At 45.5% G+C, this 288,358-nt stretch overlaps 2 protein-coding genes and 1 pseudogene across 9 annotated transcripts in view; 1 reads left to right on the plus strand and 2 right to left on the minus strand.

Moving 5' to 3' along the window:
• Positions 1-429: 429 nt before the first annotated feature.
• On the minus strand, positions 430-14,546 carry LOC125120837 (60S ribosomal protein L7-like 1; annotated as a pseudogene).
• On the plus strand, positions 9,980-107,623 carry MELK (maternal embryonic leucine zipper kinase). Its single transcript, XM_047767935.1, has 18 exons — positions 9,980-10,103; positions 20,824-20,919; positions 22,796-22,881; positions 24,108-24,224; positions 25,121-25,264; positions 27,091-27,159; positions 28,891-28,983; positions 35,830-35,928; positions 61,146-61,214; positions 62,625-62,723; positions 71,099-71,185; positions 81,835-81,963; positions 86,788-86,910; positions 97,597-97,828; positions 99,645-99,741; positions 101,003-101,171; positions 103,607-103,710; positions 107,094-107,623. The coding sequence occupies exons 2-18, from the start codon at positions 20,862-20,864 to the stop codon at positions 107,269-107,271; spliced, it is 1,953 nt and encodes a 650-aa protein (XP_047623891.1). The 5' UTR covers positions 9,980-10,103; positions 20,824-20,861; the 3' UTR covers positions 107,272-107,623.
• A 144,939-nt stretch (positions 107,624-252,562) lies between these two features.
• The window catches only part of PAX5 (paired box 5), a 209,789-nt gene continuing 173,993 nt past the window's right edge, over positions 252,563-288,358 (minus strand). For all 8 annotated transcript variants that reach the window (XM_047767939.1, XM_047767938.1, XM_047767943.1 and 5 more), the window contains 2 exons: positions 266,055-266,141; positions 252,563-259,304 (listed from right to left, as the gene is read on the minus strand). In XM_047767939.1, the coding sequence (XP_047623895.1) occupies positions 259,228-259,304; positions 266,055-266,141 (164 nt within the window). In that variant the 3' untranslated portion in view covers positions 252,563-259,227. The remainder of the gene's footprint in view (positions 259,305-266,054; positions 266,142-288,358) is intronic.

Below are 288,358 nucleotides of genomic sequence, written 5' to 3' on the forward strand. Positions count from 1 at the left end.
CCCACTGTACAGCAAGGGGATCAAGTTATCCTTACATGTATACATTTTTTTCCCCACCCTTTGTTCTGTTGCAGTATTTTTTTTTTGTCGTCTTTTTGCCTTTTCTAGGGCCACTCCGGTGACATATGGGGGTTCCCAGGCTAGGGGTCGAATCGGAGCTGCAGCCACCGGCCTACGCCAGAGCCACAGCAACACGGGATCCGAGCCGTGTCTGCGACTTATACCACAGCTCACGGCAACGCCGGATCCTTAACCCACTGAGCCAGGCCAGGGGTCGGACCTGCATCCTCATAGATGCTAGTCAGATTCATTAACCACTGAGCCGCGACGGGAACTCCAACAACTCAGTACATTTTAATGACATGCAAATGAATGAACATGCACACCTGCCAAGGAAGAAGTGATCTTGCATTGTCTTCCTGCTTCAATTCAGCTGCAGCACTGTGTGGTCCTGATAGCCACGACCACCAGAAGAAGGTCATCTGGAGCATCATCTTCTACAGTAACCAGAGCCCGCAGATCACCCTCCTCGGGTACAAACAAATCTTTTTTTTTCAGGGCCACACTAGCAGCATGTGGAAGTTCCCAAGCCAGGGGTCCAATGGGAGCTACAGCTCCCAGCTTACATCGAAGCTGCAGCAACACAGGATCCGAGCCTCATCTGCAACCTACACCACAGCTCATGGCAACGCCAGATCTTTAACCCACTGAGCGAGGCCAGGGATTGAACCTGCAACCTCATGATTCCTAGTCGGATTTGTTTCCACTGCACCATGATGGGAACTCCAAAAAAGTATGTATCTCTTAATTCTATAGTAAAAAGAGTTTGTCTCTCTTAATTCTATATCCTATCTTGCCCCTCCCTCCTTCCCTCTCCCCACTAGTTAATCACTGGTTTGATTTCTCTATCTGTGAGTCTGTTTCTGTTTTTCTATATATAGCATCACTATTTATAATAGCCAAGGTATGGAAGCAAGCCAAGTGTCCGTCAATGGAAAAATGGATAAAGAAGAACAGTGGTACATATATAAATAAACATATAAAATAAACGGCAACCTACTGAGCAAGGGCAGGGACCGAACCCGCAACCTCATGGTTCCTAGTCGGATTCGTTAACCACTGCGCCACGACGGGAACTCCCTATTTTTTTTTTTTTTTTGGTCTTTTTGCCGTTTCTTGGGCCCCTCCCGCAGCATATGGAGGTTCCCAGGCTAGGGGTCTAATCGGAGCTGCAGCCACTGGCCTACACCAGAGCCACAGCAACACCAGATCCGAGCCACAGCTCACAGCAACACCAGATCCTCAACCCACTGAGCAGGGGCAGGGATCGAACCCACAACCTCATGGTTCCTAGTCGGATTCATTAACCACTGAGCCATGACGGGAACTCCAGATTCACTAATTCTACATTTGAGACTATCATCACCATCCTTCTCCTGTCCCCCTCTGTGTTTTCCTAAAGACAAGAACATTTCCTTACACAATGACAATTTAATTATCAAAATTAGGAAACTTAACAAACTCCCAACGTAGTTTTCAAATTCAAATTCCTGAAGTATTTTTATTTATTTTTATTTTTTAATTTATTTTTTTTGTCTTTTTGCCTTTTCTAGGGCCACACCCGCAGCATATGGAGGTTTCCAGGCTAGGGGTCGAATTGAAGCTGTAGCCACCAGCCTACACCAGAGCCACAACAACGCGGGATCCGAGCCTCGTCTGCAAACTAGACCACAGCTCATGGGAACGCCGGATCCTTAACCCACTGAGCGAGGCCAGGGATCGAACCTGAAACCTCATAGTTCCTAGTCAGATTCGTGAACCACTGCGCCACCAAGGGAACTCCTTGAAGTATTTTTAATAAGTGTTTTGGAGGTAACTCTTTCTAGCAGGACTATGGCCCCAAACTAATTTTGTGTCTTCCCAGGCATGGTTTGTAGCCTGAGGCATGCTAACTTGAATGGCCCCACAGGGGACATAGTACTGCTGTGAACGGACTGAAGCCTTGGCTTCCCATCCCCACAGATGACTCAGACACAAATAACTGCTGACATTCAGGCATTCATTCCACCACCAGAGAAGCACAGCTCTCATTCTGCTTTACCAGCCTCGGGTTCTATGCGGGCAGAGTGGCTGTCTGGGCTTTCTCTGAAACGCACCACTGCTCATTTCCTTTTCCTGGTCAACACCCCTCTCAACACTAGCCTTGCACACGGGCCATTCACGAAATGTTCCCAGATTACTGGCTCTTCCTTTCCAGCACACCCCATCTCCTGTGCTCCACCCAGCATTCCTTTCTCCCAGGAGACTTGTGTTTTCTTGCCTCTGCACTTAGGCACACAGAGCCTCCTCATCTGAGGAATGCTCTTCTCTTGTCAAATTTTTCAATTTTTTTTTCCCAAGGCCTAACTCCAGTACAAAGTACTTCAATCCCCTGAGTCAGAAATAGTTGCCCCCCATTTGGAACTCGAACCAGCACGGCTGAAGGGCACCTGTATTTTATGGTTCTGTTTGGCTCTTTATGAGAGTCTGTGGTCTATGGATCTGGCTATTCTGTCTTTGAGCTTCCTCGATTAGAAGAAGCCATATTTCTTTTCTTCCTTTCTCCGGCATTGCCCTGAATAGAGTGAGGCAGAGGATAGAGACACTGGTGACTGATGAAAGAATGAATAGCACAAATCACCATGTGTGTGAAGGGCAGACATTTGGTTACAGAGACGATGTATGTAAGTGCACATTAATTGTTCCAAAAGTTGTGGAGGGTTTTTATGATTGCTGCTAATAGTGTTATTATTGGTAGAGCTGTTACATCCCAAATGGCCTGACCCACCCAGTTAGTGACTCAAGAAACAGAGAGCAAAAGAATCAGGAGTTCCCGGTGTGGTGCAGTGGTTAACAAATCTGACTAGGAACCATGAGGTTGCAGGTTTGATCCCTGGCCTTGCTCAGTGGGTTAAGGATCCGGTGTTGCTGTGAGCTGTGGTGTAGGTTGCAGATGTGGCTCAGATCCCGTGTTGCTGTGGCTCTGGCGTAGGCCGGTGGCTACAGCTCCAATTAGACCCCTAGCCTGGGAACTCCATATGCCACAGGAGTGGCCCTAGAAAAGGCAAAAAGAAAAAAAAAATCATAGCTAAGTTCCTTGTTGTCCATTTGAGGAAACAGGTTCACAGAGGGGCAGGCACTTCTTTCAGGTCAGGCCCCACAGCTCAGAGCCCAGCCTGCCTGCACTCAACTGTTTCCTTTTGTAGCATAATTACCCTCCTTAGTTCTGCAATACTCAAACTGTTTTTCTTTTCTTTTCTTTTTGCTTTTCAGGGCTGCACTTGTGACATATGGAAGTTCTCAGGCTAGGGGTCGAATCGGAGCCATAGGGATCTGAGCCATATCTTCGACCTACACCACAGCTCATGGCAAAGTCAGATACTTAACTCATTGAGCAAGGCCAGGGATTGAACCTGCATCCTCATGGATCCTAGTCGGGTTCATTAACCACTGAGCCACAAAGGGAACTCCTCAAACTGTTTTGAATATCTACTTTCAACATAATTTTGAAAAACTCTAAGTAGATATCTACATTTTCTGGTCATAATTAAAAAAAATTATCACCTCCTTTATTTATATAAAATTCTAAGTTAAAAACTGTTATTTTGCCTAGTACTCTTAACCATTTGAGACAGACTAGACTATACTAGCCCCGATTTACAAATGAGAGTGGAAACATTCCCATATTAAGTATAAGACAGATTGGGGATATTAACCCTGTTTCCACATTCACAACTGCTCTTTTCCTATGACATTTTGATACATCATTTTTTAATTTAATTTAATTTAATTTAATTTTTTTTAGGGCTGCATCAGTGGCATATGGAATTCCAGAATAGGGGTTGAATTGGAGCTACAGCTGCCAGCCTATGCCACAGCAACTCGGGATCTGAGCAGCATCTGTAACCTACACCACAGCTGATGGTAACATGGATCCTCCACCCAGTGAGTGAGGCCAGAGATCAAACCCTCATTCTCATGGATACCAGCTGGATTCACTTCCATTACACCACAAAGTGAACTTCCCATCATTTTATTTCAGTTTTTAAAACAATTTTTATGGCCACACTCATGACAAATGGAAGATCCCAGGCCAGAGACTGAGTCCAAGCCACAAATGCAGCCTACACTATAGCTGTGGCAATGCACAATCCTTCAACCCACTGCACCAGGCTGGGGATTGAACCCCTACTTCCACAGGGACCTGAGCAGCTGCAGTTAGAGTCTTAACCCACTGTGCCCCAGCTGAAACTCCTGATATATCATTTTAAATTAATCTGATTTCTCAATGCTTCAGTATGAGAGTAACATCTGTAGGATCTAATCCTGGCAGATGAACTCTTGAGCCAATCAAGTTAATTACCTCATAATCTGGCACATTTTATGGCGCTATTAATACCTCCAACTCAATGCTACAGCTGTGTTTGAGCACCCCATGAACCACAATGACAACAGAGCTGATCTTTTTTTTTTTTTTGTCATTTTGCCTTTTCTAGTGCTGCTCCTGCAGCATATGGAAGTTCCCAGGCTAGGGGTCTAATTGGAGCTGTAGCCATGGGCCTACGCCACAGCCACAACAATGCCAGCTCCAAGCCGAGTCTTCGAACTACACCACAGCTCACGGCAAAGCCGGATCCTTAACCCACTGAGCAAGGCCAGGGATTGAACCCATGTCCTCATGGTTCCTAGTCAGACTCGTTAACCACTGAGCCACGCCAGGAACTCCCCAGCAGAGCTGATCTTAAAGGACCAGGGGACACAACAGTTAAGCATATTTTCAGCTCTCAAGCTGGGCCTGGCATACCCTCACCAATGGCTGAGATGGCAAGTTGGGGCAACTCAGTGAGTGACAGGAGTAGATGGAAGGCCCTTTTAGGAGTGGACACTGATGACAAACACAAGCAGGATCAGACTCTCCCTTTTTAGGTCTAACATCACCAGGAGCCCTAGCATTGGTCTACATCATTACCTGCAAGGTACAAGGCAATACTTCTGGATTCTAAACTATATAAGGAAAGGGTCCATTGAACTCTTTGCCTGAGGCATAAATAGGGCTAATTTCATCCATGCCCAACTAAGGAAATGGTTCCCTCTTTCCTGTTTTGGGTTTTAAGAAAAAGACTGTGGCTCAGTTGTTAACGAATCCAACTAGAAACTATGAGGTTGCGGGTTCCATCCCTGGCTTCGCTCAGTGGGTTAAGGATCTGGTGTTGCCATGAGCTGTGGTGTAGGCTGCAGCCACAGCTTAGATCCCTCGTCATTGTGGCTCTGGCATAGGCCAGTGGCTACAGCTCTGATTGGACCCCTAGCCTGGGAACCTCCATATGCCGTGGGAGTGGCCCTAGAAAAGGCAAAAAGACAAAAAAAAAAAACTGATCAAGCAGAAAATTTCATCTTGAACCCAGCACAACTAAATGGTGGGCATTTCCCTGAGTCACAGTTGGTGCAAAGACTCAGCAATCTACCATCGGGCTCTTTTTTTTTTTTTCTTCTCTTTTTGTCTTTTCTAGAGCTGATCCTGCGGCATATGGCGGTTCCCAGGCTAGGGGTCAATCGGAGCTGTGGCCGCTGGCCTACACCACAGCCACAGCAACGTGGGATCTGAGCCACGTCTGCAACCTGCACCACAGCTCATGGCAACGCCGGATCCTTGACCCACTGAGCAAGGCCAGGGATCGAACCTGCAACCTCATGGTTCCTAGTCGGATTCGTTAACCACTGAGCCAGGATGGGAACTCCAACCATCGGGTTCTTAATAGGAAACACACACTTGGCGTGAAGGGAAACTACCTTGGTAAGCTTTGGTCTTCCGCAGGGCACAGAACCAGAAGAGACTAGCAAGGTCAGGGTCTGGGTGACCAACGCCGATAGCACAGGACTTCTTTACATAAGGTGCACGATTCCCAAGTAGGGTATATGAACACCCCAAACTTTCAAGAGAAAGCTGGAGTTTCTGCATATTTTTCTGGAGAAAGTGTCCATCGCTTGTTGTGGATCCAAGAACAGGTTAAACTCTTGAGCTAGAGAAAATATTAAGTGAGGTGCAGGCAAGAAAAAGCCACCAGGTACACTTAGAGCCAGTCAAGCCTGAGAGTTCACAAAGCTGTCCCTGAAATTAGAACGTGGACTCATCACAGCAGAGAGCACTGCTTTTATGTTCTTTCTAATTGAATTTCAAATTTTTTTTTTTTTTTGCAAAACAAGTCCCTAGGAAACCCAGGTTCAAGTATGCCCCTGGGGTTGGTCCACTGCTGTCTTGTATTCATTCACCAACATTAAACCCCAGAACAGAAGATGTGACAAAGCAGGACTCCCTCCTCCATGGCATGAGTCCTTTGCTGGTTTCAGAGGTGGATGGTGACCAATGCCGAAAACATACAGGAACTCTTCCTTGGAACTTGGGTAGGATGAAAAGTGCCTGCCATGAACATCATCATCTTTTCCCTGACCCTTCCCCTCCAGTTTCTGAAGATACAGGAGAAAATAACATCCTTTGAAGATATTGGATAACAATTCCCCAAACAAAAACACATGTCCAGGAATTCCCGTCGTGGCTCAGTGATCAACGAATCTGACTAGGAATCATGAGGTTGCAGGTTCGATCCCTGGCCTCACTCAGTGGGTTAAGGATCTGGCATTGCTGTGAGCTGTGGCGTAGGTTGCAGATGCGGCTCGGATCCTGCATTACTGTGACTCTGGTGTAGGCTGGTGACTACAGCTCCAATTTGACCCCTAGCCTGGGAACTTCCATATGCTGTGGGAGGGGCCCAAGAAACGGCAAAAAGACACACAAAAACAAGCAAACAAACAAAATACACCAAAAAACACATGTCCAATGCACTCTGCTTTCAGATAGTCTGGGGTTTGGTTCAGCTGTTGGATGAGCTGATTGACCTGTTCATCTCATAGCCAGGGGAACCCACCACCTTGAGGAAGCCCACTCTGTCCCTGGTGGCGTGACCAGCCACTGAGAGTTGGAAAGGGCGCAAGAACCCTGAGACTGCCTAAAAATTCTTGCCCAGGAAGGCAATTTGATGAATGAGGTCTTCCAAGCAAATGACACCAAATTTCCCCAGATCCTCTTCAGTTACTGGGTTTTTTGTCAGAGGAATGATTTTATTCTTGACTTTGGCTTGTCCATGTTTCAAGAAAAGTTCCCCAAAAGATTTCAGTTTGGAAATCCCCAGGTCACATTAGGTTCCACTGGAAGAAGCATTTTCAGAGTTTGATGGGTTACTTGCACAATGGCACCACTGAAAATCTTAGATGAAGTCTTGCAATGGTCTTCGGCACCAGTAAACTCACCCCATTAATCCTTTGGATGCATACCACAAAGGCCAGAGAATATTTATCTGGCACTTCCTATCCATGAGGTTTCCCTTCTAGTAGTTACTGCCAGGAATCATGTAGGGAGCATTCTAGTTGCTTACACTTGAGCTCTTTTCCTTTTCTCTGCTCCTTCTTTTGCAAAAGAGCCTGCTTAGCCTGGGGACCGCCTTGTTTTTCAGGTGGTTTTTATGGAACAAAAAGTATTTTTTTCTTCGCCCTTCCTCTGCCATCTTTCCAATACCAATGCTATTGTTCACGCATGGCCAGCACAAGGAGTGGGCAAGAGAGGAACCACTCTGTGCTTACTTGACCACAGAGATTGCTGGTTTAGCTCAGGTGGGAGGCCAGGGCAGTTTAAGGACTAACTAGGGAACCGCTGAGGTCTTGCTAAGCCTGATTCTCTCCAAAAGTTGCACAAAGCTTCCTTTGCACTGCTTCCAAGGTTTTTAGAGCTGTGTCATCTTCAAAACCCAGCCATTTTCATTTCAACTGTATTTTCATAAAGCTGGAGATGGAGCTGTAAACATCGGAAGGCTTCTCACAATGTACCATCTCCTCGTAATTTTGAATAGTCACAACGGTGGTAATTTTTGGATTATTGTAATTTTCTGGAAGGCTGATTATTGCAAACCTCTTGAAAGTAAAGAACTACCTCCTTTAAAGATATTCAGTGGATTGGAAATACGGAAATGATTTGATCCCCAGTATCATCCAATAAAAATATACACAAACAGGAGTTAATGTTGTGGCTCAGTGGGTTAAGAACCTGACTGCTATCCACGAGGAAGATGGCTTGATCCCTGGCCTGGCTCAGTGGGTTAATGGATCTGGTGTTGCCCTGACCTTCAGTGTAGGTTGCAGATCTGGCTAGGATCTGGCATGGTGTGGCTGTGGCTATGGCCTAGGTGGACAGCTGTGGCTCCTATTTAACCCTTAGCCCGGGAACGTCTATATGCCAAAGATGCGGACATAAAAAACAAACAAAATACACAATTTCTTTTTTAACTTGCTGGTTTCCCCTCCTTTCTCATATTTCCATTTCACAGAATGTTATCTTAGTATAATTTTTGTTTTTTGCTTGAAAATCCTTTATCCAGTGTGTTTCATTGCAATAAAAATACATATGTAACACTATTCCACTTAACAGATAGGCAAGGTAGAATATTTTCAGGGCAGTGAAATTACTCTGTATGACACTATAATGGTGGAGACATGTCATTATACATGTCTAAATCCATAAAATGTATGGGAACACTTATGGTAATTCTTTGGGTGATAATGTAGGTCCATCAGTTGTAACAGATGTGGGGGGTATTGATAATGGGGGAGGCTATGCTCGCGGTAGGGGCAGAGAGTTTAGGAGGAATATCTGTACCTTCCAGTCAAATTTGCTGTGAACCTAACTGCTTTAAAAAATATAGTTTGGGAGTTCCCTTCATGGCTCAGAGGTTAACGAACCCAACTAGGATCCATGAGGATAGGGGTTGGATCTCTGGGCTTGTTCAGGGGATTAAGGATCCAGCGTTTCTGTGAGCTGTGGTGTAGGTTGCCCACACTGCTCGGATTGCGTAATGCTGTGGCTGTGGTGTAGGCTGGTGGCTATAGCTCTGATTAGACCCCTAGCCCGGGAACTTCCATGTGCCTTTGGTGTGGCCCTAAAAAGCAAAAAAAAAAAAAAAAGTATTTAAAAAATACTTATACAACCTTATACTTAGTATTTTCTTTCCTCTTGTTATAATTTTTAAATTTTTTCCTTCTGGAGCGATTATTATTACACTTACAGCTGATGAAATTCGCATAAATAATGAGCAAAGAGTGAAACCTACTGGGACTTCTACCCTGATGGTTGGTGTTTCTGGTACCTTGAGTTACCTAATGGACAATTTGGCCCCTGGGGTTTTTATTCCTCATGGTAACACATTTTAGTAAGATCTGGAGAGGGGAGAGGTATGCTTATCCTTTGTTGGATGGGAGAAGGTTCACTCGGCAAGGGGAGGACGAAGACAAGAACTCTGGCTACTAGTGACTTCACTGCAGATCAATTTTAGGAAACAGAACTTAAGTTTATGTGTAAACTTTGTGTGTCCACGGCACCAGGAAAATCTTCACACGCTTCCTCATAGGCTGTACTCTAGCTTTAAAACCAAGCCTTTAGGAGTTCCCGTCGTGGCGCAGTGGTTAACGAATCCGACTAGAAACCATGAGGTTGCGGGTTCGGTCCCTGCCCTTGCTCAGTGGGTTATGGATCCGGCGTTGCCGTGAGCTGTGGTGTAGGTTGCAGATGAGGCTCAGATCCCGCGTTGCTATGGCTCTGGCGTAGGCCATCGGCTACAGCTCCGATTAGACCCCTAGCCTGGGAACCTCCATATGCCTCGGGAGCGGCCCAAGAAATAGCAACAACAACAACAACAACAACAAAAAAGACAAAAAAAAAACCAAAAAACAAACCAAGGCTTTAAGTCACCCCTCAGCAGCCCCTGAGGCCACTCAGCCATCCCACTTCCTGCCCAGCCTTTCCAGCTCAGAGCGCGACCGCGCCCCCGCCGGGCCCCGCCCCCTCCTAGCCCCGCCCCTTCCGGCGCGGGAGGTTTGATTTCATTGGCGGGCGGAAGCGGCCGGAGCCAGACCACCCAAAAGATACCTAGGAGTCCTTCTCACTCGCCTCTTCGTTTAGGACTCCAGGCCGGAGCGTCTGACCTGTCTGGCCCAGTCCCTCTCTGCCCTTGCGCCCTCAGGTCAGTGTGTCTCGCCGTGGGTGAGGGCCGTAGTTTCGGCTGTGCTCCGCGCGGAAGGCAGCCGCGTCAGCCTAGTGTGCTCCTGGCTCACGAGAGACTGGGGAACTTCAGAGCCTCGCCTTACGAGTTCGGTTCCCTGGATGAGATAGTTCCGCCTTTCCGATCCCCGGTTTTCTCTGTAAGTGCGGATAGTGATCGTACCCGCCTCCAGGTTATCTATGAGGTGTGCAGGCGACGCGTTTGCCACTTAGGAGGCTGTGATAAATTGAATTTCCATTTCGCGTTTCCACCACCCGGATTGTCTCCCGGAAATAAGTTCAAAGGATTTCGAGTTACTTCTCTTCGCACAACTCAGTTTACTAGGGCAGCCCAGTAAAAAAGGAAATGTTTTATGTCTTATCACCCCTTTTTCAGAGTCCACATCCTTCCTCTTCCATCTTCCCAAAGGAGTAGCTTAAGAGGAGAATATGCACGGAATGCTATAGTAGTAAAAGGAGTGGCTCCCATGGATAAACCAGTGGGAAAAAGTGAGTTTTCCAAAGGAGGGCGTCCCAAGGAGCCATCAGGTCTCTAGCTCCTAGGATGAGTTTTCTTGAGCTTCACCGTTGGTATTTTTTCTTTGGTAGCGGAAGCGAGGGAAAGTGGGGGAGGATCAGAGGTGCCTGGAGTTTTGTTAGGGTTCCTAACTCTTTTGCTCATATTTTGGTTTTTATTTCTGTGCTGTGTGGAAGAAATCAGGAAGGCCCTACTGCACCTTCATGGGCTTGTCTCACCAGTGGTTGTGTTCTTTCTGTGTATCTACTGTGAACCAACCAGATTGCTAGATCAGTCCCTTACAATCTTTAGGAATGAATGCTGTTTTGTTGGTGCTCCCAGAATCCTGTGCAAGGGAGCAGGACAGGATGTTGATCAAATGTATGACAAGCCCACATTATAAGCTGTTTGTTCCTATCCTGCAAAATTAACTGATAAACTTTCTCCCACCATCTAGGCAATTCCTTGTTTCTCAGAGAAGTTCAAGACTCCGATTGTGTATACCTCCTGTTCTTCTGTTTCATCACACCCAGAAGGACGTTCAAGTGTGTAGGGTCTAGTTTCCTCCTTCATTATCTACAGTTGAGAGGTTCCCTTCCACATTGACTGATTATATACCTCCTTTGGCAGCAGTTGGGTTAACTCCGGTAACAAGCCTTCCCTGTGTTCTATATTTCCAAACCCTGGAGGTTAACAGAGCCCTTCAGAATACTTAGAACAAGTCCCACATCCACAGAATTTAAAAACCAAATAAAATCTGCTATCATTATTGCAATTTGTAATGTAAACACCAGTTTTCTTGTATAGTAGCAGAAATGATGTTCCCTCTACTCAATAGGTATAATTTAGGCCCACATTGGTATTACTCTCTTAAAGACGTGGTGTGATTTGAGGGAAGGGGGTAGATAAGAAAATAGAAGAAAGAAAAAGAGGAGGTCCATGGTTCAGTCCTTTCACTGGTGGAAGCTGATCTCTGCTAGGTGACCAGTGGCCATAACTTGAAAATTCAAAACTCATTTGGGAAAAATCTATCAAGAAATTGATTATGATGCTTGAATTACATCCCTCATCTGGGGAAGTGAATTCCAACATCATACTAATTGCTTTCTCTTTCTGAGTGTGGCAGTTTGGTGTTTTTGGCCACACCTGCAGCATATGGAAGTTCCTCGGCCAGGAATCAAATCCGAGCTGCAGCTGAGACTTATGTCTCAGCTGCTGAGACTATACCAGGTCCTTAATCCACTGCATCACAGCAGCAACTCCCTGAGTGTGGCAATTTGAAGTAGCCCAGTCCTTTGTATGGACTTTAGGCATATGCAGTATTGGCAGTTAGGATTCTTATATTTTCCAAGGCCTACTCCTTTCCCTTTATCCATTTCCTGGTTTTTTACATGTTGAGATGTCTTTTTAAAGAAAGTTTAATTTTTTTTTTTTGGCCGTGGCATGCAGCAGCTTGATGTGGGATCTTAGTTCCCAGGCCAGCAATTGAACCCGGGCAATGGTGCAAGTGCAAATTCCTAGCCACTAGACCACCAGGGAACTCCCATAGGATGTCTTGTATTTCCTCTTTAGCCCTTGTGTTCTGAATTCCCCAGTACTGTGTTAGTTGGGGGCTTTGCTCTGTAAGGAACTTGATAGTTTTCTAAACAGATTTATAGCCTGAGATTTCCCCCATTTCTAATCTCCTACTTTCTCTTCTCCCTCATCAGGATCCTAAAGATTTCTTAGCCTTGTATTGATTATGTACCTTCTTTTTTTTTTTTTTTTTGGTCTTTTTTTTTTTTTAGAGCTGCACCTGCGGCATATGGAGGTTCCCAGGCTAGGGGTTGAATTGGAACTGTAGCTGCCAACCTACACCACAGCCACAGCAACTCGGGGGGGGGGGGGGGAATCTGAGCCAAGTCTGTGACCTACACCATAGATCATGGCAATGCCAGATCCTTAACCCACTGATCGAGGCCAGGGATCGAACCTGAAACCTCATGGATACTAGTCAGGTTCATTAACTGCTGAGCCATGACAAGAACTCCTTGACTCTGTACCTTTACTGCTGTTTTTGCCTGTCTTAAAAATTCTTAGTTCTGGAGTACCTGTCGTGGCTCAGCAGTAATGAACCCAACTAGTATCCATAAGGATTCGGGTTTAATCCCTGGCCTCATTCAGTGGATCAGGTGTTGCTGTGAGCTGTGGTACAGGTTGCAGACGAGATTCCGAGCCTATGTTGCTATGGCTGTGGTGTAGGCTGGCAGCTGTAGCTCCAATTTGACCTCTAGCCTGGGAACTTCCATATGCTGCACCTGAGGCCCTACAAAACAAAACATTAAAAATAAATAAAAAAATAAAAATTATTAGTTCCTGGATTTCTATCTTTTGGAGGTATGGTTTGACTCCCACATTTTCTCCAATGACAAGTGTGCTTTAAAAGATTCCTTAGTTAGTAAAAGGCAAAAGATTTATACTATCTGAAGAGAAACCAGAGTATAAAAGATTCCTTAGTTAGTACTGCTATTGAGGATGTTTCTAATGCTGTGTGTCAGGTGCTCAGAGAGAATAAATAGGTCCTCTGTGTGTCTCCTTGCCTGGAACAACTTTGGCCACTCCAGTGGCAAATTAAATATTTCACTTTAGATTGTCAGCTTTCTGTTGGCATTTGGACCTGGCTTTGCTTCTTTTGTTTGCCTACCCCATTCATGCAGGTTCAGCTAGATTAAAAGTTCAACTTGCTTATTAGGTTGGTCCAATGTCATCTCTTTCTAGGAAATGACTAATATTGTTTATTGGATCAGAATAGCTTTTGCTCATGATCTTTATCTTTCTTGCTATTTCAATTTTGACATTGAAACTAAAACTTTTATTTATTTATTTGTTTTTTTCTTTGCTGCACCCATGGCGTATAGAAGTTTCTGGGGTAGGGATTGAACCAAGCCACAGCACAGCATCGACAATGCTGGATTCTTAACCTGCTCTACCACAAGAAAGCTCCTAAAACTATTCTTTTTTTAAGCTCCTGAAACTGTGTTTTTTTTTTTTGTTTTTTTTTAAGCTGGCTTTGATATTTTTCCTTCTCAAACTTCAGCTCTAGTTATTTCACTGACCAAGTTTTGAAGGCTTGGATTTCCTGTTGTAGCTCAGCGGTAACCAATGCAGCTAGTATCCATGAGGATGTGGGTTGGATCCCTGACCTTGCTCAGTGGCTTAAGGATCCACTGGTTCCCCTGAGTTGTGGTGTAGGTCTTGGAACAGCTCGCATCTGGCGTGGCTATGGCTGTGGTGTAGGTCAGCAGCTGCAGCTCTGATTCAACTCCTAGCCTGGGAACTTAAACATGCCATGGGTATGGTCATAAAAAGCAAAAAACAAACTTTTGAAGCTGTTTTACTTGCTGATAACATACCTTTTATCTCCAAGTAAAATGATTCATGCAATCAGAGTGCTTTAGGCATTTTAAAAGGATATTTGAAGGAGTGTTAAAAAAAAATCTTCTGTGGCTCTTGGGCTTTTGATAATTTCATCCACTTTTTTTTCTACCTTAAATTTCTTTTTTTGTCTTTTAAGGACCTCACCTGCGGCGTATGGAAGCTCCCAGGCTAGGGGTCCAATTGGAGCTGTAGTTGCCGGCCTACACCATAGCCACAGCAGCTCGGGATCCGAGCCATGTCTGCAACCTACACCACAGCTCCCAGGAATGTCCTTAACCCACTGAGCGAGACCAGGGATTGAACCCGTGTCTTCATAGATGCTAGTCAGGTTCGTTAACCACTGAGCCATGGCGGGAACTCCTCCACCTCATTTTAAGATGACCCATCCTCACTGTATTAAGGACTTTCCCTATTGCTCTGTCTTTTCCATTATAAACTCACCACACGCCTGAGGCTGAACTCATACTCTGGGTCTTCCAAAGTCATGACCATTATTAAGGCTTGGTAACTTGCTTGTCACTCAGCTCTGGATGAGCGAGGATGAAGGACAGAGAACTTGAAGGTAGTGAACACAGTGCTGGCCACTTAGCAATTCCAGAGCCTTTAGGAGATCTGCTAAAGCTCTGCCTGTTGGTGAAGGGAGGCTCTCTGGCTCTAGAAATGAGCACTAGCACCAGATTTCCACTGCTGATGGGCAGTGATTAAGATGTGTGAGTGTTGCCCTTTCCAGGTGGAAGTTTGCAGAGGTCCTATTTGGCTATGCACATGCTTACCTAATCTTTCTCAGTGTTACAGAGAATGGGGTCCTGGGATTCTGAACCCTGTGGTGCCTCTACCTAGTTCATTGCTGGGTCACAAAGGGAGATTTGTGCACAGCAGTCAAGCCAGGCAAAGGAGGAGTTCATCACCAGCGGGGTGGTGAACTCTTGAGCCCTTGGTGTGCTGTGCCAGACTCTATGGGAGATTCTTTGTTGTTGGCTCAGAGACCTCCACTTCCCTGGGCCCCTCTCATCCCTGCTTGGCTTTCTCAGGGCTGTGGGAGCATCTCTCCCCAAGGTTGAAATCTCAAGTCTTGTCCTTTCATACTAACCTCTAGGAAGAAATACTCCTTAGAGAAACCACATCAGTATAGGTTCAGAGAGCTTTCACCCCATGCCTGCCTATAAGAAAGTTCCACTTTGCAGCACCTAAACCCAGGTCCTAAGACTTGTCCTATATAGGAACACTTCCAATTTATTTAGAAATCTATTTCCGGAGTTCCCGTGGTGGCTCAGTGTTTGACGAACCCAACTAGCATCCATGAGGATGCAGGTTCGACCCCTGGCCTGGCTCAGTGGGTTAAGGATCTAGTGTTGCCATGAGCTGTGGTGTAGGTTGCAGACATGGCTCAGATCTTGAGTTGCTGTGGCTCTGGCATAGGCTGGAGGCTACAGTTCCAATTGGACCCCTAGCCTGGGAACTTCCATATGCCATGAGTGTGGCCCTAAAAACACACACACACAAAAAAGAAATCTACTTACTAGAAACTTTCTTTTACTGATTTTTCTTTTTTCTTCCTTCTTGGCTTCCATGCAACTGAATTCTTTTAATTCTTACTTTTCCAATTGTTGTCTCCATGCTTTTTCTCTTGCTACTCCTATGTCTGGTATTAGTAAGGCCTTATTTGTCTATCTTTTAAAAGTTTGGCCTTAAAGTCTTTAAATAATTGATTTGGTGTGTGGTGTGAGGTAGAGGTCCAGTGTTCTTTTTTTCCTAGATGCCTAACTGATTATCCCAGCTCCAAATCTGCATTTCCTTTTGCTGGTACCTCTGAAAGTAGTTTCCATTCAAAACATGTCAACGTTTTCTTTCTCTGGGATCTTTGCAGCAAATTCCCTCTTTCTGGAATGCTCTCCCTCTCATTCTTTCTGGGCTAACAACTCCTGATAAGCCCTACTGACCACAGAGCATTAGGAACACATGTGCAGCTAAAAGACATTAGGTTTTGGAGTTCCCGTCGTGGCGCAGTGGTTAACGAATCCGACTAGGAACCATGAGGTTGCGGGTTCAGTCCCTGTCCTTGCTTAGTGGGTTAAGGATCCGGCATTGCTGTGAGCTGTGGTGTAGGTCACAGACGCGGCTCAGATCCCTTGTTGCTGTGGGTCTGGCGTAGGCCGGTGGCTACAGCTCCGATTCAACCCCTAGCCTGGGAACCTCCATATGCCGCGGGAGCGGCCCAAGAAATAGCAAAAAGACAAAAAAAAAAAGACATTAGGTTTTATTTTTGCTTTTTTAGGAGTGCACCCTTGGCATAAGGAGGTTCCCAGGCTAGGGACTGAATTGGAGATACAGCTGCCCCCTACGCCACAGCTATAGAAGCGCAGGATCGCTGGATCCTTAACCCACTGATTGAGGCCAGGGATCGAACCTGCAACCTCATGGTTCCTAGTCAGAATGTTTCTGCTGTGCCACAATGGGAGCTCCAGCAAGGACCAGTTTTATTTATTTATTTATTTTATTTTTTTGTCTTTTATTGGGCTGCTCTCGCGGCATATGGAGTTCCCAGGCTAGGGGTCTAATTGGAGCTGAAGCTGCTGGCCTACGCCAGAGCCACAGCAATTCGGGATCCAAGCCGTGTCTGCAACCTACACCACAGCTCACAGCAATGCCGGATCTTTAACGCACTGAGCAAGGGCAGGGATCAAACCCTCAACTTCATGGTTCCTAGTCAGATTCGTTAACCACTGCGCCACGACGGGAACTCCAAGGACCAGTTTTAGAATGGATACTATCAAAGAGTAGGAGCATTTCAGCGTTTGGGTATCTTAGGTAGCAAGAAGTGGGAGGAATGAGTGATGCTGAGGATATCACTGGTGAGAAAGCAGCAGTCTGTCAAATGAACATTATCCTTTTAACTATTTGGTATAGAAACATTGTTGACATGGTTGTATCCAGGTCCTACTGGAAACATTGTTCAAATTTTGATGGGAACATGCCAGTCTGGGCTTATTTTCTTTTCCTTGCTTTTCATCCTTTAAATTAGATCTAGGCTTAAATGTTACCCTCTAGGGTGACCCATTCTCACCACTGTTGCCCGCCCCCCCCCCATTAATACAAATTGTAATGAATTTGCTGTCTTCTCTACTAGAATGTAAGGTCCATGAGGGTAGGAACCACAATTCTTTTCTTCTCTATTATAGCCTTAGTGCCAAGCACAGGTCTGCACATGGTTAGTACTCAGTAAACACATCTGTGTGGATAAATGAATACAAGAAAATTCAGGGTTAATAGTCTGATTGCATTCTCCGTTCTTCCAGATACACTGCTAATCTCAACTAAGTTAAAGTCAACTAAGAGCTTGTCCTTTCCAAATAAGAAAAAGCTGGTATGAATATGACCTTGTGTATACTAACCCTGATAGCTTTTTGTAATTTTACCTAATTTCACAACTGAGACAGAAATCAAGTAAGACCTACCTAAGCCTTTTACAACTAATATATTTCTTTTTTTTTAGGTCTGCACTCGAGGCACATGGAGGTTCCCAGGCTAGGGGTCGAATCGGAGCTACAGCTGCCAGCCTACACCACAGCCACAGCAATGCCAGATCTGAGCAGCGTTTGCGACCTACACCACAGCTCATGGCAACGCTGGATCCTTAACCCACTGAACAAAGTCAGGGATTGAACTCACGACCTCATGGTTCCTAGTCGGATTCGTTTCCACTGCACCACAACAGGAACTCCCTTTTACAACTGGTTTTTATAAATTATTTAACATATGCTTATAATAAAAAGAGTATGTAAGTTGTGAAGCATAATAATAAAATATGTATCTTATTACCTGTATCTTAAAATTATATATCATTGGAGCCTTAATTTGCATATCCCTGATGACTGATGAAATTGAGCTCTTTTCTTTTTTTATTGGTGATTTTTTTCCCCTGCTTTTTGCTTTTTAGGGCCACACCCGCAACATATGGAGGTTCCCAGGCTAGGAGTCAAATTGGAGTTACAGCTGCTGGCCTATGCCACAACCAAAGCAACATCAGATCTGAGCCATGTCTGCAGCCTACACCACAGATCATGGCAACACCAGATGTTTAACCAACCCACTGAGCGAGGCCAGGGATCCAACCCGCATCCTCATGGTTTACTAGTCGGGTTTGTTACTGCTGAGCCATAACGGAACTCCTGGGTGATTTGTGTTTCTTTGTGACATGCTTCTTTAAACAATTTTTTTTAATTAAAAAAATTTATTATAGTTGATTTACAATGTTCAATTTCTGCTGTATAGCTAAGTGACCGACTTACACATATACAAACATTCTTTCTCTCACATCATTCTCCATCATGCTCCATTAGGAGTGACTGGATACAGTTCCTTATGCTACATAGCAGGATCTCATTCCCTGTCCACTCCAAATGCAATAGTTTGCATCTCCTAATCCCAAACTCCCAGTCCATCTCACTCCCTTCTCCTCAGCAACCACAAGTATGTTTTCCATATCCATGAGTTTGTTTCTGTATTTTTTCTGTTGATAGGTTCATTTGTGCCATATATTAGATTTCAAATATAAGTGATATCGTATGGTATTTGTCTTATTCTTTCTGACTTCACTTTGAGACTTGCTAATTCCACCCATGTTGTGACATGCTTTTTAATTTCATTTGTGCATTTTTCTGTTGCATTTTCTTTTTCTATATTTTGTGATGGAGTTTTTAGATTCTGTTAGGAAAACATGTTATAAATGTTGCAAATATTATCTCACATTTATGATTTTTTTAAAAAGTGTCTTTGGATATGCAGAAGTTCTTAATTCTGGGCTTTCTATACTGTTCCACTGATCTGGGTTTCTGTCTTTGTGCCAGTACCATATGGTTTTGATGAATGTTGCTTTGTAGTATAGTCAGAAGTCAGGGAACCTGATTCCTCCAGCTCCGTTTTTCTTTTTCAGGATGTCTTTGGCTATTCTGGGTCTTTTGTGCTTCCAAACAAACTTTAAAATATTTTATTCAGGAGTTTCCGCTGTGGAGCAGTGGTTAACGAATCTGACTAGGAACCATGAGGTTGCGGGTTTGATCCCCGCCTTTGCTCAGTGGGTTAACGATCCGGTGTTGCTGTGAGCTGTGGTGTAGGTCGCAGACGTGGCTCGGATCCCGTGTTGTTGTGGCTCTGGCGTAGGCTGGCAGCTACAGCTCCGATTCGACCCCTAGCCTGGGAACCTCCATATGCCACAGGAGCAGCCCAAGAAATGGCAAAAAGACAAAAAAAAAAAAATTTTTTTTTTTTGTTCAAGTTCTGTGAAAAATACCCTTGGTAATTTGGTAGGGATTGCATTGAATCTGTGTGGTGACCTTTTTACAGATACTAGAGTTGTAGCCTCTGTTACTTCTGGTGTCTGCCCCCCTTGTGGCTGAAGTTGGTACAGGGGCTTGCTGTAGGCTTCCTGATGGGAGGGACCAATGCCTGGTGGGGCTGTGATCCCACCTGGATTGTTGTTTGCCCTGGGGCTTCTCAGCACTGACTGATGGGTGGGGCCAGATTTCCCCAAAATGGCCTCCTCCAGAGAAAGGCAGCTGCTGAATATTCCTGAGAGCTTTGCTTCCAGTGTCCTTCCCTCACAACAAGCCACATTTACCCCTGTTTTCCCAGGATGTCCTCCAAGAACTGCAGTCAGGTTTGCCCCAGCTTCCTATGGAGACTTTGCTTTGCCCTGGGGCCCAGTGCATGTGAAAGCCTGTGTGTGCCTTTTAAGAATGGGGTCTCTGTTTCCTGCAGTCCCGTGGAGCTCCTGCACATAAGCTCCACTGGCCTTCAATGCCAGATGCTCCGGGGGCTCTGTCTCCCAATGCCCAATCCCCACACATGGGATTTTGATGTGGGGCTCAGATCTCTCACTCCTGTAGGTGAGTCTCTATGAACCAGTTACTTTCCAGTCTTTGGGGCTTCCCACCCAGGAGGTATGGGGTTGCTTGTATCACATAATCACCCCTCCTACCTCTTGGTGTGGCCTCCTCTTTTTCTTCTGGAGTAGGATATCTTTTTGAAGTTTTCTGGTTCATTTGGTTGAAGATGCTCAGCATGTAGTTGTAAATTTTGTTTTTAGGAGAGAAGTTGAGCTTTAGTCCTTCTGTCATCCAGAAGTTCTTAATGTTAATGTTATTTAATGTGTTACTTTTTATGATCAGCACTTTCTGTGTCTATTTAAAAGATCCTCTTCCATCCTGAAATGATGATGACATTCTATTAAAAGTTTATTTCACTGATTTTTTAATGTTTTTTTTTTCCTGTTAAAAGTTTTAAAGGTCTATCTTTTATTTTTAAGTCTTTACTTGATCTGGAGTTGATTTTTATTCTTTCCCTTCCCCCTTTTTAGGGCCACACCTGCAGCATATGGAAGTTCCCAGACTATGGGTCAAATCGGAGCTCAAACTGCCAGCCTCCACCACAGCCACAGAACTCTGGATCCAAGTTGCATCTGTGACCTACACTGCAGCTTATAGCAGTGCCGGGTCCTTAACACACTGATCAAGGCCAAGGATCAAACCCGAATCCTCATAGATACTAGTTTGGTTTTTAACCTGCTGGGCTCAACGGGTACTCCTGAATTGATTTTTATCTGTGGTGAGAGATAGGAATCCAGTTTTTTTTTTTTTTTTTAAATATAGCTAATTAGTTTTTGCAGTACTGTTTATATGCCTGAGACTTATTTATATTTGTAGTTATAAGAGTGAATGAGATACCTTCTTAATGATTCCTTTTTTGATCATGTGCTCTTTTTGCTTTATAGGTTCTTTTTGTAATTTTGACTAAACTTCCAGGAGGATTATGAAAGATTATGATGAACTTCTCAAATACTATGAATTATATGAAACTATTGGGACAGGTAATTATTTTTTTTCTTGGAGAGGATAAATCGTCTATTTAAAAATATAGTGTATTTGGGCAGCCATGAGCTATTTGGCCTAATCTATGTAGTTTTAAAGTTCTTCAACCTACTTTAATGAGAAAAAGTGGAGAAAGAGAAAGGAGAGTTGTAGGAGAGGCTTTGTAGGTCATTTTATTTAGAATAAAATCACAAGAGAGTTTTGAGTCAAGGATGATCTGATCTTTGTTTTTAAGAGTTGCTCTGGCTACTTGGTTGTGAAACGACTGGCTGGGAGAGAGCAAGGGCAGAAGCAGATAGATGTTAGGAGATGATTGCAGTAATTTAGGTGAGCGATGCTGGGATCATGATAACTTAGATGGTGATAGAATTGAAGGTGGTGGGATTCTTTATAAAGACACACGTATGTACATTCAAGTAAGTATGTGTGTATTTTAATTTTTTTTTTTTTTTGTCTTTTCTAGGGCTGCACCTGTAGCATATGGAGGTTCCCTGGCTAGGGGTCAAATCAGAGCTGTAGCCTCTGGCCTACGCCAGAGCCACAGCAACGTGGGATCCGAGCCGTGTCTGCGCCCTACACCACAGCTCACAGCAACGCCGTATCCTTAACCCACTGAGCGAGGCCAGAGATCAAACCCACAACCTTATGGTTCCTAGTTGGATTCGTTAACCACTTCGCCGCCAAGGGAACTCCTGTGTGTATTTTAATTTATTGAAGCATAACAAATAGTGAATTAAGCAAAGTGTACTGATTTTGATGGAATTTTATGTAAACATATACCTGTATGTTCCCTGCTCAGATCAGTAAATAGAACATTTCCAGTCAATGCCTGTCTTCTTTCCCCCAAGGTAAACATTGATGTATTTTGAAGACAGAGACAATGATGGGATTTGTTGATGGCTAAGGATGGCTCCTGGATTTTTGGCCTTAGCACCTGGGAAGATAGAGTTGCCATTTACTGAGATGGGAAAGACCATGGAAGGGATACTAGGAGCTTCTTTTGGGGGTTGGGGTGGGGCACACACACATGGCCTTTAATTGCTAGGCCACCAGGGAACTCCTGGGAACTTCTTTATAGAAGTTCTAACTTGGCAGTTTCTTTCAGATACCTAAATGTAGACATTTATCCAGGTTTTGATCCAGTTTTGAAACAATTGCTTATTTTTACAGTTTTAAAAAATGAATGGAATTTTCACATTATTTGTTTTTTTTGTCTTTGCAACTTTATATTATATTTTGGCAACGTTAATTACAAAGCAAGTTTAATTGCAGTGTTAATTATAAAACATTATAAAAAATTATAAAACAAATTTCTAAAGAATTACTTCTGTTTTCCTACTTCTTTTTTTTTTTTTTTTTTCCTTTTCCTTTTCTAGGGCCACTCCCATGGCATATGGAGATTCCCAGGCTAGGGGAATAATCGGAGCTGTAGTCACTGGCCTACGCCACAGCCACAGCCACGCCGGATCTGAGCCACATCTGTGACCTACACCAGCTCACGGCAACTCTGGATCCTTAACCCACTAAGCAAGGCCATGGATCGAACCCGCAACCTCATGGTTCCTAGTCAGATCCATTAACCACTGTGCCATGATGGGAACTCCCTGTTTTCCTACCTCTTCATTGCAAAATTAAAGATATCCTATCAGGTAAAAAAGAATCTTTGGTTAGTCATTGGAAGAAGAGAGGTTAGGGTCATAGCTAACACTTTGGAAAAAAGAAGAAGAAAGAGGTGCAAACTTTAGGAAAATATAGATCAGTAGAGCCTTATAAAAGTATATGGAAGGGTATTTGTGTTTGAGTGTTCAGTTTGCTCTGATGATGATATTTAAGTTAATTTGCTTAACTCTTCGTAATGCATTTTCTCATACTTAGGTGGCTTTGCAAAGGTCAAACTTGCCTGCCATATCCTCACTGGAGAAATGGTAGCTATAAAAATCATGGATAAAAATACTCTAGGGGTAAGTTTGATGTTATTTTAAAAAATATTTATAGAATTTTGCGTTGTGAATTAAAACCTGAATTTGCTTTTAATGTTCTAGTTACTGCTCTTTTATTAGAATAACATTTCCATAGCCAGTTATGTATAAATCTATGGTTTTAAAAAGAAATCTGGGGAAGGGGTTGCTTTGTTTTTTAATGAAAGGCAATGGCACATGTTTGAAGTCTGTAGGATCTATTTTTCTCTAGTTACGTCATAGTCTTGTAGGTGTTTCTGAGTATTGATGTCTCCTTTCTTTGTCTTCTCATGATATCCTTACTAAATGTTGATCTATTTTAAAGAATAGATAGATTTTCTATCCCAGAATTTTATTCAGAATGACCTTATAAGTTCTGAAATTCTTTTCCTAATCATCCTCTTTTTCCTCTACGTTTATGCTTCCAGGATTGAGCTACTCATTAACCTTCTAAAGCAGGCCATTCAGTTTGATCTTTGGCTATAACGTACATAAAGTTTTCTGTTTTTCTATTAAGGGAAGATCTGTCTCTTCTGATGGTGTTTTGGGCATTATATACCCTTTGTAGTATTGAACTCATCCTGAGGGGTCTTTTGTTTCTAATTTTTTCTACCATCCCTTGTGTAGTTTGGCTTCTATGTTGTTGTTGTTTTGCTTTTCAGGGCCACACCCACGGCATACGGAGGTTCCCAGATTAGGGGTCAAATCAGAGCTACAGCTGCCAGCCTACACCATAGCCGTAGCCACACAGGATCCCAGCCATGTCTGCAACCTATACCATAGCTCACAACAACGCCGGATCCTTAACCACTGAGCGAGGCCAGGGATCAAACCTGCAACCTCATGGTTAGGGATTGAATTGGAGCTACAGCTGCTGGCCTATGCCACAGCCACAGCAACATAGGATCTGAGCCGCTCTGCAACATACACCCCAGCTCTCAGCAACGCCAGATCCTTAACCCACTTAGCAGGGCCAGGGATTAAACCCAAATCTTTTCAGGGATACTAGTTGTAGTTGGGTTCATTACCGCTGAGCCACAACAAGAACTCCAAGGCCTTTTTAAAAATTCACATACAAATAAGTTTTTGTTACATATTTCTTTATTGTTGAACAAATTATTTTGAGGCTATTGATTGCTTTTGCAACTCAGTATTGAAGTTGTTGGTGTTGATGCTTAGAACACTTCCCCAATTTTTTTTTGCTCATTTAGTAAAATGTTTCATCACAGAGTGATTTGCCACGGGTCAAAACAGAAATCGATGCCTTGAAGAACCTGAAACATCAGCATATATGTCAACTCTACCATGTGATAGAGACAGTGAACAAAATATTCATGGTTCTCGAGGTTAGTAATATGTTCCAGAGGCCTAAAGTTGTTTGGTCACTGTCTTAGTCCCTTTAGGCTGCTGTAACAAATATCACAGGCTGGGTAGCTTATGAACAATAGAAATTTATTTCTCACCGTTCTGAAGGCTGGGAATTTAATTGATATTGCAAAAAATGAAATGAAATCTTAAATGGGAACCCCAGTTTATAGGATGGTGGAGCTGCTTTGGAGAAGAAGGGATGGAAAGCCTAGAGCTTTGCTCTGGTATCCATTGTCTCATAGCCTCTGGGAGAAACTTCTATAGAATTGGGTTCCTTCTGGTACAGACTGAAAATTACCGATCTTCAGGATGGAAAAGCAATAATTGATACTGGTTTGTTTGTTTCAAGTAACTACACTAAATATGAGTGCATTAAGATTAGAATGGGCTTTATTTTATTTTTTAATGTTTAATTGATTGGCTGCACCTGTAGCATGTGAAATTTCAGGTCAGGGATCAAAGTACACCACAGCAGCCCCCTGAACTACAGCAGTGACAGTGCCAGGTCCTTAACCCACTGGGTCACCAGGGAACTCCTAGAATGGGTTTTAATTTTATTTATTTATTTATTTATTTTTGCTTTTTAGGGCCATGTCTGTGGCATATGGAGGTTCCCAGGCTAGGGGTTGAATCGGAGCTGTAGCTGCCAGCCTACGCCAGAGCTACAGCAACGCGGGATCCGAGCCACATCTGCAACCTACACCACTGCTCATGGCAATGCCGGATCAATAACCTACTGAGCAAGGGCAGGGATCAAACCCACAACCTCATGGTTCCTAGTTGGATTCGTTAACCACTGCGCCACGAAGGGAGCTCCTGGAGTGATTTTTGTAAGTAGTAACAAAATATCTATGTGACTCTGTTGCTCTTCAAGTATTGCCCTGGAGGAGAGCTGTTTGACTACATAATCTCCCAGGATCGCCTGTCAGAGGAGGAGACCCGAGTTGTGTTCCGTCAGATAGTGTCTGCAGTTGCTTACGTGCACAGCCAGGGCTATGCTCACAGGGACCTCAAACCGGTAAGTGACTGCATCACAGTTAGATGGTCACCTGAGAGTTCAGCCTCATTTACCTGTCATGACTAGGTTTCCAAAAGTTCTTTGTGTTTAGAATCTGTCTTGGCTTTGCTTTTTGTTTTTTGCTTTTTTTTTGCTTTTTTTTTAGGGCTTCTCCTGGGGTCTATGGATGTTCCCAGGCTAAGGGTCTAACTGGATCTACAGCTGCCGGCCTACGCCACAGCCACAGATCCAAGCCATGTCTGTGACCTATACCACAGCTCATGGCAACACCGGGTCCTTAACCCACTGAGCAAGGCCAGAGATCGGACCCGTAACCTCATGGTTCCTGGTCGGATTCATTTCCGCTGCACCACGATGGGAACTCCTGTCTTGGCTTTGCTTTTTGTTGATGTTCCATCTCATAATGTATCACTCCTTTTTCTTCCTTTACTTTGGACTCCTGGTAGACTCTTCTGATGGACTGATTATTGGCACTCTATTTGTCAATTGCGTGTGACATAATAAATACCTTTGTAATTACCTGCGGAATAGAAACCTCAGGATTTTGTTTTTAGGAAAGAAGAGTTTTAGTGTTTTCTTCTTTCTTTATTTTTGGCGTGTTGGCAGTGTACGGAAGTTCTGGGGCCAGGGATGGAACCTGGACCACAGCAGGGACCTAAGGCTTAAGGATCTGGCTGCGACACCAGATCCTAAACTCACTGTGCCACAAGGCAACTCCCTTTGAGTATTTTCTTTGAGAATGTTGTTACTGAGTACTTTCCTTTCAGTGCTCTTTTCCTAACCCCATCTTCCTTTAATTGTAATTCCGTGATGCTTCAGAAAAGAATGATTCAAAGGAATAGACAGATTCTGCTTTTCAAGAACAGAATAAAAATTTGATACTCTTAAATCTGTAGGCTCTGACTAAATAGGCATGATGGTGAACATGGATTTTAATGTTATTTGTATTCAGGTTAGGGACCTAGAATTGGTCCAAGGAGACAATTGTAGTTTCTGTCCTTTTCCCTCTGTTTATACTCAACTTTTTTTGTTTTTTTTTTTTCCTGCACCCATGCCATATGCAAGTTCCTGGGCCAGGGATCGAATCTGAGCTGCAGCCGTGACCTTTGTCGTAGCTGCAGCAATGCTGGATTCTTACTCACTGTGCTGGGCTGGGAATCGAACTGGCACTGCTACAGAGACAATGCTGGATCCCTGACCTGCTGCACCACAGTGGGAACTCTACATACTCTGTTCTTTGATTTGAGTTTACTCTTTTGTTCGAACTTGCCTTTGGCACACACTGTGTTGGCTTATAGTTGAGTCTCAGAGCACCAAGAAGAAAATGTTTTATGCTCCTATATCTTGAGGGAAAGCAGGATAGTTTTCAAACATCCTTTTCTCTTCTCTTCTGTACTTTTTTTTTTTTTAAATTAAAAAAAATTTGTTTTGCTTTTAGGGCTGCCCCTGCAGCATATGGAAGTTCCCAGGCTAGGGGTTGAATCAGAGCTACAGCTGCTGGCCTCCACCACAGCCACAGCAACACAGACTCTGAGCTGAGTTTGTGACCTATACTACAATTCACGGCAATGCCGGATCCTTAACCCACTGAGCAAGGCCAGGGATCGAACCCACAACCTCATGCTTACTAGTCAGATTCACCTCTGCTGCACCACAGCGGGACCTACATCTCTTCTGTACTTGTCATTTCATTCTTTTTTACTGATTTTCACTCTTGTACCCAATCTGTTAAATATGACCTTTAAAGTGATTTTAGAAATAGTTAGAGGTGGGATGTGATATAAGGAAGACAATTTGTAGTTATGAAAATATCTTTGTTTTTCTAGGAAAATTTGTTGTTTGATGAGTATCATAAATTGAAGCTGATTGACTTTGGTCTCTGTGCAAAACCCAAGGTAAGTGCAGAGATAAAAACGCATTCATTTCCTTTGTTAGTGTACCTCTTAGCATGTTTTATCTTCCACTTAGTCTTTATTGAGCCTGGTTGCATCCACTGAGAAGGGTGTTAAAATTTCATGTTTTTAATAAGTTCTGCAGATGATTTTAACATATAGCCAATGTTGAAAACCACTGTTCTAGGTCCAGGGTCGGTCCTGCTGAAGACCTCATAAGTATGCTGTGAGAGAATTTGCAGTACTGAAGTGACATCAGGCCATCACAGCATGAATGCTGGATTGACCATGTGTTTGCAGTTTGAATGTGTTGCCACTAGATGATGTCTTTGTTCATTTGGATGTGAATTTTGGGAATCGAGTGCAAATCTCTTCTCCTCCAAATGGCTCTATAATTAACAATTAGCTATGTTTTGGGAGACAATCTCCTTTTCTTATAAAAGAAGAAGGAAAAAACCATATGCACTTTAAAATTTATACTGTGATATATTTGCAGTCCATAGTTAAGTTCCGGTGTTCTCCAGCCTACCTTCTCTTTGAGGTGACTTTGAACTTTCCAGCTCTGCTCTCTGTGGCAGAGCTCCTCTGTGGCTGCCTATTGGAGGTTTCCTCCCGAGTTCTCTAATAATTGTATTCACAGGCTCTAAAGTGAGCTGTCGACCCTCATTAAGAATGTTGAAATGTCTCAGCCCTTTGGAATCCCTTAATTATTTCCTGCTCCAATCAGAATTAGCTGGGTGCAAAGGGAAGCAGATTTTGCTACTTTGGCTGAATTCTTTCCGATTTTCCTCTCCTTCCCTTGGCTCTTCAGAGATTGTCAGTGGAGTCTTGTGTCTCTCTTTGGTTCCTGACCACATGCTAGAAGGTGTTTTTTGTTTGTGATTGGCAGGCCATAAAGATAAAGCATACTTTGAGCAGATAAGTTGGTTTAAGTCATGTTCATCACAGGAGGCATTGGAGAATGTGACGGGCTCTGTTAGTCTTTTTTTATGGCTGCCACAGATTGGTCCCACATTGACACCATCTCAAAGTAGGAGTTGGCTGGGAGAGAGTGGCCTCAGCTTTCTGCTGAGGAGCTTTCTTCTGGGTGTGTTGTTGTGGTTGAAAATGAAATCTCAGACTTTCACAAGTCATTTGCCAGGGGCGGTACTCTCTCTAAGTGTTGGGCAGTGGTATTTTCATTATGTCTTCATATATCTGTGGGAGAGCAGAGGAGTTTGGGCAGATTCCTCATTTGAACAGATCAGGAAGTTCAGGTTGTGGTTTGTGTTATAACTGAGTCTAGAAAACAGACTCCCAAGGCGCTGGCCCATGTAGCATATGGCTCTCTTCCCTCTAGGGGAAAAGCAACTCTTCTGTCATATAAAGATTTGAGATTGGAGATAGGGTCCAGTGGGGAAATAATCCCTTTTCCTGGAGTACCTGGGAGTGGGAAGACATGTATGTATGCTACTTGGATGTATGCTAAGCTGATTATTATGGGAAAGGATGCCTAGGGAAGTATGAATATGACTTGACTGAGCTAAGAGGAAAAGGATTTTGTTCGTGCTGGGTTGTAGCAGTTTTGGAAGTGCAGAGAAGAGGAAGCCACATGTGCATGCATGTAGGCAGATAGTGAGTTGGCAGCAGAAGTCTCATCATTTGGTGGTAATTCTTCATCTAGCATCTCTTTGCTTGTGCTGAAAGAATGTTTATCAAGGTTTAATAAGTGTTTCATTTTTATTTTATTGGCAGGGTAACAAGGATTACCATCTACAGACATGCTGTGGGAGTCTTGCTTATGCAGCACCTGAATTAATACAAGGCAAATCATATCTGGGCTCAGAGGTAATTATTCATTGATTAACTCGGTATAGAATCAATGTATATTTATTGGTGACCTGTGCTGAGTCAGGTGCTATGTGTTGAGCATATAACGAGGTAAGAAACTTGTTTTTAGGAGTTTCCATCGTGGCGCAGTGGTTAACGAATCCGACTAGGAACCATAAGGTTGCGGGTTTGGTCCCTGCCCTTGCTCAGTGGGTTAAGGATCCGGCGTTGCCATGAGCTGTGGTGTAGGTTGCAGACGCGGCTGGGATCCCGCGTTGCTGTGGCATAGGCCGGAGACTACAGCTCCGATTGGACCCCTAGCCTGGGAACCTCCATGTGCCGCGGGAGCGGCCCAAGAAATGGGAAAAAAAAAAAAAAAGAAACTTGTTTTTAAATTTTTTTTTTTGTCTTTTTGCCTTTTGAGGGTAGGCCAGTGGCCTTGCTCAAACCTGCATCCTCATGGATATTAGTCGGTTTCATTTCTGCTTCACCACAATGGGAAGGAACTCCCTATAGTTTTCTGAGATACCTCCATCCCGTTTTCCATAGTGATTTTACCAATTTACATTCCCACCAACAGTGTAGGAGGGTTCCCTTTTCTCCACACCCTCTCTAGCATTTATTTGTAGACTTCCTAATAATGGCCATTCTTATCGGGTGAGGTGGTACCTCATTGTAGTTTTGATTGCATTTCTCTAATAATTAGTGAAGTTGAGCATTTTTTCATGTGCCTGTTGGCCATCTGTATATCTTCTTTAGAGAAATGTCTGTTCAGGTCTTCCTCCCACTTTTCAATTGGGTTGTTGTTTTTTGGCTGTTGAGTTGTATAAGTTGTACGTGTATTTTGGAGATAAACCCTTGTTCGTTGCATCGTTTGAAACTCTATTGGTTGTCTTTTTGTTTTGTGTTTTTTTTAATGGTTTCCTTTGCTGTGCCAAAGCTTGTAAGTTAGATTAGTCCCACTGGTTTATTTTCGTTTTTTTTTTTTTCTGTTGCTTTGGGAGACTGACCTAAGAAAACATTTGTAGGGTTGGTGTCAGAGAATGTTTTGCCTGTGTTCTCTTCTAGGAGTTTTATGGTATCTTGTCTTATGTTAAAGTCTTTAAGCTTTTTGAGTGCATGGTGTGAAGAAGTAAACTTGTTAATCAAAGAGATGCGTATTCAAAGAGTGATATATAGAAAGTAACTAGTGAAATGAACAACTTGCAATAAATATAATAATAGTATACCTATGAAACAAGGGTATATTTCTGATGTCCTTGTTGAGGTTGCTTTTGTGTTAAATAGTGCCATAGTGTAGACTGCTTAGTCCTGCCAGCAGAATTTGAGGCCAGGATTACAGGCTCAGTTTGGCAAAGAGAAAACCTGTGTTTTGTTCACAGCCAACCTTCTGAGGCTGGCAGACCTGTGTAAGAGGCCCGGACTCAGAAAGCCTGGCATTTCCTGCTTTACCACTGGTTGTTGCAGGCTAGTTAGCCCCTTCTACTTTCTGGAGTACTAATTTTGCTGATATTAGTATCATTAAAATGAAAAAGGTTTAGTTGTCAAAAGCTCTGGCAGTGCTGAGTTGAACAGTTTGCTGAAGTTTAGACCATCTCCAGATCTTAATATGTTCCTGTACAATGTGGTCCTTTGGGAGCAGAACATCACAGATAGCAGCTGCTCTTGATTTTACATGTTACAGAAACCACACCTTATATGGAACATCTTTTGGAACTAGTGTTATTATATAAAAGAAACTTTAAGATATTTCAATTTACTTAATTTTTAACATGAGAAGGTGGGGACTAACTTGTTTTTGGTTATCTTTTTTTTTCTTTTCTCCATTTCTTGGGCCGCTCCCATGGCATATGGAGGTTCCCAGGCTAGGGGTCCAATCAGAGCTGTAGCCGCTGGCCTGCACCAGAGCCGCAGCAACGCAGGATCCAAGCTGTGTCTGTAACCTACAGCACAGCTCATGGCAACGCCGGATCCTTAACCCACTGAGCAAGGCCAGGGATCGAACCTGCAACCTCATGGTTCGTAATTGGATTCGTTAACCACTGAGCCACAATGGGAACTCCTTGGTTACCTTTTATTTGGGTATAATTTCAAACTTAGAGAATAGCTGCAAATATGGAATGAAGAAGTTCTGCATATATTTAGCCAAATTCACAATTGTTTAAATTTTTCTCTATTAGCATTATCATCTCTATATTTATATATATATATGTACATTATGTTTTGAACCAATTGAGAGTAAGTTGGAGACATCACACCCATTTATCATTAAATACTATGTATGTATTTCCTAAAAGCAAGAGCTCTCAGAGTTCCTGTTGTGGTGCAGTGGAAATGAATCCGACTAGGAACCATGAGGTTGTGGGTTCAATCCCTGGCCTTGTTCAGTGGATTAAGGATCCGGCATTGCCATGAGCTGGCGTTGCTGTGGCTCTGGTGTAGGCCAGTGGCTACAGCTCCAGTTAGACCCCTAGCCTGGGACCTTCCATATGCTGCGAGAGCGGCCCTAGAAAAGGTGAAAAGACAAAAAAAAAAAAAAGCTCTCTCTTTTGTAACCATTCTTTAGTTGTCGAAAATCAGAGAATTTAACATTGATATGATTAATTTAATATCCACGATTCATATTCACATGGTATTAGTTGTACTAATAATAGCTATATTTTCTTATTTTTTTGTCTTTTGTCTTTTTAGAGCTGCACCTTCGGCATATGGAGGTTCGAAGTCTAGGGGTTGGATTGGAGCTACGGCTGCCGACCTACGCCACAGCAATGCCAGATCCGAGCCACATCTACAAGCTACACCGCAACTAACGGCAACATTGGATCCTTAACTCACTGTGCAAGGCCAGAAATCAACCCCACAGCTTCATGGATACTAGTCAGACTCGTTAACCACTGAGCCATGACAGGAACTCCTATATTTTCTCTCCAGTCCATGATTCCATTCAGGATCATGCATTGCATTGTTGTGTTTCTTTGTAGTTCTTTAATCTGAAAAAGTTCCTTAATTTATCCTGGTGACCTTGAAATTTTTGAGGAAGCCAGTTATTTTGTAAAATGTCCCTCAATTTGAATTTGTCTGATGCTTCTTGTGATTGGTTTCGGGTTATGCCTTTTTTGGCAGAAATACCATAGAGATGATACTGTGGCCGTCTCAATGCATAATGGGAACTTTTACTAAGTATTTATCATAGTCCTAGAATCATGCTAGATCCTTTTTTTATCTTTCCAATTGTGGTAAAAATACATAGAACATGCAATTTACCATCTTAACCATTTAAAAGTGTACAGTTCCTATCTGAACCATTTTTTTTTTTTTCTTTTTAGGGCCACACCGTGGCATATGGAGGTTCCCAGGCTAGGGACTGAATTGGAGCTGTAGCCACTGGCCTACACCACAGCCATAGCAATGCCAGACCCAAGCCGCATCTTCGACCTACACCACAGCTCATGGCAACGCCGGATCCTTAACTGACTGATCGAGACCAGGGATCAAACCTGCATCCTTATGGAAGCTAGTCAGATTCATTTTCACTGAGCCACGATGGGAGCTCCTGAATTGCTTTAAAATAGGCGGTTCAGTAGCCTTACATGCATTCATGTTGGTGTACAACCAACCTTCAGAGCTCTTTTTTTAATTTTTTTTCCCTCCAGAGCTCTTTTAATCTTGCAAAATTGCAACTTTATACCCTTTAAACAGAAACTCTCCATTTCCCTCTCCCTGAGCTCCTGGCAACCATCCTTTCTATTTAGAGTTTGACTACTCCAGGTACCTTATGTAGTAGAATCAGACAATATTGTGTGTGTGTGTGTGTGACTGCCTTATTCCACTTAGTGCAATATCATCAAAGTTCATCCATATTGTAGCATGTATCAGAATTTCCTTCCTTTTTAAGCCTGAATAATATACCATTGCATATACATACCACAATTTATTTATCCATTCATCCGTGGGTAGACACTGGAATTGCTTCCACCTTTTGGTTATTGTGAATAATGCTGATTGGAACAAATATCTCTTTGAGACCTTTCTTTTTATTCTTTTGGATATATACCCAAATGTGGAATTGCTAGATCATATGGTAATTCTATTTTTAATTTTTTGAGGAACTGCCATACTGTTTTCCATAGCGGCAGCAACATTTTACATTGCCACAACAGTGCACAAGGTCTCCACATGCTAGATCCTTTTTTATAATTTTCATTTAAGTCCCACAGAAATCCTTTGGAGTGAATACTATTACTCTATTTCATAAGATAAAGAAGAAGAGGGAGTGCCCGTCATAGTACAGTGCAAACTAATCCGACTAGGAACCATGATGTTGCGGGTTCGATCCTTGGCCTTGCTCAGTGGGTTAAGGATCTGGTGATGCCGTGAGCTGTGGTGTAGGCCAGCAGCTACAGCTCCGATTAGACCCCTAGCCTGGGAACCTCCACATGCTGTGGCTTTGGCCCTAAAAGAAAGATAAAAAAGACAGGGAAAAAAAAAAAAAGAAGAGGAAACCAAGCCTCAGAAATTAAGTGCCCTTGTATGGTCACAGCTGGTAACCATGGGTCAAGATTTGAACCGAGGCTTTACCGCACACCTGTACTCTTTCCACAATTTCATCCTGTCTTCTAAGAGAGGTGATCATATGCCTGATACTCATAAGTTTCCTGGAGGTCTCCTGCTGGTTTGAATGCATCAGGTTTTCCTATCGGATCTTGTTTTCTTGTACATTTTAGTTCAACTTTCCATCTTTCTAGGACAATTTCTTAAGGATAGTGTACCAAGGAATTTTCTGGGACACTTGTTAAAATATGCAGCGCTCAGGACCATATGTTTAGAGATTTTGGTTTTGTTTTCTCCTTTTTTTTTTTTAAAATGGACGCATCTATGGCATGTGGAAGTTCCTGGGCCAGAGACTGAATCTGAGCAGCAGCTGTGGCAACGCTGGATCCTTTAATCCACAGCACTGGGCCAGGGGTTGGACCTACACCTCAGCAGCAACCCGAGCCACAGCAGTTGTATTCTTAACCCACTATGCCACAGTGGGAACTCCTGGTTTTGTTTTCTGGAATGGGGCTTTAGGAATCTTCATTCTAAAATAAGTACTTTAGGAGTTCCTGTGGTGGATCAGTGGTTAATGAATCCGACTAGGAACCATGAGGTTGCAGGTTCGATCCCTGGCCTTGCTCAGTGGGTTAAGGATCCAGTGTTGCCATGAGCTGTGGCGTAGGTCGAGGACGTGGCTCAGATCCGGTGTTGCTGTGGCTCTGGTGTAGGCCAGCAGCTACAGCTCTGATTAGACCCCTAGCCTGGGAACCTCCATATGCCACAGGTGCGGCCCAAGAAATGGCAAAAAGACAAAAAAAATAAAAATAAAAAATAAGTACTTTAGATTATTTTGTTGCTCATGGTCCAGATCATGCTTTAAGGAATGTTCCATGGTAAACATCTCTAATTCCTTTTGTAATTTCTCAGAGGAAGTGGTTTCAACCCCCACCCAAATCCCAGTTATTTTTTTCTTATTTGTTAGTTGGTAACTTATAGATTTACTTGCATTTGTTTTGGTTTGTGATTTTAGTTGATTGATTTATGCTTCTATCCATTTCAAAACCGTGAAGTGAAGATGCTTTGACGCATTAACTAAGGGGTACTTTTTTGGCTTTTTTTCTCTACTAGGCTTTGGTAGATTTCTATGGGGATGTTATTATTCTTCATCTTCTCCCTTAACCTCAGACATAGTCTCTCTCTTGACCTCTTCTTATGGCATTTGATGAGGCCATGTTAGCCCACTCTTCCTGTGTAGCCTCTTTACTTCGACTGTAACACCCTGGGCAAGGGTGTCATGCCATCAAGACGCAATTTACGGATGAAATATTTGACATCTTTCAGGTGTAAATGGATAATTTCTAACCTTTTTCAACTTGGAAGAAAAATCAGATGTTTGCTTGAAAGTTAATTATTCACAAAGTGCTTCCCAATTGAGTCCTAATAATTGGATGCTATGTGGTAGGCAGGACTATGTATGAGATTGTGTTATTTAGTGTAGTTATTACCTAGATGTGTGATGCTGCTGAAGTTACTTTAACTGTTTCTCTCCTCTGCACCACCCTCACCTTTTTTTTTTTTAGATTAAAGATGCTGCCCTTTTTACCTTTTAAAATTTTCCTAAGGCTCGAATGAGGTGGGCACTGTGACTTCTCAGCCAATGGTGGTATCATTATTGACTAAGACCAAATACTGCTTGAATAAGTAGTAAGTGCTCAGCACTCCTGGGACACGTGGATACCTTACTTAAAGGTTAAGCTCCTTTGTGGGATTTTGAGATTTGTATGGCTATTTGTGCTGGCAGGCTAATTTCTAGCCTCAATCCTTGGAAAGTCAATTGTTGAACCTTATTAAAGTTTCTCTACATAGAGAGGACTTTATGGTGCGGCTTAGTCACATTTGCAGATTATCAGTAGTAAATTTTAAGGCTTGTTTTGACATCTTCATGCGTGTTTACATAATCCTGTGTAATAAGTCCTCAGTGGCACTATAGTTTTGTCTTTCAGAATCAGAGACTTGGCCTCATCTTGTTCCTTGTCATGCCCAGCCCAGACCAGCCAACTGGAAATTATTTTTTATTAAGCGTTAGAGTCCAGCATTAGAGGAGAGAGCACTGAACTGGAAGTCAAGAGATCTTCCTGGGTGGTCTGCCCTTGATTGGGTGACTTTGGAGAAACCTTCCTTTCTGGGTTTCAGATTTTTGAATGAGTGGGTTGAATTGGATGATCTCTGAGCTTTTCCAGCTCTGCGAAGATTCTGTGATGCATTACATACTGCCATTTTGACGTGCATTCTAAATTGTTTTTGAATTATTATTTTTTTCTTCCTCAGGCAGATGTTTGGAGCATGGGCATACTCTTATATGTACTTATGTGTGGCTTTCTACCATTTGATGATGATAATGTCATGGCTTTGTACAAGAAGATTATGGTGAGTATTACAAGCCATAGAATTTCATGGTAAAAGTTTTCTATATGGCAAACTGTATGCTTTTATTTATTTATTTTTAATTTTTTTGTTATTTCCTCAGTACAATTTTTTTGGTACTGTACAGCATGGTGACCCAGTTACACATACCTGTATACATTCTTTTTTCTCACATTATCATGCACCATCATAAGTGACTAGACATAGTTCCCAGTGCTACACAGCAGGATCTCATTGCTAATCCATTCCAAAGGCAAGAGTTTGCATCAATTAATGTATGCTTTTATTTATAAAAGTACTAAAACAGGCAGAAGTAATATACACTGTTAGCAGTCATAATAGTGTTTACTCTTTGGAGCGGCATAGTGACTGAAAGAGGGACATGGTGGAGCTTCTGTTTTGTTTTTTGTTTTTTTTGACTTTTTTGTTTTTAGGGCCACACCTGCTGGCATATGTAGGTTCCCAGGCTAGGGGTCAAATTGGAGCTACAGCTGCTGGCCTACACCACAGCCACAGCTATGCAGGATCTGAGCCGCGTCTGTGACCTACACCACAGCTTATGGCAACACTGAATCCTTAACCCACTGAGTGAGGCCAGGGATCGAACCCGCAACCTCATAGTTCCTAGTCGTATTCATTTCTACTGTGCCATGATGGGAACTCCCTCTGTTTGGTTTTTGACCTTGGTGCTGGTTATGCTTCTTTATTCAGTTTTTGAAAACTTACCAAGGTATACCCTATGACAGGTGTCCTTTTCTATATATATATATATATATAGTACTTCTTCAACAAAAACTTAACAACACATAAATAAATAGGAAACTAAACATGTAAGCTGATTTTCCTGGTAAGAGTTTTTATTTTGTCTCCTGGAGTGATGCCTTAGTAAGTTGCTGTGTTGAATCAAATTTTTCTTTTGACTTAAGTTAAAATAAGAAATCCTGTTTATTTTTCATGGTAAAATTTGAAGACTACTGTAAGCTTGTTAAAATCATGTACATGAGAAACAGAAAGTAGATGTGTGGTCTTGGGGCTGGAGGGGAGGGGGTCAAGTGGCTGTGGGGAGTGAGTGCTGATGGGTACTTGGAGCAGTTTCTTTTTGGGCTGATGAAAACATAATGGAATTAGATAGTGGTGATGATTGCATAACTTTGTGAATATACTAAAAATCACTGAGTTATACTTTAAAAGGATGAACTTTATATTATATGACCTATAGTCAATTAAAAAAAAAAAACCCAAAATCATACGTAGCAAGGAAAATAGTAAAATTATTTTTAAAGGGTTAATATGCTAGGCAAGCTAACAAAAGAAGACATATAAAGAGGAAGAGCCTTGTATTGTGACCATAGCAAACCAGGGTCAGACCAGCAGAGCACCTTCTTTGAATGCAGCTTGCATTCCTGAAGGTTTTCTTTGTATGAGATACTGAAAGGCATGAACAGAGATCCTTGAAACTTGATCATTGTCCCCCAGGGCCAGATAGTTTTTTGGAGACAGATACAAGGCTATCTAAGAAGGGGAAAGGGTGAGGGATGCCATATTGTAACAGAGGTATATAAAGGACATTAATACAGGTGTGGGTGTGGGACTTGGGAGAATAGCTTAGAGGAAGTGAGGTTTGAGCTGGGCTTTATGTTTTTTTAAATTAATTATTTATTTATTTTGCTTTTTAGGGCCTCACCCACAGCATATGGAGTTCCCAGGCTAGGGGTCGAATCAGAGCTTCAGCTACCAACCTACACCAGAGCCACAGCAACGCCAGATCTGAGCCATGTCTGTGACCTACACCCCAGCTCACAGCAATGCCAGATCCTTAACCCACTGAGTGAGACCAGGGATTGAACCCGCAACCTCATGGTTCCTAGTCAGATTGGTTTCTGCTACGCCACAATGGGACCTTCCTGAGCTGGGCTTTAAAAGGTTAGAAGTGCTTCAGAAAGGGATGTGGAAGAGTCATATCCAGTAGAGTAGACAGTATCAGCAGAGGCATAAGATGGGAGAAGCATGGGGAGAAATGGTCAGGAGTTTTATGTGGCTGGACCATTAGGACCCTAATACCCATTAGGTGGGGAGGCTACCTAAACCAGCTCTCAGTTCTGTGAAGTAGCAGCACATAGAGTTGAAAGTGGTAGAACCAGTTGACTCATCGCCTACCCAATAGAACAACCACGTCTAAGGGGGAATTCCCTCTTCAATTATTTTATGTATTTGACTTAATGGTTTTTCCTATATCCTACTCTAGAAAAACTTTTATTTTTAAAAAATTTTTTTGTCTTTTTGCCTTTTCTAGGGCCGCTCCCGTGGCATATGGAGGTTCCCAGGCTAGGGGTCCAATCGGAGCTACAGCTGCCTGCCTACGCCAGAGCCATAGCAACTCGGGATCCGAGCTGCATCTGCGACCTACACCACAGCTCACTGCAATGCTGGATCTTTAACCCACTGAGCAAGGCCAGGGATCGGACCCACAACCTCATGGTTCCTAGTTGGATTCTTTAACTGCTGTGCCACGACGGGAACTCCCCTAGAAAAACCTTTTAAAATCAATGCCGCGACTACAAAAGTAGTTTTGGGAAGTGATGGAAGGTACTAATTCCAATTCCTTGAAGGCTAAGTGGCTCTGATTTCTGCAGGATCAAAGAGAAGTCACATTAGGAATAGCTGTTGCCACTGTTTTGGATAACTGTGAGCACGTTGCTTGTCCTTGGGGATGGGAGATAGATGGGGCAGTGGGCCAGAGGCCCGACTCCTGGAGCCTGCTGAGGTAGCCTGTTTTTCCTTCCATCCCTTCTCAGAAAGCCTTCCTGACACTTTGTAGGTTAGCAGTTGTCACCTTGGCTCTGCTGGCTCACTGTGACAGCAGTTCCTGACCTGATAGAGCCACAATGCATGGTGTCAACAGCAGAATACAGGAAGTGTTACTATTGCTTTGTAGCTTCAGCTGTAGTTAACAGATGTGAAGTGGGAAGGGGCTTGGTCTTTGGGCAGCTCAGTAATAGTTTTCTAGTTAGACTTTTGAAAAATAGTAGCTTGGCCACTGAGTTATTCCCTCTTTTTCTACTCTTTCTGTAAAGTAGAGCTTTATTTTGTTCTGAAAATAACTTTAGTATTATAAGCTGCTTGTATGTTTTACCATACTCTCTTTGGCTGGGGGTGGCGGTGAGAAGTCCACGTCAAAGAAGTAAACTGACAGGTTTTGCCACAGAAGACCTAGAATTGGATCTCCTAGGAGTTATACATGAAATCTTATACATGAAATCTTGTCCTATAATTCTAGAAAGGCAATGTAGGGACACACAGTCATAGAATTTCACTGTTGGAAAGGATCTTAAAAATCATGCTTTCTCATCTCTGCTTCTGGTTTCATATTTACATCCTAACTAGAACATCTCTTGCTTTGGCTGTGTGCATGTACATGTAATCTCTCTCAGGGTAGGGGAAACCTTTCGTCGAATGGACTTAGTGGTTCACAACCCTGGCAACACATCAATAGCATTTGGGTGCTTTAAAAAATGTTGGGTCCAACCCTGGAGCAAGTAAATCAGAATCTCATGTGTATTTTAAAAATCCAGGATCTCCACTTTTTCTTTCTTTTTTTTTTTTTTTTTGTCTTTTTAGGGCAGCACCCACAGCATATGGAGGTTCCCAGGCTAGGGGTCGAATCTGAGCTGCGGTTGCCAGCCTACACCACAGTTCACGGCAACATTGGATCCTTAACCCACTGATCGAGGCCAGGGATCAAATCCGAAACCTCATGGTTCCTGGTCAGATTCATTTCTGATGTGTCACAATGGGAACTCCAAAGGATCTCCTCTTTCTTTTTCTAATTTATTCTTTTTGTGGCTTTTTTTGCCTTTTTTTTTTCTTGAGCTGCTCCTGCAGCATATGGAGGTTCCCAGGTTAGGGGTCTAATTGGAGCTGTAGTCACCAGCCTACACCACAGCCACAGCAACTCGGGATCTGAGCTGTGTCTGCAACCCACACCACAGCTCACAGCAATGCCGGATCCTTAACCCACTGAGCAAGGCCAGGGATCGAACCTACAACCTCATGGTTCCTAGTCGGATTCATTAACCACTGTGCCACGACGGGAACTCCAGGATCTCCTCTTTCTACCTGTGGACGTGGGCAAATTACTTAGCGTCTCTGTGTATCAGTTTCTCCGTCTGTAAAATGGGTGATAGTGTTCACACCATGGGATTGTTAGGATTGAATGAGTCAGTCCATGGAAAGTATTTAGTGTAGTGCTCAGTAAATGTTAGCTGTTATTATTGACATAAGTTTCTAAGTTTGGCTTGCCAATATTTTTTCCAGGACTTAAATTTTGTTCAGAGATTAATATGTAGTTTTCCTTTCCAGAACTATTTTGTTTGTTTTTAGTTTCAAGATTTTACTAACCACATAAAGTTAATTGGGGAGTATTCTTTTACTGTGTGTGTGTGTGCGCGTGCGTGCGCACATGCATGCGGGCAGGGGGTGGGGTGGGGAGGCGGCAGTGTTAAGATTGGAATTTTTAGTCCCTTATGTGTTACTGGGTGAAACAACATCCCCACCAGTAAAAAGTCCATCTCTACCAGTGACTTTTTTACAGGATTTTGAAATAGTGCATAAGTCAGATCACTTTGCTTTTTTGGAAGCTCTCCAGTGGCTTCTTTCCCATTTCACTCAAGTGCTACAAGCCAGAGTTTGCCCTATGGACTGTCGGCTTTATCCCAGGTGAATTGGCCTCCCATTATCCTGAGGCCCTCATCAGTTACTCCTCTCCCTCCTCATTAGCTCCATTCTCTTGTACTCCTTGTTTTCCTCCTTTCCCTTCCCTCCCTCCCTTCCTTCTTTTTCTTTTTCTTTTTTTTCTTTTAAAGGGCTGCGCATGTGGCATATGGAGGTTCCCAGGATAGGGGTCGAATCAGAGTCGTAGCCACTGGCCTACACCACAGGCACAGCAATGCGGGATCCAAGCCACGTCTGCGACCTACCCTACAGCTTGTGGCAATGCTGGAGCCTTAATCCAGTGAGCAGGGCCAGGGATCGAACCTGCATCCTCATGGATACTAGTTGGGTTCATTACTGCTGAGCCACAAGGGGAACTCCTATTTTATGTTTTTATGCTACCCTCTTCCCAATTTTTGCACACAAATGGTAGCATACCACAAATGCTATTCTGAATCTTGTTTTCTTCTCTTAACAGTATGTCTTAGAAATCATACAATTTCATACCCAGCTTAGAAATTTGTCATTCTTTTTAATGACTGCATAGAATTGCATTGTATGCATGTACCTTAATTTATGTAACCAGTCCTAAGTAATTTCCAAGTGATCATTTTTTTACTTTGTGATTATCTCTGTAAGAAAATTCCTAGATGAGTTACAGGGTCAAAGGGTATGTGAATTAGTAATTTTGTTAGATATTGCCGAATTGCTTCCCATTGAAGTTCTATTGGTCTCTACAGCTACCAGCAATAGCATGAAAATACCTATTTCTCCTCGATCCCTTCAATAGAGTATAGCACCTTTTTTGATATTTATGTTTAAGTTTTTTTTTTTTTTGGTTATGCAGGAATTTTTTTATTCAGTCAGACTTATCAGTCTTTCATTGTCATATTTGGCGAGGCCTTCCTACATAGATTATTTTTTTAAATTCTCATTTTTTTGTATTCTTATGATTTCATTTTTTTAATGTTTAAACATTTGATTCACCTGGCATTTGCTTTAGTGTGGTTTTTTTTCCCCCCTTTGCTTTTTTTTTTTTTGGTCTTTTTGCTATTTCGTGGGCCGCTCTCGCGGCATATGGAGGTTCCCAAGCTAGGGGTCGAATCGGAGCTATAGCTGCCAGCCTATGCCAGAGCCACAGCAACGCAGGATCCGAGCCGCGTCTGCGACCTACACCACAGCTCACGGCAATGCCGGATCGTTAACCCACTGAGCAAGGGCAGGGATCGAACCCGCAACCTCATGGTTCCTAGTCGGATTCGTTAACCACTGCGCCACGACGGGAACTCCTCCTCCTTTGCTTTTTAGTGCCACACCTGCGGCGAATGGGAGTTCCCAGGCTAGAGGTCAAATCCTAGCTGTGTCTGTGACCTATACCACAGCTCACAGCAATGCAGGATCTTTAACCTACTGAGTGAGGCCAGAGAGTGAACTCACACCCTCATGGATTCCTGGTTGGGTTTGTAATCTGCTGAGCCACAGCAGGAACTCCATTTGGTGTGGTTTCTTGCCTTTAAACATACTAAAAATATTGTAGAGATTCGTTTTCATATTCTGGATTCTTGTTTTTAACAGTCTTATAATTGTGATGGCAACGTAGCCATATGTACTTGGATTTGAGGTTCATTGTTAGCAATCATGTGCGTAAGTGTATTTCAAATAGTTTTGATAAGTTTCAAGTTTTGAGATCGCCTGTTAGATCCGATTAAGTCTTATTTTAACTTTGCGTTTTGGCTGTTGGGCTTACACTAAGAGTAGAGGTGTCAGCTTTTTTATTGTTTGCTTGTGTGTATATTCGTCGTCTTAGCTTTCATCTTTTAAAAGATTTCTTTGCAAGAATCTTTCTTTGCAAGAATCTTTTAAAACCACTTGGCTATTTTGCAAGGATTTAGTTTAGTTAAACCAGATACTATAATCTGTAAGTCTATTTAACTGGGCTTAGGTAAAGTACAGTGCTTTACAATATACTGAGAGGAGTGTAAGGTGGAGACACTGTCGCTTATCATATGTCACTGTCACTTATCATATGTCACTGTCACAGTCAAGAATTACCTCATGCTGTAGTTTATATAGGTTGCCAGTGTCAATCCACATACTAAATATTAATAAAGCTTAATTTCCATCTTATTGTTTAGATAGAAATGAATATAAATGGAAGCTGTATATTCTTTCCATACCCTAATGTGTCTTCTTATGTACTAGCTGAAGTGCATGTGCCCAAACTTTGAACACCACCCATCAAGAAGAATGAGTTGTCAACTCTTGTAGATTAACAATAAATTGACATTTGGCTAATTGTTTGTAGAATGAGAAACAAAGTATGTATGGTAAAAAGTTAAAATAGTACTGGAATTCCCTAGTGGCCTAACAGTTAAGGATTCCACGTTGCCCCTGCTGTGGTGCGGTTTTGATCCCTAGCCTGGGATCTTCTTCCTCTTCTTCTTTTTTTTTTTAGGGCTGCACCCATGGTATGTGGAAGTTCCCAGGCTGGGAGTGGAATTGGAGCTGCAGCTGCTGGCCTACACCACAGCCACTGGCCTACACCACAGCCACAGCAACACCGGATCCACCACATCTTCGACCTACATCACAGCTCACGGCAATGTTGAGCAAGGCCAGGAATCGAACCTGCGTCCTCATGGATACTAGTTGGGTTTGTTTCTGCTGAGCCATGATGGGAACTCCTGGCCTGGGAACTTCTGTATGCTGAGGGTGTGGCCAAAACACAAAGTTAAAACAGTACTAGGAAATGTGTGATTTAAAAACCTCTGAAAAAAAAAAAAAATGTAAGTTTGGAGTTCCCGTCGTGGCGCAGTGGTTAACGAATCCAACTAGGAACCATGAGGTTGTGGGTTCGATCCCTGCCCTTGCTCAGTGGGTTAACGATCCGGCGTTGCCTTGAGCTGTGGTGTAGGCCGGTGGCTACAGCTCCGATTCCACCCCTAGCCTGGGAACCTCCATATGCTGCGGGAGCAGCCCAAAGAAATAGCAAAAAGACAAAAAAACAAAAAACCAGAAAACCTCTGGATACTTCCTGCTTACCCAGCCCTTTGTTTTCTTCCACAGAGGCAATATTTATTCTGTACATTTGCAGGAATTATATGTACTTATACAAGCCTTTATGTGTATATATCCTTTGAAATTATATCATCTACACAGTTAAACTTGTCCCCTCCTTTTTTTTTTTTTTTTTTTGCTTTTTAGGGCTGTTCCCGAAGCATATGGAGATTCCCAGGCTAGGGGTCAAATTGGAGGTATAGCTGCCGGCCTCCTCCACAGCCACAGCAACACGGGATCTAAGCTGTGTCTGAGACCTTCACCAGAGCTCACAGCAACATGGGATCCTTAACCCTCTGAGCGAGGCCAGGGATCGAACCTGCATCATCAAGGATGCTAGTCGCATTTGTTAACCACTGAGCCATGGTGGGAAACCCTGTCCCCTCCTTTTATATTTATTTATTTATTTTTTATTTTCTTTTGTGGCCACACCTGTGGTATGTGGAAGTTCCCAGGTCAGGGATCAAACCAGAGCCACAGCTATAACCAGAGCCACAGCAGTGACAAAGCTAGATCCTTGGAGTTCCCGTCGTGGCACAGTGGTTAACGAATCCGACTAGGAACCATGAGGTTGTGGGTTTGATCCCTGGCCTTGCTCAGTGGGTTAAGGATCCTGTATTGCTGTGAGCTGTGGTGAAGGTTGCAGATGCGGCTCAGATCCTTAGTTGCTGTGGCTCTGGCGTAGGCTGGCGGCTACAGCTCTAATTAGACCCCTAGCCTGGGAACCTCCATACGCCACGGGAGCGGCCCAAGAAATGGCAAAAAGACAAAAAAAAAAAAAAAAAGCTAGATCCTTAACCCCCTGAGCCAATAGGGTACTTTTTGTCCTCTCCTTTTTAAATTTAATGCTTTACTTTGAAGATTGTTTCATATTGGTATATAGCAACGTATTTAGGTTTTCACTATTATTATTACTTTTTTGTCTTTCAAGGGCTTCACCCGAGGCCCATGGAAGTGCCAGGCTAGGGTTCAAATTAGAGCTGTAACTGCTGGCCTATGCCACAGTCACAACAACACAGGATCAGAGCCACATCTGTGATCTACACTGCAGCTCACAGCAATGCCAGATCCTTAACTCACTAAACAAGGCCAGGGATCAAACCTGCATCCTGATGGATACTAGGCAGGTTCATTAGCCCTGAGCCATGACAGGAACTCCCTTGTTATTTTTTAATGGCTGCATGGTATTGTGAAATTTCTTTTATTCTAAGTTTGTATATATCATTAAAAAGTTAATTTTTAAATTCCCCATGTAATGCATAAAAACATTTTCTGATACAGAATTAAAACCTTACCGATAAGTAACATTCTCTTGACTTTTCCTCTGATATCTATCCCCCACTCCGCAATCTTCACATGGGTAAAACATAAATAATACTGTTATTACTTTGGTTCTTCCAGATCTTTTGTTTGTATTCATAATATTTTCTATTTTTTTCGTAACATAAATGGTATCACACCAATAGTCTGTATTTTTCTTTCGTTACTCGACGGTGTGCCATGATATGTGTATGGCAGTAACTCATTGCTAAAAATTGTCTGGCCATTCTCTTGCGAACACTTTTGGTCATTTTCTTGTTTTTCACTATTATAAATGATGCTTAGTGAGCATGCCTGTAAATACCTTTTTGGACTTAGGTAGTGAGTAGTAGGATTGCTCCAGCATTTTTTCCAAATCATACTCCCACCAGCAGTATTTACAAGTGCCTGTTTCTCCATACTCTGTCCAATACTGTTATTTATCAAAATTTTGGGTCTCGGCCAATTGAATGGGTGAAAATGGCATCTGCTACTTTATTCATGTGTTTCCTTTTCCTTTTTGTTTTTTGGGCTGCATCCTTGGCATATGGAAGTTCCCAGGCTAGAGATCGAATTGGAGCTGCAGCTGCCAGCCCGTACCACAGCCACAGCAACACCGGATCCAAGCTGTGTCTGTGACCTACACCACAGCTCACGGCAATGCCAGATCCTTAACCCACTGATCAAGGCCAGGGATCGAACCCACATCCTCATGGACACTAGTTGAGTTGGTAACCCACCAAACCATGATAGGAACTCTCTATTCATGTGTTTCATGTGTCCATAATAATTAGAGAGTTTGAGCTTATTCATATACATATATTTCTTTGAACTTATCTATTTGTGGCTTTTTTTCCCCTCTAAAGTTATTAGTCTTTTATTAAATTGTAAGAATGTTTCTACAATAAGGAATAATAGTAATTGCTATTACTGTGTGCCTCTTGGCTATATGCATTTTACATGCATTAGTTTATTTAATTCTCACATTAGTCCAATGAGGTAAGTACTGTTAACATATTCTTTTGAAAGATGAGGAAAGTGAAGCAGAAAGAGGGAAAATAGTTTGTCTTAAATTTAACCAACTAATTATTGGCAGGATTGGGATATGAACTCAGGTAGCCTGGATTTGGAGCATGTACCATGCTATTGATCATCCCAAGGAAATTAACAGTTTGTCGTATGTGTTAGAATCTATATATTTAAATTTTTTCTGATTTTTTTTCCTAGTATGTTTACATTGTTAAAATACTAGTTCTTTCATCTATCAGAAATTAGTATTGGTATAAGAAGTGAGAGAGACCCAGCTTTTTTCTTTTTTAATAACATTTTTATTTTAAAATAATTCTAGATTTACAGAAACGTTGCAAAGATGGTACAGGCGGTTCCTATATATGCTTCTCTCTATTAATAACGCCTTGTATTATTATGGTGTATTTGTCACAACTAAGGAATCAACTTTGGTGCATCACTGTTAACGAAGTGCTGTTCTTTATTCAGATTCTTTAGTTTTTCTCTAATGTCTTTTTTCTGTTCTATATTCTTTCAGGATACCAGATTATATTTGGTTGCTATAACAATTAAATCTGGTATCTGTAATAGTTTCTAGGGATTCAGTAAAAACTAGGAACTATCACATATTGAATAGTTATTTATTAAAAAATAAAAATTGGGAAATTTCCCAATTGTACTGTTACAGCTCAGCGGTAACAAACCTAACTGGTCTCCATGAGGACATGGGTTCAGTCCCTGGCCTTGCTCAGTGGGTTAAGGATCCATCGCTGCCATGAGCTGTGATGTAGGTCACAAACTTGCCTTGGATCCTGTGTTGTTGTGGCTGTGGTGTAGGCCGGCAGCTACAGCTCTGATTTGACCCCTAGCTTGGGAACTGCCATCTGCTGTGGGTGTGCCCCTAAAAAGACAAAAAAAATTGGGGGAGTTCCCTGGTGACTCCTGGTTAAGGATCCAGTATTGTGACTGTTGTGACCTGGGTTCCCCTGGCCTGAGAATTTCTGTGTGCCGTGGGCGCAGCCAAAAAAAAAATTTTTTTTTTGGTTGTCCTAGAGCAGTTTAGTTATTTATTTTTCTTTTTAGAGCCTCACCTGTGGCATATGGAGGTTCCCAGGCAAGGCGTTGAATTGGAGCTGTAGCTGCTGGCCTATGCTACAGCCATAGCAGTGCCAGATCCTTAACCCACTGAGCGAGTCCAGGGATTGAACCTATGTCCTCATGGATGCTAGTCAGATTCCTTTCCACTGAGCCACAATGGGTACTCTCTAGTTTACTTTTTAGATGGAATGCTTAGAAAGCTAATGGGCCCATAAATTGATGGGTTAAAGTTTATTTCATTTTAAGAATGGATGATTTGGTAACATCTGTGGTGTTAATCATTGCAATCGAATGAGCCAGGATTGGAGACCTGGCCTGAGGTGGTTTTTTGTGTTGTATGAAATTCCATTTTCTTCAAGGGGTCTGTATCCTCATACTGTAGAAACAAGGTTTTGTTTACTACTTGCTCACCTTTTTCTTTCTTTCTTTATTTTTGCTTTTTAAGGGCTGCACCCGCTGGCATATGGAGGTTCCCAGGTTAGGGGTAAAATCAGAGCTACAGCTGCTGGCCTACACCACAGCAACAGCAACACAGGATCCGAGTCACGTCTGTTACCTACAGCACAGCTCACGGCAACGCCAGATCCTTAACCCACTGAGCAAGGCCAGGGATGGAACCCTCCTGGTTCCTAGTTGGATTTGTTTCCTTTGAGCCATGATGGGAACTCCATTGATTACCTTTTTATTTCTTTCTTTTTTTTTTTTTTTGCCTTTTTGCTATTTCTTGGGCTGCTCCCGCAGCATATGGAGGTTCCCAGGCTAGGGGTCCAATCGGAGCTGTAGCCACCGGCCTACGCCAGAGCTACAGCAATGCGGGATCCGAGCCTCGTCTGCAACCTGCACCACAGCTCACGGCAACGCTGGATCGTCAACCCACTGAGCAAGCCAGGGACCGAACCCGAAACCTCATGGTTCCTAGTCAGATTCGTTAACCACTGCGCCACGACAGGAACTCCACCTTTCTATTTCTTAATTACTTGTGTTTTGTGAGTCATAATAATACTTTTTTTTGGAAAATGTTGTTGTTAAATTATAGTGTATCTTTATAGCAGAACATTCTACAACCATAAAAGTGAACAAGGATACTTTAAATACTGACATGGCGTGCTATCTAAAATATGTTGTCGGAGTTCCTGTTGTGTCTCTGCAGGTTAAGAACCTGACTAGCATCCCTGAAGATGCCCGTTTGATCCCTGGCCTTGCTCAGTAGGTCAAGGATCCAGTGTTGCTGCAGGCTTCGACACAGGTCACAGATGCAGCTTGGATCTGGCGTTGCTGTGGCTGTGGTGTCAGCCAGCAGTTGCACTTCATATTCAGCCTCTAGCCTGGGAACTTCCACATGCTGCAGGTGTGGCCATTAAAAAAAAAAAAAAATTGTTAAAGAGAAAAGCAAGGTGAAGAACAGTGTGTATAGCATACTGTCACTTTTGTAAAAAAAACAAAGAGGGAAGTGTGTTTATATTATTTGCTCACATATGGAAGGAGATATAAGAAGTTGCTTATTGCTGCTCCTTCTAGGGAAGAATATTGGGAGAGGGAAGGAAGAGGAATAATTCAGACTATACTCTTCTGCATCTTCAATTGTGAATCATCCTATCGAATCGTTCTGGCAAGGACTTCACTACTATATTGAATAGGAGTAAAACAAGTGGGCATTTCTGCCTTGTTCTTGATCTTAGAGGAAAAGCTTTCAGTCTTCCACCGTTGAGTATGATGTTAGCTAAGAATTCTTGATGTATGGTATTTACAATGTTGAGATAGTCCTAGTTTGTTGAGTGTTTTTGTCGTGAAAGGGAGTTGAGTTTTGTCAGATGTTTTTTTCTGCATTAAATGATATGATCATGTGTTTTTCTCCATTCTGCTATTGTGGTTTACTCCATATACTGGTTTGTATATATTGAGCCATCCTTGCATTTCAGGAATAAATTGTACTTGGTCATAGGGTATAATTCTTTTAACATGCTGTGGAATTTGGTTTGCTAGTAATAATTTTTTATTTTATTTATTTATTTATTTGTCTTTTTGCTATTTCTAGGGCCGCTTCTGTGGCTTATGGAGGTTCCCAGGCTAGGGGTCGAATCGGAGCTGTAGCCGCTGGCCTACGCCAGAGCCACAGCAACGCGGGATCCGAGCCGAGTCTGCAACCTACACCACAGCTCATGGCAACGCCGGATCGTTAACCCACTGAGCAAGGGCAGGGACCGAACCCACAACCTCACGGTTCCTAGTCGGATTCGTTAACCACTGCGCCATGACGGGAACTCCAGTAATAATATTTTAAAAAGGAGAATGATAAAGGAGTTCTGACTGTAGTGGCTTGAAACGCTGTGGAGGTTTGCTGCATCTGTGGCGTATGGAGGTTCCTGGGTCCAATCAGAGCTACAGCTGCCAGCCTATGCTACAGCCCCAGCAATGCAGGATCCAAGCCATATCTGCGACCTACACCACACCTCCAGGCAACGCCAGAACCCTTAACCCACTGAATGAGGCCAGGGCTTGAACCCAAATCCCCATGGATCCTAGTCGGGTTTGTTAACCTCTGCGCCACAGCGGGAACTCTGCTGCAGAGGTTTGATCCCTGGCCCCATGCAGTGGGTTAAAGGATCTGGTGTTGCTGCAGCTGCAGCTGCAGCTCAGATTCAATCCCTGGCCTGGGGACTTACATATGCCACGGAAAAAGCTGTGGCCAGTTTTAAAAAAAAAGTAGAGTGATAATTTTGTTTTTTGTTTTTTTGGTCTTTCTAGGGCTGCACCGCAGCATATGGAGGTTCCCAGGCTATGGGTCCAATCAGAGCTGCAGCCACTGGCCTACACCACAGCCACAGCAACACCAGATCTGAGCAGTGTCTGCAACCTATACTGCAGCTTATAGCAACGCTGGATCCTTAACCCACTGAGTGAGGCCAGGGATCGAACCCACATCCTCATGGATACCGGTCGGGTTCATTACCACTGAGCCACAACGGGAACTCCAGCGATAACGTTTTGAACCCCTGAAACTGATGTGAGATGTGGGGATGGTATCTTCTGCAGGGCAGGTCTGAATCTCTCTCTCTAGGTGTACACAAGTGGAATTCTATGCTTATATGAGTTGTGCTGAAGTTTCTGTCTAGAGCATCTGCATCAGTCTATTTTTGCTGCATTTTTAAAACTTTTTTCCCCACTCCCATTTTTTTTTTCCTCCAAGGTGATACAGCATTCTGAAGCAGGTGTTTCTTATTTTTGTGACCCTGCACATGGTTGCTTGTCCTTGCTAAGTAATACTTAACTTTCCTCAGTTTTTCTTATTTGCCAGACTCTGCTCTGAGTGAGGTAGTTGCTATTATTGTACCCCTCTTATGGACAAGGAAACTAAGGAGCAGAGACCTTAAATAACTTACTCAGGGTCTTGTAGCTAGAAGTGGCAGAACTGTGATTTTTTTTTCTTTTTTTTTTTGGCCTTGCCTCCTGCATGTGGAAGTTCCCAAGCCAGGAATCGAACTCATGCCACAGCAGTGACCTGAACTGCAGCAGGGACAGCGCCTGATCCCTAACCTGCTGAGCCATGAGGCAACTCCCAGAACTGGGACTTGAAGTCAGCTAGTTAAGCTCAGAGCCCCTTCTCATAGCCGCCATGAAATACTGTTTCCCAGCTCTGTGGTCTCAAGAGAATCTGAGACTCCTAGAGAGGAGATTGATCTTTATCCCAGCTTCTTTTGTGTTCATTAACCTGGGAATGTTCCCAGACATCCAAACTTGTCAGATTTACCAGGACGTTACCAGTTCTCCTAATTCCTAGTAGGTCTTGTGCATCAGCTTTTCTATTCACTTGAGGTGTCCCCCCTGGTAGAGCAACTTACTGGTCCTCATCTTCTTTATCAGTAGTTAGAGCATTGCGCTAATCAGTTATTGCCAAGGTCCAGTCCAGCACTGAAGAGCTCTAAGTTCTCTGACTTCTGTTTATTCACATTCACATTTCCTTGTTTGTTTCAGCCTAGGATTCTCCTCTGTTGATATTTTGAATCTTTTTTTTTTTTAGACCTATTGTTTTTTTTTTTTTAATTTATTTTTTGTTGTTGTTGTTGTTGTTGCTATTTCTTGGGCCGCTCCCGCGGCATATGGAGGTTCCCAGGCTAGGGGTCAAATCGGAGCTGTAGCCACCAGCCTACGCCAGAGCCACAGCAACACGGGATCCGAGCCGCGTCTGTGACCTACACCACAGCTCACGGCAACGCCGGATCGTTAACCCACTGAGCAAGGGCAGGGACCGAACCCGCAACCTCATGGTTCCTAGTCGGATTTGTTAACCACTGCGCCACGACGGGAACTCCAATATTTTGAATCTTTATTCTGATCTCATGTAATATCAGCTGCCCTTCCCAGCACTGACATTTTGTACATTTCTTACATGTCTCTAATCCAAGTGCTTGATTTAAAAACTGAATAGACTCAGACCACCTGCACATGTGCTGGGTGTTGGTTTTTAGTGTGTATCAGATACGTTTAACCAAGGTTCTGTGGTCTTGGATTTCCCGTTGTGGCTCAGTGGTTAACGAACCTGACTAGTATCCACAAGGACACACCTTTGGTCCCTGGTCTTGCTCAATGAGTTAAGGATCCGGCATTGCTGTGAGCTGTGGTGTAGGTCACAGATGCAGCTTGGGTCTGGCATTGCTGTGGCTGTGGTGTAGGCCGGTTGCTACAGCTCCGATTCAACCCTTAGCCTGGGAACCTCTATATTGCTGTGGGTGCGGCCCTAAAAAGACCAAAAAAAAAAAAAAGATTCTGTGGTCTTATCCTCTCCTCAAAGGTAAAATAAGTGACTGTTAATACCTTGCTGAAATTAAACTATACTATATCTATGGTGTTCCTCATATACTGACTTTACTCTTAGCTTGCTTTTTTTTTTTTTAAACCTCTCTGGACCCAGATTGACATTCTCTCTCTCTCTCTCTTTTTTTTTTTTTTTCTGTTTAGGGTTGCACCCACAGTATATGGAGGTTCCCAGACTAGGGGTCGAATTGAAGCTGTAGCTGCTGGCCTCTGCCCACAGCCACAGCAACCAGGATCCTAGCCTCGCCTACAACCTATACCACAGCTCATGGCAACGCTGGATCCTTAACCCACTGAGTCAGGCCAGAGATCGAACCTGCGTCCTCATGGCTGCTAGTCAGATTCATTAACTTCTGAGCCACAATGGGAACTCTGCGAGTTCACATGCATATGGCAGCCATGGAATTAATGCTCTTAATTACTTAGGTATTGTTTCACCAATAAAAGGTGAATGTACCAATGTATAAACATCAGTGTTCTCTACTTTTATGTATTTGAGTGCCCTAGTGGATCCTGGATCAATCCTTTGGGATTATCTTACTTTAAGATAATATAAAATTGTTACATACTTCCAGTTGATGTTAGATCCAAATTTGGATATTTTTGGTAATCAGGTATTTCTGCAGTGGAATGAGCATGATAGAAAATGTCTAATTCTTGTTCAGTAGAGATTTAGCCTTCCTAATTAATATTATTTACTAATACTGTATATTCTTTGTTTCTCCTACTTTGAATTTCATTTTTTATTTTTTCATGTATTTGCAAGTTGAAAATTGATTCAAATTAGGACTTTTATGCATTATTGTGGAATTTAATTTCACACATTATAGATTTTGAAATTTATTGTAATCTTGGCTCAGAACTATTGTTCCGAGTCACAGTGTAATACAGTCTGCTGGTTGAATCTAATTAAGGTGTCGTATCACTTGCATGCAGTGTGTATCTTTGCCTAGAATGTTCTAAAATTCCTCACTTGGGAATAACACTTCCCTCAGTTCTTGGTTTGATTGCAAAAGCCAGCAATATTTGACACCCTGTACGTTAACTCTTGTTTAAGAGGCAGACTTGGTTTATCTTTTTTATTTGTTGACTATTTTAAGCAAAATGCCAAAACGGCAGCTTCCTGCACGGTTCCTCATAGATTGAGTATTAATCTTATTGATGTCGTCTGTGTTCATTTGCCATCCTTGCATTCAAAGACAAGCATGGCTGTACTTCTGGGTACACAAATATTAAGGAAATATAGCTAATTCCGTAAATGAAAGTTGAGCAGTTTGAAAGTGGAATGGCTTTCTAACAAGTATCATTTATAATTTTAAAGAAAATGAGTAAGTTATCTCTTTATGAGATAATACTTTACAATTATAGAGTTGACTACAGTACTATTATGTGTTTGAGAGATTGCCTGCCTTTCTTAGTATTATATGAAAACCGAACAATTTCAAGGCCACCAGCCTTCCCAGGGTTATCTTGCTTGTTAGCACACATATCTTTTCACCCCCTCCTACTTGGTTTCCTCCCTCTGTCACCTGTTTCTTGCTCTCGTTTGCAAGGTAATCATCCCTTAAATCAACAAGAATTCTCCACCACCTGAGCAGAAACCAGGCTTGAGGTGCATGGTCCTGGTTGACACAGGGCCTTTTGTGGAGATGCTCATCCTCAGCAGAATTGTTCCTCTCAGTTTCCTTTGGTCCTTAGATATATACTTTCAGTGTTTAAATAAGGAGTCTTTCTCTCTGTCTACTTCTAGGTATCATTAGGCCTTCCAGCACAGTACAGTAAAAAAAAAAAAAAAAAATCCGGTCCTAATTTTACCCCCTTTATTTCTCTATAACAGTGTTTTTCAATTTTGGCATCATTGACATTTTGGACTAGATAACTCTTTGTTGTGGGAGGCTGTCCTGTGCTTTGTGGGATGTTGAACAGCATCCTTTTACCCACTAGATGGCGGTAGCAGCCCCCAAGTCATAACAATCAAAAATGGCTCTAGGAGTTCCCTTGTGGCGCAGCAGGTTAAGGATCCAGTGTTGTTACCGCAGTGGCTTGGGACACTGCTGTGGCATGGGTTCAGTCCCTGGCCTGGGAACTTCCACGTGCTATGGGCGTGGCCAAAAAATGTCTCCAGACACTGGCAGATGTCTGCTGGGGGACAGACTCACCCATAGTTGAGAACCAATGCCTTATAATCTTGAACAAGTATTTAATTTCCTTGGCTGAGACATACTTTTCTCATCCGTGTAATGTGGTTAGTAATCCCTGCCTACTGTACAGGAAAAAACACATCTACAAGTGTTTTGTGTGTTTTTAAGCACTGTGTCTAAATAAGAGGTTGGGGTTGCAGTGCAGAGAATGAAGCTGAGAATGTCAGGTCATGGTGATGGGGCAGAGGCCTCATGCTTTGTTTGTGGATGATACACTGCAGAGCTGTTTTAAGCAGGCAGGGAAAGTGGGTGGGTACATTTTAGGGGGTGATGAGAATAGGACTTGGCTAGTTCATGTGTTCCTTACCAGGGATTCCTGAGATTCTGAGGCAGCTGCAGTGGGACAAAAACTGCTTCTTTGAGAGGGCATGAGCATCCTCAGAAAGGCTCTAGCCTTTCTTACTATACTGAGCATTTCACACCTTGGCAGGCATGGCTTTTGGCCAACCTGCCATCTTTGGTCTGCGCCTGTTTTGAGTAGCCCTGTCTCCCTCTTCTATTTATTTCCAATTGAACAAACATGTATTGTCTGTTATGTGCAAGGCATTGTGCTGAGTGCTTTCACATACATTCTCTTTTATTCCTTTTGTAACTCTGTGTCATTATTGTACTTGTTTCACAGATAGTAGCAGTAGTAGTGGGAGTAATAATCACAGTAGTAGGGCAGCAGTGTAGTAGAAACTAACAGATACGGAGTTCTTACTGTGCGCCTGGCAGATATAATATGTATTATTATAGATAACACATATAAGTGCTTTACATGTATTAAATCATGGAATGCTAGCAACGATTTATGGAGTTGGTACTATTTTTAAAAAATTTTTTTTTATTTTTTGGCTTTTTGCATTTTCTAAGGCTGCTCCTGCAGCATATGGATATTCCCAGGCTAGGGGTCCAATCGGAGCTGTTGCCACTGGCCTATGCCACAGCCACTGCAATGCGGGATCCGAGCCATGTCTGCAACCTACACCACGGCTCACGGCAACGCCAGATCCTTAACCCACTGAGTGAGGCCAGGGATTGAACCCGTCACCTCATGGTTCCTAGTCGGATTTGTTAACCACTGAGCCACGATAGGAACTCCGAGCTGGTACTATTATTATACTCCTTTTTACACATTAGGAAACTGAGGCACAGTGAGGTTAAATAACTCATCCACACAGCTGGTAAGGGGTGGAATCCAGGCAGTTTGTCTCCAAAGCCTACTCTTCAGAAAAGACGGAATAACTTGTACAAGTTCAAGGAGCGAATAAGCAGCAGACTGGGATTCAAACCTGCTGTCTGAGTCCAATCCATGTCTGTTTCCAGTGCGCCAGGCACCATGCTTCTCACTCACTTGTTCTCTCTGGATAGGGTTGCTTCTGTGGTGCTAGCTTGTAGCACAACATCGGGGGTCCATTAAAAGATCCTCCATGAATTCAAGCAGGGATGACAAAAGGGGTGATAAAAAGAGGCAAAGAAGGGGTTGGGATCAGCCTAGTGGAGCTCTTCTCATTCAGTGTTTTGGTCTGAAAAGTCATTTTTGCATCTGGTTTTTATAGAATTTTGCTACTTTTAGTTAAGAGCACTTTTGGATGGCAGCTTTTGGATTTAAAAACATAACATTTATTTTATCACCGTAGATCTAGTTATGAACTTGTTCTCTATCGGTGTGTTGGAGCAGACCAGAAAGGGCTAGCACCTGGAACCAGATTTATCCTTGGGGTGGGCAAGTGCTGATAGGACAGAGGTAATGCAAGTAAGTTACAGCCTTACAGATTGTATATTAGTTTCCTAGGTTGTTGTCACAAAGTACCACAGGGCAGTGTCTTAAAGCAACAGATATTTATTCTCTAGCAGTTCTGGAGGCCAGAAGTCCAAAATTAAGGTGTCTGCGGGGCCCTGCTCTCTTTGAAGGCTCTAGGGAAGAATCTTTCTTTACCCTTTTCTTGCTTCTGGTGTTGGCCTACAATCCTTGACATTCTTTGTCTTGTAGATGCATCACTCCTGTCTCTGCCTCTGTTTTCCTATGTCTAAATTTCCCCCTCCTTTCTTTTCTTTATTCTTTTTTTTTTTTTTTTTGCTTTTTAGGGCCGCACCCGAGGCATATGGAGGTTTCCAGATTAGGGGTCCAATCAGAGCTCCAGCTGCCTGCCTGCACCATAGCCATAGCAATATCAGACCCGAGCCAAATCTGTGACCCACACCACAGCTCATGGCAACACTACTGGATCCTTAACCCACTGAGCGAAGCCAGAGATCGAACCTACAACCTCATGGTTCCTAGTTGGATTGTTTCCACTGCGCCATGGCGGGAACACCTCCCCCTTCTTATAAGTCATATCGAATTTAGGGCCCAGCCTACCCAATATGATCTGATCTCAATCTGATTACTTCTGCAAAAGGCCCTATTTCCAAATAAGGATGCATTCACAGGTTCCAGGTAGACATGAATGGGGGTGAGGGTAGAGGGGAATATTCTTCAACCCAGTGTAGATGTTCTGCAGGGATTAAGCAGCAAATGACTCTGTGTATAGTCAACATGAGGAAAAACCCACTGGAGTACATGCAGGTTCTGACCAGCCAGTAAAGCCAGACAGGAGATCCTCTAAGAGGTTATGCAGGTTGTGATTGGAGGTTCAGGTGGATCATGACCCTTTGATCAGTATAAGCAGGTAGGAGAGTCCTTACTCTAGTGCTCACCCTACTTTCTATGAGACCTGGCAAGAGCAAGCTACAGGATTTGAGGTATCAGGCAAACGATCAGTTTGTCAACAAAGAGAACATGTCAGGTACCCAGGGTTTGAATCATGAGAGGTCTTGGTCTCAGGGATCGGGAAAAGCTCAGATAAGAGCGTGGGGTGAACTAGGTCAGGGCCAATCATGCAGCAACTGTGACTTGCTACTGAGTCCCAGCGAGGTAGCTGAAGCATCTAAAATCCTCCCTTCCCAGGGGATAGGCCTAGAGCTCGGGCAGCACTGGGCCCTCAGTGCTTGGTGGATGAGGGACAGTAAGGAAAAATGAATTAGAGGCTTCATTATAATTCAGAAACAGTCAGCATCTACCATTGGCAAGCGTTAAGGTGCCCTGACAAGGTGTAAGTAAGAGTGGGCTTCTCTGGGTCGTAGTGAGTGCTTTAGATAAAGGAGAATGAGAAATTTAATAACATTAAATGTCATTTGTAAAATGAAAGCTCTTGCCCTTTCTAGAAAACACTTTGTAGGTCAGCATGCCTGCTCTCCTCAGAGAGGCTGAGTCAGAGGTTGAATTGTTTTAACGTCAACACTTCTTTTAAATTAATTGCTTAATAACATTTCTTTGGAACCTAAACTATTTCTTTAATATAATCAAAATCCAGCTTGTCATGTAATTCTAGAATTCTGAGTGACCCACATCTGTCTGTTTCTCCCCTTACCTTTCAGCTGGACTGATTTCTGCGAGAATTATGTCCTAGACAATTCATAAGAACAGAGAACCCCAATGGCAGTTGCTTCTCCATTTACCTGCCCCCACCTTCCTAGCCTATCAGTTGCTATTGTGTATGTGTGTGTGTGTGTATTTTCCCTTGTCTCTCTGGACCTGTAATATATTTCTAGCGCAGGATTCTTACTCAGGTAATTTTGTCTTTGATTAGTTTTGGGCACCCTCTGGATTCTATCAGATTATGTTCCTTAGCTCTCCAAGTTATCATAAGCAATTCTGTGATGCATGTTACTGTTTTTTGTAACATTATTTGCTAGGATAAATTGGATAAATTGCTAGGAGTGAAATTGCTGAATCAAGGGTATGCAATCCTGAGTGTTTTTTTTTTTTCATATTTCCAAATTATTCTTTAGAAAAAAAGTTTATACTCTCTAGTTGTATATATAAGCACTCTTGTCCCCGAACTCTAACACTGAATAATTTATCAGTTTGGTAGATAATAGATGGTATCATAGTTTTGTTTAATTACTTTTTTATTACTAAATTAGTTGAACATATTTTCATGTTTATTGACCATTTAAAAGTTCTTGTTTTGGGAATTACCTCTGAATATTCTTTGTCCATTTTCTTTTAGACCATATGCTTTTATCCCATTTCTTCATTTATTAAGGAACCATTAATTGAGCACCTTGTATATGTTAGGGCCACACATTGTTCTAGGTGAACAGCACAGGAGTTCCTACTGTGATGCACTGGGTTAAGAATCTGACTGCAGCAGCTCGGCTTGCTGCAGAGCTGCAGGTTTGATTCCCAGCCTGGTGCAGTGGTGCAGTGGGTTAAGGATTCCGGGTAGTTCATGGCTGTGGCTCAGATTCAGTCCCTGGCCCAGGAATGTCCATGTGCCATGGGCGTGACCATAAACTTAAAAAAAAAAAAAAAAAAAAAAAGGGAAACAGCACAGACAAAATCCCTGTATGAAAGAGCTTATGTTCTAAGGTAGTGAGGCAGCAAATAAACAAATAAATATGTAGCATGACAAGTGGGGATAAGGACTGTAAAGAAAGTGCCATGAAAGGGACGTAGGATGATGGTGGCTAGTTATAAAAGTGGTTCGAGGAGGCCTCAGTGATACCACTAGTATTAAGGGGAGACCTGAAGAAGGTTAAGCTACAACCTCTGCTGATATTGGGGGAAGCACTATAGGCAGTGGGAACAAAGCGTGCAGAGTCCCTAAGGCAGGGTTGTGTTTGACATGTGACGTGATCATAGTTCAGTGAGTGAGGGAGAGAGTTAGGAGGTGAGTCTGAGAGGAAGCAGGGAGTGGGGGGAGTATGGGAATACAGACCACGGAGGGCCTAGGAGCCAGAGTAAGGAATTTGGATTTCATTCTGAGTGAGCTGGGGAGCCATTAGAGTTTTGAGTAGTGAAGTGATAGGACCTGACCCAGTGTTTTGAAGGAATACTGGTATTGGTCAGTGGAGACTTAGACTTGGGGGTGAGGGGGCACTGGTGGGATATGGAAGGCCAGTTTGGGGCTTTTTTTTTTTTTTGGTCTTTTTGCCATTTCTAGGGCCACTCCCACGGTGGTTCCCAGGCTAGGGGTCTAATCGGAGCTGTTGCCACTGGCCTACACCACAGCCACAGCAACGCGGGATCCGAGCCACGTCTGCGACCTACACCACAGCCCACGGCATTGCCAGATCCTTAACCCACTGAGCAAGCCAGGGATTGAACTCACAACGTCATGGCTCCTAGTCGGATTTGTTAACCACTGAGAGGAACTCCAGTTTGGAGCTTCTTACAATGTATCAACTGAGAGACCCTAGGGGGTGTGATGATGGTAGTAACAGGTGATTCTGAATACCTAACATAGAGCCACAGCTTTTACTCATGCATTGGATGTGAAGTGTGAGAGAGAGGGGAGCTCAAGATGATCCAGGGTTTCTGCTCTGAGCAGCTGGTAATGCAGTTGCCATTGGCTGAGAAGGGGAAAATGGGGGAAGAACAGGATTGGTGGTGATTTTGAGAGTTTTTAATGTGATGAAGTGTGTTAATCTTTGTCATTTAGGTAGAAAGGTTTTTTTTTTTTCCCCTCAGTTTGTTAATTAACTTTGTTAGCGGTTTTTGTTATACAGAAATGTCGGCTTTTAATTTTGTTATCTGTTAATCTTTATAGTTGTAGTATTACTGTCATGTCCAGAAAGGGTCTAAAAATAGTCACCGATGCTTTCTTATAAGTGCTCTCATGGTTTTGTGTTTGCATTTAACTCTTCAACCTGGGCGGAATTAGTTTTGGTATAGATTGTGAATAACAGTTCAATCTTAATTTTTCTCATATAATTAACCTGTTATCCTAGCATCATTAAGCAATTTGTTCTCTGCTAAGAAAAATGATTCTATCATTTCCTTTGAATTGGGAAAGAGGGGTGTGTGTGACAGGCTGTGAAAAGAGGTGTTTTATCATATATTAGTCTTTAGCAAGCCCCTGGTCTTGTTTTTGGTTGATAACTTGGTGACTATAATTTCTGAGCATAATAGGATATAAACATTTGTCTCCTGAGTCGCCCCCATTCCCCAAAGATGTACTTGCCTTGGGGGTGACTTTCATCAGTTCCCCTCAATGATTGTGAATTCTGCCTTGTGGATGAAATGTGTAACTGTTTTTTTTTTTTTTTGTCTTTTGTCCTATTTAGGGCTGAATCCTCGGCATATGGAAGTTCCCAGGCTAGGGGTCTAATTGGAGCTTTAGCCACCAGCCTACGCCACAGTCACAGCAATGTCAGATCCAAGCCGCATCTGCGACCTACACCACAGCTCATGGCAACGCCGGATCCTCAACCCACTGAGTGAGGCCAGGGATCAAACCTGCAACCTCATGGTTCCTAGTCAGATTCGTCTCCGCTGCGTCACAACAGGAACACCTGTAACCTGTTTTTAACCACAGCCTGTATCCCGCCACCAGATACGCTTTTCTATGACCTCATTTTGTCAATTGATAAATCCTATGGATTATTAACTAAAACAAAATTTTTTTTTGCTTTTTAGGGCCGCACCAGCGGTTTATGGAAGTTCCCAGGCCTAGGGGTCCAAACAGAGCTGTAGCCACCAGCCTACAACACCACAGCCACAGCAATGCAGGATGTGAGCAGCGTCTGCAACCTACACCACAGCTCATGGCAACACTGGATCCTTAACCCACTGAGTGAGGCCAGGGATCGAACCCACATTCTCATGGATACTAGTTGGGTTTGTTAACCACTGAACCACAAAGGGAACTCCCTATAAACTAAAATTTACTTCAGCAATACAGACATTGATGACAGTGTATATTTGCTGTCCATTTGGAACCATACTATAGATTCCAAAGCCCTCAACATTTATGCTTTCCATCCTTACATTCTCCATGCTCTAGCCCTTCTCTGATTTGTGGATAATTTAGAGGTGACAATAGTATTTAATTTACTGGATTTTCTTCTTTAAGGCAAGAAATGGATTTCTTATGTTATTAGTAATATTTACCAAATCTTAAAGATGGTGAAGTTTTCGAGGTTGGAAGCAAACCTCCAGCATGTTGTTAACTGTAGCAGTTTGTGTCAAGGCTGATTGAACCCAAATCTCTTTGTTTTTTGCAGAGAGGGAAATATGAGGTTCCTAAGTGGCTCTCTCCCAGTAGCATTCTACTTCTTCAACAAATGCTACAGGTAATCTTTGTTATTTATTTTTAAATAATAGAAGTCTATTGCAGTTGCTTGAATTTAAGATGTCTCAGATCCTCTTACATTTATCTGTTAGCTTAAAAAAATTCCATTCATTATATCTACTGTGCAAATATTCTCTACTAGGTATTTTCTTTGCAAATGCATTTTTTTTTTTTAAGACCGTTACTGGATGTCTTTGCTGATTTGATTTTTCTTGCCTTTTCTTGAGCGTTATAGGTTTTTTCTAATCAGTTCTTTCTCCATTGTTTTCTGTTTTCTTGCTCTCTTTGTACAGTGGATACGTAGCAGATATGGATAAATGCTTGAATGAGTTTATGTATAGTTGGGTGGGCCCCATGATTTAGTGCAGTGGTTCTCAAACTTTAGTATGTATAAGAATTTCTGAATGGGCTTATTAAAACACAGATTGCTGGGCACCACCCCAAGAGTGTCTGATTCAGCAGATCAGGACTAAGAATATGAATTTCTAACAGGCTCCCAGATGAGATTGATGCTGCCGGTCTGGGGGCTACATGTTGAGAACCACTGATTTGGTATAATGACCCCTGAAGGTGAAAGATGGGAGTGTTGAAGTCCAGTTATTCACCCTACCAGTCAATGGGCATGTCACCTAACCTGGTTCTGACCTATAACGTGGGAAGTCTGAACTTGGCTTCATGGCTACATTGTGTTATGTGGATAAAATGAGATTAGTAGGAAATACTTTGAAAATACGAGGACCTTATTAGTGAGATTTTTTTTTTCATTATTATGTACTCAGTATTTCCACCTATTAAGCCATCTCTACTTTTGATTCAAAGTTTGCCTCAAGCTCACCCACTTTGATTAAGTAGGGCCAGACCACCAAATCTCCATAATGAGATTGAAAACACCTCATCCTTTCTTCTAAATTCCAGAAAACTGAATCTTTGTTGATTAATTTTCCTTTGCTCACATTTGAAAATTACAAATGGAAAAGAAAGGTGTGCTTTTCAACTTGTTCTGTGTGATTGTAAGCGCATCGGAGGTAGAGATTGCATATTCAGTGTGTATGCCCTGCATTGTGGCTGCTTGAATATTAAGTTGGTGAATATTTCCTGTGAATAGGTTTTCCAGCAAAAGACTATTACATCATACAATAGATTGACTGAACTTCATGAATAATGTCCATACCAATGAAGTTCATGTTTGTTAAACATTTATCTTCTAAGCCTGTGTTGGCTGCTATAGTTTTCTTGTCTCTATTCCGTTTTTGAAAGAATTTATTCCAAGGCCATTTTAAGGTCTTGGACAGCATTTTTGTGATGATAAAGTTTACATCTGTTCTGATGAATTGTGAGTTCTCTGGAGGAAAGGTGGCCTATGCTCTCTATTTGAAATGTTAATCTCCAGCTACTTCTCAATGGCCACTAGGTGGACCCAAAGAAGCGGATTTCTATGAAAAATCTCCTGAACCATCCCTGGATCATGCAAGATTACAACTGTCCCGTTGAGTGGCAAAGCAAGACTCCTGTAAGTAAAATGAAATCCAGTGAAATTAAAAACAACAACAACAACAAACTTTGTGTGGATTTGGGACCTACAGTGATGTGGTCTAAATATAAACAGCAATGTATTTTGTAGACTTACTCTGTACATGAGAAACAGGAGGACCTTAAAGTCTTTGAAAAAAGTGTCTGTGCCCCATCCCACAACAGTTAATGGACATTTTAAAAAGCTCCTGGGTATTTTTCATGTGTAGTTAGGATTATGAACAATGCTGGAAATCTTGGGCAAGTTAACTTTTCCAAACCTGTTTACTCCTTTGTAAAAAGTAGGTTAAACCTCTTCTCTCTACTTTTCAGGGCAGTTACAAAGTTACAGCAGTTCTCAGACTTGTAAGTCTGAGGCCCCCTTTATGGTCCTAATAAATACTTATTTATCGATTGATTCATTTAAAAGTAACAGTACTGGAGTTCCCGTCGTGGCGCAGTGGTTGACGAATCCGACTAGGAACCATGAGGTTGCGGGTTCGGTCCCTGCCCTTGCTCAGTGGGTTGACGATCCGGCGTTGCCGTGAGCTGTAGTGTAGGTTGCAGACGCGGCTCGGATCCTGCGTTGCTGTGGCTCTGGCGTGGGCCAGTGGCTACAGCTCCGATTCAACCCCTAGCCTGGGAATCTCCATATGCCGCGGGAGCGGCCCAAGAAAATAGCAACAACAACAACAACAACAGACAAAAAGACAAAAAAGACAAAAGACAAAAAAAAAAGTAACAGTACTATCTCAGAAAACTAAATAAAGAACTACCACATGACCCAGCAATCCCACTTCTCCACCATATATTTGGATAAAACTTTCATTGAAAAAGATACACGCACTCCTGTGTTCATAGCCATACTATTCACAATAGCCAAGACATGGAAACAAACCTAAATGTCCATTGACAGATGAATGCATTAAGAAGATGTAGTACATATACACAATGGTATACTACTCAGCCATAAAAAAGATCAAAATAATGCCATTTGCAGCTACATGGATGCAGCTGAAGATTCTCATACTAAGTGAAGTAAGAAAGAGAAAGATAAATACCATATGATATCATTAATACCTGGAATCTAATATGTGACACAAATGAACTTATTTACAGAAAACAAACAAATTCATGGACATGGAGGAGAATAGACTTGTTCACCAGGGGAAGGGGGAAGGAGTGGGATGGACTGGGACTTTGGGGTTAGTAGATACAAACTATTGCATTCAGAGTGAATAAGCAATGAGATCCTGCTATATACAGCACAGGGAACTATAGTCACTTGTGATGGAACATGATGGGGGATAATGTGAGAAAAAGAATGTATGTATATGTGTAACTGGGTCACTCGGCTGTAAAGCAGAACTTGATAGAACATTGTAAATCGGAGTTCCCATCGTGGCTCAGTGGTTAATGAATCCGACTAGGAACCATGAGGTTGTGGGTTCGATCCCTGGCCTTGCTCAGTGGGTTAAGGATCTGGTATTGTCGTGAGCTGTGGTGTAGGTTGCAGACGCGGCTCGGACCCGTGTTGCTGTGGCTCTGGCGTAGGCTGGTGGCTACAGCTCCGATTTGACCCCTAACCTGGGAACCTCCATATGTCGAGGAAGCGGCCCTAGAAAAGGCCAAAAGACAACCCCCCCCCCCCCCGCAAAAAAAACATCACAAATCAACTATGATAAAATAAAAAAAATTAACAGTTCTAAATCTATTTATCACAAATAAATACGTTGTGAAAAATGTCAGACTGAAAATACATTTAGTGGGAACAGTTGCATTGTTTTGTACCTTTTTAAATTTCTTTGAAGTCTGACTTAATAGAGGACACTTGGATCTCATCTGCTTCTTCATTGTCTGTTTTGCTATGTTGTTTTGATTGGAGAGCCTTAGAGAACACCTTGAGGACTGGTTATATATATAGGAGAACTTTAAATAACTCAAAGAGCTATGCAAGTTTAAGCAGTTATATTAATAAATATTCCTACGTTAATTTTCTTTTCTTTTCTTTTTTGGGCTATACCCATGGCATATGGAGGTTCCCAGGCTAGGGGTAGAATTGGAGCTGTAGCTGCTGACCTACGCCACAGCCATAGCAACTTGGGATCCGAGCCACATTTGCAACCTACACCACTGCTCATGGCAACACCAGACCCTTAACTCACTGAGCAAGGCCAGGGATCAAACCTGCATCTCCATGGATGCTAGTCAGATTTGTTAACCACTGAGCCACAGCGGGAACCTTTGCTACATTAATTTTTTTAAAATATTAAAATATTTTTAAGTATTAAAAAAAATTGCTAAAAGTAACAAACAGCAATTTGAACTTGGTAAAAATATGAACATTTCTAAAGGGTATGTATAATTTTACAAAATTGAAATGTAGTTGATTTACAATATTGTGTTAGTTTCAGGTATACAGCGAAGTGATTCAGTTATGCATATATATTTTTTAAGATTATTTTACATTGCAGTTTATTATAAGATTTTGAATATCATTTCCTGCATTATACAGTAAATCTTTGTAACTTATCTATTTTATGTAGGGGATATATATTCTTTATATTTCAGTGAACTATTGCTGCATAAAAAAGCCACCTCAAAGTTTAGTGATTTGAAGCAATTACAATTCATAATTTTAAGGATCAGCAATTTGGAGCTCAACCAGGCAGTTCTTGTGTGAGTCAGACCTGGGGTCACTCATGGGGCTGCAAGTCAACTGGTGACTTGACTGTGGCTGGATGGTCTAAGTCTCACTCAAAAGGCCAGCTGTTTTGCTAGTTATTTATTGGACCACACTGTGTCAAGCAGACTAGTCTGGATTTTTTGATATGGAGGCTGGATTACCAAAGAAGCAAGAAAATGAGCAAGACCTAATAGTTAAGCATTTTTCCAGCTTCTGCTTGCATTGTGCTTACTAATGTCTGGCCAAAGCAAGCTACATGGCAAAATGCAGAGCTGGTACGGAAGGTGTACCCATCAAAGCTGGTATAGTTCTTAGCCCTTTTTCATAGATAAGGAAATCAAGAAATTAGAAATAGCTATTTTAAGAATTATTGTGAGAAGCATGGTACTGCTTTACATCTTTTCAAATTTCTTTAAAATCTAGCTTAATAAACACTTGGGTACTCAGCTGTTTCTGCATTCGATCTGTCTTGATAGCCTGTTTTGATGAAAGCATATGAAGAAAATGTAGCCTTACACAGATAAGTAATTAGAAAAGCATTTTAATACTTTTAAGGTGTATTTTAACAGCCTTTTCAAATAATTGGGGATGTTTTCTGATAGTCTACTAAAGCATCTGCAGTGGACAAGGGGTATTAGCATGGGTCAGCAGAATACCTTGGAGATACGTCACAGTGTAGACATGGTACAGCTGTGAGGTATTTGCTTTCTGGAAGAATCACACCAATAAATATAAGTACTCGGAAACATAGACCGTTTGTTGTTTCCCCCTTCTTGCTAGTCTGCCCACTGTTATGATTATGCAGCCTGATCTGAAATTGCTTCTGATTCTCCTGTGACTGTCAACCCCTAATAATTTTTTTTTCTCCATGTTTCCTTTGATCCTCTATGACATCTTGAGTGTCTGTTGAGGAAATACAGTTAGAGCTGCAACGTAATGCTAACAACTATCAGCACTGAGAGGCTACAGCCAGCAGAGTGTAAGGTGTCTGAGCAGCGCAGCAGCAGGGCCAGGGGAGCATGGTGTGCCCTTGTGAGGTGGAGGATGTGGGTGGCGCAGATGCCTGTGTTCAGCCATTGGGGGTCATTGTTTCTCCACGTGTGGGAGGGCTCTGCACGTCTTCTCAGATACTCAGTCGTGTTCCTTAACAGGGTAGGATATACTACTGTTCGCAGTAGTACAGATGCCAAAATGAAGAAAGTCTCTGATGTCAACAACATAAAGATTATTTTAAAATTGGGGCACAGTATAAATAAGATACATAGGTTTGTGTGTTCCAAAAAAATATTGTTTTCCCTTCAACTTAGCATAATAATTGCTAATATTTACTGAGTGCTTACTATATTAGGAAAGTATGCCATTATAGTACTATAGCATAATCTAGACAGAGCCCTTAGGATATTACCTTTAAAGGCTTTATGATTTTAACTCTTATTTTTATTTTTATTTTTTTAGGGCCACATCTGCGGCATATGGAGTTTCCCAGGCTAGGGTTTGAATCTGAGCTGTAGCTCTTGGCCTACGCCACAGCCACAGCCACACCAGATATGAGCTGTGTCTGCAACCTATACCATAGCTCGCGGCAACACTGGATCTTTAACCCACTGAGCAAGGCCAGGGATCAAACTTGCGTCCTCATGGATGCTAGTCAGATTCATTTCTGCTGAGCCATGACAGGGACTCCTGATTTTAATTCTTTTAACTCATTTAATCCTCCTACTAACCCTTTGAAGTAGATAGTGTTGTTGTCCTCGTTTGCAGCCGAAGTAACGACACAGAATCATGAAATAACTTGCCCAAGGTCAAATAACTAGTTAAGTACAGAACCAAGATTTTAGCCTAGACAGAAAGGTTCCAGAATATAATGGATTTGGCAGGTCAGCTAATTCAAACTCAGGGCCTATATTCTGTGTAGCTCTAGCCTTTGTGATGAGCATTACTTGTCTGGCCTCTCTTGGAATAGCTACTGGAGCAGTCATGGAGAGGTGGTGTTGTGATGTGGTAGGAAAAACTCTGGGGTAAGAATGAAAAATGCCAGTCTCGGGCACATTGTATAAAACTTTCTGAGTCTTCATTTTCTTACCTCTAATATGGGTATTCTAGTGTCAGTCTCTTCCATATGTTTGGATTATTTATTACCATTTATAAAATGCCTTTAAATGCTATGTCACTTGGGGAGTTCCCATTGTGGTGCAGTGGAAATGAATCCGACTGGGAACCATGAGGTTGCAGGTTCTATCTCTGGCTTTGCTCAGTGAGTTAAGGATCACTTGGGGAGTTCCCATTGTGGTGCAGTGGAAATGAACCCGACTAGGAACCATGAAGTTGCAGGTTCTATCTCTGTCCTTGCTCAGTGGGTTAAGGATCTGGTGTCGTCGTGAGCTGTGGTGTAGGTCACAGATGCGGCTCAGATCCCACATTGCTGTGGCTGTGGTGTGGGCCCGAAGCTGTAGCTCCGATCAGACCCCTAGCCTGGAAACCTCCATATGCCGTGGGTGCGGCCCTAAAAAGAAAAAAACAAAACAAAACAAAAAAACCAACAACAAAAAAAAACAAAACAAAGAAACAAAAAAGTTATGTCACTCATTTGTCATGTCTTCCTTACAGAGCTATTGCACGGATTAAATGAGTTATATACAGAAGAGCTACAGGGGACTATTGCTTTTCAAAGTATTTGCTGTTCTGCCTCAGTATTATGTTTCATCAAGAGTGAACAATAAAAAATAATTCAGATTTACTTGGATATTTAAAGTATAGGTGATATTCTTTTTTTTTTTTTTTGTCTTTTTGCCATTTCTTGGGCCACTCCCATGGCATATGGAGGTTCCCAGGCTAGGGGTTCAATCGGAGCTGTAGCCACCGGCCTATGCCAGAGCCACAGCAACTCGGGATCCGAGCCGCGTCTGCAACCTACACCACAGCTCACGGCAACGCCAGATCCTTAACCCACTGAGCAAGCCAGGGATCGAACTCGCAACCTCATGGTTCCTAGTCGGATTCGTTAACCACTGCGCCACGACGGGAACTCCGAAAGTATAGGTGATATTCTCTAACACTATGCATGATCTCCTATCATTTTTACATGTAGCTCTAGTACCCAAGTATTATATCAAAGAAGTTATATTCAGTTGTATTTTCTGCCCTGCTGAACAGGAAATGTAGTAGGCATGGATAATCCGAAATAATTGGCTAGCATTTGTTTTTTTTTTTTTTTTTTGGCTTTTTACCATTTCTTGGGCTGCTCCCGTGGCATATGGAGGTTCCCAGGCTAGGGGTCTAATAAGAGCTGTAGCTGCCAGCCTACACCATAGCCACAGCAAGGCAGGATCCGAATGAGTCTGCGACCTACTCCACAGCACATGGCAACGCAGGATCCTTAATCCACTGGGCAAGGCCAGGGTTCGAACCCGCAACCTCACGGTTCCTAGTTGGATTCGTTAACCACTGAGCCACAATGGGAACTCCTTGGCTAGCTTTTGGTGTGCATTTTTGTACTTAATCTAACTGGAGCATGTGTAGCTGAGAGTTCAGAATACTTAAACTATTGAGCCTCTTTGGAAAACCCAGCTTGAGATAAACCATATTTTTGAGAAGTTCCCGTTGTGGCTCAGTGGTTAAGAACAAGACTATTATCCATGAGGATGTGGGTTTGATTCCTGGCTTTGCTCAGGAACCTCCATATGCCGTGGGTGCGGCCCTGAAAACCAAAACAAAACAAAAACCAAAAAACATACAGTGGTTAGAGGTACTGGAAAAGAGAAAACTTGGAGAGGAAAGGTTGTAGATTTAATAGTAGGAATATTCAAATTTCTGAAAGGCTCTTGGACCAAGGAGGAAGTAGAGTTATGACTGTTAGTAAAAAGAGTTAACCTTTTTTTTTTTTGGTCATTTTCATGCAGAAGTTCCCAGGCTAGGGGTCAAATTGGAGCTGCAACTGCCAGCCTAGGCTATAGCCACAGTAATGCTGGATCCTAGTTGAATCTGCAACCTACACTGCAGCTCACAGCAACGCCGGATCCTTAACCCACTGAACGAGCCCCAGGATGGAACCTGAGTCCTCATAGATACTAGTCAGTTTTGTTACTGCTGAGCCACAACAGGAACTCCAGTTAACCATTTTTTGGGGGCCTACTCTATTTAGATGATATTCTGGGCACTCCACATATGTTGCATATATTGCAAGACAGGTGCCATCTCTATTTTACAGGTGATGAAACTGAGGCTCAAGGCGGTGTAGTGACATGCTCAAGGTTACATGATTATTTTGTGAGGTGATGATTAAAACCAAGGTCTTTCTAGTTCCAAGGCCTGTCAGCTATCAAATGGTACCAATTCGCAGTGGATAAGGATCACAGGGAGACAGACCACAGGGGACAGGAGGAAGAAGCGAACCATCCCAGATGTTCTAGAGAGGAAGACTTTAAGCAGAAAGTGAAGCATCAGTTATTGGGGCTCGTGTGAAGCAAATTCTTATATCGGAAAGATGACTTTAAAATTACATTCCTGGCTGTATAGCACAGGGAACTATATCCAGTCACTTGTGATGGAACATGATGGAGGATAATGTGAGAAAAAGAATATATATATATATATATATGTATATATGTGTATATATATATATATATATGACTGGGTCACTTTGCTGTGCAGTAGAAATTGGCAGAACACTGTAAATCAACTATAATGGAAAAGATAAAAATCATAAAAAATAAATAAATAAAATTACATCCCTGGAGTTCCTGTCATGGCTCAGCAGAAATGAATTTGACTAGCATCCATGAGGGCACAGATTCCATCCCTGGCCTCGTTCAGTGGGTTAAGGATCCGGCGCTGCTGTGAGCTGTGCTATAGCTCGCAGATGTGGCTCGGATAAGGCATTGCTGTGGCATAGGCTGAGAGCTGAAGCTCCGATTCGACCCCTAGCTTGGGAACTTCCATATGCCGCAGGTCCAGCCCTAAAAAGACAACAAAACAAAACTATTACATTCCTTATGATGTTCTTACCGTGTGATTTTCTGAACTCCTATTCCAGCTATAGACCAGACCTTCTCTATCTTTTGATTCTCAGTGATCCTTGTTTGGTTCTGAGAATCCATTTCTGGCCCCATCTCTGGTGAGGTCTCATCATACAGGGATCAGAATACTTGGATAATTTCTGTCCTTAAGCAAAATAAAGTTTGTGTAGAGGCTGTCTCATTTCTTCCTTTTTAAAATTATGCTTTGCTAATACCTTTAGCATAATAATGATTGTGTACTGTCTCTGGCACCATCATAAGGGCTTCTTGAATTGTGCTAAACCTAAATATGACCCAGAGGACAATATGCTACAAGTCTGAGCCACTCTTTTACCCAGTCTGTTGATCAGCCACTGATTCTATATGCCTAGATGGCTGCTCTTTGATGCCACTGCAGTCCAGGTCTTGAGATGGGAGAGGAGAATTCTGTCCTTTGGCTGTACAACAGAATTGTAATAACTGATCCAAAGATGATGGGAATATGAAGGGGTGGGAAAGAGAGCTCATCATCATCTTGAACTGCTTGTTGTCATCTGCTTATGTCTTAAAAATTGTGGATGTTACTTTTACATCCTAGTGTTTGATTGTACAAGGTAATTATGGTAATTTAAACATCTCAAAGCTATAGATATTTTATAGTTTTTGGTTAATAAAGTTGATAAATTTTTTTTGTAGCTTATTCACCTTGATGAAGATTGTGTAACGGAACTTTCTGTACATCACAGAAGCAACAGGCAAACAATGGAGGATTTAATTTCATTGGTAAGAAATACAGCATGATTTTGAGTCATATCTTTTGTTTCATCATTGTTTTCTATTTTATCACTACATTAAAAATAGTGTTAGCATTTTTCAGACCTATGATTTTATCATGGATATAAATATTGCACTTATTTTAAATTTATGTATGATTTCCATTCACCTCTTCGCTGATGTCTGCTGGATATCCTCTCGAAAAATAAGATTGATCAAAGAGAATTATATTGGAAGAAAATTTAAGAAACAGAATAAACGAGTCCAGAGAATTGACAGGTTTCCAATTTTGACAACTTTAAATTCTCTAACACGGAACTGTGATTCTGCTGTAGGAATGAGATAAACACAAAGCAGTTTTCTTTTTACCTAAAAGCAACCCTGTAGCAATCACATCACCCCCAAACTTATGAACCAAATACCATGAAATCATTATCATCATTCCTGGTGTTGGATCATTTTAACTCTTTCAGGTACTTAATCTCTTGATCATATGTGTGTGGTTTATTTTCTAGAGGTAGAAGCCCTCACAGCTGTCTCTGAGTACAACCTAGCATGACGGGCAGGAGCTTTGCTTCTGGTTCTATGTCTTTCATCACCTATGAGTTGTATTTGTTTTTCCCTTTTTTCTTTTTTTTTTGTCTGTTTGCCTTTTCTAGGGCCTCTCCTGCGGCATATGGAGGTTCCCAGGCTAGGGGTCTCATCAGAGCTGTAGCCGCCGGCCTATGCCAGAGCCACAGCAACGTGAGATCCAAGCTGCATCTGCGACCTTACACCACAGCTCACGGCAACACCAGATCCTTAACCCACTGAGCGAGGCCAGGGATCAAACCCGCAACCTCATGGTTCTTAGTCGGATTTGTTAACCACTGCGCCATGACGGGAACTCCTGTTTTTTCCTTTTTTCTAACTTGAAAGGTTAAAGTTCTAAGCAATTTAATTTAATTTAATTCTTTTTTTTAACTAACCAAAGCTTTTCTAAGCCATGTTTTTTCCCCTCAGTGAGGAGGAGCTATAAAAGAATTTCTTTGAATGACATAAGTCTTTTGAATGACAATTCCAGTCAAAGGGAATATGTCTGGAAAACAGAATAATAATTTACTTTTTCATGATATGAAAAGGAATGGCAGGAATTGGGAATTAGCACAAGATATGTCAGTTCTTAGTCTTTAACAATGATGATTTGAAGTTGCCATATAAACAGGTTAGAGAAAATTGCATGCCTTTTTCTTGGGGATGATCTTTAATAGAAAACTGTAATTCAAAAAATTTCTTTTAAAATTTTTATTATAGAAATTTTCAAACACCTTCAAAAGTGGAGAGACTAGCATGATAACAATGATTTTTCATGCAGTCATCCTCTAGTTTTAACAATTATTAAAAATTTCCAATTTTAGCTATACCCAACACTGTCCTCCATCCACCCTTTTTAGCTAGGGGATTTCAAAGCAAATCCCACATATCATGTCATTTTATCTTGAAAAAATTTGGTATGGGATCCACAGATTTTTAAAAATCTGAGTCTTAAAAGTAACATACTCAGAATTTCAAGTATCATTAAAAAAATGTTTAAAATAGTTTGCTTTACATGGTGTCTACATATAATTTTCAAACTTAAAAGTAAAATGGGTAGTTCCCACTTTGGCACAGTGGATTAAGAATCTGACTGCTGGAGTTCCCGTTGTGGCTTAGTGGAAACAACCCGACTAGTATCCATGAGGATGAGGATTTGACCCTTGAACTTGCTCAGTGGGTTAAGGACCCATTGTTGCCATGAGCTGTGGTGTAGGTCACACGCAGATGTGGCTCAGATCCCAAGTTGCTGTGGTTGTAAAGGCCAGCATCTATAGCTCCGATTTGACCCCTAACCTGGGATGCTCCGTATGTCTCAGGAGTGGCCCTTAAAAAAAAAAAACAAAAAAAAACTGCCTGCAGTGGCTCAGGTCTCTGCAGAGATGAGGGTTCCATCCTCTGCCCAGCACAGCAGGATAAAGGATCCTGTGTTGCTGCAGCTGTAGCTCAGATTTAGTCCCTGACCTGAGAACTTTGGTATGCTGTGGCCATTAAGGAAAAAAAAAGTGAAATGGAAGTAGGAATTGTTTTGTTTTTTTTTACTTCTGATAAAGAGAACAAAGTAATGAAGCATGGTAGAGATTGTTCTCTGGTGTTACATCTCTCTAAAGATCTGTTATTCTGAAAGCTAGGCATGACCGACATCAAGAAGGTGTGAATGTGTGAGCAAAGTAATAGTTTGTCTTCTTGTGTGCTCTTCCCTCGTTCTTAAATGCCAGTTAAATACTTATTTTCCAGTCCTCAGTCTGAGTAGACCTCTTCTCAACCTTGGCTGAACATTGGAATTAGCTAGGAACTTTAATCCTGATGTCTAAACCCCACCCCCAGAGATGAATATTTCATTGGTCTAGGGTATGGCCTGAGCATCAGAATTATAAAAAGCTTCCAAAATGAGGAGTTCCCGTTGTGGCGCAGAGGAAACGAATCCAACTAGGAACCATGAGGTTGCGGGTTCAATCCCCAGCCTTACCTAGTGGGTTAAGGATCTGGCATTTCTGTGAGCTGTGGTGTAGGTTTCGGACAAGGCTTGTACCTGGCATGCTGTGGCTGTGGCGTAGGCCCGCAGCTGTAGCTTTAATTCGACCCCTAGCCTGGGAACCTCCATGTGCTGTGGGTGCGGCCCTGAAAAGACAAAAGACCAAAAAAAACAAACAAAAAAAACAAACCCAAAAGCTTCCCAGATGATTAAAGTGTGTAGCCATTTGATAAGTACTACTCTAGATTCTTGCTCTTCCAAGTGTGATCTAGGACCAGCAGCATCAGCATCACTGTGTGCTTGTTAGAAACACAGAATCTTGGTCCCACCTCAGACCTACTGAATCAGAATCTGCGTTGTAATAAACCCTAACTGGCTCATCTGTACGTTAAAGCTTGAGAAACATTTATCTAAGTCAGCGATTCTCAACTGGGAGTGATTTTTGTCCCTGAGGGGACATGTTTTGGTTGTCACAACTGTATATATATATACACACACTAATGGCATCTAGTGGGTTGAGGACAGGGATGCTGCTAAATATCCTATAGTGCACAGAATAGCCCCTCACCACAGAGAATTATCCAGGTCAACTATCAGTAGTGTTGAGGTTGTGAAATCCTGGCCTGGGTAGTCTCAGAGGATTCACTTTTGTCCCAGGTACTCTAGTTTAAAGAGCTTCAGGAAAACTAGGTTTGAGACCAGCTGTGGTCTGTTCCATTTTTTTCCTGGAATCTTGGGAAGTCTGCCTTTACTTTTGGGGCTGGTTAGACAGGACAAAGAGAGTTCAGTTTAATGTGATCCATGCTGGGTATGGCACTGCTGATTGTTGGAATGAGAAAGGGCTGTCGGTTTGGAGCGGAAGTAAATAGAGCCAGGGAGTCTGGAGCGTTGAGGCTTCAAGTAGGTTTATTGACCAGCAAATGGCCAGGAGCACTCAGAGAAGGCTCAGGCTCCCCAGCATTTGGGCGGTAGTAGGTTTTATAGGGGCTTGTGGCTGAAGTAACCTGTGTCAAGATTAACATCTGGCTACATGGGAGGGGTCGGAGGAGAGGATGCAAAAGTTCCAAGATAGGGTCATGGGAAGGGTAGGAGGAAAGGGTGAGAATGTTCCAAGATAGGGAGTGGGTCAAAGATTAACAAAGTCAAAATGTAGGGCTGTTATTCTGGAACAGTGGGTTCTTGGCAAGATAAGGCGGTTGGTGGTTTGAGTGGTTTCATCAGGCTCCAAAACTGATCTTTGTATAAAGAGAGAGAATTTTATTTCCAAACATCCAACTCATGGAATTACCACTTTTATATTATATACATGAGCATTTTTTTTTTTGTTTGTTTGTTTTTTTTGTTTTATGGTGCCCCTGTGGCATATGAAGATTCCCAGGCTAGGGGTCAAATTGGAGGTGCAGCTGCAGGCCTATACCTCAGCCACAGCAACGTGGGATCCAAGCTGTGTCTGCGACCTACACCACAGTTCATGGCAATGCTAGATCCTTAACCCACTGAGAGAGGTCAGGGATTAAACCCACATCCTTGTGGATACTAGTCGGGTTTGTTACTGCTCAGCCACGAAGGGAACTCCTTACATGAGCCTTCTTATATTGCTTTTTGTGTGTGGAAGTGAGAGTCTCATGTGTGTTCTGATTTTGAGCCATGCCATTGCAGCCCTCTTGAGCTGTCCTGCGGTGGTGCTGCAGCTTCCACCTGTTTTCTTTCCTTACTTTACCCCTCTTCCTCCAGCCCTGAGTGGTTCTGGATTGTGGGACTTCACTGAGGGTCACACGAGAACCTAGACCAAGATAGATCATTTCCCCTCACCCCTGCAGTGCAAATACGCATGTATTTTGGTGGCGGAAGTTTGAGGATTGAGGGCTTTGGGAGCAAGGTCAAGGGGAAGGTATAACAGGTTAAACCTATTGTTTTACTTTCAGACATTTGACTTTTAGAAGAGGGAACTGCCTCAAAGATAAGGCAGCTTAGTTGTGTTAGACTTGTGGATTGACATCACCTGAAAAGCATAACTAAAGTGTTGATTTATCTGTTATTAAACACAGAGTCCCCTGTGCGTCTATTATAGTAGGCAGTATGCAGTGGCTATGGCAAAAAAGTTATAAAAATGCTGCTTTTTTTTTTTTTTTTGCCGAGGGAAAAAGAGCATTTCCATGATGATCATAAAACTCCCAGGCATATTTAGATACTCCACCTAAAACTCTTAGTGTGGTCCAAGTATTGTTTATAATGCATGGGTTATGCCATTATGAACAAGCAAGTGTTAACTTGTTTCTGAGCTAATGCCTCTAATCAGTATATGGCACCTCTTTCAAAAAGATGGCTATCACATGGGAGACCAAAGATGCAGGAGGTGTGGAAGAAAACTTAGGGAGCTTTTGGACAGTAGAAAGTGATTATAACTATGTGGTTTTCACCCAGTTTCCAAGTACCTGCTCCATGAAACCTTTTCTGTCCTTTCCCCCAACCTATGTGGATTAAAAGCAACATTTATGATAATTTACCACAGTGTTATACTTCTTCCACTAGATTGATAGATCCATTATGTAAGTTTCTAAGCATATACTGTAATTGTGGCCATCCGAAATGTTAAGTAGGAATTCCCATCAAGGCTCAGCAGTAACAAACCAGACTATTATCCATGAGGATTTGGGTTTGATCCCTGGCCTCGCTCAGTGTGTTAAGGATCTGGTATTGCCATGAACTGTGGTGTAGGTTGCAGATGTGGCTCAGATCCTGTGTTGTTGTGGCTGTGGTGTAGGCCAGTGGCTACAGGTCTGATTTGACCCCTAGCCTGGGAACTTGCATGTTTCAAGTGCGGCCCTTTAAAAAAAAAAAAAAAAAAAAAAAGAGTTCCTGTGTGGCACAGTGGTTAACAAATCTGACTAGGAACTATGAGGTTGTGGGTTTGATCCCTGGCCCTGCTCAGTGGGTTAACAATCTTGATCTGGTGTTGCCGTGAGCTGTGGTGTAGGTCGCTGACATGGCTTGGATCTGGCATTGCTGTGGCTGTGGTGTAGGCCAGCGGCTACAGCTCCAATTTGACCTCTAGCCTGGGAACCTCCATATGCCAAGGGTGCCGCCCTAGAAAAGACAAAAAAAAAAAAGGATAAAATGTTAATCAATAAAGTGTATTAATAAAGTCAGAGTTGTAGCAGACCTCTTTGGGTCATGTACTTTGTGAGAAGTACCTAGCATAAAATATTATTCAGTGATAAAATTGAACACTTTTGCAGGGCAGAGTCTCATCTTGAGTACATTATTTAGAAACTTTCATTTATACACGTGGATTGAACAGATATGTTTACATCTAAAACATCCTAAAACTTCACCAATATCAGTAAAGAAATAAAAAGGCAACCAGTTCACAACAAAGAGAATTAAAGAGGAGACAAAAATAATGTCAATAAAATTTTGGAAATTATAGCTAAGTGCCAGCTGACCTTAGCATTTTGGAGAAAGCTGAAAGCAAATTGCATGCAGTGGAAAAAGACAGTAAACAAACTAATTAGAGCTTTAGAGATCCAGAAAGGCTCAGGAGTCAGAGGTCCTAGGAACCTTTGATGTCAGGGAAGTGAGCAGAGTGGAGACCAGGATGATTGGTTGAAAGTCTGTATTAGAAGCAGTTAGCCTGCTAGGCCCTTTTTCTTTTCTTTTTTGTTATTACTCAATGAGTTTGCTACATTTATGCTTGTACAGTGATCATCACAATCCAGTTTTATAGGATTTCCATCCCACAACCCCAGCGCATCCCCCCACCCCCCAAACTGTCTCCTTTGGAAACCATAAGTTTTTCAAAGTCTGTGAGTCAGTATCTGCTCTGCAAAGAAGTTCATTCTGTCCTTTTTTCAGATTCTACATGTCAGTGAAAGCATTTGATGTTGGTGTCTCATTGTATGGCTGACTTCACTTAGCGTGATAATTTCTAGGTCCATCCATGTTGCTAAAAATGCCGTTATTTTGTTCCTTTTAATGGCTGAATAATATTCCATTGTGTATATGTACCACATCTTCTTGATCCACTCCTCTGTCGATGGACATTTAGGTTGTTTCCATGTCTTGGCTATTGCAAATAGTGCTGCAGTGAACATTGGAGTACATGTGTCTTTTTGAGTCATGGTTTTCTGTGGATAGATGCCCAGGAGTGGGATGGCTGGATCAAATGGTAGTTCTATGTTTAGTTTTCTGAGGCATCTCCATCCTGTTTTCCACAGTGGATGCACCAATTTATAATCCCACCAACAGTGTAATAGGGTTCCTTTTTCTCCACACCCTCTCCAGCACTTATTGTTTGTAGACTTTGGATGATGGCCCTTCTGGCTGGTGTAAGGTGGTACCTCAGAGTGGTTTTGATTTGCATTTCTCTAATCATGAGTGATGTTGAGCATCTTTTCATGTGTTTTTTGGCCATGTGTATGTCTTATTTGGAGAATCGTCTGTTTAGCTCTTCTGCCCATTTTTGGATGGGGTTGTTTTTTTTGGTATGGAGCTGCAGAAGGTGTTTATAAATTCTGGAGATTAATCCCTTGTGAGTGGCTTCATTTGCAAAGAAAGAGTTTCTCCCATTCTGTGGGTTGTCTTTTTGATTTGTTTAGGGTTTCCTTTGCTGTGCAGAAAGTTTTAAGTTTGATTAGGTCCCATTTGTTTATTTTTGTTTTTACTGTCATTTCTCTAAGAGGTGGACCTGAGAAGATGTTGCTGTGGTCTATGTCGGAGAATGTTTGGCCTATGTTTTCCTCTAAGAGTTTGATAGTATCTGGTCTTATATCTAGGTCTTTAATTCATTTTGAGTTTATTTTTGTGTATGGTGTTAGGGAGTGTTCTGATTTCATTCTTTTCCATGTGGCTGTCCAGTTTTCCCAGCACCACTTATTGAACAAGCTGACTTTTCTTGCTAGGCCCTTTTTCTACCTTGTGCCACATGACAGCCACCTCTTCCTCACTCCAGTGCAAGACTGGAGATGCTGAACAAGGGGACTCTTGTGCCATATGCAGCTCAGGTGGGGGTGATGAGCTGTTCTGAAATGGATGAATGGACACATACATTCCTCTAGCTGAACAGTGAACCACTGCCTATTCAACTCTGAAGATGCGAGGACCAGGATTTTATCCTAATTGTGAAGAGGGTGGGAAAATATGGGAAGATGACTCTAGAGAAAAGCCAAGGGAAAAGACCTGCTCTACCAATTGTTGGGACTTCAGGTTTCTGTCTCTTCACCTTGGAGAGAAGCCCCCAAGGTGACGAACAGCCCCGAACTACACAGAGAGCCTTAATTAGCTGTGTAGTATAATCTTTGCTTTCAAATAGAGACAGGAAGCCAGAGATCACCAGTCCTTAGAGGACAACCTCTAACATGAAAGTCAAAGATCAAAACAAATGGGGTCGGAGAGAGAAGGAAGAAAAAGTAAAACTGCTCGGGGAAAAAACAGATAAAGTAGGGAGTAGAAGAAAATGACTAAGAAAAAATAATATTCCCTTAGGTAAAATAAGCTATTTCTTTTTTGAAATAGGAATAAGATTACCAAAAAGGAACATTTTAAGAGAGAGCTCTTGAAAATTTAAAATACGACCACAGAAATGAAAATCTCATTAGAAATGCTCAAAAATGAAGTTAATGTGAAATCTTCCAAAGTAGCACTTAAAGGCTAAGAGATGCCCGGAGAGAAGAGAAGGGGTAAGAAGGATCCCACATACACATAATAGAAGCTGGAAGAAAGATAACACAGAGAGGAAGGAGGGGAAGAAATTATCAAAGAAATAATATAAAAGAAAATATTCCAGATCAGAAAGGTATGAGTGTCTAGGAATGAAGGGGCTTAACTAGGGCTTGGCAAAATGGGTGAAAAGAGATCCACACAAAAGCCTATTTTAGTGAAATTTTAGAAAACTGGGGGGAAAAGGAGAGCCCAAAAGTTTTTAGAGACAAGAAAAACAGGTTATACACAAAGGTTTGGGAATTAGAAAGACTTTAGATTTTTAGAAAATTGTACTAGAAGCAGGAAGATCATTGGACAGTGCCTTCAAAACTGAAAATTATTATCAACCTAGAGTTCTGTACTTAGCCAAACCACAATCAAGTGTGGGGATAGAATATAGTCATTTATCTGATGTGCAAGATCTCAAAAAATTTACCTCCCATTCATCTACTCTTAGGAAATTGTTGGAGGATCTGTTCCACCAAAAAAGAAAGTAAACCAAGAGAAAGGAATACTTTGGACCTAGGAAACTGAGGATAGACGGGAAGGGAACCCCTAGACTGATAGATGAGTTGCAGGCTGAGAAAGAAGCCAGTCCAGAGTGGAGCACAAAATTGCTCCACACCAGATGGAATGTCTCTAAAAGATAGTCACTTAGGATGGAGCATGATAATGTGAGAAAAAAGAATGTATACATGTACATGTAACTGGGTCACCATGCTGTAACAGTAGAAAATCGACAGAACACTGTAAACCAGCTATAATGGAAAAAATAAAAAATTATCAAACAAACAAAAAGACGAGCAGTTACTCATCTTAGTAACTCATATCCACACTCTCCAGCAGTCTCCCCTCCTCCCGACACGACACAATACCTTCATACACCTTAATGCTGGGAGGAAGGGAGGAGTGTGGGAGAGCGTGGAGTTGAGTCAGTAAGAGGAGTAACTGCTTCTTGTATATTTTTAACTTCAAAAAAAGTTACAAAGTTATAAAAGAAGGGAATATGGAGTTCTGGCTGTGGCTCCATGGGTTCACGGTTTGGCTTGCCTCTGTTGTTGTGCTGGATGGATCACCTGCCCAGTGTAGTGGGTTAAGGATCTGGCGTTGCTGCAGCTGGGCCATAAGTCATGATTCAGGCTTGGATTTGATCCCTGGCCTAAGAACTTCTATATGCTGATGGTTCGGAAGGAAAAAAAAAAAAAAGAAATGCAAGAATAGCATCCTGTGTGGTTTAATTGCAGGGCTAATATTCAGCCAGTATGGCAATATGGATTATTATTTTTATTTATTTATTTTTTGGCCACCCTGTGGCATACGGTGTTCCTGGGCCAGGGATCAGATCTGAGCCAAGCTGAGCCGTGAACTAAGCTGCAGCTGCAGCAACACTGGATCCTTAACCCATTGTGCCTGGCAGGGTATCAAATCCACGTCCCAGTGCTTCCAAGATGCTGCCCATTGTGCCACAGTGGGAGCTCCTGTATGGATTATTAAGATGCTAGGATATTTATATACTGATTGGTAAGTAACTACTAAATCACATGGCCTCCTAGGTATCGCCCTAGGTATTCCTTCATGTCCAGCAATGAAAAGGTTAATAATTGGCATGGAAGGGGTTCACTAGAGCCCTACTCACCTTTTGGCTTCTGTTCTGATTGACTGGTGTCAGGGTACCAATTAAATATTTTGAACATCACTTTAACTTAGTTTTGAATACTCTTTAAATAATCATAATAGTGTAATGTTGATATAACTAAGAATTATAATAAAATTATAGTAGTAGGATGCAGGAAGGAGATGTGAGGGGGGAAGGAAGGAGTTATAGTAGAGTTAAATTCTTATTTTCCGTAGTAAGAAATCTTAGCACATCTGAGGCTGGAAAAAATTAAAGCTGTATAAGCAATTAATTTAGAAATACAGAAAAAAACAGCTAAAAGTGTTTCAAAGTGGTGCTTAGGGAGTGGAAATTGTGTGTTAAGGGTGTGGTATAGGGGATTGCTATTTTTCATTATGTGCCTTATAAAACTAAAAAGAAGTCCAGGAGTTCCTGTCGTGGCTCAGTGACTAATGAACCTGACTAGCATCCATGAGGATGCAAGCCTTGCTCAGTGGGTTAAGGATCTGGTGTTGCCATGAGCTGTGATATAGGTTGCAGACTCGGCTCAGATCCTGCATTGCTGTGGCTGTGGTGTTGGCCAGCGGCTACAGATCCAATTGGACCCCTAGCCTGGGAACCTCCATATGCTCCGGGTGTGGCCCTCAAAAGACAAAAAGACCAAAAAAAATTAAAAAAAAAAAAGTCTACATTCTGAATGTCTATTACATTAAGGAAAAAATTCATTTAAAATAGAACATTATTTCAAAAAGCAAGTTTAGTCTTCTAAATAACTTGATTTTTCTTTTCTTCCAGTGGCAGTATGATCACCTCACAGCTACTTATCTTCTGCTCCAAGCCAAGAAGGCTCGGGGGAAACCAGTTCGTTTAAGGCTTCTTTCTTCCTATGGACAAGCCAACACTACTCCAGTCACAGACATCAAGGTGAATGTTAGAACCTTTTGTGTGAGTGCCTGCCACTCTTGCTATTTGCCTGTCTGTTCATGAGTGGATACATACCAGGAAAATTACCTTTGCTGGTGCCAAAGAGCCAGAGGCAATATATTTTACGATTTAAAAAAAATTTTTTTTTCTTTCTGGCCACATGTGGAAGTTCCTGGGCCAGGGATCAGATCCCCGCCACAGCAGCAACCCAAGCCACTGCAGTGATGATGCTGGTCCCTAACCCACTGAGCCATAGGGGAACTCCTCAATATTTTCGATGAGGAAAATGGGACATTCCGGACTTGAACATTAAAATGTTGAATGTCAACCTAGCATTAAAAAAAAAATTCCCTCCTCTTTTTTTTACCCCGCAAAAGTGACCCCTGGTTATTGTAGAATAATTTTAAGCCATAGATAAGCTAAAGGAGAATATAGTTTACCTGTAAACTTATCACCACCTATAGATAATACACTCTTTTATTATCTTTCCAGAATTTTTTTTAGCATGCTTATATATATGGTTTGTCTGCATCATAGGACATACTGTATTTTATATAACACAAAGTATTCCAGTGAATATTTTGATATTCATTTATATTAAGGATTTAGGTTGTTTAATTTGAGCAGTAGCTTTTTTTTTTTTTTTTTGGTCTTTTTGCCATTTCTTGGGCCGCTCCTGCGGCATACGGAGGTTCCTAGGCTAGGAGTCTAATCAGAGCTGTAGCTACCAGCCTACGCCAGAGCCACAGCGGTGCAAGATCCGAGCCGTGTCTGCAACCCACACCATAGCACACGGCAACACCAGATCCTTAACCCACTGAGCAAAGCCAGGGATCGAACCTGCAACCTCATGGTTCCTAGTTGGACAGGTTAACCACTGAGCCACAACGGGAACTCCGAGCAGTAGCTATTTTGTTGTCTTTGTCTCCTTTTTCTTGGTCATGAACATTTAGAATGCTTCAGAAGCTTTACATATTTGGAAGTACTATGTCATTACGAAGTGCTCACATTAGTCTGTTTTCTGTGTGAGTCTTTGTATTGCCCATGACTTAAAATTCTATCTTCCAAATACTTTGCCAGGTAGGTATGGAGCTTTGTAATAGAATCTTCCCTCCATTATTTCCAGTTGCACTTTAAATGGTTTTAGCAGTAGGAATCAGTACTTTTGTTATTCTCAGACAGGGGTAATTGGTCTTCTTTGTGGAATCCCATACAGTCCAAATGATTATGTGAGTGAGGTGATATTTTTTCTTTAGATCTCAAAATTCTGTTTAAAAAGAAATGTTAGGAGTTCCTGTCGTGGCTCAGCAGTAGTGAATCTGACTAGAACCCATGAGGGTTCGGGTTTGATCCCTGGCCATGCTCAGTGGGTTAAGAATCTGATGTTGCCATGAGCTGTGGTGTAGGTCACAGATGCAGCTCAGATCCTGTGTTGCTGTGGCTCTGGTGTAGGCCAGCAGCTGTAGCTCCAATTCGACTCCTAACCTGGAAACTTCATGTGCTGCGGGTGTGGTCCCAAAAAAAAAAAAGCCAAAAAAAGAAGAAATATTAAGATGCTACCTCTACGTCTTTCATGATCTTTTGTGAAATCCATCCTGCCCCCCACCCCCGGCCCAATTCCTTTGATAGCTCATTTAGATCTCTCTTTTTGCCACTTGTCAATCGTGTGCTGCTGGGAGAGTGGGTCTTATGTCTCTGTCAGACCTAACTTGTCTCCCTTCTCTCCTTAATTGGTCTTTTGAGCAAATTAAGAACTAAAAGTATTAGTGCAAGGGGCTGTTGCCTAAAGAAATCTCTGAAGTGAGATGATCTTATTACTGGGATGTTTTTCTAGTCTGTTCTTAGAGCGTTTTACCGGGCTAGTGAGTACCCCAGGCCCAGGCACGAACCCCATGAATCATCCCGTCACTCATCCTGCTCACATGGCAAACCCTGTAAAGTCTCAGACTCAAGTCAACACCTTAGGTCAGAAGGACCCAAAAACATAAACTTTACTTCTGATCAGGGTAGTTTCAGAAACATTAGATACTTCCATAGTTATCTTCCATCTAATGAGCATTTACCTAATGATTTCATTTTTTAGGCATTTATATTATTGAGCCAATTTTTATAGCCAGTAAGACATTTTAATGACAAGAAATGCAGTAGACATCAAATTTGGGTTTTTTTCCTGGTCTTTATGCAATTCTGAGGCTTAAAGCAAGCTACATAGTCTCTTTGTGCTATTGTTCCCCTTGATAGAATCATTCTTTTTTTTTTTTTTTTCCCTGGGGTATTGTTTATAAAAACATAAGTAACTGTTAATCAGTGGATGGCACTTTCAGTGGATGACACTTTCAGTGAAACAATCAAGCAGTCTGAGAATCACAAAAGATTACATCATCATCAACATTGCTAGCCTTTTCAGGCTTCAGGCCAGCTTTTGGGAAGCAAATCTATATAAAGGGTAGTGCTTACTCTCTTACAGTTGAGTTGAGACAAAACATACTCATAGATAATACTACATCACAGCAACTCAAATGGTCAGTGCCAGGTAAGTGCTTGAGGTGTGTGGTAGAGGCTTTAGAGGATGGGAGTGACCACTATAGGTGATCAAAACTAGATCCAGGAGTTCCCGTCGTGGCCCAGTGGTTAACGAATCCGACGAGGAACCATGAGTTTGCAGGTTCGATCCCTGCCCTTGCTCAGTGGGTTAACGATCCAGTGTTGCCGTGAGCTGTGGTGTAGGTTGCAGTCGCGGCTAGGATCCTGCGTTGCTGTGGCTCTGGCATAGGCCGGCAGCTACAGCTCCGATTCAACCCCTAGCCTGGGAACCTCCATATGCCGAGGGAGTGACCCAAGAAAAGGCAAAAAGACAAAAAAAAAACCCAAAAAACAACAACAACAAAAAACTAGATCCATAGTTAAGTCTAGAAAAATGGAAAAGAAGGGAGTTCCCGTTGTGGCTCAGCAGAAATTAATCTGACTAGGAATGATGAGGTTGCAGTTTCCATCCCTGGCCTTGCTCAGTGGATTAAGGATGTGGCGTTGCTGTAAGCTGTGGTGTAGGTCACAGATGCAGCTCAGGTCTGGCGTTGCTGTGGCTGTGGCATAAGCCAGCAACTGTAGTTCCGATTAGATTAGACCCCTAGCCTGGGAACCCCCATATGCTGTGGGTGTGGGCCTAAAAAGACAAAAAAAAAAAAAAGAGAAAAAAGTGGAAAAGAAGGAGCACAGAACTCACAGCAAGATTAATGGGATTGGCAGAAACTCAGGCACCTAAATGTGCTCGATGTATTCCGTTGACAGTGACTAGACTTGTTTGGTTAAAGAGTTCACGTAGGAGAAAAGTCAAAGAGGAGAGAGAGTGGGTGATCTGGAAGGGTAGCCGAGAGCTAGACTGTAGACAACCTTGGAATGTCATGTCAGAGGGTTAGCCTTATGTTATAGGTAATGGGAAAATGGATTTTTTTTTCTTTCTTTTTAGGGCCATACTTGCGACATATGGAGGTTCCCAGGCCAGGGGTCCAATGGAGCTGTAGCTGCCAGCCTACACCATAGCCACAGCAACTCAGGATCTGAGCCGAGTCTGTGGCCTACACTGCAATTCATGGCAACATTGATCCTCAAACCACTGAGTGAGGCCAGGGACCGAACTCACGCCCTCATGGATACTAGTGGGATTCATTTCCCCTGTGTCACAATGGGAATGCCCAGAAACTGGATTTTTGAGCAAGTCACTGACAGGACTGTGATTTTTGAAAAATTCATGCGCATGTTTCCCTGTGGCTCAGCAGGTTAAGGATCCTGTGCTGTCACTGCAGTGGCTTGGGTCACTGCTGTGGTGTGGGTTCAGTCCCTGGCCTGGGAACTTCACATGCCGTGGCGTGGCCAAAAAATAAAAAAATTAGAAATTTAAAAAATTTAAAACAAAAACAACCCAAAATTCATCCACCTGTTTATAGCATTGTTCAATCAGGGATGTGTTCTTACTCTCTACTGCAGTATCCTGACAGCCCTCATTCCTACAACATTGCTGGTCCCCACTGAGCCTAGACTTAGCTTTGGTATTTTTCTCAGCCTAGCACTCCCTGTAGCTAGTTCTAGTTGATGGTAGTTGACAGTCCTGGAGAACTCTGTCATCTCTCGTAGAGTGATTTGGGAAGATTGGTGGCAGGGCCCATATTGTCCATTTGAATAGCTCAAGTATGAGAAGATTATTAGAAAATCAGAAAAGAAAGGATGGGGTATAGGAAATTCAAATACAGTCGCCTGGCCAGGCTAACTAGATGTTAAAAGAAAGAGAAGGAGGGAAGCAAAGATTCCATAGTCTTAGAATTCAGGGTATGTTTGGTCTACCTCTAATTTAGAGAGGGGAAAGAATGAAGAAAAATAAATGACTCTGGTGGTATTGTTAGCATAGGACCCCAAATATCCTGCTTCCAGGAGATCTTTTCTGAGGCTAATTTATTTCTAGTAGAAATTGCTAGCTACTCAGTATGTTCTTGCAACCAAGAAACCTGTATTTCAAAGTCCCTGTTAACTTCTACTTTTTCAGAGAACTTCTTTATAGATTTGCAAAGGAGTTATTTGTCTGTATTTAGGTAGAATGCTGTATAACATAAGAATGTTCCAAGGCATCTAGTTTGAGAGTCAGAGATTCTCCTATCTAATAATGCTAATTAAGAAATGTTGACTTCCTGTTTCTGTACTGGATGGCGAGTGCCTTCAATATATGGTCACTTACTTGTTTCTGCTTCCAGGGCTTTGCCCTGTGCCTGTAATACACTCTTTTAAAATCAAACCATGATGATGTTGTTTCTGAGTTTTTCTATTTTTTAATAGTCAAAGAATCTGAGTCTAGAAGATATGAGCGCCAGTGACGAAAATTATGTGGCTGGATTAATGGACTATGAATGGTGTGAAGATATTTCATCAAGAGGTGTGGCTACTCCACAAACACCACAGGTTGGTTAATTTTATTACTATTTAAAGCATTATATGTTGTCTCAATTACAAAAATATCTTGGCTCTAACACGAGATCTAGTTTATGCTTGCAAATCTGATGAATTCCTAAGTCATTGAAAATATTAATGTGAGATTGTTGAAATATGAATGGAAGGGAAGCCAATTATTTATTTCCGAGTTGAAGAAAGCCAAGATTCCATTTTGGAGCACTTTATTACTTATTTATTTATTTATTTGTCTTTTTAGGGCCATACTGGCGTCATAAGGAGGTTCCCAGGCTAGGGGTGGAATCAGAGCTACAGCTGCCAGCCTATGCCACAGCCACAGCAATGTAGGATCCGAGCTGCATCTGTGACCTATACCACAGCTCACAGCAACGCCAGGTCCTTAACCCACTGATCGAGGCCAGGGATCGAACGTGCATCCTCATGGATACTAGTCAGATTCGTTTCCACTGAGCCATGATGGGAACTGCTTATTACTATTTAAAAAAAAATTATTTTATATTGGAGTATAGTTGATTTACAATGTTGTGTTCATTTCAGGAATACAGCAAAGTTATTCAGTTACACATTTTACAACTCTTTTTTCTCCCTTTCCTTTCCTTTGAGATATAATTGACCTGTCATGTACTAGTTACAGTCACCATTTTAGCACACAGGTCTCTGTGCTTTGATAAATGTATACAATCATGTAACCACCACCAAAGTCATGAAGAGTTCTGTCGCCCGCCCCACCGCGCGCCCCCCAAAGTTTCTGTTTCCTCATGCCCCTTTGTAGTCATTTCCTTCTTTCCCCCAACTCAGGGCAGCAACCCATCTGTATTTCCCTCCTCTTGATAATCGTCTGTCTTACTTGGGGGCTGTTGAACTTGTTGGCTGTGGTTAATGTTTTTCTTCCACTCTCTCTGAAGGGCCCCACAGGGACCCTCCTTCCTTCAGCACTGAAATACGGTAGCAGGTGTGTGGGCTCTGCTCCGGGAAGCTCACTAGAGACTCAGAATCCAAAGTGTTTACTGGAGGCTGGTTTCACAGGCACTCTTGCCTGTGGGATCCATCACAATCGCAAAAACTCTGAGACTTCCAGAAGGAAAGCAGGTGTTCATTATAAATCATACAGTTAGTGCTCTCTCTACAACCGGGTATAGTGGGTTTTGGTGCTTCAGCCATACAATTAGCTTTGAAAACTTTTTAAAAGCTGCTATGCTACGTCTTGGGCACAGCAAGTCTCTTGTTACGTATGTGCAAGAGTTCAGGTTATATATTTAGGAGTGGTATGAATATCTTCAGCCTTACCAGATAATGCCATACTTCCCCCCAAAGTGACTGTATTAACTATACTTCAATCAGCAGGATGAAAGTGTCCCCATTGCTCACAAACTTACCAATACTTGATATTTTTAGTTATTTAATATTTTCTAATCTGTTAATATTTTCTAATCTGGTAAAACCTCACTCTGGTTCCTGTTTTATGAAATTTTGTTGTGTCCTTTTTTTTTTCTATTGGATGTTTCTTTCTTTTTTGGGGTATGGGTATGGAGGAGGTTCTTCCTTTCATTTTAATTCTAATCCTTTGTTGGTTATGTGTCCCAAGTATATTGTTTGAGTTTGTTACTTGTCTTTTTAACTTTGATGGCAAAAGTCATTCAATTTAATGAAGTGGAAGTTGTCAGTATTTTCCTTTATGGAAAGTCAGTATTTTCCTTTGTGTCTTTTAAAAGAAGTCCTCCATTTTCCAAAAGTCATAAATGCATTCACATACATTGCTTCTAAGACTTTTAAAGCTTTCTTTTTCACATTTAAGTCTCTGATCTATCAGGAATTAATTCTCTTGTATGGTATGAGGTAGGGAAGCAGTTTTTCCTTCTTGTTTATTTTATTTTTTTGTCTTAGGGCTACCTCCACGGTATATGGAGGTTCCCAGGTTGGGGGTCCAGTTGGAACTGTAGCCACAAGCCGACGTCACAGCCACCAGCCACAGCCACAACAACACCAGATCTGAGCCGACTGCAGCCTACACCACAGCTCAAGGTGACACTGGATCCATAACCCACTGAGCAATGCCTGGGATCGAACCTGAGTCCTCTTTGATGCTAGTCAGGTTGGCTAACAGCTGAGCCATAACAGAGACTCTGCAATTTTTTCCTCTTAAAATCAGTTGTGCCAGCATCATTGAAAAGTCCAGCCTTTCCACACTGATCTGTAATTGCACTTCTGTCATATATAAAGTTATCATATAAGTGTGTCTGCTTCTGTTCTGTTAAGTTTTGTTTTATTGGTTTGTTTGTACCAATACCACATACCTTATTTCTTTAATTTGATAATATTTCTCATAGCTGATTGGCCAGTTTCCTTCCATCTCTTTTTTCTTAAGGAATGTCCTGGCTGTTCTTTCTCCCTTGCATTTCCATACATTTTAGAAACAGTTTGACAAATTTTACTTATACTTAAAAATGGAAATCACCGATAGTCTAGTGATTAGGACCTTCACTGCTGTGGCCCAGGTTGAATCCCTGGTCAGGGAACTGAGATCCCACATCAATCTGCTGTATGCCATGGCCAAAACATAAAATAAAATAAAATAAAATAAAAATAAATAAATTACATTTGGGAAAAACTGAATATCTGTCTATAAACACAATATACCTCTCTATTTATTGGGTTTTAGTTAATTCCTATCAATAAAATTTCATAAATTTCTCCAAAAAGTCTCACATATCTTTTACTGGATTTATTCCTGGGTTCTTTTATTTTTTTATTGTTATCGAGACTGGTAGGTTGTTTTTGTTTTTGCTTTTTAGTTTTATTTTTTTGCTTTTTTAAAAATTACTCAATGAGTTTGCTACATTTATGCTTGTACAGTGATCATCACAATCCAGTTTTATAGGATTTCCATCCCACAACCCCAGCGCATCCCCCCACCCCCCAAACTGTCTCCTTTGGAAACCATAAGTTTTTCAAAGTCTGTGAGTCAGTATCTGCTCTGCAAAGAAGTTCATTCTGTCCTTTTTTCAGATTCTACATGTCAGTGAAAGCATTTGATGTTGGTGTCTCATTGTATGGCTGACTTCACTTAGCGTGATAATTTCTAGGTCCATCCATGTTGCTAAAAATGCCGTTATTTTGTTCCTTTTAATGGCTGAATAATATTCCATTGTGTATATGTACCACATCTTCTTGATCCACTCCTCTGTCGATGGACATTTAGGTTGTTTCCATGTCTTGGCTATTGCAAATAGTGCTGCAGTGAACATTGGAGTACATGTGTCTTTTTGAGTCATGGTTTTCTGTGGATAGATGCCCAGGAGTGGGATGGCTGGATCAAATGGTAGTTCTATGTTTAGTTTTCTGAGGCATCTCCATCCTGTTTTCCACAGTGGATGCACCAATTTATAATCCCACCAACAGTGTAATAGGGTTCCTTTTTCTCCACACCCTCTCCAGCACTTATTGTTTGTAGACTTTGGATGATGGCCCTTCTGGCTGGTGTAAGGTGGTACCTCAGAGTGGTTTTGATTTGCATTTCTCTAATCATGAGTGATGTTGAGCATCTTTTCATGTGTTTTTTGGCCATGTGTATGTCTTATTTGGAGAATCGTCTGTTTAGCTCTTCTGCCCATTTTTGGATGGGGTTGTTTGTTTTTTTTGGTATGGAGCTGCAGAAGGTGTTTATAAATTCTGGAGATTAATCCCTTGTGAGTGGCTTCATTTGCAAAGAAAGAGTTTCTCCCATTCTGTGGGTTGTCTTTTTGATTTGTTTAGGGTTTCCTTTGCTGTGCAGAAAGTTTTAAGTTTGATTAGGTCCCATTTGTTTATTTTTGTTTTTACTGTCATTTCTCTAAGAGGTGGACCTGAGAAGATGTTGCTGTGGTCTATGTCGGAGAATGTTTGGCCTATGTTTTCCTCTAAGAGTTTGATAGTATCTGGTCTTATATCTAGGTCAAATCAGAGCTGTAGCTGCTGGCCTATGCCACAGTCACAGCAACGCCAGATCCGAGATGAGTCTGCAACCTACACCACAGCTCATGGCAACGCCGTATCCTTAACCCACTGAGTGAGGCCAGGGATCGAGCCCACAACCTCATGCTTACTAGTCAGATTCGTTTCCACTGCAACACGGTGGGAACTCCTACTTTTTTTTTTTTTTTTTTACTTGTAATACCCAGTGTTCATGAGGATGAGATAAAACATGCTGGTGGCAATAGGTATTAAGAGTATTGTAAATTAACATGTGACATTTGGATTTGGCTCCATAATTATGCTTCCATAAACCAATGCTAAGGAAATAATTCCACATACAGAGGAAGAAGCATAGCTGGCGACCAGGAGCATAGACTTTGTAAGTCTGATGCACCTGGATTCAAATAGTGGGTCTACCATTTCTCAACTGGGTGACTTTAGGCAATATACTAGCCTCTTTGAGTCTTAATTTTCTCACCAGTACAATGAATATAATGACAGTATCTAATCATAGAGTGGTTGTGGGGATTAAATGAAAGAATGTAAAATGTTTAGGACAAAATCAAGCACTTAGGGCCCCATTAATAAAAATTATTATTATTATTATTATTATTATCAGAAACAAACCATAAAACTTGATGCACAATCATATTCATCATAGCATCTTATAGATTTTATTTGTATTTATTTGCTTGTTGGAAAGGGTATACAGTTCCTTACATTTATAAATTGGTTGTAATCCCTCTTCTCTGAATTCTATACTATGTTCTTTTGTTTATTTACCTACTGGCATCTTGTTTTTTTTTTTTTTTGTATGAGCTCTTTACATAATAAAGATTTTAACCCTTTGAAAACAAAAACAACAAACAAACAAAAAACCCTGCTGAGCCATGATGGGAACTCCTGGAATACTGTTTTATTACTTCCTTTCCAGTTCTCCTGCCTTTAATGTCTTTTTCTTTTATTGCTACACTTAGTAATCTTTATAGTATAGCACACATTCTTGTGTTCTTTCCAGTTGTAGAATGATGTTTCTAGTATTTTATCATTAAATATGTTCTCTTTTTCCCTTCCCCTCGCCATTCGTTTCCCCTGTCTTCTCTCGTTTTTCCTCCTTTTCCCTCTCGCCCCTGTATCCTCCACCCCATATTTTTTAGATTAAGACTTGGCTTTTCTTTTCTCTCTCTCTCTCTTTTTTTTTCGTCTTTTGTCTTTTTAGGGCCACAACCATGGCATATGGAAATTCCCAGGCTGGGGGTTGAATCGGAGTTGTTGCTGCCAGCCTATTCTAGAGCCACAGCAACACCAGATCCTAGCCGTGTCTGCAACCTACACCACAGCTCATGGCAACACTGGATCCTTAACCCACTGAGTGAGGCCAGGGATTGAACCTGCAATCTTCTGGTTCCTAGTTGGATTCGTTTTCACTGCGCCAAGATGGAAATTCCAAGATTTTTCTTATATAGTCTTGTTTGCTAAGAGTTGTTTGAAAATTAGAAATTTCTGTTGCGAAAAAAAAAAAGATAGATTTCATCTATTAAGATAATCATCTGGTTTTGTTCTCTCCATTTGTTAATGTAGTATATATTATGCTAATACATTTGATTTTATTATAGTTGATTTACAATATTCTGTCAATTTCTGCTGTATAGCAAAAATACATGCTTTTTCTTACTTTGTCCTCCATCATGTTCAATCACAAGTGATTGAACTTGTGCTATACAGCAGAATCTCATTGCTTACCTATTCCAAATACAATAGTTTGCATCTACTAACCCTGAAGTCCCAGTCCATCCCACTCCCTCCCCTTCCCCCTGACAACCACAGTCTGTTCTCTAAGAACATGAGTTCATTTCTTTTGTGTAGATAGGTTCATTGTGCCATACATTGGATTCCAGATATAAGTGATACCGTATGGTATTTGTCATTCTCTTTCTGACTTACTTCACTTAGTATGAGAATCTCTAGTTGCAACCATGTTGCTGCAAATGGCATTGTTTTGCTCTTTTTATGGGTGAGTAGTATTCCATTGTGTATATTTACCAATAACTTAAAGACATAAACATAAGACGAGATGTCATAAAACTCCTAGAAGAGATCATAGGAAAAATATTCTCTGACATCAACCATACAAGTGTTTTCTTAGGTCTGTCTCCCAAGGCAATAGAAATAAAAACAAAAATAAACCAATGGGACCTAATCAAACTTACAAGCTTTTGCACAGCAAAGGAAACAATTGGAAAAAAAAAAAAAAAGACAACGTATGGAATGGGAGAAAATAGTTGCAAATGGTGTAACCAACAATGGCTTAATCTCCAAAATATACAAACAACTCATACAACTCAACAGCAAAAAACCAAACAACCCAATTGAAAAATGGGCAGAAGACTTGAACATATGGATGGCCGGTAGGCACTAGTAAAGATGCTCAACATCACTAATTATTAGAGAAATGAAAATCAAAACTAGAATGAGTTACCATGTCACACCAGTCAGAATGGCTATCATTAAGAAGTCTACAAATATCAAATGCTGGAGAGGGTGTGGAGAAAAGGGAACCTTCCTACACTGTTGGTGGGAATGTAAATTGGTACAACCACTATGGAAAACAGAAAACTAAATTTAAAACTACCATATGACCCAGAAATCCCACTTCTTGGCATACATCGGGACAAAGCTTTCATTTAAAAAGATACATGCACCCCTTTGTTCATTGCAGCACTATTCACAATAGCCAGAACATGGAAACTGAAGTTCCATCTGCAGATGAGTGGATTAATAGATTTGATGTTAAACTGAGCTTGCATTCTTTAGATAAGCCCAGTTTAGTCATGATGTATTGCTATTTTTTTTTATATACATTGCTGGGTTTAGTTTATATTTTGTTTAGGTTTTCTGCTTCTGTGTCTTGAATGAGATTGGCCTTATTCCTTTTTTGGATAATTTTGGTTTCATTATTATATAAGTAATACACGGATACATTCATCTTGTAAAAAATTCAAACAGTAGTCAACTATGCTGAATAAAAAGTGAAAGGTTTTCTTCCCCTGTTCTTGCATCTCATCCAGTCTTATATTAATTGCATCTGATTGATATTAAGATTATACTAGTCTTCTAAAATGAATTGAGTTGGAGTATATTCTTTTTTTATTCTCTGGAATGGTTTTTAAAATCTAATTTTCTTAACTGTGTCATAGAACATTATGTAACTATCTGGGACTGGAATGTTTTTATGAGAAACTAGTCAACTACTGATACAATATCTTTTCTTTTTTTTTTTTTGGTCTTTTTGCCTTTTTCTTTTTCTTTTTTTTTTTTTGTCTTTTTTGCTATTTCTTGGGCCACTCCCACGGCATATGGAGATTCCCAGGCTAGGGATCTAATCGGAGCTGTAGCCACCAGCCTACACCAGAGCCACAGCAACACGGGATCTGAGCTGCGTCTGTGACCTACACCACAGCTCACGGCAACGCTGGATTGTTAACCCACTGAGCAACACCAGGGACCAAACCCGCAACCTCATAGTTCCTAGTCGGATTCCTTAACCACTGAGCCACGACGGGAACTCTGGTCTTTTTACCTTTTCTAGGGCCGTTCCCCCATGGCATATGGAGGTTCCCACGCCAGGGGCCGAATCAGAGCTGTAGCCACGGGCCTATGCCAGAGCCACAGCAAAGCGGGAACTGAGCTGCATCTGCAACCTACACCACAGCTCACGGCAATGCCAGATCCTTAACCCACTGAGCAAGGCCAGGGATCGAACACAAAACCTCATGGTTCCTAATCGGATTTGTTAACCACTGAGTCACGTCAGGAACTCCCAATTTCTTTTTTTGTTTGTTGTATTTTTTTGAAGTGTACTTGATTTACAATGTTGCATTAGTTTCTGGTGTACAGCAGAGTGATTCAGTTATACCTGTGTGTGTGTATTCTTTTCCACTGTGGTTTATACAGGATATTGAATATAGTTCCCTGTGTTACATAGTAGGACATTGCTGTTTATCCATTCTATGTGTAGTAGTTTGTATCAACTAAACTCAAACTCCCAGTCCATCCTTCCTCTACCCCCTCCACCCCCTTTGGCAACCACAAGTTTCTTCTCTATGTCTGTGAGTCTGTTTCTGTTTCATAGATAAGATCTTTTGCGTCATATTTTAGATTCTGCATGTAAGTGATATTATGTGATATGTCTTTCTCTTTCTGACTTGCTTTACGAATTATGTGATTCAGTTTCTTTTGTGTTTATAGGACTACATAGTATTTCAGTTTCTTGTCAGTTTGGTGGATTTTGTTTTTCTAGTGTCCATTTCATCTAAGTTTTAAAATGTTTTGGCCTAAAATCAATAGGAAGATATTATGATATCTGTTATGATATCTGTGGTATCTCTGTTAATGTCCCCCTTTTCATTCCAGAAGTGTCTTTGTTTATTTGCAGCTTTTAAATTTTTTTGAATCAGTCTTACCAGAGTCAATTTTATTTGTTTTTTTCAGAGCCAACTTCTGGCTTTTTGATTCTATCTATTATATTTTCATTTCTTTTTTCTTTTTTCTTTCTTTCTTTCTCTTCTTTTTTTTTTTTTTTTTTGGTCTTTTTAGGGCCACACCCATGACATATGGAGGTTCCCAGCCACCAGCCTACACCACAGCCACAGCAGCGTGGGATCCGAGCCACATTTGCAACCTACACCACAGCTCACAGCAACACTGGATCCTTAACAAACTGAGCGAGACCAGGGATTGAAACTGTGTCCTCATGGATGCTAGTCAGGTTTGCTAACCACTGAGCCACGAGGGAAACATCTATATTTTTGTTTCTATTTTGTTATTTTTTTGGCCTTATTTGTCTATTAGACCAATCTTATTAAATTCAATTGTTAAATCTTCTATGTCCATACTAACTTTTTGTCTACTTGACCCATAAATTTGTCTGCTTGAGTGGGATCTGTTAAAAATCTTCCAAGTGGGATGGTACTTTGTCATTTTCTTCCTGTAGTTCTATTTTTGAGATAGATATATGTATGTATATGTGTGTGTATATATATGTATATATATGTGTATATATATGTATATATATGTGTATATATATGTATATATATATGTGTATATATATGTATATATATATGTTATATAATTGGCATATGAGTTTAGAATTTTTATTCTGGTGAATTGAAACTTTAATCATTTATAGTGATACTCTTTATTAGTAGTTGTGTGTTTCTCCTTGAAGTGTATATGTTTCTCTGATAGTAAGATAACTATATTGATTTCTTTTGGTTTTTTTGTTGTTGTTGTTGAGCTGCACCCAAGGCAAATGGAGGTTCCCAGGCTAGGGGTCTAATCGGAGCTGTAGCCACCAGCCTATGCCAGAGCCACAGCAACGCCAGATCCAAGCTGTGTCTGTGACCTACACCACAGCTCATGACAACACTGTATCCTTAACCCACTGAGCAAGGCCAGGGATCGAACTTGTGTCCTCATGGATACTAGTCAGTTTCGTTAGTCACTGAACCATGATCGGAACTCCCTTATTTCTTTGGATTTATTTGTCTGATTTATATTTTTTCATCTTTTTATTTTCAACCTTTTATGTCCTTTTATGTAAGATTCACCTCTTAAAAACAACATATAACTAAGAGTTCCCCTGTGGCATAGTGGGTTAAGGATTTAGCATTGTCACTTCAGTGGCTTAGGTCGCTACCATGGCATGGGTTTTCTCCCTGGCCTAAGAACTCCTTATGCTGTCAGTTTGTCCAAAAAAGGAAAAAAAAAACCCACAACATATAGCTAGATTTATTTTGTTTTGTTTTTTTGGCTGTGCCTGCAGCATGTGGAAGTTCCCACGTCAGGTACTAAACATGCACCACACCAGCAACCTGAGCCACAGCAGTGACAATGCCGGATCCTTAACCTGCTGTGCCACCAGGGAATGCCTATGCTCCTGTTTTTAGTCTAGCCTCTTTGGATTTTCCTTTATTTTTTACAATCTCAACCATAAATTGAAAAGGATTAAAATGTCTTTGATCCAACATTTCTGTTAGAGTATTTTATTTTATTTTATTTTTTGTCTTTTTGCCATTTCTTGGACCGCTCCCGCGGCATATGGAGGCTCCCAGGCTAGGGGTCAAATCAGAGCTGTAGCCACCAGCCTATGCCAGAGCCACAGCAACTCGGGATCCGAGCCGCGTCTGCAACCTACACCACAGCTCACGGCAACGCCGGATCCTTAACCCACTGAGCAAGGGCAGGGACCGAACCTGCAACTTCATGGTTCCTAGTCGGATTCGTTAACCACTGCGCCACGACGGGAACTCCTCTGTTAGATTATTTTAGCATATTTTTTTTTGTGCTGGTCATCAAGTAAACTTTTATTTCTTTGCACATATTAGAGACAAACTATGGCCATCTAGGTATGGGAAGCAATTTTTAGGGATTTATATGTGGCCATCCTCAATATTGCCTAGAATCTGGGTATGTTTGATTAAACACTTGGCCTGAAACATGATGAAAATTGTCTGTCAATAAAACAGGCTAATGTGATCTACATGTACTGAAGAGAACTGAATATACATTTTCAAATTTCCTGGTATTGCCAATAATATCCTTTTGAAAGTATTTCATTTTAATAAAAATGGTTCAAGGTAATTTGCAAATGATTAAGGCATGTTGTAAAGAAATTGACTTCTTCTTCAGTGTGCTTTATCTGATACCTTTTTTTTTTTTTTCCAGTTTGCCAAGCATTGGACAGAATCAAATGGTCTGGAATCTAAATCATTAACTCCCGTATTATGCAGAGCATCTGCCAATAAATTAAAGAACAAAGAGAATGTATATACTCCTAAGTCTGCTGTAAATAATGAAGAGTGCTTTGTATTTCCTGAACCAAGGACTCCAGTTAATAAGAACCAGCATAAAAGAGAAATACTCACCACACCAAATCATTACATTACACCCTCAAAAGGTATTTGCTGTGTTGATGAAGCAGAGGTCAAACATCTTCAAATTCCTTGTTTTTACCATGCTGAATAAACATTTAGCAGGTCAGAAATGACTAGCATTTCTCTCAGGAATTGCTAGGAGAAGCTAAGCTGCTTTTTAAGAATATGTTATTTGCTCTAGTTGTAATGGAAGCATATTAATCAATGCCTAATTTTTCTCAATGTTTTCTCTTTTCCACATTTATCAAGTTGAATCATAGCATCATAGAATAGCAAGCTGAAAGACAAGTTAGAGCTGATGTAATCCCCCTGCCCCTTTTACAACTAAGGAACCTGATGTTCACACAAGTGAAGTGAGTTGCCCAAGGTCGTACGTCCAGGTTTAGACTTTGCTCTTCTGCCCCCACTTAGAATGACTATACTGAAGTCTCAGCTGAGGCCTTCCTGCTCATGTGGATCTCTAGTTGTGGTGTCTGATCCTGTTCTGTCTGTGTATGTTTTTACTGCCTGTATTCCAGCAGACGGGTAAAGCCATGATGCCTTTGCAGCTATCAGTTGATATGTCCATATCACAACTCTCTCATTTCCTTTGATTTCCTCTTCAGCTTAGTCACTGCCAGTTCTTTAAGCTATTTCCTTTGTGACACCTCAGTGTTTTGGTTCCTGCCTTATCTGGGCACATTCTATTTTGTCACTCTGTTTAAAACATGGTGCATAGAGGGAGTTCCCTCGTGGTCTTGTGGTTAAAACTCGGAGCTTTCACTGCTGTACAGCAAAAATACATTCTTTTTCTTGCTTTGTCCTCCATCACGTTCAATCCCAGGTGACTGGGTATAGTTCCCTGTGTTGCACAGCAGGATCTCATTGCTTACCCATCTACTAACCCCAAACTCCATCCCTCCCACTCCCTCCCCTTTGGCAACCACAAGTCTACTCTCCAAGTCCATGATTTTCTTTTCCATGGAAAGGTTCATTTGTGCTGTATATTGATTCCAGATATAAGTGATATCATATGGTATTTGTCTTTCTCTTTCTGACTGACTTCACTTAGTATGAGACTCTCTACTTCCATCCTACATAGATATTGTTGATCAATCTCATTTTCTTGTTCTTGTGGAACCAGAGAGTGTAATGATGAATAGTCTTAAAGCAAAATCCTCAAGATCTCTTTTTGAAAGCTTGGTATCTTACATTTATTATAAAGTGAATATTATTATCTCTAAAAGGTATACAACTTTTAGATAATGAACAAAAAATTAATCAGTATAACCAGATTTGTTCATGTAAATTTGTCACAAACTATCTGGGATACAAATACCCTACTAAAATAAAATACCAAATTCTAGAATATGGGAATATGAAAATAACCAAAGCTCATGACCCTTTTAATAACTTTTGTCAAATTTCACAGGGGACCTGTGAAAAGAGCTATAAATTGAATTAATACGTATCAGTAATACCAATTAAAGGTGTAAACTGGGTCCTGGCGTAAATACAGGTTGACTTTTATTTATAGAAAAGAGGATCAGTAATCCTGAAATCTTAAGTCTGTGACCTATTTAGATTTGTCATATGACATTTATAATAAAATCCTAAGCATGGCCTCACTTTAGCAGTAAAGAAAAAGAAGAGCCACACATGTAAAGCAAAATGATTTTTGTCTTTATTATAAATCACATGGAAACATTTCTTTAATGACTTAGTGCCTTAACATTCCCTGTCCAAGTGATTATAATATTTCTGAGTCAATGAATTAGGTGATGTATGCATTATTGATACAAATTTTGAAACCATAGCGTGTCAGTTACATACGGTTTGTGTTTGTTGTTTTTCTGATAGCTAGAAACCAGTGCCTAAAAGAAACTCCAATTAAAATGCCGGAAAATTCAGCAGGAACAGAGAAGCTAGTAACAGGTGTCATAAGCCCTGAGAGGCGGTAAGTGTTCAGTTTTTTAGACTCTTTGATCTTTAGTATGTATAACTAGGTTTCCTTTCCTCACATATGATAAACCCAGTTAAGGTAAACCATCATGCTGGGTCTGTCTGAGACAGTAGGAATGTCTGTATGAACCTGGTTTGTGGCCATTACTGAGGCTGTTACCACTGCCTCCGTCAGCGGGTAGAATTGTAAAACTCAGCAGCAATAGGACTGGCACCCTAACTGAAAATACTGTGAGCCTGGAGGTCAGTGGCCCTGGCTCCAGTCACATAGTTCCCTTGCTGAGTCCTGTCTGAGTACAGACATCCAGCAGTGGACAGCGGTCACTCAGATAGGAAAGATCCTAAATGGTGCTTCAAAGAAAGCCTGTTCCTCTTATATGAACAGTTCTGCAGCATAGGTGACCCTCCATTGCCTTTTATAGCTTTTTTTCTTTTTTGGGGGGGTCTCTTTTTTAGGGCCGTACCTGCAGCATATGGATGTTCCCAGGAGCTGTAGCCGCAGGCCTGCACCACAGCCACAGCAGCTCGGGATCCGAGCTGTGTCTGTGACATATACCAGAGCTCACAGCGGGATCCTTAACCCACTGGGCGAGGCCAGGGATTGAACCCGGGTCCTCATGGATGCTAGTCGGGTTTGTTAACTACTGAGCCATGGTGGGAACTCCTGTAGCTCTTTTTTAAAGCAGGCTCCATTTTGAGGACACTTGGGGGAATTAGAATGTGAACTAGGTATGATGATGATACGATGGCATTATTAGTAATTTTCATGTTATCATAATGATATCGTGGTTATGTAGGGAAATGTCCTTATTCACTTGCAATGTGTGCGGAAGTCTTTCAGAGTGAAGGGCCATGATATCTTCAAATGGGCTGCTTTCCGATGGTTCAGTAAATATGTACATATTATATATATGTATGTATTATATGTATGCAGTGGAAGCAAATGTGGGAAACTATTAACTATTGTTGAATCTAGAAGGATGTATGGGATGGTCATTATACTTTTTGTTGAACTTTTCCGTTTATTTGAAATTTTAAAAAAAGATAGGGGGAAAATAGTTTTGGCTGTTGGCTTGGGAGCAGGCTGATGCTACATTTCAGTGGGAGGGGCTGTTGTGCTCCCTGAGGAGTAAGAGGGCCTGGCCCTGGGGTACCTGACTGAGGCACACCTAAGGGACAGGACCAGAGCACGCCTGTGAGGGGCCCAGCAGACAGGAAGTTCAGCTCTTCCTAGTGGCTCCTTCTTTTTTTTTAAGGTGTCGCTCAGTGGAACTCAATCTCAACCAAGCACATGTAGAGGACACTCCAAAAAGGAAGGGAACCAAAGTGTTTGGGAGCCTTGAGAAGGGCTTGGATAAGGTGATCACTGTGCTTACCAGGAGCAAGAAGAAGGGCTCTGCCAAAGACGGGCCAAGAAGACTAAAGGTAAGTGGACTGGAATTCTTCACTGTGGGTTTTAGAAGCTGACTGCTAACTGGACTACTTTTTTTTTTTTTTTTTTAAGAAATTTACTAAATGAATGGATTAGTGTTGTTTCATTCATTTAGCTAATACATAGTTTATGAGCACCTAAAATATACATGTAGCTATGCAGTGGTTTTTGAGAATGCAGAGGTAAATTAGATCCAGTCATTCGTTTGGAGGAACAAATTGCTAAAATTCAATTATTCAAGTTTAGGCGTTCCTGTTGTGGCACAGTGGAAATGAATCCGACTAGGATCCATGAGGTTGTGGGTTTGATCCCTGGCCTTGCTCAGTGGGTTAAGGATCTGGCGTTGCTGCCGAGTTGTGGTGTCGCAGATGTGGCTCAGATCCCGCGTGGCTGTGATGTGGGCCTGCAGCTGTAACTCCAATTTAGCCCCTAGCCTGGGATCCTCCATATGCTGCGGTTGCGGCCCTAAAAAGAAAAAAGCAAATACTCAAGCTTAGGGCAATTAATCATAGAGGCAACATGGAGGTGGGGGAGCCTGAGGTGTATATGAGGAGCTGCCTTAAAATGCCTTAAGAAATGAGGACTTGGGTGTTCCCATTGTGGCTCAGTGGTAACGAACCTGACTAAGATCCATGACGATGCGGGTTCGATCCCTGGCCTCGCTCAGTGAGTTAAGGAGCTGGCATTTCTGTGAGCTCTGGTGTAGGTCACAGACCTGGCTCGGATCCCACATTGCTGTGGCTGTGGCCAGTGGCTTCAGCTCCTATTCAACCCTTAGCCTGGGAATTTCCATGTTCTGTGGGTGCTGCCTTAAAAAAACAAAAAAAGGAGTTTCTGTTGTGGCGCAGTGGTGAACGAATCCGACTAGGAACCATGAGGTTGCGGGTTCGGTTCCTGCCCTTGCTCAGTGGGTTAAGGATCCGGCGTTGCCGTGAGCTGTGGTGTAGGTTGCAGACGCGGCTCGGATCCCACGTTGCTGTGGCTCTGGCGTAGGCCGGTGGCTACAGCTCCGATTCGACCCCTAGCCTGGGAACCTCCATATGCCGCGGGAGCGGCACAAAGAAATAGCAAAAAGACAAAGAAAAAAAAAAGGAAACTATCATTAGTTTTTACTAATTATATTTTTCTAGATCAGATTGGAACAAATGCATAAATATTAAAATAAAAATATTTATCTACATACCCCCCCACAGTTATCTTGTGTAATTCCATTTGTAATTTATATCACATTTTTGGAAACCCTGTCTTAAGAAACTTATGGATCTTCCTTGGGTCATAGGTTTTTATTTTGAAAAATAAGGTAGTTGAGACTTTTCCATCCTCACCATTTTGTTATTTATAAAAAGAACAGAAATCTGAGATACAGGAAGTCTAATTTTGTCTGACAGTGGAGGTACTATTATGAAAGTCGGAATTTTTGTCTGTCTCTAGGACCTATTAGAACAGTGCCTGGTGTTCCCATTGTGGCTCAGCACTAATGAGCCCGACTAGTATCCATGCGGGTTCAGTCCTTAGCCTCGCTCAGTGGGTTAAGGATCTGGCGTTGCTGTGAGCTGTGGCATAGGTCACAGACGTGGCTTGGATCCTGCATTGCTGTGGCTGTGGTGTAGGCTGGCAACTGTAGCTCCAATTTGAACAGTGCCTGGTACCTAGAAAGCCCTCACTTGTTGAGTGAATGGATGAATGGATACCAGTTAGGAATGAAATTATTTCTGAGAATTATGCTGTTAGTTGTGAATGAGAACAAAAATAATGACATTGCTTTTTTAAAAGAGTATTTGCAGTATTCATTCCTTCATAGGATTGTCATAGAATCTGGGATTCTATAAAATCTCTTTTTTTCTTTTTTTTTTAAATGACCACACCTGCGGCATATGAGGGTTCCCAGGCCAAGAACTGAATCTGAGCTGCATTCTTTAATCCACTGCAGGGGGCTGGGGATCAAACCCATGCCTCTGCAGTGTCCTGAGCCACAGAAGTCAGATATAAAACTCCTTAAATAAAGAAAGAATTAAGGAAACATATCCAACTCCATACAAGAGAAATTTTCTAGGGCATTTGTTTTCTCTTCTCCCAGTTTACATTTCTAGGAGTCTTTATGACAGTGTAGGAAGTTGAAATAAGTAGAGCTCAGATAGACTTTATTTAATATTCAGTTATTAAAAGAGGTGGTAGGAGAGGAAGATACAAACATAAAAAGCATGATGATATGGATGTAGTTACTAATGACATGATTTTTCCAAGCTTTCCCACTGCCATCACAATCCAGCTTACCAAGAAATGGTCATAAATTCTTTCAGTGTTTTTCTTGAAATATTTCCATTTGAAATGGTACTGTATTAAGGAGTTTGGGATCTCTAAATAGGGTAGGATGGGGTTTGTGTTGATGTATGGATTTACTTCTTACCCTCTCTTTTTCTTTTTAAAGCCTCACTATAATGTGACTACAACCAAATTAGTGAATCCAGATCAACTCTTGAATGAAATAATGTCTATTCTTCCAAAGAAGCATGTTGACTTTGTACAAAAGGGGTAAGAAGCACACTCGCAGGCTGTTGCCTTTATTGCTTGATGTCTTTCAAACTTTGAGAAAACATAGGTTGATTCCTCTCTCCTTATTAAAAAAATGTATTTCTCCCCCCTCATTTTCCACAAAGCTTTTGTAGTAGTGTCTTTGTTCATAATTTATTCTCTTTTGTTTTAGACAAACTATTGAAGTTTTAAAGTGCCCATATTGTCACCACTTTCAAAGAGAGACTTTTTTTTTTTTTGTCTTTTTAGGGCCACACCTGCAGCATATGGGAAGTTCCCAGGCTAGGGGTCTAATCAGAGCTGTAGCCACTGGCCTACGCCACAGTCACGCTAGATCCGAGCCACGTCTTTGACCTCTACCACAGCTCACAGCAATGCTGGATTCTTAACCCACTGAATGAGGCCAGGGATTGAACCCACAACCTCATGGTTCCTAGTCGGATTTGTTTCCACTGCGCCACGACGGGAACTCCAAGAGACTTTTCAAAATAGGAAAATCTGGATGTCTACCAGTTTTTGTTTTTGTTTTTGTTTTGCATCTTCTATTTTCCTTTGCTATTCTGCTTTACAATAATACTTATAAGTTGTAATTTAAATTTATGAGATATATCAAACAAATCAGATGTGCATAGACTCCTTTTTATGATGTGCTGTGTGACAGGATGAGGTTGTCAGGACTTTAGGAAGTTATTTCACTTTAGCTCTTTCCCACTGTTTTTGTTTGTTTGTTTGTTTTTTGTCTTTTTAGGGTTGCACCCGAGGCATATGGAGGTTCCCAGGCTAGGGATCGAATTGGAGCTGTAGCTGCTGGTCTATACCGCTGCCACAGCAATACTGATCCAATCTGCATCTTCGACCTGCACCACAGCTCATGGCATCCGTGGATCCTTAACCCACTGAGCAAGGCCAGGGATCGAAATCTGCGTCCTGATAGATACTAGTGGGGTTTATTAACTGCTGAGCCATGGTGGGAACTCCAGCTCTTTCCCACTGTTGAGTGAATTGCCATCAAAGCTGCAAGCTTACCCGCTCACTGTCTGAAGAGCCAGACCTCTTCTGGTTTCCCAAGATGTTTGTATTTCTCAGCATTTCCTCTTAGTTATGTCTCTTTAAAATTTCATTATTAAAGGACTAATACGAAGAGCCACTAAAAGATTAACAAAAACATTTAAGTAGAACGGTCAGTAGAGTAAGATTTTAAGAAACAATCTTGTGCAAAAATAATTTTATTTTTCCCTCTGTAAATATTGGCAAGCATTCCATACTTGAACTCTGGCTTTCTTCTTTAGGTGTCATCAGAACAGATCTAACTCCTGACCTGTTCTTCATGCTTTGGATTTATTCACAGTTTCAGAACCTCTAGGCAAATCTATACTAGAAAGCTTTCAATCATTTCCTTCCTTCTCAGCATATGATCTGTCAGATCACTAATTGGCTGTTAACTGATAATTTTTTTCTTTGAACTTCCTGATGCACCTGAAGCTCTGCTTTGATCCTTTAATTTTTTTTCCTTTTACCTTCTCTGTGCTTTTTTTTTCCTTCTTTGTGACAAAGCAGAATAACAAAAGCTAAGTTTTTCAGTGGTGTGGTGTCACTAATCTCAGCTTTATTCCATTACTATGCTTTTCCAGTGAGGAAGGATTACTTTTTATGGTTTATCTGCCCACCAGAAGATACACAGGGTATATTTTGTGGCATTTCTGATGTTGACTGTTTGTTTTTAATCGATAAAGCCCCCAAAGATATAACTAAGTTAGTAAGAAAAAGAATATTTTTATGGGATTTCCCTTTGGTATAGCAGGTTAAAGATCTGGCATCGTCGTTGAAGTGGCATCATCATTGCAGTGGCTCAGTTTGATCCCTGGTCTAGGAACTTCCATGTATCCTGGGTGCAGCCAAAAAAAAGAGAGAGAGAGTGTTTTATGACACCTCATAATATGTAACAGATAAAAGTAACTTCCTCAGAACTTCTACAGAACAGTGCCTAATCACGTGCCCCTAAATATTTAAGGAACTGAAATTTAGAATTGATCCTACTGTTGGTGTTTATTGTCTGTTGAAGATCAGTAAGACAGTTAAATAAAAATAAAATATAATGTAAACAAAATAAAAGCTGATTTACATGAACTCAAATTTATGCAACTTGGCGGGGACATACTTATTTCTTTTTTTTCTTCTTTTCTTTTTTTGCTTTTTTTTCTAGGGCCACACTAGTGGCATATGCCATTCCAAGGCTAGGGGTAGAAATTGGTGCCACAGCTAACCAGCCTACACCACTGCTACAGTATCAGCAACACAGGATCTGAGCCATGTCTGCGACCTACAGCACAGCTTATGGCAGTGCCGGATCCTTAACCCACTGAATGAGGCCAGGCATTGAACCTGCATCCTCATAGATACTAGTTGGATTAGTTTCCCATGCGCCACAACGGGAACTTCCCTATTTCTTTTTTTTTTCCCCCTGGGCTGCACCTGTGGCACATGGAGGTTCCCAGGCTAGGGGTCCAATTGGAGCTGTAGCCGCTGACCTACGCCACAGCCACAGCCTCAGCAGATCCGAGCCACGTCTGCAACCTACACCACAGCTCACTGCAACGCTGGATCCCTAACCCACTGAGGGAGGCCAGGGATCGAACCCGCAACCTCATGGCTCCTAGTTGGATTTGTTTCCAATGAGCCATGACGGGAAGTCCTCCCCTATTTCCTAAGATGTGTGAAGGCTTCGCTGAGACTGGACCTTTCTGTTATCAGAGTAGTTTATGTGGCAGTTCTAATTATACATGCCGTATGTTTCAACCATGGGAATGCACCATCTCATTGGGCTTTTATGACTCTGCTCTAAAGTGTGGTACTGATCATGACCTCTTATTGCTATTGGAAAGATCTCAGAAATGTGTGTCCTGCTGAGAAGTTGGTGGCTTCAGCTATATGAGACAGAAGTTTTTGGTGAAGGGCACAAAGTTTTTGGTGAAGGGCACAAAATGTGCTTTCCTTTGTTGTGAACTTTGTGGAACTGGCCTAATGTTCACAGATTACACCATTGAAAGGCCTGCAGTAAGGATGCCAGAAGATTTCTTGAGCATGAATGGCATGTATAGCTATGAAAGAAGGGCTTTTCTTTGGAGCAAGGGAGAATTCTGGTAAAGCATTTTCATCTTTATTCTTTTTTTAGGATCCAGATTTAGCTTTGGGGAAAACACCAGTCATACTCCATCACTAAAGCATAGCTAGGTCATTTGGAAACTGTAAGCTGTACTACATTGCTTAATATGAAATAATGGTCCTTTTTCCCCCTTGGCCTCCTAGAGGCTTAGAAATCTCTTGCATTATACAGGATATTCATGGTTCTCCTACTAACTGGCTTCTTATCTTGTTTTTCACAGCTATACACTGAAGTGTCAAACCCAGTCAGATTTTGGCAAAGTGACAATGCAGTTTGAACTAGAAGTGTGCCAGCTTCAAAAACCTGATGTGGTGGGTATCAGGAGGCAGAGGCTTAAGGGTGATGCCTGGGTTTACAAGAGATTAGTGGAAGACATCCTATCTAGCTGCAAGGTTTAATTGATAGATGGTTTCCATCCTGCCTGATGAGCATGGGTGCGACACAGCCTACGTGGAGGCTGGTGTGATTGGTTTGATTTTAAAAGTCCACTGGAACTACACTCGTTTCTAAAGGGCTATCCTCAAGACCAATATTTTTTGTTTGTTTGTTTTTAAACAAAAGATACTTTTTGTGGATGAATCTAAGCCAAGCCTATCTGCCATTATCTGTAACTGTCTTTTTAAGTAATATGCTTTGTATAATAATAACCATTGACTTTCTTAGACTCACTTCCATATGTGAATGTAAGCTCTTAACTGTTTCTCCTTTTATTTGTAATTTCTTTCTGAAATAAAACCATTCATGAATATAGCTGGCTTTTCCTCTTCTTTGTATTTGATTTTGATCCAAATAAAACCTCAAATGGCTTTTTGACTATTAAGTAGAGACTATTTGGAGTATGTTTTATCTGTTATCAAATATGCCTTGGGCAGAAAAACAGATAAGAATTCATTTGCATAATTTTTTCCTGTCTCTGATTTAAGTAGGATTTATTGAGATCGTTAACTAAGTCACAGCTGTGGTTACCAGAGTTAAACAACACATTTAATATGTTGGATAAAAAAGTATTGACTTCAGTAAGTGTGTTCGGTCACCAATGATAAGCACCTGAACTATGAACCCCCCATGAAATGTTACTTTATAGTAATTTTCCTTAAGTCGCAATGTTGGCCTCAAATTTGTTCTTTTATTTCATTTTATTGGTCTCTAAAGCCCAGTACTCAAGTTCTATGTATGGAATTTACCAGTTAAACTAGTTGGAGAAAAAATAACACTCTTTCTAGTCAGTTGTGAAGGAATGTTTTATCATTCATTTATTCAGTAAATATTTACTAAGTGCTTATGGGTCCTGGGGCTGAAGATGATACTGCCTAGTAAACTCAGGGAGCTCAGAGTCTATTAGCAGGACGGCTACATCAACCAGTGCTTACAGCGTAGAGGGTATGATCAACTTTGGGAGGAGTAAGGAGTGATTTCTTGGAGGAGATAGTATTGGGTCTTGATGGATATATAGGAGTGGAATAGAAAGAGAAGACAGTGTGACATTCTTGGCAGCAAGAATGGCATGTGCACAGGCATGGAGTTATAAAACGGCATTGTGTGTTTAGGGTGGAGGCAGAAGGTGCTGAAGGGGAAAATAGTAGGCAATGAGGGTTGAACCTTTAGCTGGAAACAAGTGACGAAAAAGCTTGAAGGAACACGAATGCTTTACCAAACTGGGTAAATGAGAACTGCAAAGGGGCTTAATATTTTTTTTATAACAGTTTTACTGAAATGTAATAAACATACTATAAAACTAACTCTTTAAAATGTATAATTCAGTGGGTTTTAGTATATGCACATTTGTGTAACCATCACCACAATCTAATTTTAGAACATTTTTATCACCTGAAAGAGAAACACTGTACCCCTCCACTTTCCCTGCCCAGCTCCTGGCAACCACCAACCTACTTTCTATCACTATGGATTTGATGACTCTGGACTGTTCATGTAAATGGAATCATATAATATCTGGCCTTTTAGTTCTTTCAAGTTGGCATAATATTTCAAGATTTATCATATTATAGCATATCTTAGCACTTCATTCTCTTACTGCTGAATAATATTCCATTGATTGGATATTTGATTTTATTAATGCATTTACCAATTGATGGAAATTTGGTTGTTTCTGTTTCTTGGCTTTTATGAATAATGCTGCTGTAAATATTTGTATACAAATTTTTGTGTGGATGTAGATGTTCAATTCTCTCATGTATACACCTAAGACTGTAATTGCCGAGTCATCTAACGTTTGAGAAACTGACAAACTGCTTACCGTTTTAACGATCCCAACAGCAATGTATGAGGGTTCTAATTTTCCCACATTCTCACTAACATTTATTATTGTCTGTCTTTTATTTTAGCCCTGTGAAGTGGTATGAAATTGTATCTCATTGTGGTTTAGATTGGCTTATCCCTAATGACTAATGACATTGAGTGTCTTTTCAGGTGCTTATTGGCTGTTTATATGTCTTTGCCCGTTTTTTTTAATTGGGTTGTTTATCTTTTCATTGTTGAGTTGTAAGAGTTTTTTAGTTCTGGATGTAAGCCCCTTATCAAATACATGATTTGCTTTTATATTTTAGGCCGCCTCTGTGGCATATGGAAGTTCCCAGGCCAGGGATCAAATCTGAGCCAGAGCTGTGACCTATGCCACATCTGAAGCAATGCTGGATCCTTGCCCACGGTGCTAGGCTGGGTCTCCAACCAGCACCTCCACAGAAACAAGCTGGATCATTAACCCACTGTGCCATAGGGGAACTCCTGGTTTGCAATTTTTTTTTTCTCATTCTATAGGTTGTATTTGTATTTGCTTGATGCTGTTTTTTGAAGAAAAAACTTTTGAATTTTAAAAAATCCAATGTATCTATTTTTATAAGACATAAAAGATTTCTATTCCTCTGTCAGATGGCATGATCTGGAATGGTGATTTCCAAAAACTTTTGACCATGAACCATAGTAAGAGGCACATTTTACTTTGGGATCCACCACATAAACATTTATAAAACACTGCTTAATCTTACTACAAGAGATACTATTTCTTGTTCCATTTTCTTTTTGACCATGCCAGTGGCCAGAATCTCCCTATTTTCTCTTTTATTTTTATTTATTTATTTATTGTCTTTTTACCATTTCTTGGGCTGTTCCTGCGGCATATGGAGGTTCCCAGGCTAGGGGTCAAATTGGAGCTACAGTTGCTGGCCTATGCCACAGCCACAACACCACCAGATCCAAGCCACATCTGGAAACTACACTACAGCTCACAGCAACACTGGATCCTTAACCCACTGAGCGAGGCCAGGGATTGAACCTACAACCTCAGGTTCCTAGCCGGATTTGTTTCTGCTGCACCATGATGGGAGCTCCTGGGATGCAGGCTTGATCCCTGGTCCAGCACAGTGGATTAAGCTGCAGGTTGGTTTCCCGGGCTGTGCAGGAGCTCCACATGCCACAGGGCGGCCAAGAAAAAAAAAAAAGGAAAAAAAAAAGTGCCCTGGAATACCCCTTGTGGCTCAGCAGGTTATGAACCCAACTAGTAAGCACGAGGACTCAGGTTTGATCCTTGACTTTGCTCAATGGTTTAAGAATTCAGCATTGCTATGGGCTGCGGTGTAGGTGGAAGATGTAGCTCAGCTCCCAAGTTGTTGTGGCTGTCAGCTGCAGCTCCAATTCAACCACTAGCCTGGGAACTTCCATATGCTGCGGGTGTGACTCTAAAATGGAAAAAAAAAAAAAAAAGCTTTCACAAAAACTTCAAGCTATCTGACCAGAGAAAGGACACTTAGAAATATGCTAGTTTTCCTATCATTGGAGGTGTTGAGGCATATTGGACAACCATTTGTGGGATGGGTCATAGAAGAGATCCAAGTACTGAGCTGAACCAATAATCCTGAAGCTCCTGTCCTGCTTTAGCATCTAATGTCCAGTAATATTATGGAAGGTAATGAACCAGTTGTTTGGATGTGGAGAGTAGAGTGACCCTGGGAAATTTTGCAGCAGCATTTTAGGTAGTTTTGAATAGTTTAGAAGTTGGGAATGATAGGATAGTGAATGAGTCACCGGAGCAATCAAGAATTGTGTTTGTTGGCTGTGTTGGAGAGAAATAAAGCAGTGATCACAGTAGCTGTCAGGTTTTGAGCGTCCACTGTGTGCCAGAAACTATGCTGGATGGTATGTAGCATGGATCCACAAACTACAGCTTGTAGGCCACCCTGTAGCTTTTTTTGGTAAAGTTTTATTGGAGCAAAGACAACATCAAATAGCTCATATTGCCTCTGTGCTGTGGTGGCAGAGTTGAGTAGTTTTGGCAATGTATGATCCGTGAAACAGGAAGTGTTAACTATCATAAAGTATTTACAGAAAAAGTTTGCTGACCCCTGATTTAGAGAAATGTTTTCAAATTATTGCAACATGTACCATACACACTAAGTTATTTATCTTTACACTAACTCTGCATGGGAAGTGGTATCCCTTTTTACAGAGGAGAACGCTAAGGCTCAAGAGAGGAAAAGTAATGACTCCGGTCAGGTCATAAAACTTGTAAGTGCATTTGATTCAAACCAGATGTGGCAGATTCCAAAGTCCATGTTCTTTCCTATACTAGAAATAGAGGTACTACCTCTCTCCTGAAATTGTACCATATAGGAAAGCATGATTATATATGATACTTATTAAAAGATTGCTTTTTTATAGTTGCAATCTTAATACAAACCGGTTAAGACATAGGAAAACTTTGCTAATTCAGACCTTATTACAGTGTAATTTACTACAATTGAGTGTGTTATGTGATTCTTTTTAGTAACAAGTTCATAATGTCTTCCTCTGAGTAAGGAAAATATAGCCTACTAAGGGAATAGGATGTGAATGACTTTCAGCTTCTGGGTTCCACAGTGATTTCATGAATTTTAAAGAGCTTATTTTTATGATTATGACTATTATGTAAAACAAGCCTAGAGAATTAGATATCTAAAAGCCTTTCTTATAGGATAGGATCCACATCCTTGCCTTTTCCAATTTCTAGAGGCTGCCTGCATTTCTCAGCTCATGGCCCTCATCCTCCATCTTCAAACAAAGATAATTTCATTGGGCCCATCCAGATAATATAGGATTACTTCCCTATTTTAGGGTCTGGCGTTTGGCAACTTTAATTTCATCTGTAAGCTTAATTCTCCTTTGACATGTAATATGTCATATTCCTATGTCCCAGGAATTTGGTTGCAATATCTGTGGTTGAAGGGCATTCTTCTGCCCATGAAATGATTTTTGACAAAGAAGCCAGGACAATTTGATGGGGGGAAAAGAAGAGCAATTTGAACAAATGGCCCTCGCATAACTGGGTTTCCACATGCAAACATGAAGTTGGACCCCTACCTCACACCATGTTAAAAAATAAAATGGTTTGGAGACCTAAATGTAAAACCTAAAATGATTTAAAAAAAATTTCCTGGAAAAAATACAAGACTAAATGTGACTTTGGATTTAGGTAATGATTACCTAGACATGACATGAAAACACAAGCAACAGGAGGAAGAATAGATATATTGGACTTCACCAAAATTAAAACCTTGTGCTTCAATGGATGCCATCAAAAAAGTGAAGTGACAACCCACAGAATGGGAGAAAATATTTGCCAAACACCCATCTGATAAATGACTTGAATCCGAAATATAAGAAAATTCTTATAAGTCAGCTATAAGAAAACAACACAATTTTAGTAATGAGTGAAAGATCTGAATAGATGCTTCATCACGGAAGATATACAGACGGCAAATTATGACAAGGTGCTCAACATTATATGTCATTGGAGAATTTCAAATTAAAACAAGATAGCACTGTACACCTATTGGAATGGCTAAAATCCAAGAACCTGACAATATCATATACAAGGCTGTGGAACAACAGGAACTCTTATTCATTGCTGGAAGAAATACAAAATTATGCATCCAATTTGGAAGACATTTTGACAACTTATTACAAAGCTAAACATAGTGCTACTACATAATTACGTGATTGTGCTCCTAGGTCTTTCAATTGATTTGAAAACTTAGGTCCACACAAAAACCAGAATATTTATAACAGAGTTATTCATAATTGCCAAAAATTGGAAGCTACAGAAATGTCCTTCAATATGTGACTGGATAAAGAAATTGTGGTACATCCATACAATGGAAGATTATTCAGCAGCAAAAAGAAATGAGCTATCTTCATGAAAAGACGGAGTAACAATGAAATGCATATTGCTGCGTGAAATCAATCTGAAAAGACTACTATTTGGTTACAATTATATGACATTCTGGAAAAGGCAAAACTGGAGACATTAAAAAGATCAGTGGTTGGGAATTCCCACTGCGGTGCAGTAGGTTAAAGATCTGTTGATATCTCTGCAGTGGGTGTTTTCTCTGCAGCGATTCGGATTGCTGCAGAGGTGTGGGTTTGATCCCTGGCCCTGTGCAGTGGGTTAAGGATCTGGCACTGCCCGATCTGTGGCATAGATCACAGCGGTAGCTCAGATTCCATTCTTGGCCTGAGAATTTCCATATGCCATTGGTGTGGAGAAAAAAACAGATCAGTAGATCAGGGGTTGTTAGTGGGGTGGGAAGAGTGTTGAGAAGGTGAAAAACAGGGAATTTTTAGGGTAGTAAAACCATTGGGTGATACCGTATTGGTGGGTACATAATATTTGTCAAAACCTATAGAGCTTTATAGCACAATGAGTAAATATTGTCTTAATGGGTTCAGGCTGATGTAGCAACATACCATAGACTGGGTGGCTTAAACAACGTTTATTTCCCACAGTTCTGGCAACTGGGGAGTCCAAGATCAAGGCGCTGGCAGATGCTTGCTTCCTTGTTCAGAGATGGTTGTCTTATGACCTCACTTGGTGGAAGGAATAAGTAAGTTCTCTGGGGTTCTCCCCCTGACTTTTTAAAAAAATTCAATGAATTTTATTGTATTTATCATTGCACAACCATCATCACAATCAAATTTTACAACACTGGGGCTCTCTTTTGTAAATGCACTAATCTCATTTGTGAGGGCTCCATCTTCATGATATAATTCACCTTCCAAAGGCCTCCCTCCAAATAGCATCACAATGGAGATTAGGTTTCAGTATATGAACTGGGTGGGAGGTGGGGGTGCGGCAAGGGGCAGACACAAACCTTCAGTCTGTAATGTGAATTTTTTTAAAAAAATCATTAAAGAAGGTGGGATATCCCAGGAAGAAATGTATGTTGTGATAAGAGAATCTAACTGTATTATAAATGTATGGAACAACCTTACTGAAGGGAGTCAGGGAGAGAGTCCTGGCCTGCGTAACTTGGGAAATGAGGAAAGTTTGTAAGATTCAAGGCAAAAGGAACCATACATTAAGAATCATTTCCTTCTGATGATAAACTTTTTTCCCATGGGAGTTACGGGTGAAGTCTTCTGATACTTGTATAATGGAACTGAAGTCAATGGATTTTGGGAGGTGGAAGCCAGATTTCTCACTGTTGGAGTGGGAATTTACAGATAAACAAGGGAAGTGGGCTAGAATGATTCTGGGACTGGGGCAGGGATTATGCAGGATGAGTCTTGATCATCCCGTAGTGTTGGAAAGTAAGGAATTGCTAACAACAGCAGCAACCACATCCTCATTGATAGGGGCATGTCATCTAGTGGAATGGGTTGTTGGCAAGTTTTAAAACATTTAAAATGTTTGAAATGGCAGCTTTGGGTTTTTTGTTTGTTTGTTTGTTTGTTTGTTTTTTCCTCCTCTTTTTTGGCTACACCTTAGGCATCTGGAAGTTCCTGGGCCAAGGATCAAATCTGAGCTGCTGCTGCAACCTATGCCACAGCTGCAGCAATGCCGGATCCTTAACGCCCTGGAATGGCAGTTGTTGTAAATGCTCTGTTATGTCCTAGTGGGGAGACTTTGAGCAACTGCTTGGCCTCTAAATGCTTCAAGTTCTCAGCTGTAAAACAGAAAACATAATGCCCTCCTCAGAGGGTGGTTGCAAGAATTCTTAGCATATGTGTGCAACTCAGCACAGGATTCACCCAAAGTAAGTGCAGACAAGTTTCACAGTGTCCTCCTAACTGGGCTCTATGTGGAGAGGCCTTGCTTAAACACACATATGTATACCCAGCCCCAGTCCTTCCACTGCCAAACTTAGTGCCTCCAAATGATTAACCAGTTGACCCCATACCATCTGTTGAATATTTATTCATTCTTCACCCACTTTTAACTTCATCTAGTTCAGTCAACATTTATTGCATTTGAACTTGATACTTAGTGCTAGATGGCATAGAGGAAAGAATAAACATATTATCCTGCCATCAAGGTGCTAAGAGTCAGCGTGGAAAACACATTGGGTGGCATCATGATGCATAGAAGTTCACATACAGGTTTTTTTTTTTTTTCTTTTCGGTATTTCCCTTCTGCCCAGTCCTCATTCTAAGGCAGCACTCCAAGAGGCACCTGTTTCTTGTATCATGTTGAGAAGGGTCTGGCTATGACCTCTTGATCCTACTTTGAGGCATTATAAAGACTTCTCTAAGACCAGCGGTGGCATTTTGTATCATTCTCTATGAGACTGTGCACTTGAGCAGGAAGAGCACTGGATGCTGGGACTCAAGTCATGTGGGGAACCCAGCAGACCTGATCAGCTGTATGACCTTGGGTGAGTCGCATGAATTCTATAAACATGACACATACATGTGGGGAACCCAGCAGACCTGATCAGCTCTATGACCTTGGGTGAGTCACATGGATTCTATAAACATGACACATACATGCAAACATGTACAAATCTCTTTCAGGGTCCCTCTTTGCTGACACCACAGATGACATTGCAGTTTGATGTGTATTTTGGAATGATGGATTAAAGTTTAGCCAAGATAAGTGGCTCCAACAGAGTGGTTACAGATACCTCACCATATGACATAAATATAAGGACCCTCTGGCCTGGACAACACACTTCCTCTATATTTAGATGTTCATTCTGCTGACTTGTTTGGTGTTCTGAATTCCCATTCTGATTTATACATGCTAAAAAGCCTCAGGCCTTGGCTTGATGGAGAGAAATAACTTGCATAGAAAAATAGGTTGAATTACCAAGCATAGAGTTATAGAGCAGAAAGTTGTAATTCCATGGGAGAATTTGAAAGAAGTTTGGTGGTTAATGGGAAATTTCTTATATTCGTCCTAAGAGACGTAAACCATCCAGAAGGCCAGTGTATACGCCCAGGGGTGAGAGTGGTGTACTTTGATCTTTTAGCATTAAAGGTGCAAAAAAAGGTCTTTGGGGGAAGGGAGGCATCTCTCAGGATTTAATGTTTATATTTTATTTTTATATTTAATGTATTTTAAATGTTAAATTTGATTCTGTTTTGGGCTAGATATTAGGATTAGGAAACATTGATTTGTCAGACTTCAGGGGCTTTTGAGATGTTTGCTGCTTTCCCTCCACCCCAGCCCCTGTCCCTGCCACGTCCTTAGCTGAGAGGAGGTTCTTTTTTTAGAGACAGAGATGGAAAGAAATCATAGGGGACAAGTCCAGGGTGACAAGATCCACCATCCATCATGGCTCCTGACCACGAACAGTTGGAGCCTTTCTCTTTACTCTGTGGGTTTTTTTTTTAATTAACCTTTTTTCATTTTTCCTACTTTAGAATTTCACATTATAGTCCTTTGTTCATTCTCCTCTTTTCTCTTGATAATGAAAATGGATATAATATGAACTTAAACTCACTTGCCCTGGGTCATTGCCAGTGCTTAATAAAAGTGTATTAGTATTTGTAGTAATGATAATAACCCGCAGATAATGATGTCGCTAAAGACCAAAGGGTCCCCTTGCATGAGAAGCCCCCCCTTCTAGTCGCCTAGCTTTGCTGGATTTAATGGAGACCTTGACTGCTTCAGATAGTCATTGTCCCTTTTAAATTATCAAGGTTTCATGGAGACAAGCATTCTTCACTTAAGGGTTTTCCAGACTGTCTGATGTGCTGGGCTCTGGGTAACCTTGTTCCTATGTCATCATATGTCATGCTGCCTCTTGGAAATTGTTCCCTGATGTTTGCAAAAATGAACTACTTAAAGGAAAACTAAAAAAAATTCCTTTTGTTCACTTACACCCACACACACATACACACTTACTTCACTATTGAAAATAGTTATGCTCAGATAAGTGGGTCAGGGTCATGAGGGGATTTGAAGCTGTGTGATGTGAGCAACGGTGGAAGGAATGGAAGCAGCCAGGCTTTATAGAGACCAGCAATGAGGAGGAGATGGACAGGTGGCTCCAAGATATGAAGATATGGGGAAGAGAGATTTGAATTTTTATGGGCAGACCCATTGGGTATTAAGACCAAATGCATGGGTATAATGAGAACCTGGATTTGGTTTGATATGAAGGAGGCCTTTCTCCTTAGCTGTCTGGGAAGGAAGGATGCTGCTCAGGAAGTGGCCAGTTCCCTATCCCTGAAGTGCTCCAGTAGAAGCAGAACAGACTATTGAGGAGAGGTTGCAAGGAGTTGATAATGTTTGAACTCAAGATTCCCTTCTAACGCTGAGACCCTGAGAGGCAATGATTCTACGTGGTTCTTTTTCTTGTCTATTTTTTTTTTTTTTGGCCACGCCTGTGGCATGTGGAAATTCCTGGGCCTGGAATTGAACTTCTGCCACAGCGGTGACCCAAGCCACTAGAGTGACAGCGCTGGATCCTTAGCCCATTGCATGGAAAGGGAGCTCCCCTATGTGGTGCTTGACATGAGAATCTGGGAACTGATTTTTATGTTGTAGACTGCCCCAAGGCTTTCTTACAGAAAAGTTCAAGTCTAAAATCTGGCTTTAGGAAGGGGGAGATGGCTCTTTCCAATGGCCCAGCATGATCCTTGGCTCCAAGGTGATATGATTAGATCTTCACCCCAGGCAAATTGTAGCTGAGTCCAGCCACTGTTAAATACTCTCTGAAGAACAGGTGTTGGAATAGAAAAGAGATGGGAGAGGAAACAATGTCATTGAAGTCAGGGGAAGAGTCCTTTGAAGGAGGGATAGACAGCAGTGCCAGATGCTTCAGAGAGGACAAAGAGGCTAAAGAATGAGAAGAGGACATTGCATCTGTCAAGAAGGAACCAGGGGCAGCTTCAAGAGTGTGCTGAGGCCGAAGCTTGATCTCAGGAACACAAGAAACTTCCTGAGAAGTTGAGGCAAGTTGTTCAGACCACGTGCTTGTGGATTTGGTTGCAAGAATGACTGGGTGGGGAGTTCCCATTGTGGCACAGAGGAAACGAATCTGAATAGTATCCATGAGAATGTGGGTTCGATTCCTGGCCTTGCTCAGTGGGTCAGGGATCTGGCGTTGCTGTGAGCTGTAGTGTAGGTCTCAGACACGGCTCGGATCCCATGTTGATGTGGCTGTGGTATAGACAGGCAGCTACAGCTCTGATTCAACCCCTAGCCTGGGAACTTCCATATGCCACGTGTGCAGGCCTGAAAAGCAAAAAAAAAAAAAAAAAAAGACTGTATATAGCCTAGGCAGGTGAGATCTATGAAGATGAAAGTTGAAGGCAGAAGGTGGAAGGAGAATGAAGATGAGGAGAAATAGCAGATAGTGGAGGCAGAAGGATTATTGGGTAGGGGAGAGAGAGAACTTCAGAATAGTGTTTCTAGTTTGCAAAGTGCTTTACAAAGAACAGCCCTTGATGCCATTTGATCTTCTAAGTACTAGTATTCAACAGTCTTTGGGTATCATCTCCATTTTTCAGATCCACAAATAGACTCCATGAAGATGGGATGAAGTTTAAAGGGAATTTGAGAAACCTTTTGGTCTAGTAGGATATTAGAGTGTGGCTGTGGAGGGAACTGCCCAGAGGCAGAGTCTCCCAAGGACACCACTGACTTGCTTGTTACTGAATTCAGTGACTACATTATCTCTTCCTGGCATCTGACCCTGCTGACCACTTCCTCCACCAGGAACTCCCTCTGCTTTTCATTGGATTCTCTTCTGGTTTTCCTTCTATTTCTCAGTCTCCTTTTCAGCTTCTTCCTTGTCTGCCTCTAGACAGTGTTTTCTGGCATGAGCACTCACTTAAATGCCCATGCCAGAAACTTCCTGTTTCTCCTAAACCCTCTCTTGCTTACTCCCACATTCTCTATTGTTCGTCTCACTCCAGTGGATTGAGGCCTTGGAGGGTAGGGACAGTGTCTTATTCACTTTGATATTCCCAGTGTCAAGCACAGAGTCTAGTCTATAGAACATTCTCAGTAGATGTCAAGTCAAGGCCATGAAGATGGAGTTAAGGGATAGAATTAGAACCGTAGAGCATTAGAGCTGAAAGAGCAGGACTTTAGGCCTGTCTTCTCATTTTCTAGATAAGGAAATTGAGGATCAGTGTGGTCAATGGACTTGACCAAAGCCCCATGACCAGTTAGTAGCAGGTTCACTGTTGTTTGCAGATCTGCCAGGACTTATCTAAGGCTTTTTCTAGGTAGTTTACATCTTCATTAAGTAGAGGGACAGCTCAGCAGTCAGCCTTCATTAGGTCGTGTGTGTGTGTGTGTGTGTGTGTGTCTGAGGGGTTGGGGTGTGGTATGGAGAGGAAAGAATTCTTTGCTCCAACAATGTTGAAAGGAGCTAGCAGACCCTTCAAGACTTACTTGAGAGGCATTACATGGTTTTCTATTGGAGACATTTTCATCTTCTAAACCAGACCAGGTAAAAATAAAATCTGATCTTACAGGGGCTTGGATGTTATCTTTTTTTTTTAGGGAGAGAGGTTTTTTTTTAATTATTATTATTATTATAGTTGATTTACAATGTTCTGTCAATTTCTGCTGTATGTTTTTGTTTTAAAACTAAGAATCAGGAATTCCCATCATGGCATGGCGGAAATGAATCCAACTAGGAACCATGAGGTTGTGGGTTCGATCCCTGGCCTCACTCAGTGGGTTAAGGATCTGGCATTGCCGTGAGCTGTGGTCTAGGGTGCAGACGTGGCTCAGATCCCATGTTGCTGTGGCTGTGGCGTAGGCTGGCAGCTGTAGCTCTGATTAGACCCCTAGCCTGGGAACCTCCATATGCTGCAGGTGCAGCCTTAAAAAGCAAAATAAAATAAAATTAAAATTAATAAATAAAACTAAGCATCAGCTATTGTGAAACACATCCAGTATGGTGAATGGAAGCCTCTGACATTCTTTATTGCTCCGTCTGACTCTTGCGTTGGTAGACACGGGGATTCTGGATAAGAGATTGTCTGACGGCTTTTGGTAGAATCCTTTCCCTCTTCTTATAGCTCACTTATGATTCCTCTCATAGCCTGGTCTTGGCTAATACATAATTTGATTTGTGGAGGGAAAAATTACTCCCTTTTCTGAATTTTGTGTTTTTCATGTGTAAAATGTATAGGTTAGACTAGATACTATTTTTTTTTTGTCTTTTTCTAGGACTGCACCTGTGGCATATGGAGGTTTCCACACTAGGGGTCTAATCAGAGCTATAGTCACCAGCCTACACCAGAGCCACAGCAACGCAGGATCTGAGCTGCATCTGCAACCTGCACCACAGCTCACAGCAACACTGGATCCTTAACCCACTGAGCAAGGCCATGGATCGATCCTGCAACCTCGTGGTTCCTAGTCAGATTCATTGACCACTGAGCCACGATAGAAACTCCTAGACTAGATACTCTTGAAGCTGCTTCTAGCTCTGGATTCTATCATGTTAAGGCTCCTATGTCCATCACTTGAGCAGACTTATACATTCAAATCTACCATGTGTATCTCTAATATATGTGTGTGTGTGTGTGTATATATATATATATATATATATATATATACACACACACATATATACATATATATATATATATACACATACATGTATATATAAAACTATCAAAGTCTGTTTCTGCTTTGGTCTTGGGTAGACTGAATATCTCTCCTGTTCTTACACTTGATACTTAACCTCATCATTCCTTAAATGTCCAATCCTCTTTCTTTTCTAAACACTCTAATAAGCTTATTATTTCAACCATTTATATTTAACATTAAAGTTTAATCATGAAGTTGTTAACCATAGAAAATTATTAAATAAGTGAGTTTGGAATGAGCATGGAACAGCTGAAGAAAAAATGAGTGAGTGTTTCAGAATGAGCACTTTGGAAAAGAAATTTATGCATAGAAAACAATGGAGAATTACAATTAAGAGCTCTGGGGATCTCAAACTGATTTGTCCAGCTATTACATAGTCATTTCAATTTAAATTAAAATTGTAACTATTTTCTAGTCTACTAAAAATATGAGGTGTCACATTAAGAGTTTTAATGGTGCATTCTCTGGGGAATGCAAAAATGCAAGATTGTAGCACATAAATAACTATATAGTGAAGAGTGAATAAATTCTCTGCCAAAAATGAATATGATAAAAACAGAAATGACAGTGGATTATTTTATTCCCTCTAGTGAAGCGCAGCTCACACATTAGAGCAAAGAAACAGTTCACAGGGTGTCTAATTCCATATCACTTTGTCAGAGCTGATGAAAAGAACAACACAAAAAATTTTAACTGGTTGATGAACTCAGGCATAAATGAGGCCATATTTTGTTCCCACAGTAAAATATTTTTTTAAGCCCCAGAAAGTAGGTTGATATTAATATTTGATAGCCCTGATTCATAGAAAATTGGATTAGTCAAGGTTTTAACCGCTGTAGAACATGTTTAGAGGCAATCAAACTTCTGGGGGAAGAGGGGAAGATTAAGTTGAAAGCAGGAGTAGGCTAACCCGTTGTGTGTGTGTGTGTGTGTGTGTTCATGGATGATTATGTATGCTAGAATGACATACGATAGGATTCAGGAGATAGGGTGGAATTCTGACGATACAGGATACAGAAGATTTTGGGTTTTATTGTAATATAAGTGAATTAAGATTAAAGAATCAGCCTCTGAACATCTGGAGAAAGGAGAAAGTTAATTAAGTCAGAGACTGGGACAAGAGAGTCACTCTTACTAAATTTGTTTGAGCTTCCTGGTAGCCAAGATAAAAGGAACTTAGTGGGATTCATAAATCTTATTGTTATGTTAGTGTGTTCCTAAGTTCTCGGAGGAATTTGTTGTTTAGAGCAGTGGTTCTCAAACTTGAGTATACTTAATAATTATCTGGTGAGTTTAAAAAATACTGATACACGAACCTTGGCTCTAGAGATTCTCTTTAATTTTTCTGGGGGTGGCACATATGCACTTATATTTTTTAAAAGCTCCTCAGGTGGGTTTAAGGCATAGCCAAACCTGTGGCTCAGTGGAAACTTAAGGAGCACAAATGAATTATTGCTGTTCTGCAGAAGATGAAGAAACTCCTAATACAACCAATTATCATGTGGATTCTTATTGCAAGAGGAGCATTGATTTGTAGTTCAGTGAAGGCATTTATAGAACAATTCAAATTCAGTTTTCCTACCACACCTGTACTTTCAGTAATCCATTCCTGAAAATCAGACATTTTGCACACAAACCCTAACTGGGATCCAATTTTCCACCCACCATTTTAAATGGGAAAAAAAACTTCAGTGTGTCAATGCAACCCAAACCTCTCAACCAAATATTACTAAAACATAAGTAAGAAACAGTCAAATTTAAAGTTTAAATTTAGTTGCAAATGATCATAGGATGTAAAAAGGCTTACAACATTCCTTCCTGTCACTATATGATAAATAGCATTGTTAACATTTGTTCCTGCAGTGACAAGGCTTTGTTTAAGGGCCCGCTCCATCTGAGACACACCTATTTTTTCTGGTCTCCTGGTCTGTTTCTCAAAATTTTGTATGAGATTCTGATGAGCAACCAATTATAGTTGGAAAAAACTCGAGGCTTTTCTCATGCATTGTTTTGTTAAAATGTGGCAATTAATTTTTTGACAATTTTTTAATTATAACATTTTCCCTTAGGAATATTGGCTATTATGTTGAAAGATATGTGTGTTGATGAAATTTGGGTATTCCTATTCTAAGAGGCATTCTACCAGGATAATGTTAAACCAGGAGACAGTCTTTATTTGAAAAGTTCAAGTTGGATGAACAGGGTTGAGAATTGAATTAGCAAGTTTTTTTTTTTTTTTTTTTTTTTGGTCACAGCAACACTCTCCCTCATTGAAGTGAGTATTCATGGCAAGAAGTCCAGAGGTGAGTGGTCATAGCACCTTAAATTAATGAAGGGCTATGGCTATTCTCACCTGATTTCTGCTTTCCTACATTTATTTATTTATTTATTTATTTATTTATTTTGTCTTTTTGCTATTTCTTGGGCCGCTCCCGCGGCATATGGAGGTTCCCAGGCTAGGGGTCGAATCGGAGCTGTAGCCACCGGCCTACGCCAGAGCCACAGCAACGCGGGATCCGAGCCGCGTCTGCAACCTACACTACAGCTCATGGCAACGCCAGATCATTAACCCACTGAGCAAGGGCAGGGACCAAACCCGCAACCTCATGGTTCCTAATCGGATTCGTTAACCACTGCGCCACGACGGGAACTCCTGCTTTCCTACATTTAGAGTGTGGGTGAGGTCTCCCCTCATGGTCACAGGATGGCTGCAGCAGCCCAGAGCACTATGTCTTCTGTCAACAGAGCACAAAGAGAGGAGACCAGTGAGAGAACTCATCCTATTAAGTCTTTCCTTACATCAGGAGCAAAATCTTTCTGGCAAGCCTTCTAGCAGAATTCTCCTAACATCTCATTAGCAGAAAAGGGTTACGTGGCCATCCGTAGCTATAAGGGAGGCTGGGGAAGTTGTTATCTTGCACTTAAACACCTATCATGCAAGGGAGATAGGGGAGAGGAAGAGCCAGTGGGAAGGTCAATAGAGCGCAGGTTCTACCATTAATGAGCTGTGTGTCCTTGGGCCTGTCTCTTACCCTCCATAAATTGATAGGGTTTCCTGACAGCACTTTGCTGCATTTGAAGATGTTACTTATAAAGGTTTGTCTTAATGGCAAAAGAGAATCTCTTTCGAGAGTCTCAGGGCACCTTGGCATATAAAAATCTCTAACCATTTCTGCAGCAAAGACAACAGTTTAAGTGTCCAACCCACCATTTCCAAAATATATTTGACCACAGACCTTGTTTAAATTTAGTTTTTTAACTCAATGAATTTTATTAATAGTTGTGCAATGATCATCACAACCCAGTTTTATAGCATTTCCATCCCAAACCTCCAGCCCATCCCTCCCACCCCCCTTTGGACACCATAAGTTTTTTTTTCAAAGTTGACCATGGCACTTATTTATAAACCAGAAACTTAATATGCGGTACGCCAGATGTTCTGTGGAAGGCTTCAGGAAACCCTGCCCTGTTATATGGAAGTTTCTCGAAGACAGGGTCTTCATCTTTAAGTTTCTCAGAATACCTAGAGTTTCCAGATAACTGCCACTCATTTTTCTGTCATAGCTTCAATCTCACTTCCTCAGGAAAGACATCTCGTCCATCCAAACTAGGTTGGCAGGTGTATATATACATATATTTTTTCCCCTGATCTATTTTGGTATGTGTCCTGTATAATTATATCCTGTCATCCTTTATAATCCCCAGGTGCAATAACTTATCAGGTATAATTTTGTATGCTCTGTCATACCAACTGGACTGTAAGCTCCCTGCAAGCAGGGGTAGTTTCTCGTTCACTGCTTTGTCTCCAGTGCCTGCCACAGTAGCTAGCACATAGTAGGTGCTTAGTACATATTTAAAAGATTTTCTTTTTTTTTTTTTGTCTTTTTGCCTTTTCTAGGGCTGCTCCCGCGGCATATGGAGGTTCCCAGGCTAGAGGTTGAATCAGAGCTGTAGCCACCGGCCTACGCCAGAGCCACAGCAACTCAGGATCTGAGCCGCCTCTGCAGCCTACACCACAGCTCACAGCGACGCCAGATCCTTAACCCACTGAGCAAGGCCAGGGATCGAACCCACAACCTCATGGTTCCCAGTCAGATTCGTTAACCACTGAGCCACGACGGGAACTCCTAAAAGAATTTTTTTTAATTAAAATGTAGTTGATTTACAAGGCTCTGTCAAGCACATATTTTTGGATGACTGAATGCCTCACGCATGGTAGACTATGGAAGTGTTTATGTCATGGAAACCTTTTGTTTTGTCTCTCAGCAATAATCCTCCAACCTCCTTGTCTAGGATTTACCCCCTACTAACCCCCTCATTCCATCCATATGGTGGTTCCTACTGATGGTTGGTCCAGGAGTAGGAACCTGGGTCAGTAGGGCCCCCTCCTGGGATTTGGGATAGAACAAAGGTCAGAGTTCTTTCTTCCTGATGGTTAAAAACAGAAGAGGTGAAGTTCAGGAACTGTTGGCGATCCTATTTCCTTTTCTTCAAGGATTAGAGAAGACTGATATGGGAATAATAGAGACTGGGAGAGAGAGAGAGAAGCAATGATAGATATCAGCCAGAGAAGGGAGATGACAAGTCTGGTGACCAAGACAGAGCTTCTGGGTTTTGCCCCTGGGACCCAGGTGCATTCCTCTTTGTGGGTTTCATGAAATTCTCTTTAATCCTTATACTCACTTCCTCTTTCTTGTTGAAGCTTATTTGAGTTGATTTTCTGCTTCTTGTGAATCCTAACTAGTATAATTTGCTAAATGAATTGATTATTGAGCATGAGTCAGATGGAAAAAGAAAGGGGATATAGGACATCTGGGTTCATGAGTGCATATAAAACAGTGAGTCGAAGGACTGAGTTGAATTCAGATGCGGTAAACCAGGACACAAGCAGAGCCTGCCAGGTTCAGGAGAAAGAAACAGTCTATTTATGCACCAGGTGGTTTTAAGGATCAAATGAGTTAAAAGGCGTAAATGTGCTTTAAAAGCTGAAACAGAAGGTGTCTTTTCAATAAACCCAAGATACGCATTCTGTGGTAAAAAGACAACAGAAACCCCAAACCATAGGCATTACTATGAAACCTGATGGCCATCATTCTGCAGCCGTCCTCATCCCTCTAATGCCCAGACCTCTCCTGCCTTCGCTGCAAAGAGCACTCAGCCCCACGCTGCCATAGCACCTGGCTCATCTGCTCTCTGCAGGTGTGTTCAAAGTCATTCTGCTGCTTGTTCCTTGTTTGCCCTACCTGGAGACACTCTCAGACTGTGTGAAGGACACCATCAGAGCCACTGCAGGATAACTCTGGTGACTGAATAATGCATGAAACCAGCAGTGGCCAAGGGGGAGCCTCCCCAGGTGGACGGTAGGTTGAGGACAGGGTCTGGTCTCCATCTGTGGGGACCCGACTTTCTCATCCATGGGATCTTTCAGATTGATGGATCAGTCCATATGGATAAAGTCCCTTTAGTAATTTTCCTGAAGTGTATGAGCTGTACTGGATGCAGGTATGGACTGACAAATTAGACAACAGTTAACAAAGGAGGCTCATGTCCCATTCATCTTCTTTGGGCCTCATAATTGCTCTGGGAGGTAGAGGCATCAAGGGTTGTTATCTCTCATCTATTGACAAGGAAACTGAGGCCTCAAAAAATCACGACTTGCCAAAAGAAGATCAATCATCTGGGGTGACTTAAAAAAATATTCCTAGATTAACTGAATTCACAAACTTTTCTGTCTGATGAATTGGAATGTTTTGTCTTCTCTGCCTTTGCAATTTATCATTAGAAAAAGATTGTAGTAAAATATATATAATATAAAATTCACTGTTTTAACCGTTTTTTGTTTTTTTTTTTGGTTTTTTTTGGTCTTTTTAGGGCCACACTTGATCATATCGAAGTTCCCAGGCTAAGGGTCGAATCAGAGCTATAGCTGCCGGCCTGCGCCACAGCCACAGCCACAGCAACACAGATTCAGGCTGTGACTGTGACCTACACCACAGCCCACAGCAATTCTGGATCCTTAACCCACTGAGTGGGGCCAGGGATCGAACCCATGTCCACATGGATACTAGTTGAGTTTTCTAGCACTGGACCACAACAGGAACTGTTTTAACCATTTTTAAGTATATAATTCAGTGGCATTAAGTACATTCAATGTTGTACAACTATCAGCTCTACCTAATTTGGGAGCTTTATCATCATCCCACACAGAAACTCCATACATTAAATAATAACCCCCTGTTGCCCTCTCTTCCCAGCTCCCAGCAACCAACAATCTATTTCTATCTCTCTGAATCTTGTTCTAGGTTCTTGATAGAAGAGAAATTATACAATATTTGTCCTTTTGTGTCTGGCTTACCTCACTTATCATAATGACTCCAAGGTTCATCCATGCTACAGCATGTGTTAGGATTTCCATCTTTTTTAAAGGTAAATAATATTCCGCTGTCTGCGTACGCTGCATTTGTTTATTCACTCATCCATTGACAGACCCTTGGTTGCTTCCAGCTTTTGGCTTTTGTGAATAATGCTGCTGTGAGCATCCCTGTGCCGGATCTGTTAGAGTTCCTGCTCTCAATTCTTTTGGGTATATATATAGGAGTGGAATTGTCGGATCATGTGGTAATTCTATGTTTAGCCTTTTGACGAACCACCATACTATTTTCCATAGCAGCTGCACCACTTTCCAGACCCACCGTTATTTGTATTTTTAAACCAGAATTCATCCTCTGCCACAGCTCTCCAGCATCTCCCATTCATCTCCACTCCCCAACATCCACCCTGTATACAAAGCGGATGTGCCTGTCCCACTTATTAGAGGGGGAAAAAAAGTTGCATTAATAGTTAAAAGTGTGGTATTACGGCTGGGTCTGGCAGTAGGTGATTGATGGTGTCCATTACACCCCATTAGATATTTTATTCTTGTTAAATGAAGAGCAGCCAACTTTGTCAAGTATTTTTAGTTCCCTCTGGTCTTACTAGTCCGATCTATTCTTCAGGACGGCCTGTAAATGGCCACATATGGCTGAGTGTCTGCAGAACGGATGGCCGTGCAGCTGGCGTTCATTGGCCACCAATTTACCCCGGCCCCCTTCATTGTGAGCCTGACAGCACCGGGGAGCCTTGTAGATCTAACCAAATATATCTATTTTCTAATTGTCTATTTATCACCTTCTGGGGATTTGTGGGCCTCCTATCTGAAGGCAAAGGGGGGATGGCCTTGAACAATGATCCTTGTCAAGGCTCTCGCTTGCTCTAAATTAGGGCCTAGTTGCTAAATAACTAATTTAGTCCTGCTATCAAGCTGAAAAAGTGGGTATTCAGCGCAAAGTGCCAGCTGGGGAATTGATTATGTCTTCTCTCAGCGAGTGTGATAAACCTGCCGCCGAGCCACTGTGGAAGGCTGGAGACGGCTCCCCCGGGGGCTGCGGCATTTTATCACGGAGAGTCGGCAGAGGGGCCAGGTCCACTCCCCACGTGGCAGCTGAAGTCTGGGGCGCTGGGCCTGCCCCATCACAGCGCCCACGGGGAGTCTGATCCTCTTGCATCCTCCTGGTCTGCAGCTTTTGCTCGGAGCCCTGGGGACCTTTGCATCTGTCAGAGACTTGGACCAGGGTGAGAACTCGGGAGGGGAGAGGAAGGTCATCCTGACAGCCTCGATTTCCAATTAGAGGGAGATTATTGAAGGTAGCCGATGCCTGCGGTGGGGGAGGTGGGGGGAAATAAATGCAAGTAGGAGGTTCTTAGGAAAATGTATTAATAACAACCACCAGGCTGTGAGCAGAGAAGGAGGCCGGGTAGCTGAGGATAGAGAGTTATGGTTTTACTGCTTGGGAAATCTAACAACAAAAAAACACCAGCAGTCAATTACTCAGCCCTCCCCTGGGCCAGGCCCTGTGCCAGGAGTCTTCAAATTTGTGATCTTGAGTCTTCTCAACCATCAGGCAGATCAGGGTTCCTATCCCAACCAGTACTTGGAAAAAAAGGATTTCAGAAATGTTACCGAATCAACTTCTCAAAGGCTGAACGAACCCTGCCCCTAAATATCTTCCCCACCCAATTGTTTACAATGTCTGGAATTCCTCCATCATTCCTTCATTCATCTGGTCTTTACTGAGTACTCTTCTGGGTGCTGATGGCTGGAGTAGGGATAGAGTCAGACCAGGCCTTGCCTTCATGGAGTTGATCTTCTAGTTGGGAGAGACAGACCACACCAGAGGTTCTCAACACAATCAGACCCAAAAGGTCCTTTGTTAACTCAGATCTTTTGAATGGCTCCTTTATCATCATGAAATTAAATTCACAGATAACACATTCTACCTATTCACATAATTTAAAAAATCAACAAAGCATTTTCACTGCAATATAATGGAGAAATAAAAGGAAAGTAATTTTAATAAAATAATATATACTTCAGTATTCAAATAGTTGGTCAAAAACATATGGGAAAGAATCATGAAGCATTTTTTTTTTCCTTTTCATGGCTGCCCCTGCGGTATATAGAAGTTCCTGGGCTAGGGGTTGAATCAGCCCTGCAGCTGTCAGCCTACAACATATCCACAGCAACACTGGATCTTAGCCGCATCTACAACTTACACTGTAGCTTGTGGCAACGCTGGATCCTTAACTCACTGAGCAAGGCCAGGAATCAAACTGGCATCCTTAAGGACACTATGCCAGGTTCTTAACCCACTAAGCCACAATGGGAACCCCCCCCTTTAAAATTAAAGTATAGTTGATTTATAATGTTGTTCCAATTTCTGCTGTACAGCAAAGTGACTCAGTCATATGTATTTAAATACATATATATACACATACATACACACACACATACATTTTTAAAAAAAATATTATTTTCCATCATGGTCTATCTCAAGAGACTGGATATAGTTCCCTGTGCTATAGAGTAGGACCTTGTTGTTTATCCATTCTAAATGTAATAATTTTCATTTACTAACCCCAAACTCCCAGTCCATCCCACTCCCTCACCCCTCCACTTGTCAACTGCAAGTCTGTTCTCTAAGTCTTCATGTCTGTTTCTCTTTTGTAGGTAGTTTCATTCATGCCACATTTTTGATTCCACATATAAGTGATATTATGTGGTTTTTGTCTTTCTCTTGCTGACTTCTCTTAATATGAGAGCCTCTAGTTGCATCCATATTGCTGCAAATGGCATTATTTTGTTCTTTTTATGGCTGAGTAGTATTCCATTGTGTATATGTACCACATCTTCTTAATCCATTCATCTGTTGATGGACATTTAGGTTGTTTCTATGGCTTGGCTATTGTGAATATTGCTGTTATGAACATGTGGGTGCATGTATCTTTTTGGATGATAGTTTTGTCTGGATATATGCCCAGGAGTGTGATTGCTAGATCATACGGTAGCTCTATATTTAGTTTTTTGAGGAGCCTCCATCCTGTTTTCCATAGTGGTTGTACCAATTTATGTTTCCACCAACTGTGTAGGAGGATTCCCTTTTCTCCACACCTCCTCGAGCACTTGTTATTTGTAGACTTCTTAACAGTGGCTATTCTGACCAGTGTGAGGTGGTACCTCATTCTAGTTTTGATTTGTGTTTCTCTAATAGTTAGTGATGTCGAGCATCTTCACTGGTGCCTACTTGCCATCCCTATGTCTTCTTTGGAGAAATATCTATTTAGGTCTTCTGCTCATTTTTCAATTGTGTTGTTTGCTTTTTGCTGTTGAGTTGAATGAAAATTCTTTGTATATTTTAGAGATTAAACCCTTGTTGTTTACGTGGTTTGCAACTCTGCTCTCCCATCCTGTAGATTGTATTTTCTTTTTTTTTTTTTGTCTTTTTGCTATTTCTTTGGGCCGCTCCCACAGCATATGGAGGTTCTCAGGCTAGGGGTCGAATTGGAGCTGTAGCCACTGGCCTACACCAGAGCCACGGCAATGCGGGATCTGAGCCGCGTCTGCAACCTACACCACAGCTCACAGGATCCAAGCCGCATCTGCAACCTACACCACAGCTCATGGCAACGCCGGATCGTTAACCCACTGAGCAAGGGCAGGGACCAAATCCGCAACCTCATGGTTCCTAGTTGGATTCGTTAACCACTGCGCCACGATGGGAACTCCGTATTTTCATTTTTTAAGAGCAACATCATGAAGCATTCTGAGGCTTGCTTACTTATAATGAATGTTTGAATTTAGGGAAAAAAAGAGATAATGTCTGAGTGTTGATGACATTTTCTCTTTCTCTTTGACTATTTGAAATAAGGGCTGAGAAAAAGATCTAAGTAAATATACTTAGAACTGCTTTGAATGTAATAGTACAAATGCAGTCTGATACAAGGATAGTAACAGTGACTCTAATATCATGAATGGTATTGCCATTGAGGATATCATTTTCCGAAATGAGAAAACTCCAAGTTGAGGAAAGCAATCTCTCACTTTTCATGGTGGTTGCATTCCAAGAAAAGTCAGTGTAAATTAAACCAAGCATATAATCCTTTGTGTTTAAGATGGAACTTGAGTGTAGATTTAGATAATTATAAGTAGTTTTTGACTCCCATGGATGTCTGGTTAAAATCCAGATGTTGTAAGGGTGTGAGACAACCCATGTCCTGCTTTGCAGTCACTGAGGGTTGGATCTGCCCCACTGAGAATCACTGAACTATATAAAAGACAAGTAAATAAACAAGAAATGAATAAGCCATGCTAAGTACAGTGATCAAAATAAAACCGGATGACAGGCTAGAAAGTGTTTGAGGAGCTACTTTGTATTAGGAGGTCAGAGTTTCTGGTTTGGGTTAAGTGGTCCCTCTAAGCCCAGATGCTCCTGGGGAGGAGGAAGCAGAAGAGGCATAACATCCTTTGAACGATTCATTGCTCTGTGAGGAGGGAAAAGAGAAGGGTCTGAGAGCTGGCCAGGCGGGAGGTCTGGGAGACCCAGGTTGGGTGCTGGTCTACCAGTTATTGAGTGACCGTGGGCAAGACCCTTTTTCCTTGTGAGCCTTGGTTTTCTCACCTGTCAAGTGGAAAGGATGATTACGTTGCCCTCTTTTCAAGTTAATGAGAAGATCCAAAATGATGGGATCTGTAAAATTCCAAGAGACCTTGTTTGTAATGAAAAATTAGAAACAACTCAAAAAGGCTCCAAAAAAAAAAAAAGAATTTTTTAAAACAAAAGTATGGCACAATCAGTTAGTAGAGCATTACGTCATCACTGAAATGATGTGAAATAATAGTTAATGCTATAGAAAGCTGTTCAGAGGGTGTTAAGTGAAGAAAGCAAGTTATAAGGTAATATGGAGGGTATGGTGCTGTGTTTGCAATTAAGAGAGGAAAAACAAGCAAGCAAACAAACAAAAAAACAACCAACAAACAGGAAAAGAACTGGGAGGATGTATACCAAAATAATAACTAATGTTATCCATGAGATTTAGAGTTGATTGTAATTTTCTTTTTGCTCTTCTGTGTGATAAACTGTACTGTTTCTATAATAAAAGAAATAAGCCCCGAACATGATTTTTAAGATGCTTATCACACACCAAGCCCCCAGCTTAGAAGCAGTATGTCTGGGTCGGTGGCCAGTTTGTTGTCTTCTTTTTTTCATTTCACATGTGCAAAGATAAACAGTGTGGCCACTTGTTGCCCAGGGAAACTTGTGCTGTCCCAAGGACCAACTGGTTCTCTATTTATACTGTTCTCTGCCTTTAGCTGTTGGTGGGGGTGCAGCTCTAGGTTCTAAGAGATGTACTGGGTTCTGGGCTGGGTACCATTATTTTAATGCTCATGACAGCCCTATGAGGCAGACATTATTACTCCCATTTTATAGGTAAGAAAAATAAAGCCTTGAAAGATTAAGTGACTCACTTCTGGTCATACACCTCCTAAGTGGAAGAACAGGATTTAAACTCGGGATGTCTGACTCCCAAAGCTAGCTCTGAGCCACTGGGCGTAAGTTTGTAACCACTTGGGAGATTAATTACTGCCCATGTTTTCATGTCTCTATAAATGCAGTTGAAAAATGCCTACAGCTTTGGTGTCCTTGCAGCTAAACAGCCACCTCACAGTCTGGCTTGGAGAATTAGCAGGGTAGTAGAGGAGAAGGATCCAGGAAGGATGTGAAAAACATAGGCTTTCTCTGGCTTGGGTCTGGGTTGGGATGATAGGCCTGCTATCAGCTTCTCTCTGTCCAAACTGGAACCCATCATACTGGTGGGTCAGACTTGGGGCAGTTTCCAATAAAGAGCTCTTGGGACCTGCCCCTGCAAAGTTCCACTCTAGGAGGGAGGGTCTTGAATTTAGTCAAAGACTCCCAACATCCAACTGTTCATCCATCTGCCTCTCATTATCTCTCAGAAAAAAGAGATTTACCTTCTATTCAAGACTTATGAAGTCTCTTATGTTATAGGGCTCACTCTTAAACACTTAATTTTAACTCACAAGGGACTATTTGGGGATGACAAATTAGCCCTCGATAACTTGAATGAACGCTATGGTTCAAATGCTTGTAAAGGTCACTTACTGAGGCAAAAATGGAGACAAAAACACTATGCACAGATTTAGTCATTTTTCCTTATAATTGAAAGTGTTGGATGTTGTAAACAAGCCTTTTAAAGATCCCTTTAAAAAACAATACACTCTAAGTGGTTACTTTGCAGAGCTCATGAATAGAGAATGGGTACTTGGGGCTGGGAGTATAATTTTCAGTGACAGCATCATCCTAAGATGCAAAACATCCTGTATCTTAAGTGACTTAGATGGAAGTGAAGACGATGCTCTCTGGAAAGCTGTGTTAGATGACTTGGGAAGTGGCTCTAGCGGTGACAAAGATACTAATGCCAAAGATGGATGTGAAGAGAATAAATAAAATTGTTTCATGAATTAAGTGCAAATGTGGAAGAAAAGCACTATTTCTAAATATATTTGTAATTCATAGATAAGACTTTATATTAATATGTTAATTTTAAATTTGCATATTAATTTATAATTACTATATGGTATATTAATGTGTTTTATATGTTACTTTAAATATATGTGAAATTAAATTTTAATTTTTTTCTTCTTTTTAGGGCTGCACTCACAGCATATGGAGGTTCCCAGGCTAGGGGTCGAATCGGAGCTACAGCTGCCAGCCTACACCACAGCCATAGCAACATGGGATCCGAGCCGCATCTGTGACCTACACCACCACTCAAGGCAACACCAGATCCTTACCCCACTGAGCGAGAGACCAGGGATCGAACCTGCATCCTCATGGATACTAGTTGGATTAGTTTTCCCTGCACCACAATGGGAACTCACAAATTTTAAAATGTATTAAATAAGTAGACTTTTTTTTTTTTTTTGTATTTCCTTGGGCCGTACCCGTGGCATATGGAGGTTCCCAGGCTAGGTGTCAAATCAGAGCTGTAGCCGCCAGCCTATGCCAGAGCCATAGCAACGCAGGATCCGAGCCACGTCCGCGACCTACACCACAGCTCAGGGCAACGCTGGATCCTTGACCCACTGAATGAGGCCAGGGATCAAACCTGAAAACTCGTGGTTCCTAGTCGGATTCATCAACCACTGAGCCACGACGGGAACTCTTAAATAAGTAGACCTTTAATTATCTCATCTATATTCCTAAAAGTTTGCACGTGCAAATTGGTCAAACGCTTTGTTTTGGAACTTTCTCTTGGGAATGGCAGATCTCTCCAGATTTGAGGTTGTCATAGGGGTAGACATATTAACTGTAGGCCTGCTCTGTGGCAGATGGTATTAGGCACTCAGTGAGGGAGCCTTGGTGGAGATAAAGCCAGAACCCCAAACCATCACCTGAATCCTGGAGGGTGTCACTGACCCCATCGTCTTCCTGACAGCCAGATTGTTGGAGCCCAAAGGGAAGTGAACACTTGCCCCAAATCACACAGAAGAAAACCCAAGTTTTGTGGTGAGGATAGGAACGTCAGCATACAGCCAAGCAAACTCAGTCTGGTAGCCAAGGACCATTCTTTCCATGTGGTAACATCTCTGCTTCTGAGCCTGAGCTCAGCCTCAAGAAAAGCAAAGAACGAGTGCTCCCAAAGCAGACATGTCTTCTGTGGTGGAGAGAATGCTTCCACTTGCTGGGACAGGCTGGTGTCTAAAATGGGGTTGGCATCAGTGGGGTTAACCATGTCTTCTCATTGCACCCTAAAACAATTTTGAAAATCTATATCTCTTCTTGAGCCTTTAAAAGTGACATCTAGAATATCTGAAGCAATTTTAAATAAACCAATTTAAAATAATTACAAAGGATGTAATGTCTGGTGTACTACAAACATACACATTGTAAGATAACATTCTCACATAGCTGTTTTAAATGTGTCCAATAAAATACAAATACAATAGCAATTTGATACCCACCACCATCCTTTTAAAAAATACACGAATGAGCTCTTATTTAACAGTAGGAAATTGTATTTCCAATCCACTTCCCCCACAGAATTTTATTCTAATGTAATGTATTTTTATGCTTGAAAGTCTTTTATTGATTTTCCTATCATACTTCTCTGTGACAAAAAGGTGTATATAAATTGAATTTTGTTATTTCCCATGACCATAAGCTTCTAAGAATTAAAAAAAATCTTCTGGATTGAGTTATTATTTCAACTATTAGTAATTCAAACTTGATAAAAATAGCATAAATGTACTACAAATTTTGATAATCACTAAATAGTTAAATTTTGTTGGAAATGTTTCTCTAAATGAGATGGATGGGAGCAGACCACCTCATATAACCAGACAGGAGGTTTGTGCACTACAAAACTCCAGGGAGAGCAATTCACATAGACAATGATGTAGATGGAAATTATGCAGTGAACAACCTGCACAACTGTATGTAGTGGTCCTGCATTTTGGGAGTCGTCTTTATAGAGCCTTGATTAGAGGTGAAATTGAGAACACCATTTGTTGAATTGCTCCTTTATTTGATGTCCCAGAAGTTTGAACTTGACAGGACAATGCACCATAAAAAGATTTAGGGTGAAAAGATACATGAGTGTGTGTACAGTAGAAGAAGGCGTATTATAGAAGGGAAGGTGGGAAAGGAAAACTAGCATCTACTTTCACTACAGGAAGATCAATTTTAGGAAGTGTTTCATATGGAAGTTGAGAACCAGGAAATAGATTCCCTAAAGTTATCTGTACTGGGTATCACCTGGTCTTCATACCCGTAGGAGCTGTGAACCTCTGGGGCAGCTCCACAGTCCAGCCAGGAGTGCCTGCGGAGCTGTTCGTGGTGCTGATTAGATTGGCGATTTTCTGCTCTTTGCCAGATCCTCTGTCTTTTGGCAGGCCCTCTCAGACAGGATCCCCAAATCCTCAGAGCCCAACATGAAGCCCAGCCCTGTCTATAGGCCTGGTAAATGCCTTATACCAGAACATAATAGTCCCCACTTGTTTAGAATTGAACAACTTCCAGGCACCATTCTCAGCATTTTATTAATCTTATTTAAGAGCTGATTCTAACGGGGGGTTGGGGGCAGTGTCTGGAAGCCTTTGTGAACATGATGGCGTTTGAACTGGGATGTTATTGCTGTTTAGGTAATTCAGTCAAAACAGGCAGCTTAATCTGAAGCATCAAGAGAGTCATGGCATTATGGTCTTAGCTTGGAGTGCCTGAGTCTATCTATCCTGTTGATTAGGAATTCCTAGGTCATGTCTGTGCAGAGCTTACGCATAATAGTTTATTGGGCAATAAACTATTAACCTCATAGCTTCATTTTGTGAAAATAATTTCAGCTAAATACACCTTGGTTTCTCATAGGAATAGAGCAGGAGTTAGTTCTTAACCAGGTAATCATTTCCCTTGCCAGTAGGATTGCTCAGGAGCCCTGCTGAGTGGAGTCACCTCTCGGCCCTGCAGATCTCAGGAGCCCTGTGGGTATGTCCAAACATGACCTCTGCAAAATCCTCTGCCCTAGCCAGACAGCCCCTCCAAGACTGCTCCTGAGATAGGCCTGGGACAATCGTGCCTTCCTGGTGTCCTCCTGTGATGTTAAGGAGAGTCTGATTATCAGGACCCTTCTTGCACTTTTCCCCTGAACCACACCCAGTGATGCGGAGTGGAGGATCTGACAAAGAACCCTATTCTCCTGCAGAGTGGGTGCAACCAGTTATGGGGGCAGTGTTCTGCAGAGGGGCCCTCTTGGACATGCACTGGGGAAAGGCTGCCCAGATCCTCAGGAGTGTCTCAAGAACCAAGCTGTAAAGAGATGCTGGCACTTCCCCAGGCGGTGCCCACTGTCTTGAGTGTATTTCTTCTGTAATCTTGGGCCATTTGACTTCTCTGAGGAAAGCTAGCAAGCTTTTAGAGTACACCGCATTCCTAATTTCTGTCAGAATTTGTATTCTGTCCTGATACTTTGTTTTCCTTCTTTTGCCATTAAAAGTTTTTTTTTTTCCTTTTTGGTGAACTTTTGAATTTTAAGGCAATAAATTCTGGAGATGCCGCTAACATCAGCATTCTTATTGAGTTCCTACTGTGTACTAAGTGCTTTTCCTGGGATATTTCGTTTCATTCTGCAAAAAGCAATGTTGGTCCCATTTTACTGATGAGACTAAGGTTCCGAAAGGTGGAGTGATTTGCAGGGTCATAGCTGGTACTTGGGAGAGTCAGGATTTGAACCCAGGTCTCCCTGACTCTAGACAGCATGTTCTTTCCATGGAGACTCTTGAGCCATCTTCTCCAGGCCTGTCCCCTGCCTTTTTGCACCTTCTAAATTATAGTTTCTGTCACTAAATGCAGCTCAAAGAGTAAAAATGGAAGCATGGCTTTCCTTGATCCACATGTGGCATTGATGCAGCATAACAACTGATACCTATCTTGCTGTGTGACCTTGGACAAGTCATTAACCTCTCTGGACCTGAGTCTCCTCATGTGTAGAAAAAGCATGGAATGGATGATTTCTCAGGGACTTTGTATTCCCAAAGTCCTGTGCTTCAAACGCCACAGTATATTTTAGGGGCTTTGTGGAACTGCAGCCCATCTGATATTCTCCCCAACTTGACCTTTTCTTAAATTCATTTCATTAATTCTCTTATTCATAAGAATGCATTTTCATTTCATGGTTCCTATGTTTAGTGCTTTCTCCTGATGATGCTTCTCTTCCCCGGTATAATTTTTTGTTCCATTAATTTCCAAGGACCATTTTGCCAGATCAGAGTGTTAAGAATCATTCACACCTCTTCCATTTGTCTAACCAACCGCTCATCCATTTCTCTCCAGAAATAATTGTATATGGTTCAATAAGTTTATTGTTCAAATCTGTTTACACTTCAGGATGCATCTCATCAGGATCCGTTTTCAAGGGTGGAAGCCAGTTTCCAATTGTCATTATTTTATCTGTTTCTCCAAGTTTTCCAAATATTCTTTCTCTGCATTCTCAGAAGGCTTTTTAAAAAAATTTTTATTTTTCTTTCACAATGAAGACAGATTCTAAATGAAAAAAGCACTAATGTTTTTCAGTATTTACTTGCCTCTGCTTCCCCAACTCACTGGGGTGAGTGAATCACCTCGGCCTGAAGCTGGGCTTTTACTCTCTGCAGCATGACTTTCGCCTTTGTTTTGAGAAGTTCCCCGGGAAGAGCTCACGGGGTCTTTGTGACCCTATCAGTCTGCAGACACAGAGGGCAGGGGAGGTCTGAGAAGGGAGAGAGGGGAGAGAGGAAGGAAAGAGAAATAGAAATGGAAATCCAGGAGCAAGAACAGAGGAGGAAGTTTACAAATGAAGCTGTTGCCCGGTTTTAGGACAGATGGCAACCAGTTGCCACACCAGCCCCAGGTCTGTCTGTTTCTGAACCCTCTGAAGATGGGGGTCTGCAGCCTAGAAGGTAGGTTCCAGTTCTGTTCTGCCACTTAGTAGCTGGGCAGTAAATTCCTTCATCTCTGCTTCAGTTCCTTAGCTGTGAAAGTAAAGGTATTAATACTTTTGCTTCATAGAGACATATGGGGATTTATTCATATGTCCATTTTTAAATTATTTATTGGTTCCTACGATATAGCAGGGGCAGAACCCAGACCCCATCCCTGTATTTATGGAGTTGTGGTCAGGGTGGGATAACGTAGATCAAGGTATTCATTACTTGGAGTTCCCACTGTGGCTCAGTGGGTTACAAACGCGACTAGTATCCATAAGGATATGGGTTCGATCCCTGGTCTCAGTGGGTTAAGGATCCGGCATTGCTGTGAGCTGTGATATAGGTCACAGGTGAAGCTCGGATCTGGCATTGCTGTGGCTGTGGCATAGGCCCGCAGCTACAGCTCCGATTCGACCTCTAGCCTGGGAACTTTTATATGCCCCAGGTACAGCCATAAAAAAGGGCAACAACAACAACAAAATATATGTATATATAGTCAATGCTCATGTAAAATTTACTAGGACTGCAAAGGAGCCCACGATGTGCTTTGGGGAGAATGAGAGTCTAGCAGGTGAGGAGAGGGGAGAGTGTGGTAGGCAGAGGCAGGCGTGCCGGGGCAGAGATGTTGGGGAGCCTAGTACCCGGCAAAGCTGGCAGGAGAGAGCACCAAAGATGCCTACATGTTACAAAGTAGCACTTGGCTCTGGGAGCTGTTCCCATAGGTACTCGAACTGTGACTGCAGTCTTCCTAGGCCCTGCAGTCATTGACTCCTGAGGGGGAACAGAGTGGCTGATTGCCTCCCGTCCAGTCTTGGGACAGCAGTCACCAGCCCAGAAGGAAGACGCTGAGGTCAAGGGTCCCTGTTGTTGGGAGGGACTGAGAAGCCTGGACCCACCTGAATAGGGGCCCAGCTGCAAGTGGGTCTGGAGTGAGGTGACACGGTGCAGGGGCCAGGAAATTTTCTGAAACTGTCTTCAGCTACGGTCATAACTTTTGGCACATATTGGAACTGCAGAGGGACTTTATTTCAGAGGCAGATATCTGGGCTCCCTCTCTGGAGACTGATTTATTAAGTTTGGGCCAAGGCCTGGAGTCCGTATTATAATAAGAGCTCCATGTTGGGGTCCCACAAGAAGCACTGCCTGTTGGCAATTTGACCTTCAGAACAAACTTGGGCCCTGTGTGGATTTCTGCAACCATGATTGTGGGGGCTAGGAGGCTTCTCAAAGAAAAGGAGCCTTTCTGCTTGGGTCCAAATGTACTAATAATAGCTGCCTTTCTGCTTGGGTCCAAATGTACTAATATTAATAGCTGCCTAGAATCCGAAAACATTGAGCTTCTTGTCAAAATCCATATAGCACCATGAAACAGGAATTGAGGAGCTATAGCCTGGTGCATAATTTCAGTGAAGCTTTGAGAACTCAGCCAGATGTGCCATTAGCTGTGGGAACAGCACAGTGTATCCAGTGAATATGTGAGTCTAGCACCTGTTGGCGGCAGACACTAAGGGAAGGCAGGATAGGGGTGGCTTCCCTGGCGCTGAGGAATGGAGGGACCGCTGCTTATTCAGAGAGAGACTCAGCGGCAGAAGTCCTGCCAGGCCCAGGGGCCTGTTCAGGTGCAGGCCCTGGAGGAGGAGGTGGAGGCAGGGGGGATGGGCTTTGTGGCAAGGTGCTCAACCATCCTGGTTTGTCAGGAACTTTGCTAGTTTTAGCACTGAAATTCCCATGTTCCAGGAAACCCCTCAGACCAGGGCCAACCCAGATGGTTGGTCTCCCTACTTGTTGACAAGGGAACTGCATTCTCCTGGGTTGATTATAGCTCCACCATGTCCTTGTCATCATGGGCAACTGCTCTAGGTTTGAGTTTTCTGATCTGTCAAATGGGAATAATACTGCTTCTTTCATAGGAGGATCTGTGGGGAGGAGTAAATGAAATGATGCATGTAGGCCCTAAGCATAGTGATTGATACATTTATTCCTTTGATACCTATGTTTTGGCCACTGCAGAATTTGGGAGTTCCCATTGTTGCTCAGTGGAAACGAACCTGACCAGTATCCATGAAGATGCAGGTTCGATCCCTGGCCTCACTCAGTGGGTTAACAATCCAGCATTGCCATGAGCTGTGGGGTAGGTCGAAGACATGGCTTGGATCTGGCATTGCTGTGGCCCTGGTGTAGGCTGGCAGCTGTAGCTGTGATTCAATCCCTAGCCTGGGAACCTCCATATGCTGCAGGTGCAGCCATTTAGGAAAAAAAAAAAAAAATGCATCATTTGTATGGTGTGCAATGATTGATCTATTCAGGAAAAAAAAATGCTGCCAGTTAAACTTTGACCTGTGGTTGGTTGATTGCAAGTTGTAGCCCACTTTTAGACACATGAAAATATGAGAAAATGCCCACCTTAGAATCAGCAAACCAGGTAGCATGCTGGGAACCGCTGAGGCTACTGTGGTCACTTAGGCATTGCAGTCTCTGCCTTTGCTCAATTTGCAGCTCAGAGCAAGTGTCCAGGTGAGGATAATTTTCTAAAAAACCCTGAAGTGTAAGCATGTCTCCTTGAAGGATGTGGCAGGTTTCCAGTGTTCAATTTAAAACATCATGATTTGGGGGAAAGTCTCAGGCTATACAGCATGCCAGAAGAGAAAATTCTTGGGTTCCCACTGGGACATGATTCCTTTGTGACCTTGGGCCAGTGGACAGTGGAACTCTGAGCCTCATGTGTAAAAAGAGGAGTGGATTTGGTTCTGAGGTACTCCTAGCTTTGCCCTTTGGGGACCCTCTAGGTTACAGGGTGGCAGAGGCTTCCTTTCCCAATTCTGGGAAGTGCTTCTTCCAAGTTAGATATCCTGACAAGGAACTGCAGCCTCACCCACCAAGGTGGTGAAGGGGCTTGGGTGTGGGCAGAGGAAGCTGCCGGTGTCAGAGACTGGGATTTGATGGGAACCAGTAAGAATGTCCTGCCTCACTGTTCCCACTGCTGATTCCTCTGAAGAAACAGATTATTGTCATTGCTGCTGTCATTTCCTATACAGGGGGATTACATCTGGGGGGTGGGGGGGGGGATGAGCATCGCCCCTTTGCCCCCAGTGTGCATGCCCTCTGACCATCTTCCAGAGGAGGATGCTGCAAGGTCAGGTTATGGGGCGCTTCATCCGTCTTGGGGGAGATGCAGTCTCCAAACTCTGCCGAGGGAGCTAGTTTCTATTTAGTGCCCAGAATTAACACTGAGTTAAATGGTTGTAGCTCTTCCACCCCCACCCCGAGAACACTTTTTGCCAAGAGTGTGGTCCCCAAGGCATTCAGGGGCTCCTTTATGTACTTCTTTACCACCAAGTCAGCTAGCTGCAGGGGCTGAGGATGGAACCACCCTTGGGGTCCCTGCTGCTGCAAGTCTGGGGTGGTTGTGGAAGCAAGGGGAAAGAATTAGAAACCTGTCCCAGGATCCTGGTGGAGGGTAGAAAGTTTCATGTTGAGGTGGGGTCAGAGAGCTGACCTGCTAAATGTGCATCACTTGAAAATATATTTACTGTGCTTTTTTTTTTTTTTCCAACTAGGTAGGTAATATTTTCTCATTGTGGAAAATCTGGAAAAATACAAATAAAAAAGAATAAAATAATATAAAAATCATGGCAATCTTAACCACTTAGATTCAACCACTTTTAAAATTCTGATGTATTTTTTCTCAGGATCTTTTTCTAAATACAGGCCTATTCTATACTTCTAAGGGGTCTATGGCAAGAGTGCTGTTGGAGTCCCACATGCCACATGTTTAAATCATTTTCCAAAAAAAAAGTTCTTTTTCTTCTAAAATGTTCAAAATTATTAAGATGGGAAGGCAAACTTCAAATTATAATTAGTAAATATTGAAAATTTAGATAAAAATTATTCCAATAAAGCTGAGGCAGTTAATTTGATTTTCAAACATTCGAGTAAATTAAACTAAATAGTCAAAATAGTAAAATTTTATGCTATTTTAATGGCCAAGGTGTATCTAGTAGTTAATGTAAAGAATTGACACCATGCTTCGTGCATATTATGTCTAGACCTACAGGCATACGCATTTAAGAGTAAAACGAATTATTTGCTATGGCGAAGTATTCCTCAGCTGTTACGTGCAGCTGTTGCAGATACTGTGCTAATTAGCGGGTACCCCTGGAACCACGAATTAGAACATGAAGAAAAACAAGGAAATGGACCCTTGGCACTACTGGGAGATGATACTTTGTTATGCAAGAAAAGATTGCATTTCATGCTATCCGAGAGGAAGTATTTGACAAGTTAATTTGTCTTTTCTCTTACTTAAGCATGTCCACTGCTCAAATCTTCCCTGCATGCTGAAGCAGTGTCCGTCTCTGATGTCTGAAGCAACATAGCCCGCTGGATTCGGTCCCCCTTTGTTTCAAAGATGTAGGGCAAGAGATGGAGACATGGTTCCTGGGGCTTAAATGATGTTAGCTGCAAGTCAATGTTTAAGGCTTCGCTCTGTAGCACCAAACACCCGATCCCAAGCAACAGAAGTGCCCTTGTCTTCTGTAATAACTATTTGTGTGTGTGTGTGTGCATTTATGAAATGTAGAGTGCCCTCAATTGTGACCCAAAACAGGGATCATCTTTGCTTAGGTATAAGGAGATTATGTGTGTGTGTGTGTGTATATATATATAATTATAATACATCTATATAATTTTGCAAAATTAGGACCATACTATAGGCATTATCTCCCCAGTTTTCTATTATGAACATTTTCTTTACAAGTATCTTCTTAAACTGTAGTAAGTGTGCAAATACTCCGTAAAAAGATATGTCGTCCTTGATTAAACTAGCCTCCTAATGTTAAAATGTATGTCATTTTCAGTTTTTCTGTTAGAAACAACACCACAGTGAACATCCTCATGCACATCTGGGGTCCATTTTTGGAAGAGGTATCGCTAGGTCAAAGGGGATATGGAGTGTATGGAGAATTAAACCAGAGAGGAACCCCTTTAAAAGCCCTGTGTTGGCTTGATAATCCCATGCTCAGGACTGGTCCCACGGAGACTGATGATGCAGGCAGCATTAGATTTGACCCAGGGCATGGAGTCTGGAGTTTTGGATCCCAAATTTCTGTGTGAGCTTGGGCAAAGCCCTTCCTGTCTGGGCCCCAGTTTCTCCATCTATATAAAGAATAGTTGGACTAGATGTTTTCTCAGCCCTTGCAATCAGAAACGCTCTGATTCTGGGAGTCTTTGCTTGATGGGTGAGTGGGGAGCCAAACTCATCCCTCAGGGGCTGCATCCATAAGACCACTCTGCCCCCTGCTGGCCAGTTGCCAAATGCCAGTCTTGTTCCAACTCAGGCAAAGCCCCTGAAAGCTTGCTGGACTCACAGCTATTCAACTGCTGGCTGTAAAATCAGCAACCTGGGGGGTGGGGAGTGGGGTGGGGTGGAGAAGTGGCTGCTGCTTCATTTCCAGAAAACACATTCTTTGGGCTGTGCTTCCCAATGTCTTCTTTCATTCACTTGTTCAGAAAGTGTTCCTAAGTTCCTCCTTTGTGCCAGGGCTATGTGAGGGGGCTGGGAACTCATTTTTCATCCTCGAATGCACAATCTAGATAGCATAGAACTGAACTGGCCACATGTTACTACCATACAGAGCAGAAAGAGAGCTATAGAGATAATGCTTCAGATGTTTAAGTATTTGACTAATGCTGGGCTCTCAAGCCTCTGATACTCATTTGTTTGAATAAAGAGTCAGATAGACAGCTGTGCTGGGTTCAGTAGTGCCCCTCCAAAATTCATGTCTTTCTAGACCTGTACATGTGATATAGGGTCCTTGCAGATGTAATCAAGTTAAGATGACATTACACTAGTGAGCCCCAATCCAATGACTGGTGTCCATATGAGAAGAGAAAACGGAGACATAGAGAGACACAGAGGGGAGAGGGCCCTGTGACAACAAAGAAAGAGAGTGGAGTGACGCAGCCACAGGCCACAGTGGGCCATGGATTGTCAGGATTTCACCAAAAGCTGGAAGCCTAGAGTCCTCAGAAAGAGCAGACCTTGCTGACACCTTGACTTTGGGCTTTTGGCCTCCAGAATGGTGAGACTAAATTTCTACTGTTTTAAGCCAGTTTGTGGTGATTTGTTACAGCCACCCCAGGAAACCAGTACAATGGGGACTTCCCCAGGATGAAAGCTGGCAAACTGAAGAGTGCTAGGAATCTAATAGCATTGTGACTGAGTGTGAGTGTGGGGAGCTGCAAGGTCTGAGATAGAGTCCCAGTTTGGCTGCTGACTCTGCTGGACGCACAGCCCAAAGAATGTAATTTCTGGAAATGAAACAGCAGCCACATCTCCACCTCTCCTGGCTCACCGGCATAATGCTGGGTGAGTCCTGACTCCTCTCTGGGTGTTGGTTTCTTGGTCTATACAGGAAGGACTGGACAAGACCATCGGTGGTTTTTACAACTCATTTTTCTGCTGTTTCATTTCCCTTTTTTTGTTTGTTTTTTTAGGCCCGTACCTGCAGCATATGGAGGTTCCCAGGCTAGGGGTCTAATCGGAGCTGTAGCTGCCGAGGCCTTTGGCAGAGCCACAGCAATTCGGGATCTGAGCCGAGTCTGCGAGCTACACCACAGCTCACGGCAATGCTGGATCCTTAATCCACTGAGCAAGGCCAGGGATCGAACCCACAACCTCGTGGTTCCTAGTTGGATTCATTAACCACTGCGCCATGACGGGAACTCCTCCTAAAATTACATTCTTAGGGACGATGCTAAAACTTGTCCTTCCCTCTCTCCCTCTCTTCCTAGAATCAGAATTCCTTTTCTCAGACAAAAGTAAATCCTAGTGCCTTTATATAAAAAAAAGTACAGCTGCCAGGACCTCAGGGCTGGGTGGAGCACTTCTGAGAATCCCTGACCCATCTCTAGGTGTGAGGTTGTACTCAATCCTGCCCTGGACTCTGGCATTGAAAGCGGTGATATTTGATGTCATGTGATTGAGAACCACAATCCAGAAGTGTGTCACTTTCTTCATTATTTAACTGGAAGCTTTGTTTGGCCCTGATGCTTGATAAGCACCGAGTCACAGAATTTTCCCATGGGCTCAGAGAGCCTGAGTGTGTTTGTTTCTTGTGGCTGCTGAAACAAATCAACCACAAACTTGGTGACTGCAAGGTTTTGTCCTCTCACAGTTCTTGAGGCCACATGTCCAAAATCAGCTTTCCTGAGCTTAGATCAAGGTGTCGGAGGGCCTCACTGCTCTGGAAGCTCTAAGGGAGAATCCCTGCTTTGGCTTGTGGCTACATCACTCCAGTCTCTGCTGTGGTCACATTACTTTGCCATCTGTCTGTGTCAGATTTCCCTCTACTTCTCTCATATAAGGATATTTGTAACTGCATTTAGGATCTACCCGGATAATTAAGGATGATCTCTCCATCTCAAGAGCCTTAATTTTTTTTCACATTTTAAAATTATAGCTGAATAACAATGTATGGCAATTTCTGCATATAGCAAACTTACCAGTCATCTATATCTATATCTATATTTACATCTACATCTGTATCTGTATCTATTCCTTGTCATATTTTCTTCCATCATGGTCTATCCCAAGAGATTGGATATAGTTCCCTGTGCTATAAAGTAGGACCTCATTGATTATCCATCTAAATATAATAGTTTGCATCTACTAACCCCAAACTCCCAGTTCATCCCACTCCCTCCTCCCTCCCCCTTGGCAGCCACAAGTCAGTTCTTTATGTCTGTAAGTGTATTTCTGTTTTGTAGATAGGTTCATTTGGGCTTTTTTTTTTTTTTTTTTTGTCTTTTTAGGGCTGTACCTGTGGCATATGGAAGTTCCCAGGCTAGGGGTCAAATCGGAGCTATAGCTGCCGGTCTACTCCACAGCCACAGCAACGCAGGTTCCGAGCTGCGTCTGTGACCTATACCATAGCTTACGACAACACTAGAGCCTTAACCCCACTGAGCGAGGCCAGGGATTGAACCCATGTCCTTATGGCTACTAGTCGGGTTTGTTACCACTGAGCCACAACAGGAACTCCTTGTGCCGTATTTTAGATTCCACATATAAGTGTTATCGCATGGTATTTGTCTTTCTTTTTCTTTTTTTTGTGTCTTTTTGCCATTTCTTGGGCCGCTTCCGCGGCATATGGAGGTTCCCAGGCTAGGGGTCTAATTGGAGCTGTATCTTCCGGCCTACGCCAGAGCCACAGCAACGTGGGATCCAAACCACGTCTGCAACCTACACCACAGCTCACGGCAACGCCGGATCGTTAACCCACTGAGCAAGGGCAGGGACCGAACCCGCAACCTCATGGTTCCTAGTCGGATTCGTTAACCACTGTGCCGCAACGGGAACTCCCTTGTCTTTCTTTTTCTGACTTACTTCTCTTAACATGAGACTCTCAGAGTTCCCGTCGTGGCTCAGTGGTTAACGAATCCGACTAGGAACCATGAGGTTGCAGGTTCAATCCCTGGCCTTGCTCAGTGGGTTAAGGATCCAGCGTTGGCTGTGAGCTGTGGTGTATGTTGCAGAAGAGGCTCGGATCCTGTGTTGCTGTGTCTCTGGCATAGGATGGTGGCTACGGGTCCGATTAGACCCCTCGCCTGGGAATCTCCATATGCTGTGGGAGTGGCCCTAGAAAAAGCAAAAAGACAAAAAAAAAATTTTTGGCTCTCTAGTTGCATCCATGTTGCTGCAAATGGCGTTATTTCATTCTTCTTTATGGCGGAATAGTATTCCATTGTTATATGTACCACAACGTCTTAATCCATTCCTCTGTCAATGGACATTTAGGCTGTTTCCATGTCTTTGCTATTCTGAATAGTGCTGCAGTGAACATGGGGGTGCATTTATCTTTTTGAATGAAATTTTTGTCTGGATATACGCCCAGGAGTGGAATTGCTGGGTCATACGGTGGTTCTATACTGAATTTTCTGAGGTACCTCTATGCTGTTTTCTATAGTGGTTGTAACAGTATACGTTCCCACCAACAGTGTAGGAGGGTTCCCTTTTCTCCATACTCCCTTGAGCATTTGTTATTTGTAGACTTATTAATGATGGCCATTCTGACTGGTGTGAGGTGGTACTTCACTGCAGTTTTGATTTGCATTTCTCTAACAAGTAGTGAGGTTGAGGATTTTTTCATGTGCCTACTGGCCATCTGTATGTCTTCTTTGGATCAAGATCCTTAACTTAATCATGACCACAAAGTCTATCTTGCAAATATAAGGTAAGATTTATACCTGCTATTAGGACCTGATATCTGGCAGAGGGCATTATTCATCCCACTACGGAAGTGGTGTATCCACAGTGAGTCAGTGGCAGAGACACATTCTGTCAGTCTCCTACTCTCTTTTTCTCATTATTGCCACCCTACCTCTGCCCAGTAAAGAAGCTATAGAAGGAATTTGGAGTCCTTTTTTGGGTGAGGGATAGAGGAAGAGGCATTGTGTGCCATCAGCCTTCTGGGCAGCACCTGTTGCTCTCAGAGTACGTGGACAGCAAGGCTCTTCCCACCTAGGCAGCCGTATCCGGAGGCAGCCCTTTGTCAAAGGTTCATCTGAGCAGGGAGGGAACCTGTATACACTGAGCTAGATCCTACGTGAAGAGCTTTCCCCTCTAATGTAATCCCCTCAACAAGCCTCTGAGATTATTAGGACCACTTTACAGATGAGAAAACTGAGGCTCTGAGAAGGAAAGGGCTACATAGCTCGTGATGAGTCATGCTGGAATCCCAATCTGTCACTGTGTGAAGACTTCAGAGTATCTATTTGGGTTTGAGTTTCTGCTGCCCTGGGTTAAGAAGCATATTCTGGGCACAGGGTGAGAGCACTGGATTCAAGTTTGGGAACAGAGGTTCCTCTTCCAAGTAGTTCTATGGGCAACTCATTCTAATTTTCAGAACCTCTGTTTCCTTATCTGTAAAATGGGGCTAAGAGTTCCTCACATCCCCCCCTGATGTGTTATGAGGTTCCAAGGAAATCATGTTTGGGATACCTTGTGCCCCCACTTCCCACAGAGAAGGGGCTGTAGGTAAGGTTTCACTGGATCAGCAAGCCAAGAGCAGCCTTCCAGAAAAAATGATGGTGAGAGGAGGGCCACATAAATGCAGGGCTTTGCTGGGCCTGGCACAGACAAGGCAACTGACTACTCTGGCAGGCAGCAAGCAGGGTGGTGCATCCAAGGTGATCTAGCTCTAGCCAATAGTCATTTAGTTTAATTCAACAGGCATTCACTGGGTACTGATTCTGGAACAAGCCTTGTCCAGGTCATGTTGCCAAGACATGGTAGTTTCCACACCAGGGATCTCTCAGGCCCCAGGAGAGATGGGTTGTAAATAACCTAGGAGAAGGCAATGCATGGTTGGTGCTGGGAGAAAGACAGAAATGAATGGAGGCACTGAGAAGGAGCGATCAACTCTGACCCAGGGCAGGGGCTTTGGGGAGAACAGTAGAATCATGATCCTCTAAGTGGTCCAATTTCCTTAGCATCTCCAGGTAGATCCTATTCCCACCCTGGGGAGACAGAGTGAGGATAGTTATTAGAACCATAAATAGCTTTAATTGTTTCAACAATTAAGAGTGTAGTGGTCACTGTAGAACATGTAGAGGATGCAAGTAAGTAAAAAGAAGAAAATAAAAGTCACTCATAAGCCCACTGCCCCATAACTCTCTATCGTCCATATTTTGGTGTATTTTCTTTTTCTTTTCTTTTTTTTATTTTGGTGTATTTTCTTCTAGTATTTTTTCCTCCATAGATTTCACTATGGATTTTGCCTTGTGGCCTGCTTTTTAAAAAAACTTAAGGAGGAGTTCCCGTCGTGGCACAGTGGTTAACAAATCCGACTAGGAACCATGAGGTTGTGGATTCGATCCCTGGCCTTGCTCAGTGAGTTAAGGATCCGGCGTTGCCGTGAGCTGTGGTGTAGGTCGCAGATGTGGCTCGGATCCTGCGTTGCTCTGGCTCTGGTGTAGGCCAGCAGCTATAGCTCCAATTCGACCCCTAGCCTGGGAACCTCCATATGCCGAGGAAGTGGCCCAAGAAATGGCAAAAAGACAAAAAAAGAAAAAAACTTGAGTAATTTTGTGTCACTAATGGTTTTGACAGCTAAATTGGATACATAATGTCCCATCAGATGGTTGTAACATCCTTTAACCAACCCTTTTTTTTTTTTTTGTCTTTTGTCTTTTGTCTTTTTGTTGTTGTTGTTGTTGCTATTTTCTTGGGCCGCTCCCGCGGCATATGGAGGTTCCCAGGCTAGGGGTTGAATCGGAGCTGTAGCCACCGGCCTATGCCAGAGCCACAGCAATGCGGGATCCGAGCCGAGTCTGCGACCTACACCACAGCTCACGGCAACGCCGGATCGTTAACCCACTGAGCAAGGGCAGGGACCGAACCCGCAACCTCATGGTTCCTAGTCGGATTCGTTAACCACTGCGCCACGACGGGAACTCCTTAACCAACTCTTAATGATCAAGCATGTATGTGTGTATGTATGTATGTATTTATTTTTGTCTTTTGTCTTTTTAAGGGCCGCACCTGCAGCATATGGAGGTTCCCAGGCTCAAGGTCCAATCCGAGCTCCAGTTGCTGGCCTACACCACAGCCATAGCAACACCATGTCTTCGACCTACACCACAGCTCATGGCAACACTGGATCCTTAACCCACTGAGCGAGGCCAGGGATCGAACCCGCAACCTCATGGTTCCTAGTCAGATTCGTTAACCACTGCGCCACGACGGGAACTCCTTAACCAACTCTTAATGATCAAGCATGTATGTGTGTATGTATGTATGTATTTATTTTTGTCTTTTGTCTTTTTAAGGGCAGCACCTGCAGCATATGGAGGTTCCCAGGCTCAAGGTCCAATCCGAGCTCCAGTTGCTGGCCTACACCACAGCCATAGCAACACCATGTCTTCGACCTACACCACAGCTCACGGCAACACTGGATCCTTAACCCACTGAGCGAGGCCAGGGATCGAACCCGCAACCTCATGGTTCCTAGTCAGATTCGTTTCCACTGTGCCACGATGGGAACTCCAATGATCACATATTTAGATTGTTCCCTCCCTCCACTGTTGTAAGCAGACTCTGGAATAAAATTCCTAACATTCTTATATTTCTATTCACACAATTAATTATTTCCTCTGGACACATTCCAGGGTTTGGAGTTTCAATGTCAAAGGGTAAGCTCATTTTAACAGCCAAGTTTGCCCTTCTCAAAGGTCATTCTGACTGATACTCTCAGCAACAGGGTTTGAAAAAGTGCCTGTATCTCTTCACAGTCAGCAAGCCTGTCTTTTATCACCTTTTAGTCATAGTCAATCAAAAATGTCCTCTGGCTGGTTTAATCTGTATTTCTAAGATAACTAGGGATTTTTTTTCCTTTTTTTTTTGTCTTTTTGTCTTTTTAGGGCCACACCCAGGGCATGTGGAAGTTCCCTGGCTAGGGTCAGAATTGGATCTGTAGCTGCTGGCCTACACCGAAGCCATAGCAACAAGAGATCCGAGCTGCATCTGTGACTTACACCACAGCTCAGGGCAACCCTGGATCCTAACCCACTGAGCGACGCCAGGGATTGAACCTGCATCCTCTTGGATACTAGCCAGGTTCATTAACCACTGAGCCATGATGGGAACTCTGATGATTAGGGATTTTGAACTCTTTTTTTTTCCTGTTTACCACCCATGATTATGTGTACATGTCCTTCCTGGTAAAATGTCTGGTGTGTGTTTCCCTGATGTATTTGTAAGACCATCTGATGTACCAGGACAGGAGATAGTGGCCCCCACTTTAATGATAAGGAAGCTGAGGCTCAGTGGGGGTAAGTGACTTGCCCAAGATCACTTGGGCATATCAATGCTGGAACTGAGACCTCCACCCTGGGCTTCTCAGTCACTCTCTGGTACTGTGCCCGCTGCGTCACACTGATAGATGACCGTCTGCTATGGTTCTGGGGGAAAAAAATCAAGCCTGCCTTGTTTCAATTTAGTCTTGATTCTTAAAATAATCTATCCTGTAACATACAGTAGTGTTAGCAGAGAAAATATGTTCCGCCACTTACTGCTAAGGGAGCGGAGATCCGCGGTGGGCTGTGACCCTTTAAGAGCGTGCCCTCCATTCTGATAAATCAGGTCCTCGAAGGCTATGTGCGAGATTAGTGCTGACGTGTGTGGGGCCAGTTAGTGCAGTTATTAACAGGACACCACAGCTGGAGACAGCTGGCTCAGCATGTGTGAGTGCCTGGAGACCCCAAGGACTGGGGGATTGTCCACCCAGCCAGCCCCACCCTCTAGGGACGGCTCTGCAGTGCCTGTGCTTCCACCCCACTCTGCTCTGTTGGTCTTGTAGCCACTTGCAAAGCTGGGGGTTAGAAAGAGCTGGGTCCCTGGCTCTGCCAAGGGCTTCCTTGGTCCCTAACCACCTTCTGCTTCTCTCTGCCTTCCGTCCAGCCAAGGTGTTGGGCAGATCATCTCCACATGCTCTCCTTTTTTTTTTTTTTTTGTCTTTCTGCCTTTCCTGGGTCCTCTTCTGTAGCATATGGAGGTTTCCAGGCTAGGGGTCGAATTGGAACTATAGCCGCCGGCCTATGCCACAGCCACAGCAACGCCGGATCTGAGCTGCATCTGCAACCTACACCACAGCTCATGGCAACGCTGGATCCTTAACCCATTGAGCAAGGCCAGGGATTGGACCCGCAACCTCATGGTTCCTAGTCGGATTCGTTAACCACTGAGCCACGACGGGAACCCCCTCCACATGCTCTTCTGAGTCTAGGTTGGCCTGACTTCTCCATCTGGCCACCCCTGGCCCTTTCTGCCTCTTGGCTTCCTGAATGCCTGAGAAAGTGCAGCCTCCCCAGAACGTGGTGCTCAGGGGGACCTCATCATCCGCTCCCCCAATGTCAGGCCACATACTCGGGTTTGTAAGAAAAGAAATTATCTTTCTCCATGGGGCTTGCTTTATCTTTTGAGCTGCTATTCAGCTGCATGGTGAGTAGGCAGTCTCAGTAAATTCCAAGTGCTCTTGTTACTTTGGGGTTTCTCTCTGTTCTCTTCATCAGCCAGACTATGTCTAAATTTCAGCTGGGAGCTCACTTAGGGCCTCTGCAAGGTGAGCTGGGGGCTGGCTGTGTTCTGGGAGACACCCAAGCTGGCTGTCAGCTCATGAGGCACACAGTCCTGCTGGCCCCTTGGGGCTGATGTGCTCAGATTGTAGCTCCACCATCTCTCCCTCCCACGATCTGAGTGGTGCAGTCTCAGCTCCATTACAGGCTGCTAAGGGACATGGGAAAATCCTTCTGCTCTCTCCTAAGGCAGGAGGCTCCATGAGGCTCCCCAAGACCCCCTCTTCTCAGGCACACCACCCACAGCCATCTCTGTGCTGCCCCTCTTGCCCACAGTCACACATGGGAACCCTCCCAGGCTTGTGTCTCCCTGACCTCCCCTAGGTCTCCCCAACTTTCAGATCTCTCCAAAGTCACCTGAAATTTCTGTTATCCCTGTAACCCCAGGCTTAGCCAAAGGAAGGTTGGGCTTCCAGACCCTTCTCAAGGACCCCTCTATCCTCTGACCCTCTTCTCCTCCACAACCCAGGGAGCTTTTAATGTCCTTTGGGGTAGAAGAAAATGACTGACAAATGAGGCATCCGTCCCAATCCTTTGGTCTTAAGACTTGCCTCCTTGTTCTTTTTAATTGCTCTCCGCTTCTGCTGAATTAACCTTACTACCTCTTGTGCAGCATGAGTGAGGCAAGAGCAAAAGTTAAAAGGAAATACAGAATCAAACAGTCCAGTGAATGGCAGGAATGTTATCTGGCCACATTGAGACGGGGCGCTTGGTGAATCCGGAGTGAATCTGTGACCAACCTTGCTTCATCCACTCTGCCTTTCTAGGAGCCACACTCAGGTGCTAGAAATCCAGCTTTTCTTCGGGTGGAACCCATCCTTGTACATGCGCTTCTTTCTCTGCTTGCTTCTGCCCTAAGGCCAGGCCCAAGACAGCCAGGGAGCTCCTATGGTGCTGGCAGCTGCCAGATCACTTGACCCAAGAGGGCGATTGGGCAGCACCCCAGTCCACTGTCCCTTCTCTGAGTTCCTGTCCTACCTCCTCTGCCTGCCTCCAGCTGACAATAAGGAGCAGAGGCACATGTTCAGGTCCTGGTCACAGCAGGGTACTCTACCCTCCTCAGCATTAATCAGCATCTCAGATTCAGCTCTGGGACCCACACTTTATTTTATTATTGTGTGTGTGTGTTAAACCCTTCATTGCTTACTTTTATTATTATACAAGCAATGCATACTTGTTATAAAAGTCAGAAAATACAGATTAAAAAAAAAGAAAGTAAGGAGTTCCTGTTGTGGCTCAGTGGTTAACGAATCCAACTAGGAACCATGAGGTTGCTGGTTTGATCCTGGCCTCTCTCAGTGGTTTAAGGATCTGGTGTTGCCATGAGCCGTGGTGTGGGTCGCAGATGTGGCTCGGATCCTGTGTTGCTGTGGCTCTGGTGTAGGCCAGCGGCTACAGTTCCGATTGGACCCCAAGCCTGGGAACCTTCATATGCCGTGGGTGCAGCCCGAGAAAAGACAAAAAGACAAAAAAAAAGGTTGAAACCTATGTATGATCCCAATATCAAGGGAAAACCCTTCTTAACATCTTGGGGTCTATCCTTATCTCTGAATATTTATTTTTTATTTTTATAGAAAAAGTTTCAGATGATATGTGTCATTTTTTTTATTGAAGCTAAGTCTGAAATCTTTAGGTACTACTAAATATACTTCTGCGACATCATTTCCAACTGCTGAGTAGTTTTCCAATGGGCACTGAATTGTAGCCAACAATCTCTATTAACGGGCGTTTAAGTGTTTCTACTTTTTTTATATTATTAAACTGAACAATATGAAATTTCTGACATTTGGCTGGGCTTGACCTAAGACATGGCAGTTTCATGTGATTTAACCTAATGTAAAAATGCCATGAGGAACATCAAGACTGATCTTCACATAATTTTTTAGTGAGTTGCTTGTATTTCTAGACATTCCCAGAAATCCATTTGCTGAGTCAAAAGGAATGCATGCTTTTAAGCAGACCTGCACTTTAATATTCTCACCTCTGTCCTGTGCTCAAAGCAGAACAAGGAACCAAGGGACAGGGCTGAGGAACAGTTTCGGGAGTTGGCTGTTGGGGATCCTGGAGAGAAGCCTCGCAAAATAGGGCAGAAGTCCCAGCTTACTATGTTGTGACGCTGAACCAGTGACAGCAGAGGTGAGACATACTCTGGAGAGCAATCAGCAGGACTTTCGTAATGGGACAAGTGGTGCTTTGTTTCAAAGATGCTGGTGGTTTGGCCAAGGTTTGGCCATTCTGAACCCTGTCTGACCTCCATCACCCTTTGAAACTCCTTTGTCTAAACTTAAGATCCTCAGAGATATGAGATCAGATATCCCCCCTCTCCTGGGAAAGGTGACTCAGAGATGAGGGCTTTTTAGATGACTCTCAGTTGCCTCCGTGGTTTCGAATGTTTAAGAATGTGACTTGACCTTGAGGATGGACCCAGGCCTGGCTGTGGAGGGAGGTTCTGATGGATTCCATAGTGGCAGACCTCTTGAGCCATTGAAGCGTGCAGGCTGGATTTTTAAAATAATTGTCCTTTTTAGTGATGTAAAACATGTCATCTAGATGAAAAAATAAACACACTTTATTACTTTCCCAGTCCTTTCTTTTTCTCCTCCCAGGGCCAGATGGGGATTGCTTGAATATTTCTGGCATATTTCACATATTTAATAACCCCCTTGGAGGTTCTCCCACATCTGATGAGAATGTGGGATTGAACTCTGCCCAAAGACACTGTTCATAGGAAAGAAAGCTGAAGGTGTGTGTGTGTGTGTGTGTGTGTGTGTGTGTGTGTGTGTGTGTGTGTGTGTGTTGAGGGTGGGAGTGCAGCCTATTTTGGAAAAGCAGCTGGGTCTACAAGTCAAAAGGCTTGGACTTTTTATCTTGAGCAACAAAAGAAATTGTTTCTGAGCCCCCCTGGTGCCTTTTGGCGGGTGGAGGAAAGAAAGGAAAAAAGAAATTTCTGCAGCCAAGCAAACTAGAGCAGCTTCTGGAGAGAGTCGGGCCTTCCCCGACAGCTTTCTGCTGGCTCTCTTGAGCTGCAGCGAATCCAAGAAAATAATTAAAGCTTTAATTTATTTATACATCTTCTCTATAGATATTATAGATCCAACAATTGCCGCCTCCTAATTTATGCACGCGGAGCCCTCCAGGAGCCCGGGCAGCTTGCAGAGGCCAACAGCGACCCGGGCTGCCCAGAGGAGGGTGTGGGGGCGCCCCTGAGGCAGCGCGGCTCCTGGAGGAGCGGGGACCCGGGAGGGCTGTCAGCCCCGCGGTGGTGGCAGAACAAAGGCTTGTGTCGTCGTTGCGAGCGCGCGGCCCCGGCGGGCTGCCTCGGAGCGGGCGCACCTGGGTGATGGGCACCTCCCGAGACTCCCCGGGACAGCGGGCCTGACAGGCGCGAGGCGGCTCCTTAATAGACTGCGGGAGTGTTCTCCGGAAGAAGTCTGCGGCGGTCCCCGAGGAGAGATCATCAGGCAGAGTGGTCCCCGGAGCAGGATTTATTAGCAGACAGGATGGGGAAGTTGATTAGCCTCCGCGGCTGAACGGACATCCTGTCAGACAGGCCTCTTAATCCAATCACTTACCTGTCGAGGGGGAGCCTCCCGCCGCCCCGCAAATCACCCCCCCCCCCCGCCCCCGCTCCCCGGCCGCTGGGCCCCTGCTACCTGCCTGCCCCAGCCGGGCCTGGGCCGGTCCAGCACAGCTCACGCCGTCGTCTGGGGCCAAGAGGCAAACGCCGCCAATCTTTCCATCTCTCCCTCATCGGCTCTGCTCTCTGATTTTTGCCTTGGTGTTAAGGCCACCTCCAGGTTGCTCTTCTGGACTCACAGCCCTGATGGTGACCCTCTCCTGCGTGGAACCCTTGCCTTCTGTGGCTCCCTAGTCCCCACTCAGGAAAATACCACTCCTGGGTCTTGCCTCATTTGACCCTGAACCACCTTCCCAGCATCATCCTCTTTGGGTCCCTCTCCTTGGAGTCTCTGCTTCCTGCAAACCCAGCTGCTCTCCCATGTCCCGAAATGGGCTCCTGCTTGCCTTCCCTGCCCTTGCTCCTGTTATAGGGTCCTACTAGAATGCTCCCCCTATTTTTTTTTCCCAAATCCAATTAGTCCTTGGAGATCTGGCTCACAAGCCTCATCTTCCCTGATTATATCCCTTCTCCCTCCATGGCCAGGTCATCTCTCCCTCCTGTGAAACTTTATGTGTGCCGAGGTAAGGACTTTTGCCCCTGCCTCCAACACTTTCTAGCTCTGTGACCTTGGCCCAAAGACCTCACTTGGGCTTCCCGCTTTCTGTAAAACAGGGATGGTAATAAGTTCCTCATAGGGTTGCCCTGAGGACCAAATGAGAGGATGCATTCAAGAGCTGGGCATAATGCCTGGCACATAACAGAGCTCAGTACAATCCTTTACAGATAAGATGGCTAAATATTTGTTGAGTGAATGAAGGAACTGCTGCCACGATACAGACCAAGTATGATGTGCCATCTCTCTGAGTGACCCCATGAGGCCCCGTTTCTGGTTGATCGGACCATGGAAGGGGCAGGAGGGTGAGGGACAGGGCCTCCTTCTGTTCTGTGTGGCAGGCATTGAGATGTGTGTTCTCTCTAGCTCTTGTCAAGAGTTTAGGAATTCAGACCCTATTGATCCACTGCATCTTCAAAGCCATCAATCATCATTAAGAAACAGGACCTGAGTCCCTGGATGGAGCGGCTGATATTGGGCAATTTAGAGGATTTTACACACACACACATACACATGGCTGAAAAAAGTCAGCTAAGACAAGCACTAAACACTCAGCAGGCAGGGAGAGAAAGAAGCCAGGGAACTTGTAGAGACCAGAGGTTACTGACCAGAAAATATATCAAATTCTACTTCCTGGTAGAATCAGATTTTTACAGTTGATTGTGATTGTCTATGAGCATTTCTCTTTGGTAAATGTAGAAGCTGAGGTCTCACTCAGGCCCTCATCTCCTATTGATGTCTGCCTTTTTTGGCTACTCGCAACCTGTCAGTCTTGCCTGGGTCAAAGTCAAGGTCACTGGTCTCTGATTTGGGCCACCTTCCTTATTTCTCCTTCCAAAAAGCAGAATAGGATTTTCCAAGCCATAGTCATCAGGTGATGGTCCTAGGCTTTGGTATTTTTCAAGGATTTCTAACCATGCCTGGAAAATCTTGGTGTGGCGGAACATACCAGAGGGATGGGATTCAGAGCACCAGGGATGGAGTCAACCCCTGTTACTGATTAGTTGTATAACCTTGGGGGTGCTGGGAGGAACTTTTAACCTGGCTGAACTTCAGTTTCTTTATCTGTCAAATGGGAATAAAATTTGGTCTCCTGTCACAGGAGGGGAAATTTAAGGGCGAAATGAAGTAATTGATAGGAACATGCTTCTAAAAGTACAGTCCTATACAAAAGTAAGGCAGAATTGGAGTTCCTGTCATGGCGCAGTTGTTAACGAATCTGACTAGGAACCATGAGGTTGCGGATTCGATCCCTGGCCTTGTTCAGTGGGTTAAGGATTCGGCGTTGCTCTGAGCTGTGGTGTGGGTTGCAGATGCAGCTCGGATCCCACGTTACTGTGGCTCTGGCATAGGCTGGTGGCTACAGCTCCAACTGGACTCCTAGCCTGGGAACCTCCATGTGCCTCAGGAAGAGGCCCTAGAAAAGGCAAAAAGACAAAAAAAAAAAAAGTAAGGCAGAATTACTATCATGAAATTGTTCCTAAAATATTGATTGCCTTCAATGCTAGGTGCTGGGGAAGTAGAGGTGGCCAAGCCTCAAGCTGTCCTCAGTGGGTTTACAGGCTAATGGGAAGGGGGAGGCAGATATAGGGACACTGGCTAGGGTACCAGGCAGAGGAATTCCATGTTGGGAAAAGGCTTGACTAATGTGCTAGCAGAGAGGGCTGACTGGGCTTCAGGGAGGAAGGGGACTGGAATAGTTGGGAAAGAGGGTGAGAGGCAGTGGGAATAGCAAGGGTAATAATGGCCCAGGGACAGAAAGGTGGCTCTTGGTGGACAGGGGGAGAGATGAGGTGGGAAAGCGGATGGGGGCTAGATAGGCAGGACCCTGTGGCCAATGAATGCAGCCCCCGTGGAAAGGTTCTCAGCCGGGAAATGACAAAGTCAGCTGTGTTCTGGCACTTTGGGGAGACGGCAAGCTGTGTGTGGAGCACGGGCTGCAGGGGAGGCGGGAGGCGGGAGGCAGGGAGGAAGCTTCTGCCATGTCCAGATGAGAGGTGGTGAGGCTTGGGGACCCGAGAGCAGTGGGACCTATTTCTGACCCCCTGGGTGGATGGAGGGTGAGGAGGAGCAGAGGCAGGGGTGAGGATGGCTGAGGGGATTGGGGGAACACTGTGGCACCGAGTTGAGGAAACCCTGGTCTGCTTTATAATCCCAACAGGTAACAGTCTGCAGGGAGGGCCCTCTGACTGTTTAGAGGCTGTGGATGCTTCCCTGGTGCAAAGATGAACGTTCACAAATTCCTGTGTGCCTGGAAAAGCACTTTTCATACAATGAGTGTTTTCAGGCCTCTCCTATCACACAGGGAGTGACCCCAGGAAGAACGTGGACCCTAAGCCCAGAGCAGAGGGTGGGGTTGGAGTCAGCTCTGGCTCAAGCTCTGGCTCCTTCACTTCCCAGCTGCAGAGCCCCAGACAAGGGATGTAACTGTAGTATTGTTATTTTTGTTTGTTTCTTTGTTTCTTAGGGCCGCACCCGTGGCATATGAAGGTTCCCAGGCTAGGGGTCTAATCAGAGTTACAGCTGCCAGCCTACGCCTGAGCCACAGCAACGCAGGATCCAAACCTCCACTGCAACCTACACCACAGCTCATGGCCACGCTGGATCCTTAACCCACTGAGCAAGGCCAGGGATCAGACCCCCAACCTCATGCTTGGTCCTAGTCAGATTTGTCTCCGCTGTGCCACGGCAGGAACTCCAGTGTGTGTGTGTCTCTCTCTCTCTCTCTATATATATATATATATATTTGGTATTACTCAATGAATTTATTACATTTATAGTTGTACAATGATCCAATTTTATAGGATTTCCATCAATGAATTTATTACATTTATAGTTGTACAATGATCCAATTTTATAGGATTTCCATCCCACACCCCCAGTGCATCCCCCCACCCCCCAAACTGTCTCCTTTGGAAACCATAAGTTTTTTCAAAGTCTGTGTGTCAGTATCCGTTCTGCAAAGAAGTTCATTGTGTCCTTTTTTTCAGATTCTACATGTCAGTGAAAGCATTTGATGTTGGTGTCTCATTGTCTGACTTCACTTAGCATGATCATTTCTAGGTCCATCCATGTTGCTAAAAATGCCATTATTTTGTTCCTTTTAATGGCTGAGTAACATTCTGTTGTATATATGTACCACATCTTTTTTATCCACTCCTCTGTCAATGGGAGTGTCCTTAGTTTTTAAATGGGAATGACAGTAATAACCAAAGTGTATCAAGTACTGATATGAAGCAGGCACTGTGTGATTCTCACCGCTGGGAGGAGGGAAGGGGACCACTGGTCTCAGCCCCTCTCACTCTGTGCCTCCTTCTGCCCAGCCGTGGGCACCTCTTTAGGATTCCAGAACCCTTCTTGGGTGAGCAGGAATAGGTAGGATGTGACACCAATGAGGAGAATAAATTTATTCTGATAAAAATCCTATTGTCGGAAGAAACCCTGTGGGTTTCCAAGGTGCTTATGGCTTCAAAGCTAAAGTCACCTGCACAGAGTAGATCAGTGTTGTGAGGCACAAGGTCCCTGTTCCTCTGCCTGTTAGGGGTTGACCTCTCTCTCGATCAGGCTAAGGGCTGTGACCCAGATCTGGGATTTGCCTGAGTCACTGAACCACTGATGAAACCAGGGGCCTGGCTCCTGAATATTCTGAGGTCTTGGATCAGCCCAGTGTGAACCTGGGACTGTGGGAACTCCTTGGTTCCCTGTGCAGAGTCCACATGATCTGCTGCCTGCCCTCCCCCAGCCCCTTCCCACCCCATCCAGGGCTCCAGGAAGGAGGGGCAGAGGGTAGCCCTGTGCCTGCTCATGGCCTGGGTAGTGGCGGGAGAGGAGCCAGTTGTTCTGAAGGGGAGGGGGTGAGGGCCACACTCTGGGCCCCCGCTTTGTGTGATGCTGGCTGGCTGGCCTTGCAGGTAAGAGGAGGGAGATAGCTGCTCCTGGTTCTGGGGGTGGGGATGATGTATCAGTGATCCCTGTAGCCCCAGTAGGTGCTTAGAAAATGTGATGTGAATCAAAAAATAACTGGGTAGGGGTTGTGCAGATAACAGAGGAGAAGGATGCCCAGCTTGAGGAACCTGCCTGAGCAAGGGCCTAGAGGTGGTCCCAGCAGGAGAGGGGGCTGAAGAGCGGGTGTCATAGACCTCAGGTGGAAGGCATTTAAAGGGTCACCCTGGAGTTCCTGTCGTGGCGCAGTGGTTAATGAACCTGACTAGGAACCATGAGTTTTCGGGTTCGATCCCTGGCCTTGCTAAGTGGGTTAAGGATCCGGCGTTGCTGTGAGCTGTGGTGTGGGTTGCAGATGCAGCTCAGATCCCGCATTGCTGTGGCTCCAGCATAGGCTGGTGACTACAGCTCTGATTTGACCCCGAGCCTGGGAACCTCCATATGCCATGGCAGCGGTCCTAGAAATGGCAAAAAGACCAAAAAAAAAAAAAAAGCCACCCCATTCCCACCCTCTCCCCATTTTTTTTTTTTTTGGCCACCCCTGTGGCATGTGGAAGTTCCCAGACCAGGGAATCCAGCCTGAGCCACAGCAGTGACAATGCCGGATCCTTGACTGCTAGGCCACCAGGGAACTCCCCCTCCGCATTTTGAACCCATTCTAGAGCCCTGGCAGCAGCCTTCCAGGAGATATCCTGGCTGGACTTGAATGCCTCTGGACGCAGGGAGCTCATTCTTCCCTTGGCATTCATTCCTTCATGTCTTAGAACATCTCTGTGAAAAAATGAATTCTTTCTTAAACTAAGTGGACACGGATTCTTCTACGGGCCCTATGTCTCCTCCAACTGTCTGCTTCTTTGGTTCTTTGAAGAAGACCAAGGGTGTGGTCTTTAGTCTGAAGGCAGAGGGACCCCCGGAGGCCTCTGAGCAGGAGGCCTGTGAATAGGCAGAGCTTTGCTCAGAAAGGTGACTCTAGCTGGGCTGGGGCTGGGATCCTAGAGGCAGGGCACTGTGACGTCCATCCCTCTGCACCTGTTCATACCCACTGCGCTCAGCTCGTTCACAGACTTGAAGACAGATAACCAGTGACAACATTTCTCTGACCAGAAAAACAGGTCCAAGGTCAGTGGTCGTGGGTAAGGACGAAATAGAGGCACATGCAGTTGTTTGTATCTTAGGCTCATCCCATTCTGGGGACCATGGACGTCTCTGTCAAACCCTGTTGGCCCTCTGGAGTCCGTCTCTCTGCAGGACCAGGGATGGCAGGCAGGTGCAGGAACTTGGCGGCTTGGGGTGAAGGGAGTTTGGACCTGGTGGAGGGAGGCAGCTGGAGGGCTGGAGCAGATGGCCATGGTGAGGACGGGCACTCAGTGGGGGAGGAGGTCAGCCCTCCACCCTGAGATTAGGGCTTCACCCACTCCAGGATCCCTCTGACCTTTGCGTTCTCCAAAAAAATCAAGGTGATGACAAGACACATCTATCGCATCTCAGCCATCATTGCAGTTGAAAGATGGGCCCGGAGCAGGTGGACTGCTTCAATTATGATGGATGAGGACGGTGACAGCTCTCGGGAGAGCTGCGGGAACCTGGCAAGTGTTCACTCAGCTATGACTCCTCTGGTAGCAATTTGACAAGATCAGAGCACTTTATGGAAGTGGAAAGTTTGGGGACCTTGGGGTTTGCTTGGCCCGGGGACTCTGTCTGCTGAAGCCCTCTGCCAGCAATGCAGGGTGGGCCTCTCTCCTAGGAGGCCCATTGTGGGGAGGTGGGAGCAGCCCGTGGGGAGGGGCGCTGCCTCTGAAGCCTCCTGGCCCCTGGCCCCGGGCTCCACCTGCGACTGCCTGCTTCAGTCTCCTCCAGCCACTGACCAGGGGACATCAGTGTGGCTACAGCCCCCAGGGAACACCTCACAAACCAGCCAGACATCTCCCTTGAGCTAGGCTGGAGATTCACACCCAGCCTCAGGGCACCCTCTGTAGACTCTGGGTGAAGGGAGTCCTGGGACCAGACAGCCCCCTCTGTCACCAGCTGTGAAGCTTCACTTTGAGCTTTGGTTGGATCATCTTATTTTGGGCTTGGCGCCTGGGGGTGAAGTGAGGTAACTCTGGGGAGCGCCTGGCTTGTCCCAGGTATTCAACCAGTGCTGATTTCTCTTCCTCATTGATGCTGTTGTCCTTTGATGCATTTCTTTATTCATTTGGCAAACTTGATGGAGTGCTTCCTGTGTGCTAGGTACTGGCCTTGGCCCCAGGAATTAGATGTGGTCCTGGAGATGGGGCAGGGGGGATGGCCTGAGAACTTCATCTGTGGTTTGATCAGGCGCTCCCCTGGCCTCACTGCCTCTGGCGGTTGCTGAGTGGAGGCCTCCAACTTGCAGAATGCTGGCCGGCACAGCACTGGCATCAGTGTTCCTGGACCCTGTGGTTCCCAGGCATCTGTGGGCTTCTCTGCATCAGTTCTGCTCTGAAGCCAAGATCTAGGGTTTCCTCACTTTAAAGGGTCACCCTCTTAAAGCCAGGAGGGAACTCCCAACTTGAGCAGCTCAGCTCAGAGATGCTTCTGTTCCTCTAGTTCTTATTGAGTAACTGCTCTTTCCCCTGGGGGAGGAGGAGCTGATGGACCAGGTCTTGCCCTTCAGGAGCTCCCAGGCTGGCAGAGCAAGAGTGTAGCATCAGGCATTGAATACCACACATGAGCTGATAAGGCCCAAGGAGGCTCTAGGTAAACTCTGAGCAGGGCCCATTCCAGCAGGGAAGTCAGGCTTCAGAGAAGGGGCATTTTCTCTGGACTCAGCAGGATGCCTTCAGAAAGACCTGAGGAAGTAGCCCCCTGGATAAACCCCCACTTGGGGCCTCAGTGTCCCAGTGACAGGGTTGCCTCAGGGGGAGTGAAGGCCTGACTGGCCAAGACCCTGGCAGGTTCAGGCCATCACTGTCCGTTCAGAGTCAACCCTCAAGGGAGTAGCCTCTGTCCTTGTCAGTAACTGTAGCGCTAACTGGGACTTCCCTGTGGACCCCAGACGTGTTCCACCCGCTCCCTGGGCCATAGCCACAGTCCTCTCTCTTGCTTTATAAGATGCTCAGCACTGCTATGGCCCTCCAGAGACTGAATAAAGACTTTTGTGGGTTTTAATAAATTATTTTTATTTTGACTGGGCAGGAGAAGATTTTCATGCTAATGACAAGAATATTTAAAGCACTCACTAGCTTTGTAGCTTTGGGAGAATCACACCCTCTTGTGGCCTCAATTTGCTCCTCAGAAAAATGGGGGCATCAGCCCTGTCTGGTCCCCACACTGGGACTGTGTAAAGTGTGAAGTCCAGGAGGCTCTGGCACTTTTTAGCTGCCCTCATATCACAATCATATGCTCTAGCTGGCCTCAGTTTCCTCGGCTGCCAAGTGGGGATTATAATAGTGCCTGTTTCATAGGAGGAATGATGAGGTAATGGAGGTAATGTTTGAAGAAGCTTTATAGTGTTTCTGCTCAATTGAGCATCCCTTTTCCCCAAGAGATGCTCCCTGTCGTTCTCAGGGCTGTGCTCCTTGTCACAGGTCTGAACTTCTCTAGCCAGAGCATGTGACCAAGTGGAGCTAATCAGAGTCCATCCTTGGGATTTTATTTATTTTTTTGCTTTTTAGGGCTGCACCCATGGCATATGGAGGTCCCCAGGATAGGGGTCCAATGGGAGCTACAGCTGCCGGTCTATACCACAGCCACATCAGATCCATGCTGCGTCTGCAACCTACACCACAGCTCACGGCCTGACCCTTAACCCACTGAGCAAGGCCAGGGATCAAACCCGCAACCTCATGGTTCCTGGTCAGATACGTTTCTGCTGCACCACAATGGGAACTCCATCCTTGGGATTTTATATTCTAGCTGGGAAAGAAGGCCTCTTTCCTCTCTGTTGAAAAGACATAAGGTATAAGCTTGAAGTTGCCTGCATGCATGGTTCTGGCCTTGGAGGTACAGCTGACTCAGAAAAATCCAACTCAGAGAGAAGCAGAGAAGTGGAGAGAGAAGGGGAGAGAGGGAGGGGGGAAGGAGAGGGGGAGAGAGAGAGAGAGAGAGCGAGCAAGAGAGAGAGAGAGAAAGAGCAAGCATGCACACCCTGACTGCACTTGAACCTCTGCTGTAATAGTCTCTTAGTCTGGTGTCATCCCTCTCTTTTCCGTGGCTTTACTGTTTGAGTGAATGCCCGTCACATTTCCCTTTTGGATTAAGCTGGTTGGAACTGAGTTTACATCACTTGCAACCAAAGGAGTCCAACTCACACAAATATACTTAGCATGGTACCTGGCTTATAGCAAGGGCTCAGTAAGTGGTAGTTCTCAGAATTAAGTCAGGCTTGGTGTGGCTTGACATGGGTGCTGAATTTCCATCTCCATATTTCCAACCACCTCATCATAAGGACCTGTGTATCCTCCTTGCCACCCAGCCCAGAATCCAGGGTTGTCTGCAGGAGGCACAAAGCTGGTGGCTAGCTCGAGGCCTGAGCCTGCCTTGGCGATGAAGGCAGCAGCGCCAGCCCATGTAAAACAGCACCGTGGGCAGTGGCAGCCCAGATTGCGACCGCCTGCTACAGGACACAGACGCAATCAAGCTGCCGACATCCTTCCCCATGTCGGAGCCTGATAATGAACAAGTAATTTATGTCCAGGAGTCAGTGGAGCCTGTCGCGGGCCAGGGCTGAAATGTTACTACGAGGGATTCCTATGAAGGTCATTGCCCTGCTCTTGTCGCTGTTAAGGGTTGTCTGTAAGTGGTGTCCCCTTGTTCTCTTGGCTTCTTTGGGGGAAAAGAATGCACTTTTCAGAAGCTGGGTTGGGAAGAGCCTTGAGCTTCTGAGCTACTTCCTCGTGGTGGCCCTGGAATCTGCAAAGGCTGACCTCAGGTCACCTGCAGATGAGGAAGGGAGATCCAGGGTGGGCTGGTGCTTGAGTGGCTGTGAGTGGGAAGGGGAGGACTTGGGCATCCCTCTTTAGGGACAGCACAATGGCCCCAGATACTTTCTGTGTGGATTCATTTGAATCAAGTGCCAGATATGGCAGGAAGTGTGTTCTGGGGTCAAGGTAAGAGAATATCTTTTTTAAAAGCATGAAAAGAGCAGCAATGAAAGAGAAGGCACTGGGCTAGTGAGTAGGTGAATCTCTTAACCCCTTCCTTGGGGCCTTAGTTCCCTACCTGCGAGTGGATTCGAGAGCCTTTGCCATTCTGGGGTGTAGGCAAATCACGTTTTCCCAGACCCATTTTATGGATGAGGAAACTGAGGCTCAGAGGCCAGGCAGTTTCTGTGTTCCAGAGTTGGGTCTTTGGATAACCCAGTGCTCCATCCTTTGCCCAGCCTTGCCTGCTCTTTGTAGAAATTGTAGGACAAGCAGTCTTCCAGGGTCCTGCCCCTGCAGAGACCCAGAGGCCCCCTCCCTCCCTCCATCATTTCAGAACAAGCGTTCCTCAGGAGCCCAAGTTCTCAATATAAGAGCTTTATTCTTACTCTGGTGTGTTCTCTTCATCCCAGGACCCGCTGTGACCTTTTGAGGCTGAGGGACAATAAAATGGCCTGAGCTGGGACTCCTCACCTTTCACACATGTGTTATTCTACACAGTGTTGGTATTTGACTCCTCTTCTCAGGCTGGGCTCTGGGAATGATCCTGATGGCTCTGATGTCCTGCCTGAAGCCCTCTGACCATGATGGAATGAAGTGACAAGTGGTCACACAAAGTCACTGGCCAATATCCTGGAGAGCAAGCATCTTTGACTTGGGGATAAAGGTCACATTTGTAGGGTTATTCCTCCATCTTCTCCAGCTAATACCTCCCATTGCTTATTATAAGGTGTAGGTTGTTAGGGCGATGGGTGGGTGGTGGGGATGATGGTACTGCTTAGAGAGAGATTAAGCCTAGATACCCTTTCTGGAAACGCACTCCTGGGACTTGGCTTTGGGGGGTGACCACACCTGCTCCTGGGGCCTGGAATTGGACAATCAGGCTGGTCTGTCCTGCTGTCACACCCTGGGGAATTCCAGGGAAGCTTCTGAGGAGTACCAGCAATTCAGAAAAAGCGACAGAAGAACATCAAGTCAGGGATCCTGCCATCCCTGGGTGTTGTTAACTGCTGCTACCACTTCAGGCCAGGCCTTCTAGCCTGATGGCAGTGTGTTTGCTCCATGGGAAGGAATGTTATGACTCAAGGTAGAGGCATCCAGATATACCAGTGTTTTTCCTATAAGTGGGCTTTCCTTTTTTCTTATGTCCCTGTTCTGCCCGATGCAGAAAAACCAATCTAGTGATTTCTTACTGGTCATTATTATTCAGGGACGTCTCAGGGACTTGAGGTTTTAGACTCAGAATTGCTCCCTGTCAGGGTTTCTTTCTGTCCCACCCTCTGGGTTGACTCTAAGTGCTGGGGAAGGCGCTGTTGCTCTGCCTTGATCTCCCTGGTCCAGATACCCCCTTGCCCCTTCTGGCCCAGTTGGGTGGGCCCCTTTGGGCTGAAACCCACTGAATGTGGCTGCATCTGTCCCCAAGGGCCATCCTGGCCATGAAACACTCATTGACCCACAACCTTCCAGTCAATCTGACTGCTGCACTTGGGAGCCATGAGAATTTTCAGAACATCCTATCATGCAGTCTGGGGCTGCAGGAAACTGCGTGGGCCTGGGGCAGTACTGGCCTCTCATGTCCAGCTGCACCACATCTCCATTCTGCTCTCTAGCAGCCGCCTCACCATTTTGCTCTCCAGTGTCTACCTCCTTAACAACACTGATGTAGGTTCAGAGGCTCTCTGCTTTGGGGCTTTTAGCATTTTTTTCCCTCCTATGAGACGTGGCCTTAAGCAGGTACCTGGCAGGGTTCAAGGCTCTTCCACACCAGCCACTGATCTGTAGCTTCATCTGCAAACTCCCCTCCTCACCCCAGGCCTGAGTGCCTTTTGTCTAGTCTGGGTGGGTAGGGGTTAGCTGTCACATCTATCCTACACCTGGGCCATGGCTCCTGAATGTAAAATGTTCAGTGCCTAAACTTGGGGCTTCTATTCTTTGGTCCTGTTCCGACAGCTCCCCTCTAGGGTAATCGTGGGAATAGGGTGGGACATGACACGCTCTCATGGGGCAAAAAGGGTGCAGGGAGGAGTTCCCATCATGGCTCAGTGGTTGACTAATCTAAGAACCATGAGGTTTCAGGTTTAATCCCTGGCCTCGCTCAGTGGGTTAAGGATCTGGCGTTGCCGTGAGCTGTGGTGTAGGTTGCAGACGCGGCTAGGATCCTGTGTTGCTGTGGCTCTGGCGTAGGCCGGTGGCTATACCTCTGATTAGACCCCTAGCCTGGGAACCTCCATATGCCATGGGAGCATTCATAGAAAAGGCAAAAAGACCAAAAAACAAACAAACAAACAAACAAAAAAGGGTGCAGGGGAGATGATAAGAACAAGCCAGTGAATATTTCAACTTCATGTCTTATCACAGGGATAAAAAAGTTAGGGCGCTGGCCTGTTTTATTAACTTCTTTCGGACACCATCAATATCTACCCCTGTCAGTATATATTCCTTCAAAACATCATATTTAATGACTGCACTGCATTTCATTGTATATGAGTCTCCCAATGGAACCATTTCTCTACTGTTGGATGTTCAGGTTGTTTTCCATTATTATTATTATTTATTTATTTATTTTTTACTCTCAGAAAAAAAACAAAGCCAGGATGAGTTTCCTTGTATATAATCTTGTGAAGATCTCTGTTTCCTCAGAGGACGTGAAGAGGTTGATGGTAACATAAATGTTTGAAGATACTCCCAATTCATCCCACACAAGCTTGTGTGCACATTTCCGCAGACACACACATGCAGAGCCGCACACGATCCCGAGACTGTATCCCGCACAGGACAGCTGCTCCGGTGGAAGTGATTGTGGTCTTGAGAGAGTGGCAGACACTGGGCTGTGGAAGGACACAGCGGGGAGGAATCCATGAGTTGGGAAGCTTAGCAGGTTTGCAGAAGGTGGCCCGGCAGCTCAGCTTTGAAAGGAAAAGGACGGTAGACAGAGGAACAGATTGTCCAGGTGGAGGAAATGGTGCAGCCAAAGGCCTGGAGATGGGAAAGTGTGGCTTTAGGGAAAAGCAAGGAGCTTGTGGAAGGGGAGGGCAGGTGCAGAAGCCAGAGAAAGACAGGCTGGGATCTGGCCAAGGACAGAGAACTGACCCCCCAGTTCTTGCCTAACTGAAAACTCTCCAGCTGGGCGCGACCCAGGGGCACCAGGAGGTTGGGTGAGTAGACCCCCGGTTAAACGTGAACTTCAGATAAAAGTGAATAATTCTTTTAGTATAAGCAAGTCCCCAGTAAGCATATACTTAAAAATTATTCCTTATTTATCTGCAATTCAAACTTAGCTGGGCTTTCTGTGCCTTTATTTGCTAAGTCTAGCAACCGTATATGTAAAGAATGCAGTAATGCTGCAGCATCAGAGGCATCATTACCATTTTTTGGGCCATTGCCTCATGAGCAAAGACAGATCGAAGTGTGTGAATCCCCACCGCACCTAAATGCAGATAAACATGACGAACGGTAATGGCTCCAGAGGAGCCAACAGGAGCGTTTCCAGAAGCAGGTGAGTGATAGCCATGCTGGAATGAGCATCTGGGCGCCTGAGCTCAGGCCTCATCTGCCATCCCTGGAGTGCCAGATTCCCAAGGCGTCTCTTGGGAAGGAGTGAGGCTCGGGTCTGGACAAACAAGGCTGGGAGCAGTGGTTGTATTCCCAGCCTCACCCACTTCAAGTCCATTCTGCTAATAAGGGGAAGAGTTTTAGCTGTGCGAGGCTGGTATGGGGTGCTGTCCTGGAGCCCAACTTCTATTTGGGGCTCAATTTCTATGGTGATGGGGACTCTGTGGTCCTAGACTGGAAGAAAGCTGGAGGCATCAGGAACATTCCAGCCCTGGCTGCAGTGGTCTCTGGGCCATAAACTCATGGGCCCCAGTGGGTGGGGAAGGGAAGGAGGGAGGGAGGACATGCATATTAAAGGAAATTAGGTTGTGATAAAGAGGGTGAACTCTAGCTCACATCTTCTCTCCAGTTGCCAGACCCCCATGGGAGGAAGTATCATTTATTACGCACAACTAGGAGCTAGATGGTTTGGGTTCATTATCTTGGGAAACACTCGTTTGGTGTTATCCCATTTTTCAGAGGTAGAAACTGAGGCTCTGAGAGGTGAAATAACTTGCCTAAGTTCATACAGTTCAAAAAAAAAAAGGAAAGACAGTACTTGTTTACGTCTTTGTAGCTCCAAAATCTTGGTTCTTTTTTCTGGGTCACATTGGAAATAACTGCCTGGGAGCTCCCACCATGGGCCTCAGCACCTGATTTGAAGATTCCATATGCCCAACTCTCTGAGCTGCCCACAGCTCCTGATCCAGACTGCCCCCACATATTTATGCATCCACCAGGGCACTTGCTCTGTGGGTACCAAAGCTGGTAGCTATGGTTATGTTCCTGCTCGGTGGAGGGGCTCAGTGTTGCTGCTGTTGCTTCCCAAAGCCCACCCACACTGCTTTCACCCTGGAACGATATAGTCTCTGGGCTCTCTGAGCCTTGGTTTGCACCTGTTCATGAACCTCCTGCAATCATTAGCATCCGAAAGTGGAGAGCTCCTGGGGTGCGAGGTGGGGCAAGAACTCAGTCTGTTCTCTCTTCCTCTCTGGTGCTCCAGATGTGTCCATGGAAGGGGGAGGGGTGAAAGCCCACAGGCTCTACCGAGCTACAGCGGTCCAGGCAGGAGGGGTTGGTGACTAGACATCCACTTGCATAAATGCTGATTAGTCTAGACTGAGCTCATCTGCCTGGGTTGTTTAATATCTGATGCCTTGGAGTTTCCATCGTGGCTCAGTGGTTAACGAATCCGACTAGGAACCATGAGGTTGCGGGTTTGATCCTTGGCCTTGCTCAGTGGGTTAAGGATCTGGTGTTGCCGTGAGCTGTGGTGTAGGTTGAAGATGCGGCTCTGGCTTTGGTGTAGGCCGATGGCTACAGCTCCGATTCGCCCCCTAGCCTGGGAATCTCCATATGCTGCAGGAGCAGCCCAAGAAATGGCAAAAAGACAAAACACACACACACACACACACACACACACACAAACAAACAAAAAACAACAAAAAACTGATGCCTTAAGAGAGTGATGTTGTATTAGTTAAGGTAATGCGAGCTGCTATAGCAAACAAACCTTTAAATATGTAATGGCTCAAACACTGCAGCTATTTTGTCTCGTTCCTGTAAAATACCAGACAGGTGTTCTGATAGGTGTAGGTTTGCCAGATAAAATATAACCTACCTAGTCAAATTCGAGTTTCAGATAAACTACAAAATACTTCTTCAGTCTAAGTAGGTCCCCAAATGTTAACTATCTCCCCAGTGATCCTAAGGGCCCAGAGCTATATAGAAAGGTGACTGGAGTTGCTTCTGTCCCTAGTCTGTCCCCAACGTATCATACAAAAAATTATTCATTGCTTGTCCGAAACTCACATTTACCTGGGTATCCTTGTTCTTGTTTTGGCTAATTCTGGCAACTCTAGCTAGGTGAGGCGTCCTCCTTCCTTTGTAGTTCAGGGACCCAGCCTCCACGACTTTCTGGATCTGCCACTTTGGAAACCTGTGGTTTCCAAGGACATGACACTTAATCACCTCAAACGGATAAGAAGGGAAAGAGCGTGGAGAGTCATGTAGGAAGGTTCTTATGGCCCCAGGCAGTAGCTAGAGAACAAGGCTCTGCTCTCATTCCACTGGCTAGAACCATGGACAAGGCTATGCCTGACAGCAAGGGAGACTGGGAGATGTAGTCTAGCTTCATGCTCAGGAGAGCTGGAAAGAGGTTTCATGAAGAGATGGCCAGTCTCTACCTTTTTTTAAAAAAAGAAAAAAAGCCTTTTAAAGAAAGGCATGATGTGTTTTCTAGGGTCATCTTGTTAAGAGTGCAGCTTGGGAATTCCCGTCGTGGTGCAGTGGTTAACAAATCCGACTAGGAACCATGAGGTTGCGGGTTCGGTCCCTGCCCTTGCTCAGTGGGTTAACGATCCGGCATTGCCGTGAGCTGTGGTATAGGTTGCAGACACGGCTCGGATCCCATGTTGCTGTGGCTCTGGTGTAGGCCGGTGGCTACAGCTGCGATTCAACCCCTAGCCTGGGAACCTCCATATGCCTCGGGAGCGGCCCAAGAAATAGCAACAACAACAACAACAACAACAACAAAAATAAATTAAAAAAAAAAAAAAAGAGTGCAGCTTTACGTCAGCACACACGCACTCCAGCAGGGATCAAACCTGTGTCTGGGTTTGTTGATATAATCCTTCCCTCTACTTCCCTTGCAGAGAACCAACCAGCAAACAAAACATTTATTTTATCTATGTTGTGAAGAGTTTTTCTAGACAAATTCCGGTCATGGATTGTCAAGTTAACATGCTCTTAAACAAGTAGCAGGAGGGCTAGTCACCACCAAATCTTGGCATCCAAGACCTTGGCTGGATCCCGACAGCCTGCTACCACTAGCTGTGGAAACTTGGGGAAGTTACTTAACCTCTTTGAGCAGCCGTTTCATTATCTGTGAGAGAGGTTAATAGCATTTATCTAATGGGTTTCTGTGAGGACACAGCCTGGTCCGATGCTTGGTGTGGCACTGGAGCTCAGCAAGCAAACAGGAGTGACCTCTCTGCTCCTGGCCCCTCTATGATCCTGTAGGAGGGACCTGGTTTGGTCCTGGGCTCAGCCTTTTTGGATGACTGATGGGAGGGTCCTCCAGGAATCTGCCTGTGTATTGAGGAAGCTGGGCTGACAAAATCAGCATGCCAGTAGGAAAGAGGAGAATCTGTCTGAGATCTTCTCTCCTGGTCCAAGTCTATCACGGACTCCTGTCTGGGGCCTATGAGGAGGGAGTTGCAATGGGTAACCAGGGAAAGGCCTATTCTAATAAAAAAAACCTCTGAAGATCATTGGGACGCAAGACTCCTGGCAACACCACAGTTGGGGAGAGGCAGTCCCCACAGGGACACAAACGGGTTCTGGGTCACCTAGGATGTTCCAGCACATCCATAGTGGAGATGGTACTTTCCAGTGGAAGGTGGCTCAGAGTTGGCCGAGGCAGTGGTGGGTCTTCTCCCACGACTTGGCCTGAAGGAAGAGATGAAGCAGTAGCTTATAGAACTTACTGGTTTTCCAGAACTATTTAAAGAAGTGCTGGAAGCAGCTAGATATTTGGAGTTATCAGGAAGAATACACACTGGGTATTAGTGGTCATGTGACTCCATTTTAAACTCAGAATTGGTGTGACTGAAGTAACCCAGGTTACATCATGTTCTTCAAAATATATATATAGTATAGATATACAATGGAATATTATGCAGCTGCAAAGAAAGAGGAACTCTTGCCATTTGTGACAACATGGATGGGTCTTGACGATATATATATATATATATTTTGTCTTTTTAGGGCCACACCCATGGCATATGGAAGATCCCAGGCTTGGGGTCTAATCAGAACTATAGCCACTGACCTATACCATAGCCACAGCAACACCAGATCTGAGCGACATCTTTGGCCTACACCACAGCTCATGGCAATGCCGGATCCTTGACCTGATAAGGGAGGCCAGAGATCGAACCTGCAGGCTCATCGTTCCTAGTCGGATTCGTTTCCACTGCACCACAATGGGAACTCCCAGAGTCTGTCTTAAAAGTTCTCATCGGAGTTCCCATGGTGGCACAGTGGTTAACGAATCCCACTAGGAACCACGAGGTTGCAGGTTTGATCCCTGGCCTTGCTCAGTGAGTTGAGGATCCGGTATTGCCATGAGCTGTGGTGTAGGTCGCAGATGTGGCTCGGATCCCACATTACTGTGGCTCTGGCGTAGGCCGGTGGCTAAAGCTCCAATTAGACCCCTAGCCTGGGAACCTCCATATGCTGTGGGAGCGGCCCTAGAAAAGGCAAAAAGACAAAAAGACAAAAAAAAAGTTCTCATCACAAGAAAAAATATTTGTAGTTGTGTGAGGTGATGGGTGTTAACTAGACTTAACTGCGATGATCATTTCACAAAATATACAAATATCAAATCATTATGTTGTACACCTGCAACTGATATAATGTTATATGTCAAATTATAGCTCCAAAAAAACCCTCATATGTTGAAGAAAAGAGTAATTCTCTCAGCTAAATTTAACTTCGTTTTTCATGGATGTGTCCTCTTAGGTGTCTGTGGCTTTCGGTGCATAATGTTTTACCATCTTCCTCTTAGGTGTCTGTGGCTTTCGGTGCATAATGTTTTACCATCTCTGATTCAGACTCAACTTGGCTGTTCTTTCTCTGCCTACATCCCACACCCCTCTGATTATGGAAAGATAGTCTTCGGGTCTCTGAATCATTAATTTTTGTTGCCTGGCAGAGCTTTTTCTGCTCTGGAAAACTCTGATTATAAATAGTTCAATAATACATGTCCTCCTGAGTTTAAGACTCAGGCTTATGTAATTGGAAATCTGGATGAGAAGCAAGTTAAAGTTGATGTCATAAAGACAGTAAAATAATTAATCACTTGGCTCCATTTAATAGATTCAAGGGCATGGGAACAGCCTTGCGGCCAGGGTGAGTCCTCAGCTGTGGCTCTTGCTATCATGGTGAGCTTGGCAGGCACGGGCGAGCAGGAAGGGCCACGGAAATCTGCATCGGGGCTTAGAGTATGGGGGCCCCCCAAGGCTGCGCCCCCAAAGCTCACTGAGGCCCTGCTTGTAATGGTGTCAGGCATCTCTCACCCTCTTCTCATCCATCCGTCCCTCTGCCAGTGGCTTCCTGTCCCTGGAGTCTGCGGTAGCATGTGTGTGTGTGTATGTGTGTGTGTGTGTGTGTGTGTGTGTGTGTGTGTCCTCATACATACATAAGCCTGGTCCAGCCCACCCAGCCAACCCCCAGGATGCGGTGCTCTGGTTAGGATGATCTCTCCCTGCAGCCCACAGAGGACTTTTACATCCAGTCTCTTGTTCTATCCTCACAAGGCTCTGTGAAACAGGCAGAGCTGTTATTCTTTCTCTCTCCACCTGTCCTGAGGGAAAATGGATGCTCGGCTGGGTTCTGGGGGAAATGGTCCATTTCACATGTATCTATCTCAAAGTCACACAGCTAGGTGGTGAAGCCGGGGCTGGCATTCCCATATGGGGGACTCCTCAGCCTGTGCTGTCTTGGCTCTGCCTCACTGGCTTCCTGAGGGACCAGGAGCATGAGACTGTGGGTGTCTGCTTGAAGGAGGCTGCTCCGAGGGCAGGGCCCACAGCAGGCTGGGAGAGCTAGCATTCTTTTTGCATTTGTACTGGACCAGGCACTCTTTTAACCCCATTCACACAGAATTTCATTTATCCTTCACATCACCCTCTGAGCTAGTTACTGTTATTATTCCCATTTTGTAGATAAAGAAACTGAGGCACAGAGAAGGTGGGAAACTCTTGCAAGGTCACACAGCTGGTGACTGGGAGAGATGGGATTTGAACCCGTTTTCTTTTCTTTTCTTTTTTCTTTTGCTTTTTGGTCTTTTTGCCTTTTCTAGGGCCGCTCCCGCAGCATACGGAGGTTCCCAGGCTAGGGGTCCAATTGGAGCTGTTGCTGCTGGCCCATGCCAGAGCCACAGCAGTGTCAGATCCGAGCTGCATCTGCGACCTACACCACAGCTCATGGCAGTGCCGGATCCTTAACCCTCTGAGCAAGGCCAGGGACCGAACCCGCAACCTCATGTTCCTAGTCAGATTCGTTTCCACTGCGCCATGACAGGAACGCCTTCTCTCGCAAAATTTAGTGTTTCCGCGTCAAGGCCAGGGCCTCGCACAGAGAAGGGGCTCACGAGATGTTTGTTGAAGGGCTGGAAAGCCTGGCTGGATAGAGTCCTGCTGCTTCTGGAGTGGCCAGATTCTCACCACCGCCATTCATTTACTTCTATCACAACGCTTCCTGATCTGGGTCAGGACCTGTCCTAGCACTGGGGGCAGTGGTGGACAAGCCAGTCTGCTTCCATGGAGGCCGGTGGAGTGTGGTGGGCAGATGAAAATAAAGCAGTGTGCAGAGTGCAGTCCCAGGAGCACCGTGGGTGCTCGAAGGGGGCCATCTGCCCCTGTCCCGGGCAGGGTGGCCGCAAGATGACAGTGCTGAGGGGACAAGGCATGTCAGTTGGAGGAGGCAGCATCAGCAACGGCACGGAGGCAGGAAATGGCATGGAGTGAGTGGGAACCACATGAGGTGAGGCTGCTGGAGGTAGAAAGCTCAGGGGAGGGATGGCAGGTGCTGGGCAGGAGATGGTTAGGGCCTTGGGTGCCAGGCTCAGAACCCCGGATTTTTTCTAAGTAAGGTTCCTGACCCAGTGAGGTTTTGGGAAGCTGGGTCTAGAGCGAGACTGAAGGCTGAAGGCCAGTGAGGAGAGAAAGTGTGGTGATGGGAATTCGGGCACTGGCTGGGGTGGGGGGCGAGACTTGACTTATAAATATGTTTGTCCCTCCTCAACCTCTACCTGTGCTAGGGCTGGTTTTAGGCTTATTCTATGGGTTGAAAGTGTGCTCTAGAAGGGGGGCTGAAGGGATGCATTTGAGACCCACATCCAGCACCTGCCTTTCAGACCCTCTTGCCTGATGAGAGGGATGGGTAGGTCTTCTTTTGGGTACCTGGTACCCAGACCTATCCAGGGTGACTTGCAGAGTGAACCATTCTGCCAGCAAAGAGCAGATGGAGATTAGAGACATCCCCAGAAGCACAAACAGTATGGAAGAAGACCCGGGGTCTTAAATAAGCCAGCTGCATCAGGGCTGAGCAGCAGGCTGCAGGGGAAGGCCCACAACGAGGGCAGAGGAGGACAGGTCGTGCATGACTCCTTTGGCTCTTTTAAGGAGTTTAGATTGTTTCTGAAGGACACTGAGGAGTTCCCGTCGTGGCTCAGTGGAAACGAATCTGACTACCATCCATGAGAACACAGGTTCGATCCCTGGCCTCACTCAGTGGGTTAAGGATCCAGTGTTGCCATGAGCTGTGGTGTAGGTTGCAGACACGGCTTGGGTCCCATGTGGCTGTGGTTGTGGTGTAGGCTGGCAGCTATAGCTCCGATTCAACCCCTAGCCTGGGAACTTCCATATGCCAGGATGTGGCCCTTAAAAAAAAAAAAAAGGACACTGAGAAGCCATTGAAGATTTTCCCAGGAAAGGAAGGGCCATGCATTTTCAAAGCCATCACTCTGTGTGTAGAATGAATCAGGGAGGAACAGGATTTTAATTGAAGGAGCCTAATTTCTTCTTCATGGTAACTGGTAGCTAAAGGGAGTTGGAAACGAGGCAACGTTTAGAAACTGGAGCTGAAGGGCATTGCATCAGAGGAGGCACCGATGAGCCCCAGTCCTCTCCAGAAATATATGAACTCACCTGTGGCCTTGGACAAGCTACTTTTAGGACTCAGATCATGAGTGGAAGGAGGAGAGAAAGGAATGTGTCACAAGCCACACAGGCCTCCTGCCCAGGTTCCCCCCCCCCCGACCCCGCCCCCCCTGTATCCCAATGCTTTCCTTATATCCTGACTGAGGCCAGTTTTCCTTTCCTATTACAATCCTGCCACCCAATTTCCCCTGCTGGGTTCTTGGCCAGTCCTGGGAAGCTGTGGGATAGAATTCAAATGCCTGGATTCCTCCATTTCCTTGCAGTAAGCCCACAACCTCTTGCTTTGATATTCTGGTTTCTGAGAGGCATTTGCAATCTGGCTACCTGGACCTATCATTGAATCAGGGTCCCAACAGTCCACAGCAAGTGAAAAAATCCTGTTCTTCTGGCCAGCTGTGATTGGATGGGAGGCTGAGTTGATAAGGCTCCTCCAGACTGCGGCGACCACAACAGCAGGGACTGGTCAGTTTCTACTCATCACGGCATTCCCAGCACCCTGCCTGGAATGTAGCAGATCCTCAGTAAATATCTGTCTTATGGAAGATGCTTTTACCATATTTTCTCCACTCTCAGTTACAATCAACTACGAGAAGCACCGTTAGTTTTCTTATAACATCTCAGGAAATACAGAAGGTAGACATGGCATTAATTTTGCACATCCACTGTAAGGTGCATCCTGATAATAGGGATGCTAACATGAGAAGCAAACAATACATGCATCTGAGCATCACAATCCTTTTTCCATGAACCAGTTTATAAATGAACTCCTGTGGCCAATTCAGCTGTGAAGGGCCCATTGTTTTTCTTCTCTTGCCACCACTTGCCCTTATGTAGCTGTGGATTGCCCAAAGGCCTGTGGATTGCCTGAGCCCAGCTTTCCTTGCCTCCAGAAAGTAGCTACGCCCCCCAAGCAGTGGTTGTGCGCAGACAGCTCCCGGTACAATCTTGCCGTGACTTTGGAAATGACCACTTCCACCCCATCTTTTCTTTGGAGTTTTATAGGAATAATGGAAGTGACATAAAACCGTGCAGCCAGATTCAAATGAAAGGACAAATGTAGTTGGCCAAAATGAACAATTATAGGAAACAAAGGGAAAATAACGATTAAAGATCTTTCATTACAGCCGGCTAATTATCATGAGTTCTGGACTTAACTGTTCAGGCATAGAATTAAAAACCTTAATTATATTGTCACCTTTGTCTCTCAGCTCCCATTGCCACAAATGAATCCATTTACTGTAAGTGCCGCTGATGAGCAGAAATTGATGGCAGTCCCAGTGAGGTGGGAGAGGGGGCCCGGGAGTGGGAGGGGGCTGCACCACCAGGCCCGCACAGCTGGGCGGCATCTGCATTCCAGGACATTATAAATTAGAAACACTTTTAATGAGACAAATACAGGTTTGATGGATTTTATGATTTCTTCTCCCCTTCACACGGCTAACGATGCTCCCCCTCTTTCTTTCTTTCTATTAGAGCCGGCCTCTTGTGAAGTGATTGCGTTAATGGTCTTTGGAGACAGGCTGAGTGTGGCAGGACAGGGGAACTTCCCTTGCGAGGGCCCTGGAAAGCCCTTCTCTCTCAAGGAAGACAATTCCCGGCTGTTGTTCCAAGTGGGAGCCTTTTAAAGCCCAGAGCAGTGAGTGGACACGGGAGATTACTTTGAGAGCAAGGGAAATTGGAAAAGAAAGCTGCAGGAAGGTTGGAGACATAAAAAATCTTCCAACTAGCCAGTTGCTTGGTTTGGGAGGGCTGTTCAGTGAGAGAAGTCAGGCATAGCTACCGGAGGTGGGCAGGTGGTCAATTTCTTGACTTGAGGGTGGGGTGGGGTGGGGTGGGGTGCAGCTTGGGAGACAGGAGTCCTAGAGGTATAATCAAACATAGTACAGATCTTCCTTGACTTATGATGGGGTTACATCCTGATAATCCCATTGTAAGTTGAATATATTGTTAAGCTAAAAATGCGTTTAAGGAGGCGTTCCTGTTGTGGCTCAGAGGAAATGAATCTGACTAGCCTCCACGAGGACGCAGGTTCGATCCCTGGCCTTGCTCAGTAGGTTAAGGATCTGGCGTTGAGGTGAGCTGTGGTGTAGTTTGCAGATGTGGCTCAGATCCGGTGTTCCTGTGGCTCTGGCGTAGGCTGGCAGCTACAGCTCCAATGTGACCCCTAGCCTGGGAACCTCAATATGCCACATGTATGGCCCTAAAAAAAAAAAAAAGAAGAGGAATTTAAGGGAGTTCCTGTTGTGGCTCAGTGAGTTGTGAAACTGACAAGTATTCCTGAAGATGCAGGTTCAATCCCTGGCCTCAGAGGGATCGATGGTTAAGGATCCGACATTGCCATGAGCTGTAGTGTTGGTTGCAGATGTGGCCTGGATAAGGCACTGCTGTGGCTATGGCATAGACTGACAGCTGTAGTTCTGATTCGACCCCTAGCCTGGGAACTTCCATATGCTGCAGGCGCAGCCCTAAAAGGCCAAAAAAAAAAAAAAAAAAAAAGCGTCTAATATACCTAGCCTACCAGACATCATAGTTTAGCCCAGCCTACCTTAAATGTACTCAGAACACTTACATTAGACTACAGCTGGGCAAAATCATCCAGCACAAAACCTATTTTGTAATAAAGTGTTAAACAGCTCATGTAATTTATTAACACTGCCCCGAAAGTGAAAAACACTGCTTTCCCGGGTGCAGAATGGTTTTAAGTGTATCAGTCATTTGCCCTGGTGATGGCGTGGCTGATGGGGAGCTGAGGCTGCTGCCGCCTGGCATCAGGAGAGAATATTGTATGACATGTTGCTACCCTGGGAAAAGATCCAAGTTAAAGCACAATTTCTACTGAATTTCTATAGCTCTCTCACCACTATAAAATAGAAAAGCCACTAAGTCGAAACACTGCAAGTTGGGGACCATCTCTGTGGTAGTTATGGACCCAGACTCAGGAGCCAGACTGCGTGGGCTTGAATCCAAGCTCCATGTCTTCCTGTTTGACTCTGGGCAAGTTACTTAACCTCTCTGCCTTGATATCCTCATCTGTAGGGTGGAGCTATTGATAGTTCCTACCTGTAGGGTTGTTACGAGGATTAAAAAGAGTTAAGGAGTTTCTGTCATGGCGCAGCGGAAATGACTCCGAGTAGCAACCATGAAGTTGCAGGTTCAATCCCTAGTCTCGCTCAGTGGGTTAAGGATCCGGTGTTGCCGTGAGCTGTGGTGTAGGTCACAGAAGTGGCTCGGATCAGGCGTTGCTGTGGCTCTGGTGTAGGCTGGCAGGAACTGCTCCAATTAGACTCCTAGCCTGGAAACCTCCATATGCTGCAGGTGCGGCCCTAAAAAGACAAAAGACAAAAAAAAAAAAGTTAATATGCGTAAAGCCAGGACAGCACTTGGCATATTGTAGGAACCAGGTAAGTGTCACATGTACCAAGTGAAAAACAGCCTTGAGTATAAATTTTGTTTCCCACTTAATGGTAGTGTGTGTGATCTTGTGCATGTTGCTTAACTTCTTTGAGCTTTAATTTATTCTATAAAATGGGTCAACAGCCATGTGTACTTCATAGCTCACACTGGGGAGTCGATGAGAAAGGGGGTGTACAAGTGCTATGTACTCTCACTGCTTCTGCGCCAGCTCTGCCATGGTTGGATTTCAGTGCTGGTAGAAGGTTGGGGGTGGGGTAGGGGTGGAGGCAGGTGCATCGTCCTGGAGCAGCTTAACCTAAAATAAGCTGAAAAGCATCTGCTAACTCACTCAGCGGCTAGACTGGGGGGGAAGGTGTCTGTCTTGGGTGAAGGGTGTTTGTGGAGGCAGGCACTGGACACATAGTAGGAGCTCAGGCAATGTGGCTTTTTGACTGGAAATGAGTTGAGATCTCTGGCTCTCCTGCATGCCTGGGGAGGTGGCACAAGTCCCTGCAGTGGCAGCACTCCTATCTCCCATCTTTGGGAGAGTCAGGAGCCTGGGTTGCCATGGTGACATGGAGGAGTTAATGGGATGGAACTCTTCACAGGGCTAGCAATAGGATGGCAGCAGCGACTGCACAGTGTTAAGATGCCTAAAACAAAAGGGTGAGCACCTCGGCCACCCAGGGTCACAGCCAGACCCAGCTGATGGGGAGTTTAAGTTTTTCTCCCCAGAGATTAGGAATGGGGATGGGATTCCTTCTGTGTCTGGCTGCCCCTTTCTACCTCTGCTCCCACCCTCAGCACAAAGACAAGGACTAGGAAGAGATGTCTGAACCCCATGCTGCCCTTGCTCTCAGCCTTTCTGTCTTGTGGCCCTGGCTCTCTGTGCAGAAGTCCAGAACTCTTCCTCAGGTCTCAGATCAGGTCTCTGCCAAGCAGGCGAAGCAGCAGCTGCAGCTCCAGCCCCCGAGTGGGGCCCCACAGGCAGACTCACAGGGGGGCATGGTGGGGAAGACCCAGGCTGGTCCTCCCTCTGAATTCCCTGTGTGACCCTGAGTCAGCTTCCTGCCTCCAAGTAGAAATAAACATGACTTGCCTCCCGCCTCACAGGTTGGCTGTGGATGTTGAAACACTTGGATTGTGAAGAGGCAGGAGCTGGGATGAATGGTGGCAGGTGTGGAGGGTTACCTGGTGCCGCCGTGGCCCCCAGGGACCTGAACCTATTTCCTGAGGACTCATCCCCCGAGGCCTCCCCTCCTCTACACTTGACTTCTGCACATTTGAGCCTCTGTCAAGTAGTTCTTGCATCTGAAACTCCCCGTTCCCAGCCTATCAATGCCGACACCCCTGTCCCTTTTCTGTGTCCCACTGCACTGCAGAATCATCTTTTTTTTTTTTTTTTTTTAATCTTTTCTAAGGCTTAACCTGTGGCATATGGAGGTTCCCAGGCTAGGGGTATAATTGGAGCTGTAGTCGCTGGCCTACACCAGAGCCACAGCAATGCTGGATCCGAGCCGCGTCTGCGACCTACACCACAGCTCATGGCAATGCCAGATCCTTAACCCACTGCTCAAGGCCAGGGATCGAACCCGCAACCTCATGGTTCCTAGTTGGATTCGTTAACAACGGCACCATGATGGGAACTCCAGAATCATCTGTTAAGACAAATGAGACACTGTACAGCCCCAATTTCCCTGTTAACAGCCCCTCTCCTTGGCTAGTCTGAAGGACCAGTGAGTGTTCACTGAAAGCCCGATGGCTGTGGGCTGCCCTGCTCTCCTTTCTTTATAGGTTTAGAGACTGAGGCTCACATGAAGCACGTGTTTCACCCAAGTGCCTGCTGTGGGTTGGAGGCTGGGGTCTCCATCTCCGGGCCCTGGGTCAGTGCAGTGCTGGGGAAGAGTGGTGGGGAAGAGCCAGGCTGGTCCTCACCCTTCCTCCTTTATTCACATGGTTCCCACCCTTGAGGCCAGGTACATTGGTGGGAGTTCTGCGTGCACCGGTGTTCACTTAATTGCACATAATGGAAGCAACTAGATGTTTAAGAAGAAAGGGATGTACATCAGGGAAGTAGGTGCTTATAGCATCCCTGGAGGGGTGAGAGGATGTAGACCAGCCAGGTCTCCAGAAAAGACTCTCAGAAGAGCACTGCTGACTGGCCTGCCAGAGGAGCCCCTGCCTCTGCCACAGTCAGGAGAGTGGGAGGAGGGCAGGAGCAGCCACCAGCTGGATGCATGGCAGAAAAGTCACGATGCCCAAGCTCTGCTTCTTGGCATCCGGGGACTCCTGCAAATCCTGTGGTACCAGCTGGAGGAACAGAAGCAGCCGGAGTACAGCCCCTGCCTCACCTTCACCTGCCAAATGCACTTACTCTGGTGCTTGTCATGGGCGGAACCTCAGTCACCTCTGGACCCTTGGCTGCAAGGGCATTGAGAAAGGCAGCTTGGGGCCTTCTTGGTTCCACAGCCCAGGGAGGCCCCTGGAAGGGGCCTGGAAAGGATATTGAGGGCCAGAAGCTGGCATGCCGACTGTGTAGTCCTAAGGCTGGGCTCAGGAAGAGTCTAGGACCAAGGAGTTCCCGTTGTGGGTCAGTGGTTAGCAAATCCGACTATGAACCATGAGGTTGCGGGTTCCATCCCTTGCCTTGCTCAGTGGGTTAGGGATCTGGCGTTGCCATAAGCTGTGGTGTAGGTTGCAGACGTGGCTCGGATCCCTGCGTTGCTGTGGCTGTGGTGTAGGCCAGTGGCTACAGCTCCGATTGGACCCCTAGCCTAGGAACCTCCATATGCCGCAGGAGCAGCTCAAGAAATGGCAAAAAAAAAAAGAGTCTAGGACCAAAATAGACTGGGAGGCTTCTTTACCCAGGAGAACCTGCCCTTGCCTCTGTGTTAAGAAAAGGAGCACTGTACCTAGAGCCCAGCATCCTAACATTTCAAGCTCTACCAGCAGCTGGACCATTCACTGATGTACATCCATGTACACACCCACATGCAACTTGCAGCGGAGCGTGCACGAGGGACTGATAGGGAGGAACCTCTAGAGCTGAATCTCATGAGCCTGAGCCCATGTATTGTCCTCCTTAAGATCTTGGTCTTTGGGGTCAAGCCTTTTGCCATCTGGGTCACCATTCTGCGAGCCTGCCTTGTTCTGCCACCATCAGCTGAAAGCCGGCACCCAGGTACGGTTAAAAGCACAGGTATGAATCCACACCTGGCTCTCAGTGTGCTCTTCACGCCGCCCTAGAGCTGCCTCACTGCTGGGGCCAGTTACCTCCTTCTGGGCTGGGGCTCCCCGGGCCCCCTCCTGATCCACAGACCAGGAACTGTTGGACAGAGAGGCAAGGTGGAAAACATGCCCCAGTCATGAGGACAGAGGCAAAATCCTCTTCTGCCGCATGTGACTTTGGATGGCTACTCACCCCACTAAGCCTCAGTGCCCTCATCAGTCAAATCGCCTTCCAAACGATGCCAATGCAAGGATCATGATGAGGATTCAAAGAGATACAGTCCATGCCAAGCACTCAGCACGGTACCCAGCACTCAGTATGGCCTCAGAGGACATCTGTCTCACTGTCATCACTGCGTGTGCTTCAAGCCCATGTTCCTTCTGATGTGTCACAACCAGTGGGTCATCATTCCTCTGCCTTTCCATGTGTTAACCATTTAGAGCCTGACTAGAAGCTGACCCTGGGGTCCGAGGAAAGGAATGGGGGAGTGAGCAAACTCGGCCAGAGCTTTTCGGCCTTGGCTGCAAATTGAGAAATCCAGGTCTGCTGGCAGAGATGAGATGTAATCGGTCCAGGATAAGGGGCCAGGCATCACATTTTATCTATTATTTTACAGCTGTCCGGTGATACTAACATGTAGTGCAGGCTAAGACATGCTGGACCAGGTACTTGCTTTGATCTGATTGGTTAGGACACAGCAATAAGGGCCCTTACACCTTACCAGTGTCTACTTGGCTTCTCAGAATCCTTGCAGTAAAGGAATTAAGATCCCTTTTGTGGATGTGGAAACTGAGGCTTGTGAAGTCTGAGTGACTCTTAACCCATGTTCCTGGAAGGGCAGTGAAGAGATGGAAGAGGGTAACTGTTGTGGTCTTGCTTTGTTAAGATCCCCAGGAGGAATAACCAGCAATAGAGAATTTTGTGTAATTCACTTCACTCTTGTAGGAACTGAGGGATTGGACTCTCTGACCGTGGCCAGGCCGCTGTCTTGCCTTCCTCTGATCCCATCCAGCCCTTGTCTCCTGCTGCAGGGGACATGGAAGGGCCCTGCCATTCTTGGAGGTAGCCTTCAGCTTCCTCGGCCCCAGGCAGACAGGCCAGGAATGGAAAGGAAAGCATTTCTACTTGGAAACAAGTGTAGTTCCTTCCAGGGGCTCCATCTGTGTGGTGGCTTCTTGAACCCAGGTGCCCTGAGAGCAGGTTGTCTCCTGGGCGTGGCCCTGAGATTGGCTGCTTGATCCCCCCCAGCGAAGATTTCACCCCCCGCCTCAGGACCAGGGTACATCCATCACACTGAGTGTCTCAAACATTGAAAGAGATGGAATTATAGATGGTGCCAAGAGAAAAATGGAGATTGAGCTCACAAGTAAATGAATTTATCTATTCCCAGGCCCGGGTCGGACAGCGCTGGCTGGGGGGAGTCATTTATCTCTTTGAGAGATGATCTTAGAAATACAGTCGTGGATGTGTCAGTTCTGGGCGTTCCAACTTCAGGGGGAGTTAGGAAGAGCCGAGGTGTCTTCCTCTGCCACTGGAAGACAGCAGGAGGCCCCACGGTGACCAAGTGCTCTGTCTGACAGCGGGGGCCAGGCCTCCGGTGCTAATTACCTCATCCTCTTCTGAATTGGAGTCTGTGTTGTTCCTCTTGGCTTCCTTTTGATTATCTCAGGGCAATTTTGAGAAAGCCAGGGACGTGTTTAAGCAGAGCTGGTGCGCACATTATTACCGCCTCTCTCTGGGCTTCAATGGCTCTCTAGAAAATAGGCCTTTTTATTTATCTTCTCTTCTCCTCTCCTTAAATTGTAGCCCGGCCCGAAAGGCGTGGATTGATTGTGCATTTCCTTTGCCTCGGAATGAGCCTGTTTATCACTTTTGAGGTTCTGGAAACAGGAAAGGAGGTGGGGGTGCTGGAGACAGGCTCCTCCCACCAAGCTCTCTGGCCCACCCCCATGGAAAGCAGCTCTGCCTCCAACTCTTGATTTTTAAAGAAGCCACTTAACAGTTTGCACTGGGGGCTGGTGGGTGCGGGGGGAGTGTGTGGTGGGTGACCGGAGTCTTTGTTTATGTCCTTGTGAGTGGTTGGAGGACCTTGGCTCCAGGACAGGTGCTGTCCGAGGTCAGTTTAGATGAAATAAGCTGTGCGCATTAACCTCCTGGCCACAGGCTGGAGATGGAGTCCACACAAAATGGGTCCTGGACCCAGGAGAGGAGGCCATGACTAGGTGCACTATCATCAGTTGGGGACCTAGGAATTTTGTCCCAGGACAATGACCTTCACCCAGACTTCTGACCTGGGAGTTAATGCCAAAGCTGGGACCAGAAGCTGGGTCACCGACACTTCCTACAACATCGTTCTTGTCTCTCCTTGATCTTGACTTTGTCAACATTTTAACTCTGACAACTTTTGGGGGGAAGGATGGGAGAGACAGAGCCCATTCCGTGCCTTGACTTGTGCTCCTCGCTGATACAGGTGGTTCTGCAGGCAACATGCCCCACTCAGGACACTATGGGTGGACTTTGGGTCAGAATAAATCATGCCCTCTAGCCTGCACTGTTACTCTGTACAAGGCCCTAGACCAAGTGCTTCATTTTCGTTGACATCCTCCCATCAGTTCTATGACACGGTATTATTGTTATTACCCCCATTATCCAGATGTGAACCCTGAGGCAGAGAGAGGTGATGTAACCGGCCTGTGGCCACATAACTAGTGAGTGGTAAAGCCAGGATGAAACCTAGGCAATCTGATGCCTAAGCTTGAATTCTTTTTTTTAAATTACTTAATGAATTTTATTACATTTATACGTATACAACATTCATCACAACCACATTTTACAGCCTGTCCATCCCAAACTTTCAGTACATCCCACCACCCCTCAACCTCTCTCATTTGGAAACCATAATTTTTTCAAAGTCTGTGAGTTAGTATCTGTTCTCCAAAGAAGTTCATTGTGTCCTTTTTTCAGATTCCACATGTAAGTGATAGCATTTGATGTTGGTATCTCATTGTCTGACTGACTTCACTTAAGCATGATAATTTCTAGGTCCAACCATGTTGCTGCAAATGCTGTTATTTCTTTCCTTTTAATGGCTGAGTAATATTCCATTGTGTATATGTACCACATCTTCTTGATCCACTCCTCTGTTGACGGACATTTAGGTTGTTTCCATGTCTTGGCTATTGCAAATAGTCCTGCAATGATCATTGGAGTACATATGTCTTTTCGAGTCATTTCATGATTTTCTCTGGATAGATGCCCAGGAGTAGGATTGCTGGATCTCAGCTTGAATTCTTAACCACAACCCCAGGGAGCCTGTGCTGGACCTTGGGGGATATTTCCTGGTGGCCCCACAGCCACTGCCCTGGGCTTGGTCCACTTATCTCTCAATCTGGCCACATTCCATCGTCTCCACTGGATGCCATGCCTGTGGTGTGACTCAGTCAACCACTCTCCCCTCGGCCTGCAGGGACCATTCCAACAAGGAAGCTGTCATACACGCCACTCCCCCCATGTCCCTCCCCCCGCCCCCTTTATGACTCCTAGTTGTCTGGATCTGGGTCTTCTGACCCTTCTGGTCTGATCTCTCACTACACCTTTTATGAGGTTTTTTTTGGTCTTTTTGCCTTTTCTTGGGCCGCTCCTGCGGCATATGGAGGTTCCCAGGCTAGGGGTCGAATCGGAGCTGTAGCCACCAGCCTACGCCAGAGCCACAGCAACGCCAGATCCGAGGCGTGTCTACAACCTACGCCACAGCTCACGGCAACGCCGGATCCTTTAACCCACTGAGCAAGGCCAGGGACCGAACCTGCAGCCTCATGGTTCCTAGTCGGATTCGCTAACCACTGCACCACGACGGGAACTCCCCTTTTATGAGTTTTAACCAGCCAAACAGAAAGATTCACCACCTTCCCCATCTTTATCCAGGCCATTCCTCCTGCTTGGAATACCCGTTCTCTTTCCCCATCTAGCTCTCAATTCCATCACATCCTATCAGGCCGCACACATGGCAGATGAGAACCACCTGTGCTCTGTTATGAACGATGCTTGGTTTGTAAAGAAAGTTTTCTTAATTGCCTTTTTGGATCCTAAAAAGAATTCGAGTTTAGGAATTCCTAGTAGTTAAGGATTTGGCGTTGTCACGTCTGTGGCTCAGGTTTGAGCCTTGGCCCAGGAACTTCTGCCTGCTGGGAGTGTGGCCAAAAAAGAATTCAAGTGCATTTAAGAAAACTTGGAAAATGTAGATGATCTCTCAGAAGAAAGTAAAAAATAACCTGGGATCCTACATCTTGCTAATATTTTGGTGTATATCTTTTCATTTATTTTTCTCCCCTTTTTAAATTGTGGAATGTTTCAAACACAGAATAGAGAATAATGCAACATTCCCTGGGAACCCGTGCCCTCTTTCATCAATCCAGTAGCTTTTCTATGTATATATACAAATTTAGTTTTGAACATTTTGAGATAAAATTGTACAAATTGTCCACACTCTTTGAAAGTTGCTTGCCTCACCCCCCCACTTAATAAAGCACAAATACTTTTTCATGCCTGAAGACTAGGTATTCTTTGAAAAGATGTACAATAACTTATTCAGTGAACCACTTCCCTATTTTTGGACATTTATAATTATTTAAAGCAATACTGTAGGTGGAGTTCCCGTCGTGGCTCAGTGGTTAATGAATTCGACTAGGAACCAGGAGGTTGCAGGTTCGATCCCTGGCCTTGCTCAGTGGGTTAAGAATCTGGTGTAGCCGTGAGCTGTGGTGTAGGTCGCAGATGCGGCTTGGATCTGGCGTTGCTGTGGCTCTGGCGTAGGCTGGCGGCTACAGCTCCAATTAGACTCCTAGCCTGGGAACCTTCATATGCCATGGGAGTAGCCCTAGAAAAGGCAAAAAGACAAAAAAATACATAAATAAATAAATAAAGCAATATTGTACATCCATGGCCATTTACTAATAATAAAATCAGAGAAATGGAATTATAGGGTCAAAGAAAATGAACATTTTGACGTATTCTGCCAAACGGCTTTTCAAATGAGTATGCCTATTTGCACTTCCATAAGTAGCATGTGAGAATATCAACTTTAATGCATCTTAGCGAGCATTGCGTATTATCATTTTTAATAAGACACTGTCAGTTATGAATGAAGGAAGGAATGGATGAAAAGAACTCTTTCATGGGAGTAATGTAAGGTTTCTCTGAGATGTTGTCATCACATTGGTACTCCCCTTGTGGCAGATCTCACTGTCTGTGTGAAGGTGGATGGAGGTGGGCGGGGGTGGGGTGAGGGCAGAGGGCTGACTTTCAGACCATCTCAGTGTAGCTTTGAGACTTCAGCCAAGTCTGTGAAGTGACCATGCAGCCAAAGTAATCACCCTTCTGGGTAAGGCTAATGTGCACCTCCCTTGCTGCTTGGATCAATACCATACTTACTGCAGATTAGCTAAATGAGCCAGCGCAGCTGGGAATGAGCTTCTAGAGACAATTACTATGGAAAATGCAGCCATATTTTAGTGGGCACCACAGGCAGGAAGCTCTTTGCAAATATCAATATATATTTGCTTGCTTGACAAAAACAGATCAAACCTAAGTCAAGAGATTAATCCAAATGATTGGACTGTAAATGATCCTCACACGAAGTGTGGCAAAACCTTGACCTTTTCAATGGATGCTATTGTTCGGATTGTGCTGGAAATAGCCGCCTAGCAAGACTGGCCCGTGGCTGGCCTGTGCTATGGTCTGCACCTTTAACTCTGGTAGGAATAGCGATGATGCTCATGATGATAACCATTCCTATTTGCATAGTACAATCTCATCTGCTCCTCACCACAACCTCGGAATGCTCACTTAGTGCGTATTTAATAAATCAATTCATTCGTTTAACAAATTACTATTGAATAGCCTGTATGTACTGGCGTTGTTCAAGGTGCTGGGGAAATAGGAGTGAACAAGATAGGGTCCTTTTCAGGGGAACTTGCACCCTGGTAGGGAAGGGACTGACCATAAATAAGAAAACAAGTAAATGGAGATCTCACGCATTGAGGGAAGTGCTCCAGAGAGAAGGAAAGATGGTGCTGTGAAAAGACAATGTTAGGAGATCCTGCTCTATAGGGATTTACAGGGAACCGTGACTGTACCTAGTCACTTAGGATGGAACATGATGGAGGATAATGTGAGGAAAAAATGTGTCACTTTACTGGGTGGGTCACTTTGCTGTGCAGTAGAAATTGAGACAACACTGTAAACCAACGATAATGGAAAAAATAAAATCATTATTAAAAAAAAAAGACAGGGTGGTAGTGCTTTATTCGAATGGGTGGTTGGAGAAGGCTTTTCCGAGGAGGTGACATTTAAGCTAAAAATTGAAGGGTGAGAAGAAGCGAGCCAGGGGCAAGCCAGGGTCAGAGAGTGTGCAAAGGGCGTAAGCTGGGAATGAGACTGGAAGTTCCCAGGAACCAGTGGGCCCCCATGTAGGGCTGGGGTGGGTGAAGCAGGGGAGAATAACACGTCGTCAGTTGGGAGAACCAGCCAGACCACACAGCACCCTGTGGGGCACCATGAAGAATTTGTTTTATTTTAAGGGGGTGGGGGATGGGAAGACATCAAAGGGCTTTATATAGGAGGACATAATGCAATTTACATTTTTATTTTATTTTTTTGTCTTTTGTCTTTTTTAGGGCAGTGCTCACGGCATATGGAGGTTCCCAGGCTAGGGGTCTAATTAGAGCCACATCTGTGACCTACACCACAGCCACAGCAATGCCAGATCCTTAACCCCCCAAGTGAGGCCAGGGATCAAACCCATGTCTTCATGGATACTAGTTGGGTTCATTAACCACTGAGCCATGACAGGAACTCCTGCAATTTACTTTTTTGAAAGATCACTCTATGCACTTGATAGGAAATGAAAAATAGTGTATTAATTTTGATAGCTTGTTCTAGAAGAGAAACAACCGTTAAGTAGATAGGCTGGCAAGGTGGGGGAAACTTGGGTGGATCCTCTGAAGGGCTTTCTGGGATATGAAGGCCAGCCAAGGCTGCAGGCTCTGATTCTGATTTACTTCTTCTGTTTCTTTTTTGCTTTTTAGGGCTTCACTCACAGCATTTGGAGGTTCCCAGGCTAGGGGTCCAATTGGAGCTACAGCTGCCCACCTACACCACAGCCGCAGCAACTCAGGATCTGAGCTGCATCTGCAGCCTATACCACAGCTCATGGCAACGCCAGATCCTTAACCCACTGAGTGAAGCCAGAGATCGAACCCACAACCTCATGGTTCCTAGTCGGGTTCATTTCCGCTGTACCACGACGGGAGCTGCTTCTTCTTCTGATTTAACATCTCATCTCACAGTTTCTTTTTCCCTTGGGAGGATTTGCTGCTGGCATGATTCCCAGCCTGGTAAGACGAAAAGGCAATGGTTGGAAGGAAAGGAGAGAGCTGGGAACCTTTAAGTGAGTGTAACAGGGATGTCCACATGCTCTCCCAGCCCGGGGAGCTCCTGTGTCCGTTGTTTTGTTTTGTTTTCCCTAAAGAAAAGCAAGGGGGGGGGGCCTCCCCACTATGTGTTGGGACACTGTAGGGGCACCCTCCAAGGGGAACTCCATGGTGAGCTGGAAAGAGCCTCTCCCTTGCTGGCTCCCTGGGCTGTTGGTGACCCAACGTTCCTCTCTTGTGAAGAGTGGGTGGCAGATCTATGACTGGTTCTCGGTGTCCTGCCCTTAGACGACAAACCGCATCCTGTCGTCTCCCTCCCCCGCCCCCACCTCCTTAGTTCCCACCACACCTTCCTTACTCCTGCACACAACTGTCAGTGAAGACACAGCTGCAATGCCTTTACATGTTTGAAAACTAGCTTCAGTTCTAAAGAAGTCTGATTGGCAGGGCACATGAAGAGAGGACGAAGATACCAAGTCCCTTTAGGCTGTAAGGAAAGTATAAAGTAAAATATGTATTTAAGTGTTGAAAGGGCCAAACACTAAAAGACGGGAAATAGAACGTACAACTTGCAAACTACTAGTGGAAGAAGAGACTAGAGAAAATGCAACCCAACAGATGGTTGGATGACTTCCAATGGAGCAAGTGACAGAGGAAGGAGGGGAGACGGAAAGAGAGAATGAAAGGGAACAAGCTGAATTCCAGTTCGTCAACAGCTTGAATGGGATTATCTGATCAGAGTGAACCAGGGATAGATTCTCTCAGGAGGCTGGTGGATAGGGAGGCCATGGCAGGCCTCTCCAGGGCCCGTGTGCATCAATCATTGACTGATTCATCAGCCTCTCCTCAGCTTTAATCTCCCTGGAGGCAAGGTCAGACCCAGTTCATCTCTGCGTCCCCAGCACAGAGAGGTTTGGCTCCTGAAGAAGGACTATGAGTGTATGTTGTTATTATCCAACATAAGCTGTGCCTTCCTTTTGGTTCACACCATCTCTGAAAGGCATGATTCCTGACCCCACTCTAAAGGTAAAGGAGCGGAATGAAGTGAACAGAGAAGCTCTGGAACCACGTGAATGGGGTGAGACCATTGTCTGTCTCAAGAGACTGGATAGTTCCCTGTACTGTATAGTAGGACCATAGGTGAGACCAACCTGGGTGTGGGGGGGGGGCTATGAAGATTTCCTGTCACAACGTTGTAAATCAACTATGCTTTAATTTAAAAATAAATACATGTAGAAAGATACAGATAGGGAAAAAACCTAAACAAAAAATAGAAAGAGAACTGGTGGGGGCTGGCAGAGTGACAGGCACCGATGTTGATGAGGGCAGAGATGCCCAGACAAGGGAAGGACCCACAACTGCATCCAAGGGCACAGAGAGGAGGCCGACCAATGCTACGACCAACGGCTCTCTCAACTGATAACCTTCACTCGACAGAACTTTACCAACGGCTTGATTTGAATTTCGCATTCTTGATAGATTTCAAACGCAGGAAAATTATTTCTGATGTAAAGGACCAATAAACAGTTTTTGGGCTAAAGCCCAAGAAAGCTGCCATTTCCTCTTCTTCCTCCTCCCCATCATCCTCGTCCACCTCCACCTCCTCCTCTTTCCCCTCTTCCTCGACCCTCCCCCTCCCTCCTCCTTCTCCTCCTCCTCTTCCGCCTTCTCCATCTTTTGATTTTTAGCTAGCAAGTTTGCTTGATATAAAGCAGTTCCCTGAAAGGTACACGTGACTCTCCCCTTGGGAGTGTAAGAAACTCAAGGGCTTCTGTTCAGTTCTCTCTGGCCCCAGAGCACTAGAACCACGTGAAACCTGTGCCATCCCAGAGCTGTGGTGACAATGGTAACATGTCCATCATCCTCAGGAGCCTTCAGGATGAGGCCTCAAAGGCGTGGCTCACACCCACACCAGTGACCTCCAACTGAGACACACCAGAGAGGCAGGAAGGGGCCCGGGGGGCAGGATCGCGTTCTGGATTAGAAAGTTCGTCTGCTCATCAGCGACCTTTGCTAAGTACACCAACTAATGGAGCGCGAGACATGAAAGATCTTCACAGGCCATGTGGAAATGTAATTCAAACCCAGCCGGCGGAGGTCACACTAAGTTAGATTAATTTCCCTCCTTCCTTTCCTTGCAAAGCTAACCTTTGCCTTACACGAAGTTCTTTAAAAAGAGATAAGTCAGTGTTTATTTGGCATTTGAAGGAGTTTTAATCCTAGCAATCCTGTTGGAAGTGTCCCCATTTTCTTGGGATTCAGCCCGAAAACTGTTTATTGATCCTTTATATCAGAAATAATTTTCCTGCGTTTGAAATCTATCAAGAATGGGAAATTCAAATCAAGCCATTGGTAAAGTTCTGTCGAGTGAAGGTTATCAGTTGAGAGAGCCGTTGGTCGTAGCATTGGTCGGCCTCCTCTCTGTGCCCTTGGATGCAGTTGTGGGTCCTTCCCTTGTCTGGGCATCTCTGCCCTCATCAACATCGGTGCCTGTCACTCTGCCAGCCCCCACCAGTTCTCTTTCTATTTTTTGTTTAGGTTTTTTCCCTATCTGTATCTTTCTACATTTATTTATTTTTAAATTAAAGCATAGTTGATTTACAATGTTGTGCCAATTTCTGCTGTGCAGTCGTATGTATATTATATTCCAATAATATATATTACATATATGACTATGTAATATATAATATATATTGCATATGTATTATATTATATATTTTATGTATATATATAATGTATAATATAAGAAAAGGAGTATATATACATATTACTTTTCATCATCTTCTGTCCCAGGAGACTGGATATAATTCCCTGTGCTATACAGCAGGACCTCATTGTTTATCTATTCTAAATGCAATAGTTTGTATCTATTAACCCCAAACTCCCTGTTCATCCTACTCCCTCCCCTTCCCCCTTGGCAACCACAAGTCTGTTCTCCATGTCTGTGAGTCTCTTTCCATTTTGTAGATAGGTTCATTTGTGCTGTATTTTAAATTCCACATATAAGTGGTATCACATGGTATTTGTCTTTCTGACTTCACTTAGTATGAGAATCTCTAGTTGTAACCATCTTGCTACAAATGGCTTTATTTCATTCTTTTTTAATGGCTGAGTAGTATTCCATTGTGTATATGTACTACATCTTAATCCATTCATCTGTCAATGGACATTTCCATTTACATGTCTTGGCTATTGTGAATAGTCCTTCAGTGAACATGGGGTGCATGTATCTTTTTCAAGGAAAGTTTTATCTGGATATATGCCCAGGAATGGGATTGCTAGATCATGTGGTAGTTCTATATTTAGTTTTCTGAGGAACCTGTTTTCTATATTGGTTGTACCAGTTTACATTCCCAGCAACAGTGTAAGAGGGTTCCCTCTTCTCCATAACCTCTCCAATATTTGTTACTTGTGGACTTTTTTTTGTTTGTTTTAGGGCCACTCCCACAGGATATGGAAGTTCCTAGGCTAGGGGACAAATTGGAGCTACAGCTGCCAGCCACAGCCACAGCAATGCCAGATCTGTGACCTACACCACAGCTCATGGCAACACCGGATCCTTAACCTACCAAGTGAGGCCAGAGATCAAAACCACAACCTCATGGATCCTAGTTGGGTTCGTTAACCACTGAGCCATGAAGGGAACTCCTGTGGACTTCTTAATAATGGCCTTTCTGACCAGTATGAGATGGTATGTCACGGTAGTTTTGATTTGCATTTCTCTAATAATTAGTGATGTCAAGCATTTTTTTTTTCACCTGCCTACTGCCCATTCATATATCTTCTTTGGAGAAATGTCTATTTAGGTTTTCTGCCCATTTTTTGATTGGGTTGTTTTTTGTTGTTTTTGAGTTGTGTGAGTTGTTTGTATATTTTGGAAATTAAGCTCTTGTCAGGGTTGCATCACATGCAACTATGTTCTCCCATTCCATAAGTTGTCTTTTTTTTTTTTTATGGTTTCCTTTGCTGTGCAAAATGTCGTAAGTTTGATAAGGTCCCATTGGTTTGTTTTTGTTTTTATTTCTATTACCTTGGGAGACTGACCTAAGAAAATATTTGTATGGTTGATGATCCGAGCCACGTCTTCGACCTACACCATAGCTCACAGCAATGCCGGATCCTTAACCCACAGAGCAAGGCCAAGGATCAAACCCACAACCTGATGGTTCCTAGTTGTATTCATTTCTGCCACACCATGATGGGAACTCCTGGCATTTTATGGTATCACGTCTTATGTTTAAGTCTTTAAGCCATTTTGAGTTTATTTTTGCACATGGTGTGACGATGTGTTCTAGTTTCTAGTTTTTGATTTACATGCAGATGTCCAGTTTTCCCAGCACCACTTGCTGAAGAGACTTTTTCCCATTTTATATTCTTCCTCCTTTGTTGCAGATTAATTGACCATAGGTGTCTGGGTTTATTTCTGGGCTCTCTATTCTAATCCATTGATCCATATGTCTGTTTCTGTACCAATACCACACTGTCTTGATTACTGTAGCTTTGTAATATTGCCTGTAGTCTGGAAGAGTTATACCTCCTGCTTTGTTTGTTTTCCCTCAGGATTGTGCATTTCTGGCTCTTATGATTCCAAATAGATTTTTGGATTATTCAGGTTCTGTGAAAAATGTCATGGGTAAATTGACAGGGATCACATTAAATCTGTAGATTGTTTTGAATAGTATGGCCATTTTAGCAACATTGATTCTTCTAGTCCAGGAGCATGGGATATCTTTCCATTACTTTGAATCCTCTTTATTTTCCTTGATTAATGTTTTACGTTTATCAGCATATAAATCTTTTATCTCCTTGATCAGGTTTATTCCTAGATATTTAGGGTGCAATTTTAAAAGGTAGTTTTTAAAATATATTCCTTTTCTAATATTTCATTGCTAGCATACAGAAATGCAACCAATTTCTGGATGTTAATCTTGCATTCTGCTACTTTGCTGAGTTTGTTTATTGGATTGAATAGTTTTTGTGTGGAGTCTTTAGGTTTTCTATATATAGTATCATGTCATCTGCATAAAGTGACAATTTTACCTTTTCTCTTCCAATTTGGATACCTTTTATTTCTTTTTATTTTCCTTCATTTCTTTCTTTGTTTCTTTCTTTCTTTCTGATTGCTGTGGTGAGGACTTCCAATACTATGTTGAATAAAAGGAGTGAGAGCAGGTGCCCTTGTCTTATTCTAGATTTTAGTGGGAAGGCTTTCAGCTTTTCTCTACTGAGAATTATATTGGCTATGGGTTTGTCATAAGTGGCTTTTATGATGTTGAGATATGTTCCTTCTATACCTCCTTTGGTAAGAGTTTTTATCATGAATGGATGTTGGATTTTATGTAATGCTTTTTCTGTATCTATTGAGACAACCATGTGGTTTTTGACTTTTCTTTTGTTAATGTGGTACATTTCATTGATTGATTTGTGTATGTTGAACCATCCTTGTAAACTTGGGCTAAATCCCACTTGGTTGTGGTGTATGATCTTTTTGATGTGTTGTAGCATTCAGTTTGCTAAAATTTTGTTGAGAATTTTTGCATTTATATTCATCAAAGATATTGGCCTATAATTTTTTTTTGTCATCAGTTCTCTTTCTATCCTGACCCTTACTTGTCTTATCTTTCCCTCTCTTTTTCTGTTCTCTCTCTCCTGTTCTCTCTCTCTGTTTCTTGCCCCCTGTTCTCTCTCTGTTTCTGTCTTCTGTCTCCTTTCCTCCAGTTTCCTGCCTCTTTCTTTGGTCTGTATCCATCTCTGTCATCAACAGGAAGACCAACAAGCATTACCAAACTGTCTCTCATCAGAGGCTTCTGAAATGCTCTAAATCCATCTTCATCATGTTGCAATTTGACAGCATGACATTCTGAGTTATTAAAGTTTATCACCCATTTTTTTTTTATCCATAGACTTTCTCTTGGCTTTAAACTTGTCTTTCACCTTCTATCAGCCACTTCCGAGGCACTGAGTTGGGAGCTGATGGCAGGTTCCCCATGCCTCTTCTCTGGCTCTCTGGGTTTTTAGAGTGTGATCTTGTGTTCTCTCAGCCCATTGTGCTCCCAAAGTTATAATATTCATCAGGAAGCCTCCCTCCCTTTTGAGCACTTTCATTATCTTTTTTGTGAGACTTTGTCAGCCCTGGGGTTTCTTGCAGGGAACAAAGCGTGAGCTCAGGCAGGTATTTGGAGAGAAATGATTGATGGGACCTGGGGAGGCATGTGGGAAAGGGAGATGTTGAAGGGGTACCTATTCCCCCCTTCCCCCTTCTCTTCCTCCTCCCTCTGTTATATCTCTCCCAGGCGGCCCCCAAATCTTTGTTGATGCCCAGTCCCCTAAAGTCCTACATGAACCTCTTGACTGTGTGTCTTCATTCCTCTTTCTTCTAATTCTCTCAGTTTCAAGCCCAGAAAGGAGAATTTTCCTGATGAACTTGTCAGAAAACTACCCCAGTACTCCTATCGCTCCTTGCTAGCCACTCTCTGCCTCTTGGTTCATGAGAATGATCCAGAGAGCTAGTGTATCATTTTTAAGAAACTTAATGTTGTAGAGAGGCAAAAATTTAAGGACATCCCCAGTGGCAGTGTACCCTGGGGGAGGAATGAAGAAGGCAATATGACAAAATGTCTGGGAACCACACTATAGAACAAGGTCTGTAGAGCTGGTATGCCTGTGGTGTGACTTTATTAGTGACAGAAACCCAAATCAAAGGGCTTATGCAAAAATATTGGTATTTATTAGCTTTCAAAACGAGCCTCTGGGCCTTGGATCCAGAAGCACAGTAGCATCATCAGGACACCAACTCTCATAACAAGCAGTATTACCTAGTGTTCAGAGACTGCCTGCATTGGGATCCTGGCCTCACTTCTCATAAGCTGTGTGACCTTGGGCAAGTTGCTTAACATCTCTGTGCTTCAATTTCCTGATTTGTAAAATGGGAATAAAAATAGTATGACTTTATAGGGCTACTGTGACTATTAAAGGAGTTAATGTGTGTAAAGTACTAAGATCAGTGTGGAACATGTAGTAAATGCTGTATAAGTATGCATAGCCGTACTTATTTCCCAGGGCTGCTCAAATAAACCATCACAAACCATGTGGCTTAAAACAATGGAGGAGTTCCTGTTGCGGCACAGAAATTAATCTGACTAGTACTCGTGAGGATGCATGTTCGATCCCTCGCCTCACTCAGTGGTTTAAGGATCCAGTGTTGCTGTGGCTGTGGTATAGGCCAGCAGCTGCAGCTCCAATTTGACCCCTAGCCTGGGAATGTCCATATGCCACAGGTGCAGCTCTAAGAAGCAAAAAACAAATGAACCAACCAGAAAACAGAAAACAATGGAAATATACCATCTCATAGTTCTAGAGCTAAAAGTCTGAAGTTAAGCTATCAGCAGGGCTATGCTCCTCTGAAATCTCTAGAGGAGTCCTTCCTTGCCTCTCCCTAGCTTCTGGTGGTTTGCTAGAAATCTTTGGTCTTCCTTGGCTAGCAGGTGCATCACTCCAGTCCTCCATCTTCAAATGGCATTGTCCCTATGTGTCTTCACAGTGTTTCCCCTCTAACTGTGTTTGTCTCTGTGTTCACGTTTTCCCATTTTGTAAAGATACCAGTCATATTGGAATACAACTCTCTCAAATGACCTCATTTTAACTCTCTTACCTCTGTAAAGATTCCATTTCCAGATAAGTCACATTCTGAGGTACTGAGGGTTAGAACTTAACACAATATTTTTTGGGGGGGGGCACAATTCAGCCCATTACAGCAGCATTATTTATTTTCTCTCACTCACTCCCTCTCCCTCTGTTTCTCTTTCTCTCTCTCATTCCCTCTCTCCTCGTGTACTCTACTTTCCTTTGTGTTGGCTTCATTCCATGACAGATTTTCCCAGGCTTTGGCAAAGATGGTCAGTGCAGTCCTAGGCTTAGAATCCATCATCTTAACATCATATCTTCTTTTCTGATAGTTTTAGCAAAAGTGACTGATTGCTTTTGATTGGCTCACTTGGACCATGTGACCACTCTGAAGCCAGTCCCCATGAACAAGGGCATTGAGGTGCCCACATTGGCCATCTCGGGGGAGGGGGACGGCCACCTCAAACCATGTAGGTTATGGATTGGGCAGTGGTGTAGTCCAGAATGGACCCCTGGGTCTAGCTTCCTGGGGAAGGGATGCCAGGCAGGTGGGAGAAGTACATGAGCCTAAAACCTCAAAAGAACATGACCAAGAGGCCTATAGAACTGTTTTCAATTTTCTTAAGGCTGTTATCTAAAGTGGGATTAGGAGAAATGTCCCTTTAGGTCTTCTGACCATTTTTCAGTTGGGTTGTTTTGTTGTTGTTGACTTGCATGAGTTGTTTGTATATTTTTGAGATTAGGCCCTTGTCTCTTGCATCATTGGCAAAGATTTTTCTCCCATTCTTGGGGTGGTTTTTTCATTTCTTTAATGATTTCCTTTGCTGTGCAAAAACTTTTGAGTTTGATCAGGTCCCATTATGTCTTTATTGTCATTATTCTAGGAGGTGGATCAAACAAGATGTTGCTGTGATTTATGTCAAAGGGTGTTCTGCCTATGTTTTCCTCTAGGAGTCTTATAGTGTCTGGTCTTATATTTAGGTCTTTAATCTATTTTTTTTTTGTCTTTTTAAGGCCATACCCAGGGCATATGGAGGTTCCCAGGCTAGGGTTCTAATCAGAGCTACAGCTGCCAGCCTACACCACAGCCACAGAAACATCAGATCCAAACCTTGTCTGTGACCTACACCACACCCACAACAACATCAGATACAAACCTTGTCTGTGACCTACACCACAGCTCAAAACAACAACGTTGGATCCTTAACCCACTGAGCAAGGCTAGGGATCGAACCTGCGTCCTCATGGATGCTAGTCAGATTCATTTCTGCTGAGCCACAATGGGAACTCCACTATCATATTGTTTTGGTGACTGTAGCTTTGTAGTATTGTCTAAAGTCAGGAAGCTTGAGTCCTCCATTTTCGTTTTTTCTTTTTCAGTATTGCTTTGGCTATGGGGGTCTCTTGTGTTTCCACACAGATTTTAAAATATTTTGTTCTAGGAGTTCCCGTCGTGGTGCAGTGGTTAATGAATCCAACTAGGAACCATGAGGTTGCGGGTTCGGTCCCTGCACTTGCTCAGTGGGTTAACGATCCGGCGTTGCCGTGAGCTGTGGTGTGGGTTGCAGACGCGGCTTGGATCCCGAGTTGCTGTGGCTCTGGCGTAGGCCGGTGGCTGCAGCTCCGATTTGACCCCTAGCCTGGGAACCTCCATATGCGGAGGGAGTGGCCCAAGAAATAGCAACAACAACAACAACAATAACAACAACAACAACAACAACAACAACAAAAGACAAAAATAAATAAATAGTAATCTATTAAAAAAAATTTTTTGTTCTAGTTCTGTGAAGAATGTCTTTGGTAATTTGGTAGGGATTGCATTGAATCCGTAGATTGCCTTGAGTAGTATAGTCATTTTGACAATATTGATTCTTCTAATCCAAGAGCATGGTATATCCTTCCATCTGTTTGTGTCATCTTTGATTTCTTTCATCAACGTTTTATAGTCTTCAGAGTATAAATCCTTTGTCTCTTTAGGTAGGTTTATTCCTAGGTATTTTATTCATTTTGATGCAATTGTAAATGGGATAGTTTATCCAATTTCTCCTTCTGATCTTTCATCATTAGTATATAGAAATGCAATTGATTTCTGTGTATTAATTTTGTAGCCTTCAACTTTGCCTGTTAGAACTTTGAATTCTAACAGTTTTTTGTTTGTTTGTTTGTTTTGCTACTGTCTTTAGGGTTTTCTAGGTATAGCATCATATCATCTGCAATCAGTGATGATTTTACTTCTTCTTTTCCAATTTGGAATCCTTTTATTTCTTTTTCTTCTCTAATTGCTGTGGCTAGAACTTCCAAAATTATATTGAATATTCTTCAAAAAAAAAACATATGGATGGCCAATAAGCATATGAAAAAATGCTCAGTATCACTAATTATTAGAGAAATGGAATCAAAACTACAATGAGGTACCACCTCACACCAGTCAGAATGGCCATCATTAATAAGACAACAAATAATAAATGCTGGAGAGGGTGTGGAGAAAAATGTACCCTTCTCTACTGTTGGTGAGGATGTAAATTGGTACAACCACTATGGAAAACAGTATGGAGGTACCTCAGGAAACTAAATATAGAGCTACCATATGATACATTAATTCCACTGCTGGGCATATGTCCAGACAAAACTTTCATTGAAAAAGATACATGCACATAGCAGCACTATTCACAATAGCCAAGACATGGAAGCAATCTAAATGTCCATCAACAGATGAATGGATTAAGAAGATGTTGTACATATATACAATGGAATTATATTATTATATAATTAATAATGGATTAAGAAGATGTTGTACATATATACAATGGAATTATATTATTCAGCCATAGAAAAGACAAACTAATGCCATTTGCATCAACATGGATGGAGCTAGAGAATCTCATACTAAGTGAAGTAAGCCAGAAAGAAAAAGACAAATACCGCATGATATCACTTATTTGTGGAATCTAAAATATGGAACAGATGATCCTATCTAAAAATAACAAACAAAAAACAGAAACAGAGCATGGCCAAGAAGAGCAGACTGGGTTTCCTGGAGGTGGGGGGGAAGGGGAGGGATTAGGAGGGATTAGGAGGGATGGGCATTTTGGGGATGCAAACTGTTATATCTGGAATGAATGGGCAATGGGATTCTACTATATATACAGGGAAATGTGTGTGATTGGGTCACTTTGTTGTAGAAACATTGTAAATCAACTATACTTTTATAATAATAAAAAAATAAAGTAGGATTAGGTTTTTTGGAGGGAGAGTTCTAGGCAAGACCAATGGGCAGGAGGAGACTGTTTGAGATATAGAAGTGCTTCCAATGCACAGAGCATCAACAATGGAAGGGGCTTTTGCATCAGGAGGTGTCAGTGTCCTGTTCCCAGAGGTGAGCAAGAGCGGCTGTGCATTTTTTGGGGGATGCTGTGAAGCCAGTTCACAGAGTATGGAGGGAGTGGACTAGCTCAGTGGCTTTCAAATATTTATTACCGTGACCCATGGAAATGGATTTATTTTTTTGAACCAACACACACAAATCTGAAACAAAAGTTTCGCAAAGCAATTTTACCTTTACCGCAAGTGATGCACTCTGACATAGCCCTTCGCTTCTATTTCATTTTAAAACACTCTCAGCTCAGTAAATTGATTTCCCAGTCTGGAGTCTGGAAACCTTAGCCTAGGTGACCTCTGAGGTCCCTGGCAGCCCAGTGATCCTGAGCTTCGATGACAGGCAGCATTGGGCTAAGAGGTTTGATGTGACACTTGGTTTGATGTGATTAAACTTCACCTGCATAATGAGCGATGATACCGGGACTGGAGCCCACCTCTCTGGACACCCACATCAGTGTTCCCTTCATACAACCTTCTCGTGATGGTCCTTCTGGGTCCTCTCTTCAGGTTCCCAAAGAGCTGACTCAGAGATGGATATTAATGGGCTGAAGGTTTGTTAGGAAGTGCTCTTGGGATCAAGACCCATATAGCCATTGGGGGGTGTTGAGGGGAAGTAGGACAAGGCAGAACAGCAGTTAATCAATGACAGGGTCTCATTGGAGGCCTCAGCCAACCCTACAGGGAGATGTGAAGATGGGCTTACCTCTCACAGGTCTCTTGAGTTGGGGTGAGACAGCTGCACCTCACACCCCTGGGTTGATCAGGCTTTGGGTGCAGGCAACCTGGCAATGGGGTGTGACCCCATCCTAGGGGACTTTCTTCAGCTGAGGCAGTCCCTGAGGAGGTGATGGCTGTGGGCTCTGCTCCTAGCATCCAAGGGGGTGAGCCCCTTATTCCTGAGGGGAGTCTGGGGGCCAGGTCTTGCAGACCAGTGTGACGATCCCGCTGTTACTCTGAGAGGCACAGGGAGACCCTGGAGCATTTTGAGAAGAAGAGTGACATAAACTGACTAGAGCTTTTAAAGGGTCACTCAGAAACCATAGGTCAGTGAGGAAGGGGGAGGGGCAGAGAGCACACTCCACAGTCAAGGGCCAGAGGTGGCTCCAGCCAGTGGCAGATGTGAGAGGTAGTCTGATTCTGGGTGGATTTTGAAAGCAGAGCTGATCCCGTTTGCTGATATTCGATGTGGGGTTTGAGACAAATAGAGGAGGCAAGGAAGATTCTAAGGATTTTAGAGCAAGCAACTCTAAGGACAGAGTTGCAATTACCTGGACAAGGAGGCTTGGGTGTGGAAATGGCTGGAGGAGACCCAGTGTTAATTTCGAGATCCTGTTAGCCCTCCAAGCAGACAAGGCCAGTGGACTCAGACACCCAGAACTGGAGGGCAGGAAAGAAGCACAGGCTGGTTTGGTCACCTTGGGTCATTAGCTCATAGACTCCATAGACGGGAGACTGCATGCATGTGTGAGGGAGACAGGGGAGCAGGGGTAACCTCTACGTGGTTGTGCCAGACCCAGGGCTGTGCTTTCTTGGTCTTTTCCTTTTATTTATTTTTTATTTTTTCATCTTTTTAGGGCTGCACCCGCAGCATACGAAGTTCTCAGGCCAGGGGTTGAATTGGAGCCACTGCCATAGCCACAGCCACAGCCATGCCGGATCCAAGCCGCATCTGCCACCTACACCACAGCTCACAGCAATGCCGGATCCTTAACCCACTAAGTGAGGCCAGGGATCGAACCTGCGTCCTCATGGGTAATAGTCAGATTCGTTTCCGCTGAGCCGCAGTGGAATCTCCCTGGTCTCTTCTAGGCCAGATGCTGAGGGAACGTTGCAGGGGCTGCCCACACCTCCTGGCCTGTCACAGTGTTCTGAGCTTCGAAGGGCTCCTGTCCCAGAACCGGGAGACTGAGGCGTGGGGGTTCGATTTGATGGGGGATCACGTTGGTCCTAAGGTCCCTTCCCACCGCGATGCTGGGACTCTCCGCAGCCCTCGAGACTCCTCTCCGCCCCCTCCTCTGGCTTCCCACACCTTGCCCTTGCCCGGCTTGTGCCCTGTGTGCTCTCCTCTGGAGATGCTCCTGGTCCTTCCCTTGTTTCGTTCGGTCTCCTCAAACTTTCGAAAGATATTAGTGGCGCACACCCTGAAGAGGAGAGGGGCGCTGACAAAATGAATTCTGACAAAGATAATTGTGTGACTCCTTTGTAGCTCAGCCCTGAACAGGGCTCCACACTGTCAGTTTTTATTTTATTCAAATCTTGAAGTTGAACGTGAGCCGGCAGGTGAGGGAGTGGTGGGAGATGAGAAAGGGAGTGGGGCTGCAGGTCAGAGGCCGCACTTACCCCCTGCTGCGGGAGCCCCCTGGGAGGAGGGCCGCAGTGCCTTGTCCCTGGGCTTCTTGGGTCTGATCTAGACGGTCTCTGGGATGGACAGATAGACAGACGTGTGAAAGGCTTAGGGGACCACCCGTTGGCATGGCCTGCCAGGCTGGGAATCGCAGCTTTAATGAACATTGAGTTTCTTGATGAAGCAGGCACCAGCTTGCCCCCCTGGGTGAGAAGAGGGAGCCACTGGCAGGAGGGGGGTCGCAGTGACCTTGCAGAATTGCACTGCAGCCATCTCTCCTCAGGGTTCCCTGCCGTCATAGCTGACAGGGGCCTCTGGGCCACCACTGCCCTCAAAAAGCGTGCTGCTCATGTCCAAATGCTCTCATTCCAAATTTCCCAGCTGTTGTCATTGGACTGCACCCTGACACCCAGGCTGGTGGTCATTTCTACATCAGAAGCCAAGTGCTCCCAGGATACTTGGTGTGGGTGTTCCCATGGAGGAACCGTGTGGCTGAGCCATTGCCTCTTATGACCCCTTTGCCAGGAGTGACCTTCCTCAGTGTCCCGATTTCCACTCTGAAATCCAAGTCATTCACCAGCACCTTACTCTGGGCCTCAGAATCCTTCTCAACACAGGCTCCAAGCAAATCACCTTCAAACAATGAGCAGTGGCAAGTGAGATAAAACATTTATACCACTCCTAATCTAGAAGAGAGAACCAAAATTTAACCAGCATTAGCGTTTTATTGATATTGGAATTTAGTTTATACACAACCTACGCCGTGGGTATCAGAAGTTGGTCTGGTCTCCACTATAACCAAATTTTTAAGAATTGTTTGGGAGTTCCCGTCGTGGTGCAGTGGTTAACGAATCTGACTAGGAACCATGAGGTTGTGGGTTCGGTCCCTGCCCTTGCTCAGTGGGTTAAGGATCCAGCGTTGCTGTGAGCTGTGGTGTAGGTCGCAGACGTGGCTTGGATCCCGCGTTGCTGTGGCTCTGGCGTAGGCCGGTGGCTACAGCTCCGATTCGACCCCTAGCCTGGGAACCTCCATATGCCTCAGGAGCGGCCCCAGAAATAGCAACAACAACAACAATAACAACAACAACAAAAGACAAAAGACAAAAAAAAAAAAAAAAAGAATTGTTTGGTGATGCACATTTGACCTTTGTGTGGGATGTCCTTAACTAGGACAGCTTAGACCTAAAGAGCTGATGGAGAATCCATCCTCTCGGAGATCAGGCTCAACCACTCCTTGGCTGTTTACCACCAGGGACGTTGAGAACATATCCCTGAATTTCCTTCATTAGAGGTCCAAGCATGTAGGTAATTACATCCCATCCATCACTTCAGTAAGCAAATCAGTCAAACCAATGAAACTGACCCAAACCCTCACTCAGGCAATCTCCATAGAAACCTGCCATCCAGACCTAACAGGGCCTTCTCCTTTATTTGGGATGCTCTCCTCAGCCACTATTGCTCAGAATAACATCTCAAAGAGCTAGGGGTGTACCAGGAGGAGGGGGGATGGTGGTATTTATTATGACTGAGGGAGCCTGGGATGGCTCCCTGGAGAAGGGAGATTACTCAGATTGGGAAGGTGGAAAGTCAGCGTGCCCCATCAGCTACTTCTCTCAGGCTCTGTATCCTCTTTTGCCAAGTGAAGCATTGGGCCCAGTCCCACAGCAGTGCATTCCAGGGACCCAGTTTTTGACTCCACAGCTTTGGATGAGTGCACATGCAAGGTTAGATATGTTGGAGACCAAAATACCATCTATATGTCTACCACATAAGTCAGCCCAAGCTGGTCATCACCTGCTTGGTCCTGGGCACTGGGCAGGTGGGCTAGGTGAGCAGGAACCAGCTTCTATCTCCAGGGATGACCTGAAATACAGGTAGAAAGCAGGAACAGCCAAACAGAAGTCCAGAGGCCAGCCCACGGAAGTCCTCGCAGAAAGCCCTCCTCTGGCCAAGATGTGTGTGTGCGTAGATCTGGGAAGGCTTCTAGGAAGCGGTAACACTGAGCAGAGCCCTGAAGTCTGGTTAGGACTTGGAAATGGAAGGGGATAGACATCCTTCTGTCCTTTACTGAAGGCCTGGCAGCCAGAGAAACCCGGGATGTGCTTTTGTTGTTGTTGTTGTTTTGTCTTTTTAGGGCCACACCCATGGCATATGGAGGTTCCCAAGTTAGGGGTCCAGTCATAGCTGAAGCCACTGGCCTATACCACAGCCATAGTAACACGAGAGCTGAGTTGCGTCTGCAACCTACACCATAGCCCATGGCATCGCCAGATCCTTAACCCACTGAGCAAGGCCAGGGAGTGAACTGGCATCCTCATGGATGCTGGTCGGGTTTGTTAACCAATAAGCCATGATGGGAACTCCCCAGGATGTGCTTAATAACAACTGCTGAGTCCCCACAAATGCAGTGTCCTTCCTTGGGTCCCTCTGGCCGTGTCGCATGGCATTTCCACAGAATAATCCTGGGAGCAGGATGGCAAAGACAAACTGTCAGAGCTCTGTTCTGAGACACCAAGTGCCTGGTCAGGAGCTATTTTGAGACAAGGTATAGAAACCCACATGGAGCCCAGGGAAAAAGAGGGAGTTGTCAAGGCACTGGAGACTGGTGTAGCTTCCGGTTACAAAAAGTACAGACGGGGAGTTCCCATCATGGCTCAGTGGTTAACGAATCTGACTAGGAACTATGAGGTTGCAAGTTTGATCCCTGGCCTTGCTCAGTGGGTTAAGGATCCGGCGTTGCCGTAAGCTGTGGATCCCACTTTGCTGTGGATCCCTGCTCAGATCCCATGTTGCTGTGGCTTTGGTGTAGGCCTGCGGCTACAACTCCAATTAGACCCCCAGCCTGGGAATCTCCATATGCCACGGGAGCAGCCCAAGAAATGGCAAAAAGACCAAAAAAAAAAAAAAAAAGTACAGACGGGCCTCACAGGAAGTAGAATGACTTCAGGCATCTACTTTCTCCACTTTGCCAGCTGCCCGCTCAGCCCCGTACCACAGAATGCTTGGTTTCCTGTGCTCTCTCTCTTGGACACGTTTTGTTCTGCCGGGCTCTGCAGTCTGGCTTGTCTGCTTGTTCATCTGTTTGCAAGTGACCCATATGGAGGCCACCATAAAATTGTAGTTTCAGCCCTCAGGTCTCCAAGGCCTTCCTACCCCAATTCCTGCAGCTAATTGGCCAGTGCCAGAGTATCCTGCTTCTAAAGTCTCAGGGAGAGAATCTGCTGGGGTCAGTCATTTGGGAGCAAGAGCAGGTGGGGCCCTCACACCTGATAGCTGTCCCCTTGCCATCTGGATATATCTGAGAGAGATGAGGAAACAGTTGGGGTTTTTTTGTTTTTTGTTTTTTGGTATTTTTTTGTCTTTTTTCTTTAGGGCTACACCCATGGCATATGGAGGCAGTGTAGCAGAGGAACTGAATTTTTTACTTTATTTATTTATTTTTAATTTTAATTTTAATTTTTTTCTTTTGTCCTTTTAGGGCCTCACCCACAGCATATAGAGGTTCCTGGGCTAGGGGTCGAATCCGAGCTGTTGCTGCCCGCCTACGTCACAGCCACAGCAACACAAGATCCAAGCCGTGTCTTCCACCTACACCACAGTTCACAGCACCGCTGGATCCTTAACCCACTCAGCGAAGCCACGGATCAAACCTGCAACCTCATGGTTCCTATTCGGATTCATTTCCACTGCACCACGACAGGAACTCCTACTTTATTTAATTTTAATGGATTTCAATTTAAATAGCCATTTGGGGTGAGCAGCTACTATATTGGTCAGTGCAACATAGCATTACTATCAAGCTTATCAGCCAAAACACATTTGGGGCTCTTAGATGGAACAAAACGAGATAGGATGGAGAGAACAAAAGAAGATAGAGACAGGGAAAGTTTAATTAAAATTTAAGTGGACAAAAGTTAGAGAGGGTGGATGTTTATGTATGAGAGGGCATCTGAGGTGGCATAAACTGAATTGTGAACAATAAGAGGCAAGGAGAACAGGGTGATTGTTATATTCAGTGTTCTCATGTAGGGTGAAATAAGGAAGGAGGTGCTCCAATAGCAGAGGTCAGGCAGTTCCATGTCTCAGCCACCAGGGGTCCCCTTTGATCCAGCACAGCTTGGTTGCAGAGACACATGGTGAGTGTGTGTGTGTGTGTTTGCGTGTGTGTGTGTGTGTGTGTGTGTGTGTGTGTGTGTGTGTGGTGGGAAAAGAAGGATGAGACACAGAGAAGCCAGCCCTGGTTCAATCAGAAGGGAGTGAGGGTAATGACTCATCACTCTGTGCCAAGGCACCACTTTAACTACCTTGCAAACAACAGTCCTGTGAAGTATGTACATGCTATCTTATCACCCCCGTTTTGTAGATGGGCAACTGAGGGCACAGAAAGATAGATAATTTGTCACAGAGTGTTAAATTCATAGTTTGGAAATCAACAGTCTGGCTTCATACTCTGGGTTTACTGTGATGCTCTGCTACTCCCGTGGGGAGCCTGCTTCTACTTCGTTCTAGTCCAGCTTAGAATGTATAAGTACGTCATTACTTGACTGGGTTCTCTTCATTCATCTCTTAGTATTAAACTGTGGGCAATGTTTTCACGAAATATTGTAGTCTTTTTCCTTTTTTTTTTTTTTTTTTTTTTTTGCCTAAAGATGTTTTTCATTCACTTAATCATTCTGGTATTCAATAAGTAAACATGGGCTATGCTATGTGCTGAGGCTGAGTATACAGAGAATCAAAGAACCTGCTTGGGGATTTGCAGCTCACCAGGGAAGACAGGAAATGGGTGGACATACCTGCCACACTGAGTACAAAGGGCTGACTGTCTTGGGATAGGAGCAGAAACAGAGGACAGGGGTTGTTCTAGAAGGTTTCTTGGAGGAGGGGGCCCTGGAGCTGAACCTTGAGGACCAGGCAGCCTTTGAACATGTCCACATGTCTCCATTTGGGGCCTGTTGGGTTTTAGCGCCATCCTACTGCTCACTGACAAGATATGTTGCTATTGGGAGGATGACTTTTAGAAGAAATTCAGAACTGAAATCATCAGTGTCCAGTGACTCCCAGTGCTGAGTTCTGTGGTTATCATGGCCTGGCTGCTGGTGAGAAGCAGGCTGTTCAGGCTCCTCCTGCCTCCTGCACACACAGACCTCTTTCAGACTCACAAGAACAGTAAGAGATTCCCTCCGAGGCCCAACCTCCAGCTCAGGCCTTGCCCACACTTCGGGCTCCTCGATGCCTCAGAAGCCAGCTCCCAGGGCCTGTCCAGCAAGGCTTAGAATCCCAGGTCCCTGCAGACCTGCTAGTTAATGAGTTCTGCAAAAACTAGGTCTGGCTGTAATCGAAATGGGAGTACAAGGCTCGCGTGGTCCCTGAATTAATTCAGCCCTGTTAGGAAAGAAGCGAGGCAGAGTCGCTGCTGCTGCCTGCAGGATCCATGGAGAGGTTCCGAGTGCCATTACTTGCATTTGGGGACCCATTGTTTTTCATCACTTTGGCATAATCGGGAAAACATTCTCTAAGTCTATTATTCCTGTCTCCTGCTGCCACACTGAGGCAGTTGTTAACAATGCCCTCTGCCCACCCTAGACCTCTCCTCTGTTTAAATACCCGTCTGATGGGCAAAGAGAGCATTTAATGACTGCTCCAGACTAAAAAGTTCTTATTATTTTTATTCTCTTCTTACTCTCACTTGATTTCCTTCCATATGGGGACAAGTGGGTAGAAAATAAACGAAGCTGGAATTACAAATGCAAGAAGACAGGTATGGATGCAATGGAGAAATTAGATGTGGCTCGAAAATTTGTCCAGGTCCTTATGAGCATGTCCTCTGAGAGCTTGCAGGCCACCAGCACTACCACCCCCCGCCTGACTGTCCTCTGAATGGTCTGGGAATAGGGAGTCAGAGTGACCAAACCTTCCCCTCCCACTGAAGTAGCCTGAGTATCCAGACCAAGAGGAAGAAGGAGAAATTCAGAACTTATCATGGCAGTCTCAGGCTACCTTGGGCCATTCTTCTCTCCTGTCTTTATTCACATGTCATCTCCTCCGGGAAGCCTTCCTTGATTACTCCTCCTTTGTGCTCCCCCGAACTATCGATGTCGCACTTACTAGCCTGGGGTTCCCTTCTGCATTACGAGCTTGTCTTCACTTTCAGTGGCTGGTAATTCCTTGTATGGAGGAGGCTTTGGTGACATGGATGCTGGGCAACAACTTACCTCCCCCTGCTGGCTTGCTGTGTGGCCTTGTATATATCCTCATGTCTCTGGGCCTCAGCAACTCCATCTGCAACACAGGTATCCTGAGCCCTCCTTACAAGGCTGTTATGAGGCATAAACAAGATCCTAGCTCCCCTCTCTCTGCCTCACAACCCTTTGTATCCACTTCTTTTAGGGCACTGGGGCTCTGGGGCCAGACCGACTAAGCTTTGAATCCTGGCTCTACCATTTTCTAGCTGTGTCTTCAGTCCTGTCAAAATCTCTCTGAGTGTCGGATTCTTCATCTATAAAATGATGACAATGACTCCTAACCCCTATCTCATACACTGGCCCAGAGGATTAATTGGGCCCGGCACAGAATAAACATTCAAGACCTCAGCCATTGTTATTGCTGTTTTACTAAAATTGTGAATGCGTGGTGATAGCAATGTCAGCCTAGTATAGTGCCTGGTGACCAGTGAGTGTTGAGTATATAAAGAAAAGGAACAGAGTTCCTGTCGTGGCTCAGTAGTTAGTGAATCTGACTAGGAACCATGAGGTTGTGGGTTGGATCCCTGGCTTCGATCAGTGGGTTAAGGATCCGGCTTTGCCATGAGCTGTGGTATAGGTTGCAGACACGGCTTGGATCCCGTGTCGCTGTGGCTGTGGTGTAGGCCAGCCGTTATAGCTCCAATAGACCCCCTAGCCTGGGAACCTCCATATGTCGTGGTTGCAGCCCTAGGAAAGACCAAAAAAAAAGGGGGGGGGAACATTTTTTTTTCAATCTAAGATGAAATATTGTACAAATGTATTGCTTGATGACGTTACCCTTTGTCAGTCAGCAATGACTAAGATGTGGTGCAGGTGATCAGAGAAACGGGTCTGAGAAGGTACCTGGGGTCCCTGCCCCTCCCTGGCTGTCACAGCCCCCTTCAGCCTCCCAGCGCTCCCAGATGCAGGCGAGCTGGAGGTGACAGAAACTCACCCACGGATAGCCAGAAATTTAACCCAGAAGGAAAGAAAATCCATGGCTGCCAGCTTACATGCAGCCAGGAGCAATTGCTAGTGAGTCAAGGTTGATGGCCAGACAGGCAGGAGTAACCAAGGGGAGGGTTGGCACTTGCTGAGTTGCTGATTTCCAAGCTCTGGCCTGTGCTGCAGTGGCAGCAATGTGCTTATGGAGACCTTGGCCTTCCTTCTAGGCTGAGATGGCCTGGGGCTGCCCCAAGCTGTCCCCTGGAAAGACCAGATCTGTGCCCATGTTTGTATCTATGCCCGTGTCTAGCATTTAATAAGGGCTTATCATGCACCAGTTTACACGGACGAGCCTGGGTAATATTCAGGCTTGTCCATGACTCAGATACTGCAGTTTCCTCTCTGTAAAATGGGGGCCAGAACAGTCCCATGGGCATTAGTCAGGATCAGCTAAATTATGCTGTGGTAACAAGCACCTCCCAGATCTCAGTGGCCTAAAGTGGCCTCAGTCACACTGCATGCCCCTCCTAGATCAGCAAGGGCATTGATCTGTGTTATCGCCAGTGTCACCCAGGGGACAGAACAGCCGTTATGTGGAACACTGCTGGTCTCTTGACAGAGGGAGAGAGTGACAAATCATGTAAGGCTTCCTCCTGGAGGTGACAATGTCTGGTACCCAGTAAGTTCTGTGTGGTTAATAGCTAGGAAAACCACTGCTGTTACTGTCATTTGTTTGTTTGCTTTTTGGTTTTTGTTTTTTTGTTTTTGGGTTTTTTTTTTTTGTCTTTTTGCCATTTCTTGGGCCGCTCCCATGGCATAAGGAGGTTCCCAGGCTAGGGGTCTAATCGGAGCTGTAGCCACTGGCCCACGCCAGAGCCACAGCAACACGGGATCTGAGCCATGTCTGCAACCTATACCACAGCTCGTGGCAATGCCAGATCCTTAACCCACTGAGCAAGGCCAGGGACCGAACCCGCAACCTCATGGTTCCTAGTTGGATTTGTTAACCACTGCGCCACGACGGGAACTCCTGTCATTTGTTTTAAAGATCAAGGAAGAGAGCACAGAGAGGCCAAGTAACTTGTCCAAGGTGACATAGCAGGGAGCAGGGATTGCCTAGAGCTTGCACTCCTAACCTAGGTACACTATCCCAGCCACCCCCAGAGCACCAGGCCAACTCTGATTGCTGATCAAGATGGACATGATGTGCCCTGGAGGAACCGTCAGGCACTGGGTATGAAAAGGGAAGCTATCACTTAGTGGGTACCATATACACAGCCTCCTTCAATTCTCCCCGAAGTAGGGATTATTATTCCCATGGCCAGACTGGAGAGTCTGAGGCTCAGAAATGTGAGGGGATTTGTTCCAAACTAAGGGCTGGGTTGCGGATGGAGCCAGGATTTGCACCCACCTGTTGGATTCTGAAGACTATAGCTCCCTCCACCGCATTACTGGAGCACGTGGCCAGCGACCTCGGATGCTTTCTTCAGGAACAGAGCTGGCTGTTTGAGGGGACTTGGGTGAATTCAAGGATGAACAAGTTCCCTAAGTAGGAGCCTAAGGGGTGTGTGTGTGTGTATGTGTGTGTGTGAAAGAGAGCGAGCGAGAGAGAGGTGGGGGGAGGGCAAGGGAGAGATCAGGGAGAGAGAGACAGAAAAGAGACAAAGAGGCAGAGCGATGGAGACAGAGCAGAGAGGCCGCCTCATGAAGCATCTTGGTATGAACTTGCTGAGGGAGGAGTACAGGGGGGGTTCTGTGAAGATCCCTGAGGAAGCAGATATGGCTTCCAGTCAGTGAAATTGGGCAGGTTTCAGGGAGGAGGTGGCCTTTTCCTGGTGCTTTCTAGATTAGATAGATCCGAAGACAGGGAGGAAATTGCAGAGGAGGGAGCCACGTGGGCAAATGCTGGGAGGTCAGGACTTCTGTTCAGGATATTTGGGGAGCTGTGGCGGGGGGAAGAGTGTTACCTAAGATCAGAACTGATTATAGTAGAGATACCACAGACCAACTTTGGGGCAGCCAACCATGCCATGATCATAGGTTAGAATGCTGATCCTGACATCCTGGCAGATGGCAGCAAAAATCTGAAGGATTTTTCTGTTTTCCCCCTCACTCTTTTCTCTCCCTGCCTCCCCTTCTCTGTCTTTGGAAGGTAGACCTTCATGGCCTGCATCCACCAGACTTCCTATTCTCTGGCTTCCTTTTTTGTTTATTTTTTTGTTTTTTTGTTGTCTTTTGTCTTTTTAGGGCTGCACCTGCGGCATATGGAGATTCCCAGGCTAGGGGTCTAATTGGAGCTGTAGCTGCCGGCCCATGCCACAGCCACAGCAATGCCAGATCCGAACCTTGTCTGTGACCTACACCACAGCTCATGGCAACACTGAATCCTTAACCCACTGAGCAAGGCCAGGGATCAAACCTGCAACCTCATAGTTCCTAGTTGGATTCGTTTCTGCTGGGTCACGTCAGGAACTCCCTGGCTTCCTATTTAGTCAGTTGGTGGCACCAGCAGGTGATGGGCAGCCTGGTGGAGAGAGGTGGAGTATTTATTCCCTCATCTCCCTCCTTGTTGGCTTGGCATTGGCTGTGACCCTCTATCAAAGTTTCCCACTCTTACTAGATGCTCCTTGCCATAGACTTGGCTTGGGTGGGGTTTCCATAGCTGCTTTCTCCTGGTATCTCTTCACGCACAGGGGTGGTAAGGGCTCCCCTCTGTGACTAGGGTGTTTCACCATCTTTGGGTGATTTTTCTGAACTCTGGCCTTACCTGGGTAAACTATCTTTTCAGTAAACTCTATCCAATCACCCATTTCGAGTGAACCATCTGTCTCCAGCAAGTACAAGGCTCTTTCCTAATTGACACAAAGGTGCCACTTGACTAGCAGCTGCTTCAAAAGCCTTCTGACCTTATTCTGTGGCATTTGGGGAATTATTCCCAGCAGGGGACCAGGAAGCAGCCCAGACTCCATCATTCACAGGGTGTCTGTAATGAAAATGTGGGGGCAGCACGAGGAGAGCTTTTGCTTTTTTCCAAACTCCTGGCACCTAGCAGCATCCCTTTGAGGGTCGTGCTGCATCAGTTGATTTCTGATGTTGGGGCAGGCAAGGCTCAGAGCATCAGTGACTGTGACCCACAGGTGTTGCTCTTACTGCTGTCACCCGCTGGTGCTGTCTTAGATTGTGAGCCCTCCGAGGGGACTTGGGCCTCTCCCATCTTTCTCTGCCAGCACAGCCCCAAGGGAGCAGACAGGGAGCTGTGGGTGAGATGACCAGAGCTGGCTTGAGTTGCCCTGGGTTTCCGCCAGAAGGTACTCCTGCCCAAACCAGGGAGTAGCCTGACTTTAAAGGATTTTAGAAAACCCCATTTTATTCTTTTTCAAAATGTGCAGCAAGTAATCAAGAACATTCTCCTGAGTCCAGTGCTATTTCCTCTCCAGTTCACTGCCCCTCAAGCCAAATCCCAAGCCTGCTTTAATGAATATAGAAAACTCACTTGTCATTAGTTGGACAAAAGCTAATGGACTGGAGTCCTTGAGGACAGTGGGTCTCTTGAGCAAATTAAACATTCCCCTTGCAATCTTGAAGTCTATGTTAAATTGTTTATCAAACCCTTCCTTCCCAGGTAGCATTAAGGTGAAATTTCCCAAGTCCTGGCCACTAGGTCAGAAATTTTTATTGAGCTGGAGACGGGAAGAAGGAAGTAATTTCAAAAGTGTTTTGCTTTGAAGAGGGAAAAGTCACGTTAGTTGGGGTCTGGGGAGGGATTCATAAATAGACTTCAGCTCTGGTGTCACTCTTACCTTCACTCATGGCAGACATTACTAATCAATCATATACTCCCCTTTTAACTCAAAACCGGACCTACTTATAAACCAAGGCCTAGGATAGGTGGGGCTCCATGATTTTGGTAGTCAGAAAAGAAGATGAGTCGGTGGGCAGAGGAATGAGCAGGGGGCTGGCGTCAGGAAACCTGTTGTGATCTCCCTCTTTGAGTCTGATTCCTCCTTTGTTCAAATGGGAATCCTTCCTCCCCTGCCACCTGAGGCTGTTGGAGGATGGTCAAGGTCATGGCTGCAAGAGCTTGCCAGAGTTGTAGAGCCCTGCCGTGCCAACTAGACAGTCATGGTTGGGCACTGCCATTCAGCACATGCAGAAATGAGCTCTCTCAGGAGTCAAGATAGTTTTTCAGAACTTTCATCCTCATGGGACTATTGATGTTTGGGTCCCACCTGTGTCACTCATAACCACATGTGGCCATGGGGTGAGGCATGTGACTTGGAAGATGTCCTAGGTCCAGGGCTCTGAGGGCAGAGTCAGAGAAGGACAATGATGGAGCATGGGGGTGGGAGGGGAGGAGAAGTTGGCAGCAATTCGCTCAATTATTCATTTATTCATTCATTCATAGATGTTTTCTGCCAGGGCCTAAGCTGGTCTCTGCCGACTGACCATCAGTTCAAGTTGGAGCCGGCTAACACCCTTCTCTAGGCTGCCGTCTCATAGGTGACAGGGGCTTGTGGAAAGGGCATGGCTTTGGAGAAAGGTCCACCGCTGGTTGGCTGTGTGTCACTGGACAAGCCATTTACCTCTCTGAGTCTCAGTTTCAGCGAAGTGGGGATAAGATGGCCCTCAACGGGTTCTCGTGGGGATTAAAGGAGAGCATACATGTATGAAAAAAGGCCTGCTGTACAGCAAGCGCTCTGGGACATTAGCCAACTGCCTGGTATCGGGACCAGAAACATCTCAGCCAGTGCTTACAAAAGTGGAATTCAGTGCAAACACGCAAAAGAGGGGCTTTCGGAGTGCCGGAAATGCTTTTCTATTTGTGCAGAGAGAAAACAAATATTATTTGCCGTGAACTGTGAGGTGCATGCTAAAGACTTAGAGTGAGGCCACTGGAAATTGAATAACTTCACTTGAAGACGTGGCATCAATTTCATTTCATTTGTAAGCACTTGTGTCTGTATTCAGGAGGAAAAATGAATCCAGCTCAATCAGCCAGCCTGCTACTGGGTGGTTTGGGGAAGGCGGCCTCCCTCAAAAGCCCTGGGGGTTCAGCGCCGCCTGGAGCTGAGTGACTGGAACATGGTTGTTTTTGTGGTGAGTTGGGAATAGTCCACGCTTAATCAGTGCTGTGCACTTTTTCTGCATTCCCAAATCAGTCACCGGCTAGGGGCAGCTTTGAGAAGGTGTATCAGTCTCAAGTTGGGGGACATTTACACAGCGTCAACAAGGACATCAATGGCTCCCTGTCCACAGCTCAGTGGCATGGGCGTAACACGCAACAGGGGCACCTCCACCCAGAAAAGACAGCAGACAGAGCTGAGGGTTCCAGGAAGCAGCCACTGTTTCTCTCCATCCTTTCTTCTTACTGCTGTTTCACAACCCAAATTGCCCTGTGTATGTCCCTGGCCATGGTCAAGTACAGAAGTATCATTTCTTCTCTTTCTTTTTTAAATCATCTTTTTAAGGCAGCACCCATGGCATATGGAGTTTCCCAGGATAGGGGTCAAATCGGAGCTGTAGCTGCCGGCCTACACCAGAGCCACAGCAACGCGGGATCCAAGCCACATTTGCAACCCACACCACAGCTCATGGCAATACCAGATCCTCGAGCCACTGAGAAAGGCCAGGGATTGAACCCACAATGTCATGGTTCCTAGTCGGATTCGTTACCCACTGTGCCACAACGGGAACTCCCCACTGGGATTCTTTAAGTTATGATTTTCCACCAGGAGCTGATCTTCTATAAATCAAATGTTCAAGAGTTCCCATCATGGCGCAGTAGAAGCCAATCTGACTAGTAACCATGAGGATGCAATCCCTGGCCTCGTTCAGTGGCATTGCTGTGAGCTATGATGTAGATCTCAGACACAGCTCAGATCTGACATTGCTGTGGCTGTGGTGTAGGCTGGCAGCTGCAGCTCCCATTAGACCCCTAGCCTGGGAACCTTCATATGCTGCAGGTACAGCCCTAAAAAGATGAAAAATAAAGGAGTTCCCGTCGTGGCGCAGTGGTTAACGAATCCGACTAGGAACCATGAAGTTGCGGGTTCGATCTCTGGCCTTGCTCAGTGGGTTAAGGATCCGGCATTGCCGTGAGGTGTGGTGTAGGTTGCAGACTCGGCTCGGATCCAGTGTTGCTGTGGCTGTGGTATAGGCCGGCAGCTACAGCTCCGATTAGACCCCTAGCCTGGGAATCTCCATATGCCACAGGAGTGGCCCTAGAAAAGACAAAAAAAAAAGGAAGTAAAAAGATGAAAAATAAAATAAAATAAAAGTTCAGGTAAAACAGTTGTTACTAAAGGCAGGAAGAAGTGTAAATGACCCATATTCCCCCCTCCCTGGCCACTGACTGCTGTGGAGTGATAGGTAGGTAAGAACACTTAAGTGAGGCCAAGACGAATGGCCCGGGCGCGAGAGGTGAGCCCTCGAATGGGGCCAAAGTTTGCCTCGGTCCTGCCCTACCTCCTTGATAAAAGGAAACTAGGAAAGAGGGAAGGAGGAGGATGGTCTTGGGGGAGAACTCCGTCTGTAGGCATTTGTGCTCAGTCGAGAAGACAAGCCCAGCTCTGCCCTGCCAGCCTCCCACCCCCCACCTCCCCATGACGGAACAAGCTCTGATTGTGTTAAATGTTGACTATTCTCGTGCCACAGCCCCGCGGGGACAGTTTCTGGCGAACGTGATAGATAGACCTCGGAGTGGGAAAGCAGATGATGTTTGAAAGCACAGCGCCGGGGGAGACCCAGTCTGGGGCTTAGAGAAAAGAGCACGTTTTGTTTGTTTTTGTTTGTTTCAGCTGGATCTTGTTCAAGGGAGGTGGAGGGGACCCTGCAAAATGCCCTTTTTGGTCCACTGGGGAAGCTCAGGCCTGGGGTAGCTCCCGTTTAAGCATCCTCTGCCGCAATATCAGAAGCCCTCACTCTGGGTCTGGCCTTGTGGGGCCCCTGGGGATGCAGAAAGTAGTCAGATGTGGTCCCTGCCTTGAGAGTATCAGTCTAGGGGGAGGCAGCACATACGGACAAGGATGATGCAGAGTGGCTCATGCAGTGATGGACGGAGGGGGTACGGGGCAGGGGGGCTGGGGATGGAGGCGGGGGTAGCTGATTGTGTGTGTGTGTGTGTGTGTGTGTGTGTGTGAGGAGGGTGTGTGTGTGTGTGTGACTAGCAGAAGAAGGAAAGGATCCTGACACTTGTGCCTGGGAGGTCTGGGTGATAAACCATTTCTTATGGCTGGGGACCAGTGCCAAGGTCTCGTGCAGAGGAAAGACAGGAGGAAAAACTAGAAAGGAAGCAGGAACTGGCTCAATGTGGCCTTGTGTGCCAGGCCTTTCTCCTGAGGGCAGTGAAGAGATAAGAAATGGTTTAATAAAGTGAGGAACCAGAGTTCCTGTCGTGGCTCGGTGGTTAATGAACCCGACTAGTATCCATCAGGACACGGGTTCAATTCCTGGCCTTGCTCAGTGGGTTGTGGTGTAGGTCCAAGATGCAGCTTGGATCCTGTGTGGGAGTGGCTGTGGTGTAGGCCAGCAGCTACAGCTCCGATTCAACCCCTATCCTGGGAACCTCCATATGCCATGTGTGCGGCCCTAAACAGACCAAAAAAAAAAAAGAGGAGTCTAGTGAGACTGGAGTTTTAGGGGGAAGGGTCCCTCAGGATGGGAGGGAGGGCAACAGACACAAGATGATGGTCAGGGACCTGTATGAGAGGGAACTCCATTCACTTCCTCCCTCAACCTCGGAGCCTAGGCTATCTTTGTTAAAAACAAGCAAACATGGGAAACCCAGGAGAATTTCCAGAGGGCAAAATACTTCCTGCTAGTCCGAGTGGAGTGGGACAATTTATCCTTGGAGCATGGTTGTCCAGTCCACAGGCTGGGATGGAGAGGCAGTGAGGTGGAGAACCAGGGGGACAGAGAGAAAGAAGTGGTGTAATTTTGTAGAGGTTGGAGCACAAGCTTTGAAATCAGGCAAACCTGGCTTCCAATTCCAACTCCAGTCCTGCGTAACTGTGAGCACATTATTTAAAGCCTCTGTATCATTCAGGATGGTCTAGGTTATGCTGCAGTGACAAACAGCTCTGAAGTTTAAGTAGCTTTAAATGGCAGAGGTTTATCTCCTGCTCATGCTACATGTTCATTAAAGATTTGCTGGCACATCTGTTCATAATAGTAACTCTGGTACCCAGGTTGGTGGCGCTTTCTTTTCATTACCACTTCTGCAACGACTAAGGCACCGTGGATGGAGCCTCACTTAAAACGAGCCACCTCACTTGCACTCTTGTTTCATTGGCCAGAGCTCATCTGGCCATGCCCGTGTTCCCAGGGTGTGGGAAAATGCGAATTGGAATAGTGGTGAACAGCTCACTCACACAGTGAGTCTCAATTTCCTTACCTGTGAAATGGGAACAAAACTACTAACCTCAGATGGGCATCGAGAGTCTAATGAGGTGTAGTCACATTCAGACAATGAGAGACAGAAAGAAGAAGAAGAAGATAAAAAGATGTGGGCCAAAAGGGAAATAAAGCATTTATTGTATTTGGAGTTTCTTAGACAGCATGGTCCATTTGCCCGGGAAAAGCTGCTGTGCCTGAAACAGCTGGAGTTTGTGCCTTGCTTGTGACCCCAGGAGTCCCTGGTGCTCCTGGAACTCCTGCTTTGAGAAAGGCTTTCCTGCCTCCATGAGTCTCAGGGCTGAGTGGGGTGTTCTTGGAGGCAGCCTCAGGCCTCCTCTCCCAGACAGTGCATTTCAAACTCCGACCTAATGCCTTATGCCCTCTGTGGAAATAGCATTTCTATTCCAAGAATCAGTTCCCATTCATCACCGTGAAGCGTGATACCTGGGGGAACTGGTAACTGAGACTTTGTGAGTCTCCAAAGACGGGGCTGTGTCTGCATGAGCTGAGTAATTAGAGCGGTTTTTTGCACACCTGCCTAATCTTTATTTAAGACATTTCACTTAGGTACACATCTAAGTTATTCAAAAGTCAGTTAGGTTTGAGACATGTGTATCATCCAACAGTCTCTCTTCTCTGTTTTAGAATGGTTGACAAAACACCAATAACCATCATTGCAAATATTTACCAAGGCGACGTGCTGAGTGACTGTACTCCGCACTTGACTTGAAATAATTCATTTAATTTTCGTAACTCCCCAGTATTCTTTCTGGTACCTGATCTGAGAAACTCAGAGGACGCTCACTTGTTGACTTGGGAGGGAGTCTTTAGCAATCTTTAAGGGGGAAGTGGTGAATAAATGGAGAGAATTTTGTCTGTGAGACTAAGGAAGTAATGGTAGCCAGCTTGTATATGGAGTTTATTATGTGCCAGGCACTGTCCTAAGGCCTTGCATCTATTAGCTCATTAATCCTCTCAATAGCTCTGGGAGGTAGATACGCTTATGCCCATTTATTTATTTATTTATTTATTGTCTTTTTAGGGCCACACCCTCAGCATATGGACGTTCCCAGGCCAGGGGTCTAATGGGAGCTGTAGCCGCTGGCCTATGCTACAACCACAGCAATGCTGGATCCGAGCCGAGTCTGCAACCTACACCACAGTTCACAGCAACGCTGAATCCTTAACCCACTAAGAAAAGCCAGGGATAGAACCCACAACCTCATGGATCCTAGTCGGATTTGTTTCCGCTGCGCCATGATGGGAACTCCCTTATGCCCATTTTATAATTGAGGTGGCTGAAGTATAGTGAGATCACATAATGCTCTCAACCTAACCAGAGCTGGGAGGTGCTAGAATCAGCACTGGAAGCCAAATAGCCAGGCTCTTCACCACTCTACCATACTGTCTCATGGTGTCGAGCAGTCTCACTGTCTTAAACTACTGCAGGGATTGGTGTGGGGAAGACGATGACAGGAAAGCTTTTCATTAACTTCCCAGGTCAAAAACTAGAACCAAAGGCTGGAAGGCACAAAGAGGAAGATTTGGACTCTACCTAACAAAAAACTTCCCTCAGCTAATGTGGTTTAAAGATCAGAGTTCCCTGAGATACCAGCTCATACCAGTCAGAATGGCCATCATTAAAATGTCTGCAAATAACAAATGCTGGAGAGGGTGTGGAGAAAAGGGAACCCTCCTGCACTGTTGGTGGTAAGGTAAGCTGGTACAATCACTATGGAGAAGAGTATGGAGATACCTTAGAAAACTATACATAGAACTCCCGCGTGACCCAGCGATCCCATTCTTAGGCATATATCCCGACCAAACTTTCCTTGAAAAAGACACATGCACCGGTATGTTCATTGCAGCACTACTCTCAATAGCCAAGACGTGGAAACAACCTAAATGTCCATCGACAGATGATTGGATTAAGAAGATGTGGTGTACATACACAATGGAATACTACTCAGCCATAAAAAAGAATGAAATAATGCCACTTACAGCAACATGGATGGAACTAGAGACTCATACTGAGTGAAGTAAGTCAGAAAGAGAAAGACAAATACCATATGATATCACATATCTAGAATCTAACATACAGGACAAATAAACCTTTCCACAGCAAAGAAACTCATGGAACTTGGAGAACAGATTTGTGGTTGCCAAGGGGAAGGGAGCAGGGTGGACTGGGATTCTGGAGTTAATAGATGCAAACTAGTGTTTTTGGAATGGGTAAGCAATGAGATCTTGCTGTGTAGCACTGGGAACTACATCTAGTCACTCATGATGGAGGAGAACATGAGAAAAAGAATGTTTACATGTATGTGTGACTGGGTCACTTTGCTGTACAGGAGAAAATTGACAGAACACTGTAAACCAACTATAATGGAAAAAATAAAAATCATTAAAAAAAAAATCAGCGTTCCCTGTGGGTGGTAAGTTCCAGCCACCAGCACCCCTCAAGTACAGACTGTTTGATCTCCCCCAGGGAGGCCTGGGTGCCATTCCTTCCTTGGGCTTGAGATTGACGTAGATGGGCCTCTGTGATCATTTGACGTGGTGATTTCATGAGCACAACAACTTCCACGACATCTGAGAATGGCAAAAAGCTTTTAAACGAATACATCCTCTCCGTAGTAAAATTGGGAGTTGGTGACAAAGCTGCCTGAGTGGCAAATAGGAAGGCCTGGGCTACTTTATCAGAGCTCAGTGGTATCATCAGATTAAACTCACAGCAAAGCTACTCTGACACATGATAATGATGCAAATAATTGTTGTTACCTGGATGATCAATTAACCTAGGTTCACTTCATTGACTCTAAGGAGCATAATTTTCATCAGTCAAACCCAGACTTTTATGTTTTTCTTTTCTAGCTTTATTAATTGACCTTTTATAGCAATGGTGAATTTGTTCGTTTTTCTTGATACTCTGTAGAGTTTTATCCTCCTTGGTGTAGCCATTAGAGGATGAGAAGCTATTGGAGGTTGGGCAGGGGGTTACTTGTTTCTTGGGCTGAGAGAGCCAGGCAAGGGCCAACGGCCTGGCTGGTGAGCAGGAGCTGTGGGTGCAGGACATGGACAGGAATACAGGTCAGAGGAGCTTGGGAGTCTGGAGGGAGCGGAGAAGCTGGCAGCAGGAAGCGCAGTGAGTGCACAAAGCCAAAGCCCAGGGTCAGGGGAAGGAATTGGTCATAGGCTGTTTCATAAAACCAGGGGCGTGAATGAGATGTGGCCCCTACCTTGACCTCTGGGCTTTAGTCTGGATCCTCTGGTGCAGGAGGCCGTTGCAGGTGGGTAGATAAGTTCTGGATGCAAGGACAAGAAATGAGAGGTAACTGATGAACAGAAAAGACCCAGCTCGGGAGCCCCAGGAGCCCCTGGTAATGACTCCAGAGCAGTGCTTATAGGAAAACCTCTCCCCTCCTCCCTCATGGGGTGGAGGGCACAGGGCCAGGAGGCCAGTCCCAGCACTGTCCTGACTCAACCTGTGGCCTTGCCAACAATCCTTCCTTCTCCGACCTCAGTTCCTCGTCTCTACGGTGGGACAATGGGTCCAGATACTCTCCAAGGACCTCCAGGTCTAAAACACGCTGGGGGCTCTCAAACATCTTCTCCTTCAAACGGGCTGTCAGGGAGGTTAAACCAACTTTGAGGCTTTCTCTCTCCTCTGCAGAAGAATCGAGGATTTCTATGAGATGGAATTTTTTTTGATTTACGGTCCCCAGAGCAAAGTGGTACGGGAGGGAATAATAAGCTCTTTAGACTTGGAAGCTCCTGCAAGAAATGATGGATGTCCCCAAGGGAAGTTACATCCAGGAAGGTGTACCCAGCCCCCCAGCAGGAATCAATCTCCCTGTCCCCTGAATGCCCAACAGCCCCCCCAGAGCATCTTCTAACTGGTCTTTCGAGCAGCTGCTTATGTGGCCTGTCCCCCAACTAGGTCCCAAACCCCCTTCCCCCCACCGAGGTCAGGGGCTGTGCACCTAGTAGGCTCAAGCCGAGATCTGTGTTGTGGCTGCTGGCCGGCTGGCAGGATGAGGGGACTCCTCTGATTTTCAACCAAGTGTCCTTCTTCATCTTGTTGGGAAAATCTGCTAAGATCTGTCATGCTGCTTAAGCATGCAGAAGCCCTACTCTTTCGAAATTCTCGCAAACAGGGGATAGGCAATGGGCGAGGGGCACACTTCTAGGTGGAAGCTGCCTCTTCTTTCCCTGGAAGGCAGAGCCCTTGAAGCTTCAATTCTCCCACCTCCGTTGCCACTTCAGAGCAGACCCTGGGAGGAATAGAACATGGGCTGACATGTAGGCTTCTAAGAAAGCTTCTTGCCACTTTCTTAGTGGTGGAGGCCCAGGATCTGGGCCCTGGTGGTGTCACACTCTAAATGATAAAAGTAATCTTTTTTTTTTTTTTTTGTCTTTTTAGGGCCACACTCGCAGCATATGGAGGTTCCCAGGCTAGGGGTCTAATTGGAGCTGCAGCTACCGGCCACAGCCACAGCCATAGCAATGCAGGATCCAAGCTGTGACCTATATCACAGCTCACGGCAACGTCAGATCTTTAACCCACTGATCGAGGCCAGGGATCGAACCCACAACCCCATGGTTCCTAGTCAGATTCATTTCCACTGTGCCATGATGGGAACTCCTGATAAAAGTAATCACTGATGTGAGTTTACCTTTTGGCAAAGTCTGTGCTGGGTTTTTACTCTGAATCCTCAGCACGAATCCTTGGTGCTGGAACTATTGTGACTCCCAGTCACAGTTAAGAGAACTGAGGCCCAAATCCACACAGTCAAAGATGCTTTTCCTCTGGCTTCTCACATGGAGCCACCTCATCTCACCCCTGTAGCCTGAGCATCACTTCCACCGAGCAGCCTCTTGACCACTCTCAGTCAACAGGCCCTTCTCTCACCCTATCACTCTGTACCCGGGGTCTTCAGACCTGGGCATGGACCAAAGTCACCCAGAGGACTTAAGACACAGATTGCTGGGCCCCACCCTAGAGGTTCTGAATCAGTACCTGGGCCCCGAGAACCTGCATTTCTAACAAGTTCCCAGGTAATGCCGATGCTCTTGGTCTAGGAACCAGGGTCTGTCCATCATAAAATAACCCTAATCAGACTCTGTAATTACTTAATTTATTTATTTGCCTAATTGTTTATTATCTCCTCCCCGGAATTGTAAGATTCAAGAGAGCATGAACAATACATGTTTGGGTCACGGCTGTATCACCAGCTCCCTGCACAGTGCCTGGGCTGTGATAGGTGCTCAGTACCTATTTGTTGAATGACTGAAAAGGTGGTGGAGCTGAGACTAAACCCGAGCCCTTCTGACTCGAATGTGTGTTCTGAACACCACTCAGGACCACATGCCTGAGAGGGGTGACTTCACACCCTCTGCTGGCTGGGCTGGCTTGTTGTTGCTGGGTAAAGGGGCACCAAGCCTCTCCTTGTGTCCACAGTGTCTGTTCCACAAGACCCCAGTCTATACCCTGGAAAAATGTATGTAAACCCTGGAGATTGCCTAAAGCTAGAGAGGCCAAGAGGCCAGGCAAGAGCCCAAGAGGAACCCACCCACCACATTGCCAGCCTGTCAGGCTCTGCTGGGGCCATGTGCAGCCAGCTTAGAGGCCTGGGGACTCATCTGGATCTGACTACAGAGGCAGCTGACACTGGGGTCCTTGGCTGCCTGTTGAAGCATACAGCCTGGTCGATGCTTCCTCCTGAAGAAGGAAGAGGAAGAAGAAAACAGAGCAGATGGACAAAAAGAAGTTAATATAAGCAAATTGCTCACTGTGCTTCTCTTTGGCCAACAAAATGCTTCTTGAAGTTAAGATCAGCTTGACAGACTTTTGCAAGCAATTTTAGGGCCTGAGAATATCTTGCCTTGAGAGACTTCTATTAGAACTGATGCCACAACTAATAATGTGGTCTCTGTCACTTAACTCGAAAGTCCCTCCTGGACCCGCACAGTGAAGCGTTAAGGAAATAAAAATCTTTTTTTTTTTTAAACATATACAGCAAAGTTTGATTTGTTGAGAACATTTCTTCAACTGACAAGTTACAAGCCATGTCTGAGAGGCCCACTGGGAACTTTCAAAATTTGAGCAGCAGTTTCTAATCACTGATGATCATTAGCATTTTAGTGAATAGGTTTTTGATAAGAAAAATCTTTGCTCTGTGGGAAGGGGAAAAAAAAAAAAAACAACAACCCTGACATTTGATAATGCAAACAGAGTAGCAATTTTAATTAGGTCTCCAGTCCTCCTTGGTGTGGCAAACATTGCCTGAGATCCAGATGTTTTCCTTCTTGCAGGCTGTGAGCTTAAGGCTGAGGCAAGCCACTGGTGCTGGATACTGTGCCACCGATTGGGTCTCCAGGGCGAACAGTAATATCCACTGTTCCTGAGCTCTTCCTGTGTGCCCGATGCTGTGCTATTTCACGTGAATCCTCTCAATTGGTCCTCACATCCATCTGATGAGACACCTACTGTTATTATCATTCCTATTTTACAGATAAGAAAACTAAAGCCTAGAAAGTTTCACTAACCTAGGGTGACTCAGCTTGTTAGCAGTGAAGACACTAACCAGGTCTGTGTGACCCCAGAGTCTCTAGACTTATCTACTGAGCCAAGCTGCCTCCCAGATACTACTTTTTAGGGACAGACTGTATGAACAAGGAAGAGCATGGCCTCTTGCTCTGGCTCATCACCGTGTATAACGAGTCATCTGACCTCCTCCAGCCTCGATCTTCCAGTCTGTGGAAAGGGCATGCAATCAGCCATTTCTCCTTCACTGGATCTGGGTCGGGGCTTAGGTCTCCGAGGAAAGGATAGCTGTGCTGAGGACCTTGTTTGCTCTTGTGCAACTGGACCCTGAGACTGTGTCTTCCTCCTATTGTCTTAGCCTCACCCTTTAGGGCCACTCAGAACTCTGATCCCCTTTCTCTCTTATCCCTTTGGGAATTTGTAATCAGCTCCTGGGTTTTCTTAATTTCATGTTCTCTAGACTAAACTCCTCTGATTCCTTCAACTAGCCTCCATATGCCATGGCATTGCATTTCCACACTCTCAATAGTGGAGGTCTGTTATCTGCAAAACGGTCATGAGGAGGATTAAAGGAGCTTATGTATGATGCTATGAGATCAGGTCTGGCACATGGAATATTAATGTGTATGTGGGGGAGGGGTTCCTGCCCAATTTCCATTCTCCCTTTTACTTAGAGAATCTTGATCTTTTTTTTTTTTTTGTCTTTTTGCCATTTCTTGGGCCACTCCTGTGGTACATGAAGGTTCCCAGGCTAAGGGTCCAATCGGAGCTATAGCTGCCAGCCTACGCCAGAGCCACAGCAACATGGGATCCAAGCCACGTCTGCAACCTACACCACAGCTCAGGGCAACGCCAGGTCACTAACCCACTAAGCAAGGCCAGGGATCGAACCTGCAACCTCATGGTTCCTAGTCGGATTCGTTAACCACTGAGCCACGATGGGAACTCCTGAGAATCTTGATCTTAATCTGAGCATCAGTAGAACAGTATTTCTGAGTTTTCCTTGCAGACCGAGGATGACCCGTGAGGTATGATTTGCATACAGTGACCCACTCAGATCTCAAGTGTACCTCGAATGCACTTCATGAATGCACTTCAAGACAAAACATTTCTAGGCAATCTTTCCTCTCTCCCCAACGCAATCACTAATCTGAGTTCTCTTAACATATGTGAGTTTTGCTTATTCTTATTCTAAAATAAATGTAGTCATACATTATACACTTTTTGTGTCTGGATTCTGCCCATGATAGTATCTTTGGGATTCATCCACATTTTTGCATTATATGTGATTTGTTCCTTTGTCTTGTTGAGTGGTATTCCACTGGGTGACTGTACTCCAGCTTATTCATTCTCCTGTTAACAAGCATCTAGGTGGTTTCTAGTTTTTAACTACTATTACAAAATTTCTATTACAGTTCTTGATCTTGCCTTTTTGTAGACACATTTTCAATTTCTCTTGGATGAATACCTAGGAGTGAAATTCCTGGGTCATTAGGTAGACATGATTAGCTTTTCAAGAAGTTACCAAAATAATTTTCAAAAGTAGCTGTACTATATCCAAGAAATCTTTGGTCGTAAAGATATTCTCCTATGCTTTCCTGTTTTCACTTTTATTTTGAGGTTTATAATCCATTTAGAATTTGTTCCTGTGTATGGTATGAAAGGAGGTCAGGGTTGTGCGTTTTTCATGTGGATATCCGGTCGTTCCAGCTCCATTTGTGAAACACATTTTCTTTTCCTCATTTAATTACAATTTCCTCATTTAATTGCTTCTTAAAAATTAAGTAGCAATATATGTATTGACCTATGTCTGGACCCTCTATTCTGTTCCACAAATTTATCTATCCTTGCAACAAAATCATGCTGTTTTGATTTTTATAGTTGTATAGTAAGTCTTAAAATCTGAGGAGTCTTTTCGCTTTGTAATTCATTTTCAAGATTGTTTTGGCTATAATTAGTCCTTTGCCTCTCTAAATAAAATTCAAAATTGTCTTGATTGGGATTATACTGGATCTTTAGATCAGTTAAAGAAAATCAACTTTAATATTCCTATTAGTCTTCTAATTCATGATTTTTCATTCAAGTTTTAATTTACCCTTTTGAATTTCTTTCAGCATTGTTTTATAGTTTACAATTTCAGTGTAGAAGACTTTCACATGTTTTGTTAAATTTGTCCTTAGCTGTTTGATATTCTTAAATGCTATTGTAAATTATATTTATTTTTGATATCATTTTCTAGTTGTTCACTCCTAACGCATAGAAGTACAATTGATTTTTATGTATATTGTGATATCCTAAATTTATTTATTATTTCTAGGAGTTTTTTTTTTTTCTTTATAGATTCTTCAGGATCTTCTATGTCAGTATGTCATCTATAAATGGATACAATTTTAATTCTTCCTTTGCAATCTGTTTGCCTTTTATTTTTCTTGTCTTACTGCACTAGCTAGAATTTTCCCTTCAGTGCATCCCAAACTCTTGATGTTGGTAAAAATCAGTCTTTGCACAGGTCTCAAGGTTTTTTGTTTTGATTTCAGTATTTTTTTCCTTCATAAAAGCATGAATAATCAGTTGCAAAAATCCCTTCAACCCATAAAGTTGTATTATTCCAGAACTAAGAAGAAACTCAAGAATTGGCTTTATTTTTTTTTTCTTGTTGGCATGGGATGAAATTTAACTTGCATGGTATTTATTCATGCTATTTGCCAAGTACTTTTGGTTCTCCCACCTTCTGGGTACAGGTGGCATTGTGCTTCCTAATTACCTTATGGTTAGATGGGTCCATGTGAATGGTTTCAGCCAATGAGTGAGTGATAAAATGATATGTATCACTTCTGTACCAGAGCATTGAACTACTATTGATATAAGACTCTCCAGAACTCTCTTTTTCCTCTAGCATTAACCAATGATGCTTAAGGTGAAAGCTACTCCATCTCCCTATATCTCTGAGTATCTAAAATGAGCAGAGCCTCCACTGCTGACCCACAGTGGACATATGGCTTGAGACAGAAATAAAATTTTGTTCTTTTAAGGCACTGAGATTTGGAGATCCTTTTTACAGGAGCATTATCTAGCCTATACTGACTAACTTGCACGGAGTTTTAAAAGAGAGATACCTAAGCAAAATGATAGATGGAGGCAATGCAAGAGAACACATTGTTTTCTTCTTCTTCTTCTTCTTTTTTCTTTTTTTTTTTAGGGCCACCCCCACAGCATGTGGAAGTTCCCAGGCTAGGGGTCGAATCAGAGCTACAGCTGCCAGCCTATGTCACAGCCACAGCAATGTGGGATCTGAGCCATGTCTATGACCTACGCCACAGCTCATGTGAATGCCAGATCCTTAACCCATTGAGCAAGGCCAGGGATCAAACTCACATCCTCCTGCTTCCTAGTCGGGTTCATTAACCGCTGAGCCACAAAGGGAACTCCCTGTTTTCTTCTTTCAATGAGACAAAGGATATAGATTCCCCAGAGAAATGAGTGGTGAGCCAGAGCCCAGAATTTTATACAGATCTTGTGTACAACCAGATCTCCTGTGCCCAGAACATAGTAGACATTCCAACAAAGTGCTTGATCCAGTCAAGCCCAAGTTCTTTTTTTCAGCTTGCACTTTGTAACATAGAAATGCCGCATTTTCCATCACTTCCCCCCACACCTTTTTCTTGCCTGCAAATGGGAGTGACAAAAACAACTTGTCCTCAAGAATTGTTGGGAGAAATTGTGCTGATTACAAAACACTTTGCAAAATGTAAAATCCTATCTAAGTGGCAATTTTCTCCATTGCTCTGCCAATTGTAATAAATAAATATTGTTTTTAAAGCTGGCTCCTGGCCTGTGTTCCCGTGGCCATCCCATCAAATATTCCAGCACGCTGGGGCTTGTTGTCCACTCTGGATTTGCATTTGTGTGCATAACGGTTGTCTAATGCTGTTTACTGAGGAGTTGAATAAGCCATCTTGTGGCAATAAAACTTGAGAACGATGTCATACCCCATTGGAGAGGTGATGGGTCAGAACAACTCAACCCAGGACAATTGTATGCTTTTCAAGGGAAGGGGTCTTGAAAAGCATACAAGAGAGGTGATCGGTCAGAACAACTCACCCAGGACAATTGTATGCTTTTCAAGGGAAGGGGTCTTGTTTCAGTCATTTCTGCAGCCCTAGCGTGCCTGGACTAGAGAATGTCCTCTGTGGGTATTCCATTTTTTTAATTCTTGGCCCAGCTTGGATTGGGACCCTAGGTTCCTGGCTCACGTAGAGCTATGGGTAGAGTTCAGGAACTCCCATAACTATGCATCTGCTGATGGTTAAATTCATGTTCACTGACCACTTACTGCTGACCACATCTAGGAGCTTTGAATAATGCAAAGATTACTGACATACTCCATTATCCCAGTGAGCTCCTAGTTAGTAGAGGGTTAAAGGAGACATTCATTCATATATTCGTCCATTCACCCACTCAGTCATTGACTCTACTAATAGTAATTCCACTAATGTTGATTGATGTTCCAGGTACCATTCTAGTTTACAACAAAAGTCTTGGCCCTCATAGGAGCATATGTTCTAATAGGTGGATATAGGCATTAATCAAATCATTGCAGTAGTAAATATTTTATTATAAAGTATTATGAAAACAGTTGAAGAAGCAGTTCCCGTCGTAGCACAGTGGTTAATGAATCCAACTAGGAACCATGAGGTTGCGGGTTCAGTCCCTGGCCTTGCTCAGTGGGTTAAAGGATCCGGCGTTGCCATGAGCTGTGGTGTAGGTTGCAGAACGGCTCAGATCCCGCGTTGCTGTGGCTGTGGTGTAGGCCGGCAGCTACAGCTCCAATTTGACCCCTAGCCTGGGAACCTCCATATGCCAAGGGAGCGGCCCTAGAAAAGGCAAAAAACAAAAAACAGTTGAAGAAGATCTTAGAGTTCTGTGACCACAGAAGAAACCTGGGGGAACAGAGTTTGTCAGCAGGACACAGCCAAGGAAGTTTTCTCTGAGCAAGTAAGCTCTCAGTTTAGAACTAAAGGGTGAATTAAGAGCCATTATGGGTTATTTGGTTTGAGCATGGTATAGGAAGGGGAACAAGTCAAGCAGAAGAAACAATACATTTAATGAGAGAAAGACTATATGATGGGCCCCAAATGAGAGGCAGATAACATACTAGAGGAGGTCCCAGAACAAGTTTCACTGTTACTAGGTAAATGAGGAAGGCTGCCTATAAGAGATGGTGCTTGGACTAGACCTAAATGGGAAGGAGGGACTCTCGCAGGTGGATATCCTAGAGGAAGGAGGAGGAAGAGTACAAGCAAAGACCCAGAGGTAGAAAAGAGTAGAGGATGCAGAATCTAGGGCAGACCATTGAAGAGACTTGTATGCCAGGGTAAGGAGTTTGGATTTCCCCCACTGGTGGTGGAGGGTCAGTGAAGGTTTTGGAATAGGAGAATGAGGTGATCAGAAAACTTGGGTGAGAGGGGCTCCTTCTTCCCCCCTGGAGATGGCTCCATATGTAACCTAAAAAGATTTCAGAGCTTCTGGCCTCCTGGAGCTCAGAGAGGGGTTTCGGTGGTCAGCTCTCCTCTGCCCACAGGGAGAAACCACATGGTCTTTAGGGCATATGCAGGAGAGGCAGGAAGTAAGGGACACAGGGTCCTGCAGCCAGCACTTTCTTCTCTAGTAGCAAGAAAATGTATGTGTGGGCATTGTACCCAAAATAGCTCAGAGCAGAGGGCTGCGTGCGTGCTAACTCTTACATGAAATAAGCTGTGATAGATAAAGAAAGGACCTTGTATTTGTTTTAGGACCCTTTAAGGTGAAAGGAAAAGAATCTCAATTCAGTCTAAAGTAAAGACTAAAGAGAACTAATTGAACTATGGGACTGGGTACCTCCAGGGATGGCACTGACTGCAGGCATGGCTGAATCCAGGACTTAAACCAAGGTATCAGGATTCTCTTTCTCCATCTCCTGGATTTGCTTCCAACTATATATTGGCCTCATTATCTCCCTTTGCAGTTGGGCTTCCTCTATGCAGGTAAAGAAAAGAATTGTTAAAAGTTCTAGGCTTACATTGTAGCACAAAGAGGGAGTTTCTCTGTGTCAGTATACAAATCCCAGGGAAACTCTCTGATTGGTCCAGATGAGATCTGGATCACATGCCCATCTCTTGGACAAATCACTGCTGCCAGAGGGAAGAGTTATTGTGGTTGGTCAGGCCTGTACAGAGGACTGCCTGGCAGCTTCGGCCAAATCACACACAGTGGAGGAGAGTAGAGCCCCAGTGGAAACAAAGCTGTGTTGACAAAAATAACCTAGAGCCATTATGGTCCTTTTCTCAGGCTGTCTTCCGTAAGGCAAGTGACCCACAGCAGAGTTTGTATTCATCCTAGCAATTTGGGAGGCTGGGTCATTTAAGGAGCAAAAAAATAATAATTATTATTTATATGCATATATGGTAATGATTATATACATATGTATTTTTTAAATGAGATTTTGAAGACAGGCATTGTCAATAATTTCCATTTGACAAGATTAATTAAAGCTGTGGAGTTCTGCCTTCTTAAGAGGTCTAGTTGCTCCTCCAAGGGGTTTTAATGCAGTGGGGTCCATGGCTCTGTTCTTTTGAGGGAACAGCCTTGGAGGGAAGTCAGATGACCTGGGCTCTGGCTCTGGGCCTGTCTCCAGCTCACTCTGTGATCTTAGACAAGTCCTTTCCTCCCTCTGCACCTCAGATTACCCACCTCTACACTAAGAGGATAGACTTCATGGGCTGTGGCCTCCTCCTATAAGATCCACTCTCTTTTAGTTAAACCATGTTGCAAGAGCCACCCACTGCTCCCACAAGAACAGGACGCCCCACAGGGAGCTGTGTCCCCCCACCTTCTCTCTGAGGACTGAAGAGTCTGGAGTACATGGCTGATGCTGGCATCAGGAATGAACTCAAATTCAATATTCCTGAAGCTCCGGGCCCTGGCTCCACTGACAGGGACCTACAAAGAGGGCAGTTGCCAGGCGTGATTCCTAAGAAGCCAATTCACAGTCACGGAGTCAGAAGGTCCTATAAGTCCCCTGAGCCAAGACCCCTGTCCTTTGCTGGAACTCCTCCCTAACAGTGGCTTCTCCAGCCACTGTGCACACCTCCTGTGACGTGGGGCTCATTCCCATCCTTGGACCCCTCAAGAGTCCAGTTTGCCTCTCACCTCTCCGTATAGGTCCCAGTGGTACAGAAGAGCATCCTAGTCAGAGATACGGAGGAATAAAAGGCCAGCATTGAGCATTGAGCAAGTGGTGGGGTGGGAGATGAGGGGCAAAGACGGGAGGGCTTTGAAGATTGAAACGGAGTCTGAATTCTACCTCAAGGGCAAGGATATTGGGCAAGGGAGAAGCTTAGCCCTGGGAAAAGGCCTCCAGGATGTGGTATAGAGGACAGCAGGACCAAGCAGGAACCTAAACCCGAGGATGATGATGGATGTGGTGTTGACAGAAGTTGACGGATTTGACAGGTGGGAAGATGGAAAGGCTGGCTGAATGGCATTTGGTGGCCCAGTAGATGTAGGTTAGCGCCCAAGGGGAGGACAGAGGCAGCAGATGCTGTTGTAGGGATGGGAACCAGAGAGGTGTCTTTGGAGAAGGAGGTAATTTCACTTGTAGACATAGGGCTTGTGAAGTTCTTGAAGAGCCATCTGGAGACTTTGGCAATAGCAGTGGAGCTGACAGGGTCAGACCAAACCCCTGACTCTGCCACCTCTTCCTCAGCAACACCTTAACCTACCCTGGGCCTCTGTGAGAGTTAGTCTGACTCCAACTGGAGCCACCATTTCTTTTTTCTTTCTTTCTTTTCTTTTTTTTTTCTTTGTGTGTGTGTGCTTTTTAAGGCTGCACCCATGAGGCATATGGAGGTTCCCAGCCTAGGGGTCCAATCAGAGCTACAGCTGCTGGCCTACACCACACCCACAGCAATGCCAGGTCGGCAACGCCAGATCCTTAACCCATTGAGTGAGGCAAGGGATCGAACCTGAAACCTCATGGTTCCTAGTCGGATTCGCTTCTGCTGCACCACAATGGGAACTCCGGAGCCACCATTTCTGAACAGGCATTCAGTTTAGAGCGAGGATTTCACTGCCTTTCTTCTTCTGCCAGGCCTCTTGATCATAGAGTCCTAAGAGGTCCCTGGCTCTGGGGACAGGGAGATGTTCCTGCGGTTTGCCTTCTGCATTGACAGCTCCAGGCTGACTTGGAAGGAGGCTGGTAGTTGGCGGTAGGGGAAAAAAGAAGGGGAGGCCAAGCAGCCGCACTGGTGTGCAGGCTGCAGTGGGGGTGGGGGGAGGTCTTGCTCCAACACAATGTGTGAATGTGTGTTCCTGTTTTCCTAACATTCCTGATGAAGCATTTCTCAAAGGCAAGGGGCCACAAGAGAGGCGCCTTAAAGATAGAGACTAGCAGAGTTCTCTTGTGGCACAGCAGGTTAAGGATCTGGCATTGTCACTGCAGTGGCTTGGGTCATCACTGTGGCATGGGTTCCATCCCTGGCCCAGGAACTTCCACATGCCATGGGTGTGGCAAAAAAAAAAAAAAAAGAGAGAGAGAGAGACTAGTTCCTTGGGTCTGAATTTAAAGAAACTTAGAGTCAAGGACCTTTAAGAGGCTTAGAAACTGCAGAAAGGGAAAAGAATGGATCAGATGGCTATAAAAATGAATCAAGAGGAAAGAAAAGACACAAAATTATCATGCAAGCAATGCACCCTTGTATTTGTGAAATAGAAAGTGTAATGTGTGGTTAAAAAAAAAATAGAGAGGTTGTCCTTCCAGGGTGCCCTTTTCGTTTAGATGGTCTTGACAGGGAGGTGACAGGGGCCTGCTCCGTGGGACTGGCTCCCCCCTCCTTGGTCCCGGTGGGCCAGCCCTGCGGGTGTAGGGGGAGGCTGCAGGACAGGTGGGGCTGGGAAGCCTGGACCCCCTGGTGGGTGGCTGGAGCCAGATCCTGAACCTGCTCTGGCCTTAGCCACCAACTCTGGAAAATGGGGCGAGGCGCCTGCAGGGCGTCCAGCCTGGGGGCTGAGCTGCTGATGGGCACGAGGCAGGGGACGGAAGGAGCCGGCTGGAAGCTGGTAATTAATAAATGAAATGCCCTGGGACTGCCGCCGAGCCGACTCAGATGACATATCTGTCGCGGGCTCGGCAAACCATTAAATGACCATTTTCTGACAGAACGACTTCCCCGCTGCCTCTGCAGAGCTGCCTTGACTTGCTGGGACAGATTTCCTGTCGCCCTTTCCCCCCCCCCCACCCCCCACTCCCCTCCCCCACCTACTGCTCTGCCCTCCCTGCGGAGTCCTGGGCTGCCTCCCTTTCTGTCTCTGCAGGTGTCTCTCCATCCCTCTGCCTCTGCGCAGCGCTCATGTCTCTGTGTGTCTGTTTCTGCCCCCTTGGTCCTTGGCGTCTCTGTCTCCCTCCATCTCTATGTGTCTCTACCTCTCTCTCCTCCCCTCCCACCCTGGCGTCTCTTCTCTTTGTGGTCACCTCTCTCCTTCTAGGGTCTCTTCTCCTCGGCCGTTCTCTCTGTCTCCCACCCCCTTGTCCTCTCTCCTTCTCTCTCTTTCTCCCCGTCTGTAGAAGGTTTAACTACGCCTCCCCCAAACCCCGTCTGGCTCAGCATCCCCCCTCCCCGTCTCCCCCCTCCCCGGCTGCCTGACGGCTCCAGTTCATTTCTGCCTGTTTAATTGGGCCCCGGATGAGTTTGGTCGACAGGGCCATTCATCATGTGGCCGCGGCTGGCGGCGGAGCCCGGGGGAGCGGGGCTGACAGCTCCGCCAGGCTGGGATGCGGCCTGCGTCGGGAAGTTCACATATTTGGGCATTAGTGCAGCTATTAGTTTAACAAGCTTCGTTTATCCTTGTCACTACCACTTCAGCTTCCCATGTAATCATTTGAAATGTAGATTACAGCCAGACAAATGGGACAGCGCAAGATGCACAGGGTGGAGGGAGTGACACGCTGCTGCTCGTTAGGGCCGCCTTCCCAGCCCCATCCTTCCCAGGCCCGGCTTTGATTAGCTTAATATTCACATGATTTCGGTGGGAAGCGCCAGTCACCTGTGCTGAGCCTCCGGTGCTGGGTGGAGGTGCCCGGGGTGTGCCCACGTGAGGGTGTAGGTCCTGCCAGGGTACAGTCCCCCCTGGTCCAAAGACCACACAACCCCTAGGCAAGGACACATGCAGGTGGCCAGGGCCTCAGAGCCTGCCCCCAAAGCCCATCCCAAAGGGGTCTTCCTCCCAAGACGAGGGGGCTTCCAGGCCCTGGCTTCTCCCTCCAGCTCTGATGTCGGCAGCCTGGATGCTGGGCCACTGTCGCCCTATGTGACCTGAGCAAGGTCAGCCTTTCTCTGGGCCTCTTGTCCCCATCTGGGAAAGGGGGTTTCAAATGACATTCTATGGGCCCAGTTTTCTCACCTTGGTTCCTTTGATGGGGTCACCCTGCTTCTAGTCATTTCTATCCTTCACCCAGTAGACTGGGGGCCTTTTTAAAAACGTGAACCTGGCTGTCTCTGCCGTGTTCTAGAGGCCCCCACGGCCCTCAGCATAAAGGCGGAACCCCCAGTAGGGCTTGGGGAGGGGTGGAAGGGGAGGGCTTCCGGATCCCCCACTTCCCACCCTCCAGCTTTACCTGGGCCCCCTCTTTTGTTGATGCACAGCAGTTCCCTAAAGCCCTGGCAGTTGTCAGATGCCCAAGCTCTCTCCCCTGTGGGGTTTCGTGCGTGCTGTGTTCTCTGCCAGGAATGCTGCTGCTCTCCCCGTGCCTCCTCCCCCAACTCCTTTTCTCAGACATCTTTCTCATCCTTCAGATCCTCAGTTTAGAAATTCCTTCCTTCAGCACATCTTCCTTCCCTCAGCCCTTCTGCCCAGCGTCTCCTGCTTTGGGCGCCTCAGAGCCCTGAACTTCCCTACAGTGGCACTTAACACACACACTGGGTAGCTTGTGTGTTTTTGTCTCCACTGGACTGTAAACTCCACGAGGGCTGAGCCTGCCTAGCATGGAAAACCCGGTCCCTGGAAGCCGCCCAACCCACATTTGTTGGAAGAGTAGATGGAGCATGAGCAGCGAGGTGCCTGAGGAGCCTTGGATGGAGGGGCACGTGTTCCTCGGGGAAGGAATGCATTGTGCCAAGGCTCCTTCTTCCCAGCTCCCCTCTTCCCCACCCTGCTGACTCTCCCTGGAAGGCTCGGAGGAGGAGTCTGGTTCTCACTGAGGAAGCTCCTGCAGATTAGTCAGGGGAAACCCATCTGCCCACTCAGAGGGTCCGGTCGGGGAGAGTTTAATGCAGAGCTGTGGCTGAGGAGACTGCTGTGGACACGTGGACGGCGAGACATCAGAGGGGAGCCCTTACAGCCTGGACTGTGGGGCAGGCAGAGGGACCGTTGTTGCCAGATCTGCAGGAAGGGCAGCAGCCTTGGATGAGGGGCTGCAGGAAGGTGTAACTCTAGATGCAGCCGTGAAGAACCGGGGTGAGGCAAGGAGCGGGAGGAGGCTGGATCCTCTGATGGATTCACTCCTCTCTCCCTCCAGTCTCTGGCTGGTACCACCCAGAGGGCCGGGGGTCTGAGCGATGCGAGCCGCAGAGATCAGCCTGCTGGGATACAGGGCAGGGCAGAGGAAGGAAATGGCCTGGCGGGAAGGGGGCACGTGGAGGATATAAAGAACACCCCGCAGGCCTACCCCCTGGCTCCTCAGACTGCTCTGCCTGCACCCCAGAAGGGCCACAAGAAAGCGTGTCTCGGGACCAAGTGGCCTCCTCTCCACAGGGCGCCGACCCCATTGGCAGCTGCCTTTACCTCTCGCCCTCACGGCCACATGTCCCTGCCCAACCCAGCCAGCCGGCAGTCCTGAACCCCGTTTCTTTTTCCACCGCTTCCCCTGCCGAGGTGCTTGTCTCTGGTTTCTTCCTGACACCTTCTGAATAATGACACCAGGCCTCGAAGCCAACGAATCGTGAATCAAAGTGGCTTCTCGATATCATAAAAGAGATGTTCTAAACCCCAAACATAAAGATCGTTTTATCTTTATTAATAGTTTAATGCATCCGAGAAAGCTATTTGACATTTTTTACACCTCCAACTCTTTCCTTCATGCATTGCTGGTCAGATTACACCAGGGTTCAGCCACTTAAATCCACTTAATAACTGACTAAATTCTACACTCAATGTACATTGAGCTACAAGCTGATTCTGGGATACAGATGAATTTTCTAACGGGGGAAAAAAAGTAACCCTAACCCCACACCAGTGCCCTGACTCCAACGTTGTGAATCTGTTTTAATAATGAAAAAGGCATTCGTTAAACTCTTGGGATTGATGCCATGTTTAACAGCACTTGCTGAGGAAGACTCTAAGGGACAAAGTGAAGAAATAGACCTCAGTGAATAATTGGGAATGTTTTCTTCACCGATTTAATTAAAGCACCACACTTGCAAACACACATGCGAAATTAATTGAAAAAACAGGAAACCGGGGACACAGAGAACCGTTCCACTCTTTTCAACCTCTGGCAGACCCAGGACACACCCGTGCGTGACACTGTAAGGAGAAAGGTCTGGTCAGTGGAATGACTTGGAATGACATCTAATTGGCTAATTGTTTCTATGGTAGAGAGAAACGCATTCACCAGCACCGCCATCAGAGAACCATCCCCAAACACATATGGTCACATTTAATGTATAAACGGACACAGCCTGGAACCCAGCACACCACACACTCACACGCTGGGCACATCTTCCCTCTACAAGAGACACACATGTGTAGGTCTATAAATTGTACACATATACTCCCAAGCCAGCCTGAGTGGAGAAAAGGAGAAGAAACCTGTTCTCTGCCTCTGCCCAACTTCCCAGAAAGAAAAAAAAAAAAATGTAACTGTCAGAAATGTGATAGGACTGTCGAAGACATATAGAAAAAAACCCATACAAACCACGGGAGTTGTGAAACATAAATCCCAATTCTATTTGTTCTGTGACAGTGTATACACCACACATTTTTCAAACTCCACATTTTCAGATAGAAAATTAAAACCCACACCAGGTTCGGAATTGCTGGGGAAGTTGGATGGAAATTCTAGTATCCTGGAGATACTGGAATATGAGAACTGTTGATTGGCCTAGGACTGAAGGATGCTTCGGGACCATCATCAGTTGAGCTTAGCTGGCTTCTCTCTACTTTTGTTTGTTTGTTTGTTTGTTTGCTTGCTTGCTTTTTAAGGCCGCACCTAGCGCATATGGACATTCCCAGACTAGGGGTCAAATTGGAGCTGCAGCTGCCAGCCAACGCCAGAGCCACAGCAACTCAGGATCCGAGCCACGCCTGTGACCTACACCACAGTTTACAGCAACACTGGATCCTTAAACCACTGAGCAAGGCCAGAGATCAAACCCGAATCCTCATGGATACTAGTCGGGTTCGTAACCTGCTGAGCCACAATGGGAACTCCTTCTCTCTACATGTTAGAGTTGCTGTGACCTTGTCTGCATACCTAGGATGGTGATTGGACAAACATTCCATACACATAGTCTCCATTTAAAAAGTTCCTTGGTGAAGCATTGGTTCAACCTCTGGGATGTCCCTAAGCAGCCCTGATCTCCAGGTAGCTCCTGGGTCTGTCTGTGTCTTCTACTCCCCCAAGTTCATAGCCAGGTCCACTGAAGTTCACCTGATTCATTTCAAACCTCCAAGTAGCCTGGAAGATCTTCTAATGCATTGGTTCCAAATGTCTTAACTTCTTTCAAGGAACTCTCCCCAGTAAATATCAAATGTTGACTAACCAGTGAATCCCAGTCTCTGGAGAAGTAGATAATGTTACTCTATACCATTCAGAACAGTGTCTGTGTATCCTCTCATCTGGTTTTTCTTTCCCCAAAGCCACTTTGTTAATCATGAGAAAATGCCTCAATACTTCTTGAAAAGCTCCATGTTTTTGGTGGTTTTGCTGTGCAGTGTCCCTAAAACCATTTGAAGACCAGAAAATGACATCTTTTGGTAGCTTGTCATCTAAACATCATTCTTCCTCAAAAAACTTTCTGGATCAGACAGGCAGACTTCTCTTTGCAGAAACCTGCCTCCCTCCTTCCCACAGTTTGTCCTTCATGAACCCCCCACCCCCATGCCACCATTTAAAATAGTGCCCACTGGAAACCTTCTGCTGACAGGCAGCATGCCACCCTTGGCAGCCTGATACTTCTTTGGCTTGGGGTGAGGTGCGGGGTTGGGGGGGGTGATTTCCAATGACAGGTGCCTCACTGTGTCCAGAGTTCCGCAATTTCATTCTCCACCTTCTTCTCAGCCCTGGGGTGGGCACTGGTGTTGATTGAGATCCAGCTGGTAGGCTAAGCAGGATCCAGTGTCCACGGGCTTTCAGAGGGCGTTTCAAGGGATAAAGAGCACCAAAGGGAAGACCCAAGGAGCCCTTTGTATCTTTGATCTCTCATTTTTGACTCTGAGTCCTCCTAGTCAGGGTTTGGTCTCTTGCCCTTGATTCATTGAGACTACAGACTCATTGAGCTTTTGAAATGGAAGGAGCGGCAAGCATGTGGTTCAACTTTATGTCATTTACCTCGTTGTGCAGATGGAGACACTGAACCCCAGGAGAAGAGCTTCTGACACGGGTGCAAGAGGAATTAGGCAGGAAGATGTCAGTTCTCTCTCGGGGTGGTGGCGGGGGTAGAGGAGGGGTTCTCAGCTGATCCCTCCTGAGTTTCTGAAGCAGGTCTGAGTCTCCTGCCGTCCTCACCCAAGTCTACCCTGTCTCCTATCTCCTTTCAATTCAATTCAACAAACATTTATTCAGTAGCAATTGGCTGAATAAATAATAAAAGAATGAGTCTCTAATCTGAACCCAGCAGTGTGCAGTGGAGACATGGTGGTGTGACAGACACTGCTGCTCACATTCCAATATCCACTCTGTCCTTTTCCCATGGTGATAGAATTTGTAGCTGGACACATAGGGCTGCTCAGAATCAAGAGCCGCTTCTCTAGTCTCCCTTACAGCTAGATGCGGCCATGTTCTGGCCAATGATCTATAAGCAGAAATGTCAGGTGTTAGCTTCCTGGAATCTTTTTTTTTTTCTTTTTAACTTTATTGGAGTATAGCTGACTTGCAATGTTTTATTAGTTTCAGTGTACAGCAAAGTGAATCAGTTTTACATATGTGTATGTGTGTGTGTGTGTGTGTGTGTATTCACTATTTTTTCCCACATAGGTTATTACAGAATATTGAGATTTCTCTTTGCTCTACAGTTGGTCCTTGTTACTTATATAGTAGTGTGACTATGTGAATCCCACCCTCTTATGCCCCCCCATGGCTTCCCCATGGTGACCGTAAGTTTGATTTCAAAATCTGTGAGTTTATTTGTTTGAAAAATAAGTTAGTTTTAAAAAATAAGTTATTTTAGGTCATTTTTATTAGATTTCAAAATCTGTGAGTTTGTTTTAAAAAATAAGTTTGTTTTAAAAAAATAAGTTAGCTTTAAAAAACAAGTTATTTTAGGTCATTTTTATTAGATTTCAAAATCTGTGTTTGTTTTAAAAAATAAGTTATTTTATGTCATTTTTATTATTGAAATAAGTTATTTTATGTCATTTTATTAATAAAAATATGATATCATATGACATCATATGATATGTCTTTATCTGTCTGACGTATTTCACTTAGTATGATAATCTCTAGGTCCATCCACGAGCTTCCTGGAATCTTACTCAAGAGACGGCTGGTTCTCTTTCTTTGTCTCCTCTGTTCTGCTGCTTGAACCCTGGGGCTGCCATCTTGGAGCACGGGCTGAGGGCTGCAGCCTGGCAGGGCCAAGGGTGTCTGAGTCTGGTCCTTATGGGCCTGCTGTAGCCAAGCTGCCACATCAGCCCCTGATCACCAACTTTCAGACTCTGCCTGTGAAAGAGAGTAAATCTCACACCTCGTTTAAGCTACAGCTATTCTGGGTTTTTCAGTCATTCACAGATCATCTATTCTATTACAGGTAGTAAAATAACGCTTAACAAGGGTTTGAAAAAAAATTGTATTCTTTCTAGCTTTGCCAAGAAAACACTGGAGTTTTCCAAAGGGAAATTTTATTAAGAAACTAGATCCTTGGGGAGTTCCTGTCGTGGCTCAGTGGTTAACGAACCTGACTAGAAACCATGAGGTTGTAGGTTCGATCCCTGGCCTCAATCAGCGGGTTAAGGATCTGGCGTTGCCATGAGCTGTGGTGTAGGTCGCAGACGTGGCTCGGATACCACGTTGCTATGGCTGTGGCACAGGCCGGCAGCTGCAGCTCTGATTTGACCCTTATCCTGGGAACCTCCATATGCCACAGGGGCGGCCCCCCCAAAAAAGACAAAGACAAGAAACTAGATCCTCAGGTTGAATATACATATATTTCAAATTACTCAATGAATTTTATTAATTTATAGTTGCACAACAATCATCACAACAAAATTTTATAACATGTCCATCCCAAACCCTCAGTGCATCCCCCCACCCCCCAACCTGTCTCATTTGGAAACCATAAGTTTTTCAAAGTCTGTGAGTCAGTATCTGTTCTGCAAAGTTCATTGTGTCCTTTTTTCAGATTCCACATGTAAGTGATAGCATTTGATGTTTGTACCTCATTGTCTGACTGACTTCACTTAGCGTGATAATTTTTAGGTCCATCCATGTTGCTGCAAATGCTGTTATTTCTTTCCTTTTAATGGCTGAGTAATATTCCATTGTGTATATGTACCACATCTTCTTGATCCACTCCTCTGTTGACGGACATTTAGGTTGTTTCCATGTCTTGGCTATTGCAAATAGTCCTGCAATGATCATTGGAGTACATATGTCTTTTCGAGTCATTTCATGGTTTTCTCTGGATAGATGCCCAGGAGTGGGATTTCTGGATCAAATAGTAATTCCATTTTTAGTTTTCTGAGGAATCTCCATACTCTTTTCCACAGAGGTTGCACCAATTTACATTCCCACCAACAGCGTAATAGGGTTCCCTTTTCTCCATACCCTCTCCAGCACTTATTGTTTGTAGACTTTTTGATGATGGCCATTCTGGCTGGTGTAAGGTAGTACCTGATAGTGGTGTTGATTTGCATTTCTCTAATAATGAGTGATGTTGAACATCTTTTCATGTGTTTTTTTGGCCATGTGTATGTCTTCTTTGGAAAATTGTCTATTTAGATCTTCTGCCCATTTTTGGATGGGGTTGTCTGTTTTTTTGGTATTGAGATGTAGAAGGTGTTTATCAATTCTGGAGATTAATCCCTTGTCAGTCACTTCATTTGCAAAGAGTTTCTCCCATTCTGTGGGTTGTCTTTTCATTTTGTTTAGGGTTTCCTTTGCTATGCAGAAAGTTTTAAATTTAATTAAGTCCCATTTGTTTATTTTTGTTTTTATTGTCATTACTCTAGGAGGTGGATCTGAGAAGATGTTGCTGTGGTCTGTGTTGGAGAGTGTTTGGCCTATGTTTTCCTCTAAGAGTTTGATAGTATCTGGTCTTATATCTAGGTCTTTAATCCATTTTGAGTTCATTTTTGTGAATGGTGTTGGGGAATATTCTAATTTCATTCTGTTACATGTGGCTGTCCAGTTTTCCCAGCACCACTTATTGAAGGGACTGTCTTTTCTCCATTATATGTTCTTGCCTCCTTTGTCATAGATTAGTTGACTATAGGTGTGTGGGTTTAATTCTGGGCATCCACTGATCTATATGTCTGTCTTTGTGCCAGTACCATACAGTTTTGATGACTGTAGATTTGTAGTATAGTCTGAAGTCAGGGAGTCTGATTCCTCCAGCTCCATTTTTCTTTTTCAGGATGTCTTTGGCTATTCTGGGTCTTTTGAGCTTCGAAACAAACTTTAAAATATTTTGTTCTAGTTCTGTGAAAAATGTCCTTGGTAATTTGATATGGATTGCATTGAATCTGTAGAGGGTTAAATATATCTTAAATGAAAAGATGTGTGTATATATGCACATACAACTCACCTCGGTGTCGCTCCCCCAAACCCCACCAACCTCTAGCATGGAGCAGCAATCAAGGAGGGTTTACTGGCTGAAGAAAGGAAAAAACAAAGGGCATTTCACTTAAAAATTATTATTATTTTTTGTCTTTTCCAGGGATGCACCCTTGGCATAAGGAGGTTCCCAGGCTAGGGGTCTAATTGGAGCTGTAGCTGCTGGCTTCTGCCAGAGCCACAGCAACACCAGATCCGAGCCATATCTGCAACCTATACCACAGCTCATGGCAATGCTGGATCCTTAACCCACTGAGCAAGACCAGGGATCAAACCCGCAACCTCATGGTTCCTAGTTGGATTCATTAACCACTGAGCCACGAAGGGAACTCCTAAAAATTATTTCATTGAAATATAGTTGATTCATAATGCTGTGTTAATTTCTGCTATAGAGTAAAGTGATTCACTTATGCATATTTATATTCTTTTTCATATCCTTTTCCATTATGGTTTATTATAGGATATCGAATATAGTTCCCTGTGCTGTAGAATAGGACCTTGTTATTTATCCATTCTTTATGTTGTAGTTTACACCCGCTAATCCCAAATTCTCTCTCCTTCCCTCTCCCACACTCCCTTTCCCTTGGGAGCTGCAAGTCGGTTCTTTACATCTGTGACTCTGTTTCAGTTTCGTAGATAAGTTCGTGTCATTTTTTTTTTCCTGTTTATGGCCGCACCTGTGACATATGGAAGTTCTTGGGCTAGGGGAACCACGCCACAGCCCCAGCAACATGGGATCCAAGCTGCATCTGCAACCTACACCGCAGCTTGCGGCAATGCCGGATCCTTAACCTATTGAGCAAGTCCAGGGCTATAATCCATATCCTCACAGACACTATGTCAGCTTCTTAACCTGCTGAGCCACAGTGGGAACTCCAACATCATATTTTAGATTCCACATATAAGTGATATCATATGGAAAAGAAATCACCTGCTTAGCTCAGGCCCATCAGGATAGTCTCCCTTTTGAAGAATTTAAAGTCAACTGTTGAGAGCTTTATTTATGTCTGCAGAATCTCTTCCCCTTTGCCATCATAGGATAACCCCAGATGCCTCCCCTCTCTAGCTCCTGCAAGAAGTCCTTGGATGTGGGAGGTCTGCCTCTGCTGCATCTGCTCCTTCAACCCCACCCCCACCAAAGAGTGTCTATACCACAGCCTCTAGCTTTCAGATGTCCCCCTACCAAGGAGAGGCTCTTTGGGGCAGAATTCCAGTAAGGCATGCAGGACGGTGATTGTCCATGGTGCCCGACAACCCACAGGGCTCACCCATATCTCTGCCCATTCTTCTATCTACTATTTCAGTAAACAGTAGACACAAGGGCAGGTCACCAGATCTGCTGGCTAAGAAGACATCCATACTGGAAGTGACATTCCAGTCTCTCCCAAAAGATACTTCCAAACTTCCAAAGGGTTCTCTTAGAGCCACTTTCTCTTGGCTCTGGATAGAAGAAGTAGCAGCTCTGCCCTCACGGTTCCAGAATCTGCATTTTCCCCAAGCTCCAACCGTTTCCTCTCCATCTTCTATTTCTGGTGGTGGGGTGAGTGGGGTAGATGTTACTAGGCAGTCAGGTCTAGTCTCTGAACTGTCACCTCTCAGCACTGTAGGAAGTGACTGGACTCAACGGTTAGAGGCTCCATGAAATTTTAGCTTCCACTTTGGGCTTAGGCTGTGCAATTCTTGGACAACAGGAAAAAGTCCACTAAGCATCAATGCCTGGGAGACAGTTAGTGCTCAGTAAATGCTAGTATGAATTATCGTTCACAATTGAACCCAAAGAGTCTCATATTAGAAGCAAGGCAGAGGATTAGAGTAGACCAGGAGCCCAGCTCTTGATGCCAAGTTGTGGGACTCCTTCAGTTCTTCAGGCCAGGAATATTCTTGTTCTCCAAGCCTGGTGTCATCTTGAGTTCCACTGAGAGTAGGATCAAGGTGAGCAGGGAGCTTGGCAGGACATGCTCAGGCCATTCTTTTCCTTCAACCTGTTCGTCCTTCACTGTCCCAGAGTTTAGAGAAAAGAACTGGGAGAAGCTGAGCTTGAAATTCTCTGGAAGTCATAGAGATACAGCCTGGCCATCTCTTCCCAGGCCCATTTCCTCTTCTTGAGCACACAGCTTGACTGCTTTTCTCAGCCTCCCTTGCTGTTGGGTGTGGCCACAAGACAAATTCTAGGCAGGAAACCTCCCAAGGCATGCTCTCCATCTTCCTTCCTGCTTTGCAGACTTGATGCGGACAAAGGAGATAATGGCCATGCACTGAAGAGGGCAAAGATAAAAGATAAAAGGAGCCTGGATCCCTGAGTCACCTTGTGGAAAGCTGCCTGCCTACCAGGAATGCACGCATCCGGCAGCTGTGTAAGTGAAAAACAGACTTCTATTTTTTCAAGACATTGAAGTTATGAGGTATGTTGGTTCCATCAGCCGTCATCTCCTTAACAGGTTAATGCACAGGTTCACACAGTAAAAGAGGAAATGAGTCGGCACCCACATCATCCATGCTTTAAGAACTTCTAGGAGTTTCAGGCGTTTATTTGCTATGCTCTATAAATTAGGCCTAATGTTTTAATTCTACTTCCCAGAAAGGTTTTCTTTGCCAACCCTCTTCAGGGGCCTTCCCTATTAAAAAGACCCATTTATAGAAACTACTACTTAGCATTTTTGGAACTTGTTATCCTATTCAGCAGAGTCTAAGTCAGGAGGCTTTGAACTCGGACAATTACTGCTCTTGATTAACAACGAGAACTGATGAGTTGGCCTTTCCAGTGTGCTAAGCAAACTCAGCCAAGCAGAAAATATCACTGAAGGGGAAACAACGGGAAGTGATTTTCTTGGTTACATTACGAGTCGTCGAGATATTTACACATGTTTGTGGATAAAGTGGGAACCTCTGCTGCTTGCGTGCCCTTCCAAGTGACACTCCTGGGTTTGAAGCGCCATGTTACCCACTTGACCTGGGCTATAAACATCATCCTGTAACTGCAGTCAGCCAGCCTGGTGGAAAAATTGCAGACCTGGGAGTGGGAGTGGACAGGCCTGGATGCAAGACCCCTGTTGTGCTCTTTAAATTCCTGCTCCTCTGGGTGTCCCCGGGGGCCAGCACCCAGGCTGGGGATCAAAGGGCAGCTCTGGCTTGCACTGCCAGACAGTCCAGCAGCAGCATGGAGAAGCATCCATTTCTTTGCACCCTTGCCCAATTTGGGCATTTTAAAAAGATCCTTAAAGTTTGAAGTTGCATCATAATCTAGAAAGGGACATTGACCATACTTAGTATAGCTCCATTTATGAATGAGCTCTGCATGTCTTTCACCCATTTCTCTACTGGGGATGCCAATACTTTTCATACATAGAATATTTTCATACATGAAAAGCATTGCACCTCTTCACATTTCCTAGGTTTATTTTCCCAGATTGTCTTTTGTCCGAATTAAAATGTTTTTGTATGTAAAAATATTTTAGAAAAGAAACAGCCAAATACTACTATCTTTTCCCTTGAGACATTTCTATCTTTATAAGCTTATAAAGTCACATTGCAAAGGGAGATCTGAGCTCTATTTATCTACAATCCCCTAATTTTATTTTTAAAATGTTAAAAGTAACTGTTGAATCCAGCAAGGATTTATTTGAACATAAGATGTGAGGTTAGGATCTTCCTAGGGGCTACCCTGACAGTCGAGATCTGGGAGATGGAGCCTCTGGCTTGTGTGAGGGGCTTGGACAGACAGGGGTAGGCGTCCCTGGGCAGAGGTGGCCTTGGACAGGCCACAGAGGAGTTGACATGTGAGAGGCACAGCCAGGCTGGGCTCAGGTCTGAGGGGTCTCTTTATTCTCATGTGATGTGAACTGAATCGTGTCCCTTCAAATGCATTTTTTTTTCTGTCTTTTTAGGGCCACACCTGTGGCATATGGAAATTCGGGTCAAATCGGAGCTGTAGCTGCCGGCCTACACCACAGCCACAGCAACACAGGATCTGAGCCATGTCTGTGACCTACACCATAGCTCACAGCAACGCTGGATCCTTAACACATTGATCGAGGCCAGGGATGGAATCCACGTCTTCATGGATGCTTGTCGGGTTCACTAACCGCTGAGCCATCGTGGGAACTCCAAGTGGTGTAAATTTTTAAGAATTATTTTGAAATTGTGTATAATGCGTGTCCACTAAGGACAGATTGATTAGCAAAGGAAATAAGATCCCCTGAGGTGCTAATGCCCCCTGTGGTCCAACCTCACACTGACTGTGTGTCCTGCAGGGGGACCTCCTCCTGATTTGTTCCCAGTAAATCTCTCTTGGGTGGACCATGTGTCTGGAGGTGGTGTATGCAGGAGGCCACAGCCATGCTAAGGCTGGCAGACGAGTCCCCTTGCCCCCTCATCACACAGCTGGCCAGGGGGTCTAGAGGCTGCTACATCTGCAGGGCTGGAAATCCACCTGCAGCCTCCAAGGAGGGTCTCTGCCCTCTGCTTGCACTCGCCACTGGCCCCTCCTCCTTGAGCACCCCCATCTGCTAGGAAATGACCTGAGCCCAGGCTAGCCCTTACCTGTGACCCAGGGACACCCACAGAGCCTCTGCAAACAGCTTGGGGGAAAGGCCACGGTGCGTGGTTACCTCAGAGGTAAACCATCTGCTGGCTCCTCCCAGCACACCCTTGTTCTCACCCCTGGGGCTTTGGGCACTGTCCCTTCTACCCGAATGCCTTTCCTTCCTACTTTCTGGAAAATTTCCTGTTGGAATCCTGCCCACCCTTTACAGCTCAGTTCAAAATCCACCTCTTCCAGGAAGCTTTTCCTGATTGCCCTTCTCACAAATGAATGGAATCTCTGCTCTGAGTCTGCACCTCGCCGTGTACCCATGGGTGGCACCTTGTGATGTCCTCCAGAATTAAAATACGCATATCTCCTGCCCCAGACAGCAGGTGCCTTCTACCCTTGTCTTGGCCCGTTTGGGCTGCTGTAACAAAAATAGCACAGATTGGGTGGTTGGAACAATCAACATTTATTTCTCAGCATACTGGAGGTTGGGAAGTTCAAGATCAAGGCCTTGACAGATGTAGTGTCAGATGAGGACTGCTCCCTATGTCCTTACATAGCAGAAGGGGTGAGGGCGCTCTCCAGAGTCTTATTAAAAAAAAGGGGGCACTAACCCCATTCGTGGGGCTCCACCCTCAGGACCTAAGCACCTCCCAAAGGCCCCACCTCCTCATACCATCACATTGGGGAACGTTTCAGTCTATGAATTTGGGGAGGAAACACATTCCGTCTATAGCAACCCTCCTCCTGCATCTAGCGCTGAGCCTGGCTCAGAGAAGCTCAGAGAAGCTTCAGAGTGTGACCTTTGGATTTTGGATTTTGACTTTTTTATGGCAAAGAAAACATCTTGGCAAAACTCACATCTGTCATTGGGGAAAAAAAAAAATCTCACACAATGCACAACGTGTGTTCCTTGTAACATTCTCCAAATAAGTGTTATGAGGTTTATATTTATTGTGCAGATGAAGAAACTAAGGCACCTAGAAGTGAAGAGACTGCTCACATCAGGAACCTCACCATCAAATACTGGAGCTGAGACTCCCAGCCACGGCTCTTAGGAACTTTATCCCTCTGCCTTTTTCACAGCCCTGGCATAACCACATCCCCTCGATGGGTCACCTCTGTCCCCAGCACCCAGCATGGGGCCTGGCTCCCGTGGAAATTGGAGGAACAAATGGGCCTGAGGCTTAAGTCCCACCTGGCAGCCCTCAGGCCTCTGCTCTGCCCCCCCCCCCCCCCAACGCCTTATGAAGGTTTTTGAGGGCAGCGGTGCTGCAGAAGGCAGAACATGCCTGAATGTGTTCAGGGTGGCATTTCCACCTTCCTTAGCAGATGCCTTGCCCAAGACCTCCATTCCGCTTTTACGTGGGGGCTGCACAGGCCCTGGTTACTGCAGATACTGGTGCTCCATACCCAAGGAGAGCAGGCATGGGGCCTCTATTCCAGGAGAACCAGGGACAAGGGCTGCAAGCATCCGGGACAAAAGCCTAGCTCTGCCTCACCGGTTCCTCTAGGTTTGGAGCCCAATTTTCAGTTCCCAAATGCTGCTGCTTCTCTTCGAAGTCGGTGCCTCCAAGCCCTGAGCATTGGCAGGAAAGGAGCTGGGCCAGTTCTCCAGCACAGCGTCTCTCCCTCTCCCTCAGGAATCACCTTCGTCACCATCCATTGCTGAAATGAATGGAGGCCGCTCAGCCGGCTTTATTAAATATGAATGAGTCGCAGCCCTCGGCCCCGACGCGGTCACTCACCCACTCCATCTCTGGCAATTACTGCGTCGCACACACTGTGCCAAGGGGCGCAGTGGTCCCTGCCTGCCCTTGCAAACTGACACCACCCAGCAGGGGCAGGGCTCAGGTTGCAGCTGCCCTGCCCCCTGATGGAAAGCCACCCCAGGGCTCCCATGCAGCCACAAACGCTCAGCTCAGAAGGCATAGGGACAAGGCCCCTCCCACGGAAAGATCATGGCTTCTCAGCCTCTGAGCTCTGGTCAGACATGGCCTGTGGCTTTGGAGCCCAAAGACAGGGTCTCCGGGCCTAAGGGACTTCTGAGCTCTATTGCATGTTAGAGGTGTGTGTGGAACACCCAGACCTCTAGGGTTCCAGGCAACTTAAAGATCCAGCCTGGATCAAAGTTAAGAGCGTGTGTGCACACACACACCACTACTGAGCATATATTCGCGTGTCCTAACCTTCACAAGAATCCCCTAGATAAGAAGCTTCGTGTTAGCAGAATCCTTGTTTGTTCAGTCCTCCACTGTGTTCCCCAAATCTGGGGACAGCATAGATGTTCAGCCACTTTTTGTTGAATGGATGAATGAGGTGGATGTTGCTGACCATTTTGGAGCTAATGAAATTGAAGTTACAGGGCTCCGCCAAGGTTGCCCAGCCAGTGAATCAGAACCAGAAGTCAAATCCATGTGAGGCTCGACCATCACTGTCCCCTGCCAAGGCAGCTAGCAGCTTGCTTGGAACCTCTTGAGGACGGGGACTCTGCTTCTTCCTCCCCCATCCCTCCAGGCCACAGTCCAAAGCCACAGCACAGCATCTAGCTGCACAGATTTGTTGTGATACCGATTTTATCAGGAGAGCCCATACAACTTCCCACAACCCCACGGGCTTTGTCAAAGCTGTCAAAGACCATCTATGAAGTTGTGAAAAGAAATGAGATCAAATTCTTTTTCTGAACTTAAAAAATTACTTTTATTTTAGGAACCAATAAAATTATGGCAAATATTTACAAATAATTATCTCACATAAAGGTTACATAAAATCAATTCTTCACAAGTAACAGTCACTCATGAAAAGACACACAGATATTGAAACTACGCCAATCTTATTGCAAGTTTTTCCAACTAATCTAAAATAAATGTGTTGCAGTCAACCATTTAACTTAGGATAAAATCACAAATTCCAGGTTTGACAAGAAAAAAAAAATTAAAAAATTAAACCAAAATCCCGCCCCTGTTTTCTCCCAAGTCCCACCCCCAGCCCCTGCCCTTCTCCCAACAAAAGAAAAATATGTCCAACATCTTTGGCAAATTGGCACTGCTGTAATTACATTCAAATATTATTACACACAAAAGCAACACACGTCACTAAGAAAAAAAAAAAAAACCACCAATATTTCAAGTCAGTTATTTTCTACTAGAAAAAAAGAATACAAAACATACACATTTTTAAGAAGCATTTTTTTTTTTCAATCTGTTGGAGACAGATCATCTCCCACTTTCAAAGGCAATTCAATTGTGGTGTTTTTTTTTGGGGGGGGTTGTTTTTTTTTTGTACTTTTTTTGTACTTTTTCTTTTTTTTAACAAGTAAGCGTCTATGCAGGCATCACAAACTTTGGCGGATACAGTAGATATGTATTTCTTTGATGCTGGAAGGTCAGTCCCTAAGACAAAGTCAACTGTCTCAAAGAATGAAAAGCAAAATCCATATGTCTTCCTGGCAAAGAGTTCCATTTGCAATGTAATCTGCATTTCTACAAATACTCAATGTCCAAAGGCCACTAGAGGGTGAAAGACCAGGGTAGCATCTTCCAGCGAGTCAGGGCCAAACCCGAGTCAGATTTCCACCCTTGGCCCAAACTTGGAGGCCCAGCAGTTGGGGCCGAGAAGGGGGGCCTCACTGCTTGCTCCTCCATGCTGTGCTGGCGGCTGGGGGCCAGGACCTGGGTCTGCCTCTTCCCGAGCCCCAGGATGGGCTGCTGCCAGGTCTGCTCACCTCCTCTGACCAAAGGCGAGAAGAGCAGGCAAGAATTGGCATGAGGAGACTCAGTGCTTTCTCTGAGTTTCAAGTATGTCTGAGGTGTCGGGGTGCGCATGCATACACGCGCTCATGTGTGTGTGTGTGTGTGTGTGTGTGTGTGTGTGTGTGTGTACCCTCACGTGGGCACGTGTGGAGGGGAAGGCCAGATTTGGAGGCTCTGAGCTTTGGAGGGTGTTTAAAATAGACTCAGGACTTATTTATTTTCTTTTTAGCTTTATAGCAATTAATTGGCTATTGATTGGTGGGAATGTTCAACTCTCCATTTCCTCAAATACAATAAAATGGTTTCATTAAAATGTATTCATGCTTGAAAATAAGGGAGCCATTAAATGGTTTCCTTTCTGTTCCACTCCAAGGGAAATGCACCGTTTGTAAATCAAAAATCCATCATCCAAAATCACTCGTTCCTAATGGTGCTTTTGGAGAAGATGGGGGATGTGGTTATGAGTGTGCCGATTGGGGGGATAAGGGTGGCCCTTCGGCCACAGGAGTGTGTGAGCCCAGGTTAGGGTGGGTGAGGCTGCAGCCCGGCCTCCTCCAGCCAGGCCTTGGAGTCAGGGAGTAGGGCACGTAACTGCCCAGGTGTCCCTTCCCCAGCTCTTCCACACACTTCCCTCCCTGCCACGCTCAGAGCTGGCCAAAACTATAGGGCAGGATTCCTGCCCTCTCCCTCCTGCCCAGAGGTTAAATATATCACCTGAGGCCATCAAGATCCCTTCAATAAATAGATAAGCTGCTGCATTTTCTCCTTGTGTGCCTCAGGGGTCTGAGATGCGGGGAGCAGAAGAGATTTAGAGAATGGTAGTTATATGTTAACCCTTAACTTGGAGATGAGCCAAACAGGACCCCTGGGAACATATGGATTCAAACTCTAGAATGGCAGGAACGTGACCCCAATATCCCCTTTGATCCAGGAATGGAACCCTGGTGTTGAGAAATTACAGCAAATGAAAGAGAGCCTGGCACCAGCCTGCTCCCAGCGAGCAGCCCGTGTCAGAGAAGCGGCAGCCCCCTCGTCAGGAGAGCAGGCGGGCAGGGGACTCGCTTCCAGTCCTCTGCAGCGGCCCCCTGGGACCCGGCCACCACTCTGGAGACACAGCCGCGCTGACAGTGGGAAGTATGGATCAACACTGTGGCTCCACCATGAATATGCAGGAGGGAATCCTGAGGTACAGGGGCAACAGGGGACAAGGGGCTGTAGGGGCTGCTGGGAGGGGGCGCAGAATGCAGGCTGGGAGTCGTGGCCTGACTATCCAACTTGTAGGAATGTATTTTATTAGCTTTTAAGAAATACGCTTGCCTTGGAGCTCTCCGAGGCCAAAAGAACCAAAGGAATGAGCTCTCCAGGAGCACTGGTGTGCGTGCCCGGAAACCATCAAAGGTGGCTCCTGGATTGGTGATGAGGCTAAGCTACCTCTTATCAGGGCCCCTGGGGAGCTGCTGTAGCCCCAGGGCTGTGGATCCAGCCACTCTAGCCTGGCCTACCAGGGGCCTGGATTTTTCTCTACCCTCAGAGCAGTTGTGTCTCAGACATAACCTGTTTCCAAGTATTTGTCAGGAGTGCTTGGTTTAATTTTAATATTTGCTCTCCATGGCTTGGAGCTCAGGTCTAACTGAAATGTCATCCAAAAGAGGGTGGCTGGAGCCAGAGGCTGTCAAAGGCAGAGCGGGAGCTTTGATATGACTTCTCATAAAGCGATGTCACCCCTCAGTGCCTCGTGGCCACATCTGGGGCTGTTCCCTGGACATGTGAAAGACCCTGGCAGCACTCAGCTCCCCTCAAAGCCAATAGTCCCCCATCCCTCCCACCTCTGATGCTCCACCCCTCCCGCCTTCAAAGCCCAAAGAGCCCCTAAGAGCCCAGGATGAGGGAGGGAAGGGGTAAGAACTGGGGATGCCTGTTCCTGACACTGACTTGCTGGACCACAGGAATCTCATGTCTTATCTCTTCGGGCTCCCATGTCCCCCAGATCTGCAATGAAGGACGAGGATGTGAACAAGAAAGGGAGGGTTGGACAAAGACGGGGGGCCATAAGCTGATGTCCAGTGAGTCCAGTTTCACCCACAGACTTTTCTGGTTTTGAGGGTGACAGAGCATTTTAAAAGTTGTCCTACTTGAGGTGCCTAGTTAGCGCAGTAGGTAGCGCATCAGTCTCATAAAAGTTGTCTGGCTTGAATGCCATTGGGTAGGGCAAGCCCCCACCACCCATGCTGCTAGAGCCCTGAAGCATGGCAAGGTCACCCCACCTGGCTGGTCTGGGAAGCAGCAGGTCGAGGGCCCTTGAAGTGGTGATCTGTGCTTCCCAGGGCTCTGGGCAGCCCCGATGGCCTGAATCTGGGGATTCCTGCATATTGTCACAGCCAGATCTGAAGTCTGTTCCACAGCAGGAGGGACAAAGAAAAGAGGAGGGTGGGGACATCTCCTGACACTGGAGCCCTGGCCCCTGGGAGTCAGAGCTGGGTCCACATCCAGGGCCTGTCAGGGCTTGCCGTGTGGCCTTGGACAAGCTCCAGTTCCCTCTGAGTCTCAGGCACAGCAAGGAAGGAGTGTGGATGAAACCTCAGTAGACTTGGCATGAATCTGGCAAAAACTTTGCATTTTCAGTGCTCTTGGGAATAAAGTTGGACCAGCAAGGCCACCAACTCCTCGGCCCCTCTATCTGGCCTCAGCCTCTGAGTCCCTGGTTTGTTTCATTTCGTTTTGTTTGTTTGTTTTTTCATTGTAGGTCTGGGGGTTTTTAGGGGATTAAAGGATTCTTCTGAGCCATACATTCCCATGACAGGAGCATGAATATGGAGAGAGAATGAGGCCTAGAGATCTGAGAATTCTCTTTACCTCTATCTTGCCATGCGAACCTCAAGTCTCAGTTTTCCCATCTGTTAAATGGGCGTTGTGCTATTTGCCCCATGGGATGGTCAAGGATTGCAAAGCACCATACAAACATCATTATGAAAGGGTTAACCCTAAGGCGCCTTGGGAAAGGGATGGTGGGTTTGATATGTCATCAAATTGTTCTAGGTTGCAGAGAGGCTAATGGTATGAAAAATTTCTGCAAAATTGACAATGTCCTTTTCAAAAGTCAGAGCTGGAACACGGGGCTGAAGGCCCACAGAGGAACACCCCAGGCCTCCGGCCGCGATGCTGGTGAAAGCCCTGGCCTAGGTTTTCCATTCAGAATTCTCTGGCATCTACTCAACGGCTTGTGCCCTTTGGAACCTTCCTCTCCAAGCTCCCAGGCAGCTCGGTTGGTCAGTGTGGGAACTCAGTTGGCGAGAGCAGGTACGTGTGTGGGAACATGCATGTCATCCGTGTGCACTTGTGCATCTGCCTGGCGGCCCAGGGGTCGAGTGCGTGTCTAATCATTACAGATGCAGCCTGAGGACCCGCAGAGCCTCAGAGGAGAGAGGAAAGGCATAGAGGGAGCTCATGACAGGTCAAGAGGAGGAACAGGATGGGGAGAGGGGTGTGCCTGGGGCTGGTGGGCTTTGCTGAGCAAGGATTGGATGTGCCTTAGACAGCCAGCTGGGGGGCGCTGACCTCCTCCCTGCAGCCTGAGACCATAGGAGCGACCAGGATCCAGAGGGTGACAGAGGCCAAGAGGCCCATGCTGCAGACCCCAGCCGCCACCACTTTCTCTGGAAGGGAGAGAAGGAGGGAGAAGCCACGTAACATACCTTCTCCTAACTCGCTGGGCAGGTGGAGGCAGGAGTCGGTTCACCTGGGCTCCTGCAGGTGGGCTCTGGCCCCGGTCACCTCCCTTCCTTGCACAGCAGATTCCAGTGGGCGGCCGTGCCTGCCCTGAGCTCACCGGCTCCACCGCTGCCCTGTGTGACTGGGCTTCCTTGGCCGTTCTGACAGCCCCGGGACACCTTGTCTGCCACCCTCGCCATTAGCTTCCCACCCCGGGGGTGGGAGGATCGCTTTGTGGTCAGGGGCTTGAGTCCCAGCCTCTCCTCTCTGCAAGCCACTGCCTGGGGACTCCACCTTGCTGAGCCTCAGCTTCCTCTTCCATCCCAGCACCTTGTAAGGTGTAGAGGGGGGCAGCACTTAGTGGCGGTCAGAGGAGGGCCCCTCTGTCTCCTTGCTTGGACCTGGGCTCCCCCAAGCTGGGCCTCAGTTTCCCCTGAGGGGAGCTGATCTAGGTCTTCCTCAAGACTGTCTCTCACCCCATAAGGTGTTCTTGTTTTTCTCTTGGTCCAAATATTAGCAGGACTCGGGTGCCCACCCCCAGGCCTGCTCAGCAGTGGAAGACCTGCCCCAGGTGCCCCTGTCATAGCCCCAGCATCTGGGGAGAAAGTAAGGGAAGGGGAGAGCTACTAGGGGGCCCTGCAGGGGACCCTGCTGTGCTAAGGCAGCTGAGGCTCAGAGAGGTGAAGGGTCTTGCCTGAGATCCCACAGCAAGGCAGAGGGGCAGCCAGGACAAGACCTCTCAGGCCCGAGAACCTCAAGTGTGAGTTCTCTCTGTCTCAGCTCTTTGCCAACGTGGTGACATGCAGACACGGGGCACACTGTCACAGGCCATGGCAAAGCCTACTGTCAAGGCTGTACGTCGGCCCAGATTTGGCAGGGGCCTCTACCTGGCTGTTGTGAGTCGCCAAGAGACACCGTGCAAGGAATTGAGGCCCCTGGCAAAGAGATGGTGGCCCCAGGCTCCCCCGTTTCTGAACCATTCCCAGGTCACATACCGGTTCCTCACTGCCTGTCCTGCTCCTCTCCCAGGAAGCTTTCCTCTGTCTCCCAAATCTTCGCAGGTGGCTGTTTCTGACCCCTCAGCCTTACAGGGAGTTCTCCCAGCAACCCCTCCAGGCTGCTGAGGTCCTTGGCCGCAGCCCTGACCATCCCAGCCCCTTGATCAACAGGGAGGTACCCACTATGCAAAGCGGGCGTCTGCCCCACCCGGGCATCTCGGTTCCCAGCTGCATACTAGGCGCCACAAGGGCGAGGAGGGGCTGGTCAGGATGCTCTGGCTGGCTGCTCTAGGTATGTGCGGTCCTTGGTCCAGGCACAGTCCTTTTTGTTAATCACTGTCTACGTGGCAGGGACAGGCTGGTCCAGAATCCTCTCCCTGGCATCCTGGAGGGTAGGAGAAATGTCCATGGTGGGTGTCCAGTGTAATTTTGAGCCTGAACATGCCTCCGAAAACGCATGCCAGTTCAGTTCAGTGGTTCCAGGGGCTGGGGGGGTCAGGAGAGCCTCAGGCCCCGCCTTGGACCACCATCTCCTGGGTCCTGACCAGCCCTCTTGTTCCAAGTCCATCATGCAATCAGCACTTGGGAAGACATCTTACTTTAGAACAGTAGCTGAGGAATCACCCAGACAGTTCTCTTTGAGTCCTTCGATATGGAAAAGAGCTGCTCGCACTGCATTGGGCCCAGGGAAATGAGGCAGAAAGCCAGGGCATCTCCCCAAGGTGTGTTTCTCTTGGGGAGGGGTCTTGGGGGGGGTGCTTAGAGCAAAATCAGCCCAGTGAGGCTCTTAGTCCAGATATTAAAGAAGTAGCAATGAGCAGGAGGCTGGGGCCCCCAGGTGGGCATCCTTGGTCTCAAGGAGAGCTCCACATCCACCTTCAGGGGCACCCAGGGCAGAGGGGGTGCTCTGTGAACAGGTCTGTGATGTCCTATGATGCACTGGGAGTGCTGGATGCATCATGGGGGCGGGGGGCAGTCAGCTCAGTTGGACCCTTGGGTCCACAAAAAAGCAGGAAGGTATTTACAGGGGTGCCACTGAAGCAACAAAAGCAAACTCTCCTTCCCAGGCCTGGGGCAGGAAGACGGGCAAATGGTCAGACAGCTAGGGGACTGGCAGCCGGGGCTGGGGCTGCAGTTGCCTGCAGAACAATCTGTTGGTTTGCAGAGACCCAGGTGCCATGGGGCAAAGCTCATCGATTGACTCTTAGAAATGGACAGGTGTCTAGAAGTCCAAGAGCCCTACTACCATAGAGCCCTGGAGTCCCTGGCGGAAAAAGGAGGAGGGAGTTTCAGGTGAGTAGGGGGCTGCTGCGGGGGGAGGGGGGGTGTCTCATGGGGCCCCTCTGGCTGTCATCGGAGGGGACTGGGAGGCTATGGCCTTCAGTGATATGTGTCATAAGTGCTTGGCGCCTGCCTGGCTCCAGGGGTCAGTGACGGTCGTAGGCAGTGGCGGCTGCAGGGGGGGCGGCTCCTCGGGCAGCGGCGCTGTAATAGTACGGGGAGCCTGGAAGAGACAGAAGAGGCCATGGAGGTTGGAGGGAGACCTTGTGCCCCCAGCTCCATACTTGGGGTCCCCTTTCCACCAGGGTCCCCCACCTTTGTCCCTTCCTCCCCCTCCCCTAGTCCAGACCACTGTCATCACTCACCAAGATCTCAGTCCCTGATCAGAGCCACTGCCTGCTCTGGGGTTTCAGGGCCTCCTCACCACCTAGAGCTGGGTGGCCAGCCTGGGGCCACATCCTGCCTGCTGCCTGTCTTGGTAATTATTGGTTTACTAGAGCCTGGCCTTGCCCATTCATTTCTGTGTTGTCTGTGGCTGCTTTCATGCTACTCCAGCAGAGCTGAGGCTGCAGCAGAGACCATGTGGCCTGCAAAGCCTAAGATATTTACAAGCAGGCCCTTTACAGAAAAAGTTTGCCCATTTCTGACCAAGAGGATGCAAAGTCCCCATTTCTTTGCCTGGTCTTGGGAAGCTTTGTGGCCTAGCTCTGCTGACCTCTGATGTCCCTCCACAGCCACCACCCTCCCGCTCACACTCCGGCACTCTGCTCCTGGGAAATGGAACCCTGCAGCCATCTCAAATATGCCACAGCGCTAGTGGCAACTCCCGTTGGCTGAGCACTTCCTGCCCCAGCCTGCTACGTCCTCTGCATGTGTGGGCTCATTTAAACCTACGGGGCGGAGTTCCCATCGTGGCTCAGTGGAAACAAACCCGACTCGGATTCATGAGGATGCAAGTTCGATCCCTGGCCTCACTCAGTGGGTTAAGGATCCAGCATTGCCATGAGCTGTGGTGTATGTCACAGACACGGCTCGGATCCCGCGTTGCTGTGGCTATGGTGTAGGCCAACAGCTGCAGCTCCAGTTTGGCCCCTAGCCTGGGAACTTCCATATGCTGCGGATGCGGCCCTAACATTACAAAAAATTTTTTTTTTTTTTAAATAAACCTACGGGGCAGGTAGAGCCAGCCGATTTTATCACACTCGCAAGCCTGTGCCTTTTCCACACTCTGCTTCCTGTCCAGGACACCTTGGCTACACCTTCACGCCTTTCCTATCTGCTGAATAGTTCTGCCTCCTTCAAGTCTCAGAGCCCATATCTCCTCTTCTGAGATGCCCCCTGTCCTGAGCCCACATTCTGCTGCAGGCTGGATGGTGTGCTCTGATCACTTCTCTCCATGCTTCCTCCCCCCTGCACGGAGAGCCCCACAAAGGCAAGGGCTGAATTCTGCTCTGCTCAGGGCCCATCTTTAGTCCCCAGGCTAGAGCCCCGCAAGTGGCACCTGCTCAGCCAGGTCTGTTGAGTAATTGAGCAATAGCACTGGGGGAACTCACAATAGCATAGACCCTGGCCAATCATTCATTTATTTTCCAAGCCTCCTGGGTGCAGCGCTGGGCAACGATGAACAAACACAGGCCAGTGTTCAGAGTCAGGAAGGGGATATGAGAGCTCTCGGAAAAGAGCTCTGGGGATGCAAGATGATGCTGGCAGGGTCAGGCTTCCTGGAGGAAGCAGGTTGGGATGAACTTGGAAGACATGGAGATTTGGACACGTGAGTACGTGGCAGAAGGGCAGGGTACGGCCCTGCTCTGGACAGTTCGGGTGTGGGGCCTCTTGTACTGATGCTGGGTTCCTCCCTCTGTCTCTGGGCTGCACGCTTTGGATGAGGTCTCCAGGAGCCCTGCTCTGTACACAAACTCCTCCCCAAGGACAGAAGGGTCTGTGGGGCTCAGGGAGACTAGCACATTCTCCGAATCATATGACTTAGAGTCAGTAGGTCATCACCTCTTTTTACAGGGGAGGAGGGGGGACTGAGGCTCAGCAAACCACAGCCATGTGCCCAAAGCCACAGAGCCTGGAATTCCAGTCGTTGGCCCCTGGCTCAGGACTCCTCCTGCCATGACACAGTTCAGGGCCTGTACAGCCATGTTTATCCAACTGGACAGCAGCTGGGGTTCTGTGAGCTACTGTAGACCCCATACCTGCTGGGGCGGAAATAGTACGTTTCTTAATTCCTAACGAATCCTGGCAATTCTCCCACATGCCGTAAGCAGACACCAAGACCTGAAGATCGCTAGTCAGGTTCTACCACTCTTCGCTGAGTGATCTGGATAAGTGGCTTCATTCCCCTGAGCCTCAGTTTTCTCATCTGTGAAAAGGGGTGAGGGTCACAGTGGGCCTATATGAGGGCACCATGGGGGGGCTCTGGAAATGGACAATTTTCGGAGCCCTTTATATCCTTTAACTCTAAATGTTCACCATTTTAACTCTAAATTCTATCAGGTAGGCACTCGTATTGCCTCCATTTAGTAGATGAGCAAACTGAGGCGCAGAGAAAATAGTTTGTTCACGGGCACACTGCCAGTACGTAACCAAGAGGGCAGGATTAGCACCTGCCACTGCCCCGCCAAACCCAGCCCCAATTAGCGGATATAATTCTCCCTCCCAGGTAGGCAGTACGGCTCGGGCAGCAGTGATGGGGTAGGTCGGGGGGCAGGGAGCAGGCACTGACCTGCTGTGCTGTTCCAGAAGGCGTGGGTGCCTGTGCCATGCTGAAGTATTCCTAGAGATGGATTTTTCTCCTGCCTCCTGTCACCTCCCTGATTGGAGCCCTAAATCAGTCCCCTGTCAGTCTCCTCTGCTTTCTCTTCTGTGAGATGATGGGGACAGTCACCCACAGAGCATCTGCAGTGCCAGCCCTGTGTCCTGTCTTCAGATGGGCCCAGGTGAAAGGGATGTGTGTGTGTGTGTGTGTGTGTGTGTGTGTGTGTGTGTGTGTGTGTGGTGAGGCCCAGCCCCACAGGTCTGGGCATGGCACAGGAGCAGCAAAACCACAAGGGCTGTCCCCACAAATGAGGAATAGGACATCCTTCCTCAGGCCTCTGAGCTTCCCAGGGGGCAGCTCTCACCCTGGGCTCCTACATTCCCCCCTCAGAGCCTGATCTCTTGGCCAGGCTGTCCAGCAGCGTCAGTGTGAGGGCCCCACAGCAAAATCAAAAACGCTTGCATTTACTGTGAGAAATGAAAACATCGGCTCACAAAGCGCTCTGTCTTCCTGGTGCCCATTAGACCTCCATGGCGAATAAACTTGTCCTTTCTTCTGTCATTTTTCCTCTCTCACTCACATTATCATCAATTTACTTCTTGACATAGTCATCGCAGGCTCCCCCTCACTCTCTAATCCCTTTACGGAGGCCACAGGCACTCCTGTTCCAATCCTAATTGACCGAGTCTGGCCTTTCTTCCTGCTGCCAGCCCATGGCCCTGCCTTCCTGGGGCCCTGACGGGATGCTGGATCCGGGGCTCAGGTGGGGCCGTGCCTGGGCACCTCATGGGCAGCTCCTGGGGAGGAAGCCCGGCAGGGAGGGAGGGTCTCCTGAAAAGTTGGCCTGAAGCTCCATTAGGCAGCATTGCCCATCCTCACTTTAGCCGTGTGTCTGTGAAGGAGGCTTCAATCAAGCCAGATGAGGTATAGGCAGGGTGTGGGGATGTGTCTGACATGTTTCCCCAGCTGCCACTGAACTAGCAGAGCACAGAGACACCTCAAGGCAGGTTTCCCCACTGGCACCCTCCCGGAGTAGCAGAAAGAGTCTACTTCCCCAGCGCAGTGGGATTCTTTCAGCTAAACTCCTGAGGACACTGGGGGAAGGACACGCTGGTAGGTGGGAACCAGCCTGGGGCTTATCTGTAAGACTATGGCAGAGCAAGGCCGGCCTCTCCCTCATCTGCAAGAAAGTGGGATTGCTGCTTTCAGGGCCTCAGGAGAGCATCATGTTCAGCTCCCACTTGAATGAAGCTGCCAGTGGCCATGAGCCTCATTTTACACCTGAGTCAAACAAGGGCCAGGTTGGTTGATAACCTGGCTGTGATCCCCCAGGTTACAGACGTGGGCAGCGCAGGGACCATGTCTCATGTTGTAACAGCCCGATTTTTTTTTTTTTGTCTTTTTAGGACTGCACCTGCGGCATACGGAGGTTCCCAGGCTAGGGGTCCAATTAGAGCTGTTGTTGCCGGCCCACGCCAGAGCCACAGCAATGCCAGATCTGAGCCACGTCTGCAAACTGTACCACAGCTCACAGCAATGCTGGATTCTTAACTCACTGAGTGAGGCCAGGGATGGAACCTGCAACCTCATGGTTCCTAGTCGGATTCATTTCCACTGCGCCACGACAGGAACTCCCCAATGTTGTTGAAACTTCTCTTGTGTCTGCAGAGCCTTCTATGGTCTGAGGCCCGCCTCTTTCAGTTAGAAGTCAGAACTCATTCTCCCAGCTGCCCTTGATGCCAGGGCACAGGTGCCTTACCTGGGCTCTGCCAATTAGACTCTCTTGAGTTTGACCTTGATTGGGAAGGGAGCTTCTTGAGGAAGTGGGCTGACAGACTCCACCTGCTGGGGTTGGGTGGCAGAGGCACCCCTGGCTGAAGCAGCAGCACAGAGTGGGCTGCTTGAGGTGCCAACAGTGGGGGTGTTTATGCTAGAGCAGCCCTGGTGGGGTGGCTGGGTGTTGCTCCTGGCTGTGTGTCCCATGCCTGTCTCTGTGGTCCTTCTGGGGATTCTGGGAGCCCCCAATATTGCTTCATACATTCACTTTCTGCTTAAATCAGCTAGAGTGGAATCTGTTGTTTGCAACTGAAAGCCTGACAGATAAATACAGTAACCTGGCTTTCAAAAATAGGCCAGAGCTGTTCTCATCTCACACATTGTCTGAGTGTGTGGGACTCTCAAGGCTTGTTCCTATGGAGAGATGGGCCTCTTTGCCTGGATGAATACTGTTCAGATAGAATTCAGGGAGAGTAAGACTATGGCATCACACACTGATTATGAATACAGGCTCTAGAGCCAGGATGACTTAAGTCCTCTTTCTGCTACCTGCACGCTGTGTGACCTCAGGTAAGTTAATTAACCTTTCTGAGTCTCCTTCTCCTTCTCTGTAAAGATAATACTAGGTGCCCCCTAGGGCTGTTGCAAGGCTAAAATGAGGTAAGCCGCATGAAGGGTTTTGCCCAGTACCTGCACAGTTAACAAATGCTCATTTAGATACGCAGCTTTGATTCTTTTTCCTCTTTGCCGCTCTGGCTTGGAAAAAGGCACTGAGCACATCCGAGCCCAGATATGCTTGCCTGAGGCTCCCCAGAACAGCATCCACAACTTTTCCACACCAGATCATAACGGGGGATGTGAGCTGGATCTCACTCCAGCTTGATCAGCAAAGTCCCCGGACGTGGTCCAAACCCAGCCTCCCCTCACCATCCCCTGGGGGCTCCCAGCTGCTCATACAATCAGGCGCAGACTTCTCAGTCTGGCATTCAAGGTCCCCCCACTGTGGCCCTCCAGGCCACCCACCTTCTACCCCATCCCTTTGCTACACCTGCCTAAGCCTCTCCTTTCCCAGTTCTCTGATTCTTTAACTACCAGGTACCTAAGCCTCTTGGACATGTCATAAAAATTAGAAAAATGTCCCCACTCTAGGCAGCTGTACCCCTGTACCAGGGCTCAGGGCTTTGGGCCATGCATGGGCTGGATTTCAGCCCCCACGTGTCCCCTTGGGCAGTACACAGCCATATATGGAGGTCCTAGGTCAACATGGCCTCATTGGGGTCACAGCCCCATTACAAGGAACCCTTCCTGCAGCCTGGCCCATGTCTGACGTTAGTGAGAATTCCTCAGCTGACTGCTGGGGAGGGACCAGTGTTGCTGCCTGCAGGCTGATTGGCTGGCTCTGCTTCTGGGGTGAATGACATCTGTGACTCCTGAGCCCCTACCTCATGCTCCAGAACCTTTAGCTCTAGCTGAAGTTCACGGCAACGGAACAAAGGGCTCTCCTTGGCCTTCTGAGGGCTGACTTAGCCCTGCTTGGTCCTTGGGGGCCCAAATATCTTTAATAACGTACACAGATCAGGCTGGCCCCAACCACGGACAATCAGCAGACTAAGGCCTGAGCTGCGGCTGGGCACCGTTTCAAAACAGCCTGACCTGGCAGGCCTTCAGCCACAGGGCAGCCAGTCTCCAACAGAGCCGGCTCTGGTGAGGTCCATGGCAGACATCACTCATCAATATCTGTGCCTCCGAGTCCTCATCAAGGCAGAAAGCCACTACCAATCAAGCTGCGTGGGCCTCCTGGCTACCTCTTATTTAGTGATTTCTCACCAAAATATTCATTTCTTAAGTGATTCTTAAGAAATGTGTTCCGCTTGGGCAGGCGCTTTTCCTACCTTCCTCTTTCTCCCTGAGTGGCCTTTTCCCCACAGTCCTCCCTTGAGCACGAAAACATCTAGGGGAGGGTTGAGGGCACAAAAAGGGCTGGAATGGTGTTTATTGTCCTGAGGCCCCATCACAACTTCCATATTGCAGGAACTCCCATCGAGGCTCAGTGGAAATGAATCTGACGAGCATCTGTGAGGACGCAGGTTCGATCCCCAGCCTTGTTCAGTGCATTAAGGATCTGGCGTTGCCGTGAGCTATGATGTCGGGTGCAGATGCAGCTCAAATCCAATGTTGCTGCGGCTGTGGTATAGGCCAGCAGCTACAGCTCCAATTCGACCCCTAGCCTGGAAACCTCTGTATGCTACAGGGATGGCCCTAAAAAGCAAATAGATAAATAAACCAACTTCTATATTGCAAGTATCTGGGGTGAGCTACCTACCTTACCTCAGTGACCAGACCTGAGGATGTTGAGGGGCCCCGGCCCAGTGAAGTGGCCCAATGGGGCAGCGGATGGCCCGGGGACCCCACAGGACCTGCGCCAGTACTCACCGAGCAGCCCCGGGTTGGGGAACCTCCAGGAATCGTTGTACGAGGGATACTGAGGGTGGCTGTAGGGGCTCCCAGAAAACTCACTCCCTGCATGTGGTGGGTGGGGAGAAAAACAGGAACCAGAGGTCAAGTCAAGTTTGGAAAATGCCAGTGGCATTTGTCTCTTTTATCAGCTGCAGATACTTTGTGCATCCAGTAAAGGCAAGTCTGGTCTTCCCCCTTAGCACGTTGGCATCTCTCATTGGCATTGTCTGTATTTCCCCCATAACCTTCTTATTCTTGGGCATGAATACCAGCCTCTCGCATGTGTACTATCAAATTCCCATGTACCAGGTATCCCCTGGGGTGACTGGCCCATTTTACAGGTGAGAAGACTGATGCTGAGGATCTCTCACAAAACAGCCTGGATCCACTCAACCCAAGTCCAGAGCACCAGGCTGCTTGGCTCTCAGTCCTGACGGAGGCCATGCCAGGACCTCAGTGGGGATTCATTGCCGCTTCCCATGTATTTCCTGAGTGGCTCTGGACTGGGAAGCCAAAGATGACCCCATCTCTAGGCTCGTCCTCTGTGCTGTGAATCCAGAGGTGGCTGCTCCCTGGGCCTCGATCCAATGGGCAAGATGAGACGTGAACTCAGGCCCTCAGCCAGCAGGACACAGATGACAATTTGCTGAGATGAAGGGACAAGCCAAAGGGCTCAGGGGGCACTGGGTTGGGGCCTTCTGGGCATGGGGGAAGGGTCAGGAACTGTAGGTTGCACCAGGGTGGGGAGAGCACTGAGTATGGGGGACCTAAGGGGACTTGAGGATGGTTCACTCCTGCCCAGCTGCTTGTGGAGCCATGGTGCTTGTACCTGGCACCTCCCTGTGCTCTGCCAACTGCAAGAGAGCCTCTCTACTGCCAGCCAGTCATGGGAGAGGAGTTCCAAATCCCTACCCTCACACCTTCCTGCCTTGGCCCCGTCTGCCTCCTCTCTGTGGCTGGAGCTCCTGGGACTCCTGGGGCACCAGTTGTATAGATAGCTGGTCGCTGAGTGGCTTTTTAGGCCACTGTTTACAGAGCATGTGGGCCCCTCCCTAGCAGTGGCGACAGGAGTCACACAGCCCCATGAGACCCCCTCAGTGCACATGTACTTCCATGGATTCCTCTTGAAGATGCCAAAGGGCCAAAGGGCAGAAGCCTCTAGAAAGACAGCCAGCCAGAAGTCAGGACCTGGAGCACTGCTCTTCCAAAGGGAGGGCCCCCAGGGCTCTACCAGGTACAGCAAGAACAATAAAGGAGGCCTGAGGGGTCAGCTGCTCCCACCCCCGGGCTCAGCCAGCCTCCTCCCCACTTCCACGGGCAACCACAGGCAGAGTGTGTGCACGCATGCAAGCGCATGCACGCGCACACACACACACACGCGCGCTCGCGCGCGCGCGCACACACACACACACAGACACACGTGCGCTCTTCCTCGGGCCTCTCTAGGGGCCACTCCCAGCCTGACAGGCTGAGCCTTCCAATTCTCTGTTTTTTATGCCTCAGTGGTCAGGGTGTCAGGTTCCGGCGTACAAGGGAGAGCATGGTGACAGTGCTGGGCCGCAGCAGCCCAGCCTCAGCATATCCATCAGCGCCGTGGCACCTCCTCCTCCTGGGGGGCTGGGTGGGGGAGCAGAGAGATCAAGCTGCCTGGAGAAGGGGGACAGTCAACCACCCCTCAGGGCTCTGGGCACCCATCAGAGGCGCTTCCTGACTCCCCCTGGCCACAGGCATCAGGCTACACTGGCAAAGGCTGTCTCCGCATCTCCCTCTAGCAGCACCGTGCCTTTCTGCCAGGCCCAGCTCCAAGGCCACCTCTTCCAGGAAGCCTCCTTGATCTCCAGCCCCCAAAGTGCAAGTCTCAGGACTATTCAGCTGGAGTTAGTTAATTGGGACAGTTTTCTCCATCCCACACCCCCCGCCCAATGTTGTCCCCAGATCAGCAAAGGGCCAGAAACAGCTCCAACTCCTCTAGAAGATGTACCTAAGTCAGTGTTGCCCACCACCCTCGACCCCATCCCCACCTGCCTGGCCTTCCAGAAGCCCACTCGTATCCTTCTTCCCATGGGAAGCCCCTCTCCTGCCCCTCCTGGGGTGCACTCCGTCTCCTGCTGGGCCCCACAGCAGTGGATTTGCCCTGACCCGAGCAGGGGTCTCCTGTGACATGGGCGTGTCTGTCTGCAGGTCAGTGTCTGATTCCCCTCTGCTCCCACGTGCCGCCCACCCCCAGGTAACACCGTGTCCACAGCAGACAGTCCACAAACCACCGGGAGCTCGCCTGCCTCTACCCGTAACACGACGCTCTTGTCCACACGGCGCTCTCCCTCAGCTCCTTCCAGGCTTCGCTTCAATGTCATCTCTGAACCACTGCCTTTCAAGTGCAAACTTCTTCCACTTTCCCTGCTTATACTTTTCTCCATAGAACTGGTCACAGTCTAACATATCTTAATAATTGTGCTTATCTTTCTTGTTCATTCTGCCGCCTCCACCAGGATGTAAGCTCCATGGGGGCAGGCAGTTTGGTCTGCGGAGCTCATGTCTCTAGCCCAGCGTCTAGCAGGCCCTGAAAACTACCTGCTAAGTGATGAAAGAATGGGGATGCCTCAGTCAGCCAGGGACACAGACAATGGGTCCCACTACTTCCATCACTCATGCCAATAGCCAGGGTGTAGTGAGCACCTACCCTGTGCCAAGAATTCAGCCAGTTTAACCCAGATCCCATCCATCACTCCATCCTGCTCCACGGTGGAAGAAATGACCCCCGGGGGACCCACCCTGCCTTTTTAGTGTCTGGTGTCATGTGATGGGTACCGCACTGCCAGCAGGGGTCCCTGTCCAGTGAGGGTGTTCCTAAGAGGGTGTGCCCTATGCCCTCTGGGTTAAGAGGAGATGGACCGTGTCCGGGGCATGAGGTTGGCCTCAGGGCTGGTCCAGCCCATGCTGGGGACTCTGGGATGGTGTCGTTATCTGAAGCACCACACGGACAGCTGACTGGCGTGGGGAGTCCTCACCCATGAGATGTGGGGAAGCCGGGTCCTCAACTGCCGAGGAAGCTGCCTGTCTACAAACCTGGCCTCGCTCAACCACGAACATGGTGGGGAAGCAGCAGACTGCCCCGATTCAAGCCCCTCGGCTGCCACTGAGCCCCTGGTCCTCAGTTGGTTTGGCACAGAAGATGGGAGCACGGGCTCTGGAGCCAGACTGCCTGGGCCCAAATCCTGTGTCTGCTTCTTCCAAGCTCTGTGACAATCACTGGGTCACTCAACCTCTCTGTGCCTGTATCCTCCTCAGTAGAGTCAGGGCAATTAATTGACCCCCTGCACCTGGTCATTGTGAAGACTGTATGAATGATATACAGCGTCTGGCATGCAGTGACTGCTCAGCAAATGTCGGCGACAGCGACGAGACGTTGGCTACCAAGGCCTCCTTGACATCCAGAATTTCATTTAACCCAGCTGTCCTGTGAGGCTCACAAGATGGTACAACTGTCTGTATTTTGAATGTGAGGAAGGTGAGGGGATCTGTCCAGGCAGGAGGTGACTCCAAGGACCCTCTTCCTATGCGACACTATGACACTGCCTTCCTACCCTGGGCCTCTGTCTTCCATTTGTAAAAGGGCAGATCAGACCAAATGACATCTAAAGGCCCTTCTTGGAGTTCCCATTGTGGCGCAGGGGAAACGAATCCGACTAGGAATCACATGGTTGCAGGTTCCATCCCTGGCCTCGCGCCATGGGTTGAGGACCCGGCATTGCCATGAGTTGTGGTGTAGGCTGCAGACGCGGCTCGGATCTGGCGTTGCTGTGGCTCTGGTGTAGGCTGGTGGCTACAGCTCTGATTAGACCCCTGGCCTGGGAACCTCCATATGTCGAGGGTCCGGCCCTAAAAAGGACAAAAGACAAAAAAAATAAATAAAGAAAAAATAAAGGCCCTTCTTGTCTGGTGAGCCCCAATCTCACTTCTCAGGGGCCTCCGTACTCCCAGCAGGGAGGGAGCCCCTCCCGGAGGCTCTGTGGGCCCCACCTGATCTGACTTTCTTTAGGTCTGGGGGCTCCAATCTCCTGCTGTGTTTCCCCTGCTTGAATTCATCATGACACCTGAGGAGCAGTCACCTTCCTTTCCTTCCAGTCTCAGGACCACAGCTTAGAAAAGTGAATCCGGTCCAGCCAAGAGAAGGTCCGGGGAAAACACTGGGGACTCTTCCTGAAGTGGAGGGGAGCGTGCAAAAGCCGGGATGCATAGGGTTTGATTTGCAGAGGAAGACAGGGCATCCAGGCACAAGCAGAGATCTGGGGTGGGATGGTCAGAGGGGGCTCCAGCAGAGACAAGCCACAGAGCCGGGGCGGGGGGAGGAGTGGAAACATTATGCTTTTCTCCCTTTAGTGCTGGAACCCCAGAAGCCTTCAGACTCAGGAGCACCAGGATCTGGAGGACAGGCTGGAGGAGGCAAGCCTGTGGTCAGGGAGACCAGCCAGGAGGCTGCAGCCACTGTCCAAGAGAGAAGGAACGGGAGCCCGAGAGACAACACAGCCACAGGCACGAAATGATGCGCCTCAACAGTAGGAATACATAAGATGCTCAGGCGGAACACAAAACCCTCCATTTCCGGTTCACAACGGGGGCCGCCAGAGGGGTGGCCAGCTGGCCCAAGACAGAACTCGCACAACAGACACGTCTCTTATGACTGCCCAACACAAAGGACACCTGGGGATCCTCTCCTCTTCCACTAACGGATCCATGCATCTGGCATCCCTCAAAAATACCAACCCCTTAAACTGGAGGCTTTTTCTCCATGCAATAACAGAAAAGCTTCTGTGAGGCTCCCCTGGGGAGCTCATGGCTCGTGGCCCCTCCTCAGAGATGGCTCCTGAGCTGTCTGGAGTGGCTCCCACAGGAGTCCCTGAAAACTCTTTTCTTTTTTCTTTTTTTTCTTTTTAGGGCTGCATCTGCAGCATAGGGAGGCTCCCAGGCTAGGGGTCAGATCGGAGCTGTAGCCACTGGCCACGGCCACAGCAACTCAGGATCCGAGCCCCATCTGTGACCTACACCACAGCTCGTGGCAATGCCAGATCCTTAACCCACTGAGCGAGGCCAGGAATTGAACCTGCGTCCTCATGGTTACTAGTTGGATTCGTTCCCACTGTGCCACAGTGGGAACTCCCCCAAAAGCTCCTTCAGCAACAGCATGGGAATCATGATCTTCTCCACCTCCAGCCCCCGGGAGTGAGCAGTCCGGAGGAGGAACCAAGATGGAACTTTCTGAGACAAGTCCTGGAACTGGCACTGCAAGTTGGGCTCCCATGTTTGTGGGGTGAGCAGCAAATGGGGACAGCAAGTGGGGAGGGGGCCTGCCCTCGGGGTGGGCGTGGGCTTCCTGTGGCAGGGCTGAGAGAGAGCTTGCCCCCATGCTCTGTGGTCAGCCTCCACACACTGGCTGTGTGGCCGTGGGTAAGTGATGGAACCTCTCTGGGCAGACGCTCCTCATCTTGAATATGGGCCTAATAAAAACAACCTATATCAGAGTACCAGTGAGACATGAAGGAGATCATAGTACTGGAAGAACAAAACCACCCTCTCCGGTACCAAGGAGACTAGGGAAGTTGGGGAGAGAGGGATAAAGACAAAGCCTCATCTAAAGACTGAATCAGGCCCTAAAAGGAATTGCATAGCTTTCACTGAGTTCTTGAGTCTGCAAAAGAAGGCCCAGTGCTGGCTTTAGGGATGGGCATAGCGAGGGCCATAGGGTGCTGGGAGGACAGAAGGACCTGATCTGTCGGAGGTTCTGTTGTCGAGAGGGAGAGAGGGGGAGACAAAATCAAATGCCCATGCCCCATGGCAAGGGTGAAGAACATTCAAGAAGTGGGCATCTCATTCCCACTTTAATTCATCCACAGTGGGACATAAAGCCCACTACACACTCACACGCCTGGACGACTGACTGCAATCATGTTTTCTCCCCACGTGGAAATCAAAGGAAGAGGCTGAGTGCCACGTTTGGGCAGCCAGCAGGGTTGAGATGAAAGACTATGGTCCAAGAACAGTACGGATCATGGAGCCCAAGAATACCAGTGAATACTGGAAGCATATGGAGGTTCCCAGGCTAGGGGCTGAATTGGAGCTACGGCTGCCGGCCTACACCACAGCCACAGTGATGCAGAATCCTTAACCCACTGAGTGGGGCCAGGGATCAAACCCACGTCCTCACGGATACTGGTCAGGTTCATTACCGCTGAGCCACAATGGGTTAAGGAACTTGGCACTCCATCTCCCAATAACCCTTCCAAGATGTTAGAGCAGAGAACACTGGGGCTCCGGACCCAAAGGACTTGGCTTCTCACTGGACACCTGAGGGACCAGCAGTCCCTCCCCCTCTTTCCCACCTAACCCCAAGCAACTCACTTCTCCCCAGAATTAATAGAAATTAAAATGGGCCCACTACCCTCCACACCACAAATTTCTCTTACACTGAACCTCTCCAATCTCTGCACCCATAGACCTAGATCACTTGGACTGGACGACCTTGAGAAAGACTTTCCCTCAGCCACACAGCCAGGTGGAGCCAGGGCTGGACCAGAACACCTGCCAACTTCCCAGCTCCCAGGGCTTCCACCATCCCAAGGAAGACTCTACCAGGCTGAGCCGGAGGGGAAGGGAAAGTCCTCCCCTCCCCCTCCCCCCTCTTGGTACGTCTGAAAATTTTCAAACACACAGCAAAATTGAAAGAATTTTATAGTGATGGGCTTGTGTACCCGCTACCTAATTCCACCATCAATATTTGCTATACTTTTATCATCTCTCTCCCTCTAGCCTTTTATTCATCTTATCTTTCACGTATTTCAAAGTAAATTGGAAACATCAATACATTTTCCCCTAAGTACTCCAGCTTGCATCTCATTAACTAAAATTCATTATTTGTTTAAAAGTTCTTTCTTTTGATGTAAAGGGTACACATAATGAAATGCACACATTTTAAACGTACCATTGCTGCGTTCTGACAAATGTACACACCTGTGGGACCGAAACCTCTATCAGGTGATAGAATATTATTATCACCCCAGGAAGGGAAAGTTCTCTTCTGCATGAGAACTTCTGACCCACTGAGAACCCAGTTATCTGGGGATCGGATGGAGTCCTTCCCCCGTGAACACGGAGCTCGAAGATTAGCCCTGACAGTCCAGAGCCCGATTGCTGGAGGAGGCCCCTGACCTGCAATCAAAAGGCCTTCCAAAGCCACTCGACGGAATCAGGGCTGAGGAATGGTTGTTCTCTCCTCCAAGATCCAGAAAGAAAGCAGAGGCTTAAGAAATTTAGGATAAATGGTGGATTTTTCCCCAAACAGCACCATCTCTCAAACACAGACAAGCTGGCTGTAAAAGCCAATAAGGTAACTAACTAGAAAGGACGGATTAAAATTAAAAGTTTAAAGGGGGCCACAAGAAAATGTACTGAATGCAGCTGTCCTGGAGGCTCCAGGGTCAGGAAAACCATCAGAATCAGACATGTTTTCAGTTTCCCCTTCGCTAAAAGCTCAGAGATGGCAAGAAAGTCAAAGTTTCCTAAAATTCTCAGAAGTGACAGGTAAACGGGCTCAGCATAGCTCTTAATTAACCCAAAACGACACCTGCCAGATGATGGGGATTTGCAGAGCGCGCTGGGGGCCGACCCTATCTGCAGATGGTGGGCTCCCACCTCTGCTCGAGACCTTGGCCGTCTGTAATTAACATACAGAAAGTCTTTCAAAGTGACTTCGCAGCCAAGTTCTATTTCTGAAGGATTCAAACTGAGCTTTGAGAGAAAATCTTTGCAGAAGAAAAGGAAGGGATGATTTGAAAAGGACGGTGAGGTTTCTCTCGTTCCTCCCCGTGGTTCTGTGGAACTGCAGGACGAGCCATGGCTCAGGGGTCAGCAGGTAGCTGGGCTTATACAGCACTGTCTATGGCTGGAGTGATCCTGACACTAGCCTCCAACACAGGCACAGTCAGCTTTTCAAATATATATATAGGGTGTTCCTGTCGTGACACAGCAGAAACAAATCCAACTAGGAACCATGAGGTTGCAGGTTCGATCCCTGGCCTTGCTCAGTGGGTTAAGGATCTGGTGCTGCCGTGAGCTATGGTGTAGGTCACAGGCATGGCTCAGATCCCAAGTTGCTGTGGCTGTGGCATAGGCTGGCAGCTACAGCTCCAATTAGACCCCTAGTCTGGGAACCTCCATATGCCACGGTGTGGCCCTAAAAAGACAAAAGAAAAAAAAAAGGGAAGGCACAAATATATATATAAAATCACATTATACAATATAGCACATACATTATTATAACATATATGCACGTAATATATGTTGTTCATAGAGTATACATAATGCATACATCGCCATATATGGGTATATATGGATGTGTGTCTCCATCTACATGCATGCGCATGCACACAGGACTCTGGAGCTGTCAAGCCTTTCTGAGGGACCTGATCAAGTCCCTTCTTCTCACCAAGACTCAGTTTTCTCATCCGTAAGGTGGAGTGTACAGGAGAGATTTTTAAAACGGACCTCAAAGAGCTGCCATCGCTCCAATTCTCCCCTTTCCCACCTTCACCGTCCCCATCCCCCAATCTGACCCCTCGAAGGCCAAGGTTTCTCAGCTGTCTTCTCTCCAGAGCAAGATCTTCCCAGGCTTCCGACAGAGAAAGGAAAATCCAGGCAAACTGAGTAAAGGTCGGCCCTGTCAGTCCAGACAGCCCCGCACACAGAGCATCGATCCTTTCCTGGGAAAAACCTCTTCTCCCGCCAGTGAGGCCAGCGGCGGAGGCTTCAGAAAAACAGAGAGGAGAAAAACCGAGGGAGAGGGCTGGGGGTGGGAGGATGCAGAGAATGCGAATATCTCATTTCCACTTCTCTGGGGAGCCTCGGGCTTCATGGGTGGACAGCCATGCTGGCTGGGCCACAGCGAGATGGAGCTAGAGACCAGGGCCGGGGCCATGAGTGACCGTGCTGGGTCCCCTATAGAGAGGAGGCTGTGGTGCCTTCAGCCAACGTCTTGTCACCCAGACCTACAGAAACCCAAGTGCAAGGACCCTCTGGGAAAACTTAGAGGAAACAAGCCCATGGTCACGTTAGAGGTCCTCCAATGTGGACTCCGGGGGTGCACAGACCCCACGCCCAGCCACTCATCAGAGGCAAGAACAGGGGCCCCCACTCCATGTGGAACCAACAGAAACATACAGACAGGCTGCCCAGTGTTTTAAAAGGGGCAAGTGTGTCCTGAGCTACAGAACAAGCAACTTATGATTGTCCTGTCCCCCAAGGCTGACTTCCCGTCTTTCTATGACACACCTGGCTCCTGTAGGTATTTCGATGTGAGACCTGTGGCTATGCCATGACACATATTGAGCAGTTTGGGTTCGATTTTTTTTTTTTTAAGGGCTACACCCACGGCATATGCAGGTTCCCAGGCTAGGAGTCGAATCAGAGCTATAGCTTCTGGCCTATGCCAGAGCCACAGCAACGCCAGATCCAAGCCTTGTCTTCCACCTACACCACCTCTCATGGCAACGCCGGATCCTTAACCCACTGAGTGAGGCCAGGGATCAAACCTGCATCATCATGGATACTAATCAGGTTCGTTACCACTGAGCCACAACAGGAACTCTGTGGTTCAATTTTAATTTCCTCTCCTGCTGTGGTATTCCAAAATTCTATCCCAATGCCTTCATCTAAGCAAACAATGGACAAGACCACATAACGCCTCACTGGGTGCAAGACAACACCTGATTGTGTGTGGGTGTGGGTGTAACAGGGGAGTTCACAGTTTCTGGCATATCCTCGCCTGGCAGTGCCCACTGTGAGAACCAAGCCTGCAGAACAATGTTCAGAAGCCTCATAGTGGCACTCAAGGCCCTGCAGGGTCTGTCCCAGTGAGCTTCCAGTCACACCTCCCACTGTCCCAGGGCTCAAAAGCCATGTTCCAGGCCAACGGCCATTTCCCACGTGCTCCATAGGGCCCATCTCCATCCATTCATGCTGTTCTCTTCATTTGAAGGGCCACCATCCTCCCCCTTGTCCAATCCCCCACCTTGTCAAGACCCAGCTCCAATCCACATCCTCTAGGAAGCCTTTCTGGATTGATCGTCCCCACTTTCCCCCGAGCTCCCAGCCCCGGGTCCATTCCTGGCTATGGCCCAGAGCTCTTCCTGCCCAGACTCAGGGTGGCTGTGCCCCTACAGTGCTTCCCCTGTTGGTGAGTCTGTGGCTTCTCCTTGAGGGCAGGAGCTGCGACTGATCCCAGCAGTCCCTGCCACCCCGCAGCGCCCCATCCTCGGTACAAATGCTGGCCAAGTGAGCACTGTGTGTGCCCAACAGATGTTCTTTGAGCCAGGCCCTCTAACGTCAGACAGAAACAGGTCGTGAAATCATGCTACAAAGCATTAGTGAAACACTGGTCCTTGATCTCTTGACAGAAGCATGAGACAGAAAGACAGAGAAAGGCAGCAAAACACAAAGAAAAGAGAAGCGGGCTGTGTTTGCTTCAGGGGCCAGGGTGCCCTTCCCACAGGTGGAAAAGGACACTGAAAGCTGCTCTCCTGAAGGGCTAGGGCCCCCATCTGGCCTCTCCGGGCCTCTCTGCCACATAATGACAACACCAAGGCTGGTTCATTCCGAAAGAGCAAATTAAGTTTAAAAAACAATAATAATAAACAGGAAAAAGCAAAAATCACTGGCAGATACACCTCAGAAACCAGGACCAGACTGCATGCCAGCTGGGTTGAAAAACTGGGCATTCCTTAGTGCTCATTTGGTCATCAGAAGAGGCTCGGTCTAGAAACCTGAAGACTTTCTCTGAGTGACCCGAATGTGGCCAAAAGCCTCCATTCCAAGCCTAACCTGCCAGACTGCACATTCCGTAGAGTTCTGCTGGAATAACATGGCATTGTATTCCTGAGAAAATCTGTCTCACACATCTGTGATCCACGTCTAATAAATTTACTAGAAGTTTGGTAAATCCATTCAATGCAGCATTCCCAGGGACCTTACTCCATTCAGAGCTCTGAGCTGGACCTCCCACTTCCACCCCACACCCTCTTCAAGGGACAGTACACAGGTTCCAGTCCTCAGGGGACTCCCTGCATCTAAGAGGATTCCTTCAAGCTCAGGCTAGACATTTACGCACCAGCAAATGGTGAGGAGGGCTTAGAAGCAGAGCAAAAGTTATACTTCATGCTGGCTGGGCTATCCAGGTAGGCTTCTTGTAAGAAGGGGCTGTGATCCAGGCTTTGAAGCTGCATCACTTAGTGGTTTACTGAAATCTGGTCCTATGCACTTCCCACCAGCCCTGGGTGCATTCTGCAGAGCTGAAGTGCACTGCCCTGTCCCCGTGGAAGGGAGCCTGGGGTGAAGTAGCCTCCAGCTCCTCTCAAATAGGAGGCAGTTCCGCCAGACGTAATATATCCTGGTGTGGAATGGGCCACAGAGGGCTGACTCTTCTCTCTTTCAATTCCCCGTCAAGACAGCTGCCAATAGAGCATATTCATCAATAATCCAGAAATCTTTGGGCAGCTCCGAACTACATCATGATTTCTGTCAATAATTATAAAAATGAAATACAGGCACTGATACTTGTACAGGGGGTGAGAGCAGTCATGGCTGCCCGTCTGGTAGGGACGACTGCAGACTTGGGGCCAGTCAGTCCTGTCAAATCCCTGGGCCACTTAGCTGAGTGGCCTTGGTGAAGTTCCTTTACCTCTCTGATCCCGAGTTCCTCAGTTGCAAGGTGGCATTACAGCATTCCCAGGACTACTAATATCGATGCATTTCAAAGTCTTCATGAATCAAAAAGTGTTCCACAATGTGAGGGCCTTTTTCCATATTTAACTCAGTCCCTGGCATGTAACACATTCTCTGTGTGACAGTTTAAAAAAAAAAAAAAAGCTGCGCTAGGATTTGTTTTTAATGAGAATTATATTTCCAGATGATTTTTCTCATATTTCATCAAGCACCCCAAATTCTTTTTTTTTTTTTTTGGTCTTTTTAGGGCTGCACCTGCAGCATATGGAGGTTCCCAGGCCAGGGGTTGGTTGAATCAGAGCTACAGCTGCCAGTCTACACCAGAGCCACAGCAACGTGGGATCCAGTCCAAGTCTGTGACCTACACCACAGCTCATGGCAACACCAGATCCTTAATCCACTGAGCGAGGCCAGGGATCGAACCTGCGTCCTCATGGAAGCTAGTCAGACTTGTTTCCACTGAGCCATGACGGGAACTCTGCCAAATTCCTTTTTTTTTTTTGTCTTTTTGCCACTTCTTGGGCCACTCTGGTGGCATATGGAGGTTCCCAGGCTAGGGGTCGAATCGGAGCTGTAGCCGCCGGCCTTTGCCAGAGCCATAGCAACGCGGGACCTGGGCCGCATCTGTAACCTACACCACAGCTCATGACAACGCCAGATCTTTAACCCACTGAGCAAGGCCAGGGATCGGACCCACCACCTCATGGTTCCTAGTCGGATTCATTAACCACTGAGCCACGATGGGAACTCCCGCCAAATTCTTAATTGTCAGGAAAGTCTTGAACTAGGAGTCAGGGTCCCAATCTCATTCTGCCTCTACCACTGTGCGAACCTGGACATGTTCTTTCAGGTTCACTTAGCCTCAGTTTCCCTAAATGAACCATGGCCGGTGGGAGGGAGACAAGATTAATTTCCAATCTCTCTGCACAATGGGGCACTTTTCCTCCCCTGACTCCTGCTCATAGGGCCCTTTGCTTGCTTAAACAATGACTCCAACCCCAGGCCCTCTGAACGTTCTCTGAGGCTTTTTGCGGGCAGATGGACAATTTCTATAAAAAGCCAAAACCAGTCCCCAGCCCCTTTTATTAGCAGCTCCTGGACTCAAAAGATGCCCCTGCCCCCACGCCAGCTCAGAGGCTCTCTCACCTCCCGGCACATTCCCAGAGCCTCCTGGGACGCCTTCTCTCAGCCCCATGTCAGCCCAGAGCTGAGTTACTTTCCCGTGGCTGAGACCTTGGCCTGTCCCTCGGAGCAGCCAGGGGTCCTCCTCTGAAGAAAGCCCTCCCCCTGGCTGGGCCTGGCTCGGCTTGCGGAGGCCCGAGCATCCTGCCGCTGACTAATGAGAGGGAGGGGACGGTGTCATACCTTGCTGGGAAGTCACAGGGCGAGTGCCGACCCAAGCTGCCTGCCATCAAATTTTAATGCTGCTGCTGACATATTTATGGAACGCCTCACCGAGTGTTTGCGAGGAGACCAGACAAGATTTACCTCCACAATTACGACCACGATGTGCGGGCTTTGCTGTGTGCCCGGGAACTCACAGCACAGCGGCCCGGAGCCCCAGTGCACCCGGTGGAGGACCGCACTCAATTCTGCACACCTCTCCTGCCCCTGGCATGCAGGGCCTGGGGCCAGAGGAGACGATGAATCAGACACGGTCCCTGCCCACCGAGAGCTCGCAGTCCACAGGAGGGGGCAACACACACATCAATTACGCAGGTCCTAGGTGGCAGAGGACCAGTGCACAGAGGAGGGGAGAGAGAGAGGCAGGCTGGCCTGGGGAGGGGAAGGGGGTATTTCTCAGAGTCAGGGTCAAGAACGAAGCCAAAGATGGGGCCCTGCGGGGCCATCCAGCTGCTTCTGCTCTCCTGTCACTCGCCTGCTTGGAAGGGCTCTCAGGCTCTCCATCCCTCCCCCATGTGGCCCCCATTTAATCCCAAGGCTGATGGGGTGCATGTTGCCTCCCAGATCCCTTCCTCCCATGTCAATAAATTCTTTTTATTTTTCTTTTTGGTCTGTTTAGGGCCACACCCTCAGCATGTGGAGGTGCCCACGTGGAGGGGAGGGGTCTAATCGGAGCTGTAGCCACCAGCCTAAACCACAGCCACAGCAACGTGGGATCCGAGCTGCGTCTGCGACCTACACCACAGCTCATGGCAATGCCGGATCCTTAACCCACTGAGCAAGGCCAGGGATCAAACCTGCAATCTCGTGGTTCCTAGTTGGATTCGTTTCCACTGCACCACGACAGGAACTCCAACAAATTCTTTAAGCAGTAGTACTCTCCTGGGTGAGCTACCCCAGAAGGCAGGAACAGTGTCCAGTAACCCAGGCCCATGGTTCTCAAACCTTGCTAGCCATCGGACTCATCTGGAGAGCTTTAAGAAATCCAGACACCCAGGCCATACCCTAAACTAGTGAAACCAGAATCACTAGGATGGGGCCAGATACCAGCATTGGTCCAAACTTCCAGGGTGACTCCCTGTGCCGTACGTTTGAGAAGCAGCAGACAGGCATTTGCTACTCAGAGCGTAGCAGCTGCAGTGGGGAGCTTGCTAGAAATGCAGCGTCCTGGGCCCTGGTCTAGTCTTACTGAGCCAGTCTGATGCTCTGGAAGATGATCCCCAGGTCGTAAAGTTGGAGAGGCACTGACTCACGTTAGAGAGTTTCCAAGCATCCTCAGAAGCACACCGCATCTGGTCCCCAGGGCCTCTGAAACCAGGCCCCTAAGAAGGTGGACCTTTCCTAAGGGCAAACCGCTGTAGGCCGCGTGCTAGGAGGGGTAGGCAGGTGCAAGTGGCTTGCAGGCAGGTGGTTGGGCAGCCACCACCAGTCTCAGCAAGCCTGAGAAGTCTCATGTTCTGTGGAGGGAGCTGAATCAGGCTCACCCCTCAGGCTGCTTCTCACAACTGCCAAGGCCGGACCAGGAGGCAGGAGCCCCCCTGACGTGCCATGTGTGCCACAAACTTACCCAGTCCAGTCCCCATGAGTGAGAAAGTCAGCCCTGAAGTTGGCTGTTCTGATGGACCTCTCTTCTTTCTTAAATTCGACTGACACTTTGCATCTGGGTCCTCTGGGAGCAGCCCACACACCTAGCTGAGAGGTGGTCTTGGGGAGGAACTGGAAGAGGGGAGGGGAAGAGGCCCCTCTGGATATTTGCAGCCTAATGCTACAAGGCTGGAAGGGGCCAGAATGTGTGGCCACGCAAGCAGCTGGTCAGGTGGCCAAAGCCAACAACACTCATAGGATGAGGCCAGATATGGACTGCTGGGTGGACAGGAGGCACCTTGGATTCTAGTTCTGGCTCCGAAGGGATCTGGGTAGCCCCTTCTTCTCACTGAGTCTCTAAACAAAAGCGATCACCAAGGGCACCCAGGGGTTGTGGTGAGGATTCCGTGAGAGCATGGAGGAGGTCTTATCCTCAGCTGCCCACACCTGCAGCTCCACATACACAGGAGGGCGACGTGTCCTGATTCTCCACTAGGGGGAGCCTGGGCAATTCTTCCTCCAGCAGAAACGAAGTCTGCAAGCATCCATCCTGGGGGAATTGCAGAAATGCCCCAGCACAGACCCCTGGGGGGAATGAAAAAAAAAAAAAAGTGCTCTTGAGCTGTTCTCCTAGCTGTGATGCTGTGGTTGGCGGGGCTAGTCCTCTCCAAGACCCATTCTAAGCAGCCCAACAGCAGCTACTGGAAGGTTGCTACCTGGAGACCTCAAGTTCCATCAGGTCCATGCCATGGCCCCCCAAATAACAAAACCAAAGAATAGGTGGAAAGGAAAATCCACCAGTGGCTCAAGGCATTTGGTCTGAGGTAGGCAGGATGAATAGCTTTTCATTTGCCATGTAGGGATATGTAGGTTGTTCACTGCACAAGAGCAACCAGCTGATTGGACATGTGGGGACTGAGATCCAGCCTGCTCTCCACTTGCCAAACCCTGCATCTTGGAGTGGGACTGTATCCACATGCGGGCCGGGAGGAGCAAGGTCTTGAGAGACAAAGTGGGGAAAACGTAAGATAAGCTCTGTGGCTTCCCCTCTCTCTCTCTTGCTTTAGCTTCTTCACTCTGCTTTTACAGATCTGGAGGAGAGGGGGGGACATAAGGATGGATACAGTGGATCTCAAAGGCCTGTCAAAGCTGGGCCCACCTGGGTTCTCTTCTTTCAAGCCACGTTTATGCAGTGCTGAGAATATGCCGAGGACCGAGGACCGTAAGGGGCACACCTGCCTGCTAGGTGATGCCATCATGCCTTTCACTGTAGAGAAACATGATCTGGCTCTCAGGGTCCCACTCTTCTTTTTCTTTTCTTCTTCTTTTTTTCTTTTTCTTTCTTTCTTTTTTCTTCTTTCTTTCTTTCTTTCTTTGCCTTTTCTAGGGCCTCTCCCTCCGCATATGAGGTTCCCAGGCAAGGGGTCTAATCAGAGCTGTAGCCACCAGCCTACGCCACAGCCACAGCAATGTGGGAGCCAAGCCACGTCTGCAACCTACACCACAGCTCACGGCAACGCCGGATCCTTAACCCACTGAGCAAGGGCAGGGATCGAACCCGCAACCTCATGGTTCCTAGTCGGATTCGTTAACCACTGTGCCACGACAGGAACTCCCTGCATTTTCTACAAGGGCTCTGACGAAGGAAAACTGGTACTTTATTCTGGCTCTGCCACTTGGGCAAGTCACCCTGTGTGAGCTGAGCCCTCAAGCCTCCTCCTCTGTGACATGGGAAACCATCAGTGGCAACCTGGCAGGGTTATTACAAAGGTCAAGCAGGCTGGGAAATGACCAGGCCATTGAGGTCCTCACTGGATGTCAGCTACTTCTAGAAAACCTGGCCTCCTCCTCTCTCTCATCCTCATGACAGCCCTTGGAGGAAGACCTTAAAGATGCCGAGGGGAAGGTGACTTCCCCCAAAGGCTAGCAAGCCTGGAGGCAGGACTGAGGCCAAAGACACTGAGTCTTGGTCCAGGGGTCCTTCCCCCACCACACACCTTCTCAGCTTCCCCCAAGTCTCCATCCTGGCTGGAGCAATTCCACACACAGGTTTGGACAGAAGCGTTCCCAGGGAAGGAGGAGGCTGAGCAGAGATGTATTAAGTCAGGCCTGGAAGATAAAGACGGGAGAACGAGGCAGGGCTTGGCCTTGCTCCTTGTGGGTGTGCAGGTGGGGAAAAGTGCCACAGGGTTCCCACAGGGCCACTCTCAGAACCCACCCACCCTGAGGGTCCCTATGCCCCAGGTGGGCCTGAGTTGGGGGTCCCACTCCACCCTCATGCTGCCCCCCACCCCCCGATCCTGCCAAGCCTGGTGGGCCTGCGTACCAGCCCGCCTCCCCCACCAGTCCACCGCCTGCTTCCTCTGCTTCCTCTGGCTGGCCGGCTGGCCAGCGTGGTGGCAGGCCCTGCCTGTTCCCTGGGGAGCCCGCCGCCAGGCCTGATGGCGCTGACGGAGGGAGGGAGGCCGCCAAGCTGTCAGTCTGGAGGTGCCCCTCGGAGCCCCTCCTGGCTGGAGCGAGGAGGGTGGGCCGGCTCCAGAGCCGGGCTGTCAGGGCCTTCACAGAGATGAGGCCGGAGAGGCGCTGCCTGACAGCTCGCCCACCGAATTAGGACCATTTGCATGCTAATTTCCAGCGCTCTAACGGGCTGGCAGGCTGGCTGGGGTGTAGAGAGTGTGCAGAGCGCGCGCCATGGCCTCCCTGCCCGCGCTGGAACAATGCTTGACTGATCTAGCTGCGTTAACGAGCAAATTATGGTAATTTTGTTATTACAAATGCATAGAAATTTCCAAAGCGGGCAGCCATTCAGGGTAGCTCCCTGCTCCTCCCCGCTCCTAAATACTGAACCCCAGTTTGTACACATGGGCCCGGTACCCACTTCAGGGACAGAGCCTTCCAGGAGCCTGGCTTCCCTCTGGGCCTCCTGAGGAGTCCCAGGGTGAGCCTGCCTCAGGCCAAGGGGTCCCTTCCCAACAGCAGCCCAGCCTTGCCGGCCCCCAAACTTAACCCTCTTGTCCCCCAGGGGTCCCTGCCTAGTCCCAGGGCCTAGCAGTCCCACACACCCACCACCCTCAAGCTGGTTTCTTTCCATTCTAAGCAGGGAACATGGGTGATTCTCCTAAAAGATGCTCAGAGGTCTTGCAAAATTCAGTGATTTGTGTGTCCACTCTGGGAACTGGGCTTAGCACTCGGGAGGAGCTCAGGGATTGTCTGATGAATGAATGAATGAATGAATAAGAGTAACTGAGAAGGAGAAAGAGAGGAAGAAAAGAGAGAAGGGAATAAGAGAAGAGGAAGACGGTTCGGGAGGAGGGGAAGGAAAGAAGGACCAGAACTTATCCCAGAAACGAGGACAATTACGAGAGACCCCACCGGTCAGCTCTCTGGAAGCATCATTCATCCAAGACCTCACCAGATGAGTTTATTTGCCAAGCGGCAATCCCCCCCGGCATTTATAATCATCCACTGCTGAAATCACAATTTGCCCCAGTGTTTCTGGTGATCTTCTCTTTGATTAAAAGTACGTTTTTGGAAGCATACTCTGGAATGCATCCAGACAGACACCTTTTCCAAGAAAGTGAACTCCCTGCAGCACAGCGGAGGTAGCTCCAGCCACAGGGCCCGCAGGAAGCATGGGTTCGATGGTGGGACCCAGTTAAAAACCAGTCCACACGCGGGCAGGGTCAGCTAGTTCCCTCCTGGGCCTCTGCCTGTGACCCACTGGCAGTCGTCTGATTTTATGATAGGGATTTCAGGTTCAGGCTGCTGTTATTGAAAGGTCAAGAAACTGCCTCGAATCCATTTTGGAAGTTAGTGGGGAATAAATCATCAATTACAGAGGAGCACGACACCAAGGAAGGTCTGGTCCAGGTGGCCGAGGAAGCCTGAGCCAGCCAGGCTCTTGGAGGGGCCTGTGGGAGGCAGAGACCTAAATGTGAGCTGAGATGTTTATAACCTCAGCTGAGGTCAGTGCCAGGATTGGGAGATGGGAGGAGGAGGGAGGGGAGGAGGGAGGGAGGGAGGAGGGAGGAGGGAGCGGGAGGAGGGAGGGGATGGAGGGAGGGAGGGAGGGAGGAGGGAAGGAAGAAGGGAGGAGGAGGGACGAGGAGGAAGGAAGGAAGGAAGGAAGGAAGAAGAAGGAAGGAAGGAAGGAAGGAAGGAAGGAGAGAAGGAAGGAAGGAAGAAGGGAGGGAGGGAGGGGGATGGAGGAGGGAGGGAGGTAGGGCGGGAGGGGATGGAAGGGAAAGGGGGGGGGGGGGGGGGGGGGGGGGGAAGGGACCTTCCTCCTTCCTCTCTCCTTCGCATTTAAGCTTACACGATATTAGAACGCCCGCGGATAATAGATTTATACCCCTCTCTCCTCATATCTTTCAGATTACCTCAAACCCCTCATTCCCCCCTCTCTTTCTTTCTTTCTTTCTTTTTTGTCTTTTTAGGGTTGCACCGTGGCCCATGGAGGTTCCCAGGCTAGGGATCTAATAGGAGCTGCTGCTGTCGGCCTACACCACTGCCACAGCAATTCATGATCCGAGCCGCCTCTGTGACATACACCACAGCTCACAGCAGCGCCGGATCCTTAACCCTCTGAGCAAGGCCAGGGATCGAACTCGCAACCTCATGGTTCCTAGTCGGATTTGTTTCTGCTGCACCACAACGGGAACTCTTATTTGTCTGATTTTTCTAATTGGGCCACAACTTCCGGAGGGCAACTGAACCCAGGAAAAGAAAACAATCATTTCTTTTGGTTCAGCTGCCTGACTCTGGGGAGAAAAGCCGAGAGCAGGAGGAGCTAGGGCTTTGGCCTGGCCAACAGGCATGGCCTGCATCCCAAGAGATGCTCTTGCAGCTGGCCAGGTAGGGTCCGGGGAAGATCTGGGCTTGGGAAGAATGTGAGAAGCCTGGGGGTGCAGTGTAGGGCAGGAGTCCTGCTTTGAGTCGTTCTGGAAGCCAGGTCACTAGGAACCACCCCAGGAATGCCAGGCCTGCCTGAGATCAGGAGACAAACTGTTTCCTTGTCCGTGATTCAGGGAAGAATCTAGAGGCCCGGGGAGTATCTCCCACTAGCTCAGGGGGGACAAAAGGGCAGACTGCTGCCACAGAAAGGAGGCCAGGCTGCCTCTTCCTCTGACTCACCACATGACTTTTTTTTTTTTTGTCTTTTTGCCTTTTCTAGGGCCGCTCCCACGGCGTATGGAGGTTCCCAGGCTAGGGGTCTAATCGGAGCTGCAGCCACCAGCCTACGCCACAGCCACAGCAATGTGGGATCTGAGCCACGTCTGCAACCCACACCACAGCTCATGGCAACGCAGGATCCCTAACCTACTGAGCAAGGCCAGGCATCGAACCTGCAACCTCATGGTTCCTAGTCAGATTTGTTAACCACTGTGCCACAACAGGAACTCCTCGCCATGTGACCTTAAACAAGTCCTTTCTCTGACCTCATCTGCACACTCCCAGGCTGATTCCCGGTTGGTCTAGCCCTGTCCAGCCTACTGAAGGGAGAAGTAGCTATAAACTGTACGAGAGCCATCTCCAGCCCTTTCTGGGACACGTGTTAGAACGGACCCTGTCTCCACACAACACAGACCCACCCCGATCTAGAGCCAAGCTACCCTGTGGGCAGGTTCCTCCCCAGCAGGGGCCTCTGCTGAATTGGTGCCTTTGTGGCTGCCCCCAGGTACCTGCTCTATATTCCCACCCCCACCACCCCTGGATCGTGGTGGGTGGTACATGGCTGCTCTCCAGATCCAACTCCCCTGCAGCATCTTCTGCAACTGGCTCCTTCTGAGACATTCTCAGCCTGAAGTACTCTCAGAAAATCTGCACATTCACAAAATTCTGGGACCGTGGGGACTTGCTTCAATCCAAGATGCCTCGGTGCAGACCCGGGACCCCTCCCCTCCACTGCCTCCACCCATCTCCTACCTGCCCTCGCAGCAACCTTCTCTTGGGTGACACAGGGAACACACAGTGTTTCTAGGCGTCAAACTCCAAATGGGCAAAGCCCTTTCCTTGTCATTTGGACTCGACCACTTGCTAGCTGTGTGACCTCAGGCAAATCGCTTTTCCTAAGCCTCAGTTTTCATCTCTGTGAAATGGGGCTAAAAATTGTGCACCCCTCCCCACCCCCCAATGCGATGATGGGGACCTCTTGAGATCACACACGAAAAAGGCTCATTCATTGTAAAGATCCATCCGGAGAGTGGTTCATCTTCTTTGCATTGTTGTGAATAAGACCTCACATCGTGCTCTGGCAGGACAATGCCCGAGGCATGAGTGACCTGGAACCGCTCCTCAGATAAAAGGACGTGATAACAGTTGTCATCTTAAAATTTCCTTTCCTCCCTCTTTTATGTCTCTGGCTCCCTTTCCCACTCCTTCCCTCTCTCTTTTTCTCTTCCTCTCAGCCCTGGATCTCTGTCTCCCCGACTCGGGTCCTTTATTTGTGCCGTTGCACATAGACTCCTTATAAAGAAAATTCATTTGTTCAGGGTCACCGCATGGTTTTTCATTAAAAACAAATTACCCGCATTCAGGGAGGACATCTGGGCTTCTCGGGTCCCATTAATGACTATATTTCCAGCCTCCCCGGCCCGGTTGGGCTCCCCTTGCCTGTCACCCTGCATTCCCGGCCCCGGGAGGACAATGAGAGTGACAGTCAAGTGAAAGGGAAAACGTGAGGGATGAGGGCGAGAGGCGAGTCCCCCGAGAGGGGAAGGAAGGAAAAGTGAAAAAAATAAATAACTCAAACAGAGGGTAACAAGGGCCATTGTCTCAGCGTCTTCCAGCGAGGAGCCAGAGCAAATATTGGACGAGGGAGTCAGGGCGTGTAAGCCGAGCTGAAGCCCCGTGTAATTACACAGCCAGGCCCCAAGCCCTGAGCTCTGGACCCGACAAGATCGGGAGGGGTATGTGCTGGATTTGGGGGTGCCTACTGTGTGCAGGGACTGGGAGGATGGAGGATTTCAAGGGGAGTGACCAGGAGCTGGGACAGCACTGTCACTCCAGCTCTGTCCCAGGCAGACATTAGATGAGAGATGAGCCCGGGGGGCGGGCGTGGGGCATAGGCTTCCCCTAAAAGAGATCCCTTGACTGGGGCCTAGAAGGATGAGTCAGACACTGATAGGTGATGATGGGGCATAGGAGGGAATATACCAGAATCTGAAGTGTGGTTCCCCGGCGTTTCAGCTGGGAAGGGCTTCTCCTGGGCTGTAAAAGATCTCTGGGTCAGCAAGACCAACCATGGCTCTGAGGGAGCACCAAGGAAGCCAAGGTCTTTCCCTGGGCCCCGAGGCCATTCCCTCCCACTCTCCATGGGCACCAGGGGCTAGGTGAACTTGGGACCTGAGTTCTAGGTGCCAGGCCCAGCTGCTCCCCTGACTGGCTGTACACCCTGGCAAGACGTGGCACCTCTCTGAACTCAGTCGCTTGTCTCTGAAGTGGAGATGGACATTCCAACCTCCAAGGTGCTTTCAAATTGCAGCTAGCAGAGTTCCCCTTGTGGCTCTGTGGGTTATGAACCC

Source organism: Phacochoerus africanus, chromosome 2, assembly GCF_016906955.1.
Source record: "Phacochoerus africanus isolate WHEZ1 chromosome 2, ROS_Pafr_v1, whole genome shotgun sequence".
Taxonomy (NCBI): Eukaryota; Metazoa; Chordata; class Mammalia; order Artiodactyla; family Suidae; genus Phacochoerus; species Phacochoerus africanus.

Bases quoted from the DNA above. Each gene is read 5' to 3' on its own strand.
- MELK (XM_047767935.1), top strand. From the start codon at position 20,862: ATGAAAGATTATGATGAACTTCTCAAATACTATGAATTATATGAAACT. The intron at 20,920-22,795 runs GTAATTATTTTT...TCTCATACTTAG, and splicing joins ATATGAAACTATTGGGACAG to GTGGCTTTGCAAAGGTCAAA. The intron at 101,172-103,606 runs GTAAGTGGACTG...TTCTTTTTAAAG, and splicing joins ACGGGCCAAGAAGACTAAAG to CCTCACTATAATGTGACTAC.